The 288,358-nt window shown below is 32.6% G+C and overlaps 2 protein-coding genes and 1 non-coding gene across 3 annotated transcripts; all 3 read right to left on the bottom strand.

Moving 5' to 3' along the window:
* Positions 1-93,532: 93,532 nt before the first annotated feature.
* Positions 93,533-220,801, bottom strand: LOC125068055 (calmodulin-binding transcription activator 2). Its single transcript, XM_047677041.1, has 21 exons — positions 220,763-220,801; positions 168,425-168,492; positions 133,612-133,747; positions 117,121-117,192; positions 105,986-106,130; positions 104,905-104,951; positions 103,797-104,831; positions 103,455-103,698; positions 102,823-103,046; positions 102,428-102,697; positions 101,795-101,985; positions 101,224-101,361; positions 100,712-100,806; positions 98,756-98,823; positions 98,396-98,538; positions 97,948-98,108; positions 97,631-97,767; positions 97,454-97,548; positions 96,405-96,479; positions 94,358-94,462; positions 93,533-94,089 (listed from the first exon to the last, which is right to left on the bottom strand). The coding sequence occupies exons 3-21, from the start codon at positions 133,729-133,731 to the stop codon at positions 94,011-94,013; spliced, it is 3,444 nt and encodes a 1,147-aa protein (XP_047532997.1). The 5' UTR covers positions 133,732-133,747; positions 168,425-168,492; positions 220,763-220,801; the 3' UTR covers positions 93,533-94,010.
* A 10,846-nt stretch (positions 220,802-231,647) lies between these two features.
* On the bottom strand, positions 231,648-233,750 carry LOC125068056 (UDP-xylose and UDP-N-acetylglucosamine transporter). The gene is made up of 2 exons (XM_047677042.1): positions 233,618-233,750; positions 231,648-233,233 (listed from the first exon to the last, which is right to left on the bottom strand). Exon 2 carries the CDS (start codon positions 233,224-233,226, stop codon positions 232,216-232,218), a length of 1,011 nt encoding a protein of 336 aa, XP_047532998.1. The 5' UTR covers positions 233,227-233,233; positions 233,618-233,750; the 3' UTR covers positions 231,648-232,215.
* On the bottom strand, positions 233,288-233,359 carry Trnae-cuc. The gene has a single exon. It is a non-coding gene; the product is annotated as a tRNA-Glu (tRNA).
* Positions 233,751-288,358: the final 54,608 nt, after the last annotated feature.

The following is a 288,358-nucleotide window of genomic DNA, read 5'->3' as shown; positions in this document are numbered from 1 at the left end:
CTCGTGTCTCGATAAGTACTTAAAGCCGTTAGTTCTGTGCATAAACCTTTTCCAGCTTTTATGAGAGTGACGCGATAAAGAGTGTACAAATGTGTGTGAACACACACTTGTACACTCTTTATATATCATAAAGACATACTATAATATATCCTGTGTAGTCTCCTATAAGATTGCCCGCCGTGACCAAAATCAAACAAATCGTAACGAATTTTAGTTTCATCCTGTTTTTTATTTTATTTTTTTAACACGCTTATATTACCTTCTCTCGTAACTATGTATTTAAGAAAATCTTGAAATCTTAACTTCGATTAGGATGAAATTTTGCACACGCTCTGAGTTTTGATGACAATACATGAACAGCTAAGAAAGGTCATTACAAATCCAATATGACGGCCTCCCCAAGATGGCGGACTGGCTGTTTGAAATCCACCCCCATGATATGGATATCAAATGAAAGGGTTTGCTGTCAGAAATACGAAAAAAATAGTCACATGACTTAAATCGAACATGGAACAATGGACAGGAGCCATATTAAAATCTTGGTTGCTTAGGTATCGACTTATCATCAGATAGTCCATTCACCAGTCTACCTACAAAATAACTATAAAAATAACGTTCTGAAAGAATAAGAAATTAATTTTCTTTTAGGAAGAGTGTTCAGAGGAAAGCAGTTAGAAAATAATTTGAGTCTATGCACCATGACAGTGGATACAAATATATATTGGTAGATATAATATTGACACTACTTATAAGCAAGCATTGCAACAATTTTAAAGACAATTTGTTATCTAGCACTTAGTAAACAGAGGCTGAGATATACTATCTCGCTGTATAGTAATTAGTACCATGTCAAGTTAACATGTCAAATGTGTTGCCTCTCACTGGCCTGAAAGCTATGTTTCACAAGCCTGAAATTAATTACTCTAGAATCCTAACCCTTGACACCTTGATAATTCATTATATGGTCGCTTGATGGTGGAATATATTTGTGGTGGTACCTGTCTCTAATACATTGACTGTTATATATTATATAAACTGGTACATATTTATTAATGAGTATGTAGTAAATTATATAATTGCTATTTATTTGAAATCAATATCGTAATTCGTGAAAAAAGGAAACCAAACAGCTCCAACAGCCAACAAAATGAAAATAGAGAGTTATTTGTATATTAACCCTTTGAGAACTCTTCTGAAAAACGATAAAAAATATTTTCGTAGAAGTCTACGAAAAATATTTTTCGTAGATTAAAAAAATAAAACTAATTAAATAGACTAAATTAAATCGAAATCGATCGAAATTATAAATACGCTTTTGACTCTGTTTGAATGTGTTTCTGGTCCCTGTTTTATATTTCAGGAAACTTACAGAACTTATGGAGTTAATAGGTAGTGCCCATTTGAAACGGCCCATACAAAAATAACTGAGATAGCCCAGTGGTTAGAACGCGTGCATCTTAATCGATGATTTCGGGTTCAAGCCCAGGCAAGCACCACTGAATTTCCATGTGCTTAATTTGTGTTTATAATTCATCTCGTGCTCGGCAGTGAAGGAACACATCGTGAGCAAACCTGCATGTATCTAATTTCAACGAAATTCTGCCACATATGTATTCCACCAACCCGCATTGGAGCAGCGTAGTGGAATACGCGCCAAACCTTCTCCTCAAAGGGAGAGGAGGCTTTAGCCCAGCAGTGTGAAAATTACAGGCTTATAATTTAAAAAAAAAAAACATTATTTAGAGATCTTGGCCGAAAAAAATACAAAAAAAAACATTATTTAGAGATCTTGGCCGAAAATATGGACACGCAGGAACAACGAAAACAATTGAAATCTAAATAAGACAAAAACAAAGGTACAAAAAACGAAATGGAAAGTGACTGACCATGCTCATGAACATCTGTGAGACATGGGTGCTTTCAGGTGCGTTGCCAGCCTTTACGGAATGAGTAGACTGTTTTTAATATTACTTGGTAATATTTTCCATCTAAACCTGTCATTTTACCAAATTTTCATAAACAATAATGAACACGTTAATAATCAGATCCAGAGGTAGGCAAAGTGTCATTATTTTTAAAGAATTAATGACCAATGTCTCAGATGTTTAAAGTTCAGTAATGTTTTAATGACTTGTCTTAACTGTAAGATACGTAATTGTATGTAAGTTCAATTTTACTGCCAAACAGAGCACCTTATGTTGTTCAAAACCTTACCTTATTTAAATGGTTGCTTGTTTGTTTTGTTCTCTAGTGGAATACAAAAAAAAATATAAAGTTAACAATGAATATGTGCTTATATTATTAAGGGCTTTGTGTTAGCTCGCTATAAGCTCATATTTGGGTAAGTTACTCAGCATTCATTAGTAATTCTACTTGCCTTAGGCGTAAAACCTTATTCAAGTTCTGGGTCATGGCAAAATTTTAAATGATGTGTTCATTATTAAATATAAAAATATTATTATTATTTTTGTATGCAGAGTATCTTTTATAATAAAAAGATTTGCCGAATGGTACCAGACTTTATGGAAATCTCTGCGGAGGCTAATCTCGACGCAGAAAGGAGCGTCTGTGGGATTGTTATAACATACTTTTTATTTCCTGAACTATTTTCGATTATGCCGGATTTACCTTCTTATCGAATTTTGAGAGTTTACTTTATTATCATATAATAGACAGACAGACTTGCAAATAGGCCTCCTGATGTTAAGTAGTCTATCACCACTGCCCATAAACGTTAATACTGTAAGAAATATTAACTATTCCTCGTATCACTAATGCACCACCAACCTTTGGAACTATGATGTTACGTCCTTTATACCTGCGGATAGATGGTGGTAGAATACACGAGCGGGTGATACCTACCTAAAATAAATATATAATTTTCTACGTACGTATTTATAGTATAGTAGTAGTACGCACACAAACAGAAGTATAGCAGCTTAAGTATGAAAACAAGAAATTGATGTCTTAAAGGTTTTCGCGATACGATAATATAGTATAGTAATAATACTAGCGCGGAGCACATTCTTCGAGTTCCTTGAACTCGATACTATGACGTTAGTTCGAATACATAATGAGTGGGTGGTACCTAAGACAAGCTTTTACAAAGCCCTACCACCAAATAAGAGGGATTAACGAAATATACAGTGCACTTATCTTCGAAAAGACTAACTATACCTAAGTACTAACATATGACCTGCGCTGTTGGTTAGCCTCCCTTGAGAACGGAATTATCATTCATTAGTAACCATGTACTGAGCAACTTCAATAGTTATAATTTTTCTACTAACCATTTTTAAGACATGATGGCCGTACAAGAAGATCATTTTAATCGGTGAGTTAGCACTACTAAATTAATGTGCTTATTTGTATGTATCATTTCGTATCGAGGGTGAAGGAAAACATGATAAGGAAACCTGTACGTGGAGGACGAGAATTGCACTGGAGCATACAATTGCACACCACATGCATTGGAGCAGCTCGGTGAAGTAAGCTCAAAACTTCTCCTCAAAGGGAGAACCTTTGGCAATCAGTGGGACGTTAACATGAAGTTACTAGTTATGGAAGATTTAAATTTCTGATTAAAATGTTTTTCTTATATCAGACACTTGCCTTATTAAACCATATAATGTAACCTGTCTTTATAAATCTACAATACAAAAAAAATATACGATTTATTTACTGAAGGAATAATTCGCTGCAACTTCTCAGAGGAAAAAATAAACTTCCTATATTACCCGTGTTATATCAAAATTTGGCTCGGAACATTATTTGCGAGAATCAACGCGTAATATTCGCGTACACCCTTTAATATGTGAAAATGGAAATACGATCTTTCGCGTAGAATTTCCTTTGCACATTCTTCGTCGAGACGGCGAATGTTTATACGAAATTATTTTGTAACCACAAATGCATGCTTGCATGTACCAGGCACACTTATAAATTTATAATGCATAAAATACTACGACAGTTTTTTGTACGAAAAATAATGCTTGCTTTTTTATATTTTACGCATCGTTCTTCCAATAGGGATAATTATTTATAATTGTACCTACGTAAAGTGCATGTATTGTTATATGTTGTTAATTCATTTTTAATTACCGCCTTCATGGTTTTTTTTTTTTGACCTAAAGGTTGACTGGCAGAGAATGCCTTCAGGTATTAAGTCCGCCTTTTGTCTCATTTACTTTATGGTGGTCAATAAAGTATTTAAATAAATATATTTTTCCAGTAATGTGAACTACGTACGCGAGTACTTATGGATATTTATTTAGCAGATAATTAATAAAACATATTATTAAAATGCATGTCATTAATTAGTTATTGTTGAGGATAATAGCAATTGAAATTTTAATAACACTAAGTTCCGTAATTAAGCAATTAATTTAATGTAAGTAGTATGTATATAAAAAAGAGCCAAGATGGCCCAGAGGTTAGAACGCGTGCATCTTAACCGATGATTTCGTGTTCAAACCCAGGCTGGCACCACTGAATTTTCAAGCGCTTAATTTATGTTTATAATTCATCTCGTACTCGGCGGTGAAGGGAAACATCGTGAGGAAATCTGCCTAATTCTAATGTTTAATTTCAACGAAATTCTGCCAGATGTGAATCGATCAACCTACATTGGACTCTTGGTGGAATATGCTCCAAACCTTCTCCTCAAAGTGAGAGGAGGCCTTAACCCAGCAGTGGGAAATCTATAGGTTGTTTATGTATGTTGTTATATAGTATATATATATATAAAATACTAAGTATATATTAAGTATGTAAAAGTAGCTTTTCTAATTTAGAATTTCAAGTAAAATCGTACCAATACTTTTTCATTAACGTGGGTAAGTGTATAGAGCACTCATAAATAAAATTGATTTAATAATAATGTAGAAAGATTAAAAAATATTTGAGAAAAAAAAGGAGTTCAAAGTTAATTTTAATACAAGTAAATGAATAGTAGGGTGTACTATGAACATCTGTTTATATTATTAAGAAAAAAATAGACTCTTTGCTTAATTAGTGTCAAGATATATTTTTTTTCTTGTTATATTTCTATTTCTTTTTAATTTGGAGTAATTTATTATTATTTTTTGTTCTTTCTCATTTTTGTTTTTATTTTAAAGATATATTAAAGTAGGAGTGTAGTGTTTTGTTTTTTTTTTTTTTGTTATTTAAAATGTATAATGTAAACGCCTGTTACAGTGGTGTATCACACCGTACATGAATTTATTTCCTACTTTTTATTAAAAATTTGTGAATATGCCGATGGTGTTTCGAAAATTCTATAAATAAAATAAATAAATAAATAAATCTGTTTATCATCTAAACCGTACAGACGTTAAATTATATTATGGAATGTGAAAATAATATACGAGTAGGCCACGGGTCTGTTGGTGATTGTTAGTGAAAAGTTCCAAAGTTTATCTTGAATCTTTAGCAGATTCTAATTTGTTCTAGTCTAACAAAAACGCACTCACGTACACACATACACGGGTCGAATAGAGAACCTCCTTTGTTTAAATCTTTTACTTTTTTTACCTTTGTGTAATTCGACGGCAATTTGTGTGTTTTTTGTTATCATCTTTAACAATTCTAAACTTTATTCAAGTAATTCAACATTTCCATAGACTCCATAAACGCTAATCTCTTAACTCGATTAAACCGCACAATAGCGTTTCTAGATCCTCACGTATAGTTTACGAGTAGCACTCAATTATTTCTTCATCCTTAACGTCTAATACATAAGATCTATTTCCCTGTGAATATAAAATCTGTACTATATAAATGACGACATTAATCTCACTTTATATACCTTTGGTGTCGCTGTAATGTAAACATGCTTCAATCAAACGATCTAGGGGAGCAATTAACCGTATTTTATGACGGTGACTTCTCAATTCTTAACTAACAAGATTAATTAGAAAAGTGCTTGTTTAGTATATAACGGAGCTCGACTTATTGACGGCCAAAATTTACTAGCGATTCGACAAACAATAATGAGACTAATGAATTAAAAAAAAAAAAAACAGTGACATTTTATGGTTAATTTGTGATTGTACTTCACACTCGTGGGTATAAAATTATTGTTAATTTATCAGGAAAAATCAATATTAATAATTTGTTATTAATTTAATATTTTCTTATCCGGGAATTACTTATATTCCTGTTATCCCCTCCAGTTAATCGTTAAACTTGAGTAAATATTCGGTACAACATTAAAACAAGGGATTTAGATTAAACCTGGACATATGACATCACCAGGCAGCCCAAGTATCAAGGAGGCTCTAAATTATAAGCATTTTTACCAATATCGGAAAAAAAATATATATATAGAATATTTTAACGTGGAAACAAAGAAATCAAGCTAATGATAAAATAAAAATAAATTTGTAAATCCCGTAAAGTTTAAATATAATATAACGCAACTTAAGAATGAAACAATCACTACCAGGCCAATTTGAGTAAAAACATAATTTTATTGCTAATCAAATTAATTAAAAAAGGCATAATCCCGTCGAGTGCATTTGGCCGGTTCTTTTAAGCTTGAGGATTTTTCCAAATCGGTGATATATTTTGACAATCACAAACAAATGAAATGCCTCTATACGTAACAAAGCATTGACACTGATTTAACCTTTCCCAAGACATTTTAAATACCTGGTAAATAAAACTAGTCATATAACAGAGGTTATATCAATGACTAAGTCTTTTCTTTATATAATATAGGTGGGCTAACTAGACAATGGTAATGGTAACTAGGTCATCTGATGGCAAGTGGTCACCACTACGAATAGACATTGGCATTAAACACCCCTTACATCGCACGCACCTTGGGAGCTACTATTTAATGCCTCTTGTGGGTGAGTGGGTGACCCAGGTGGGCTAGCAAGTTCTACCATGGGGCCAAGTGTGTATGTAACTAAACACATCCTAAGCGGTTGGACTGAATTCGATGGAATTTTTGTGTGTATTTGAGTGGGTCTCTGAATTGTTTTATTAGATCCAGTAGATGCCACAAATTTTCTCTGAAATAAAATTCTGAATTTACATGTGCTTAATTTATCTTTAAAAAAGTAAATAACTAGACAAAATCATGTCGAATTAGAAACTAGTTCTAACATAACATTAAATAATAAGACGTGTTCTAATCTTGTTTGACCGTCTGCTTATTAATAGTCGCAATATCAACATTCCTGATCATGCCAAAGTAAATATTATGAATATAAATTTAAGCATATTTACAAATAAATATAACATTAATGTCTGCCAGAAAGAGCCGAGATGACCCGGTGGTTAGAGCACGTGCATCTTAACCGATGATTACGGTTTCGAATCCAGGCAAACACTACTGAATTTTCATGTGCTTAATTTGTGTTTATAATTCATCTCGTGCTCGGTGGCGAAGGAAAACATCGTGAGGAAACCTGCATGTGACTTATTTCAACGAAATTCTGCCACATTCTGAGCAGCGTGGTGAAATATGCTCCAAACCTTCTCCTCACAGGGAGCCATAACCCAGCAGTGGGAAATTTACAGGCTAATGTTTGTTATGTCTGTTTGATGTCTAAGTGGAGAAATCACGTCAATTACCAATCAAAATTGCAAATACAAATCTGATATATTATTATCTTTAAAAAAACCCCATCGTATTATTTGAATATGGCTGGTAAAATTCTGTCACGCGTATATCATATCTGAACTTGAAGTACTAGAAGACTAGCGTGGTGGAATCGACTACTAAATATTTTTCATAAAAGCAAAACGGGCGCAGAAGTTGATTGTGAATGAAATCATAGAATGGAACGTTAGTGGAAGGATGAAAGTGATGAGATGAATAAGATGAAAAAGTGTGTTGTAGAATAGAGATACTTATGAGTACGACCATGAGAGTACAACCGAGATATATATATAAAATATAATCCAAAGAATAAAAATATATTTATAATTTCCAAATGAGATAAAAAAATTGGGAATTCCCCAGCAATTAGAACGCATTTATAGATTTATATAATCACATGATGTCACGTGCTAATTGTAAACAGTTCATTTTCTGAGTACCTAGAAGCAGTTCTAAATATTTTTGACATGAAATGAGTATCAGTAATTTTACCAACAGAGACATTATTGACTGTTACTACGTTTAGATTTAGTTTTTCATCAGATGACGAAACAAGATGCATCTGCACCAGCACGGCGAAAAAATTCTCATTAAACCAAAAGCATTTTCATTAGTTAAAGTTATATAAATTCAAAACTAAGTCTTTATCGCTATAACGTCGCTCCAAGTTTAGTAAAACAGTTCCATTCGCGTATTGTTACATGGTTGATATCAGATAACTTACTTGACGTGTTCATGAAACTTTTTTTAAATGATCTCTACATAGTATAAAATAAAGTCACTTCCCACCGACTGGACGCTTAGATCTTTTAAACTACGCAACGGATATTAATATAGTCTTCATCAATACACAGAGTGATTCAAGAGGAAGGTTTACATGTATATTGTTATACATGCATATTATAGTACAGAAAAGTCGCGAACTTCAACTTTCGTAACTGGGTTTATTTTTTATTTTTTTTAATTTTTCTTGCATATATGAAACATCGAAATTGATGACTATTGGAAGAATAATTAAAGCAAATCTATTCATTAATATATAGATAAAGTAATATAAATAAATAATCGTCTACGTACGTAGTATACGCGCCATGCAGGCAAAAGGTATTACAGAAGCTCAAACACGAAACGAAACTGTCGATTTCGTAGCGTAAAAGTATCGAGTAGAGTTCGCGATAAAACAACGGTGTATAATAGTACTTAGCTCAAAGCACACTCTACGAGTTCCGAGAACTCGATACTGTACGTGATGTCATCCCAATGTATGTAAAGACATATTTGAAAAATAATGTACAAATCAGCTATTTAATGAATGATCGAAAATAGAAGACCCTACCACGTAACCTTATCGCTTAAGATATTCGTGTTATTATGATTCATCAATATTATTTAAAAAATTAGTTATGTGAGAAGTATATTATTTTTATTTGCTAATTTTCATACTATTCTAAATTTAAATTAAAAAAAAAGCAATTCTTAATTATGGCAATAGGTATTATAATAATTTCACATATACAATAGATACACAATTAAATTGATAGAGACAAAAATACGTTTTTTTATATCGAAACAAAAAAAAAATTGTTTCTTGCATTAAGCTGCGAAAATCTGTGATATGTTCACAAGAGACTAATTTTCTTTTAGGATATCGATAGGCGACGAGCAAATGGGCCACCTGATGGTAAGTGACCACCACTGCCCATAGACAATGGCGTTGTAAGAAATATTAACCATTCCTTACATCACCAATGCGCCACCAACCTTGGGAACTAAGATGTTATGTCCCTTATGCCTGTAGTTACACTGGCTCACAAACCGGAATACAACAATACTGAGTACTGCTGTTTGGCGGTAGAATATCTGATAAGTGGGTGATACCAACCCAGACGGGGTTGCACCGAGCAAGTAGAAAGTTACCAAAAATATTATCGTAATTTTTTTTTACGTAATATTTTAATATAACGAAATGACTTTATACTCTGAAAACATTAAATATTATTTATACTAACCCTGTATTTGTAATTATTTAAATACTTTAAGCATTCGTTATAATCCACGACTCTGATAATTGTAGGAAGGGTTGATGACTGAGACATGACCTATACGTTATAGTTTTTGTGTCTGCCTTTTTGATCTGGTGACTAGATGAAAGGCAACAGAATTCTAGGTCCTTCAGGTTTGTGTACCCAAAAATTCTCAGTAATGGCCCGGAGTCTTAAGGCTGGAAGTGTTTACGCTTCCCTCCCTCGTAAAGGACGAGAAGCCGTTGGGCCTGCGCCTGAACTGTTTCCTGTCGTGTCAGATTTGGCGTCACATCATCAGAGAGCGTCATCCCGGTTACCTTCAAGACAAGCGAGTCGACTTTAATATGCATCTTCGTATTCGTGTAAGATTTAAGTTTCGTTTTCATTCCTGAGTTAACGCTATTCCTCGTAAAGAAATATTTATTTATATTATGGTTATCATAATCCACAGCGGAATTTTGCTATAGTATCAAAACAAAAAAAAAAAACAACGACAAAATTAATTTTGTTAAATTGAAAAAGACGCTGCAAAAAAATATGATGTGCATTTCAGCCCACAACACACACAGTTAGAACACAATACATCGTTGCTTGTGAACGTATTATCGCACAATACATGGGTGCACTCTTTTATTATATACACTCGTACTCGTATAACAAATTATAACGTTTTTACATGCACCAGTATAACCTGCTGGTCTATAGGTTATGAGGCATCTTTCACGGTCCTGGTAAAAAATCCCCGGATCACACCATTAAAATGTATATATATATGTTACTTTTGCAACACAAAAATATATAAAAAAAATATCTTTAATAAAAAAATATTTTGGATCTCAACTGCCATGAACCACGAATTCATTCACGTAGCAAATTATGATTAGAGAACGAATTTTATAAATAATATATTCGAAAAAATGTTTGAAATCGACCTCTCTTTGATTCTAGTATAATTTTCCAAGGGATCGTTCGTCAACTGTACTCTTTTGTTGATCTAAAGCCTTTGATTATGTATTTATTTATGCTAAAACATAACGGTGTTAAAACAAAGCTTTTGATCTTATGGCATCGTACTTACTCGTATATACGTCAAAGATCCCAACGCCCCATTAATGGAATAATATCTTCTGGATTTTTACGAAAAAGGGATGTTACGAGATTCACTTTTACAATACAATACGAATATTTTTTTTTATAAATCAACAAATATATTGTGCGAAATACGGCCTTATTATTGATAGCAATTTCTTCACGACTTTTTGGTAGAAAACATGGTATAGTAAATCCTTTGGGACTAAGAGCTGAACGAAATAATAAGCAATTAAAACATTTAAAAAATCTTTCAATTATAAATCTCTCCTCTATTTTCGAGTTATGTAAATGATATTCCTCGTGCCTCATGCCAAAAGCCGAAATCGCCATACGTCTCATATCCGGTCAAGCACCACTATTTTCCTGTGCTTAATTTTTCGTTATAATTCATCTCGTGCTCAGCTATTAAGGTATACACGGTGAGTTCTGTAAAAATTAATGTTATCAAATTGACTAAAATATCGCTTTACTGTATACTAATGTATTAACCAGACGCCGTGTAAGAGAATATCTCGAGTGAATGTATGTGTAAAATATTTAAATTCAATAAATAAATTTGATATACAATACACTTTAACAATATCATATACCTTTATAGGCGTTGTGTGGAATTAAGTCTTTATATAATTATAGATCTAATCTATATTAGATCTATTTTAGGGTATTATTTATATTTTAGGGAAATATTTTATATTCATAATAAAGGAACAAATAAAATTTGACGAAAATATCAAATCAGTTCCACGAAACGAGCTCCCAAAGAAAATTTTCCTTGTACGCTCTTTGTTATTCAAACAGACCATCATGTTCCTTGTGACCATCATTAGGCAAATAAGGCGATGCGTTAATAGCGCAATAGTCTTCGGGCTGCCTAGCGATGTTAAACGTCGCAGGTTCGATCCCTTCGGCTGTTGTCGTCCCCAGTTCTAGCACAAGCTTTAAACTTAATTGTAGGGCTTAAATAAGAATATTATTAATTCCTTTAAATGAGACATTGCTTCCTTAAAAACAAATCATAAGATTATATTACTTTCCTGATTCGTCTTGCTTATCTCTGCTGCGCGCACGGACCAATGAGGTGCAAGTATTTTGTTCTCTTTGATATCGACTGATGTAATGTACTATGGTACAGTTAATGTTCCATTAAGAAACGCTATTCCACCGAGTTACTTCAGCTCTGTTTTATGACAAAGATGGCAAACGAGACGGTTGTTCACCTGATGAGAAGTGAGTACCGACACCCATGGACATTTAAAACATCGGGAGTCTTGCAGGTGAGTTTCCGGCCTTTAAGGAATATGTAGGCTCTTTTCTTGAAGGTTCCCAAGACGTATCGGTTCCGCAGAGCGGTTGTGTGAGTAGTAAATTCCTAAAAAATCGTGCTGTTGTGGATTTCCAGACACATTACTTTATCTATGAAAACCTATCATACAAAAAAAATACCTTATTTTAGGCTTAACAATTCTATAACTCAAATTTTCACTCTTAGAAGATATATCTTGCAATATTAGTAAATCCTTCTAAGTGGGCGCTGACGTCCTAATAATTCCTACGTTTAATATTTGTGATATTCGAATTTTTATAAAAAATATTATTCATCATTCGAACAAATTATGCGTACACACCGGAATTCAGTATGTACGTGTCGAAAATAATAATTCCATATAAATTTGACTACAGGGCCCCATAACCTCATGTCACGCTAATATCCCGCAGGAATCAACCCTTACCAAAAAACGTCTCTTTTAAGAAATAAATGATAGAATTACGTGAGTGCGTCAAATATTAAAATTTGTGACGGAATTTTTTATATAAAGGTATCTTTTTTAAATATGACCATTTTTATAACGTACTAGCTACCTATTACGGACTGTTTTTTATTTAGACCTTTGCACGGATAGATTAAAGTCTAAATAAAAACTTTACATTGATAAGCGGTCTCGGGCGTATAAAATCAATCGCCAAATTTTCATAATAATCGTATGAATTGGTTAGGAACGCAAGGACAAACACAAACATGTCATTTATATAGATATGAACAATTTTCTTCTCTCTTATAGAGAGTAACTATATAGAGAGTAAAATTGATTGTATGTGTTATAAATATATTTATATTAAAATGATTTTGTTATAACTGTGTTAAAGACATTTATATTATAGTTAGCGACCAGCCCCGGTCTGGTCGGTCGGTAAATATACTACAGAATGTCTTACAACGATTACAGTTTTTTCATCATTAGACAATATCAACCGCTACGTTCCTGCGTTTTAAATCTGTAATATCTTCGAAAATATACATTTAAATTACATGCTGTAAAGAGCCATATTGATCTATATTAAATGCTTAATCTATTTTAGGTACTTAATTGGAATAATGCTGTACTGCTTAAAATAATAATAATAATAATAATAACTTTTTATTTCAAGTGACTATGACTCATTTTTATTGTTAGTGATACATATTACTTATCTCCTATTTTAATATAATAAAAACTATCAATAAATTGTAATTATGGTAGTAATCGCTGAACTAATCCGCTCGAAATAGCACAGCAATTACTAACATACTTACAGTCAAACCTACTAGCAATTACCTTCATGATGCTGTTGGGACTATCCCGCAATCTGTACACCAAGGATAATAAATATTAATAATAAAATAGCTTCGAAAGTAAGCCATTATTTCTCGTAAAAAGTTAAAGATAAAAATAGATGCACATATACCATCAGGAATTTTTTTAAGGCATTTTTTAAGTTGTTCAATACTGTAGTACATTATTTTGATCTATCTCGTAGTGTAATGTAAGCGTTTGTAATGTAAGCGCGAAATGTGTTTACTTTAGACATCACTTTAGAAAGTTCTAAAATTATTATTAAAGATCTAAGAATACATAGAGACAGACAGCGGTAAGCGACTTTGTTTTATACTATGTAATGATTAGAGAGGTCATCTAATTAATTTAAATTATAAAGTCCCTTGAATAAAAACAAATCGAATCGCAAGAAAATAAAAAAAACTTCGAAGGTACAAACAATTAACGTTAAACAATTAAAAAAATCTATAAGTACATTATTTTCTAAATTTGAAAAATTGACGTGCGTTCCTAATATAGGGTCGTAAGTATCTAATTTTAGTATTTAACTTAAGACATTCTTAAAATTTAATATTAACTTCCGATAAACTCAAACAACGCTATCAATAACTCTTAAGATGACAAAATGTCTTAAGTTCACCTAACCACCTAACACTAATTATCCTATAGTAACTGACAGATAACTAACGAGGCAACGACCGTCGCAAAGTGATGGATTGGTGGAATAACGTACAAAGGTGTCAATGTATAATTATCGCCCTTATGTTTATGGCCATAAGGAATATATTCCATTAAATAATTAATTATTATATTTGGATGCTATATAGCCAGTAAGGAACAATTCATTAATGTTCTTCTCAAACGAAAAGGCCTGTTATTTTAAGGATTTTTTCGGTATTCGTTTATATTTTAAGATAATGAAATCATCTTGGAACATTCAAAATATTTAAAGTAATAATAATAATAAAACACTTAGTGGTAGGGCTGTGTGTAAGCCTGTCTGGATAGGTTAGGTTAGATAGATAATAAAAAAACGTAGAGCTAATACTTGTTGACTTCCAGGACCACCGGAACCGAAATGTAGATTCTACCAAAATCAAAATATACTTTATTCAAGTAGGCTTTTACAAGCAATTTTGAATGTTCATTGAACAAACTATTTCAAGTAAAGCTACCACCGGTTCGAAATGTATATTCTACCGAGAAGAACAGGCAAGAAACTCAGTTCCTCTTTTTCAACATCTAAAATACAGTCATTATTCATATTATTCATAGCTAGATAAGTTGATTCAATGTTTAAAACTATGGTCCATATTCCACGTCCAATAAAACAAAGGCGTGCCCAGCAGTTCGATGGAAATATAATTCACTCCACGTTGTGTAAACAACGTAACCTGCTGGATTCCAATCACTCCGTTCAGTTTGGTCGTGACGTGATTAACAATCCACGCAGTTTTGTGAAATAAATTCATAGTGAATTAGTTTGAATGATCATTGTATTCGATGATCATTCGAATATATATTTGAGTTTATATGTTTTTTTTTTTACGATATCGGTAGGCGGACGAGCAAATGGGCCAGCTGATGGTAAGTGTTCACCACCGCCCATAGCGGTGTAAGAAATATTAACCACTCCTTACATCACCAATGCGCCACCAACCTTGGGAACTAAGATGTAGCGTCCCTTGTGCTTATAGTTACACTGGCTCACTCACCCTTCAAACCGGAACACAACAATTCTGAGTACTGCTGTTTGGCGGTAGAATATCTGACGAGTGAACTTACCCAGGCCGGCTTACACCAAGCCCTACCACCAAGTAAATGTTTTAGTCACAGGAGGCCTTAGTCTAGCAGAGTGACATTTCCTGTAAATGTTAGAATAAGGCCTCGTCTCCATTTCAGGGCAAAGTTTGCGGATAATATAAAAATACGTTCAATTGCTTGTTAATTTATTACTGTCTTCGCTGCTATTCGAGTGTAAATCATTATTTTTATTAAAATGATGAACTGCCATTCTCTGGTCTAAATTCGGACACATCTTCCATAAATGGCCTTTATAATTACACAGGAGCTATTTTATTTTACCGCTGAGCGCAAGATGAATTATTAACATAAATTAAGCACATGGTAAACTATGTTGCTAAAATGGGTTTGAACCCGCAATCATCGGTTAACGTGCACGCGCTCTAACCACGACCATCTCGACTATTGTTTTGTCATATGCTTTTATGTTATGATATGTAAATGAATCTATAATATCTCTAAGTCTAACTTTATTTAAAGTATAAGATTTTTAATCTGTTGTCCTTTTGTTAATAAATTCAATGAATTCGAAAATTAAATTTGAAAGATTTTAAAATAAATAAGTACCTGCATTTTAAGTAAGTAAGTAAGTAAGTAAGTAAGTAAGTAAATCTTTATTTGGGACATAAATATTTAACAAACATTGAAGACAAGAAACAAAATATAATTAAACTATAATATAAGTAGGTACAAAAAAATAACATAAAAAAAAAACTAAAACAAAACAAAAGTATAAAAAAAGAAAAAAATGCAAATCATACTTAGAACCAAAGACTTAATTAAAAAAAAATAATAATAATAACAAAAATAAAAAGTACTGCTTATGTCCCAAAAAGGTATGCCACTCAGCATAACCTAGGAAATACCTAGAAACTGGTTTTCAGTGGCAGCCTTTTCATTCATGACGTGCAGTGTCAAAACTAATTTCTATAATTTATTACTAAAATGGCAATCAATTTATAAAATCAGACCTGAATTACAAAACAAAAAAATAAGAAAAAAGATTAACATTTTCTTCAATAATAGCAATGTCATAATAGTAAATTTAAACTTTTCATTCAGAATAGCGATATTGACTCGAAATCCTTACATTATTTATTGCGAACGTATAAAATCCATATCTGGCCAGTGGACACGAGTTCTATAAATATAAGGTAAATTCCCAGATACAAACATTTTTATAATAAGCCTTACCTCTGTCAGCTTCGCATGGAAAAATCACATTTCCCCCGTTTTATTTCACTTCTCACAGAGGTATTCATAGAAATGTTATCAAGTTCGTTTTATTATACGAGATCATTTCGTTGCATCAATTCGATTTGATTTCAAAACTGAAAACTGATTTTCAAAACGGTGAAATTCCACCACCTCAATGTCTGGCAATTTAAAGCAGCATCATTTTAAGGCATTATCTGCTTGTATGACGACCTCCGTGGTCGAGTAGTGTGTACGTCGGTTTTCATGGATACGCCATTCCGAGGTCCCGGGATCGATTCCCGGCTGAGTCGATGTAGAAAAAGTTCATTAGTTTTCTATATTGTCTTGGGTCTGGGTGCTTGTGGTACCGTCGTTACTTCTGATTTTCCGTAACACAAGTGCTTTAGTTAGCTACTTACATTGGGATCAGAGTAATGTATCTGATGTTGTCCAATATTTATAATAATAATTTAAAATATTATTTTCTTCTAGCTAGCGTTTCTCTCATATGAAGAGAAGGGAAGGGTTGGGTGTGACTCGCCGATGCTAAGGACATCTAGCGCGCCTTAGTATATCGGAATACCCACTATAGAACCATCGGTATCCTCTTCGTCTCTTCGGCGGGCGTCAAGGGATCGCTATTGTAAGCTGCCGTGACGGAGGCATTATCTGCCTTGCACAACGACTATGTGAAACTGGTTATTGTCGAAAGTTTTCCAAAAAATTTTAATATGGGACATAGTAGAACCAGCTTTCAGTGACTTGAGAACCTTTTAAATTAATTTAACCCTCGGAAGACATATGACAGCTATGATATAACTCAGAGTCAGACTCAAATGTTTTTTTTTTTATATTAATATCAAAGTAGAGTACAATAAAAACCATTTAGGAAAGAAATATTTTGAAAGGGCTACAGAAACTTAGTAAAAACAAAATCTATTCGTATTTTTGAACATATTTAAGCCGTGCTGAATTAAATACATACTTGAACTGTGATAATATTACACTTCTATTGGCACCCATTCATCATTTATGTTCTACCGCCAAACATCAATAGCGTTGAAGTGTTCCGATTTGTGAGCAATGTAACTACAGTCACAAGAGGCGTAACATCTTAGATCCCAAGTGTGGAGCCGCTTTAGCGATGTAGGGAATGTTAGCAACATCTTAGTGACCACTAACCATCAGGTGGCCCATATACTTAAAATACCGTCTAACTATTTAACAAAAAAAGTCAAAATTCGTAAATATAATTGACATTGGTGGTTATCATACTCAAATACTGCAATGTACATTCATTTTTTTTTATGTTATAGGTGGCAAACTAGCAGGAGGCTCACCTGATGGAAAGTGACTATGACAGCCCATGGACATCTGCAACACCGGGGGGCATGCAGGCGCGTTGCCGGCGTTTCAGGAAGGAGTACGCTCTTTTCTTGAAGGTTCCCAAGTCGTATCGGTTTGGAAAAACCGCCGACGAGAGCTGGTTCCACAGAGTGGTTGTGCGAAAGTAAACATTGTACACGTATATCAAAATTTTCTGCACGAATTTATGGCTCTTCCATCGTGTCGAGTTCTGTGCGTTTAACTGACTCCAGAGAATACTGCGGCGTGTTTGCAAAAGCTTAACTTTATCTCAAACAAGAGAGCTGCAAAAGAGTTTTTGTTGTCTAATATGAGATTCGACAACAGGAAGAGTTTGAATTAAAATATTATCGTACATAAATTTTAATACTAAATAATACAAAATTATTAGGAATTGTTTATACTTGATATATCTACTCTTTGAAAAGATAATATTGTTGATATTATACTGCAGGGAAAATCTGTACATTGGTTTAGGTTGTTTTATTTTCATAGTAAATATAATTAGCTGTATTATTTTGTAACAAATAACTCACAGGTAGGCGTACGGACAAATTTGCCACTACACAATGGTCACCACAGACCATAGACATTGGTGCTGTAGAAAATATTTCTCTGGTGCTTCTCTGACCTCGGGAATTAACGTGTTATGACTTGTGCCTATAGTTACACTGGCTTACTCACCGTTCAAGCTGGAACTCAACAATACCAAGTATTGCTGTTTGAGGGTAGAATATATGAAGACTAGTTAGGCAAGTAATTAGTGTAGTTAATGTCGCATATAACTCACGTATAACTCTAAAGTAAAAAATAAAATGTCTAATTCGAATTGATAGAAGGTCCACGTAAAGCCGGCACAGTTGGTCCTAAAAATTTAAATCATTTTTAAACACATCTATAACTAATCAAAAATCATCGATATTCTTCATGGTTATTCTACATAATATGTGTGAGCAATTAAAAGAAGTGCTAAATTAATCCTTCTATACAAAAAAAAAATCTTCCATTAATAGTTATTAACAAACATATCAAAGCTATCTTCTATTAATAATTAATAGCAAATTGCCGCTGACTTCACACGCTGGTGAGATTTCTATTTGTTTTTAATCAAAATGGCCGCCAAACTACCATAGACCCCCTTTTCGAATACACGCCATTATATCCACTCTAAATCAGAAATTCCATTTATTTTAAAATTTACCAACAACAAACAGCCAAGCTCTTGTATTACTTCCCTTAAATCCAGTGTGATTTGAAATTCTAGTGCACTACTTAGAGCCTGCAGACCAACGGTTATTCCACAGCAACTGAGAAATTGCGTTCTTATTTTTTTTTTTAATTCGGATCAAATTTATAGTAAAAATACATATTTATAAATATTAAATTATTATATTAAACATAAATGATATAAATTTGAAATTGGCATTAGTTCGGTTTTTTTTTTACTTGAATGAATGAATAAATACATCGTTTCAAAACTATTGATAAGTTAGTAGGTATACTAATTTTATTAGGTAAGTGTCGGTACACTTAATGGTTGGTACAATTAATATATTTTCTTAGTAATACTAAAAACTAAAGGAAGTTTTATACTTGACGCGTATATTTTTTAACATGGTATGTTTAATAGACGAATACTTTAATTCACGAATTTGGATGTTTTAAGATTCAAATATAACATTGAACTAAGTATCTCCATGTGGTTCCGTAGATATTTCTTAAATAACATTACACATTACTTATCATGAAAACAGGATGTAATATTAAAACATAGTAATAAGACAAAATAAAATAATCAGACTGATATCCTTTTTATGTACGAAATTTTACATTAAGAGTAGGATTATGTCACCAGCTTAAGAAGTCTCCACAAGCAAGCCATTGCTTTCATGTGAACGCTATTGAACTGTTGCAAAGAATAGAAGCTACGATTTTATGAAGTAAGGGGGAGCTACAAACATTGTACCGTATAAAATTGAGTTAAAATAAACAAACGCGTATAATAGTATATTTGTTTTATTCAAACTAAATGAAAATGAATACATTGAGGAACATAATGACTTTTTAACTAACTGTAAGCAATTGGAACCTTTCCTTACATCTCCAATGCGTGACCGACGTTAAGAACTAATATTATGTCCCTTGCGCCACTAGAGCTGAGATGGCCCAGTGGTTAGAACGCGTGCGTCTTAACCGATGATTTCGGGTTCAAGCCCAGGCAGGCACCACTGAATTTTCATGTGCTTAATTTGTGTTTATAATTCATCTCGTGCTCGGCGATGAAAGAAAACATCTTGAATCTTTTCTTTAGTTGAAATCTGCCTAATTCTAATGTCTGATTTCAACTAAATTTTGTAACATGTGAATCGATCAACCTACATTGTGGCTCTTGGTGGAATATGCTCCAAACCTTCTCCTCAAAGGGAGAGGAGGCCTTAGCCCAGCAGTGGGAAATTTACAGGCTGCTAATGTAATGTAATGTGCCTCTAGATATAAATACACACAAAAATGCTATATCTGATGAAGGGTAAGTACCGACCGAACGGGCTTGCACAAAGCCCTAACACCAAGTAAGATCTATTTTCCAGTTTGACTTTTGGTTTGGAATCCAGTTCAAATTAATTAAATTCAATACAAAATTATTTTATTCTGATTTATATTTAGACAAAACAGTAAATGTTAATAAAATGTATAAAATGAATTATTAATTGTTAAGTTGTACATTCCACAATTCCATGAATATTTTGGAAGGATTTAAGGAATGGTACTGTGGAATTTTAGCGTGGTGGCTCTTTTATATTAATTAGTGATGATATAGAATTAATGTCATTTTGAAATAAATCGTTTCCTTATAAAAAACGAAATCCACAGATTTCAAATATAGAATAATTTTAATTTTGAAATAAATCCTTATAAAAAACGAAATCCACATTTCACCGGATAAAGGCGGATCTCAAAACCATAAATACGACTAGTGTTTACGGGTTTACGGTTATGCGAAAATCCAGGTACCATTTTATTGTGGATTATGACTGAACCTAAATTGTTGGAAGTTGTTAAGAAATGGTCAAAATAAAGCAATAACATTATTCAGGCTTATAATAAAAGTAAAATACGTAAGATGTTTGGATAGAACGTATTTTAACTGGTTTACGTTGAACTCAAATCCGGATTTTGTAAGTGTTTTTTTTTTAACATGCCATTCCACTTTTGGTGAAAGAATACATCACACCTGCTTTTGTTTATAGTGATATGTTTTAAACAGTAATCTTTTTTAAATTTATATTGGGTAGATGGACTGGCAACACAACAGAAACAAATATTAGTATTACAGTACAGTAAGAAATATTAACAGATCTTGGGCCGATAAGAGACCACCTTACCAGCCTTTAGAACTTAGATGTTATGTAGCTTTATGGCTGGCTAACGACTGGCTAACAACCAAATCAGAATACAACAATACAAAGTATTAATGTTTAGCGGTAGAATAACTGATCAGTGGGTGGTACAAATCCAGGCGGGCTTGGGCTGTTACGCTTAGTGAGTCCTTAGGACAAACCCACCACGACTGGAAAGATTTCAGGCGCAGGACCAACAGCTTTACTTGCTTTCTGAAACATGAGAATGCACACTTCCAACTTCCAGACTACGACTTCTTTCGGCTATTATTGAGATATATATTTCAGTAGAAAAACTTGAAAACTTTTTATCGGCCCAACCTAAGGTTTGAACCAAGAAACTCGGGATTTGTGGGCTTATATCAAGCCACTGGACCAACGAGGCAGTTCATAATACTACATATATTATTACTACTTCTATTATTTTGATCAATTTTATTTTTATACGCCCACGTGTTTCCTTTAAAAATAGCATCACAATATTCGGTATTGTGCGGCAAGCGTAATAAACTTTTAAATAGACTGTTGACTAAACACATTTACTCGAAGAAAAACAAAAACAAACTCACACACCCCTAATTATCGTTTAAGAGCAATTCTCGTTTTTACCGCACTAATTAGTCACGTCAATCTCGCCAATGGGAAATTTGGTTGAACAAAGCATTTTCAGTTCAATCTTTCGGCAGTAATTATAACAGTGCCACTAACTCTAACGTAATTACGTTACTCGAACTAATTAGTTAAAACCATTAGGCACATACATCGAGTAATATTATATATTTGAAATTGTGTGTGAGAGTTTTTTCTTTAATTGTTTAAGCCTCACTTACTTTTCAATGCATTCATTGTTGTGATCCGATGTTGAGGTATTCCATGCGATTGGTTAATGATATAAGGCAGTTATGTTATGCACTACTTTATGTTTTTTTTAATATATGTTAGCATATGAGAAAATGGGCCACCTGATTGTGAATGGTCACCACCATAGACAATGTCGCTGTAAGAAATATTAAACATTCCTTACATCACCGATGAACCACCAAGATTGGGAACTTAGACGTTGTGTCCCTTGCGCCTGTAGTTGCACTGACTCACTCACCCTTCAAACCGGAACACAACAATACTCTGTACTGCGGTTTGACGATAGAATATCTGGTGAGTAAGTCGTACCTACCCTTGGCTTGCACAAGGCCCTACCCACTAAAGGATTAAAACTTATTTATTTAGACTTCAACTGAAAATCTTATATCCTATTGAATTTTACTGTAAAAGTTCCGATAACTCTTTCGGCGATATTCAAAATGCCATTTTTTCTGGAACCCACTGTTAATTTGATAGATTTTTCAAGGTCACAACCGATGATATCCCGTCGATTCAATGACAAAGCTGTTGATTTGGTCTTTCTCCTCCAGTGGTTGGCTGTAGGTATTTTAACGGAATAGTCGATATCTTTAATAAATGCTTTTCCTTTACTCTTCGTAAAAAATCACAAATCTTCGCTACATTTTGATTTCTAAGATTAATCGTTTCCAATCAGTTTGTTTCTTTACAAATAAAAACAATATTTCAACATCGTTCGTTCGTTCGTTCGTTAAACAACTTGATGTACGAACGAATCCGTCGTGTCGTCATTTGCATTTTGTTTCAATCGACGCTATTGTTCTGGAAATACCAAAACAGGAAATCCGTTCAGAATTTAAAATACAATATGGAATATTAGATTCATCTTACATTGTTTGTTTTATAAACATTTCTTGTTGGGGTTTGACCTTTTTGACCTTGTTGACCTTATTGACCTTGGCATTATTATTGTAAAATCATTAACTAACTATTCCTCATTGTTTGAAGCATTACATTATATAGATAATTAATAACCGCTTCATTGCTTTAAAACTTCAATGAATCGATCAAAAGCAACCAATAAAAGGTGTGGGTAGTTACGAGTATGCATGTGTGTATGAATATGCGCGTGCGAAGTTTTACTTCTTCGGCGTAATTAAAAATAGTTTTAAATTGTATACAAATTTTAATTACTATTATGAGAAATGTATTTTCTCCTTTTTCAACATTGTAATAAGAGGTGATGTTATCTATTTCGAGTGACTTGACACTTGATTAGCGGTTCAGCGAGCAACTTCGTCGTGTTCTTTCGCGTCAGCCTCATAATTCAATAATAATTAATTATGTATAACTTCAAGAATAATTATCATTACATTATTTTATATTCTGTTACTGTGACATAAAAATTCACAAATAAATTAAATTAGTTTTCCCTAGTTATGTTGTCCATCGAGATTAATTTAAATTGAAACGGAATTAATAAAGCCGTAATCCGCTTAACTAAATTAAAACAATTTGTATGCGATGTCGACGGAAGATCCTTTATTTATTCATGGAAAAATCTACTTTAATGTTAATAAGGCAAGTAACAGACCGGCAATGTTCAACAGCTCAGCAAATTCCTCTTCTGTGAAGAAAGAATATGGAGGATGATAATCCACCATTCCAGTTAGTTGCGGATCGAAGAATTCATCTCTTTATTTATTTATTAATAACCTTAAATAAATAAATATCACAACACTTATCGGCCATTTCTAGCATGCATTATGACTAATAATAATTGCATTATTAATAGTCATAATAATTAATTATATCGACTCGATAATAATTTGAATGATATGAAAATAAATATATTTAAATTTAGTATTTTTCAAAATGTTTTTGCCAATAAAGGTCTTTCCTACTATTATTATAAAGAGTTAAGATTTTTCTTACAAATATTATTTATTTTAGTTCTCTTTTAAACATATAAAGTCATAAGCGACTATATTAATAAAACAATTCATATAACAGATTGTAGTCGTTTATTAATATGAAATATTTTAAAGTTTCTGAATATCTCCTAAAATTGACTTAAACATTATTTCAAAGTACTGAATACATTGTTTTTATATTTAATCGTTTTTAATTATTCATAGATACGCAATTTAAGTTGAATAATATTTTAGTTTATGCTTACAAGTAAGATATACCTTTTTTTTCTCGCTGGAAAAACGCTTTACGCGCTTCCCCCACGTGATTGTAAGTGGGGGGGGGGGGTGAGACTCCCCGGAGCCCTGGACGCCTAGTGCACCCAGGTACCAACCAGTGGTACCCTCTCCGTCTTTTGGCGGGCGCCACGGGATCGAAGTAAGGTATACCTAAGTGAAATGGTATCTTAATATGTTTCATACTTTATGAGATATACTTTAACAAGCTGACGTAGCTCAAGAAAAAAATGCCTCCACGTTTAACGATGCCAATTATAAGCGCGGTGCAAGAAAACATTGCTAGGAAACCTTCACGTTGTACATAAGTCACGTGTCTCGACAGTCCATTAGATCAGCGTGGGGGAGTAAGCTCCTAACCTCAAAAAAGGAAAGGATTCCTTTGTCCAGTTAAGTGACATAATAATAAATGAAATACCTATCAGGAAATAATATTTAAAAAATAGCTTGTTTTATAATTTGATGGATAAAACCCTTTTCCTGAGCTACATCAGTTAACGAAAACACCTAGCTTGGAATTCACAAATCAAGTCCTCTTAAGTTGTGAATTGCGACCCTCGAGGGTAGTAATTTAATAATAAGCGACTGAATTCTGAAAACGTAGGTCATTTCACCGAAGTTTTAAATATACAAGAGGATCAGAAATTTGACTACGAACGGAATGAGATTCAAAAAGTTTAGCTTTGTGTTTTGTAGCGATTATTTGAGTTGTATAAATTACGCATATTTTAAATTATAAAATCAAGCGCACTTTTTGGGGATTTTTTATTATAAAAACAACAAAATTATTTGGTGTGGTACTGGGTATTGTCGTCCATCATAAATCAAACTACTTCAAAACAGCTAAACTAAGTATTATTGTGATACAGTTTGAAGGGTAAGTGAGCCATTGTAAATACAGACGCAAGGAAGATAAAATCTTAGTTTCCAAGGTTGGCGGCGCATTGGTGATGTAAGAAGTGGCTAATTTTTACAGGGCATATCTATGGGCAGTGATCACTTAGCGTCACATGGTCCATTTGTTCGTCCGGCTACCAACTTTATAAAAAAAAGTCTAGACGGCCAATGAAATTTTGTTATTGGAACCAAACCTTCTACGAATATGAGCTGAGTGGATTTTCTATTTGTAACGTGTCATTAAGAAATAACAATGCTTATCATTTTTTTAGTTAAAGGTCAGACTCAGCCAAAAATACGTATTTTATCGCTAAATATATGTTTATTCTATATATATGCAAATACTGCTAACATTCTTGTTACCTATTCACGTGTTCATAATATTTATACAGTGGGTATATCTCACCGTAAAATTGAAAATAAAAATAAGAATATAATCTATCTCGCGAGGTTATTTACATTTTTACGTTTCATATATAAGTCATGAATGAAATGTAATCATTAAGTAAATAAATAAACACAATAAGTAACACTTAATTCAATTATTTTTGTTAATTATTGTTTGTTTTAAGTCAAAATTAAAATTATTCGATCCTGTGTCTCCTTTTTAAAATTAAGATTAGTTTTAAAACACGAGACAAAAAAATCCCTTTGGCTGTTTTCATAATCTACATTCGTGTAAACAGTTCGTTTTGCTTCCGGTGAAAGAAAACATTGCCAAGAAAGGTATTTATTTCAGGAGAAATTCTGACATCTGTAATTTACTTACGTACCAGTAGAGAACCAGATCAATAACTAAATATTCATGTAGGCTCTTATTAGTATTTCTGAATTACCATTTTACAAGATTAAAAGTTTTATACGAATTAAAATACATTAATAATTTAAACGCCAATGGACCACCTGATAGTAAATGGTCACCGCTGCCTGTAAATATCAGCACTCTACAAAACATTAAATATCCTACTTTAAGAAGTTATGTTAATTGTACCAGATGTAACACTAGCCCACTCACCCTTACAACCGGTACACATAAAACTATGATGGTGCCTACCGCAATGGGTTTTCAAAAAGACTACTATCGAGTATTTCATATTGATATTAAATTAATCTGATCATAATACAATGAGGCACTGGTATCCAAAAAAGGATTGGTTAAAATATGTCATGTTACCAACTAAGTTCACAGCGAAAAATCTTATCATTGTTATTTTAACGATACAAAAGTTAGAAATAAAGTGGTGTCAGACAAAACTTCGAAGAAACTCGAAACTCACACTCAACTTTCTTCACAACAACTTTTCCAAACTGTACTGACTCGCACGTGACTTTGAGTACTTAATTTGTGTCAGTGACTCTAAGCTGGTTTAATTAGTTTTACTCTTAAAACTTGGATAAACTATTTATTTTTATTTGCACTCAACTATGCAAAAGTCTTATTCATTCAGCCGTAAATACAACAGATAATCCTACTAATATTAGAAACGTGTAATTTTGTGAAGATGGATTGATGGACTTTTGTTATTCTTTTACGCAATAACTATTAAACGGATTCGGATGACTAGGCACATTGGCTTCTAGCTTAGTCCTCTTCCCCTCCCTCACACGGGGCCTCATAGCCGGGGTAGGTTAACTTAACTTTACTTAGTATGAAATAGCCCGAGCTTCTTTGACATTAATAACATTACAAGTGATAGTTTTGTTTGGTTTTGGCTCATTAATAGCCAATAATCTGTCATTGAAAAGCAAAACATGTAAATAACTGTAAATAATATTATCAAAATCTCTTAGGAGAAAAGTGTAGTGATTCTTACGAAAACAGTTTTATAAATGTCATTAATCTAAGATATGTGGTAGATTCTATATTATTACTATATAAAGTCCACGTCTTGTTTTTTTATGGCATAGGTATGCGGTTCGGGGATAACCGTACGGTTTCACACACCGTGGCCTACTTGCTGACCGAAAGCCGCCATAAGACCTCGAGGCCGTGGTCAACTTGGCATGTGAAGAGGAGAACCGGCCCCATCCTCGTGAGGTTAGGGGATGGCGAGAGGAAGCACGCGAAAGGCTCTTCAGCGATTGGTCGGAGTGGCTACGAGTCCCGGGAGCCAGTAAGGAACTCGTAGCGGCCATCAGGTCAGTGTTTAAAGAGTGGGTTTAGCCCAAACATGGCCCACTCACATCACCACATAACGCAGCTCCTGACCGGCTACTGGTGTTTCGCCAAATAACTGTTCAAGGTGGTCGGCAGAGAGCCATCAGTGATGTGCCACCATTATGGCAATGGAGCCGTGGATACGGCCGAGCACACGCGCGCACACGGCAATGGGAGGGGATCTCTCGCTTTTGGCCCTCATCATGAGAATGGCCGTAAACGAAGAGGCCTGGAGAGCTTTATGTCGCTTAAGGGAAACGATAATGTCAGCTAAGGAACAAGCAAAACCGCAGCGGGAGGACGACATCAACACCGGTGCGTTGGTCCCTGACACCTAGCTTCCAGTAGCAGACTCGAGGGGAGTCCGTCACGGTACGGGACGGAGGCATTAAGCAGAAAGACGCTCCTTTACACCCTGGCGAGCCTCTAAGTTGGGTCACCTGTTCAGCGACCTTTGTAGTGAGCCACGAGCGATCCCGCAGCCCTACCGCCTTGCGGTGAGGCGGAAATCCGAGGAGATTTTAGTGGGTGGTGGTGGTGGAGGTGGTGGTGGGTAGGACAGGGCCTTCTGCCCCGGCAGTAGCACATATCCGCCCGGACGGAATGCGTAAATGCATTTCCTCCTCGTAAAACAAAATAAAAGGTATGCGGATGGGCAAATGGGCCATTTGATTATTTATTTTCTTTCAATACCTTGGGAACTGAGATTTTATATCCCCTGTACCTGTATTTATACTGTCTAACTCGTCCTTTAAACTGAAACACAACAATACTAAGTATTACTGCTTGGCTAAAGTATATATATGATGAGTGGGCAGTACCAACCCAGACGAGCTTACACAAAGACCTACCGAAGTAACTTTACATTTTGAATCAAAATAAATGTAAACTTTTAAATTCATAATTATAATTTAATTAGTTTTAACGCATCCCTAAAAATAGCAATCCCTCTTAGATCCGTTAACTTATAGGCATATAACCACGACCTTGTTCTACAAGGTAATGGTTTCATCATCTCGCAGGAGATGGCAGCTTATAATATTACACAATGGACACAATTACACCTAGAGGAGCACCAGCTGATTAGTAACCGCCAGTATGGTTTCCATCGGGGTCACTCAGCCAGTGATTTTCTAATTTACCTGATACATAGTTGGGCTGAAGCAGTTGAAACCGAGGTTGAGGCACCAGTTTTTTATCAGATTAGATCATCAAGATAGTTGTCGACGGTCAAGCCCGTTCTGATCAGCTTGATTCTTTGACTTTGCATTCCGCACCACCTAGATGTCCAAAAATCCCCTACAGCGCAATTTCTTCGGCATATTCTGCCTCACTTTGCCGGCGGTTTTTTCAAAGCGATACAACTTGGAAACCTTCAAGAAAGATAACGCACATGCAAGCCACCCCGGTATTACAGATGTCCATAGGTGGTGGTATTCACTTTCCATCTGGCGAGCCTCCTGCTCGTTGGCCAACTACATCATAAATAAAATACTTCGATAAAAACTCATTCAATCAAAAACTTCTACTATTATTTCGAACGTCGAAACATTTAAACCGTCCTTTTTTACCGAATACCTGTATCACAATGTTTCTTTACACCTGACATAGCGTAGTAATAAAACGTAGAGAGATTTTATTATCCAGCGAACCATTTGTTCGCCGCATTCGTCGTCGTCACATGTTTTATTCATCGCCACGTAGCTCCGATGCAATTTGAATCCATTAATTGATTGGACATAACGGAAAAAGGCTCGAATTCAACTCGAGCTCACGACGATGATAAAAAGTGAACCAGAGTGGATAATCATGAGCCAAAGTGTACGGCACTTTTGGTTGATTGGTATTGATTGCTCTTTGAAACCATTAACTACTTGTTAAAGACAAAGTGTACCAATGATAATCCACTAGAAATGTATAGGTTTAATACGGAATTATTTCAGACTAAAACTCAGCCAATAAAAATCCTTTGAATGTAAAATCAAAGGATTTTTAATTGGCTTAGTTGAGAAGAAGAAACTGTCTTTAAATTTGCCGCTATTGAGCAAAGACCTCCTATCCTTTTGAGGAGACATTTTTGGAGCTTATTCCATAATGCTGCTCCAGTCCAATTTCGTGGATACATGTGGCAGAATTTTCAGCAGTCTGAACTTTTTCCGCCAAGCGTGAAATAAATAAACCCAAATGAAACACGAAAACTCCGTGGTGCTTTTTTGGGTTCGAACATGCAATATTCGGTTAAGATTAATGTGTTGTAAATACTCACTTAAATCCAAAAAAGCTTTTTGTGTTAGAAACATTTGGATGAGAATCACTCAAATATTTGGTAATGTTAACTTTTCTCAAAGAAGTTATGCTTCCAAAAGAAGTGCCTATAATTATATAAAAAACATATGTACTAAGCTGTGAAGAAATTCATCGTGAGGAAACCTACACATGTCGAATGAACATCTTCTATATGTATCTTCGTCAACTCCAAACCTTCTCCAAAGAAGAGACCTTAGCCCAACAGTGGGACTTTTACAGGCTGCTACTTTTACTTGCAAGCGTTTTCGTCTGCAGCTCCTAAAGGATATGAGTTATAAACGTTCACAGCTACGTCATAGCGTCTAAAGTTTCATCGTAAACATTAAGTATGATAACAATGTATAAACTTTTCATCTAACACGGCTAGAAGTTTTCATTTTGAATTATACCCCATTATAACGCTTGTAATCTGTCGTGTATACGTTTATTGTCAAACCAAGAACATAGATTATTTTAAACACTTAGTTTAATGTCAAACTTTTTAGCAGCCATTATGTCAGTATAAATTTAAAATATTATAAGGTTTTTTTTTCATTTATTTACAACAGGTAGGTTGACTGGCTAATGGTCCACCCGATGGTAAGTTACCACTACCCACAGATATTTGTGCTACAAGAAATTACTAATGGGTCACCAATCTAGGAAACTAAGATTTTATGTCCATTCTGCCTTTGATTACACTGTCCTTTAAACTGGATAACAACAATCCTACTTGCTTAGCGGTGAATAAGTGATGAGATACCTAGACTGACTTACGCAAAGTCCTACTTCAAAATAAACTATTTTTTTGGCTCTTATTTGTGCCTTAGAGGGCACAGATGATTTTGCCAATGTCACAAAATATTTTTACTTTTATCACGCAAACCGAGTTGTATGCGCTATATTGTATTTCTAAAGTCCAGTTAACAGCACTAATACTTCCCTAAGCATACTGATTGATAAGCTGGACTACTCTCTCCGAAATTACTGAAATGATGTACACATTAACACTGTCATATGATCACGCATTATTTTTATTAAAACTTTTTTTGTATTAGTTATTGTCTTATCAGCAACGCCAGAATTTTTTGATATTGATTTAATTTATCTACGAACTTTAAATATTTTACTAGCCATTTACGTTAGTAGTAAATTGTCCCAAAATGAATGTTTGTTTTGATATATTAAAAACATAATTTGATGTCAGTCTTTCACTATATACCTTTTTTCATAATGATTACCAGAATATTCCTGCATATGTAACGACATTTCATTTGCCCACATCAATCTGAGTAAGCTAATTTAACAAGCTTAAAGGAATAAGGAAGTTCTTTGGACAATTGACCCAACGGAGAGGGGTCTACTTACCATCAACTCATTCGTTCATATTGGTACTTATTATCAGAACAATACAATAGGTGTGACGTTCAGATACAAACCAAAGGAAGGACTTAATTTGTATAACATAGTGAAATATTTATCTATTTATTTATTATGTTGTTTCAGAAAAGACCATCCTAGAGCACAGCCTCAAGATATCTATACATAAACGCGACATCAGAGTCGCCGAGGCTGTACTCTCTCTGATCGAGCACGGAGCATTAGGATAAAAAAAAACTACTATATACAGTATTTTTATATATTATTTATTATGGATTATAATAAATATATATTATAATATATTATTTTAAATTGAAAAAAAAAAATGTCAGTGTGGGCCACGTCTTCCAAGAATACGACAAGCTCGAAGTCCAGCGAAGAACTGCTGATGTTCAGTAAAAATATAAAATAACGCCAAAATTTATAAAAATAAAAACGTACAAAAGGCACGGGCAACTGTGAGCCCATAGATGTTATAATTAAATAAAAAATATATTTTCGGGAGGTAGATGAGTCTCTAAGGGGATATCAACTTTAGTATTAATACCTACATTTAAATAAGTATGAATACTTCTCCAATCGCCAATGCGTCTTTAAAAACGGGATAGTTCTAGAAAATGATATACATACTCTTGGTATGTTAAATTGTGACTGTAATTCAGATTGTGCAAAATGCCGCCGGTAAAAAAATGTCCTGCTAAATAAGATAAAAATATTTGAAAAAACGAAATATTGAGATGAACTTTATAGACATTGGGATTAATATTAATTAATCTTAACAAAAAAAATATTTGAAAAAGTGACATGCATTTAAAATGCTATCTGAGAATTTTTAAATGCAAAAAGGCAAGCTGATGTAAGGTGAGTGGCTCTCGGTAATAAAAAGTGCATTAGTTCGTCACTATTACGTCCAATGCTTTTAGCAATGTAACAAACTTCAGACTGAAGATTTGTTTGGATTATATTTATTTAAAATATTTTTTCAGTTATGTTTTTTGTATATAAAAATTTTAAAAGTTAAGTTTCAAGCTAGTGGACCTACCTATTACCCTTTAGTGGACATAAAATCTTAGTACATAAGGTTGATGACGCAAAAGAAGAAAGAATATCACATCACCCATGTCTATGGGCGGTGGTGACCACTTACCATTATGTAGCCCGTCTGCTATCCTAAATTATGAAAGAAATAAATTGTCAGACATGGTTGAATAAAACTATTTTTTCTGAAAGGATTTATTTTTTAGAAAGTACATGCATTGCATAGGTAGGCGTATATAGCACTCGGGAATAATGAAGTTTTATACAAACGATTTATTTTAGAATTAAATATTATAAACAGACAAATTTAAATTTTTATAATATTCGTATATGTAAAGTCTATTTCGCAGACAAAGCTTAAGCGAGAATTACTATTATAATATGCAATAATAACAATATTAATGTACCATAACTTCGTTTTTATTATTTAATTTCAGCAAATTTTAACAACTCTTGCATTTTATGTCCTTTTTTCCAAAACAATTGTCATTATGCCTATTCAACAGCTATTAATCCATAATTAAATCTCATCTTAATAAGGCAATTTGGAGTCGCTTAGTTGCTATCGTTAAAATAAATTATTTTTAATTGTTGATTCTTTTTTAATAACGTCTTATACCGCGTTCACAGCCTTTGCTTAATAAAATTAATATTAGTTTTTATTGTTACGACAATATTCGTGAATTAAGTAAAATATGTTGTTAATTACTTATTTCATTGTGTATTTTATTTAATAAAAATATTAAATAGCAAACTTCGATTCAACTGGGTATCCAACGAAACTTCTCTTTTTTATGTAATTTTATTGTTGCTTATTATTCTTAATGGTTTCATTTTTAACTTAGAAGATTTTACTGGATTTCGAATATATGTAGTATTTTAAAATTTGTAGGTATTTTTTATATTGTTCGTCTTCCGTTAGAGCCGCACAAAGAAGAGAAGACCCTAGAGCAACAGAGGAGTGGAGACCCTGATTATTATTTTACAAATTAATTTGAATATTTTAATTTAAGTCAGTCGAGTTTATCAATAAAACGTTTACTCTGTGTATCAATTACAAAACAGTACTTAATAAAATTATAAAAAAATGACTATACCAAGATACTTAAACATATATTAACGCTTCAGAATCTCTATTGTGGAGGCCCCAGGGGAGTTTCCTCGTTTTGCCCTCCTCCAACTCCGACTGTCTTTCGCATATAAATAAAAACAACGACATTAAAAAATAATGACATAATACAGCATAAAACTTAAGAACTTCCTAAATCAATGGCAGAACCTTCCAACTATATCCATTTATATTTTAATCCTATCGGATAAGTGCGTGAGCAGTCAAAGGAAACAAACGGAATCCAAGTGTTTCAATCCGTATTTATTAACGCCGAGGGAAGCATTCGAGTTTCGAAACTGTATATTTGAATCGGAATGAACTGAGCTCATTTGGTATCCGAATCAGGGATTTTGTTTGGTGAAAACGATTATTTGTTCAATTTTGATTATCCGCAACAAAGTTGGTACGAACGTCGCAATGGATGCTGAGGTAACGAAATCAATTATAAATCTAATTGATTTTTTTAATTAAAGAAGTTGGTAAGACCACTTACCACGGAACCGACAAGAAAAGAGTCTACACATTTTTACACCTTTCATGCACCAAAACGCACTTTCAGGTGCCGGTTCTGCAGATGTTCATGAATGGTGTTTATTTTCCATCAGAATTTCCTGCTGGTTTGGCAACTATATCTACTATAAAAAAAACATCAATATTGGCACTGTCAGAAATTTGAATTTTATATACAGGCGCCAAAATCCTCGGGAACTAAGATGTTGTTGTTAACCATATAAATCATGGCTCACTCATCCTTCATACCTGACAAAATTTTAGTAAATATTTCTGTTTGGCGGTAGAATATGCGATGAGAATGAAGTAAAGTTTAAATATTTCTTCCATCGCAATTCCCTAATCTGAAATAAAGACAGAATATTTTCTGACACATACAGAAATCCTCGTGAAGTTTTCCATAATCACTTACCATGAATATAATATGTAAAAATATTATGGTACTTTACTGACATACTCTGTAATTAAAATGATGGAAAAGAGTAACTACTGAGTTTCTTGCCAGTTCTTCTCGGTAGAATCTGCATTCCGAACTGGGGGTAGCTTCAAATTATTTCAACACTGTGTTAAGATGTTTCCATAATAATAAAGACATTTTGTGTTTAAATAAACACTTTTTGAATATATGAAAACTAAAATGTGATTTAATTTATTTAAATCTTCAGTTAAAATCAACATTTTCTATACATTGGCTCATAAAATATGCAAAAAGTAAAACTAAAGTCTCAACCTGTTGACATCCTATTGCTGAGCCTGAATGATCGTACATACTCTACCGCGCTGTCTAAAAATGTTTTCCTTCACCACCGAGCAAGAGACGGATTCAGACAAATTAAGCACATTGATTCAGTGGTGCTTGCCACGAATTTGAACGGGTTTGTCTTGATCATCGTTTAAGATTCATGTCATGGAGTCACTGGCCATCACGGTTAAAAAAATATTCAAAATTTAAATAACTTAACGTTTAACGAATATACAATCATTAACTATATACAATAATTGCTGTACGCTTAAAGGTCAGCAGCAAGAAGTCAACAGAGGAAAACGGATATTAAACAACGCGGTCCACTGAACACCCTGAACCGATGTCTACTGAAATGTGAAACGCCTGTCCTTAACCTATTATATGTTTTATCTCTTGTGTGATAAGTATTTAATTTTATCTTGATAATAATATTACGATTTTATAATATCGGTACACATGGATCCTCCAAAGGATCGCGGATATTAAGTATTATGGTTCACTGAACACTGTGAGCCGATGTGTACAATGTACAGTCTAGTAAATCTTGCATAATATTTTTCATTGTGTTTTCAATAGAATGTCTGAATTATAAATTAACTTAAATTATTTGTATTTATAGATAGAGTGTCACACTACAAACTAGAACAAACGGACCAACGTTATTTTCTTGGTGTGCGTGACAGCTACACATAACACCAAATGTCAGCTTCGACCTTCTATCTAGAATTGAATTTTAATTTGTTTTCCGAGAATATAAGACGAGTAAACTCGACTACTACTACTACTACTACTATGTTCTCGGATATATTGTCACGCGTTATGGTATTACGCTATAGACGGTAATGAGAACTTTTCCAGATTTACATAATGACTTACATAATAATGATTTATATGTATAACTTTAATGAACGAGACTATTTTGTTCTCTCCGATTCTCTTCGGTTTTATTATTTGGCTGCTTTTGATGCCATTAAATAGATAACATTTTAAAAACAGTTAAATAAAAAGCGAAATCGGTTTCTGTAAATTTTTCGACTGTTTTTTTCTGTCATCCAAAATAAGTGAATATGACGAAGAATTACAAGGGACAAGGGTAAAATGTGACCCAAACCGCGAAAAAAATTGTAACATTTATGGACTTAACTCAGCATCAGTAAGAGTGGCTCAAAATTGGTTCAAGCGTTTTCAGTCCGAGAATTTTGATGTCATATATACTCGAAAAAGGATAAGGAGGATATATAAAAAAGCTCGATATTTGGGTGCCACACGAGATCACTGAAAGAAACCTAATGAATCGTGTACTCATATGCGATTATCTATTGAAACATAATGAAACCGAAGCGTTTTGAAAAGATTGATCACTGGTAGATAATTTTGGATTACCTACGATAAGAATGTATGAAAAAGAGCACGGTCAAAGGGCTGTCAAGCTCCATAGACTAAAGCAAAATCCGGATTAACTCACAATAACATATTGCTGTGTGTATTATGGAACTGAAAGTACATCGTTAAGTATGATATTTAGCCTCCGAACATACCGTCGATTCGGATATCAAGTTACAAAAAGAACGTTTTTAATTATTGATTAAAAAATAAAACATACATAAAAATGGTTTAATCTAATTAAAGGCACAAGTTTAAAAGATTCAAGCGCTACACCGCAAATTTAATTTCCTGTTGGTGACAGGAGGCGAAAAAGTTTCATAATTCCGAAATTTCTTTGCCGATATTAAATCTTTGACGCTGAAAAAAATCTATCAAACTTCGCCAATGACGCCTTTCAACCTCCGAATAATTAATGAATTATGAATAAAAAAAAACCTTTCAGCTGTTTGGCAAATTAATATAACATTTTCGGTAATGTTCTATCTTATTTAATTCAAGTTAATTTAAATATTACGTAATTAGCACTAATTGATGTCTTTAGCGTTATTATTGTAAGTTTTTAGGTCGTGGTTCATACCACCCACTCATCACATAATCTATCACCAAACAGCAATACTTAGAATTGGTGTGTTCCGGCTTAATATTTCTCACAGACTAATGTCAACGAGCGGTGGGAACTTACAAACAGGTGGTCCATTACCTCGATCGCCAAAGTATACCAAAAAACAATCTATTTATCAAAACCCACACCATAATATACATAAAAAAAAAATTATACGAATTACAAAAATTCTCGTATAAAAAAAACTTGTCAACAATTAATGTATTGTCAATATAATTCAGAAAACAGAAAATTTATTTCACATCAATGTATTACCTGTCGCTACTAAGATGTGCTGTAAAAGATTTGTTAAAGTCCCAGCTGGAACAAGGGCAAAGTTTTTCAGACGCCGTCTCGGCTAAATGGGCAGTCATCAAAAGAATGGCTTGCACTCAACGCTTGACGCTATCGCGATATCGAAATACTTAAGGCTTGGTCGAATTACCAGCGGTTTTAGATTTATATAATGCGTTTTATATAAAAAGTAAAATAAGAAAGTAGTAAGTACTTGAAGCTATCTGAAGGGTGATATTTGACCAGACTGTTCATATTCAGATCATGTCTGCTATGGATCGCCATTTTTCTCAACAGGCAGGCACTTTTCTTAACGCATTTTTGTTGTCATCGATATAGAATATAAAACTTTTGTGCGACGGGATATTGTAACCAATGCATGCACGATAGCAATTGTAGCTTTCTTGTATGACTGTCTTGTAATCAAGTCCATATGCCTGATGTAAAGCTATTGATTTGACTTGGATTGTCGTACCCTTGGATCTTTTGGGATTTTTTCGCTTCGATTTCCCGATTGTATGTATGTCAAGTACAAAGTCTTAGACTGGATCTTGGGAATCGTAGCACCGCTCGCACTATACATATTACACCAACAGACGTGCTTTACGGCCTTTTTGATGTTTAAGCGAATAAACACCAACAATTTCCAGACTTCAACTGCTACTAAGAAACCTCGATTCGGAACCTGATATTTCGTACGAAATAAACATTGTTGATTTTATGTATAAAATCGCTGTCGATCAGACCGAAGTTTAACTTTAATATCTTTCACGAAATACTAACGTAACAATGTCATATTGTTGTAAACTTCAGCACTTTATATATGCGATACGATGTTTCTTTATAAATACTTTGCAATCATCAAATAATATAAGCAACAGTAATATCCTCTTTTATGGCATAGTAATTATGTCCACTTGACTTGATTTTGGCCGAGGCGGTCAATCTTAACGGGTACCACACAGCTGGCCCTCCAGCTCCCTAGCTTAAGTGCAGGATGTTGCGTCTGGTACACGCCAGATGAAAAACAGTTACATCAGTACACCAACTCGCATTAAATCAGCGTGGTTGAATAATATTCAAACCTTCTCCCTTAAATAAAATCCTCAACCCAGCAGTGGGACACTTACAGGCTACTGCTCTATTTTAAAAATATTCACTTTTCATTACTCCGTTATTACTCTTTTTTCTTGAATCCCATTATTTCTTTATATCATACAACTTTTAAGTTACTCATAGTCCAATTTAATTTGTATATCCAGAATGAACCAGTTCTAACCAGTTACTACAAGTATTTTTCAAATAAACTAACATACGAATTCTCAAATCGAAATGTCTCCTCGACTCAATATTCCGAGCAATAAGCTTGTAAATTCTAGCTTATAAAAACGTCCGAGTCAAGTATATCATCGAAATAACAAATATCCTTTCAAATTCTTATTGGACTTCCGAGATTGTCGCGTGCCGTCAGATAGGAATCCATTATGGCGTCCCCCAGGGCCCTCTACAGTATCCTTTTCCATCGAACCTTCATCTTTGATATACCGCTAGATTTATTACTCGACAAGTTATATTGTCAAGATTCTACGCTAGATTTTCTCTTAAATTTATCGAAGATATCAGAATAAAACGAGAATTATTTTTTATTCTTCTTAGACTTATGAAAATAATAATAAATTTGAATAATCTCTCTGTCCCTCTTCTTTAAATGTAAGAATATATGGGTTTGGAGGCCTCGCTCTTCATAAAACGTGTATATATGGGCCGCAAAATAAAAATAAATTCACGTCTGTATAATCCCAAAATTCTGGGTTCGATGGCTGAGTCAGATCAGTAAAAACTTATTTTTGTGACTATTTTTTAAGGAACTGAATATGATATCCAGCCCAATGAAATCAACTGTCATAATAATATTGACTTATGATTGAAGATCATTAAGTTCTATTTTGTTTGTAAGTGGAGTTGGAAATAAGCTAAGCATACTCTTGCCCAGAGTTGAGACCAAGTCTTCGTATGTGCAAGAGGAACGTCAACTAAATGTCAGTATCCGATATTGGTCACTCACAGTTTCTGTTTAAATCTTCTGTTTAGTCTCACAAGACTTTTTTTTCGTTGAGACCTCATTGATGCATTTTTTTAGTAGAACCTTTTTTAAATTGTCTTTGTTTAATATATACTACTAATCAATCACTAAATAATTACACAACCATTTTACATTCAATAAATAAATAATATTACTAAATTTACCTTTGCATATTTGTAATATAGTCTGATTTCACTTTAAAGGCATTTATACTCAGGTATAAACCTATGATCCCCTGACCCTTTGATCTGTTTCTACCATGAATATAGTATTAGCTAAGCGGTATGTACTTTGTCATTACAGTTTACCTATTTAGTATAATTGTTAATCTCTCAATTAAAAATACTTTTAATTTCCACGGCATAAGCTAGCATAAATCGAAATGTGTATGCAAACAAAACGCCAATTATTTTGACGGATAAATAAATACCTCACGATATAAAAATGCCTTTAAATTTAAATGTTGAATTAGGGCGACATGATGATTCGGGGTCGATACAATAAGCTAGATTTCCAAGATCTTCTAATAATTGTGACTTAATATTAAATAATTTAAACTAATCGGTGTATTTAATATTATTGGTATACCTATACATAATATTGAAATGTATATGTTCTAAGCTCGTATAGGTATTTGTGTTTTTTTTGTGTTTCTGTTGTTAAATTATATAAACCAGACACCCTAGTACATTTCTATACATGTCCTATTACATTAACGTACGAAAAGGGTGTTTTCATTGTGTTTTTAAGGTTTTACTTGGTGGTAGGGCTTCGTGCCAACTCTTCGACCACTGACTGATTGGATATTCGACTGTCAAACAGCAATACTTAGTATTATTTTCTTCCCGTTTGAACGGTGTATGAACCATCTAAGTTCCCAGTGTTAGTGGCGCATCGGTGATATGAGGAATGATTCATATTTCTTACAGTCTTAACGTCTATGGGCAGTGGTGACCACTTACCATCAGATGGGTCATTTGACTACTTATGACATAAAAAGGTATATTAGCAATATCTGCTAAAAATTATATAGGTAACAATACGAACAAAAAAACAAACAAAAAAGCTTTTCTTGACCGTCCCTTTTATATTCGTAGACTTTTTAAAGTATATTTTAATTCAAAATTCTGACAATCTAAACTGACTTCATGATTCTATTCTCCTTGAAAAACAAGCTATTTATTTTTTTAAAAGAAAAACCTTTTTACTAACAAAACTGAGGGAATAATTTTGGTTGACGTTGAGGGTTAGATCATGTCTTTAAACGTTGATTAGGTAAGTTAAGGTAACTATAAACAACATATTTTATTTTTAATTAGGGACTTGAAAGTAGTTCGTTGCTAAGAAGTCCGTCAATATGAATACGTAAGGCCATAAATATTTAGCTATATATTGAGTAAATGGTAGTTTCTTAGACGAGCTCGCAAAAACCCCTAAAAACAACGGTGATAGAATATAGTGTCAAAATCTTACATTATATTCTAAACAAAGGACGGATACGAAATTTCCTTAAGCAAAGTTACGATCAAATTTATTATTTATATAAATTAGAACGTAACAACAATAAGTCCATTACATTCCCAATTGAAATCTGAAGAGCTAAATATATTTACCAACTGAATGAATCATGTACGTCTAACTTCGTACGACTTTATCCGACTCTCGCGAAACTTTGTTCTGTTCATATATTGTTAACGATAAACATGTCGAGTGACATTCAGACCTACTTACAATATATAGTCTTGCGAATAATAACGACGACGACTAATTTTGGTGCATTAATATTACGATTAACATAAAAAAAGAATTTTGATCCTTTTGGGATATAACGAGTTCAAAACTGTTTATAAAATTTCGATTCAAAAGTAATTATTAGGCTCTACGTGTATAAAATTTACATTGGTCTGCTGCTTTAACATAACCACATAAATGTCTAATAATTTTCTTTCCTATGTACAGCGACTTGACCATGGAAAATACTCGTTTGAATCGTCAATTTCATCCAACGGCTCTTGGTTTGTCTCTTCTTGTCAGTCTTTGCTCGCTAATGAAAATTTATATACATACTTTTCTAGGATTAAACAAAATATAACACTAAAATAGTCTTATCATTTATATTTACCAACGAGGTCACGGATTGTACCCGTAGAAGATTTTTAAGACACAATTAACCCACAGACAAATCTCATCTGTATAAAGTTCACATTATACGGTTAAGTGTACCAACAGGATTAGTGACTTTACTTCAACTAACTACAACTCCATGTCAATCCGGATAAATGTCGTCTAATTGTCAACTTTAGGGTATTTAAGTCCCAATTAAAACGCTTCTGTCTGTCAATCGCAAGCAAGAAAAGAATGGCTAAAATGGAATTAAATAAAGGATTTTTAACGACATATGTGAGTAGTCATATCATCGAAATGAATATACATTTTATTCTAGGATAATGAGATAGTAAATTGTATGATATTACTAGATCAACCTGCGGCTTTGCCCGCGTGGAATAATTAAATTTTACTTAGACGACCTGATTCTTAACTGGATATTGTGAGATTTATAAAGCTTGATGGTAAATGAAAACATTGTGAGGAAACGGGCATGTTTTGGGTGAAAATCTGCCACGTGTGTATCTAACAATCCGTATCACATCAATGTATTAAAATAAGCTAGGACCTTTCCCTTGAAATCCACTCAAGCTATACCTTATATAACTCATTAGGTATTTGGGGATGATCCTCTTTATTGGTTTCCTCTTATAATGTAAAAGCAATATTTACTCTGCTCCCGTACTCTCATAATCCATCAGGATGACAATTCATGCAACTGGAGAGCTCAGAACGAACAGCTTCACGTACTGTTAAGGCAAGATATGATAGCACTGGGAAATTACGTAGGTACTTGTAATTTCTTAACGGAAAAACCGAAAAACGGAAAAATGACTTTTTTTGCCCAACCCAGGAAGTTCATTCTGGCCCTTTGGATTTGTAGCTTAATTTTAAATCAACAGTTCTATAATCTTCATAACCACCAAGTTTTTTACAGTAAGCCTTTACTGAATTACAAGAATTAATATAATCACAGTATGTAATCAACTTAAAATTGAAATACTACTCATTTATTGTATAATTTAATGCCTAAGATAGAAATATATGGGGCAAGTTTCAGCCAACGTAAGTAAATTGACGCAATCCTATATTTTGTTCAAAAATAACTGATATTATTTAAAAATGGAAGGAAACCCTCTAGGGCAATTCCGAGTAGTAGTCCAAAGGTATGCCATAAGTTAACGCATTGGCACTCGCATGCAATCGGTTGGAAGCGAGGGTCGATGAGTAATGGCAAAGCTGGACAAATTAATGGGCTCACCCTCACTCAGCGTGCTATGGCCAACACGTACAGCCGAATTTACATAGCGACTCTACCACGATTACTTAGCGCTGTAAAGTATCATACGTTTAAACAAAATAAAATTCCATTCAAAATAGAGCCAATAAGCGATCTTTATGTTTATGATACAATTATCGATCAAGAACTTGTATGCTACGTATAAAGATAGATATTTAATATTGTATTTATCTAAATGGTAAAAACGAAAATATCTGAAAGTCTGTTACGTTTGGAAAACATTTACAGTATACTGATTCTCGTTCATACAATTGTGATAAATTGACCACTTAAGACATAAATTCATTTTGTTGAAGTCATCTGCTCACTCATCCGCTCTTTCATGTTTCAGTTTCAAGTTATTAGAACCAATAAGTAGTTGCTTTGGTGGCCGCACTGTTTGGCGCACTCCACCCGCCTTTTGTTTTATAATCTGAATTATTAACTAATTAATCTTTGACGGCACCGGCGATATAGTAATTTCTTATAAAATACTTATATTATTTATAATATGTCGGCATGTCTAATGTTTGAGTTTAATGAATATTGACGCTGACTGATTTTGATTAAAGTCAACAAACATTGAGAAGGCTTTTATACAACCCCCTTGTAGTAACTTGCGACATCAACTTCGATACGGTTCAATCGTTTGCTATTCAAATTGGTTCACATTTCAGATAACATTTTAGCGCAAATAATATGTCACACTATGTAGTTCCCGCCCGTGGTTTTGCCCGCTTGTGAGGGTGGTTAAAGGTACGGATAAAAAGTATATGTTATTCTAGACTCTAATCTATCTCTGTGCCATTCAGGCGTACTAGCGCGATTGAGTAACAAACATCCATTTATCCAACTTTCGCATTTATAATATTGGTAAGACGCTTGGTTGGTCTAGTGGGTATAAGGCCACACATCCAGAGGTCCTCGGTTCAAACCTCAGATCGTGCCAGCGTAAAGTTTTTGGGATTGTCTATCGAAAAATTCTCAGCAACAGCTTGAAATCTGGAAGTTTAAAGTGTGTGCACTTCCGTGCCTCAGAATGCACTTCCTTTGTCAGGTCTCATTAGTAGTACGTGAAACCGTTGATTCATTCGCGAATGTGCCAAAGCTGTGTCATTCAATCAGACAAGTGGATCAATGGTTGTGTTAGTGGGGCACCGAACATTGACTCACTGAAAGAAACCTACAAAAAATAATCCAAGTCCTGTGAGAAAAAGGAATGAGATAACAGCGGATGTACAACGCATTGTGCACATTGGTCATGGCCTTATCTGGCATCCTACGTGCTCCCGGTGCTTTTCGTGGCTGACCAAGTCTATCCAAAACAATTTCCGCCAAACTTCGCTCCACCGCTCAGGAATCTGGATGGACTAACGATCCATCCCGAGAAAGCCGATCTTCTGGCAAAACTCTTTGCCTACAACTCTGTGTTCGATGTAGTGCGCTGCCATTAATAGTACCTTCGTGTGGCCACACAATGCCTTACATTAAAATCAGTTTGATGAAAATTGAAATTTGGCATTACTTAGTCTAGTCTATATATAAATAAGTATATATAATGGCTAACTTTAAACCGAAACACTGAAATCTTACATATATTTGAAGATACAGCGCTTTTCCAAAAAGGTTAGGTATATCTTAGAAAAAAATAACTAGCAGTTTGACGCGCTTTAAATTTGGACAATTGTCGTGATAAGCGGGAATCTCATGTTCTTGTCATATATAAAATTGAATGAATGAATTTGAAATGAATGAACTGATTACGAACACAACGTCGGTCGTGACGTGTAATGTACTCGACGCGAACACAATTACCAATGTTTCCAGTTCAATGGCCATTAATTAGCTAATGCAACTAATTAAGGGTTAATTAGTAAATATTCCATACAAAGGAAATGTGGTTAAATAAATAAATCTATTGTTTTACATTTCTATTTCTGATAATATTTAATACACTTTAAATTAATCATTTATTACTGCACTGTAAAGTATCATACGTTTAAACAAAATAAAATTCCATTCAAAATAGAGCCAATAAGCGATCTTTATGTTTATGATACAATTATCGATCAAGAACTTGTATGCTACGTATAAAGATAGATATTTAATATTGTATTTATCTAAATGGTAAAAACGAAAATATCTGAAAGTCTGTTACGTTTGGAAAACATTTACAGTATACTGATTCTCGTTCATACAATTGTGATAAATTGACCACTTAAGACATAAATTCATTTTGTTGAAGTCATCTGCTCACTCATCCGCTCTTTCATGTTTCAGTTTCAAGTTATTAGAACCAATAAGTAGTTGCTTTGGTGGCCGCACTGTTTGGCGCACTCCACCCGCCTTTTGTTTTATAATCTGAATTATTAACTAATTAATCTTTGACGGCACCGGCGATATAGTAATTTCTTATAAAATACTTATATTATTTATAATATGTCGGCATGTCTAATGTTTGAGTTTAATGAATATTGACGCTGACTGATTTTGATTAAAGTCAACAAACATTGAGAAGGCTTTTATACAACCCCCTTGTAGTAACTTGCGACATCAACTTCGATACGGTTCAATCGTTTGCTATTCAAATTGGTTCACATTTCAGATAACATTTTAGCGCAAATAATATGTCACACTATGTAGTTCCCGCCCGTGGTTTTGCCCGCTTGTGAGGGTGGTTAAAGGTACGGATAAAAAGTATATGTTATTCTAGACTCTAATCTATCTCTGTGCCATTCAGGCGTACTAGCGCGATTGAGTAACAAACATCCATTTATCCAACTTTCGCATTTATAATATTGGTAAGACGCTTGGTTGGTCTAGTGGGTATAAGGCCACACATCCAGAGGTCCTCGGTTCAAACCTCAGATCGTGCCAGCGTAAAGTTTTTGGGATTGTCTATCGAAAAATTCTCAGCAACAGCTTGAAATCTGGAAGTTTAAAGTGTGTGCACTTCCGTGCCTCAGAATGCACTTCCTTTGTCAGGTCTCATTAGTAGTACGTGAAACCGTTGATTCATTCGCGAATGTGCCAAAGCTGTGTCATTCAATCAGACAAGTGGATCAATGGTTGTGTTAGTGGGGCACCGAACATTGACTCACTGAAAGAAACCTACAAAAAATAATCCAAGTCCTGTGAGAAAAAGGAATGAGATAACAGCGGATGTACAACGCATTGTGCACATTGGTCATGGCCTTATCTGGCATCCTACGTGCTCCCGGTGCTTTTCGTGGCTGACCAAGTCTATCCAAAACAATTTCCGCCAAACTTCGCTCCACCGCTCAGGAATCTGGATGGACTAACGATCCATCCCGAGAAAGCCGATCTTCTGGCAAAACTCTTTGCCTACAACTCTGTGTTCGATGTAGTGCGCTGCCATTAATAGTACCTTCGTGTGGCCACACAATGCCTTACATTAAAATCAGTTTGATGAAAATTGAAATTTGGCATTACTTAGTCTAGTCTATATATAAATAAGTATATATAATGGCTAACTTTAAACCGAAACACTGAAATCTTACATATATTTGAAGATACAGCGCTTTTCCAAAAAGGTTAGGTATATCTTAGAAAAAAATAACTAGCAGTTTGACGCGCTTTAAATTTGGACAATTGTCGTGATAAGCGGGAATCTCATGTTCTTGTCATATATAAAATTGAATGAATGAATTTGAAATGAATGAACTGATTACGAACACAACGTCGGTCGTGACGTGTAATGTACTCGACGCGAACACAATTACCAATGTTTCCAGTTCAATGGCCATTAATTAGCTAATGCAACTAATTAAGGGTTAATTAGTAAATATTCCATACAAAGGAAATGTGGTTAAATAAATAAATCTATTGTTTTACATTTCTATTTCTGATAATATTTAATACACTTTAAATTAATCATTTATTACTGCACTGTAACAAAGTGTATTTGGAATATTTTCAGAGTTCATGTCTTTTTGTATGTGTGTGTGTATATGTGTGTGTGTATATAAATTTTATTGTTACATTTCATCAATATTGTAATATGATAATTCAAATGGTAATTTATGAACCTTCTTTAATAAAGAAATTATTTTGAAAAAATATATATTTGCAGTCCATATGTGGATGACGTTTTTGTGATATTTGCCAAATCACCAAATATGTGACAAATTAAAGCGATATCGCTACACAAGCACGCAAACTAATTTTCAACCATCAGACATCTCTTCTTTCTGTCTTCTGTGACACCAGGAAACAACAATAACAGCCTGTAAATTTCCCACTGTTGGGCTTAGGCGATCTCTCCCTTTGAGGAGAAGGTTTGGAGCATATTCCATCACGCTGCTCCAATGCGGTTTGGTGGATACCCATGTGGTAGAACTTCGTTAAAATTAGACACATGCAGGTTTCTTCAAATGGTTTTCCTTCACCGCCGAGATGAACATTAAACACAATTTAAGCACATGAAAATTCAGTGGTACTTACCTGAGTTTGAACCCACTACTGGGTTCTAACTACGGGGCCATCTCGAATCTCGTAAACAAATGTCGTTAAAGATGCAAAAGCTAAGTTATTCATATGACGTCCATCAGAGTTTACTGTCCTAGAAATATTTATATAAACAATTGAATTAAACTGGTATAATAAATTTGTAATCAAATATGATGACGTCACTAAGAGTGAAAGACAATAGCTTCTAATTCCTTAGATTCACAATGCACGTTAGCCAACTCATTTTCTTCTACCACTTCATTAGTGTTCCTTTTTAGTGTTGTAATGACTCGCGCCAAACTCTAGTTTATAAAACTGTTTAAGCTATAAGCCAATGTAAACTCTAATGTTAAAAGGATTGGGTTGAAATTCTAACAACGAAAATTATCTTAAACGGATTTTAATTTCCAATGGGTAATTAGTTACACTTTAGAATTGGCGAGCGAAAAGGCTTAATATGTTTCTCATTCTAAACTAACCAAAGAAGTGTTAATTGGAAGCACGTTAGACTATTCCTTGATGTCATCAAAATTTGATCCTACTTACTGTGACCTGCAACGATTTATACATGGTAATGATATTGTAGCGAGCTATGATCAGTTTTGATACTTGGTTAAAATATTAGTGCCATATAATTAAACCATTAGGCGCCAAGAAAAAAGTAAACGAACACCCACTGTCTCGCTCTGGATTAAGGCCTCCTCTCTTTATGAGCTTAAGAGCTTATTCGACTACGATGCTCAAATGCACATGATATATAAGCAGTGAACAAGATCTTCATCGGACATAAGAAAGTTCTTTCACGATCATTTCCTTCACCACAGAATTATAAACACAATTTAAGCTGATAAAATTTTAGTCGTGATTGAGCCCGCAATGCTCGGTTTTGATTCACGTGTTCTAACTGCTGGGTCATTTCGGCTTTATCCAATTTAAAGGAACCAATTCAGGCTCACTAAGAATTTATAAAACGTTCGTAACAAATCTGACTGTACCTCTTTAAGGATTAAATTTCACTCGTAATTTGATCAATCGCTTGGCAAAGAAATGTCGCTGAAAAAATATATTAGTCGAAAATGGTAAAATATATTTTGGAAACGATATAACATTATAACCTTTTCACGTTAATAATGGTGAGCTTAGTAACAAATCTGGGTTCGATTTAGTTTACCCATAATATCAATTTATCAGAAGAAATTTTACTAATATTCCTATTTTGTATGAAATGAAAACGGCTTGAAGACAATTTATCATTTTGGATATCAAAAAATCCAATACAAAAATCGTGCACACTTTCATACATACAACAAACACATCGTAAATAACCCAATTGAACTTTAGTCAAAAGATGCGTTGAAAATTTTGGATTTTCAAATAGCGATTTTTTTTTTATTTAAAACATATATTTTTATTAATACCCCCATCGTTGATCAATGATGATTAAATACAGTCCGTCCGAGTTACATGGAAGCTGACATTGTGATATATTGTACCTGTCAACACATAAAATACCTTTTTATCTTGGCAAATGAAAGAATACTCGAGGGATAATCAAAAACTCCATTCAACGTCTGAGAGAACGTGGAATAAACGTTTTATTTGTATAAATAAAAATAAAATTCGTTCTCTATGCGTTATTAGAACATTCGATTCTGATGAAACTTATTGAGTTGGTCAGAATACGACTGGAAAGGTACCCGGCCCATGAAAACTAGATTTTCTTTTATTTGTTTGGCCTTGACAACTTCATATATTTGAAGTGACGGTTAGCGTCTTAAAATATAAATGTTATATAATTGTGTTCCAAATTTAAAAAAAACTTTTAAATTTGGAACACAAAAACGATGTTCGCTTTGTTCCTGTCTATAGTAATTAAAGCTGTTTGACCTGTTTGTAGTTTTCGAAGTGACCGCAAACTACTGTTCGCATTAACCTGTATTACAGTTCGGACACTCTAATCAACTGTCTCTAAACAAGCCATTCGGATGATTAAGATCCCATTTACGCTATACGATAAATTGTATCGTAATTATAGTTTAAATTTTACACATATATGTCGGAGAAACAGGTTGCCGAACAGTTGGGTTCGGGGATTGATCCGACATTTGTAAGACTATGTGGGCGTGCAATGGAGATATTCACAAAATAAAACGTATTTAATATCGTCTAATCACTGTATTCATTGATTCAATAATCGTACACCACAATAATATCAAAGGATTACAATAATTCATCCCGATTAAGAGCAAATGGGTTTGCAAGCAACCATCGCATTCGAGAAGCTTGTCAAAACATAACGACTCGCGTTGCCATGACACTTACAACTCCATTCGGGGTGACCCGCTCTTATAAATAAATCAGGCATCAAACATTATTGCCAACTATTCGATTAATTAATTATCCAAATCAACAACTAAAGTAACCACGCTCCGATATATATATATTTACTTTTTGGGTAATACGCATGAAATGGCATCATTATAAAGTAGTAAAGATTTTTTTTGACGCGTGCATCTTATCCGATGATTTCGGTTTCAAGCCCAGGTTCACTGCCGAGCACAAGATTAATTATCGTTCAATGATGCTTGCCTGGGTTTGATTAAGATTAAGATGCACGCGTATTACGTACCACTGAGTAAACTCCATCTAAATGAAGGGGTTATCTAAAATCAAATAAAATTACAAGTCGGATTAACAGCTATGAAATTAAAGCGCTTAAACAAAATAATATAGCTTTTTACAAAACTGAAGACTTCGTTTCATTAATGAAAAATAAACAAATAAAAATGTCGTAAACTGTAAATGTCTACCAGATCTCTTTGAATGCCGGTCCAATCGAAGTTGGTCTTGAAGTTGGGAGCATAGTGTTTGGAAGTCGATGTTGATCGATAGTCACCAGCATGCACAATATAAATAGTGTTAAATGTTCTTCAAAAGTTTACTTCAATTTTGTTTCGACCACATTATCGACTTCCCACTTGACATATCACGACATAGATGGAAAATCTTCTAGTTCCGATGAATTAGTATTATACTTTAGTGTACTGTAAAAGATAAAAAAAGAGAATATTAGAACATTTCAACTGTAAAATCATAATACTAAATTTCTTTAGTCATAGTCTTTAATCGTCCAGGACTTTTGTATTTCAAAATTATTTGGCCGATTAAAATACATTACAACATACATGCATTTACATATAAATTGATGCTTGATTAAAATGCTTTATTGTTCCAGATATTTCTATACATTTCAAGATATACTTAGTGCCTCGACTAAATTTGGTACTACGTCGAAAAAACCTACCACCTAGACACATACCTCAAAAGATGAAAGGTTAAATTCAGGCAAATCAACTAATCGGTGAACATAAAAAAAACATCTCAAGCGTATTTCACCTCTTTCACCTCTCCTCCTCTTCTCTTCTTCACTACAAGTGCTTAATAAACAGCTATGTAATGATCAAACAGAATTCATGATAAATTGCATCTCGTAATACCTACACGCTTAAAACCATTGATATAGAAACGGTTCGAGGTCGCGGTATTAGATCTAATCCCGCCGGGACTACAGTAAGCGTATAAGCCGGGACGCAAACCTTTGACAATGACCAGCTTCAGCTCGTCTGGATTTGGAACAGTTTAAAATTATAATGAATGGAACATATAGGAAATAGTAGAACTTATCATTTTACTAATTTATTTGGTCACCGAAAAAGTACACACAAATACAGAATTAACGAAATAAAGAGAAAATTGCACCAAATATCAATAATAATAGCTGATAACTGCATGAACATTAAGGCAACGAAAAAATCTCTAATTACAAAGTAAGAAAAAAATTACATTAATAAGGTGCGTAATTAAGAGCTTTATAATGGTCCTTCTGAATTTCCTTAACTGCCTTATTGATTTAGTGGCTTCGCAGATTTTGAGGTTCTGAGTCCGAATCGCAGAGCCTATAAAAAGTAACTGGCTTTTTCTGTCAAAAATTTTTCAGTCAGCGGAGTTAGGAATTTGGACAGTCAGTGTCTCGGACCGCACGTAAAGCCGTTCCTGCGCCGGGATTCTTTCCAGTCGTGTCGGTACTATTCCATCGGATTATGAGAGGTTGGTAATAGAGAGTGCAAGGTCTACTCTCTATTCCTGTTGTCAAACACTATGACTTACGTCCTGTCTGGCTGATCTCCAATGATATTTGCCGCACCGACATCGATCAGGGTGATATCACCATCATCGTTAGTGTCATCATAAAATGTGTAGTGAAAGAGGTTTATTCAGTTATGGAAGTGAAACAATCCAACGGCCGTCGTGGACTTTACGACGGCCCAACCATCTGGGCGTTGCAGTAGTACGCAATTAACTACTATCTCGTCTCGTGGTTTCTAAGGGTGCAAATTCAAAGAGCTTCAAATACTCGATTGAAATAGTTTCAGTAAATTCAAAACAATGTTCAAGCTCTTATTACTATATTTTTAAAATTCGAAGTCAAAGTCGATTCAATTTAAATGGATTTACCCATTTTTTGGTAATATTTCTATACTTATACATCTATAATGTGGTGTTATTACATAAATCAGGTGTTATTATTAACAAGGACATGAAATTCACGCATGTCACGTGACCAATCGTGTTAGCTTATAGCGGAAGCGCTGTTACTTTTATTATAATACAAGCAGACCCGACCACGCGTTGCTGTGGTTACGTCATACGTTGAATTATACTGTATGATAATGTTTATCCAACCTTTTCTGACACACTCTGTGTATAATGATACATTTTATGTCAAAACATTCCATCGTTTATTGTATTATGTGCGTTCAAAAACAGCGTTTTTTTATAGATATAGAAGATTATTATATATTAAAAACCTCTCCAAGCCCTTCAGCATCTTCTTGTTAAATAGATCTTTCAATTAGAAATTACAAAAAAAAACGTATCCTCATTTATGAATATCGATTTATTTATGCCGAGCACATCCAAGAAACTAAACGTCAATATGATTAAAATTCAAATTGATTACCAAACGTTTAAAAACGGCTCCAATTTAGAGATGGACAGGATAAAAAATGGGTCGAGGGAAAAAGATTGGTATAAATTTAATTCATTTAGCAAAGTAAGAATAAACGGACGGCGTTGAATTATGCATCAGCCTTCCGACGTTCCAACAGGAAAACTATATGAAAATATATTCATTTTAGTTTAACCTTTATTTTGTACGCCATAGAAACTATTTTTTTTTTCTTTTAGCAAGTCGATAAAGGTCGTATTGAGTAGTCTGATATTGTAGTGACGTAATAATAAAAGACAATTAAAAGTTCATAACAAAAATGGTATAACAAATTTATAGTTGCAAAATATTTAAACAATAATATTTTATTTTTGATATAAAAAGTATTACTTTTTACCTGCGAATGTCATAGAACATTGCTGGAAAAAAATGACACGTCAAGTCAAGTCAAGCTGTCTTACAAATTAAATATTTTCTTAAGTAATTTTATAATTGAAACAAAGTTAAAAATAAATTATCTTTAATGGTTTAGTTTTGAAACTATTGCTACTGGACCTGGACCATTTTTTTAGTATATTTTTACCTCCACACACGTATTGCTTTTGGTGTATCTTAACTTTAATTTGTATTTTTTGTTTCATTTTAGTGTGCCTGCATTTTCTTATTACCTGGCTGCATATGGTATTACAACTTACAGACTTATTATCCTGGGAATACATAAACTTATCCAAGGAAATTCCTAATACTGTTGCCTTCACCCAGTAAACAATATTGCACAACTCATAAATATCATACCATAACATATAATGGGCTTACATTTAATTATTATATTATTCATGATACTGATGTATGTTAGCCTTTGTAATTGTAATTATATACACCATATGGTTTTGAACGTGAAGCATATTAGAATATATTGATGGTGTTAACGGTCATGTAAATTTAATGTATATAGCCTTTGTGGGATGGACTGAGGACATCCTCATACATGTCGCTGGTTTGGAAGAAATAATAAATAATCAGTCATTATATCAAATTATGAACGTTAGATTAATTAATGATACAAAAACTACCAAATATGTTCATATCAACCACTGGCACTGGTTAATCTGACGGACTAACTGTTATGTATGATATTACTGTCCATTAATATGCAGTTTATTTCGAGGCTAGGGAGTACAACAGAAAACACTCGGAACTAATGTGTTCCAGTTTGAATGGTGAGTGAGCCAGTGTAATTACAGGAAATAGCACCGTTGGTCCCAAAGTTGGCCAATTGATTCACATTAAAAATAAGTAAATTCCATTTGCGTTAAGCCAAAAGCCGCTTATGAAAAAATCTCTTATGTTTGAAAGATGAGCAATTATTTAAAATAATCGAAGTGAACTCTTAAAATGCAGAGCATTTCGTTTAATCCATTTACGAATTCCGCTAGCATTTTAAAAGCATTAAAACCGAAAGTTCCATTTCATTTTTTAAATGAATTACAAATATAATAAATATTTTAACTTTTCAAATTTTTAGGACAGCATTGAACAACGTTGGATTAAGAGGAGACGCGATAAAAATAGATATGGTTATTTGTAACGCAAGAAAAGATGACAATTCAGCGCACAAAAAAATAGAAAAGGTATTTTGTTCGTGTGATGCGTGATCGCAAAATTTTATTATAAAAAACCCACCGAATATGGCAGTGACGGCTTTTAAACTTTTCGTTTTATTCACGACCAAGTGCATTCGTGTTTCATGCTTTTATACTTTCCGTCGGTTTAAATTTTTCACGCAAATAAAATGGTTATTCGCGAAATATTTCGCGTTTTCATTGAATACATAATGTGATAAACGGTTCAAGGTCTTACATTTAAGGTCGATTAGGGCGAACATAACTTTAGTGAACTAGTTGCTATATTATGGAGTAACGTTTAGTAATTATTGAGTTTGATTTATTATTGAGTTTATACAGTTCACTAAAAACAGAAAAAGAGACTTAAATTACAAATAGACAGACAAATGGACAACGAAGTGATCTTATAAGGGTTCCATTTTCTTTGAGTTACGGAATCCTAAAAACAATTTTGTCCTCTTCAGCGATATAACCGACTTCTTCGCCATTATTAAAACACCGAAAGTATTTGAACTGGTCCGACAAATTCTTGCACACAAAGTTCGCATTCGTAATATTAGAAAAGTAAATGAAATAAATGTAAATGGAGTTAATAAGTATATCATCCGTCGCGTGTTCTTAGATTGTGTTCGTGGGGGTAGAAAATTGGCGTGCATCTTGTTCATCCAATTACTGACATTCCACGAATATCCGAAAAGTTGGTAACGTACTAGGATTATAAGAACTACTCTTTTTACTCCCTCTTTAGGACATTGAGAGATATAATATAATTATTGAGAGGTACAGTCCATAATGCAATGTATTAAGACAGTTGATTCTGTGCGTCCCAGATATGTGTGGCTGAGACATCGACCGTCGTTGCTAGCGGTGCCCAACGGGCGACCAAGTCGCTCAAGAAGCGCCACTGACGCGCACGTTACGTACCCTCAACGTCATAGCCGACAGCGTAGATTTGTTTTATTGCAGCCTGAGTGAACTCACAACAATAGCCACTTGGACTAAATCATATACAACGTAGACTTATTTTAAATATTGTTAATTAACGTGCTGGAATATCGAATTAGGACAACCATGTCCTGTAATTATATGTATACAGTTTTGTATTATAAATAAATAAACATTAACATACACAATAAGAGAGATAATGTCTTGTTTTAGTTATTTTTGTCTTTTAACCTGATCGCCGTCAATTTTAAGAAATCGTGAAATAGCATGCATTGCAATTGCTCTTTTCGTAGTTAAGGCATCTTAAGCTTGGGAGGAGACAGAATGTGAAGAGTCTCGATAAATAAAGTCCATCATGAAGGATAGAACTCCTGCGTTTTCGGTGGCAACTTTGTATAAATAATTCAACATCTTGATCTAACTATAAAAATCTATCTAGCACCACTCTAGAGGCTCCAGTGAGGTCTACATACTGGTATAACCTAAATTAGTGTGTGTGTGTGTGTGTATCTTTTGTATAGTAGTTTTTTTTTTGGTTCCGACTCGCTTTATCCGGAAGCTAGAATTCGACAAGCCGGTGCGCATAACAATATATACTAACATATAATAATAAAATATATATATTTATATCGGAGCGTGGTACTTTGGTTGTTGATTTGGATAATTAATGAATCGAATAGTTGGCAACAATATTTGATGGCTGATTTACTTTTAAGAGCGGGTCACCCCGAATGGAGTTGTAAGTGTCATAGCAACGCGAGTCGTTATGTTTTGACAGGCGATTCGAATGCGATGGTTGCTTGCAAACCCATTTGCTCTTAATCGAGATGAATTATTGTAATCCTTTGATATTATTGTGGTGTACGAATATTGAATCATTTAATACAGTGATTAGACGATATTAAATACGTTTTATTTTGTGAATATCTCCATTGCACGCCCACATAGTCTTACAAATGTCGGATCAATCCCCGAACCCAACTGTTCGGCATCCTGCTCCTCCGACATGTATATATATACACTCTCACAATGTTCGCACGAAAAAAAATATTTTTTGGATCTAGGTGTCACTACAACTTAAATCCCTGGTTTGACCTCTCACTCTTGCCATCTCAAGCGTGTAATAAACACACGTGGCAAAACAGAACAAGAAACAAAGCGATGCAATTAATTTCAGGAACGAGATTTTCAACGTCCTCTGAGAATTTTCGCGAGATATTTTTCTTAGAATATTTTTTTGTAAAGACTCTCCAAACGACTATTGTGTTTTTAATTTTATGACCATAATTCACTTGACGTGATGTGTGTGCTGTGTCTGTTATTCCATTGTTTGTCCGGACACATATATATGTATATCCGAATGAGATATTTCATTATATTTTTTTCGAATTTGCAAATATCGCAAATAATGTAAATAGCGATTACTTTGTTTGTTTACATGTTTCTTAAAAATACATTAATGGTTTTATATGAGGAAGACATTAGTGCTGTCCCTACACATTTTATTCGTTCAGTAGATCAGCTGTTACGATATTTTTAGAATTTTGGCAGACATTAGTGTACTTACAAATATTTGGTCAAACTAAATAATATAAAATAAATAATTTCAATGAGATTTTCGGACAACAAAATATTATTATTATTTAATCTTACAAATAATTTTCAACCCAAATGATGGTAAGCGGTCACCACCGTCAGTAGATATTGGCACTGTTAGAAATATCAGCAATTCCTTATATCGCCAATGTGCCACCAACCTTGGGAACTATGATGCTATGTCCCTTGTGCCTGTAATCACTGGCGTAATCACCTTTCAAACAGGAACACAACAATAATGAGTACTACTGTTTGGTGGTAGAATATATGATGTATGTATTTACCTAGGTAGGCTTGCACAAAGCCAATGAAGTAAGTGCTGCCCGTATTTATTAAAAAGTAAAGTTTCCTTTTCTCTGTTCTATGTTTTAAAAACATATTTAAATATATAATATACTAACACATCCGTTTTTATAGAAAATTACTAATATTCTTCACATAAAACATAGATGGCTAGAACGCGTGCATCTTAACCGATGATTGCGGGTTTAAACCCAGGCAAGCACCACTGAATTTTCATGTGCTTAATTTGTGTTTATAATTCATCTCCTGCTCGGCGGTGAAGAAAAACATCGTGAGGAAACCTGCATGTGTCTAATTTCAACGAATCTGCCACATGTGTATCCATCAACCCGCAATGAAGCAACGCGGTGGAATATGCTCCAAAACTTCTCCTCAAAAGGAGAGGAAGCCTTAGCCCAGCAGTGGGAAATTTACAGGCTGTTAATGTAAAAAAAATATATAATGTAGAAAAGATAGAAAAACAAAACGAAAAATAAACAAAACTTTACGGATTAACGGGTATCAAAACCTGCAATCGTTCGCGCAGCAATCCTCTGACAAAACTATGACATTTATTGCCAAAAAATATAAAAATACCAAATGATTACGTGAAGAATATAGTTTCACCTTCAGAATAAATTGTGCAATGTCTAACGTTATTTCAAAAACCCTTAACTACACTCTGTCTCTTTCGCTCGTTACTTTTTTGAGAGAGACGGATATATTGCTTATTTAGAGCAACGTGGACGTTGCCCTTACTGATTATCTCTAGACCTGGTCTAGCGAAAAATTGGTCGCATCTGGTGAACGGTAACGGAGTGTGAAATAAGTATCATGTAAAGATAGCCCACTCAGCTCAAGAACGGATTGAATTATATGAATGTATGAAATGAAATTAATGGATTTTGTTTTGTAGAGCTATTCTTAAAAAAGTAACACGAAACTCACCGTAAAACACGAACGTAGAATATCTGAATATGATATGCGTAATTGATTTATAATCGTTATATAATCTTTAAGATAATCGTATCAAAATGACACGTCATCACCGTAATTCAGCTATCAACATTACACGAGTGAGATACGATACATTCTTACAGAATCACACTCCTGGCAATAAACAATAACTCTTGGTTACAACTAAAAAAATTATTGACTGAAAACTCAATAAGTTTTCCTTATTATATATATTGTACTAGCCCGCCCCGAATTTATACCGATGCAGTTTATTAATAATAAAAATGATAAGATAAGCATTGGATATAGCTACAGACAAACAAACAAATTTGACCTCTTTATATCTGTAAATAATATTAGGTAGTATAGATTTATCGACGACCTCGAGTTTTCATTTACTGCTGCCTATCTAGCAACTAAATCAATGACGCATTTTACTTTAAATTTATTCTCACACACTAAGATCAGATAGCTTTAATTTATTTAACAATATTCCATGTTAATTCAAATTATGTAGCGTGACGGAATGAGAAGTTACCGAACCTCAGATTGAGGGATTATTCAAGCAATATTTCATGCAACTGTATGAGAACAGAGCTTGTATCGAACGATGTAGTAATCATCACTAAATATTGAAGTTACAAAAATTAAGTTTTGTATCAGTAGAATAATATACATCCTTATTTCGTTATATCAATAGTACTTAAAAATACATCAAATAAAAAAGGAAAATATTGACGAAATGTTAATTTGAAAACTTACCAATAAAAAATCGTGAATGAGTAAGTGAATTTTGAAACAAATCTGAAAGCGATCCACACACATATGTTATCTCTTTAGAATAAAAAAAAAATGATGGATTTTTTTGTTATATATTTAAATACATTGTAGTTTAAAATAATCACTAACCTTGTATAGTGTGTGCTTCTTGTATTTATAGAATGGACAAATGGAGTGTCATGATTTCTAGGAAAAACTATTTTTATCTAAATATATATATTATTTACATATATATATATTTGAATCTAACCTAGCTTCATGTCACGACTCTCATCCATTTGAAAAAAGAACTTTATTTGGTATTATTTCTCAGTTTGAAGGATGACTGATTTAGACTAAAGACACAAGGGACATAAAGTCTTCGGTCCCAAAATTGTCGAAGTATTGACGGTGTAGAAAATAGTGATAAATTATTATCGTGCTAATGACTGCGGACAGACCTGCTATTGGATGGTCCATTTGTGTGTCTGTATGCAAAATAATTATGTAAAATTATGGAAAATAATTAACTTGGTTGTAGGGCTTTGTGCAAATCTGTCTGGGTAGGTACCACCCATTTATCAGATATTCTACCGCCAAACAGTAGTTCTCAGTATTGTTGTGTTCCAGTGTGAAGGGTGAGTGAGCAAGTGTAACTACAGGCACAAGGGACATAACATCTTAGTTCCCAAGGTTGATGGCGCATTGGCGATGTAAAGAATGGTTAATGTTTCATACGATGCCATTGTTTATTGATTGATGATGACCACTTACCATCAAATAGCCCATATGCTCGTCCGAAAATAAAGTAAAAAAAAATAAGACTTTCTTGGGCTTAGACTTTCTTTTGATAAGAAATTCTAGAGCTAATTCCACACACACTGCTCCAATATCAATTATTTTGTTGCTAATTTTATTTCTATCAGACACACTCTCGAGATCGAGTACGAGATGAATTATAAACACAAATTTGGATTTTATCCCCTAAAAATTGGGTACTGGTTCGGTATTGGGATTTTAGTTAAATATCGTATAGTAAATATTATATACTATAAAATCTTTTATCACCCTTGGGTTCGCAGACACGTGGAAAAACGCTTTCCCTAACATCGTGTATCTGAAGCGCACTTCCCTTTAAAAGCCTGTCTGTCTGCATTAACGCCTGACGTTGCCTCGAGCCTCTTACGTGTTGCAAAAGCTATAAGGACGGCTTGTGGCAAGTAAATGTGGCTTTTGATAATTGCTAGTAAGAATAAGTAACTCGTCGTAGTCAATCTCTTTATATAGACTAATATACACTACGAACATTTTAAAATGACTGACTGACATACAACACACTGCCTAAACCGCTGTGCTTATCGGAAATAGATCCTATACAAAAATTTCTTTTGGAACGTAGGTTCGTAATAAAAAGATTTTTCACAAAAACATCTCATAAGGGATTGAAATGTGGTAAAAATGGAAAAAATCATATCTGATGTTAGAAATATGTGTAAAAGTCAGTCTTTAAATTCATTACCTTATAGGTTGAAAATTAGGATGAAAGTTTGTACGGAAATTGACACTTTAAAATATGAAACGAAATGCTGTTACTAACATTATATGGGCAAAGTCAGAAATAAATTTATTATTAGCTGAGCCTGCAGCTTTACCCGCGCGAAATTTACAAAACTTTACCTATATCACACAAACCCGCACTCCTATTTTACCCCCCCGAGGGATGAATTAAAAAAGTAGCCTATGTCTGTACTAAATATCATCTAAATTGGTTCAGTGGCTTAATCGTGATGAAGCAGCAGACAGAGTTACTTTCGCGTTTATAATATTAGTATAGTGTAAGCATATAAATTATTTTATATAAAATATTTATAAATAATCATTAAAGGTTGTATAGCTTCTTATAGACTTATATTCAATCACAGAATTATATAAATGTAATGAATACTTTTTGGTTTGACATTTTTATAAATAAAATTAGAAAAAGTATTTTTTTGAATTGGACATGGGAATTGTTAATCTAGGTCGAAAAACGGATGATAATGGATGATCGTAACAAAAACTGGAAAAATAAATACTGTAAACTATATTAAATATTGCTAATTATTTGACGTTCCTGTTTACTCGAAGCTTGGTCTTCAATAGATATGATCTATTTTATTCTTAATATACAGAATGAAAGATTGTTCACGTATTCACGTACGTCATTGTTGTGACGTATACGTTGGTGTATCATTCATCCGATTGAGATGAACCACACATGTGCGCCATCTACGTCACCCATTATGAAAGTGATGTTAGTCAAGCCGACCTGGTAGTCCAATGTGAGTGTAGTATAATTTATATGCAAACTACACCACATAGTAAAGGTAGTGTACATACATATATATCATAATCAAGCTACAAGTAAAGTGATATATTTATTTATTAATTAAATAATATCACATTTGCCATTATAGCGTGTGTTTTATGTAACATTGATTTCTATCTGTCATAATTGATTTGACATTTGAAAAAAAAATACATAACTTTGCTTAATTAAGCACCCCCTAAGGAAAATAGGTAAATGTTATCTTAGTGGATATTTTCTAAGTAAAAATATATAAGTCGAGGAGTCTCGTGAGACACTCGGTTCGAATAAAGTTCCTTTCGCTGTGTATTATTAGGTATAAAATATGGCTGGCAGGCTCTATGAAATAAATTAACAACATCGGTGTGTTTTACATACATACATTAGCAGCCTATTAATTTCTTTGAGGAGACCCTTTGAGGAGAAGGTTTGGAGAATATTCCACCACGCCGCTCCAATGCGGGTTGATGAAATACACATGTGATAGAATTTCCTTGAAATTAGACACATGTAGGTTTCCACACGATGTATTCCTTCACCACCGAGCACGAATTGAACTATAAACACAAATTAAGCACATGAAATTCAGTGGTGCCTGCCTGGGTTTGAACCCGAAATCATCGGTTAAGATGCACGCGTTCTAACTGGGCCATCTCGGCTCATCGCATCGGTGTGTAATTAAAGGTAAACAAATTTTAATGGTAACTACTTTAGTAATGAATATGTACTTTTATTTAATTATGAAAATAAACTTTAATTTAGCTTAGAGAAATACGAATACAAATGATGCGCTTGTTATAGACGCTGACTTGTAGAAACACACAGACACGTTTATTATACAATAGAACAGATGGTCGAGTCTTATACTTGTCGGTCCTAGCTCTCATTTAACACTTTTTTGAAGTGTAACTTGTGTAGAGGAACTTCCTTTAAATAAAACAAACAAAATAAATACGTTAACTGGGTAAGATCTTATAATATTATTAAACTAGCGACCAGACCCGGCTTCGCACGCGTGTAAAGCTGATACTAAATATACTACAAACAACTATGTCCGTGCATTTTAAATCTGTAATATCTTCGAAAATATACAATTAAATTACATGCTGTAAAGAGCCATATTGATCTATATTAAATGCTCAATATATTCAATGTACTAAATTGGATGCGTTGGAATAATCTTCGGAACTTATGATCGAAATTTATGAAGAAACATGTTTTACTATTAAAAAGCTACATTATTCCTGAGTGTTATGGGTATTCGTTATATTGATATCATATCAATTTGTAATAGATCTGGAACGAACAGGAAGGATGACTGGAATGTTGAAACGAAATTGCTTTCGCTATATACAATGTATTAAACAATATATACAATGAAATAAATCCACAAAGCTTCGGAATAAGCAAATGACAATAAATTAGTTATTAAAAATCCCGTATGAATAAAATTAATAACGAGAAAAAACATTAAATAAAACCGTTTACAAAAGAAAGAGATAGAGAGAAAGAGAGGAAAAGATCACCTGGAGTAGCTTTTTCATTACGTGACGTGACTCCACTGTGAGCCGAGTAAAAGAACTTCGTTCCAAATAATAAACGCCGCAAAACAAATAGAAATTAATTTCATACGAAATCAAGAATCCTGATACTAAATAAGACACCGAATTTAATAGAACTGAAATTTACTCCATAAAATCAAAAGCGTTGAGGGTTCTTCGGGGAGTTAACTCTAGCAGAATACTTAACAAAATCGCATTGCATCAAACAACTGAGCTATAGGTTAGGGAATACGAGTCGTCGGCTATTCGAAGCTTTAACGACGTGGTCGGAGAATTATATTCAATGAAATCCGTATTCATAAATGGAATTTGCATCCATATACAAGCATATGTAATGTAGTTTCTGCAATAAAATTTATTTAAGTAGTAAGTACACGAATATTTAATACTTTTATACTTTTGTCGTTGATAATAGTGGAGTAGAACCATAACTGTATATTTTTTTAAACCGCTTTAATTATTGTTTTATTTTAGTAAAGCAGTAAATACTATAATAGTACACATTCCTCAAAAGCCAGAAACTCACATGCAAGCCTCCTAGTATTGCATGGCGTGGCGTGACTAAAGGTATCCATGGGCTAACCAATTACTTAACCAATAATAGATTCTCAATTCTTCGCCCTCAGCACACAAATATATACTGAATTAAAAAATTAGGGCTGCTTGAACAATTAGCCATTCCATAACTGGTGCGTAATTGACTTTGGGAGATGTCATGTCCCTTGTACCTGTAGTGACCCTCGCTCACTCAGTCTTCGAAAAGGAACACCATCATACTGAGTAAAGTTTGTCGGTATATACGCGGATAAGATGTCACAAGGCAGACAGACAGAACCAAAATTTTGTTTTTCGAACTTCAAGCAAGGTCGCTTGTCGCTTTAACATTATCACCACCTAACGAAGTTACTCAGTATTGTGATATTAATATTACAAGTAGCGGAGCGAATGGGCCCTTTAGATGGTTGAGCCAGTATTACTTAATGCAGAAGGGACATAAGTTTAGAAGTCTATGGACAGTAGCACTCACCATTAAATGGTCTATTCATTTTCTAAGCTGCCTACCAATATTAAATTTAAAAAAATCAACTCAGTAACGATTAAATAAGTCGACTGTATATATGACCTTGTTATCTGCAGCTTACTAGACCATTCCATAGTCTAAACCACAACCAATCTAACACTTAATAGATAAGTCATTGTGATCCTTATAGTCTTGTCATAAATCCTAATCTAATTTTCCAACAAAAATATTAAAAAGAAGATTCACGCTAGAAATCATTTTGCAAATAATATATAGAATTATTTATAAACTTGAATGTATCGGAAAGTATCACTTATCGAGATCTCTCTATCGTATACGGTGTGTATTTTCCGTTAAAATAAGGATTTCCATTCACTCCAAGGCTTCGTTTTATGAATAATAAGAGATTAATTTTAAGAAAAGTTTTACTTCTCGTATTTATTCAATTATCGTCGGTGATATTTTCAAAATAATTTATATGATATAAGATTTTAAATTAACATTGTTATTTTTATTACTAACAGTATTTAAAACGGGATATTTACCATGTTTTGTTCACGAGTCTCGTGAACAAGACATTCGTAGATAATGTCAAAATATCGAGCTACACCAAATAAAAATAAAAAACACGGTTTAATGACCGAAAGTATTTTAACGGTTAATTAAAATACTTTCGGTCATATTTTGATAGGAACGCGGAGGAACTTGCCATCAACCTGCATTGGAGCAGCGTGGTAGAATATGCTCCAAACCTTCTCCTCACAGGGAGAGGAGGTCTTAGCCCAGCAGTGGGAAATACAGGCTGCTAATGTATAAAAATAATATGCAGGAGAACTGTATTTCGCTGTTAAAAAATATAATAATCGTACTTATGTCTACGATAACTAAATCTCGTGGCGAGTCTGTATTATATGTATGCCCATCTAAAAAATATAGTCAAAGTTGCATATGAATGTTTTATTTTATTAATTGTATTATATAGTATATTTAATTTTTTTTCAAATTCAATTTCGTTTTTTAAATAACAGTGGGTCGTGAATGGGCAACCTCGAACATGCATTTGACGTTATCGATAATTTTAATAGGAATTAATTTCTTGGCAAAGTTCGTCCGTTAACTTTGGATGTGTATTATAAACGGGTTGCGTACGTTACATAAATACAACTTTATTGTTAACTAGCGGCTTCGCACTGGTGTAATTTATTAATAAATAAAATGATATTAAGTTATAAATATATTTTATTGAAAATGACCTTATATTTCTACGAATGAAAATAACGTTAAAGTACACACACTAACAAATTAATTTGACCTCTTTATATCCTACGAAAATAAATACTCAGTTAATTTCGAATAAAACCTATACTTATGATATAAATTACAGCGTATTTAGGATAATGCAAATATTCAAATCAAATAAAATCTATTTTATTCAAGTAAACTTCACAACGAAGCGTTTTAGAATCGTCGATTTTAAAATACTACCACCGTTTCGGAAAGCAGCTTCCAGCGAGAAGAGACGGCAAGACACTCGCATAGTTGCTCTTTTAAAAAAAATAGATTTACAATTCTGTTTTTTTTTAGAATAATTAGTATCCTGTGATGGAACCCGAGCCTAAATCCAGGCGTTTTCTTCTAAACGCTATTGAAACGCTAATAGTTGTTGATTGTATGATTTTAACGTATGACGTACTTCCCTTCTCGTGTGGGCCGCGGCAATGTGTGTATCATTAGTATATTAGGCCACGCTTAAAAGTTAGTTAGAGTAACGAATTCCTTCTCATATCTTACAAATAATATCACCCATCCCTTGGCGCGTGTTCTTCAAGTGTGTGAAGACTCGTTACAGTAGCATGTGGAAGCGACCCTGTGGCGCCCGCGGAAAAGACGGAGAGGGCTGGTTTTTTAGTGGGTATTCCGGTGTACTTAGCGCAGTCCTGGGCACCGGCGAGTCCCACATACCCCCCACTTTAGTGGTGGAAACGCGTAATGCGTTTTTCCAGCGAGAAAAAAAAAGTGTGGAAGACTAAGAAAGCGATCCAACAAAGAACGTATCTTCGAGAGTAAGAACGAAACACTCCCCTTTTTTATCCATCCTAATACAGTCCACTTATCTCTTGCGCGAACATATACGTTAAAGATTTATATAGTTAATTAATTATATATGATATCGTTTATAACTTGTTAAAATTATAAATATACTTTATTCAAGATGTCTTTTAAAAGAACTGTGAATCGTCATCTTTTGAAATAAAATAAATTCAAAACTACCAACGGATCCGAATGTAAATTCTTTCTAAAAGAACCAGCTAGAAAGATTTTTATTTTCTTAAGTTTTTCGCTCTTACACAACTTACTAATAAATCATGCTTGGGTAGAAATTTATGTATTTTATTTCTTAATACATAATAAAATTTATTTATTGCGAATATTATATATTGCATACAAAGTCTATTTGATAATGTATGTGGTAAAAGTTTAAGGAGTGGGTGGTACCTACCCAGGCTTAAACAAAGCCCTACCACCAATTAAAAACTCGCATTGAAATCTATTTAAACTGGCATATAAATTTGTGTTAAGCGGGTAAATGGTCAAACAATGCTGTGTCTTTTTCTTTTGAATATCAAGACGTATTTTTTTTTTGTTTTGGCTTTTATTTGTGCCGAGAGGACACAGATTATTTCGCCAATGTCACGTGAGAAACGTCATATTATTGCCAATGACAACACACGTTACACGTCATGTCGATGTTAAAAATCAATTATGCTTATCGTGACTTCTTTTTTTTGTGATGATGACAATGTGCTGAGTCTAATCTTATATTTTTGTATGACGAACAAGCAATGACCAATGAGTAACTATATGTACAAATTAATGATTATAGTTCTTTATTTAAATATATTTCGAACTATTTCTATTTATAAATTTTATTAAAAGCAACAGATAAACAATATCGAATAAATATTTTTCAAAGCCTAAATTTATGTTATCGGTACCAAAATTTCAGCCAGTTCAGTTTCAAATTTCGAATTAAACGCTTGTTTGGCTGGACTATAAATTTCGAACGTTGAATTTATAACTGCTCTTAATATCTGGCACAAACAAAAGTAATTGAATTCAAAGTAAATAGATCACTGAATTTGAAAGGGTATTAATTTTTCAATTCCATTCTGTAAAACCGATGGTCGGCAGTGAATTTAATTATGAGTTACAACTGTGGCCAATTTAAAACGGATCTGTCAGATTAAGCCAGCGTTGGCTAGGCTTAAGCAAGAAGGCTAGGCTTAGAATTTAACTAACGTAAATTAACCGATAAATTTAGTATGCAATTCACTATATAGATGCCAATATATTATGTATGAGTTGCTTGAACTAGGTCTTCGGTGTGGTAAGCTTATTTGGTAGCAGATATAAACTCAAATCTCAGGTCATGACATCACATTAAAGGATGATTGGGTTTTCCAATCAAGAAGCCCCCAAATATGTTTGTAAAGCTGGTATTGCGTTTGAATTCATAGTCATAACTCATTCCTAAGTTTGTCTGTGAAATAGTAAGTGCACCTGTGCACACCTGTGCATTGTAATGTCTGTGTTATGAATGGTTGCCGTTATCAAAACGGTCACGAGGAAACCGTTCAATTATTATTTATATATATTTTTACAGAATAAACAAAATTCAATTAATTAATTTATACTAATATTAAAATATATTTTTTTTAAAAGGTAACATCTTATTTTTATGAAGAAGTCATGTTCGAACTAATGAACCTAAAGAGTCTATAAATGTAACCTCTGCGAGAAAATTTAGAGCTTATTCCATCAAGTTGCTCCAACGTGGAATTGTTGGTACACATGTGTAAACAAAAATTAGGTATTTGAAAACTTTATGCTTATCTGGGTTTGAATTTGTGATCTTATGTTTAGGTTCATATATCCTAACCACTGGACTACTTAGATATTAAACTATTTACACAAAGTAATATCGAATTAAGTACTGCAGTTCTCTATCTTAGTTAACTATTTGAATTAATCATATTAATTTAGATTATGAATTATAATCGTGTAGTTTAGTAGCCGAGATGGCCCATTGGTTAGAACACGTGCATCTTAACCGATGATTTCGGGTTCAAACCCAGGCAAGCAACACTGAACTTTCATGTGCTTAATTTGTGTTTATAATTCATCTTGTTCTCGGCGCTGAAGGAAAACATCGTGAGAAAACCTGCATATGTCTAATTTCAACGAAATTCTGCCTCATGTGTTTCCACCCGCATTGGAGCATCGTGGTGGTTCAATCCTTTTCCTCAAAGGGAGAGGAGGCCTTAGGCCAGCAGTGGGATATTTACAGTCTGCTAATGAGTAAGCATCTTAGTCAATATAATTTTTGTTATGGACAACTATAGTATTTTTAATCAAGATGCTTATATAAAACTATATTTAGGAGAGTTTTGTGTTACGCAGAATATAAACATATTATCGAAGCATAATGTTAAAGATACCGTTGTTATTATGTTCGTATATAAATAAAATATTATTATATGTGATACTTATTTAGTTATCGCCAATATCTGTTACTGTTTGTGTCTCTTACCTGAAAAAATTATCTTTTTTGAACGAATTCCTACTAAGTAAATCACAGTAGAGTGTTCTGACAGAAATTGACACGTAAGACTAAGCGCTCTGGACCTAAGAGCGACCTTTACTTCTCTGCCACTTTCTTTAAACTTATTTTTTGTTATTGTCTTTATTCACACAGGATATTAAAAAATTAAAGCGTGAATAGCGCAAAGGTTTACTGGCCGTCTAGCGGTGTAAAAAGTCACGGGATCGATCCTGACCCATTGGGCTATCGTCATCCTAACCTAACACAAGCGAGGAGGGGTAAATATTCATTAGTAATTCCTTAATTAATTTGGGAAATGCTGTTAGCATTCCTGCCACCATTCCACGCGGTCAAGATTTATACAATAAATTCATATTTGTATAGTAAGGACTTAATTTTAATAATTCTTATGTGAATATATTTTATTTTTATTTGAGGCATCGCTAAAATTATTAAAAAAATATATATATTTAATTGTATCTCTTTTTGAATACATAATATATAGAGCGAAAGCAACTTCGTACCGAGCAGGTGTAATACAACATATCTCGCCTTTTCATTATAATTTTAATTCACAATTTTGTCATATTGTTATTCTCAAACGTTATTTATTTCATTGTTGATTATTTAATACATAATATATGGGAAAGCAACTTCGTTCCAAAAGGGTGTCCGATGACACCCCTTTGTTTTATGTATTTTAGTTTATTTCCCATAAGTGATTTTACTACATAAATTTGATATAATAAGAAAAATATAATATGTGTCTATACATCGTTTTATTTTAAAATGCTGCATTCAAATTTAATTTTAAAATGCACATAACTTCAATAACTAACGACATTTAAATTTTAAACGACTAAAGACTCCCATTGTATAAATTCATATTCCAAAAAAAATCTAACAAAAATTTGAAGTATCATTGCGCAATTTAGACAAGGTGTAAAAAATTCAATTTACAATAAAAATCCTGTTAATTAGTCTCGAAGGATCTTCGGCGGCGTCCTTTTTAATAAGATGCCTCGAACCGTGACTTTTTATGGACATCGCGCGCGATGATAGAATTACGCTTCAGTTATTTTTTCAAATTATTAATATTTATATTATAGAGAGGTAAAATTTGTTTGTCTGTATGTAGGGAGTAATCTTCGGAAATAACATTAGTCCTGAGTACTGTAAATTATATTGATATCAGTTAATTTTCTGTATTAATAAATTGAACCACGTGAAGCTGGAGTAGATCACGAGTTTTTCAAATAAAGAATAGTTTTCTTTAATGTATTTCGACGGACTATTCTTATGGATTCGCCAAATGTGCAGGATATACAACTATTGCAAGAGTGTACCACATTAACCCTCGACATGGAAATCCGACTCGTTCGGGAAGGAGTTCTTTCCGAGGCATGGGAATATACTATTATCAGCTTCCTAATGTCGAGTCGTAATGTGATTTTGATGACTGAAAAATGGCATTTCACTTGCCCAGTTCCGTGTTTAACCGGTAATCTGTATATTTTTAAGCTAGCCACTGAATTAAATTGAAGAGACCAAGTTTTTTTTATGTTTTTTAATAATAAACAGCAAAACTTAGGCTCTAGTTTCAAGTGTGAGTGAGGCAATGTAATAACAGGAAGACGAAACGTTGCTTCTGAGTTCGTAATGGTAGCACATTGTGCCTATCATTACACTAGCCCACTCACCCTTCAAACCGGAACAATCCTAAGGATAAAATATATTATGAGTGGTACCTACCTAGAAAGTCTCGCACACCAAGCCCTACCACCTAAAACTTATATCCCGACTTATCAGTGACCGACCTTTCACACAGATAAAAATGTGAGTAGAAGCCAGTAAACATAAAAATGCCGCTTTACTAAATAATATTATATACGTCTGTAAAACATTGAACTAAATATACATTAAACTGGAATTGTCTGACGTATTTACTTCGTTCCATTTGTAAATTATTAATTAATATAACAGTTTTATCAACTAATTAATTATTTTTACTTGAATAAAACGTGATATTGTTTATAACTCTATCGAGAGCTAAAACTTCAGCACGAGAAGGCTTCGCTGGCACTAATTAAAACACTTTCATCAAGATTCAAAGCATTTCTTTAACATTACATTTAATATATCTCTTATATTTTATATCCCATATTAAAAGTTGTAACATATATTAATACTTGATTTCTTAATTATATAATTCGAACGTAATAATATATTCTTAAGTATTGTATACTTATTTTTCTGCTAATTACCTTTATATCGATATCAGATTATTACTCGGACACACTTACATCGGGATGTAAATGTGTGCATAAAGCCTTACAGCGCCCCACGCGAACATAAACCCAGAGAAACCAGCCCAAAATAACTATCATCATTCCATTATTTACTTTAAAAAAAAAAACAACATAAACAGTTTATTCAAATTGATTACAATTGAAAAAATGCTTTTAAAGTGTTTAAAAGTTGACCTAAATTTTAAAAATACTATGCAAGTGAAAACGCTTTCATTTTAATTTAACTTAAAGCTCTATTTAAAAAAATCTCTTTATGTAAACTATTTGCATTTTGCTTACATTAAGACTAAGCGAATTTGTGACTATGGAGATATAAGGCGACTTTCAACGGGTATTTAAAGTAGAACACTACCCAACCGTGCATTTAAAATATGACTGTTGATGCCGCAGATCCTGAGGTTCTTGATTCAAAACTTTTTCGTTCTTAGATTTTTCTTTCGAGATATTTCCAGTTGCAGCTCGCGGTCTGGGAGTGTGTAATGTGCACCATCTCGCGACACGTAAAGTCATTGGTCTATTCCTGTCGTCTAGCCATCCTGTAGTATACAAAGCGTGTATTCCTGTAGATGTACACCCATGGTCAATTTATATAATAAGTTCGATGTTGACCGTTTTTTTGGGGATATTTCGCCGAAATTGGTCAGAAGCTGCTCCTGAATTCACTAACAATAAGTGTGCAATTATAATAATAAAAATATCAAACAAACTATTAAAATTCATGTAGATTTCCTCGCGATGTTTTCTTTCCCCACAGGGAATGAACAAATTTAGTAATGCTTGCTCGGGTTTGAACCCAAAATCATCAATTCAAGTTTTATCACTGGACTTTCACGGCTAAGCTGCACTACGGTTTATGTCATTTTCAAAAATCTTTTACCTTACGTCAGCCATATTTATTACACATATGTCAGGTCCCAATAATCAATCATTACAATCCCGCTCCAAGCTTTCCCCGTCCGTGTTATGTAACTATAACAGCGCTAATTCATCGCAATACGCTATTTTTCTTATCCGTTCTTGTAAGAGATCGATTCTATTGTAAGACTTTCAATTAAATTAAATTATAAAGTTATTATTTAAAAAATATTTAGCACTAACCCGAACTAAACAAAAGTACTAATTACTTGGTAGGGCTTTTTACAAACCCGTCTGGGTAGATACCACCAAATCACATATTCTAACAAAAAACAGCTGTTCTTAGTATTAATATGTTCCGATTTGTATAGTAAGTGAGCCAGTGGAACTACAGGCACAAGGGACATAACATCTTAGTTCCCAAGGTTGGTAGAGCATTGGCGTTGTAAGTAATGTTTAAAATTTTTAACGGCGCCTTTGAATATGATGTTGACTACTTACTATCAGGTAAGTAAACTTTAATACTGCTCCTAATTCAATTCTTTTATTTATTAATACATTTTATACACATCGTAACCAGAAGTTAGCCGAGATGGCCCAGTGGTTATAACGCGTGCATCTTAACATTTAAAAATTAACATTTTGCAATTATAATAATAAAAATATCAAAAATAACAAATTTCGGGTTCAAACCCAGGCTGGCACCACTGAATTTTCATGTGCTTAATTTGTGTTTATAATTCATCTCGTGCTCGGCGGTGAAGGAAATCTGCATGTGTCTAATTTCTACGAAATTCTGCCACATGTGTATTCCACCAACCCGCATTGGAGCAGCGTGGTGAAATATGCTCTAAACCTTCTCCTCAAAGGGAGAGGAGGCCTTTAGCCCAGCAGTGGAAAATTTACAGACTGCTAATGCTAAACCAGTTAAGGCGTAATAATCAATGGTTCGTGTTATTAATGTTAGTACACTACTAATGTTTAAACGATGTTAACTGTGTTGAGCTACTTAGATACATTACGCGCAGTCAGCATCAAAGGATTACGAAATGAACAATCATGCATCATATTGAGACTTAAATAAGTCTTATCTATACTAATATCACAAATGCGAAAGTAACTCTGTCTGAAAGAAAGACTGTCTATTCACGCTTGACTACTGAGCCAATTTCTATGAAATTTGGTATAGATATAGTTTGAGTCCTGGTAAAGGACATAGGCTACATTTATTTAATTCACCTTGAGGGTGTAAAATATGGGTTGAAGCCGTAGGTGCAGCTTGTACTTTCATAAAACACATCTGCTACCAGACGCATAAAACAAGAAAAACATATGATAGTCTTTATTGCACACAAAGTACATAACAGGTAAATTAAATACACATGAAATTATTAAATATTGGGTGTACAAAGGCTGTTTTTCCTATAAGCAATCTCTTACATACAACCTTTAACAAATGGAAACATCAGTAAGGAAGTAAGATAGTGCTTTTTTTTATTATTTATTCTTTCCCATAGTACACATAGCATATTTAAGGTTGGGTCTCTCTTGTGCGCACAATACATATTCGTATCAGAGGGACGCACTCTTCCATAACATCATTGTTATATAAGCAACTAAAGAATAAACTTCTAATTAATATAAATAAAGTTAAAGAGAAAAAATAAATAAAATAAAGATAACTGAAATTAATTGCACTTAATACATACTCGTTAATATAATTATATCACATACGACAATTCCATACTAGACAACAAACACGATATAAGTACCTAAGAAGGAAATAATGAAGAGAAAAAAGGAGTTTTTAAAATACATAAACAACCAAACAATTTTTCAATATCTTATGAATATTTACTTAAAGCTTAAAACTACCGAGAAGTGACTTGTTGTCGGCGAAAAATAAAATTTGAAAAAGCTACCAGTAAAGATTAAATGGAAAAACTTAAGTAAATTATTCAAATGCAAAGCGAAGGTATAAAACATTTGCACGAAAAAATTGTAACTCGATCTTTGTTTACGTGCAAGCTTGATTGAACATCAAATGTATCACGAAGACTATGTATACCAGTTGGAATATAAATAATATCCTTGTATGTTATCATTACGGATACTTCGACGTAAGCATAGTACAGGAGCTGAATCTAAAAATGTCGATTGATTTATAATTATCAGTGACCCTGAATTTTATTAATGGTTAAGAATTGTATATAATTAGTTTTATATCTTCTCGTAATAATTGATTACTCAAAAATAATTTCTAATACTAGTAGTACTCAAGTTGAAAGGAGAAGAAGCTAATATAAAAGTTTTGTCGTAGTTGCTGGTTAAATAATAATATTATACTTAAACGTATTGTTAAATAAGCAGCTACTTTTAAATATATAACTTATAACTCTATTTATTATTTATAATTAATGTCATTACTAATTAGTATAATTTGCGTTCGTGTTGTCCTAAGTTATTGAGTCCTAATATATATAGATGGAATATGACGCATCCCCGTCGTACTCCTTTTTGTGGTTGGTGCCAACAAAACACATAATTATCGGAACATTCCCGGCTCTTCTCTGTCTAATGTTAACAATTTGCTCCCGAGTCCCGCGGCCCTTGACGAATCCAGCTTTTTCATTAGGTATTTGCCTCATTAATTTTCCGGAGCATGATCTTATTACCATGTGATATGAGGGTCACGGTAGTTTTATTTCTTTCGGCAGTTTTCGTAGCTGCTATAACGTTGTCGAGCCTTTTTTTTCGAGTGGTAATGAAAGAGACTGTCCAGTCTGTGGACCATTGCGAGAACTCAAGATCTGATAACACAGATATTTCAGGATCTTGACACCTGAGTGTATTACGCTAGTAATTGAATTTAATTAAATTACCATCACCTTCAAGAACAAACAATTAGTAAACCAATATATTTTTTAGTTCCGTTAAATAAAATTAAATCAAAATCGTTTTTCTGTACCTTGGATCCTGGCCTATAACATTATGGACGATATACATTTCAAATTGAGCGTAAACGACATATATAAGGAATGATAATGAATAGAGGATAACGGAGAGTTAGATTAGAAAGTTGGTCGAACTCAGACATATATTGCCTTAGTATACAAATAACTTTTGATAATAAAAATGTTCTGGTACGATATTTATTTTTCTATCAAATAAATAATATAAGCTGTTACGACAATTTACTTATAAAATACTTTAAATGTCGATGTAGGTCAAAGAACCGAAAGACGAACAAAATACAAAGCTATTCACAGATTAAAACAAATACCCTAATCTGTTGCTTCTTCACAGCCAAACACTGATCGGAATTTAATGAAATTTACCAAATTCAGCAAGCTGGACCTCTAGAAGACTAGCCCCTAAAATGAGCTAGAGCGACTAGCAATAACTAGCTTAATATATGTTAAACAACGTCACAGTAACTGTTAAACTCGTCCAACGCGTTCACGGGTAGCATGTACTTAAATAGAAAAAAATAGATAATTTATAAAATTACTTTTTAGTGCTCAATCAATTATACACATTTATATTACAAAAATATTCCACAGAATAATCAATATGGTCAAGATTGACCCTGATCTTTCAGAATTTAAGAAATAATGTGAAATAATGTTTACTTGGTAGGGCTTTGTGCAAGCCCATCTGGGTAGGTACCACCCACTCATCAGATATTCTACCGCCAAATAACAGTACACTGTATTGTTGTGTTCCGTTAGAAGGGTGAGTGAGCCAGTGTAATCACAGGCACAAGGGACATAACATCTTAGTTCCCAAGGTTGGTGGCGCATAGGTGATGTAAGGAATGGTTAATATTTCTTACAGCGCCTTTGTCTATGGACGGTGGTGACCACGTACCATCAGGTGGCCCATATGCTCGTCCGCCAACCAATGACATAAAAAAAAAAAAAAAAAACAATTTAATTTGCCAAACAGGATATAGATAAGTCTGGAAGTCCGTTATTTTTGAAGTTAGAAGCATGAAATTTTATTTTTTGGCTACCGATTAAAAATGTGTTGATTCGCATTTAAGCACTTTTGGATATTTTATGCTTAAGGAGAGAAATTAGTTAGACATTTCGTATATAGGATAGTCTGGAAGTCCGTCATATTTGAAGTTAGAAGCATAAGATTTTATTTTTGTGCCACTGATTAAAAATAAGTTGATACGTATTTCAACATTTCTGGATATTTTACGCCTAAGGAGGGAAATTGGGTTAACATCCCTTATACAGGTTAGTCTGGAAGTCCGTCATTTTTGAAGTTAAAAGTAGGAAACTTTATTTTTGGGCTACCGATTAAAAATGAGTTGATTCGCATTTAAGCGTTTTTGTATATTCTACTCTAAGGGCTGAAATACACACCAATGTGGTATACAAAGAGGTATTAAATTAAGGTAACATTTTAAGTTAATTTGTAAATATACTCATATTCTACGCGGGCAAAGCCGCGGGTAACAGCTAGTAATTGAATAGCGTGACTGATTAACAAACATCCATCTATCCTAATATTCGCATTTTTAATATTAGTAATATATGATATAAAGATCGTAGGGATATTTTTATTTTTCTATGATTGTACGTATCTACTTATGATAAATTAATAAATTATCTTCTAAAAATTAACGCACGATAGCTTACAAGAAAGGTTAAAATATGCTGAAATTAAAAAAGATCTAGAAAAACATGCTCTCCAGAAAGAGAAAGAAAAAGCTAGATATTTAAATATAAAAGAGTAAAATTAACACTAACCATTCTGTGGTATAATATTCTGCTATCGTGCAAAGTCTTGTTTAATTTTAACTATACGGAACCATAGTAAGAATATACATAAGTTTTATCCTAAAGCATCTAAGCTACAGATTCCTTATTCAAAATCTGTGTTCTATATAGACTTAACACGTCAATACAAATTTGAAATGCTATGTTTTTGTGGTATTTTCAACCTTATTCGAATGTAATAAGGTCGATAACTAATGAAGATACGGGTACGAGGTTTCAGTTGAATCCGCTTAGGATATTCTCTATTTCCAAATTTAAAATTTTTTTGACGGGAATGGATCTTTCCTCTTGGTTTAGACGAGCAAAACGTATAATACTATCAGTTGATTTAAATTGTATTTAAATTTTTTCACAATATAGTATCTTAAGCAATAAATACTTTTTAATGATAATATAAAATATAAAAATAAAATGGTTATAATATTTAAGTAAATTAATATAGAAACATATTATTTGTAAATATAAAAGGAAGAAAATTAAATCAGATAATTTATGACATTTAATAAAATCACAATGATTTAATTCTAGCAACACATTTGTTTTTTTTTTTCTTATATTTGGTATCTATTGTTTGTTTTTTATTGTCGAAGTTAGAAACGCACAGCGGTGAAGGTATGAAGTGACTCATTTAGTTTAATAACAGCCTGTAAATAATCAGCTGGTGGACTAAAACCTCCTCCACACATGGAGTTTATTCCAGCATATTGGTCCAAACTCCAAGCATTGCTGAAGCCTTCTCGGTACGTACCACCCATCAGATTAGCCCGTCTGGGTGAATACCACCCACTCAGCAGGTTAGCCTGACTGGATAGATGCCACCCACTCATCAGATATTCTACCGCCAAACAAAAGGGTGAGTGAGCCAGTGTACAGGCACAACAGACATAATATCTTAGTTCCTAAGGTTGGTGGGGCATTGGCGATGTAAGGAACGGTTAATATTTCTTAAAGCGACAATTTCTATGAGCCAATTAGTGGTGTCCACTTACTATCTGGTGACCCATTACAAAATCATCCAACTATTATAAAAGAAAAAAGTGTTTTGTTCAATAAATACTAAAACATTTAATGATTAACTTAAAATTTGTTTACACTCATATTTTTATATTGTTTTTGCATTGAGACAATGTCAATAGAATAAATTAATGAACTAATTACCTATAATTAATAAGTACAATTACCTAATATGTACACATTTTAGAGTTAACGTGTATTTTGATTATATCGTAATCATTAATTGTTAGATAAGATAACAAAAAAAAATAACATAATATTATTTATTAAGTATATGCAAATTAACTTAAATTTAAATAAACGCTAGTAAAGGATACTAAAATTGTTATAAAAGAGAAGGTTTTGTAACATTTACTGGTTGCCACAACATTATTATATAACTAAATACATAAAAAGTAACAAAACTAGTTGTCGATCGCGGCTTTGCTCGGCTTAGAGGTTTCTCGTCAGTATTGGGTAAACAAAGTAGCCTATGGCCTTCTTTAGGGTTCAAGCTTCATATCAAATATCACCAAATTCGGTTCAGTACTTTGGCTGTGAAAACGTAACAGACAGATAGACATACAGAGTTACTTCAATCGTGATCATCAAAAAATATTGTTAAATTTGTGTATAATAAAATAACGATGTTTTATAATACCCTATCACTGCGTGTTTCTTTAAGAATTCACTTCGTTTCTCATTCGTAAAATGTTGACAACCAACTAACGGCGATACGTCATTTTGGTACGTGTGATCCTATAATTATTCAACGTTGACATTTATCGCTCGTATTGTTCAGGGAGTTTCAAATTTCTTCTTCCAGAATACCTCTAGAAATATTAGATCTCCTTTTTTGAATTCGAAATTCATAATAAAAATCTTTATTCAATATACAGTTTTGTACTAATTGGCAAAAATCAACCAACGTTTCGCAAAGAAATAAGAAAAAAAATGCGAAAGAAACTCTGATAAAAAATTAAGTTAATGATATTATATTTTTATTTCGCATGACTTGAACGCGACCGGTTGATTCTCGAAGAGTGTCCTCATTTAAAAATTCATTGGTTTGGTAATATCCTTTAGTACACAAACGTTCCTTAACGATTCTTTCAAAGTTTATAATTGAATATTATTAAACGGTTTCTGAAATCATTTTCTACAATCGTGAACATTATTTTTTATCACTTCAGTTCATGTTTGTTTTTTGTGTTAAGTATTTCTGAAAAAAGGTTTTAGACTACATACGTAATATTAGTATATTATTCTTCTGTATGTGTGTGTGTCACTGAACTCGGTGTCCTTCGTTGGCTTAGATTAGACCCGCTAGATAGTTCTGTAATTGGGATCCAGGTAAATATAAAAAAACACGTGTAAAAAGTCTGAAAGACAGCTATCTAGTCAAGTATATAAGGTTGAGAGGGGACAGTCGATATTTTAATGTTATTAAATTTATTTTTAATAATATTTTATATCGAAGACGTTCCTTCATTTCCATTCACTCTTCTTCAACCAATACCTTGGAGTAATAGTGCAAAATCCTTCATTAAAAGTATCATAGAGACGAAGGGCTACTTTTTTGCGCAGACGATCAGAATTGCTACTCAAAGGGGAATTGCTGCTAGCATTCTTGCCGCGCGGTCATGATTTACGCTGTAACTATTTTGAATTTTTTTTTGTATTATTATTACTTGAGTATATTAGGCCTGATTGTAAGGTAAAGTTTAAATATTATGAAATGAATTATATTATCTTTATTTATTATAATAAACAGATAGAAGATGTGTGGAAAAATCGCTCTTGACTTGTACTAAGACTGAATCAAGACGTGCAGTTACCATGACAACCCGCGACCAGAGCAATATGACTGTAACGCTTTCAAACGAAGCCGTGAATCTGAAATACTTGTAAGCGAAGAAAATGAAAGGTCGGTTTAAAATTATGGTTGAAGTTTTCGATTCTGAAACGGAATGATAGCCGCAGTACCGTTTTCTAATAAAACATTTTAAGTATGAACTCCAAAATTTTAGGAAATTTTATACGAGTGAGCCAGTGTAACTAGAAATAAAAAGGTTGATAGGATATCTATACATATAATAAAATTGGATATCTATACATATAATAAATTTTGTTATGTTAAAATAACCACTTTCTACTAAATTGCATATGTATGTATACACGGTACATATACAAAATAACTTTTTTTTTAATTTTTGTCTATCTGTCTGTTTGTTATCCGACTAATCTCTGGAACGGCTGGACCGATTTTGACGGAACTTTCACTGGCTTTCATAGCTTATGTAATAAGGAGTAACTTAGCTTTTTTATTAAATTTAAACGCGCACGAAGTCGCGGGCACTGCTATTGACATTATAGGGGATAGTAAGCATTATAGCAGTACCAATGTCTATGGATAATGGCGACCATTGACCAATACGCTCATTTGTAGTTTAACTATAAATAACCAACCCTAACACCGCCAATGCGCCACAAACCTTGGGAGCTGTCTCACTCAACCACAACACAATAATATTAATTACTGTTGCTTAACTGTACGAAAAATTAACAAAACTTTCCTCTTTTAAAATATCCAAGTACATAAATTATATATTTTTAATGGTTAAAAAACCCGAGTTTCCCGCAAAAATTCCAAACGATTCTAAATTACATCGCACGTCATAAAGAGAGCGAGTTTCATTAAAAATTCTCCCAAATCATTGATAAAGTTTTCATGGGACATCCCTTGTAGACACTTAAGTGACCGGTCATAATGAGTGCGTTATAAATGTACGCGAAATTTTCCTAGGTCATTTAATTCATTGTCGGTTGACGGTTACTTTTATACGATATAAAAGTTTAACCCACAAATTATGCAATGGATGTTGAAATTAACGCAATTGACGTTTTGAGTTTTATTATACTCTGTGGTTTTCGTGTAATCAACGATGTAGCGTCCACATTGTTTATTACCCTGTACAAAGTTTCGATGGTAAAAATCTGAAATTATGAAAATGATATGATCTTTAATAAAGCAATATGCCAAAGCTCGTGTCAAAAATTTCAATGTTACATTTTTTAATTAATCAAATTTTTGGACCAAAGAGAATTAAAGTAATAACCTTTAAATGAGGTGAAGGTTTTTGGAGCTGATTCCGACACACTTCAATGCGGTGGATACGCGTGTGGCAGAATTGTATTGAAATTAGACACATGCAGGCTTTCGATAATTATTATAATGATGTTTTCGATGTTACAAATCTATATTAAATATATTCAAAAAAGTAAGAAAAGTACTAAGTGGTAAAGTGTTCCACAAAATCAAAATATATTTTATTAAAGTAGGCTTTTACGAGCATTTTTTAATCGTCATTTGACAAACTATTAAGTGAAGCTAACACCGGTTAAGAATGTAGATTGTAGAATGTAATCACAACAATTATAAATAACTAATCGTCGCCCGCGGCATCGCTGCTGTTTTAGGAATTGGCCGTCAGGCGTTAGGTGTAAAAAGCCTCAGGGTTTCAAGCCTGCTTCATACCAAATTTCAAAAACTCACGACAGTGGTTTGAAAGTAGCACCGGTAACCGAGAAGCTATCTGGAAACCGGCTGTCATAGAATGGGCATGTAATGCGGAGGAATGAGGACCATGTGTGAGAAAGGTTTTGAGAATGGATGTGGATGGATATAGAGGTAGGGGACCAAAGAAACGATGGATGGATTGTGTGAAAGACGATATGGTTAGAAAGAATGTTACTTGTGAGATGACGTCCGACAGAGAAATATGGAAGAGGAAGACATACTACGCCAACCCCAAGTAAAATTGACATAAGGGCAGGAGGATGATGATGACGTCAGTGGTTTGACCGTGAAAGCATAACAACCAACAGCAATAAAATTCGCATTTATAATATTAGTATAGATTATCTAAGTGACTTCAAGTCCACTGATTAAACGTTTTAACAAAACTAATTTTTAGGGAACTCATTAGTATTCCTAATGAACATCAATTAACTAATTATTTCAATAGAATTATAAAAAATTGTCAACACCCTTACAATAATGAATTTTCTGTATTTAAGTGTGTTAATTAGAAAAAAGCATCTCATATACAACTTTGTAGTGAAGGAGGAAGGTCGAAAACGTTACGAGAAATTTAAAATTTATTTCATATAATAAGTTTAGTGTTAAAATGTCTTCAACCCAATGTGGTACGCCATGCCGTTGTCAATATGTGAGTATTTATTTTTTAAAGTAAATTCCCTTATCTAACATTCTTATCTATAAAATATATAGTTTTACGGGCACCTGATGGTAAGTGGTCACCTCATACATAGACAATGGCGTTGTAATAAATATTAACGATTCCTTACATTGCCAATGCGCCAACATAACCAAACTTGGGAACTAAGATTTTATAAAATAATACTGAGTACTGCTCTTTGGCGGTTAAAGGTCTGATGAGTGGGTGGTACCTAGCCAGACGGGCTTGCACAAAGCCTTATCACCAAGATAATTTAATATTTAGTATCAGATTTAGAATGTATTTTTGTGTCAAACTCTGCGACGTAGGTCTCTCCTAAATACGTCTCTCATCATCTCTTTCCAGTGTCTTTTGCACTCAATGAGATCCTCGCCTGAAAATGTCTCTGCATATTTTTTATTCGATCTTTCTTTGTCTCTTTTTATCTCTCGTGATAACTACTCTGTCACACTTTTTTTTTCATTTATTATTACAGATCCAAAGTAGTAAAAATTTACTTAGAAATTTTATTTATTGTTTTTAAGAATTTTATTTTCTTTACAGGTTCAAAGATGGCTGGATATTCACGAAAAGTATTTTCCTAGTATAAAAGACGAACAGCGCAGCTCCTCAGCATCAACCAATGTCAACAGTACATTAAAGTCCAACGAAGTAAATTATTACAGTAAACCTGGACCGTTTACGAGCAAAGTTCTAAAAGTACCATTCCTATTAAAAGCACCGCATATAATTTCACCAATGAAACCTACTTATAAGCAAAAGTAAAACCAGTACATTAATATATATTTGTAAAATAAGTTGGACGAGCAAAAACGCCACCGGATTGCAAGTGGTCACTATCGCTCATAGAATGTCTATTAGCGATATTGACACACTGCTCACTCACCCTTCAAATTTTTATTTATATTGGCTTAAACAAAACCAAAATAATATATAAATGAATTATATTTCGTAATGTGCCTTAATAAATTGTTTGAACTTTACACCTAGATCTTATTCATGCAACCCATTTTTATATATTAAGATAAAAATTACTTTTTTTTAACATTACATTAACAGCCTGTAAATTTCTTACTGCTGGGCTAAGGCCTCCTTTCTCTTTGAGGAGAAAGTTTGCATATTCTACCACGCTGCTCCAATGTGGGTTGGTGGATACACATGTGGCAGAATTTCGTTGAAATTAGACACATGCAGGTTTCCTCACGATGTTTTCCTGGGTTTAAAACCCGCAATCATCGGTTAAGACGCACGCGTTCTAACCACTAGGCAATCTCGACTCTTATTAATTACGGAAAATAAATTAATTAAATTAATTATTAACTATATTATTAAATAGTAACGATAACTTCGAGGGACTGGCTAACCTGGTAACTGCGACAAATAGTTTAGTTAGTTCAAGAGCGATTGCTTATTCAATACCATATTCCTTTGATTGTTATGGTTTATCCTTAGCTGAATCAATAGGTAGTTAGGTCAGTAAGTGAGCAATTCTGTTGATACAAATTAAAACGCAAAATAACCAACATGAATCAGAATAGCGTATCGACATAAATCATTTCACGAGTGAGGTGCATAATGAGTTTCTACAAAATAGCACTGCTGTGGTTTGATTTTATTTTTTACTTATATACCATATTTTCAGTAAGTTCACTAGTTTAATGTTATATATTCCTTCGTTTTTTTGTCCTTCGTTCAGTTCACAGACATTATTTACTTGATTTTTTTCATCTGTTTTCTTATCTCATGTCCTCGTGCACCACGTTTCGTCACGTTCACCTGGATACAAAAATAATTTTAACGACACAATCTTGTCAAAATAACGATAATAGTATCACTCGTGAAAGAAAACTTTTCTGAAATTTCACCAAATTTTTGTGCATGTAAAAACAATTAAAAAAAAAAAAAACAATCTTTTAAATTATATAGATTTTAAATTGATCTATTCATACAAGAATTAAAATACCAAATTAAAATTTCAAAGCTATTATAAATAATCTCTTAAAATATAATAAGAAAATAATAAGACTCAAACCTCAATGACCTTGAGGTATTTAATCATACCTCAAGGTCATTGAGTTGAATTTATTCAAATCAAGAACAAAGGAAACTAATAGAACCTTCCTTATACCAATATTAATACAACGATTATTATAGTAATATATTAATGATTTATACAGGGATTATTGGAAACTATTGCATATAAATGGACCGATTTACCTGAACTAATCTACACGAATCTATCTTTGAATATCTATAATTAACCAATGACAAACGACTCGATACTGAGCTGAATTATAATTAACAAACCATGGATACGTATTCATTTATTTTAAGATAACATCACGTGGCTATGGAATGGGTTCTATTTTTGAATTTTGCTTTCATTAATTTGTTTCATTATTATCGAAATAATACACATACAATGCGTTGCGCTGGTTGCTTGTGTCTTGTGACACAAGACCGGTCGTTGTGGCGATCATTGGGGGAGGCCTATTTCCAGCAGTGGACGTCCTTCGGCTCACATGAATGAATGAATGCATACAATGAAATTGTATTACTAACGTAAAGGAAAAAAAGTAAAGAAAGAGCTTGTTTAAGTCCAAACGGTCAAAAGCCTGCGCGCTGCTCCAAACCGGGTTAGTGGATGCAAGTATCCTTGCGATATTTTTCTTCACACAAATTAATTCAATGGTGACTAATTAACGTCTTGTAACACTGGGCTACCACGGCTGAACTCACGGCTCAATCGCGCTACCGGGAATATTATTAGGCTTTTGATCTTCCACATTCCACGCGCTATATCCGCCTTTTGTTCTTTTTTTATCTGAGTGTAAACTATTGCCTTTAGAATCTATTAGCCACTGTAGCTATGTATTTAAAAAAAAATTTACAAATTTTATACAGCGCAGAATAAACACGTTCTTAAATTGTCTCCTATAAGACAAGGACAACACTAGTTAAAACATTTTATAAATGATAATTCTAAGGTATTCAGTTCTAAGTTGTATAAAGGGAAACACACAAACCAATTATAACGTCAGATTACTAATGGAAATTTAATTATAAATGTTTGTTTTAATAATTTAATACGTGCCAAAATATTAAATTTATGCCAGCCTTTGTGAGTTACCTTTAGCATATTAATGGCGTGAAATAATCCACAGCTGATCTGAACGCTACAATATCTTTGAACAATCACGTATTATTGACAAATGGCTCAATACTAAAGTGTATGCAAATTACCTTAAATGAGATATGAATTATTAAACTTGGAAGGGTAATGAGATTCGCTTCTGAAATTGTTAATATACTTTGTCATATATAAATTGAAGGAAATAACGAAATAGGGCTTATTGTCGAAATAGTTTCTTAAATTGTTTTAATGATTTTGTAAAATATTAGTTCAGAATTATACAATAAACAAAATTTAAGCTTCAAATTCAAGATGACGTATGATGCAACAACGTGCTAATTCCCAAAAACCAAAATGCGGATTAGCAGTGACTCGAAACGATTATCGGAAGATAATTGCTACTCTTATTTTATCAATGTCAAATCCCTTTTTGTATTTTTTTTTTTTCACTCAGTAGACTGGACTCCTGGGAGAGCGAACCGAATTTCGTATGATTCCTATGGAGGGAGGCTGCGGGATCGTACCGATATAACGCATCCGCGGCTTCTACCGTGCAGTTCTCCACTAATAGCTCAGCAGAGCTCTCCTCAGGAGGTGAAGGTACACTCGCCTCACCCCGTACTCCTCGCTAGCTAGATTTAAGATTAAATATACCCCGGGCTATTCAATGTCGAATCCTAATTCATTAGCATAGCATTAGCAGCCCGTAAATGTCCCACTGCTGGGATAAAGGCCTCCTCTCCCTTTGAGGAGAAAGTTTGGAGCATATTCCAGCACGCTGCTCCAATGCGGGTTGGCGGAATACACATGTGGCAGAATTTCGTTGAAATCAGACACATGCAGGTTTTCTAATGATGTTTTCCTTCACCGCCGAGCACGAGATGAATTATAAACACAAATTAAGCACATGAAATTTCAGTGGTGCCTGCCTGGGTTTGAACCCGAAATCATCGGTTAAGATGCACGCGTCCTAGCCACTGGGCCATCTCGGCTTCCTAATTCAACTGAACTAATATCCTTATACTATAACTAGACCATTTTCTTTGTTTTAAGGTTGCTTGGATGAGATTGATCTTTAGCGAAAAAGTGTTTTGTAATATCTGTTATTCCGTTTTACCATAACTGTTTTATTTTGGTGAGGAAGAAACTGTATAAATATGAATATTGATAACTAGTTAATACCCGCTACTTCGACCTCGGCTTTTTAGGTACGACAACGTGAATGCGAATTCTACATAATAATCGAATTAACTAATTCAGACGTAAAAGCATAACAAACGAGCGAATAAATAAACGAAAAACTTGAACTTACGTTCTCCTTTATCATATAAAGTTTGAATAATTCACTGATGCGTAAAATTATCTTATCTACAGGATATTATTATAGGATCGAATATCCTGACCCGAGAGTGTCGTACTGACTTTGTGAAATCAGAAAATATCGGTCGATCTAACTTTAATCCTGTATTTTTAATTATTTCTCTAGTGTCATTTGATACTTCGTTAAAATCTTAGTATAAAAATAGTCAAACAATATTTCCTTTTAAGTTGTTTTTCTTACAACTCTCATCCAAATCTAAGGAGCTTTTAAAAATTCAATCCAAACCCTTTAATACGATTAGATAGCGTTCCTTGAATCGACGAGTTTTTCTCTCCCAAGTAAATAGCCCAAGGGTTATCTCAAATGATTGAAAATAGTGTAAGAGTAAGGGAAATTCTGTGATAGAACGAAATAGATTCTGAGTTTAAAAACATGTACATATTTTCATATCTATGGCCTGTATCACGTAAGTAATTATGTCTTCTTGTTCAATTTTGGTCAAGGGAACCCAATCTTATGAAACCAGCTAACAACGCAGGACCTATTACAGTGCACACGTGTATGAACAAAAACCGGTGCACTCTTTATTCCCTCACTCTCATAATCAAATGGGACGACACATCCTCACACAACCACTCCGCGGAATCAGCTTTCGCTGGCAGTTTTTCCGAATCGATACGAATTGGGAACCTTCTAAAATAGAGGCTACACCTTTTTTAAAGGCCGGCATCACATCTGCAAGCCTACCGGTGTTGCAGATGTTCGTGGTAGTCACATTCCACCAGATGAGCCTCCTGCCCGCTTGCCACGTATAGCATAAAAAACAACACCCACACTCCGGGGTGTTAATGAAAATTTTTGGACAGAATTATTAATAATTTTCCTATCATTCCGATCGGGGGCTTGAACCCAGAGTCTCGGGATCTGTGACTTTATATCTAGCCACTAGAGCAATAAGGCAGCCAATGTACATCGTTTTGATATTAATGTAGTATTAGAGCGGTGTAGATCTTAAACTGTGTAAGAACTACTTATTTGGAGTGAGTACAAATTAAACATAACGTATGGAGTTAAGAAGTCATTCTTCTTTACATTATGCACTAAATTAAGTTATCCATTCTCAAGGCCTTAAAGTCAATAAATCTTTTATAAATAAGTAATATGGTCTTGGGAAAAATCTTATTATATTTCATTCGTTCATTCGTATGAGATATATATCTTCAAATATTTTTGACTTAGTACTAGCTTTTAACGCAGTAACTGGTTTAGATTAATATTTTATACGTATTTATGTAATATATATATATATATATATATATTAATTTATAATTATCAATTTTTTTTTGTTTGTTTCTCCAGAAATCCGTCATTTATAAACCCATTTTACTTTGAATAGTTACTGACATCTAAGCAGGTCATATTTTCCGTATAGCCCCATTTTAAATTTGAAGAAGGAACTAGGACTACACCAAAAGGGTGAAAAACTGAAAAACGAATTTTATTTTTTTTTATTTTTTTCAGAGTAATACTTGACGTGTGTTTCTTTTTAATTCTAGATTATACTCGTACCATACAAAAAGTTTCGAGAAAATCAATATTTTTATCCGTGCGAATAGGCTTAAATAGGATTTTTCAAATAATATATTTCTTTGTCTAGGCATATTATATTATATTATTTTACACATAGCAAAATTAACAGCCGTGTCATAATAGACATAGGGCAAAATCAAACTGAAATTCGCTTTAGTTTTTTTGTTAATTCGTAGCAGTGTAACAGATGAGCAAATTGGGTACATATTGGTCATCAAGGTCCAACATTGGCATTGACAATGGCAACATTGACAATAAAAACGTATTAACTATTTCCTACATTATTACGAGTAACATAGCGCTAATCATTAAATAGAGATGATGTCTGGCACCCTTTTCAATTCGAACAGTAATATTTTAAATAAGAATAACAAGTGAACAATACCTCAACGAGTACGCTCAAAACTAACCAATCAGATCGCTTATAACATAAGGTAGAGGTTTTATTAATAAAACACAATAATTAATCAGCAGATATATTTTAAATTGCTTTGAATCACAATTTTGTAGTGTTTATTGAATATAATAATTACAAAGGAAGATTATTTTCGTCTTCAAAGTACACAGTAACTACTCTCGTACTTGTCCAACCGTCATGTAAATCACAATTCGATAATTAAAATAAAATACTGCTCATTGTGTGATGAAGTGGTCAGGTAATTCTGTATTTTAGATATCGTTTAAGACGAAGTGTTGAATATTTTTATTTAATTTAACTTGAAATAGTATAATTGAATTTTTAATTAAACATTGATTTATCTCTTTCAGTCATCATTAATTTGACATTTGATAGAAAGAGACACAGCGTTGTTGACATACAACCCCTTAAACAACATTTATTTTATAATTACACTCCACGTTAAATTATCAGCGTGCATTAGTATGAGTGACGTTCGTGCTTACAAGATGTCTTAGTGTGCATTAGCAGCCTGTAAATTTTCCCACTGCTGGGCTAAAGGCCTCCTCTCCCTTTGAGGAGAAGGTTTGGAGCATATTCCACCACGCTGCTCCAATGCGGGTTGGCGGAATACACATGTGGCAGAATTTCGTTGAAATTAGACACATGCAGGTTTCCCCACGATGTTTTCCTTCACCGCCGAGCACAAGATGAATTATAAACACAAATTAAGCACATGAAAATTCAGTGGTGCCTGCCTGGGTTTGAACCCGAAACCATCGGTTAAGATGCACGTGTTCTAACCACTGGGCAATCTCGGCTCATCTTCTTAGTGTGCGTGAGATGACTAATGTAAGAATAAGTACTGCAAAAACAAGACAACTTAGATTATATCTGTTAATGCACGTCGATAATTAAACGTAGAGAAACCTTCATGAGTGAACAGATTTTATGGCAAAGATCTATTAAATTTACTTTAAGTCATTTTATTGATTATAACAGTTATTTTTACATGATTAAAATTGTAAATAAATCTTTTATTCAAACATTATTTTGCAATGGTTTGCGCGTCTGTGTGAACTATTTTTATAAGAACATAAATAGTTACGGTATAATTTCCAGAAATATTTTTTAATTCTCGGTATGAGTCTTAAAGTGCTAAACTTAATATGATTTAACAATGTGCTTAGGTTGTGTAATGATTTTTTTTTTTTTTGAAGATTTATTTATCCTGGCAATTTCCATTCCGATACTCCAAAATACCGAAACAAACTATAAAAGTGCGTCTAATTATTGTCTTAAATATTATTGCTGACGATATTGTTCTATTATTCATTTATTCGATTATTCCATAAAAAAGTCACTCATTTAATTTTAGAATTCATTTCCAATAATAATTTACCTGTCCACTCCATTACATGAAAAAACTTTTTTTTTTACAATTTCATTTGTTAAGTAATCGTTTTGTTATTAACATACTATTTATTTAAATTATATGAAGCGTCATTCCTTTATTAACGAAAATAACTATTTATTACAAATAAATATCTAATACAAACAAAAGTTATCTATAAACAAATTTGATTACATTTATGACATCACATAAAAAGAAATTATCAGGATTAATCATATATATTATGTTTCTGAACAACTCTATGGATTTTTTTAAACAATATTAATAATTAGCAAATATATTTAAAATTAGTTATTACTTTTATATCGGTTATTTAATTATTCCTCAATATAAGCAAGAGAAATAATTTTCAATACAAAACAACCAATCAGATGACTAAAAAACCGAGGCCATTCGATCCGCCATTCCGATTGGTCGATACAAATGACGCGTAGAATTTATATTTAAATTTAAATTTCGATAAAACTTTTTATCGCTCAATCGATATTTTCAAAAATAAAAAAATAAATAAAACTAGCAAAGTAAAATCGATGTATCGGAAAAAATCGATTAAGCGATAACTCGTATAAATATTAAATAGGAAAGTAAAGTCGTCCCAGGACAATATACATACCTTACAAACAATTGATCTCGCATTATTTGGTGTTAGAACCTCAAAACTGGCAGTACATAACAACAGTTTACACTCTCTATCGTAAAGATAAACTAATTACATAACGATTACAATTGCATACAAATTAATTTCATCGTATCATTTTAAATATTAAAAAAATAACCTCATAAAAATTTGCTATCAAATACGTATACTACAATATAAAAATTGTTTCAAGCAACATTTCTAGTTCCACTATAAAAATAGGGTCATAACATTAAGAAATAATAACAAATAATTGAAATCTCAACAATTATTAAAATTAACGAGAAATTTAATGAAAATAAATTATTGAAATTCATCATTTCTTAAATAGCAGAAATATATCTAACATAAAAAAAACTATTTAATATAAGCAAATAAAATCGTCGCCTTAACTATTATTTATAATACAATAAAAATATATCCTTATTTATAAAACGTAATACAAAAAAATCCTAATAACGAAACTAATACAAAAATATAAAATGTTGACAACCCTATTAAAACAATCGCTAGGAAAACAAACAAATAACTACAAATCTAGCGTTTTACGAAGAAAATCAAGAACATTTTGAAAAACTTTATCAATACATAATATCTAATTGATATGCAATATTATAAATAGGCAGGCTTTAATTAAAAATAACGTTAAAAACCTAGGTTGATATTTCACTGAATTAACAAATATAACATTACAAAAACACGTTTCAACACGAACTAATTACCGTTAAAAAATAACGCCTCCCTGAAACGTCCCGTGTTTGACACCCACAAGTTACTAGTGTAAACAACGATTCTACGACAAATATTACACACAAATATATACAAAAAAAAAATTATTATAGTTTCTTTGCTATTTATTGTAACTCACTATACTTATATTGCTTATGTGTTATCTGTGTGATTTTTCATGGTGACATTTAATAGGACGAGGCGTTAATGTCAGTTCGAACGAAAAAATTGGCTCGTCGATAAATTCTGTGGCTTGGTGCTAAAAGGGCCTACGTCAAAAACCTTTACTTTTGGCAATCACGATAGAAACATATGCCTTTTTGTGATTAATAATATTAAGCTTTAGTTGATTTAGTACAAATAAATTTATTATTTTAAATTATTACTCAAAAATGTACTTAGCAACCAGGCCACATATTTATAAATAATAATAATCGGTATTATTGCCATAACGATATAACACGACATGTTTTTTTAGGAAATATCAACCTATCACATAAGCAAGCGATCGCAAAATAATATTGTAACGCCTATAAAATAATTGCATAAATTATTATCATCTAAAAATATAATTATTAAACGCTTCAAATCAACTTTCTTGCAACTTTTATCACAATGTTAAAGTAACTCGCCTTTGGCGTAGCTTTGTAAACAATTATAATATCATAATATTAAAGGCTTATTTATCAATGCTTACATAAAATATATAGAAGCAAAAACGATATCAGTAGGCAGAATAACAACCTCAACGATAAAATAACGGTCCTTATAACGATAAAAAAAAAAAGTAAATAGCATACTAACAAATCGTAAGCTATTTTTTTCTATAAAATCAACCACAAACTCTAATCGTTCAGCTTTTACTGTAATATTTGATAGAGTTAAATTATTTTTTATTGATAATTTAATAATGATGCTTCAATTTGTAATTGGAACAATCAAAAAAGAATTAAAAAAAACGGAAATAATTTCGTTCGAAATTAGAATCAGTTCCTAAAAGCATCCAGAATCGTTATTCACAGATTAAATTAAATCGAATCTGGTTTCAATTTTTGAAAAAAGAATCTGAAGAACGAAATTCAGTTGATTACATCCTACATATTTTATGTAAGCAGACTTAAGCTGTAAAAAGCCCCCTCGAGAACAAAAATTCCATCATCACTCACTATCATGTCGAACCATTTCGTTTTATTTCGTCTCAATTCTTTACTTAACAGTACTTCCTAAATACGATTTTTATAATGTGTGAACAAGCTTCTTATTAATATAATAATAAAAAGTATTAGTTAAACTTTTAAATTTTAATTCTATGTATAGATTTCAAGATTTCTTTTTTTTTTATTTCATTTACATAAGTAGTAATTTATCTAACTATTTCTACGTCTAGTGCACTATAATTTAGCTGTGGTCAATAACTAACGCGTGCCATAAATATGTGCTCCGATAGATTTTTCAAATTATCATTGTTTTTTTTTTATTATAAAATGCTAAATTTTCTATTAACCTGATCTAGATTTTTTTTTTCATTTAAAATAAACACCTGTAAATCGTTCTAAAATTAGTATTTATTGCACTAAGAAAATAAATTCTATCTATGTATATTCGGCTATATGTATCGTTTCTTCTAAACCAAATTCGCCCTAAATATCTCCCGGAGTAAGCGAGTTTAACTAAGCATATGACGCAACTAATAAGTCACTCATGGCTGTATTGTTTTTATGATTTTCAATTTTTTATTAAAATCGGAGCACATTTTACGGTAGCTCTAAAAAGCTTCCTATATTTCAACTGTTGTGACGATTGCGTGGATAATAAAATACTCTTTTTCTATAAATCGGAGTAATTTTTTTACCACAAAAATATTATTGCTTTCAGAGGTTCTGCGTTACCATTAAAAATACTCTTTACCGTTATACACTTTACGTCCGCCCCCTTATATTTATATCGTCGGCGTTCCGAAAGCAATCGTGCACTTTATCCAAAAATATATACATACATGACCACTAGCTAAACGAACTATTCATTCGATAAACGAAAAACGAGAGAATTTTATTGGAAAATTAATACATCAAAACTTTTGGCGCAATACATTTCGAAATACTGGTTTCGTACCCGCCATCACTACATATACATATATAAATATAACATCTTAAAGTTAGCAATCCAAAAATATAAAATGTACATGTTGCATTCGTGCGCCCTCGGGTGCCCCGTGCCTTGCAAGCGAATCGCGTCACTATAGTCAAAGTCGTTATGTTGTATTTCGCTTGTAATGCGACTTTTGCCTTTTCGCCACCAGAGGGTGCAAAAGCCGCCACAACTGGACGGTTATTCTCGAACTGCGTCGCGTTACATTCATTATATTCATCTGACATTTTTTCATATATTATTAACAATACGATACCGTTCATAAAACTATTAACAATAAATTGTTACAATTGTAACATAATTGATGTTAAAATTCCTACATCACGATCGCTGTGTGTAAAAATCATTGAATACTGTTAGTAATATACAAACATCCATTTCCATATGACAACTCCGGGCCTTTCTAGTCTCATTGAAAGTAAATTACTGATAAGGGATGCAAGACTTAAAGATGAAGAAACGAACGTTGTAAATAATATAAATCTTCAGATTGAAAATAAAGTTAAACATAAGCCTGTAGTTGAAATTGAAATCGATAAAGATGTGGAAACAATAAACGTGGTGTGTAAAGTAAGTAAGGAATCTGTTCCACGGCCCTGCACAAGCAAAGCAATCATAGTCATTCGTAACTTTTGCTTTATAAAAATACGAATCGAAAATATCTCGACGGCAGCACGTCGTCTTATTGTTAAGCTATGGTTACTTCTAATATCTTATACTATCATCTATATTTCTACGTTAAAATATCAGAGAATTCAGAAAAAGGGAATATTTAGGTAGTTATTTCTATATTAAGTGGTGCACAACCTTATTTTTTTCATGAACGCTAGATTATTATGGCATTTAGCATTATCGAGGATCTAAAACAAAAGTTATCTATCTAATGAACTAATTAGTAAATTGTTGTATCGATAATTCATTAATTATAATAGTTATTGAAATAGGAACTAGGGGTGGGGAAATCGAAAATGTTTAATAAACTATATCGTAATATTTAAAAGAAGTCAACAATTAAATAATTATAAAGAGTAATAGTCCGAAAATTTTCATAAGAATCTGATGTAAGTCTACAGGAATGTTGAAATACATTTTATGTTTGTCTGTTTCATTGCATATACTGAAAGAGAATTAACCTATTTAGGCTGGAATGAAACCTATATGGTAAATTTTAGACCAATAGTAAAACTAAGTATTTTTTCTTAAATACGATAAAATCTCAAAATACTCACAGCTCGTCGGGTTTATTGTATTATACGCTAGGTGCATCTACTTTATAAGAACAGTGGCTTTTTAATAATTTGAATTTGTACTTAACCTACTTACTTTTAACTCCACCGTGAAAATCATGAATAGAGCTAATAAATCCAAGATTTGACTTTCTCAAAACCTTGCACTGAAAGCGGGTGAACAGAAGAAACAACTGATTTGTCCAATTTTATCGTAAATGCACAAAATTTTGATTAAATTAGTGTCGTCAATGAATTCCAGTTTTAGTTAAATGCTGCCAATATTACAGATGATCTAAGAAAATTACATTACATTCAATTTAGAGTTTTCAAAAATATGATTCCAATAAACGCCCTAAACAAATTTCTCAAAAATACGTTATGAAAATATAATACAAATACGATAAAATTTATACTAAATATAACCCTGTCTATGACCTGAAGAGTTAAACGCAAATATGAAATCAAGGCCAAATATATGAACAAGATTTTGTTAAAACCGAATGAAAATAAGACATTAAAATCAATCATGCAAGGACAGAATACATGTTACTTAAAAATAAAATTAGTATAATGGTTAAAAGACCCTACGGAGAATACGATGAAGATACTGACAAAAATATTGGAATTTTTAAATTCAAGGCCTGAGTTACGTCACAACTTCTTTAAAACCTGTTTGAGGAAAATAAGTAGTTTATATTAGATGGTGATGATTTAAAATGACTAAATGAAGGCAGTAGTGTGTCTTTTAAAGATTTATCATAAAACCGATGGTTCTTCATTCTTATAACAGAAGTAGGTGTAGGATTTGAATTGCAAAATTGACGTAAAGCCCGTAAAATGAAATTCGCTCCTGACTCCGGCAGTTGTTGTACTTATAAATAATCTATTTAAAATTTTTATATTTGAAAAATTTTGATGCATGCTATCTTTTAATTTTTCAAACATTCGAGAAATAATTTTACCCAAAACAAGGTATTTGAAAGCATTTTAGTAAGAATAAACTGCAGCTCTGGGTCAGGTCACATTTTAAACAGAAGCTCGATCAGAAGGTCATCATCTGCGTCCATCGGTGATTCAGGTGCTAAGTAGTCAATGATCCTGTAACGAACATTATTATTTAATTCGTTTTTAAGCTCGATACGAAAACTTACTAACTTATCTGATACATTTTTTTACGATTATGGAAAAAATTAAGAGTTAAAATTTATCGATAAAAGTAACCAATTATAATTTGAATAATTTAGTCTTTTAATTACTGTTACTATCGTACGTCCTACGACTTACATATCTATCAATCTCTATAGTATTCCCGTGAGGAGATATAGCAAAACAGCTAATCAGATTAAATCACAGTTTCGACTTTTACCTATTAGGCGTGGGTGCTGTACTGGTGGTGGGCTGCGACAAGTTTTGGTGGACATCCTGGGATAGCCGGGCCACCTTCGCGTTTGCGGCTCGCTCGCTCTGCAACCTGTCAATCAAAATTAATTGTTGTTATTGCAATCATTCTTTTTGATATAACATACCATTAATATTCAGTAGTATAATATTAACAGAATTGATAAATAGTCAAATATTAATTTAACTTTTGATTCCTCAAAAATATTAGTTAACAATACCAGAAAATCAGATACTTATGATGTCAAATAGGAAACAACATATAAGAATCATAACTTTAGTAATACGTTGTAAGTAGCGCGTGGCAGAAAATACTTCCAAAGGGTTTAACATATTATCCCCTATTAGATGTGTACGTGCAGAACCACATATCAAACGTAAAACGTGACTTTTCTCTCGCGAAAGTTTGTTATGGGGAAAGAATTCTTATCATTAGCACGTCCCAGCTACATAATACAAAAAAATATCGAACAAATAATGTAATTGTTGTAAATGTTACCCGAACCTAATATAAAACGTGTTTTGTTCCTGATACGAAGACAACTACAAATAAATTTTAAAAACTTACGTTCGTCGTAAATTCCTCCCAAGTACTAGTTGCATGAAAAAATCGGGAAAGTTATGACCAATGTTATTTATAGTAATTTAATTCGCGCTTCAACGCTTCAACTGTTTAAAATATTTGATTGACAAAATACTGAGATACATACAATCAAACATTGCATTTTTATTTAATAAAAACGTTCTTATGCATACCGGTTACAATTCTGAAGATCTTAAAATTATTGCTATATTATTCGGTATTGAAGAAAACGTCCCAAGATATGGTAAATGTCTTAGACTAAATACTGATATATATTGTTGACTAAATTTTATGTCTTAAAATGAGAAAAATCGTTTGCTAAGCTGTAAAGGAAAGGATTTTCCAATGTAAAATATTTTAAGTTGAAAAAAATTTTTGATAGAATATGAACTTTACATTCGCTGTCAAAGTACATAAAACATAAGGAAGCAGATATAAATATTTCAAAGAATTCAAAATAAACGCTTAAAAAGTAATACGAGTTAAGAAACTACTAAGAAAATTATATTACAAAATTATGTTAACAATTTTACAATAAAGTCGATTTGTTTATGAAGGCATATAAAAATACAAATTTAAGGAACATAGTAGAAACCATAAAGGCATTAAAAATGAATATTTATTTATTTATTTATTTATTTATTTATTGATTTAATTAATTCCTATTGAAAATATTTTTATGATTCTTATCGGTTACGAAGTTACGATATTAGTATTAATTTAAATCATTCAAACTAATTCGACATAGTTAATATTACTTTAAATTATAATTAATACACTAGGACTGGATATGAAATAATGATAGATATTAACAGATAAAAAATTCTGAAATAGTGGAATCAAATTATTCGACTGGGAAATTTTATTTAGTTTTGTTATAAAAATTGCAAATAATTTTCGACAAAATAAAGATTAATAAACAAAACAATTAATCAAATACTTCAATTAATAAAACAAAAACTATACGATAGTTATAAAAAAATTATAATCAGAATATTCCCAAATTATTTGTTGCTTACTTACCTACTGATTTCTTAATTTAACAAGCACAAGAAATGAAGTTTCGTATATAAATTTTACTGAAAGTTACATTTCCATACATTAAGTCGTTTTACCACAAAAATAATCTGTATATTCATAACTAGTTTCACTTGATGTTAAGTTAGCCATTACAACACGTGAGCGCCACTTTAATATACTTCATTGTAATGATAAACTATTGCGCCAAAAATTTTAAAATAGAAACCAATTAAATAGAACGTATTACAAGAACGCTCCTTTTAAATTCCAACCCATTTGCTAATAATTGACTATCGTCAAAATTTATAACCCACTTCATGCTGACACACTTTCTTACTATCTAAATATTCAGGTACCTCAGTAAACATTATTATAAATTAAATGTTTATAGAAAAATTATCGTAATACGTACTTGATCTTGGACTGCCTCATGAATTGTTGAATTTTTCTCGCTGCCTGATTTTGTCGTCTTTGGGAATATGTTCGCCTGTGAATTATATATTTGTTCGTTTAGCTTATTCATCAAAACCTTATTTAACTTTTAAATTTCCTTATTTGCAAAATATTTAGTAAACATATCAAAGCTATTTACCATCTACTTAATCTTTGGCTCATGTCAAATCAAATCAAAATATACTTTATTCAAGTAGGCTTTTAGGAGCACATTTAACAAAATATTGAAAGTAAAGCTACCATCGGCTCGGAATGTAGATTCTACCGAGAAGAACCGGCACGGAACTCAGTAGTTACTATTTTTCAACTTTCTCATGAAAAGACTAAACTCTTTTCTTAATATTCATTGGTTTTTATGGCGTAAATAGGCGGACGGCCAAATGCAGCAAATGCAATATATTAGCAAATATAACTTAACTAGCATTAAGCACATTGACCATTTAATTTTGGTCATCACTGCCCAAAGACATGGCATGTTATATCCCTTGTGCCTGTAGTTACACTGGCAAAGTCTACACGGAGATGCATAACGCTCTAAAATCAGTAAAAATATGTAAATATTGCCTTATTTATTTATAATAGGTTAGGCCTGACAAATGGGCCACCAGATTGTAAGTTGTTGACCCTTGACATTACCGCAGTAGGAAATATTAACCATCACTTACATCGCCAATGCATCACCAATCTTGGAAATTACGAAATTATATTCCCTATGACTGTACTTACACTGGGACACGCAGTCTTTAAACCGGAACACGAGCATTCTTAGTAGTGCTCTGTAGCGGTAAATAAATTATGAATGCGTGGTGCCTATCCAGAAGGAAAGGTACGTCTTACCAGCAATGAATAATGAAAATTTGTACTTCGTAACCATGTTGAATTGTGTGAGATTTACGAATCGTTTTTTTCGAAGAAGAACGTTTCTTTATCCAGCAACGATATTTTAATTAATAATTAAATATTTTGCCTTAAGATAAATTTAAAAAAATGATCAATCTCAATGCTCACTTGACGGGATTGGCAACGAGGCGTCGCTCCCGGTGTGAGCGGTATCCGCGCTGAATAACTGTCGCCGCCGCGTGCATTTGCTTCAAATACGCGAACTGGAAGAGACCCAATATAATAGTTACGTCACCTAATACTGTTAAGTGTCTTCAAAATAAGAAGATAAACTTAGATATAGACCTGCTTGTACCGCCGATAGCAATTCTGGATTGTGATGGCCGCAGCGGCGGCGCGTCGCTGCAGCTGTCGTCCGCGATATTGACGGTAAGCTTTCTGGATAGTTATAGCAGCAGAATATAACTCTCGCTGCTCACGATCTGTAAGTAATTTTAATTTTTAGAATTATGGCAGACAGACAGACGTACTTTCTTTTATATGCATATTAAAAAGTAAAAATCAAAAACTTGTTTGCAATAAAGTTAAATATGTATTAAAGAAAATAATAGAACAGTAGATATTTTTTGTATAAAATACGACAAATAAACGAAACAACTAACCATTAAGAGTAAGGCTTGAAAAATGTGTAGTAGTGTTCAAAAATTCCTGTAGAGTTGCCGATGTCGTGGGTAGTGAATTGCGCGGTGATGCAGGTGGAGGCGACAGCGCTGATCCTGGCGATACTGACCCAGACGAACATGGGGTTGAACCACCGCAGTATCTGGACGAAATTTGAAAAACGTTTAAGTTCCGAGTAGAAAGTTGTGGAAGTTTAAATCACTAAGAATATTATAGGCCTTCATGTAAAGTATAAGTGATTCAGTGTAACTACGGGAACAAGGGACATGATTTTCTAGTTCCCGAGGTTGGCGACGCTTTGACGTTGTATCGGATGGTTAATATTTCTTACAATATCTTTGGGCAGTGATAACCACTTACCATCAGGTGGCCCGTTTGAGTGTGCCTACCGACAGAAGCAATGACGATTTTATATCAGTTTATATATACCTATAAGTATTGTCACAGAACTCAAAGCTGAACTCGGTACTAAACGTGGTGGTATCATCAAGGAGAGGCACCATCAGTGTGTCTTCACTGCCCCCTGCCCCGCTGTCTAGATCGCAGCCGTTTAACAGGGAAGAAGACTCGTTCTATATTTAAAAAAGAAAATAATGCCATAATTTAATTTTCGACCTTCCTGGCGGGAACTGCTTGTAATTCAAAATTGAATTGCCTATTTTACTTTTCATCACACTGTACTTTGATAGTTTAATTGTGAATATCTTTATAATTATTATTTTGTGTATATCTCGAAGTAATCACTTAATATTTTGCTGCATTTAATTTATCAATTGATATTATGTTTACCTTTATTCGCTCCGGCATAGCGGCAATGATCTGTTCTGCCAATGTGAACACTCTGTCATCCTGCTCCCCTGAAATAATTTGGTATAGTGGAATCTCGGAAATGTAAATTTACGAATTCCAAAAAAATTTTTAATTCATTAAAAAGTTGATTTCCGACAGTTTATTAAAGTTTTAATTAAAAATTTCAAATATTATAATATAATAGAAGATTTTAATTATCGTCACAGTTACATTTAATATTTAAGCCATTAAATTAAACATCAATAGATGAACATACAGATACATACATTTTACGATAAAATTTGGTGCCATATTACAAAACCTTCGTGTAAGCATACTTACCTTCGATTTGAATTGCAAATGTTTTTAACTACACATAAAAAGCGTTTACATAAATTTATCGATCCATGCAAGCAGTTGAGCCATCATGCAGTGTTTTATTGTTTTTCGTGAATATAGTAAAAAAAAATATATATTTTGTCGTCTTCTTAAATCTTTTTTCATTGAGTGTGTAGATGTTATTGAAGATAAGAAACCACTTTATACTGTTGTGTCTGAAAGTACAGTGATAGTGGATAGACCAATACGAACCATTGAAAGCGACACCGAAGGACAACATCGAGTGAAGGCAAACCGAAAACGTTGATGATTTAATCTGTTAATAGGACTTTATCCTGTACATTGCTATATGACAAATCGCAGACATAACATCAAACAGCAACATTATTCGGTTCAACTTCAATAGGTAACTACTAACAACACCGGGGCATCTCCGCTCGATAGGATATAGATACAGAAGAATCTACAAGTGGTCTACCGATAGCGATGACGTAGAACTACACTGGCGACAGAGAAAAGACAGACGACGTTTCAGAAGAGGAGGCCGGAACGGCCATGCAACTACAACATTTACAACATCGATAAACAAGTCGAGCGGAGGTTTGGCTGCGACTTGAAATGGTATAGAACAGTATCACTGATTGAGTTATTGTTATATCAGCCAATTTTTCTTTTATAGATGATTACTTATAACGTTACGCATCGTTTTCGTTTATGCCAGTAAATTATTTCATATCGGGCCAATTACAGTATCACATTTTCTTAATGTACCTGGCATTTTGCAACACAAAAACTTTTTCGATTCTCTTATCATCTCAATTAAGTGCCATCTCATCTCCAATGAATGTTGTCTTATAAACACTCTTTGATACATTTTTGATAGCATCCGTGTAGATAATATAATCGTCAACATCATGATTTCAGTTGAATCGTTTTCGATCTTTTGTTGTTTAAATTTGGAGATTCTGGATGTGTCAATTTAGTCCGTTCGTTTTGAACACGAGCTCGAGTGTCTATACCGTTTCGCGCGTGCAGCGAACTGACCTGCGGGCGTGTGCGGCGCGGGCGAGGCCGGCGACAGCGCCTCCACGTCTATGAGCGGGCTCGCGCGCCGCGCCGCCGTCTCGCCTGGACGGACGGACAAGTCAGCGCTGCCCTCAAGGTATCGCGATAACGCCAGCGTTTTTGCGAATACGCATTTTAAATACATCACACCCCACACATAATATTATATTTTTTGTTTTTATAGGCTTTGCAAATTAATATTGAATAAGATAATTTTTAGTTCTATTATATTCTATCTACGTACTTGTTAAATAAAATAAAAGTGGCGATTTTTGACTGTTAACTTATTATAATTTTGATAATCGTTGCCACTTAGTTGGAAACATCACAAGTAAGCCAATATTTTGAACGACATGTTTTATGAAACAAGTTTTTCGAATTGATAACCGCTGACAACGTCGTAGCCTCAAAATATGAACGCGAAACTAAAATTGGGATAAAGAATTTCGACTTTTCCAAAAATTAGGCGCCGTGCCGATGAAAATAAATAATCGTTTGCAAATGAAAACTGAACTTTCTAAAATGTGAATAAAAAGAAGGATTTAAACTTACAGAGGGCGAGATCCATCCGTCGTCCAATTTTAGAATCACCTAGACTATCTTCAGAATTATCAGAGTCTAAAGGTAATGACATGCTTCTTTCCCATCTAAGAAAAAAATACCTTATTTACAATAATTAAAGCAACTAACAGCTCGGTAATTTTCGACGACTAGGCTCAGAAAATTCTTTGTGAAGGATTTGTTTTGATTTGATACACTTATTCCAATACGCTACTCTAATTGGAGTTGGCGAAGGCACATATTTTTACGCAGATTTGCACCTGATGCACTGGACCCTCAAAATGATTTCCATCACCCGAGCATGAGATAAGTTTTATTAGGCACAAATTAAGCAGAAGAAATTTCAGTTGTGTTAGCTTATGTTCAAGACTGCAATCTCCTGTTAAGATAAACTTTCCCGCTGGGCCCTTTCCCTATATAACTTACTTAAAACAACAAAATATATTTGAAGAACCTAAAAAAATGCTTAATCGAAAAATATAGATTTACCAAAATATTCATACCTAGCAGAAGAACTGCTGTCATTCCTGTCTATAGCAGAACTGGCTCTGAATGCATCGGCCATATTGATGCCACTGTCGATTGATGGCCGCTTAACCAAATTACTCTCCAAGCTTCCAGCCCGACTTTTTTGGGATAAGCTGGAAAATTGAGAATAAAAGTGATTTAGAATTCTTGTAATTTTCATTTATATTTATCGTGGGATCAAATATGCATAATAAAACTTTATTGACAATCATACTAATTTTAAAGTAATTTTAACAATAATGCATACTTAAAATAAGAAGAAGGTATCAAACACAACAGAGTTTGAATGTCAAGCAATAAAGCGGTTTTTTTTAATATGGGGTGCCACAATCTGTTTAATCATTTGATAATGACATTAATGACGTTTTACCAAATAAAAACACACTAAAATAAGCCTCAATTTTCAAAAAATCTATTAAAAGAGAGCTGTAGTCAACCATGAGCTTGTTTTATTTTAGTATTGTCTTACACTAATCATACTTTTTTTACACCGCATGTTTTAACCGGCAAATGTTTAATATAAAGTGAATTTCATAAAAGTGTTACCTATGAGGTCTCCGGAACACTGCGTCTCCGGTAGGAGGATGTATGCGGTCTAATATCGCAGCCAGACGCGTGTGCCCAGCGCGGCGCGCCGCGGCAGACGCAGCACGCGCGCCCGCCTCGCGACGTATGCCGGCGCTCCAGCGAGCCAGCACCACAGCCGTCTCCACGTGGCCCGCGGCACTTGCTACCATCTAAGAAACAGTCTCATTGATTGGCAGTGTTTTGGGAAATATTTTATCCGTAATTGATAGTACTTTAGGTTTATTATTATGTTTTCTTATATATTTGGTAGGTTTTTGTCGTCATTTCGTCGCCTACTACTAGTCATCAATTTGTCCAGTTGTAATAATTATAATTATTTTTTTACGAAGGGAATAGCTTTTTTTAAGAAATTACATTGTTTTTTACGAAATTTTCGCTGTACCGCGGAGCATGACGTTAATTAATTATCAAATAAAACTCTACAACATGAATCAGTAGTACTTGCCCGAATTGAACATGAGATCTTCATTAAAGACCTATTATTCTATTTTTATTGGGTGATCTCGGCTCTTTTATACTCTATATATTACTTTTATAGTATGATAGGAAAGTAAGTGTTGTAATAATAAAGCTATATAAAAATAAACTCACCAATGGAGTACAATTATCACAATCCCTTGCGCCCAAATTTACTTCCTTTTCTAAAGCTAAGCTATTATCATCTTGTCTCCATCGCAAAAGTGCCGTTGTAAGTTTTGTATAGCCTAATGCCGCAGATAAATGCAGAATAGTTGAGCTGTCTTCACCGGGATCTGTAGTAAATCCCTCCGAATTGCCAAAAGACCGACTGCTCAGCACCTGGCAAAATGTTACTAAGCGGTCTTCAAATTTTGGGTTGGAGTACAGTTGAACGTCTTCTATCTGAAATTTAAGCATTAAATTTAAGCATTAAATATAACTGCAGATAATATAGTAAAACTTTTTTTTAATAATTAAATACACTAAAAGAGTACAATAAACATATTATAGTCTTGTATTTTTTATACCTGATTATTATCATCCATTGGTTCCGTTTTCAACTGCAAACGACCATGTAGTCGTTGTAAGCGCTGCAGCAGCGAGAATCGTCTAAAATCCAATGACGGCAAAGGCGCTGAAGCTGGTGACGATGGTGCTAGAACTGGACCAGCTTTATACTCGAACACAACAGTGTCAGAAACGACGCGACCTCCACGAGCTACTTGTAGCGCAGCTAAACCAGCTTCGTGGGCTGAAATTTGAATGACGTTTTGTTATATTTTATTTTGGTTTTACAGAATAGAATAATATGCTCTGGTGCAAACTAAAACCGTTACTTATTTGGTAACTGGGTTTGTTTGTACATTATCTTCATTTTATTAAAACGAAACTTTGTACAATCTAAGTACCATCACCCTAAAATTAATTCATGCATACAAAATACCTTTTGTATGAAATTGCGCGTGGTACAACGCAGTATAACAAATAGTGCACGTAATATAAAAACAAACAAATTTATTTTAAGATGACACGAAAACAAAAGCTTGTTGTACCTTCTGAATACATTAAAATAATGCAATTACCACTTTTAAACACGAAACTATAAACACATGTAAATACATACTCTTATCTATATTAAAATATTAGTAACTATAATTACCAGGACAGTAGCATCTAAGAAGACCATTTTGCACTAAAATCGAGGGAACCGGAAAATTGTCAAAGAGTATGGTATATTGATCTGAAGTGTCGGTCCAAGGTCCTGCTACTAGTACTTTAACGCCTCCCTCTGGATACGCCCACTCTGGAGAATAATCTGTGATGCTTAGAGCTCCTTCACCTGGACTGTCGGTCTGCATCTTATCATTATTCTCTTCAGCTGGCGGTGAGTTCCCACATAAAGTCTGAAACGAAAGATAATTCTGCCAAGATTTGGAATTTTATTTGTTGTCCTATGTAAATAAAAATAAAAACCAAAAATGCAAACTTAACATTGACTCACCACAGGGTTCGTTGATATAGCACTCGGATCTAGTACTTCTAATTCTGGAAAATCACCAAGCATATCAAAAGCGTCCAGATTCACGAACACATTATCATCTACCACGTGAGTAGGTGATGCTACAGCTTCACAGCTCTCTATAAAGTCCATTGTATCTATTCCAGATACCATTACATTAGCTGTCTCAGACGATCTAACAACACTTCGATCCAACTCACAAGTTGGCATGTTTGCTGATAAAGTTTTCTGTATATCTTCATGAGATAACTCCAGAGTCTCATCAAAAAATCCACTAGAAGTTTCTAGATGCCCATCGGTACCTAACAAAATTAATGTATCATCACAGTTTTCAACTTGCACTTTACTTTCTAAGCGTTCAACTAAATCGGGATACCGAGACGGCGTCGTCGGTGCGCTAGCTACTATGTGATTTCGACTTCTTGGCTCCATTTTTATTTTCCTATCAAAATTATCGACCTCCACTTTTTCTTCAATTCGAGTTTCTATTTCAAATGTTGACTCAGTTGCACTCAACGTCGTAGTTTGCTGACTATCTGGAATTTCTCTTTTCAAAACAAACGTTGGTTTGTATTGCTGTCGGTACCTGTCCCTTGGTTCTTCACATACAAATGATGTCACGGAGAGTGGCGATACTAATGATGAATGTTGTTGAGAACTATTACTCGTTCCGTTCAATATGAGTAACCCGCCTCCGCCTTGTATTTGACCCAAAGAAAGTAACAACGGAGACGACTGTGTTGAGGGTCTATGATCTCGTGTGTACTGTCTGGGCGGCTGTGCCATCGGTCTTGGTGATGGACCCGTAGTAGACGATACGTGATGATCAGAAGGAGGAGGTTTTGCTGTTTGCATTCTTCGTAATGGATGAGCGCACGTCCTTGAGTCTTGACAGGTGGAATCTGGGCAACCACACTCTAGCTGACGAGCTAAAGCCGCTGCCCTCGCCGCTCGTTGTTTCTCCATCAGTTGACCAACAATGGCTTCAACTGTTTCCGCCGTCTGAAACATTTTTCCCTAAACTTGAATTGTTGGTAAATTCTTTACTAATATTTAATATATACAATGGTGTAAATTTTGTAATACATACCGATATTTCCAAATCGCTATTAAGATCAGATTCATCTTCGCTGAAGACTGTAAAGAAAAAATAAAACTTATCATACAACAATCCTAAAATACTTAAAACAAAATATTAGAAGCTTAATTTGAATACTAAAACAACAATAAAATAATTACCATCGAGCTCGAACAAATTCATAGCCGTAATGATCTACATCAATTAGGATCAGTATTAATAGAGTAATTATTTTATCACCCTCGCTCTTCATAAATATTCAATGAAAGGGCGAACTTTGCTTGTTGCGTTTTAATTTTCAGTACTTAACATTTATGAACGGCACCAGACAACTATTTGATTAAACTTGCGCTCCGACAAGAATAGTTAAATTCATTGGGGAAAATTTTCTATGAAAATCCATTTAAACTTCAACTGGTAATTAAAGCGCAATAACAGCTCATGTTTCTGTATTACTTTAATGCTTATAATCCTATACTAAAAAATGTTTGTTCGTTATTTTTTTAGCCTTTCCGATTCGATTATTTCTTCCGATTGGACTAAAACTTTATATCGTAGATATTGACACGTTCATGAAGTTTATAATATTCTAGGTATCATTAAAAAGTGACATGAATCGTATCGGTTAATTGCTTACAAAACAACAGAGATCTTACAATTCACAATTCTAATATAAAAATTAAAAAAAGGTTCCATTTTCAAAAAAATATTTTTTATATTATTATTATTATATCGTATACTCCAAGCACAAGAGGATTACAGAAAAATAAACAACATTCGACATTGACTTGATTCATCATATGATTTAAAGTGATATCATTTGCCGAAAGTTTGAAAATATACGCTTTAATTGCGTGATTGGCGCTGCATTAGGCGTTAATATTCCGCCTCGTGGGTAATTTATACTTTTACATAATATAACCTTACCAGCCCCCTAAATATTGGTATAGAGTAAATCAGGTATCATCACGATATCTTCGTTTACCATCGAGCACGATGAAAAAACAAACACACATCAGTGGTACTTGTTCCATTTGAACCCATAATCTTAAAAGTAAGATTCAAATGCTCCAACGTATATTAAATTACTCACACATTGGTTTTAGCTGGCTGACAAGTTCGTCCTTAGTCCATTCCTTCTTGTCAGCCCATAGCGCGAGGCTGGGAGCCACGGTTGCGAGCTTGTTATCATCTGGGTATGGCACGTTCAGGTAGTGCACCAGGACTATGTCAGGGTTCTGAAATCGAAATATTTAGAAGAGTTCATCAAACTGTCAAGTCAATCTCGAAGGAAACTGTAAAATAGCTTAACATGAATGGAAGTCATTTTCAATAAATGATGTGGCTTCGCCCTGTTTCGCTTATACTTTTTTCTGTTATAGATTTTAAGTATAAAGAGTAACGTATGATTCTTGTGCTTAATACCAAATATCATCAAATTCGATTCAGTGGTTTAGCTGTAAAAGCGTAACAGACAGACAGGACAGATAGATATAATTCCTTTCGCATTAATATTAGAACAAATGTATTATTTCTTCAGACGATTTGATTAATAACATTAAATAAAAACAAATTCAATTTTATCAAAACCAAAATCTGTTCAATGTGGAAAATTGACTAAAATTAACTTGTCGTTGGTAACAATGTTCTCTATGCCATTGTTATGGAACAATGCTTTTGCATATTATCCTATAGCATGAAAATATATCAAGGATAATTTTCATCTCAAAAAAAGGACTCCTACAAAATAGAAAAATAAGTATCTTGGGTACAACCCCTTGTAATAAAATAGATAAGTGAACTTAGTTGAAGGCAATACTTTTAAGCTTTGTAAAAGGAAGTGTATTGGTTAGCGGCTTACCAGTCTAGACTTTTGCGTATAAAAAACAGCTTTATCTTATTACTTTAACACAATGTTTCAAAATAAATATTAAATGCGTTAGTTACTTTATTAATATCGATGGGCCCAATCCAAGGAGGCATCAAAGATTTTTCTTGTTCGTAGCTTGTACTCGTAAGAAATAATCTTTTATGTAAATAATATTGTACCTATCTATGCTGACGAACGTTGAAATGCCTTTGACTGAAATCAATCAAATAATGCTTACCATAGCTTATTTAGGCCTTTGGGCAAGACTGTCTCTATAGGTACCACCCAATCATAACATTTTCTACAGCCACATATTTTGAGTAGCATTACTTCGTACCGTTGTGTGTGTATAAAAATAACATGTTTAAATTATGACTCCTTAGGATTAGGGAAAGTGATTCTAAATCAGCATGCTAGATTTGACCTAAAAAAACTAACAAATATTGGAAGATAAATAAAATCTTATAAAAATCATAAACTTTCGTGATTATTTCTACCTTAGTACTAATAATTAAAAAAAATGCTATAACTATGGACCTATGACTGGCATAATAGTTATAACATAAATCGAAGCGTCCAGGGGAAAATTTTAAATCTGTGATTTTTCTTTTTATCTGATTATAAAATAATAAAAATTTTTTGATTGACGTTTATTAAATTATTCTTAAAGTGTTTATTGAAATTATGTTAGGAAAACTACAATAACTATATAATTGTCTCCTGTTAGTGGTCCTCCATCCATTACGTCGGATTTAATATCCAATGTGTGCAATAATTCGAAACATATTCAGTCAAAAAAAAAACAAAGATGACGATACAATGTATTCATAAATAAAATCCCGCACGCAATATCTTTTAAGAAACGAAAAACAACAAACAAAATAAACGATATACGCGTATAAAAAAATATTAAAGCGTTCCCGCTCCGATGTTTAGTGATGTGAAGAGATTTAATGCAAGCACCATTCATAACGAAACGGAACGCATATAACGAGCAAAGTACGGGCTCATAAACTCCGAGGTTAAAAACGGGGAGAGAAAAAAACTAGGAATTCTGAGAATAAACCCGCCCCGACACCCCATAACAACCCCTAAATCGACTCTCACGCAGTTAAACAACGCAAAATAAGTAATACACAATATTTTAATTTTTAGCGCGAAAGACCGAATGTAAAACGGAGTGCGCCGTAATAACTATCCATTTGTCTTCAAAATGGCGGCAATAAACATGGCGGAATTATTTATGTAATGGCCGCTGGACAGGGTTGCCACTCGGCACGTGTGCTTTATTGTAGATATTGTGGTTTTTCATTAACTCGCCGCTAAAATGATAATTTGTTGTAAATAGTACGAAAATGACACTGTTTTGCAAGGTGACCGCTATACGTTGACCTAGTTGATGGTATAAATTTTGTTGTTTAATTTTTTATAACATTGTATTCATAGTTTAATTTAAAATATTTTAATGGAGTCTAACTAAAATAAGATATATTATAAGAAAACCATAACTACAACTAAAAAATTATGACTATAATAAAATTAATAACAAAATCGTGACGACACTGGCATGTGTATTTCTTTGTTTAAATTTAAATTAAATGTTAATTAATTAAGAGACTAAATTTGTTTATTATTTTTGGGTAAGCTTTTTGTAATAATATTGTGACCAATCTGATATTAAGTGATGTAAGTTTGAAACTATTCAAAGTTCAAACTGATCAAGTATCGGTAGCTCAAATTGGTAGGCATTTGTTCAAGATCGTCTGTGCACCTACCCACCGACTCAGTACATATTCTAAGGCAAAGAGCATTACTTAACATTGTTGTGATCCAGTTTGAAGTTAAAGCCAGTGTTACTAAAGACACAAGAGACATAACATCTTAGTTTCCAACATCGATGGAGCATCAACGATGTCTGAGGGTTGTTTACTATTTTTTACAGTGCCAAAGTGTATGAGGGGTATAGACCCATTTCTCAAACTGTCTAGAAGAATATATTCAGAAACCTAAAATTCATTTTAGTAATCATTATTAGAGCTATTACAAAAAATAAATTTAACATAATTAATTTAGCATTTTATGAATCTTTAGAATTAAGATTTGCGCTATCGTCAGTTACTATTAACATCAGTATAAAAACTTAAAATATTCATTACAGAAGATTTATTTCTAAAATTAATTAAAACCATATAGGACAATACATCTATATAATTTTAAATTTTCATCAACGATATATTACGCGGTAGGACGTAAAACAAAAACCTTCAACTCAAACATAAAATATATCTCATAATATACACCATTATAACTTTCATTCTAAATCAATTTCCATTATTTGTAAATAAAAAAAACTACCGTACGAACTGACCCGGTTTCGAAAAGATTTCCCTACGGACTATATATATTCAGATAGTCTATTTGAATGTCATAAATATTTAACAATATTTATTGTTATTGTTAAATAAATACGCAACAGATATAAATTAGTATAAAAATCCTCGTTGTGTTTATTTGAAAATCTACGAACTATATAGTTTATGGAGGTAGTTGTTTAGTATACGTACGTGGGTATTAGGTACATGTTAATAACATATATGAACTCATTGTGATGAGTTTTAAATATATAATTAATTACCTTCAGATTTGAAATGTTATGATATCGGTAGGCGTACGAGCAAATGGGCCACCTGATGGTTAGTGGTCACCACCGCCCATATACAATGGCGTTGTAAGAAATATTGACCATTCCTGACATCACCAATGCGCCACCAACCTTGGGAACTAAGATGTTATGTCCTTTGTGCCTGTAGTTACACAGGCTCACTGACCATTTAAACCGGAACACAACAATACTGAGTACTGCTGTTTGGCGGTAGAATATACGACGAGTGGGTGGTACCTATCCAAACGAACTTGCACAAAGCCCTACCACCAAGTAATATTTTCCTTTTATTTTATTTGAAAAATATTTTGTTGTTGTTGAAATATTTTCGCAGCCACCCCTCAATCTTTATAGATTTCATTGTTTAACGTTCATCCAGTTGTCAAGTTAGAGTTGCAATTTATTTAGATTTATGATTAAAAGTGATACTATAAGGCTAAGTTCTAAAACATGCATTTCGTTGTTATCAGACTTAAAAATACTTTTTAATAATCAATTTATTAATAACAAAAACAATCATTACATTATAAAATAGAGAGCAATATGATACAACAACATAATTTATTGTAATATTATTGTATCATCAACCGTTGACCGAAACAATCAAGCGAGCAACTATTTAAAATTGAATAATGTTCTAGAACGTTCTGTCAAATTATCTGATCAAAAATAATTACTACGATATAGTTACATAATCTTAATAACAACAATACGATCAATTCAAAGTAATATTTGTTCTTCGATCTCGAACGATAACTTGGACAGAGTCTAATAAAACTAAGCATAAATACATTAAAATTTCGTGGAATGGAATATAGTTGTCTCATTTTTTGCAAACGCATATAATTTTTACTAAATATTCTTCATTCGGATCTGTGAAAAATGGTACGTTTTACAACAGTTAAAAAGTTTTACTCATTAAGTCTACATATACCAATAGCCGAGCTATCAACCTTTGAGTAAATTATTTTTAAATCAATTCAGTAAAAATAATTCGCAATAGTAAAAAATATATATATTTGGCTTTAGATCTTAATCGATATTGCCTTATATATTTTCCAGACTTCGATAGATATTATATTAACTGTGCAAAGGACACTGGTATATACAAAGTATCTTAATCACAAAACAACCATTGGGTTACTATAATTAAATTGGTCGTTAATGAAATTTTCATTGAGTCGTCACCGTGCGATGTCAAGTGCACAGAACAAGATAGTTCAAATTATGATTATATTGACGACAAAAAATTAAAAAAAGATTTTGTTCTATTTATAAAATAAAAATCGAATGTTTTACAAATACTGCCTAATAGACTTTTCTTTGAAATAATTAAATATACAAATTTTAATTCATTTAATTGTAAATTCAGGCAAATGCTTGTAGGTAGCTTTTGTCATATTTGTCCATTAATAATAAAAACACATTTAATAACTCCTATAATAAACGAAAGTATTAAAATCATAACATATAACATTAGTTATTAGTATCAGATATAAAATTGCTGATGATATAATTCTCTTCTCAAAATCAGCTAAGAAATTAGAAGAAATGATAACAGATCTATGTGAAATAAGTAACAGTATAGGATTACAACTAAACATATCCAAAACTAAAGTAATGACCAACTCAATCCAAACACCTATATTAGCCAATATTTCACAGAGTCTAGAATATGTAAACAGCTATATGTATTTGGGGAAAAACATTTCATTCAGTAATTCCAGACACAAGGACGAAATTGGTAGAAGAATAAACAAGACACGGACTAAGTTCTGGAGTTTAAAAGAAATAATGAAATCAAAACTACCCTTGAAACTGAAAAAGAAAATTATGGATGGCTGTCTGCTTCCCTGCATGACATACGGATCACAAACTTGGATATACAATAACTATGCAAGGGAAAGAATACAGAAGACCCAGCGTGCGATGGAAAGGAGTATTCTAAATGTAAGATTGAAGGATAAACAGAAATCAGAAGAGATACGCAAAAAAACAAAAGTGATAGATGCTCTCCAGCATATGAAACGGCTAAAATGGAAATGGGCTGGTCACCTAGTAAGGTCGACTGACGGAAGGTTGACAAAATTGGTCACAAGCTCGTCCGGTCCTAGTGGCATGAGAGCCAGAGGGCGCCCTAAAGAAAGATGGGTAGATGAAATTAAAAAAATTGCTGAAATAGACTGGATGAAGAAAGCACAGGCAAGGAAATCCTGGAAACTGTTGGAGGAGGCCTATACCCACTAGGGGCCTTAACAGAAGTAATGTAATGTATGTTTTCTTATGTATTTTTCTTACTTTTCTATGTATGTTAAGGAATAAAAAGGGCTTTATTATTATTATTATCAGATATAAAAACAATAGAAAAAAATATCATAAAGAAATTAGTATAAAAGATACGCTTAATGAAACTTTTTCCAGAACATCCAAGACAGAAAAAAAAATTATTAAGCACGTGCATTCATAAAAATCTAATTTTGAAATATATTTGTAATAAAAAAAAAAACAAGGAAATTCTCCACTTCCGAAGCGCTGATTTAACTCTCAAAGTTTGATAGATTGATTGTCATCAATATTTCAGCGGTAGAAGTGAGAATATATCACAGATGTTCGGAAAATTTGGAATCGAATCGATAAAGCTATCAATTTAACAAGCTTACCAAAGTTACCTCCTAGATGCCCGTATGATGTTATCCATTTATATATATTTCAGAGTGAATACGTTCAGTTTAGTAACGAGTATTTTAGGCTGCGTAGTAATACTCGAATTTCTGTATAATTTTTTTTTTTGATAATTTGCCTGATGTCATCACAACCCATAAACATTGGTGTCCTAAGAAATTTTAACGATTCCTTAATCGTCAAAACGCTACCAATATTGGGCACTAAAATGATATATCCTCTGTGGCTTTAAATCGGATCAAAACTGTACTGCGTCTTGCTATTTAATGATAACACATGTGACATTACTCAAATAGGCTTCCATAATACCCAAACACCAAGTATGAAGCATTTTTAATATAGGAATAATGACGTATTGAGTAAAATGCCTCATTTACAAATATTCTTCCGTGTAAGATTTAAATAAATCCATTGATTTGACAGAGTCAGTCAGAACTCCATAATGTTATTACAATTGTCACCATTATTTTATCGTCTCTTTAGAAGATTTCTACTTGTATCAAATATCAAAGTGTACCCTTTACCATTATAGAATTAAATTGTGTTGTCAGTTAAAAAAATGTGATACTGTTTAATATTAATTCATAATAATTATGGAAAACCAAGCAGGTTAGATTACTTTTTATAGATGATTAGATCAATTTGCTTATTGATTTTAATAAAAGCGTTTGACCATTGCTTCAACGTTACACAGATACAATTTCCAGATTTTTAATTCGTTCCCTGAACTTGTTGTGGTGTTTGTGTCAACAACACAACAAGTTCATATTACAATATAAGATTATTTACAATTTACATTAATAGTAAAGACGCGCTGACCGCCATTATAAAATGGCATTTGGAAATACCATTAAACCCGCGGTAGGTTTAGGTTTCACGCCAAAATGTCGACGGGTAATTGAATTTCTGATTGCATCGTTGCACCCGAGTGTTCAGTGTAACAGGTGTCAATACTTGTGACATGTGTTATAACACTTACATCTGCGAGTGTACTTTTCCACCTCAGATCAGATTTTTTTTTGGAAGGGACATAATATGGCATATGATTTTCACCTTTGCATATTATTACAAAACAAAAAAACACAATATATCTTTAAGGTCAATACATATTAACAAAGTGTTTATGAGACGTGTATATACACATACACGTGAAGTTGAATTCCAAGCAAACACTATTAATTTTCATGTGCTTAATTTGTGTTTGTAATATTTTTTCAGTGTTATTTATATATTGATTATTATGTTTATACGACTCGCTTCACACGGGTCCGATTTATTATTCAAAAATAAAACTAGAAGTGCTCTTAGCGAGAAAATATTTAGTGTGTATGTTTATCTTTATAAAGTTTATATAAGCATGTTATTAATGAGTAATATAAATATTAATTTTATTGTTAAACTTAAATCAAAACATTATGTCCGGTTAACGTTTTACTGTAACAGCCGACCTATAAAGTTTTTTTTTCGTTGCTCATTGCTTGGACACGTTGATATTTTCTAAAGTATTCTTCGATTTTGAAAGCCATTTTTAATTAAAATTAAATAATCAAGGTATATTACATAGTAATCTGAATGAGGAAATATAAGAATTAATTGGAGAAAAAGGCTCCTCGATTAATTATTGCTAACTTCTAATAGTAATAGATCCAAAAAAAATTTTTATTGTGCGTGTACCTTAAAAGATAGACACATGATATTACAAACTTTTTTGTAGGTATTTTTAAGACCTACTATTAATCTATTTAATTTGATGTGTCTCTTAACAAACAAAGCACCGTCATATTTCAGACATTTTGTCCAAAATATTTACAATATATCTATAAAATTCATGTCATCAGTTATTGCTCTTTGTATTTGTGAAAGCTTTAACAAAATCACTTGGACGATTTTGAAGAATAAAACGGAGAAACACGGACTTCATATTTATACATCAATGTTCATACTTGTAGAACTAATTTAAGCAGTTAAATGAATACTCATTCAAGATTTTATTCAAGAATACGTTAAATTATACCCTACAATTCAATTATTAGTATGTTTCTTAAACAAATACATGTCAGAGATTCGATCAAACAAAAAGTTTTCTAACATTTTTTCGTTTCAACTTGATACCACTTTTAATCTTATTTAGTTCTAGACGGCACAGTCGCATTTAAAATGTATGAATCTAGCCCCGTGACTATCATATCCGATAATATTCCTCATATTTGATAAATCATACCAGTATACGGTATTAGCGGTCACTTCCGATGTTACCGAAAGGCTTATTCAGTATTACCGGATTCCAGTTACAACCGGTATTGAAACTGGATTATTCCAGTAAACTACGTTATGTGTGACATTATTACTAAATCCTATTAGAGATCGACCTTTAGAACAGACACATCTTAACTATATGCTGTATATGTATCACGTGGAACAGAGTTACATGATTAAATTTATAGTCACATAATATTACTTACGGTATATTATTATATTTAAAAAAAGAATGTCTTATCTTCTCTTTGATTTACGTAAACTTTTTAATATTTTTTTTTTTTTTTTCATGAAACTCATTTTATCTTAGAACATATATGATGATTCTATCCTAGGTAAAATGAGATTATTTCGAATATCTTTTATAGCAAGCACGACCGTTTTGAAATTTATTTTTTCTATTAATATTATTTTTGATGTGTAACATCTTTCCTCGCCAGTCTTCTGTAACGTTTGGCAATCATTTAGTGAAAAGGGACGGAAATATGTAACAGGAAGCCAATAAGACCAATGAACGCGCGCGGTGCTAGAATTGGCCAGAAGGTATCAACTCGTTTTCAGTGGGAAATGTTAATGACGCTTATTAACATTAGGTGAGATGTAAAATGTTACATATCATATTATGCTACTGCTATAAGGCTCGTTTTTATACTTTCTGGTTTAATTTAATAGTTAGTTTCATTTACTTATTTTTCTTCTGATTTGCTCACTTGCCTTTACATAATAACTAGAGCATCTGTTTTACTATGTACTAAAATATGAAATTCGCTCAACCATTTAAAACCATTTCAACGGTTAGAACGCGTGCATCTTAACCGATGATTTCGGGTTCAAACCCAGGCAGGCACCACTGAATTTTCATGTGCTTAATTTGTGTTTATAATTCATCTCGTGCTCGGCGGTGAAGGAAAACATCGTGAGGAAACCTGCATGTGTCTAATTTCAACGAAATTCTGCCACATGTGTATTCCGCCAACCCGCATTGGAGCAGCGTGGTGGAATATGCTCCAAACCATCTTCTCAAAGGGAGAGGAGGCGGAGGAGGAGGAGGAGGACATCTACGGGCTGCTAATGCTCAACCATCGTCTATATTTAAATTTACTAAAACCTTCTTCAAAACGCGCTGGTTCTTTTGGTACATGTTTATATAATGATATATATGTGTAAACTATATATATATATATATATATATGTCATTTTCTATTTTTGCAAAAACGCCACGACGCCAATGTATAAACGCTTAAAAATCTCAAATTCAGAGCTAGGATCGAAAGCATCGAAATCAAATTAAGCCTTCGACGTTCCTTTACAAGTCGGAGTTATTCCGCCAATTTGGACACAACTCGCCATGTCACTGAGATTTTTCTTTGATGTTTAAAACGAAAAAAGAGTATTTTATGTGTTTGAAAAATCTTTTGGACGAATGCCATTTTCACAGATATTTTAAAATCTAGAATAAATTAGCAATGGATTGTTAATACGTTGCATATTCATAAGTTGTCATAACAGGCGTTAGTTCTTGTAATTCTTGTATGGCGGTCACTGAATATCAGCGTTGAAACCCGAGAACGCAATGTATAGGATATAGGGTTGTAAACATAATCTGAGTTTGAGGCAGTCTTTTTGTGACGTAACCTTTAATAATTAAAATGTATCGTTGCTTGTTGAATCCTATTTCGTATCGCTCGTTTGGTTTTCAACATTTTGGTAATTTTTTTATATTGTTGGTAAATATTTACAGTAATTTTAACTTTCAGAGCTGCTTACCTGGGTTCGAACCCGCAAACTTCGGTTAAAATGCATGAGTTCTGACCATTAGGACGCCTCAGCTCGATATATATTATTCATTAATAAATTCCTAACATTTATGAGCACTTTAAAATAATTTAAACGCACCTATTCCTTTCGTGTCAAATCTCCAACCTTGATTTTGTCTGAACGAATCGCTATTAAACCATATAACTGACTTATTGTAGGAGCGTGTTTATTATGACAAATGCTTCTATGCGTCTTATATGTGTGTGCAATAAAATATATTATATCTAACGATGTCAATAAACATAAAACTTTTACTCTATATAGACGTCAGTTTGGTAACAACGTAAGCTACAAGTTGAGGTATAATTATCTATACAGGACATTCGGAATGCCGAGAGTGGAGGCGTAACATGCATTAGCAATGAGCTGTCAACCATGAGGCTTAAGTTGTCACTCGTGCCATTACATCGACTACCTTACACCATAAGGAGAATGAATGAGTGAGTGAACGCCGTGGATATTATTTATCTATATATAATGAGGCAGAGACAAAACAGTTAAGTACCTTTGCCTCTGATATATTTTTTTTTTTTTGTACCCGTTTACGTGGTTTCCTTTTGACGGAAAAACATTTGGCAATAAAGGGCGTAATAATGTGCAAATTCATAGAACATATTTTTCAGATTTCCAACTACAATTGTATTATGACTGTATTGATCGTTTTCGATTACTGCGCTAAAACATTTTCTCTAACCTAACCTAACCTAACCTACCATAACAACAATAATCACGCACAAAAACCTCATCGTTATTAAAAATAGAACGTGTACAAAAATATCGATTTATGAAAAAAGAGAAATCTTTCAATGAACTTTGCTGTACTGATTTTGATTGACCATTTTTTACATGACCTTGAATATGATAATATTTTATAATACATATTATTTGACTTCAAATGTATTCAAATATATTTAATATAAAATTTTAATAAACAGCTTACCTGTAAGAGCCAGTAACATCTTCGATGGAATGTCGGCAGGATGGCTGAATGGACGTAACACCCGTAGATGCACTGTAAATAAAATAAAAAAAGTTTCAGACACACATAAATAAGTATAGAGAATACACACATATAGAGGTTTGTTGATTACAATACGAAGACTTAAATTTTTGGGCACGTATTTTTTTTGTTTCATTATTTATCTACATAAAGAGATCTACTGTTTTTGGGCACACTTTACACTTGGTCTTGTTAAATTAAAACACCAAGTATAAAAAATATAATATTGTATAGGATATGTCAGGAAAGGACACAAGCAACGCAAAAATAAATACGACCCTCTGTTTTTCATATCTACAAGATATATAATCTTACTAATATAACTTTCAATGCTAACTATGGGATCTTAGACGTTGTTCCTTATACCTGTAACAATACTGGTTAGTTATCCTTTAAGCCGTAACAAGGCAATACAAAGCAATGTAGTACGGTAGAAAGAATTAGTCTGGTATCCAGATTTTTCACAAAGCTTTACCACTAGTATACTAGTAAGATCATTGTTGTGTGATGTCCCAGGGGATTCTTTCTTCATACCCTAACAACGACAAATAGATAAACTATTTTCTAACAAATACTAATAATTGTAAAAAATCCTACCTTGAACCATACAAAGCTCTCAACGGCCACAACTGAATATATTATTCAACGTACGCGATCCGACCACGTATTAGTTTGGCTATGCAAGAGGGAACTTTGACCACAAATATTATACTTTCAAATTTTTATTCTGAACATCGCTCAGGACGGACTAGCCACGCAAAGTGATTGTGAGAATAAAAAAAAATCACGATGTTCAAAATTCGAACGATGCTTCGAATGATTGAAATATTTTTAAAAATTTTAAAAGGAATTTAAGCATTCAAATTTCTTCGGAGAACTTTTTTAAATTCGTATACAAATTGTGAGCCTACCTACACTATCATTTTTGACCATTAGGCAATGTTCCTTTTTATATACAATTTAATTTATTTACTTAAATAAATTATGTAGAAGCCAATTATATCATTAAAGCATCTTCCAGTCAATATGCAAAGGCTAATCTTATTTGATGCTTGTATTTAACTCTTTATTTACATGATTCATGTGATTGGTTGTTAATAGTGAAAAAGAAAAACATTGATTACTTATCAAACAAAAGTATATGAACATCTACAACATTTAAAACCTGTATTTAATACTTTAAACGTCATAACGATCACTATTTAACAAACCAGTAACAAGTAAAACAATAATTTCAACAATGAAGCCCTCAGCTGAAGTGCACGTTGTAATAGCCCTCGACAAACTGTAAATTACGCTCTTTGCACTCTGTTATTGGTATATAATGCGTTAATAAATAACTCGAAAACTAATTTTGCTAAATTAATTACCATTTAAACTTGAGGGTGAACAAAATTGAGCACTACCACTGATTATAGCCAATTTATCCTACAAAAGCTTTTAATTATTGGATTTCGATGACGAAATAATATCGGTATTGGATCGTAAGAAAAAATATTGCATTTTATAGGAGGTTTAATGGTTCTATTTCTACTGTTTTTATTAAATTACGTTTTTCATTAGCATCAACTTTAGAAGTACATATTTATTATATAATTACATATTCAGCGACATTCTTCTGAATTTTACAGCATTATACAATATATATATATATATATTTGAAGAAAAATAAAAAAATATTCTCATTTATCGAATGACAAACATCTACCAAAACCCTCGAACAGTTTAAAATAATCTTCGACGTTACACTCGAATAAAAATAATCCCTTCAAAGAAAATGACGTAAAAATTCAGCTAGTTTTAGCAAAAACCGAATCATCAATCTAATGAAACGATTCACCCACAATCCGCTCATTTGGGGTCCAGTCCAATCGAATAGATAACCTATAAACCTGGCAAATGGACGGGCCTAAATCGTTTCAACTGCCGAATCGTATTTTGTGGCACCATTCCACCCAATAACCGGTTCTGAAGTGGATTTTTCGGTTAGGATTTCCGTATGATATTTGCTATAAGGTTTAAGTGTTGAGAGAGTTACGGATGACGTGTTTTCATGTTTGTTTAGAATACCCTGGGTGCGAATGGTTCGATATAGTTTAGAAATTCCTTTAAACACGAGTGAATCTTGGGAATGGTTGTGTTTAATTGATTCGTGTTGGGGTTTTATCGTTATTTTTCATAAAAATGTGGATACGCCAGGATGATTAATTTATTTGTTCGTGGATATTTTTACAATGTGCACATAATTGAGATATACATACGACTGGACTACAGTTAGATCATATATCATAGTTACTTGAAAATAATAATAGAGGTCCAGTTTAAAAAGGAATTGTTTTCCTTAGAGGCTTAAATTGAACCTGCCAAGATTCAACCATACGCAATGCTAATGTCCAGATAAAAAGGTTTATTTAATCATTTTTTTGACATATAGGGAGGCAGACTGGTAAACTGACTTTGTGGTAAATGGTCACTCGTTTTTAATTAAAGAAGAATTAATCATTCCTCATATTACCAAAGCTCTATCAACCGAAGATAGCTACCTTAGCTCGGGTAGAAGATAGCTACCTTAGCTCGGGTACGTTGAATAATATATATAGGTTCAAGGGATATAACATTTTAGATCCCTTGAGCTTAGTGTAGTTACACTAGACTTAGTTTATAAACAAGAACGTTACAATAATTAGTACTGCTGTTTGATGGTAGAACTCTATCTGCAATATATATATAGTCTTAAGTGGCATTATAAAACCTACCTGATATGAGGTAGTATTCAATTATTGATATATAAAGATTAATAAATACTTAGAAAACTTTCTTTCTTATTTTACAATTATCTCCTCCCAATTTTTCTTTCTATCGCGTTTTAATCAAATACCTTTAGAGCTGAAATAATATTTGTAGAATATAATCAATCTTTAATTGTATATGTATCTTAAATAATTCCTCATAAATGATTTAATTTAATTATCGAAAACCAAATAGAAGGTTCTTTTTTTAAAATATGTTTTTTTTTATTTGATTTTTCCGCGATCATTGGCAACTATAGTTATAAAGCCAGTCACAGTTAAAACACTATTGCAATAAGAACTTCTTGTACATATCATAAGCGTTCTTATGAATTATTTTTATTAAGAATAAATGTCTTAAGTTCTATTCTTGTGCCATGGAATAATACAACGCCTGTTCGTGAGTGAATTAGACTTTTACGACTCAAACCAATCCAATATATGTAACGCTAATCTACAAACAAACATTATATGAGAAAAATCTTTGATTCAGTTGGTGTGATATATTTTATGAGGAAACATGAAAATATTTGACATGGTGTAGTTTAAAATCATAAAGAAAAGACTTAAAAAATCAATATATAAAAAAAAAACTTAATAACATATATACTGTAAAATCATTTATAATCTTTGTTTGATTCGATGCAGGGATTCAAGACATAAATATATACATATATGTACATTATAATTGTTATAATATATAATTTTCTTCCCCTAAGATCTTACAAAAGGAAACATTATTTAATGCCATTAAAAAAAAACATGTTAAAAAAGAACTAAAAAAAATATTTTTCACATTATTCAAATATCAAAACTATTTATTCGAAATATAGCTAGCAACACAATGTGGTAACAAAACATCTCTCTAAAGTCTAGAAACTTCATAATAAATTCAATGACAGACGAAAACGGATTTTGGTATCAGAGCTGCATTTAATTAGGCTCCACCACTAAGCCAGCAGATATTTATTGGAATTTAAATTAATACGGAATTTCAAATTACTTCCGACCATGTTTTATTACAGCATTCGATTTTTTGATAATTTCTGAAAAGATGAACAAAGTATGATATGAAATAAATAATATGTATGAGGAATGAGCAAAGAATGTTTTTATATGTATGATATTGATAAACGAAAAAAGGCACCTTTTTATGCTATAGTTGGCGATAACCACCGTCTGTTGACATTGGTACTTAAAGTACACTAATGACTTTTTAGTTGACTGCACACCTTGGGAATGAAATGATCGCCTCCAGGCTGTTTCAAACAACTAAAATATACTTATCATTGTACCTACATGGAAAATGGTTAAAAAAAATAAAAAAAATATATCCCGCTGAGTTTCTTTCGCCGGTTCTTCTCAGGTCCGAGGTGTTAAATTCCGAACCAGTGGTAGATGTTTGACTATTATTGATCGTCAAATGTAAACACTTCTATATTGAATAAAGATTTTTGACTTTGACTTTGAGTAACTACTGAGTTTCGTATAGAGTTTATTCAATATGTTATATAGAATTCATTTTAAAGATACTTACAAAATATTAACTGTTAAATAATCCGATTTATTGCATTGAATGGTTCACATACAAACATAAACGATTCTTTAAACACTTGGCTCATAAGAGTGATTTAGAACCGACTTAAAGCGGCTCTCCGTATCCCCACCAGCACCCTTAAGTCACGTACAGCCGGTAGACAAAGCTAGTTTTCAATATAATTTATCACCCTGGCCACTTGATCAGATTGTGTCTGTTTTGATATTATTTTTAATTGAAGATTTTATTTATTTATGATACATATAACTATAGAATAAAACAGAACTGAAATATAACAAATAAATCAAAATTAAGTTTTTTATTTTGATTTTATTGTTGTATTATTATATATAATACGTTGTTTTGACAACATGTGCGTGTGGACTGAAAACCCCCTACAAACTTAGTCCACGACCTTTATACCGGATAATTTTTAACTTTTATACTCATATTTTTACGTTCCCTTTTATTTATATCACTGTTTAATGCTTTGATGATAAACTTTTTGTATTTATTATCTTAATCATTTTAAATATAATATGTTCGTAACAATTAAAAGTATTTAAATAAAGATCTACTTATTTAAACTTGTTCATAATATTTAATGCTTGCTGCTTGAAATGTTTGCTTTTTTCTTTAAAACAAAAGAATGTCAAATGTATTTTGATCAAAGTAATATTAAATTGAAATTAAACCATATTAATTTTTCGAACATTCGACGTGAAAATATTTAAAAATCTTCTGAAAAATATCAACGATATTTTCAATAATAAGAAGAATAATTCTCTGCGATCTTAAATCATGAGAACGTTCGTCGTCGTCGCTCCACCCTTAAGTCACGTACGGCTTGCAGTTTAGAGGCAGTCAAAGCTCGTAGTTGGTATAATTTATCACACGCTCTCTTATCTCGATCAATCACCAATGCTTCAATTTGTACGAGAATCATGTCTAGAGAACGTCTCTCTGATTATGTGAGCTATAACTGAATTTTTTAGGATGTTTTGTATGGTAAAGATATTATATGCTTTAAATAAAACTTCCTATTCATTTAACGACAATATGCAATACTGTCTACTTTTGATTGCCTCGTTGGTCTAGATATAGCCAATTGCAGACTGCGATGCTTCAGATCTTAAATTGAAGCCCCAGGTCGGACCGATGAAAAGTTTTCCGTTTGAAAATTCTCAGTAATCGCCCGGACCTGGAAGATGTAAGGGATTCCCTCGTTCGGAAAACACATTAATTCGTCGGTCCTGCACCTGATCGTCCTATCGGATTATAACATTGCACCATAGGCAGCCGTGCTCGAAATCGGACAAGTTTTTCAGAGACTTCCCGATCACTAACAGAACGTATCACCAATTATATAATATTATATAAAGGAATTTGTTGTAAATAATTATTAATAAATACATTCTAATGAGTAAATAATGAGAAAAATAGTAACGACTGTGTTTATTGGCGGATGGAATCCAATGCGAACTAATGGTTGGCGGTAATGAATCGATATTTCCTTGTACAAAAATATTTGTACAAAGTATTTCAAGCCGAGATGGCCCAGTGGTTAGAACGCGTGTTATAAAATTATCAATATAATTAATTATTGTGACTTAATATTATTAAAATAATATAATTTTATACAACTATCTATCACGTGCATCTTAACCGATGATTTCGGGTTCAAACCCAGGCAGGCACCACTGAAATTTCATGTGCTTAATTTGTGTTTATAATTCATCTCGTGCTCGGCGGTGAAGGAAAACATAGTGAGGAAACCTGCATGTGTCTAATTTCAACGAAATTCAGCCACATGTGTATTCCGCCAACCCGCATTGGAGCAGCGTGGTGGAATATGCTCCAAACCTTCTCCTCAAAGGGAGAGGAGGCCTTTATCCCAGCAGTGGGACATTTACGGGCTGTTAATGCTAAAAAAAAAAAAATTCAATCAAACGAGAAATTAATAATTCAAATTTAACTTTAAGGTCTTCTCATAGTTTCAATTAATAAACACTTTAAATTTATACATTAATAAATAATTCTAAGAGTTTAAAATAAATTACACTCAAACTTGAAGTCTTGAGTCGAGCCACCATAGAATGTAAATATTAACTGAAGGTCGAAGATTCGATTTCGATCAGGCAATATTAAACAATAATTTTGCGCTGAATTTTTCCTTAAATCATTTTATGAAGTAAAAGAAAGAGGGGAAAAACCTACACTTGTCAGTTGAAATTCGGTCACATTCAACAACGTGTCAATATCAATTCCAGCAAAGTAGTAAAGTAAGCTACTCTAGGGAATAGAAGGATATAGCCTGGCAATGGAACACATACAGACTGTTACTTAACCTTTATTTTTTTATAAAATAAAATGCAAATCGAAGCTAAAAGTCATTTAATTAAATCTCCAAAAGCTATTTATCAAAGTCAATGCATCTTCGTATTCTGAAAATAATTCACTTTTAACTCCGCAGCCTTTTAAAAAGGCATCTGCATCCTCAGAGCCAGTTAAAATATCTACGGCCGTACCTAAAACGCGTACACCTGTTCAGGTAGTCTCTGTAAAATGTTATTTGAGTGTGATTCCGTGTGACATTTCTTACTTCAAGTGTACTGAGTTGGATCTGAGCCAAATATCTGTTTTTCCACCAACCAGCTTAGACGTAAAGGTGTCACAGATCTACGATAAATGAGATCGGAATGTTTGAAGATTGCAGTTACTGAATTGGTGTTTTCCGAAAATTTTATGAATAAATTTTGGGTTTTATATTCTCCAGGAATGGTGTACATATCTTTATTCAATTCATAAAACGTCATGGCTTGACTAACGCTCTGCAGATTTGTGCACAATTGAAGTCATATTGTCTTATCATTGCTAAATCATTTAACTTTAAAAAGATAAAATGAGAAATAAGAGACTGGGAAGCAACTCAAGGAAACACACTATGGATAAATAATTGAAAATAGAAAATAAACTCGTTATTTTCTTATATGCGATTACGGCAAAAATAAATAATACTAACTTGTACAAATTCAAATCGTGTAGATTAATTATATTCCTTGCATGTCAAACACTTTTCTGTGATCGTTATAACGATAACATTATTACATATGCAAAGTTTTAACCTTTGCGAATTTTCGCCAGTAACCAACCCACCAATCGTTTGACTTCAAGGTTAAAAAATGACTTTACAAGATCGATATTATTGATTTCTTCCTTAATCTACGTACATGGACCGCATAATCCATTTATATTCTGGTAAAACCAAAAAATATTGTCGTTGATGTAGTCGATAAAATTTGATGCCCGCATAGTAAGGCCAACCATCAGGCCTGTCTTCGAAGAGACCAAGTGGGTACCGCTGATATTAAGTGTATTTTCTAGTCTCACATACCTCCCAATTTATTGGAAGAAACGTTTAAAAACATTTTTTCGGCAAATAAAAACGCTATACGCTCTGAAAAATAACTGACATAATTATATCATTAAATAAAAAATGTTCTATAAAATAAATTCACGTAGATACTTGTTACTTAACGTAACAATGATTGAACTTGATTTAGATAACTATATTATTCTGTCTGAACACGATATTATCATTACTCCTTTGTACCGTTCACTTAAAATATCTAGCTTCATTTTAATTATACTTTACGTAAATTGATTGTAAGCATTTCTAGATACTTCAGCTGCGACATCAAAAGGTTCTTATTCCCTATTAACGGAAATATATTTAGTCCGACGCCTGCCCTCTACAACGCTCAACTTTTAATGAAGGCACTTCAAACGCCACGTAGGTTTGGTACCTATGTATAAATTGTAGGGTTTAAGCTTACCAAATGTTGCTTTAAATCGCTTTACTGAGTAATACTGAAGATGATCAAATGTTTTCAATCGTGTTTATCTAAATTTAACGAGCGGTAATAATTCAAAATATTCCGAAATAGCGAGGAGATTAAAAAGTTATCGAGTCGCCGTTAAGAATTGCCACGTAGATTTGGTAACTATAAATGATGTTTAGTATTATAGTTTTTCCAAATGTTGCTTTTGATAAAAAGTGATCAAATGCTTTCAATCTTGCTTTTCAACAATATAGTTTAATAAGTAATTAACTTTTATCGGTATCGATTAGTCTAATCGTCTTGTACTAATCAACTGGAAGGGTATTTTTTTTTTTAATTCTTTTGTATAATTATTGTGTCTGTATGTTTCAACATCAATATAGTAACAATCAAGTTATTTATCAACCGACTTCAAAAAAGAGGAGATTCTCAATTGGGATGATTATATTTTTGATGTTTTTTTTGCAAAAGTATTTATTTTTTGAAAAGAGGTTTATGTCGACATGTTCCCATTTAAATTTCGTAAAGATGTTGAGTTTATTTGCCGATCGGAACACTCCAATAAATGCCAGCAAATCAACAGCGATTACTGCTATGTTATTGCTATGCCATTGAAGTCTGTTTTTATTTTTAAAAAAACTTTTATTACGTGTAAATATCTTATTATTTTTTATCTGTTATTCCAATACCTTTTTTAAATAACCGATTGTATATAAAGGAATAAATGAAAGAATTTTATTTTAAATATAAGGATGGAAATCTATATTGTCAAATATTGTCACTTGTTACCGGCGGAATTTGTTTTGACCGGCGGACTAAGTTGACCTTCCTACGTTCTTATTTATTTAGTTATTTGAAACAGCATCAGAATATTCACTAAAACAATGCAATCAAAAGTATATGGACTGATGATATAATAAAATTTATTACCAACTCATTATTGGAAAATTATATAAATATTTATTCGGATTGACAATAGAAATAGGAACTTTTTTTAAATTACATTTTAACAAGTATTAATTTCATGTACAATAGCAGTAAACATATTTTCGTTATTTGAAAATATTTGATTCAAAGTCTCTTTCTTTTTTTGAAGTCGGTTACAAATATTGCCAGCATTATAATTGTAACTTAAAAAATAATGACATAGCAATATTAGGAACCCAATTCAAGGCCCTGCCACAAGTAGTACAATATTTTTGAACATCAGACATATAATATTCGTCTTACGTACAAAATACCAGTCCTTAACCCAAAAAGGCGTCTAATTTGGCAAGGTATTCTTGTGTGCGCTATTTATTAGACAAATATTTTGTAATAAGTATTTTATTAATTTAATACACCAGTACACCAGTTAACATATCCTTTCTGTTGTTTAGAGCTAAACTTTATGCTTTTAATAAAATTTATGTGTTTCAGTTGAATCAAGTGGCATTACATCCAATATTAACAGATCAGACGTTTTGTAGGAAACATGAATTAATTAATATAAACACAAATAAAGGTGATATAAACTCAGCGTTGTATTGAACTGATCGTCTGTAAGAATTCACGTACAATTTACGAGACCAGCTGATTAATAGTAGATTAAACAACTATTCCCTTTATGAGATGTTATGCAAAATATAAAACACTTAATCTCTTTATTTCCCCTCAAAGCCAGCATAAAAATAAGGCAGTGATTACATAGGTTTACATTAGGTATGATTACATTGATCATTTACGTGGTAAAATCCCTAAATCGGAAAGTTATGTAATAATATTCACACGATATTATTTATGAATTTGATATGCTATAAAGGACGGCACACGTCTGACTGTTATCTTTATTTAAAAAACTTTATATATATAATTTTAAGTAGTTGCTAAATTCTATGTTGCCAGGAAATCAAAAATAAAAACCGTTCTCACTTCAGTGCCATAATAGGCATATTATTACGGTATAGTCAAATATGAAAAAATGAAATAGATTTATTACAAATAAAAAAGCACAAAAACTCTCATAGACCTACATACATGCATAATATTTCCAATACCTTAATATTCCTCGGTTCGTTGAATGTTTAAAGGGTTCTAGTGAATTTTACAAGCACCACACGCATAGGTGTCTTTGAATGGAACTAGTTCAGAACCTAGCTGGCACGGCCGTTCGTAGCCACTGACGGATGTGATCGAATTACATGGAAAACCTTCAACATTTATTTTATATTTTAATTCATATAAAAATAGAATTTCTTACGATATTTCCTAATTATTATAAACGCGAAAGTTAGTTTTTTTGTTACGGTCTAACATCTTACTTCTTAGCCGATTTTCAAGAAATTTTGTATATACATTTTCAGAGGAACAGGAAAAGACATAGAGTGATGTCGTCCTGACCAATTCCGGTCACGGTGGATAATCTCAAGGGAGATCAGAAAGAAGATATTACAGTGCAGAATTGTGCGCAAACCCAGGTGCACTCTCTATTCCCTCATTTTTAAAATCCATTTGAATGGCAAATCCTACACGACTGAAAAGAGTTCAGGTTTAGCTGACCATACGCGCCTCCTCTCCCCATTAGTGGCAATAAAACGATAATAATAAAATTCTTAGGTATAATATATTAAGAATTAATTGCGCGGAACATAAAACATCCCTCACAATCGGATTACCTTATTAGTTTTTGACCTAACAGCAAAAAGTTTATTGTTTATATAACCTTAATACCACTTAATTGTAGAATTTATTACAAGGATAATGTATTCCGTTCTGAAAAATTGTTTGAAAGTAAAAAAAAACAACTTTTAAATAGTTCTGGACATATTAAGAGCAGAAGAGGCCTCTTGAAGACACGGTGGAGCTTATTACTTCAGGCTGATAGGTTCCCTGGCTCTCAGAATATGACATGAACCGATTAAAAAATATTTACATTCTTGCGAGGGTACTTGTACATCTAGATTAGTCTCATTTAAATTTAAAGAAGAAAAACATTTGGAGTCGGTTATTTTTTTGTTAAATTTTGATACTGCTACAGAAAACTCGCTTTATATACTGAAATGACAATGACAATCAGTTGGTAATGTGAAACCGAGCGTGATATTTAGCTGTGCCCGTCGCGATCGTCTGATTTACCAAGCGGCGATATGGTGCGAGCTGCTTACGTAAACGAGGTGAGCTGGCATCAAGCCAGGGTTAACAGCTATTGGACTGAAAACAAATGCTCGGATCTACTTGACCGATTCTGACAATTGTTTCGAAAGACATAGTATTAATTTGAGAGCTTCTGTCATCTATACTGATGGGAATCGAAAATGAACGGCTATCAAAGGTCTAGTTGATACAAATTGTACGATTAATGTAGAATTTCGTAACAATAAAACAAATAGATCAAATAAAGGTACGAGATATCATGAATAAGGTTATGTTAAGACGATTTATATATTAACTAGAAAATGCTATTAAGAAATAAAAATGAACAATAAAAAAACAAATTCAAATAACAAAATAGTTAATAAATAAATTAAGTGAATAAAATTATAAATCATGTGAATTCATTAATTCCATCTCGTCTCGACGAAATTAGTAATAGCAACGAAGTAGGTATTTGAGCATTAAAATTTAAATCATAAATAAAAATCGATTTTTCATCGCTCGTGTACATAAAGCGCAATTTATGAGGCACATATCCCACTATAGAAAGTACAGGGATCGTAGGTAACGAGGCATTCAAAAGCCGAGTCCGAACCAGACGACCGTTTCTACCTCATAATTATGGCCGCCACAAATTGATGCGAATATATACGATAGGTAAATTTTTAATCCAATAAAATTATTGTGCAGCTAAAAATTTATCCATACAATACGTCTGAACTTTATATTTTACGAGGGATCATACTTTATTCTGCATCGAATTTATATTGACAAAGATTATGTTTTGGGTCGATGTGAAAAGTGATTTCATTAAGCGATATAAATTTAAGTGTTCTTAATCAAAATAAAAAAATATTTCATTTTGATATACGAAACTAAATTTTCAGTAACATTAGGAAAAATAATTTCAAATGTACAGCTATTTTGGAATCGCATGTGAAATCACTGTGCTTAATTTTACAGTTGTGCTAATACATCACTTCTAACGCTTTGGATAATAGTTTCCTTGGAAAGAACTAAAGTGTTTAAAGAAGCATTACGAAAAACCATAACGAGCCAAATGGTAAACATAAAAAAACTCTTACTCGTCATACAGACCATAAAATTAAAACGATATATTACGATAAAATACAATATTTTTTGTAGAAATCAGTTATGTCAAAAATATATAACTAGTATCCACTCAATAACAGCGAAGTCTCGTTGTTAAACATATCGAGATTCATTTAAATCGACTTTTTATTCGATACAATTTACCAAGCGTACCGTCTTTAATGAATGTTAAAATTCATTCATATAATTTTCATTGGCAAATAAAGTGTCTTTATTAATGAATTCGATATTGTAAATATGAATAACAGTACTAAAGAAATACGAAAAGTCTGAAAAGTTTATTACAATAGCAAATATTTATTTATTTATACAAAGATGAGGAATGATAAAATAAATTATATAAAAGAAGATATTAAAACGAAACAAGAAGCCTCAAAAGAAGCCGTAATCCAGAAATGGTCAACTCAGCTATCTTGCACAAATAGTTGAGACGTACAATATAAAGTTTACAGTTCACTCTCTCCGATGCTATCGCCAAAGATAGTGTTCTGGCGACGCAGCACTTTACCGTCACCTGGAGCCTCTCGCCCATAAACAAGTGACAGAGTTGCGTGCCCAAGAAATTCTACCCAAGATATAAGAGGCAGCGACAAAAAATTCATAATTCAGGAAATTTATTTTAACACTCACAAATGTCTATATTTCAAAAAAATATTGAATTTAAATACGTCAAGTTAAGGGACTTATTGTTCTAACATAGTGTGACGGAAGTGTTCGTCTAAGATGGTTGTCTGCAGATGCAAAACTTCACCATTAACTTCGGTCTCTTGTATGTTATCAAGTGACAGTTTTGCGTGTATGAAAAGTTCCGTCCAAGATCCGGGAACTAGCAAATCTTAACCAACCTGTCTGAATCAACCTTTATATCACAGTTTCAACTTTTGTTATATGATGAAGTAGTTTAAAATATTAATTTTTGATGATCTTCTAAATTGTATTAAGCCATTATTTCCAAATAAATAGAGTAATTTTAATATTTATTTGTTTTCGTCCTTCCAAACATGTAATATTTCTAAAGTAAGCGTATCGTGTTTGCCTCTATCGATATTTTATCTCGAATCCCTCGCAAAGTCGCAGACAGCACGAGTGATAAATTCACCTGAACAAGGTCGCGGTTCGCTAACTACTTCCACCTTTCCTTAATTGGCATCATTCCAAGCTAAGAACAAAACAATGGCGTGCTCTGATACCAGACCGAGAAAACCTGCCACGTGAATTAGAGTGTTCAACTGTTTATATTGGATTTTAAAACGCCCACGCTACACGGCTTAAGCGTTATGAATTGTGTACAAAAGAGGTTTTCACGCGTATTTTTATTATTCTTAATTGTTGTGCCCTATTCAACTTCTCGTTTTCAAAGCGAAAACACTGGTTTCCCGTTATGGGACAATTTACATTTGCACTTATATTTTGCTTACAATATTTTCATATTTTTAACTAGAATTTAATGGGACATTTCCTACGGTACGGCTTACTTTTTACCAGCTAAATATATATTTTCCATGAATTAGTGGGTCATGTTGCCGGTACTAATGTTACAAAAATATTTCCCTGTATAAAGCAAGAATATAAAATTTGCTTGCTTTGCTTGTATTATTTTCTTCCTATTCAGTCAAGATTTTCGATTTTATTAGTAGTCTTATAGTATTGAAACCTTAAAAAATCCTCATCAATTGAATGATTACTTATTTGACATAAGATTTCAAGGAGATAATATCCCAAAGTTCATTTGATTCATTAATTTTCTTGTAGAATAGATAAAATGAATTTTATAATTTAACATTTTTATAATTTAATAAATTAATTAATAGCTATTTCTTATTGGTTGTTCTCTGTATAGTCAACAAAATGGCCGATGCCTACCATCGGCCATTAACATTTAATTTAATCATCTAAAATGATGATTCAAAAGTATTTGTAAGATGAATCAAAAATATATTTAAAGCCAATACTTAAATCATATTTTTTTGGCAATTTACTATATCCCAAAAATGATGAACCCTAAATTAATTAAAACATAATCATAATTATATGTAATTGCTATAGTTAAAAAGTTTATATAAAACTATGACTAAAACTATATACAATATTTCATATTATATTTAAAGGCGTGCCAATATGATCACATAAGTACAAGGTGTAAAGTAATATATCTGATCACAGGATTCGCCAATTGACGTCGCAAGGAGTGATTGATATTTAATATTTTTCCAAGTAACCCATTTCCTTCTTTATAGCTTAATAGCTATTCTCATAAGTACTTTTAACTGTATTCAAAACAAAAACAAAAAAAAAAGAAAAACAATTGCGAATCAAATTGATTTATAAACGATACGTATCATCATCTGTTCTGGAACCATGAGGCATCCTTCTCAAAAACTCACATTGCCTAAAATTTAATCATTATCAAATATTGTATCGATATATTACAATTTGAGACTAAAGTATAAATGTTGGCCCCGCGTCCCCGAAATCATTAACAATATAAGTGACACCCATCCAAAATAATGAATTCAATAACCGAGCGCATACGAAAAGAATAAAATATAACACATAGACCGCTTTATCGGGTCCAATTAGTGGTTCCCATCCCGTAGTTAATTGGTAGAGATTCATTTGCTTATTCATCAAACCGTTTCGAAGGGGTACTGGTCAACATCAATTTGTTTATGTGAAGGGTGCTTAAATGGGATTTTTGTTGTCTCATTCACCTACCTATTTCCATTGTTTATTGATTTTTTGGCGACTTATTTCAGGCAATCGTCTAATATTCTTTAAGGAATCATAGAAATGTTTATCAACTACGTGTTCAAATATTTGATTTACCAAATTTTTGATGTAGTATGACCGACATACCAAAAACGATTTTAGTTATTGTTTAAGCTGATAGCGTGCAAAAATAACAACCAGGAAACACTACTCAATCAACATTGTGTGGCACCGAAACATAGCTGGCTTAAATTTCCTCATAATCGAGTATTCGAGGCTGCGCTGTTTGCTGACGTCACCCTGCGACCCCAGCTGTCAGCGCCAAATGAGATTCACTGAACTGTTCTGAAAATCTAGCATTGTCTTCAATAACTCCTGAATATTTTCGAGTTCACTCGTCACATGAGTTGGAAATTTTGTTGATTTCGACGAAATTTATTATGGAAGACCATGTTTTTTTTCGTAATACGCTAATAATATCTACACTGCCATTTTACTAGATCATACGCAATGATTTATTTAGTATTGACAAATAAGCGTTACCTTTTTAATTCTTTCAACAGACGACCCTTAATTAATTTGATAAAGGGAAAATATAAACAATGTAAAACCCTGAACAAGACATGGTGTATTTGTAAAAGCAAAACGAAATCCTGTATCAGCCTCGCATTAAAACGCACATTAAAATATGATAAAAGATAAAAAGGTACCGCAAACAGGCTGACACTCCGCAAACAGGTGTGTTTGTCTGAGATATGGCCGGTGAAAGTTGTTTTCCCTTCTGTGATTTCCATTTCGCAAATAATGTTTCATAGCATATTTTTCTTTTATATCACAATGTTGCTTACAGAAATTTATAACTCACTTTTTTTAAGGTAAGCTAATATATAATTATTTTTTTATAGTATAGGTTAGTGGGCTAATGGTAGACATAGTCGCTGTAAGAAATATTAACTATTCTTTACATCGCCGATGCGCCACCAACATTAGATAGCCAAGATCCAGTGAATCTCACTCATCCTTCAAAAATTACGATTTCGCGGTAGAACATCTGATGAGTAGGCGGTCCCTACCCCGATGGGCTTGCACATAGCCCTACTACAATTAAGACAGTGCAAAAACTTTTCTACCAGTTACAGTTAAGTGAAATAATTACATACTATGAATGCAGTATAAATATACTGCAACAGTACTGTAAAAAAATATGAAAATTATTTCTCTCTATGTGACTGATATCGCTTAGGACGGAATTATCCCAAAAACTATATTATCATAATGTGTAAGCGTTTAAAAAATAATACATGCTTACCTCTGTCCCCTGCACCTTGAGCTTCATATGGTCTTCTCTGGTGGTCTTTCCGTCTTTCCGCTTCTTCCAACAGTACCCATCGCGCCGGTAGCGTACCTTCTTTCGGCTGTATAGAAGCATCGAACCACTTTTGGGCCTGTAACAAGTAATAATAAAAATAAATATACTTTCTCTCTTTCTTATTCTGAATCTCTCTCTCTCTCTCACTAGTATCAAATGGATAGACACGTAATACGAAATAGATACATTATCTTTATACATATATCCAAAGAGTATTATTGGTTAAATTTCACCAAAAGTAAACAAAATGTAATCCCAATTTAGATCAGCTAATAATTTTGAGTGCTTTTCACTCACGGTAATTTATTTGATAGAAGTATCGACTTTCATCGTATACTCCACTAAATTTTTTTCAATAAAACACCTGATTGAATGAGCACATTGCTCATCTTTGTGGATCGAAAGATCGCAGATGGATGGATGGTATTACATTGAAATGGATTTGGCAGTAGATTTGGCAAAAGGGAAGCGAATCGCACGTTCAATTCAAACGTTTAATCAAATCATCTGAAACAGCGCCAATGTTAAAATATCTTGTTATCTTTCAACTGAGATTAGCTATTGAATAGGCACTTAGATCTAGTTCATCCTTATTTAATAAGATAACAAATCTCAGGTACATTTTGCTTACCACTTTAAAGTAGTTAAAAAATGGTCTAAAATTCTCACTTAAAATGCACATTTTTAAATTCGAAATGTATTTTGAAATACCATAGATTCAGATAAAAATAAACATAAAAAAACGCAAAGCGTACATTATTTTTAAAACTATAATATTCATCTACCGACAAAATAATATTGGAACTTCGTGAGAGAATTTGAAGACATAGTCGATATGAATACTTAAGAAGACTCACAAAAAAAAGGAGTTTTGGAAACTCTAATCGTCTAATGTTACTAGTGATAAATACCGATATTTAAAATAAAGCCATTAATAAAAATATAAAATCAACATTTTAAAAGATTAATGCAACATTAATTAGTTTTAATTTATTATCGAAAACACATTCGTGTAGAAATTCAATAATTAAATGTTTGTCCATTTGCGGTGTATCAATTTGAAAATTATTTACACGTAACGAAAGCTTATCCAAGAGTCATCTATAACAATTTCCCGTTGTGATTTATCGATCGACTGTTATTACGGTGCGATAAGATATACAAATCATCAATGGATGTGCAATTTCGCGAATTGTTCGGAATTTTATATGTTTTCATTGCTTTTCAATTTATATTGATTGCGTTTTCCAATTCAATTAATTCATTCTCGACTTTCAGACGACACACGAGTCTTCTGCGACTCTTTCAGATATTGTATCCTTGTTTTTAAACAGATTATTTGAGAATTTTCAGAAAATGTAAAGTTTTGGACAAGAATATACGTTATAATATTACAATACCCAAAACCACATCGATAAATTTCGAATGCTATAGAGTTATTTTTACGAGATTACTTTATTGTGTTATTAGAAGAGTTATTGTGTTCCATACATTATGATCGTCGACCCCGGGATATATAATCGATGTAAAAATGTATTATGGGCCGAATCATGCCGGAAATTGGGGTGTTCGTATCAGACAGCAGCTGATATATGGCGTCAAGGTTTTTGATCATACATTAACTATAGTATCAAGTTTTGGGAACCTTGAATATATCTTTTATTTTTAGCCAAATATATAAACATATAAAAGAACGAAAATTGATGGCAATTGGTACAGCTTTAAGTTATCTGTAAAATCGAAATCTGGAAATCGAAACTCGAATCTCACGGCATAACACGAGTGCAAAATGTCAGATCATATGTAACATTGAGTATATATTAATAATTATAAAGCTTATAGAATACACGTATCAAATTTCCTTTCACTCAAAGTCAAGTGTAAACAATTTACGAGTGAGATATTAAGTGAGTTCTTATGAGAATAGCACAGTTAAAGAGAATACGAACTTATATCAGTTAGAATATTGAATTGTTTGTTCTAATTAAGATGAGTGATTCGATGAGCGCATTGTCATTGTAACACTATCTTAACTTCTCAGATTTTTTTGTACAATTATTTTTATCAGCTCTCCAGGTTTTGGGAATTTAAATTTAAATATTTTTATTTAATTTGGAATGTTTTTATATGAAACGTAGAAGATCACACGCGGAGTAGGATTAAATGAAACACCGCGACCATCGGTTTCGGTCTGTTTCTCCAAAATCATGATGTCGTTTAGAGTTAATTAAGCGTGATGACTCAGGAGAACTGTAGGGTTTTAAATAGATCATCTGGGAAACCAAGCATCCTTCGGGGAATAGCCTACCAGCAACAGTTCGCCAATTTGATCCACATCAAAATTCACACAGACAATAACAAAAAATACTTTAAATGCATAGAAAGTTTTTATATAATATTATCAAGAGTAACATTGCTTAACTATCTAAAGTATATAATATCGTATCCCGTAATTAAATTTATGAAACTTTCAGCGGTTCTCTAGTTTATTAACTAGGTCAGAAGCTTTTCAAAATATTTACTGCTAACGCGCTTAACGTAACTGTTTCGTGTAGGAGAAATAAATAATGCGTAAACTTATACACAGAAAACTCGACTACAAGTAATGAAAAATTATAATGGATTTTTTTTTATTTTAAACTTCAAAATAAATGAACGTAAATAGATTTCGATAACTTGAGGTTCGTTTTGAAATAAATTTAAAGTTAGAAGACAAAATATTTCAATTGTATCCAAAAACTAACTTTGAACTTATCACTTCGTCCTAAGGGTAATCAAACGTTTGTTTTATAAACATAAGTTGACGCAAAACAATTCGTTCTAAAATACGCCTCAATAAATATAGTTTACATATATATTTTTTAATTTAAGCATATTTGAATTTCATTTATTTGTTTCGATATTTGAAAAATGTAATGTACTAACAACATTTTTTATGTCATATTGTGATCACGACATGTGCAAATCTGTCGAAAATTCGAGAAAAATAATAAAATATCTATGATCGCAGTTAAAATCCGAATATAAAAATAAAACGGATATGGATCAAATATGAAAAAAAATCGAGATATCCAAAATTATCTAAAGGATACCATACATTGAAAGATAAAAACTATAAATATACATATATAAAACATCTATTGGCGTGCCTTGTGGTTAAGAGAGACTGGTATCCCGTGACTGAAAACGACATGACACTCTTACATGCCTTGATGACCCCTTAATATAAATACATATGGAGACATTTTTGAGTTCCGTAACTGAAAAAAACAATAAAGAAATATACATAACTCTTATACCAGAAGTAGAATCGCGTCCCGACCACGGTTTCAGTATATATACGCGAGAGACAAAATTTGTCGGCGATTTTGCTTGTATAATTTTAAATAAAAAAGAAAATGATAATTAGGAAACTTAATGTTTCTTTAATTATATATAACTAGCTGATCCTGCGGTTTTACCCGCGCGAAATTCATACAACTTATCTACAGTACGCAAACTATCATACCAATTTAATATTATATTGAATTAAAAAACCTACCATACAAAATTTCATCTAAATTGGTTCAGCGGCTTAAGTGTGAAGAGGTAACAGAATGATTTGCTTTCGCATTTATTAATTTACCATAGATTTCATTGACCCTTTAATATTGATGTGTTAAGTATGCCTTGCATCATATTGTGACCTTTATAATTATTCGAGAGCCGAGATGCTCCAGTGGTTAGAACGCGTGCATCTTAACCGATGATTTCGGGTTCAAACCCAGGCAGACACCTCTGAATTTCTTGTGCTTAATTTGTGTTTATAATTCATCTCGTGCTCGGCGGTGAAGGAAAACATCGTGAGGAAACCTGCATGTGTCTAATTTCAACGAAATTCTGAAACATTTGTATTCCACCAACCCGCATTAGAGCAGCGTGATGGAATATGGTCCAAACCTTCTCCTCAAAGGGTCAGGAGGCCTTAGCCCAGCAATGGGAAATTTACAGGCTGCTAATGTAATGTAAATAATGTAATAATTATTCGTAAAAAAATATACTTCTAATTTTTTAAGAACCATCGTTTCTATTCTAAATATTCTCAACTCTATAAAAAAAAGACTTGAGCGATCTGACTTTAAAAATCTATTTTCACTTACCTTGAGGTAAGTTCAAACCTCTACAAACTCTTAAGAGCGTCTTAGTTCATTTGGATCTTGATTTCTCTCTATTTATTTGCCAGAGACCGAGTTTTGAAAGGTTTCTAAGGTTTTAGTGCTAACTAGCGGAATAAAAATGCTTTTAAACTGAATTAGGACGTTTTTTTTTATTTTATTTCACTTTTTTATGAGAAAATATTTCGTATTAATATTTTTGAATACGGTCAGTTTAATAAAAATAAAAATAAATTGGAAATCGTGATTTTTTTCTAAATTATATTATTTTCTAACACTAAATTAATGTGGTACTCGATAAAATAAACAAAAATACCAAAATACCTACTTATCATCATTATTTGTATACAACTTTAAAGTATTATGGAAGTCAAGATTATATAAAATAATTCATACCAGCTAGAGGAGCCATATAAATACCACAGATATAATATCAAGAGAATATTATTCACTGGTACTTTTCTTATAATAAGGCTTAGTGGGTATATTTTTATTGTTACTTATTATTGTACTTAATTGTTGATTTTTATCTAAATCCTTATTTCATGCGGTGTTTACCTATACCTTACCTTAACTTATCATTTTCTTTATAGTAGTTTATAAGCTTAAAACTGTAATAGGTATACACAAGTTATGTTGTTGGTGTTCCAAATAATATAAAAAAAAATAGAGAAAAAGAGACTTTTCCTCATACCATTTTCTGAGTATCTAAAAATGTAATTGTAATTTACTTACAAAGTATTTCATTAAATAGTGGAAAATAGTTACTACTGAGTTACGAGTAGGTTCTTAAAAAAAATAAATTATTTACATGATCTTTCTTGTTAATTACATTACATTATTACATTACATTAACAGCCTGTAAATTTCCCACTGCTAGGCTAAGGCATCCTCTGCCTCTGAGGAGAGGGTTAGGAGCATATTCCACCACGCTTCTATAATGTGGGTTGGAGGATTCTTGTTAAAAGATTTTAACATTGTCAAAAAAATTCCATTGGAATGCCTGTTTTGAGGGTACCAACTACCGGTTACAATTTCGCACGTTTAAACAATAGCTCAAACGATATACAATCATATAAATAATTAAAACACTTTGGTAGTAGTACTAGTGGTATCTACTTTCCGAACCAGTTGTAGATGTACGTTTAATTCAACATAATATGACGATTCAAAATTACTTTTATGAGCCTACTTGAATAAATAATATTTTGATTTTGTAAACACTTACCCTCATACCCTAACTCTCACCCTAACCAATTTACATTCCAGTGAAATTCCAATCGAAAGAAAAAAAAAACTAACTTAAAATGTGCACGTAAATGTATGTTTTAAATTCAGCGTCCGATTACTTGGAACGAAGTAGGAGCGTGAGGCTGTTGCTAATAATTTTAATTCGTTTTTATATAGCAATGACCGAAATCGACAATTTAATGCGGAACCGGCTAACTGAATTATCGTTGCACGGGCTGCCAAAAGTATCATCTGTCATTAGATTTTTAACCTTAGTATGTATCAAATTAAGTTTATATTTAATCCAATGTAAGGCTAATAGTATTAGTAATACTGTCGACTAAGTTTTCTCCTTTGAGACACGTGCAGTGCAATATTCTCTTGCAGGCAGTTTAACGCTGACTACGATACAGGTACTACTATGTATTACTATTGTTTTATTTAGTACATAGGAAGGCATACGAGCAAATATATCCTCGTGACAAGTCCATCAATACTCCTTTTTACAACATCAATACGCCGGAAGTATTGAGATCTAAGATGTTGATCCTTTGTTCCGGTATTTACCCTAGCTCACTATTTGAATCAGCGACGCATAACATAAATCAAATAGAATAACTCAATTGATGCTATTCACGTGCCTGAACATTAACAGATATAAATCCACTAAATAAGATAGTGCTGGAATAAGCTGCAAACCTTCTCCTTGAGATCAGAGGAGAGAGTATCCAGCAGGGAGACATCTACTACTACTTTAAAAATAGTTACAAAACAATATGTAAACAAAAGACGATTAGGCGATCACACATCACATATACTTGGTGGTAGGGCTTTGTGCAAGCCCGTCTGGGTAGGTACCCACACATCAGATATTCTACCGCCAAACAGCAGTACTCAGTATTGTTGTGTTCCGGTTTCAAGGGTGAGTGAGCCAGTGTAACTACAGGCACAAGGAACGTAACATCTTAGTTCCTCAGGTTGGTGGCACATTGGTGATGTAAGGAATGGTTAATATTTCTTACAACGCCATTGTCTATGGGCGGTGGTGACCACCCACCATCAGATGGCTTATTTGCTCGTCCACCTACGGATATCATTAAAAAAAGGTACCACCTCTCCCATAATATTAACCGGCTGAAAATCATAGATCTGGATATGCCTAATATAATTTGATGGTAGGACTTTTTGCAAGTCCGTTTGGCAAAGTAATACCTGAAACTAATCCTATATTCTTGCGCCAAAGAGCAATACTTAATATTATTGTTCTAGTTTGAAGAGTAAGTAAGCAAGTGTAACTATAGGCTCAAAGGACTTCCTTCCGATAATTATTGGCGTATTGGTAATATAAAGGATAGTTAACATCACTTATGGTACCAATGGTCTATTGGCATTTGTGACTTACCATCTGGAGGCCTATTTGCCAGTCCACCTAACTAAACACCATAAGAAAATATAAATAATAATAATAATATAAAAAAAGAACCAATAAAGAAAATATATATATTTGTTCTTGCAATATATGCGTTAAAAAACATTCTGTTTATTTGAATACCATAAGGTTTTCAAGCATTAACATACTAGTCAAAACAGTTCGACCGGAGTCACTCATTAAACTGGTCGGCTTTTATGCGTTTTTATTTACGGATCATAAAACACGAACGCAATATTTCCGTACGTCGCGATCACGCGTTATGTCAGAACAAAAACGACCATCAGATTCATGGATTTTCCGCGACTAATAAATCGCGTATTGGAAGCATAAATCAGGGCGATGTTAGTTGCGATTTTTTTCGCGAGACAACGACGATGCGTCAATTCGAACAATTGTGACGATGGCTTTACAAATTGTACGTTTGCTTTGACTGGCATTCGCTTTTGCGGCTAAACTTGAAGATGAGATACGAGCTTTTATATTATTTTGCACGAAACTCAAGAAAATAAAAATTATAGACAAACAAAAAAAGGATATTTCAATTACGTCATTTGTCTTATACGCATATTAACAATGAGGTATTATTTATATACTGTCGACTAAGTTTTATATATAAGATTTTATAATAATATAAGATTTTATACTAATATTAGTTTTTTTAACAAAAACTAATATTAGTATAAAATCTTATATTGAATTTAATGAACTAGCACCAATTAATTAATTTGGTGATAGAGTTTGTGAAAGCCCGCCTGGGTAGGTACCACCACTCATCAGGCATACTGCCGCCAAACAGCAATACTTAGTATTTTTGTGTTCCTGTCTGAAGTGTGTTTGAACCAGCTGAACTACAGCCACATTGGACATAACGTCTTAGTTCCCAAGGTTGGTGGCGATGGCGATGTAAGGAATGGTTAATATTTCTTACAGCGCCAATGTTGGTGACTTAACATCAGGTGGTCCATTTGCCCGTCCACCTTAAGACTTATTTATTAATATATATAAAACAAAAACAGTTCAATGAATCATTAGCTCGACAATGTAAACACATTTACCCTCTAATATATATTTATAATCTACAGACATAAAAGTCAAATGAATATACTTGATATAATTTATATCTTACAAAAACAAAACAATTCGAAGCGTCAAAGCAAAAACTACGCTCATAAAGAATTAGCGTGGTATTATTCGGGAAAAATCAGAGCGCTCGTTTACTTGACAAATTACTCGGGGATCCCCTCTTTATGGCGGCCGTTCCCGCGGAGATTAAAAAGGTTCTAGTTGTCCACAAAACTGAGAGAGAATTGATAAACTACATTTGAATGTAGAATCGAAATGTTTTTTATATTTTATAAAATCCAAAAATCGAACTAAACTTAGCGTAAATGTTATTTGGAATTGTTCTTAAAAAAGCAACTTCAAATTTGTTAGACCAGTATGAAAATAATGACTAACAAGAAACTAAAGATTCGAATCGAGATCAAAAGATAGTTCAATAAATTATATTTAACGTTAAAGTTAATTGCGACGTGGCTTTCAGTCAACCCCCGACCAGAGCTGTCTACCGACGGTAATATTAATTAAAACGAACCAATATTTTTCTACGTGATTTATTAAATAAAGTTGATGAGCTTTAACCCAGTAGCTGCAGCATTTTTAGGATGAAACGAGCATGTTGTAGTTAAAACATAAAATTTTAATATTAAGTATAGGATTTTTTTATTACTTTCATAATATGGTACAAAACAAATTCGAATAGATCTATTTACTAACAAAGGCGCACCCCTCGACATTAAAATATCGGCATTCGTATTCAGTGACGCTCGTTTTTACAAGATTTCTTATTGTGCGCGAGATGATTAACGTAAGAAGAGAGACAGAAAAATAAATACATGCTGGGCTTTTAAGAAAAAGGCCTGGAGGGTCTTTCATCAAACTGCTTCAATACAATACAAGTTAATATATGTACCAGAATTCATTTATTTCTAGCTATCCAACAACACCTTACTTATTATATGTGCCTTCCCTTCATATTCTAGAACTCATGAAGTTTTTACTAAAAAGGTATCTCAATAAAAATTTTAAAATTGGCTCGTGAAATTAATTAAAAAACAATGTGTGAATTCTGCACGGCGAGAATCACGAGCATAACCTAGTCTTAGACTGGATTGATTAATAATAAATTAACTTCACTTCACAAGATTACAAAAATGGTTTATATCGTGGCTTAAAATAAAAGCAAACAATATTTTAATACTATTTTCGGCAATAAACTATGAATGGACAACGCTCCACGTAACCCACATGTCACTGTAAACAAGCTACCCAGCGAAGTTTATTTTTTAAATATCCAAAATATAGTATGAAATTCACTCTAACATTGACCTGATTTTATATATCAAAATGTTACGTGAGCTACATAAATACACTAGACACAGTCAAGCATCGGAATAACCAATTATAATAGCTTAAATAGAAGGGGCTATTTTATATACAAGATTTTGTTTATTTAATCGAACGCGCTAATCACATTAACTACAGACGATGATTTGACAATTTTTTTTCCATGAGATGGCGCAACTAGTCATTACATAGTATAAAACTAAGTCGCTTACTGCTGTCTGTCCCTATGTATGCTTAGATCTTTAAAATTACACAACGGATTTTGATGCGACTTTTTTTTAATAGATAGATTTATTCAACAGGAAGGTTTATAAGTATAATAAATGCACAATATAGTAGAGAAACACTTATAATTTTAGAGGTTTCTAAAGTTATGTCGTAAATAAACACATTTTTGTGCTTACATTGCAAACGCTAGCTGAACCCTACGACGTAGATCAAAAAATATACTACAGTATTGTACACCTTAAAAAGGTCTCTCAAAAAAGTTTACATAGGTATATTTCTATCTCTTAGGGATAGCCCACAACAACCATTTTTATCCTTTATTTTTTACGAGAAATAATGACTTATTTTCGAAGCTATTTTAAGCAATACATTAATGTATATCCAATTAAGTACCTTAAATAGATCGTGCTTTTAATATAGATCAATATAGCCTTTTACAGCATGTAATTTAAATGAATATTTTCGAAGATATTACAGATTTAAAACGCAGGGACATAGCGGTTTGTATTGTCTAATGTCTTAAAAACTGTGACCGTTGTAAGACATTCTGTAGTATATTAGTATCACCATTTTACCCGTGCGAAGCCGGGGCGGGTCGCTAGTTAATAATAAAAGAATGTAGACGAACAAATGTGCCACCTGATTTTGTGGTCATCTATGCCGACAAATTGACGCTGTCAATTTACAATCTACTGGTGTCATCATTTTGGCAATTCTGCCAATGATGCGGCATTAATAAGGCGGACTATTGCTTACACCGTCATGGGCGACTGTCAACTATGACATTTATGACGTTTTGTCCCTGGTGCTTATAATTATACTGGCACTCAACCTTCGCACTAAAATTTTGTAACAGCAAGGATTTAATAACGAAAGATTGATTCAATTATGATAGTATGCCTTTATTGTCACAAAGCAGAACAAATCGCCCTTTCACTAACTTCATATTATTAAATGTCATTTTATTAACAAACGCAATTACAGCAGCAAATACATCATTTGCCTCAAAATGAATCAAGAACTGTACTAATGATATGTATCACAAAGTATATTTAGCGGTTACGATATTGTATTTGTAAAAATCCTTGAACTGGACAACGATTATATAAATCAAGTTGTCATAAATGAGAAAAATCAAGTGATAAGAAAGCAAAGCAACGAAAAGCGAGTACAATTATAAAACGAAGTCCATTAAAGAAAACCCGAATGCAAATCCAACACGATCTAATGAGGGCATCCTGAACATTAACAAAAACTTCGCCAAGTGGCATGCGAACCGTTCCATGATCGCATGATCCGAGACCAATAAATCCTCGATTCCTAACAATTTCGCATTTCGGGTCACTATTTATCGGTTAAAAACGGCGAAATTACTGCTCGGGCGTTCGATAAAACTGCCTACGGAACTTGTGAAATAGTAAATAAATATCTCAATCGGGTTGAGTAAATTATGCGAGCGGCACACGAAACGGATTATTGCTGTAATACAGTGTGGTATAAGTTTGAAATGTGGCTTGACTTTTGCGAATATTAAAAAGTAAAAAGTATTTTACGGCGCTATTAATATAATTATTGTCAGTTTTTTGGTCCGTGTAAACGTTAGAGAATTCTTAGTGAAGTTTCTTTTGCAATTTCTTTAACACGAGTCTGATTTATATAAGCACTAAATGAAAATCTGCTTCGATATTCGTGATCGTAAAAACGAATATGTTGGTATCATAAGGTCTCTTAAAAGGAAAGGGATTAAGTAATATCATTAATATCTCATTCTATTTCAATATAAATAGTAATCAAAAGCAAAGTTAATAGTTAAATTGACACAGCCCGCGTATAATCCAGTATAAATGTTTCTATTACCGCGGAGCAAATTTATTTAACTAACAGCCATTGTATTTGATTCGTATTTCAATAATACGGTATTAACATGCGACTGCTACATTCACAATATAAAAAAGATAATTTCACTTATATTATCCTTGGATCGTTTTAAAAACATCGGATGATTAAAAGTGAGAACCCAAAAATATATTTCAGATTTATTTTATTTTATTAGGAAGACTGACTAGTCAATCTGTAACCTGACAGTCAGTAAGTCATTTTCACTTAGACAACGGCTCTGTAATAGTGACAAGTCATTTCTTACATCAGTAATGCGTTGTTAGCATTTAATGTATTCATCCATTTCATCACTTCTGTCTGTAATTAGCATTGGCTCTGGTTAAAAAATGGCAACCCGTCTACACATACTCGTGCTTCGGTTAAACTCAGAATAATTACAGTTCATTTATGGGCTATAAGCTTTTCATCCACAAATTCTCAGATGATAGAGAAGTTTTAACTCCCATGTCGACGAAATCACACATAGCTCATCTAAATAAATCATTCAGATTAATTCCTTGCATGTTGATCTTAATTACTAAGCTAGAAGTGAAAATAATTAAACATAAAATTCGAACTCTTGTTCTTAACGTGATTGAATTGAAATTTTATAAGATGTTTTAGCATTTTGTGAAAATTTGTGTCATTGTTGACCGTGCTTTTAGTTTCTTCAAACATTGTTGGCTGACTTATTTTACCAACATAACATAATATTACATACTATTTATTGAGAGATAAATGGAGGATAAATTATGTAATATATAAATGTTATAAAATGTCTGTGTCTGGCATATTATTCACACAGATATATTAAAATTTTAGGATTTTTATTTAACTTTTCATCAATATTTTATCATAATTATATTACCTTGTTTCATTCTTCTGAAGGCATTTTTCCGTCTTTATAAAAAAATTGCAAAAAGGTTCAGGCAAATAAAGACGCTAACCTTGGATCTAAATTAAATTCTTGAAAAAAAAAAACAAAAACAAAAAACAAATTGAATAACATCATTGTATTACTCTAGGCCAACAATTTTTGTGGCACACGAAAGCCCGAATTAAAACCTGCAAAGGGCTGACATAGCAAGTTATCAAGAACATTAATTGCATTCAGCAATCATGCGATGTGGCAAAGCTTCGAGTACAATAAAAAAAAAATTATAATTACCCAAAAATTGCTATTATGAAAACTTAGATCGAGTTTAGTTTGAATTTTTGGTCTTATTACAATGGAACGAGTTGAACATTGGATTTTTTCCGCCTGTCAGATTTTGGTAGACTAATTGGGTGTTCCTTTCTATCGTGTTATGTAATCCTGATAATAAAAATGAACCTTAACATAATGTTGTGGAAAATAATTATATGCTTATTTTCCTTTGTATTACATGAGAGAGGAGATTTGGTTTAATTTCTCTTTGATGTTTCAAGTTTTAGTGTAATTATAACGTGATTTCTTCGTATCGTTTTAGAAATCTTTCTTTTGTATATTTGTATATATTACATATTTCTTTCGTTTCAAGTAATTTGAATTTTCTTTGTTAAATCATGTTCAATTTTAGAACAAACAATACAATTATTGTCAGAGGAATATATTTCTAAACAATATAACGAATGCTAAGTAAGAATTTTATAAAAAATTAAAGATACTATAATTTTATCAATTTCCATAATAATAATAATTAATCGTCATTTATAATAAGAGATTCAATAGGACTAACGTACGTTATTTAAGCCATAACATATATCTTTACCATCAATGAAAATAATATAATAATAACGAAAGTCTTACTTTAATCATAAATATAACTTACCTAAACATAAGTAATGCCACAATACAAATTTGTTCTACACGAGCAAAAAAATTAAAAGACGAACTTAAAAGTGAAAGAAAACCTGCTATAGAACGCGTTCTACTAAAATAGTAATCTTCCAGACAACCTTTAGATAGAGCACATATGATAAAAATTTTTGATACTATGAGATTTATGGAGATAAGTTATTAAAACAACAGGTAAGTAATACAATAGTAAAGATAAGTAGTGGGAAGCATTTATTGATTTTTAAAAACTAAGAGATTGAGTCACACCTTATATCTGGTGGCAAAGAATTCATTTTATGAAATGCATACTTAGAAAGAGACAGATTTAATAGAAAAGAAAGAAGTGTGAGAAAAATTTCATAAGGCATTGTGCGAGACTCAAAAACATCAATTCTTTTGTGTCGCAATGTCAGTTTATCTTTTCCTTTGCCTTAATTTTCGTCATTTTTTATTTCCAAAGTTTAATTGTTCTCTTATCTTGTAACAATTTTTTGGCTGTTCTTTTTCATATTAACGACTTCTTTGATTCGAAATGTTATATTTTAGATTTTTAGATACTCTACATTGTTTTTGACCAAGTTTATCCGTGGTCTGGTTATATCGTGATCTGTTTTACGGCTATATTATCGATCAACATTGAGTTAAAAGTCTCCTTACGTCGACTACCCATCTAAATCGAATACACAATATAGTCTGAAATTCACAAAATGCTGAATTTACCTGAATATAACTAATGACAATTTGTCTCATTAGGCTCTCCGGTTAAGTATAATTATTATTCCAGAGTAAACAAGCTATTACACACTACAGTTACCGCTTAACCTACGCAATCCATTAACGGAATCCCCAACACATTAAGAACGATTAACGGATCGACCGAGACCTCAACAAACAAACTTATCAACTGACGCCTTGCGATATTCTCAAGTTTTAAACTTATGTTTTCTTATATGAACATGTGCTAAAAGTTCTTAAGAAACTTAAGAGCTCCTTATAAGAAACAAATTATGTATCAAAATTTAAAAAATATTAAAGAATGGTTAATTTTTATGAAAACGCCGATTAATAAAATGAATTCGTATCTTGATTTCACATAAATAGTCATCTTTCTGGGGTTTTGAGATAAATAATGAATCTTAATTACTTTTTGTTTGTCATTTTTATTGTAACCATCTATAGAAATTGTTAGAACAATTATCTGTTGCAAATACTTTTGGTCAAAAAGATGGACTAAGCAGCTCTCAATCGAGGATCACGAATTGAAACCCCAGCAATAATAAACGTTTGCTTATAATTCATCTCAAAGCGGTAAAATAAAATCATCGTTTTTAAATCTATGTGTATCTGATTAATATACATAAGAAGTTCTAAAAAAATACTCAAAATGAGAAGACGTCTTAGGTCACCAATGAGACATTTACAACAAACTATTGCAAAATATTTTTCCAAGAAAATTACCTAGCCATAAACATTGTTCTCATTTGTAAAAATAAAACCTTGTTCCATAAAAAATAGATCGTCAGAGTATTAATTAAAATCATATAAGTTATCACGCTGTTAGATTTTAACGTACCAATTAAATTAATAATAGACCTCTGACAAGCTCCGTGGCAGCGTAATGAGGTATTAGCATGTTCTTACTAATCATGACGAAGTAATACGAGAACAAATTGTTAATAAAATGTACTTCATAAATACATATTGCGAGATTTGCCTGATAAATCTTATGTATCAACTTTTGATTTTAGAATATATTTTATCTTATCTATTAAATATGCCAATCATTAAAGAGTGTAAAACAACCTACATTTTTAGAGGCCTATTAAAAAAATTGTCAATAAAGAAAAAAAATAAGAAAGGCATATCACTCAATACATGATTATATTAAGAAGAAGCATGGATAGTATTTGTTGATTTCTAACCAGGATATAAATTGCATTGTACTTAACTAACATAGAGTAATTAAAATGGTGGAAGAGTAACTAACGAGTTTCTTGCTGATTTTTCTCGGTAGAATCTAGTTTCCTAAACGGTAACAGTTTCACATTAACTCAATACTGTAACATGAAGATTCAAAAGTGAGGCTACTTGAATAAATAATATTTTGATTTTTGAGTGTTTTGATTTTGTTCAAGCTCTTTTCGAGCAATAATCAATAATTATTTAATATCGTTCAGAAATAATTTGTCTGTGTTCAGCAATAATTTGCAAAGAAAGAATTAAAAGTACCAGATTCATAACATCTCAGTCCCTATGTTCCGCGTTAAATAAATATTTCATTTGTAAGAAAACTCTAAAAAGGAAAATTCTCAGGATCGATGTTATACAAGAAAAAACTTCATCAAATAAAACGGGCAACTTTAGAAATAACGTAAAAATAAGGTCATTAGTCAAAGAAAAGTCATTTGTCACGGCAATCGCATTTCATTCAGAATACAGGTAGGTAAGCTAACTTCGTGCTTACCATAATAGTCCTTATACCTGTACTAATAAAAGCGAATTTAGTAATTAATCCGATAGGGTATAATTTGTACTAGAGGAATGTGTTTCAACGTTGAAGTTTATATTAAAATTCACCTTTATAAAAGAATAAGAGATCACTTAATAATTTCATTTTATGACGTTGTAATTACAGGAATGGATTTTTAAAAATTTTCTTGTAATAACTTTTTAAATATAAAACTGAGTCATGCGATCGTCTGAAGTATCGAGAATTTCTCTTTTATATTAAGGAATTGAATAATTATAATATTTCAAATTTGAACTTGGCATAATTTATAAAAAGCCCGTTTGAAAATTAATGTAATAAAATCTACATACATTTGATGGATTTTTACAAGAATATTTTTAGAGAAATAATATTACTTTTTTAATTTGGCTTATTATTTTTATCTAATATCTTAACTACCAGACTATATGCCTTATTTATTAAGGCATATAGTCTTCATGGATTCCACAGCTCTTCTGTATTTTCAGATTAAAAATATTTTAATTAACTCTTGATCGTTTGATATCAATATATTTATTAAAAAGTCAATATTACGATGAACTTTCACATTTGTCAAATCAGTTGATAATCTTCCAAAATTCCAATCGAAGCCATATTGATGAATATTTAAAACGTCATCTTTGTGTTTATCTCTAAGGATTACTAACTTACATTTATTATTCTAAAATTAATATTCTGTACATTTTGTAAATATGCAACGTTGAACGTTTCTCGAAAAGTCGAAAAGTGTCTCCTTCACTTAGTTGACCAAAAACTCAGATAACAAATTGCTATCGTGCGATATCTGCATACTTTCGGTCTCTAATTGATGTTGCTGTTAAATATTCGACGTTTCGTTTAATATCTGATATAAAAAAAGTGTTGCCACTCGAAACTGTTTTCCGAGTGACCTTAATTTTTATTCATTGTTATATTTTATGCATAATTCTTGTGGAAGTTGTCGGAATTATTATTTCTTGATTGATATAATATGCTTAGGAAAATAATCAATAGATCCCAATGCTGGGCAAAAAAGCTCAACAATTATTTACTAGCAGCCTTCGGTTTTATTCTCGACTTAGATTCGCGTAATGTAACCAATGGATCATTGCAAATTATGTATAATTAAGTATAATTTGCAAAATTTACCAAAAAACGTAAATTGATACGCGCAGTGATCGAGTGTAGTATTAAAGTCTTTAGGTTTAGTCGTTTCAAGTTTATTTTTATTAATTCAATTCTGAGTTTTCAAAGGATAATAAAGTATACACTGCTTTTAATTAGTTATATGACAAGATACAAAAAATAATGATCACTTTAGTATTTCTTTACCTGCTTATTATCCTTTTACATTTAATTCATACTTACGTACATCGTTTAATAATATTATTTGATAAAATTCGTTTAACGTACCCAACTTTTTGACATCACAGATAAAAAGGGCAGTGACCTTCGTCAAATTTTCAATTTAACATTTGTAAATTTGTGTCTAATAAAAAAAATGTCCATTTTTTTATTTCAAAGCATTGGCTGGCATTTTTATTAAATTACTGATGACAAATTATTTTATTCACGATTGAACTGAAATGTATCTAGATTATCTGAAATAAATTATAATAAAATAAATATTTTGGCCCATAATATTTAATCATCTATCCCAATAAAATTACAGAATTAAATGTAACATACATTTAGGTCAATAAAAATATTCCAATTATAAACGACAAACAATTACCAACCCTGTTTTTATCACTAGGGCATAAAGTTTGCCCAAAATTTTAAACAATTCACATCCGAAATATCTTTCGTTAACGATCGCACATTAAAATGCATGGCTCCAACAGTTTGAAAGTGCAATCGAATCAGCGCGCTAATTGATTGGCGAAAAGATTAAAAGTTAGTATTGTAAGTTGTAACTACACTGGATTTTAACATAGTTCGTTTTAATTTCATTAGTTATTTAAATTCACCTCATTAAAGAACGGGACAATGATACGTTTCTTTCTCTTTTTCTTTTCGTTAGTACCGTTTTGTCCGTATCGACCAATTCGTTTTATAGTCATGAATTATTGAGTTAATATTTTTTACAGCGTCAATGTCTATGAGGTGTCCCCTTACCATCAGGTGGCACTTACCACTTGTCCGTCTAAATTCTACCATCTGAAAAAATGACACTTGATTTACAATTGTCGAATTAAAACTAATGAAAGGTGTATATTCAGTACTAGGTACTCAGGTATACTTTAGTTTCGAGGTGATTGAACCAATGTCTTCAATACAAAGCAATGGCAAAGCATTAGCGATCTAAACAATGGCTTATACTTCTCAAGATGCCAAATATTGACCAATTATTACCAATGTCTATAAGGTTAAGCATGAATATCATTAAAAATAATGTGTATTTAATTATCTTAGAGAATATTCACCGACTAACCTCCAATAACTTACTATTAACAGGCTTACCTTAATTAATAATTTTTGGACAACAATTTAGTTACAAAATGAAAACATATCCGTAATATGAAACTAAGTCAACACGTTACAAAACTTCCCTTTCTACCTGATCAAACAGAGACGACATACATAAAATATGTCCGGAAATTGGTGTAAATCCCTCGCAAACGTAACAAAGAGCCTTGACCTGTTAGCGGAGCTCATTAGCCGAGCGTCATGTCCCTACAGATTTCCTCTTTCTTAAGCTACGACTAACACATACCAGTGATTCGTGCAAAAGTGGCATATTGTTTAATATTTATGAGAAAAAAAGCAAACTGACTTACTGACATATAAAGCAGACTCACGCCCTGAGATACAGAATAATGTAAATCTAGACGTTTCATAGTTGGCAAAAGACTTACAGACACTCTCTATTTTTGGCCATGCCTGTATTTTTGATCAATAAGTTAATTAAGGTAATAATTAGTGTGTTAATCTAAAAATCAAAATCAAAATATACTTTATTCAACTAGTCTTTTACAAGCACTTTTGAATCGTCATTTAACAAACTATTTAAAGTAAAGCTACCACCGGTTCGGAATGTATATTCTACCGAGAAGAACCGGCAAGAAACTCAGTAGTGACTCTTTTTCAACATCTATAAATAAAGTCATGTTAGTTAAATACAATTACAAATGTATGTTTTGTCTCCTGCCTGGAAGTCAACAAGCATTAACTCCGCGCTTTTTTATTCCGATTCCGCTATAAATATTTGATAGATTATTCATGGACATTTGAAAAATCTGCGAACATTCGTGTTATTTGTCATAGTCATAATCTTACACATGTTTTAATTATTAAAATATGACCCAAATAATTTTTATTTTTTTTTACTATTACTTTTGTAATTATTTTTTTCATGTACAGAATGTTTGTCTTTACAGCCATCAAAGCTACGAGATTAAACTCATATTAAAATGTAAGTAGGTGTATATTTGGGAGTAGATACTTCAGAAGAATTTGAAGATTAAATACGAAAAACCAATTAAAGCTATCCAAGTATTCTATCCACATAATACTCATAATACTCGTACAACACATGCTTAAGTTCACACACACATACATACATATATATTATTAGAACCTTTATATCAAAGGTTTTGTATCTGTTCCCTGTTAGTACAATTCTAGACGATAGAAGAGGAATTTAGTAAATGTTAGATTCGAATAAGGGGATGACCTCGAAAATGGTTCTCATTTGTCAGGACGCGTCCCTACAGATTTCTCTGTTCGACAAGTTTCCAGTATGGATTAGATTGGAAATACGGTTACAGATTGACATTAAGAGATCATGCATATATAATGTTCTACTTCCAATTAAATCTATGTGAACATTCAATCAAATCAAAATATACTTTATTGAAGTAGACTTAGGAATCGATTTTGAATTACGTCTATAATTATAATTTCATTTCTGCTTTATAGGCTAAGTACTATGAGCGTGTTTTATTTATTTCATACAAAGTACAGACAGCATAATACATTATTATGCACATTACATTCATATATAGTTTTAAACATGATATTAAAAAAAAAACAATTCTTTATGATATATCAACATCGTCGTGACATTTTAGATATGAGAATGTCAGATCATTCTTTCATACTAAAAAATAACATAATTGTATACCTTTTTTGGATTAAGACAAACTAGTGCTGAGAACGCAATAATAAATTTAATATTTTGTACGTATTTACAATAGTTATGGAATATATTTTGCCTACCATATATATTCTCTCGGGGTCTCTTCATTCACCATGATATTTATTTAGAGTTCTATAATATGCCATAGTAGCCATTCTGGGCGGTGAATAGCAAACGCGTAAATAATATAGTGTGTGTGTACATGTGTGTACGACACACAGATACATTCGTTTACCCTCTCTCATAATCGGATATGACGACATATGGAGACAATTGAAAAAAGTGATGCACAAAAATACCTTAGAAGGCTTAACGTGCTTTACGAGAAATAGGAGCATAAGCGTTGACAACGTCCAAACTCCGAACTGCTACTGAGAATATTTTCCTAGAAAGGTGCAAGTTTTACTGGATCGACGTATCATTTGAAATCAGGTCTTTGGGATTTAACGCTTTATCTAGTCGCCGTACGATCATCTGAGGCAATACAAAGTACGTCTCGAACGACCAATTTTGCACAAAAAATTGTATTTTATCGATCGGTATCCGGCTTGTACTAACGGGCTTTAAAACTATAATCAAAAAGCCATCTATCAGCGCTATCAATCAATGTTAATCAACATTTTGTTTTAATCGGATTGAAGTAATGTTTTAGGTTAAGTAATTTAATCTTACTATTTTCTTAGTTAAACATTTTTGTATGAAAAAGTAAACGCAATAAAACAAGTTTAATTTTTGCGTGGATATGGATGTATTTGATTTAGATAGATTTATGTATCTATGTTACAGTCATAGTGATTAAATAGTTATTATATATAATGACTGGTCATTATATATAATAGCAAAATTGACGAGACAGTGTGATAAATTAATCACTTTATCCGGATATTATTCATAACAGCGGGTCAAAGTTATGGTCAAATACGGTCTAATTTACTTTATTAATTACGTTAAATAACTTTATAACAATGGTAATTAACGTATAATTATTATCTATGACGTTATTTTAATTCTTAAAATAAACATTATAATTATTACTGTTTTCAAATCAAATGAAAATATACTTTATGCAAGTAGACTATTTAACTATTTAAAGTAAACCTACCACCGGTTCGGAATGCAGATTCTACCGAGAAGAACCGCCAAGAAACTCAGTAGTTACTCTTTTTCAACATCTAAAAATACAGTCATGTTAGTTAAATACAATTATATATGTATGTTATGTCTTCTGCCTGGAAGTCAACAAGCATTAACTCCACGCTTTGTTATCTCTGTATATAATCTTGTATCGAATAATATGCCTTCTTGACCAATGTTTTTTTTTACGAATGACTTAAATCTATGAATTTCAATTTCAAATAACAGTATAATATTGCTACACATATAGTTGGGTACGCTTAAGGTAAATTAAAATATAATTTATTAATCTTTACCTTTACTCGTTTTATTACATTATCCAAGTCTTCGAATATAAAATTTTTGGTTAATGTGATTAGTTCTGTGTCAATTATCACTTTATCTAAAACGAATAGACATTTTATGACGTTGGTACGCCACTCCGAGGTCCCGGGTTCGATTCCCAGATGATGTAGAAAAAGTTCATTAGTTTTCTGTGTTGTCTTGGGTCTGGGTGTATGTGGTACCGTCGTTACATCTGATTTTCCATAACACAAGTGCTTTAGCTACTTACATTGGGATCAGAGTAATGTATGTGATGTTGTCCAATATTTATTTATTTATTTAAATATTGGCTAGGTAATATATATAATATCCGGATTTTTTACTTTGACTGTAACATATATATAGAGTGTCGCACTATAAAATATCTAAAACAAACGTGCCAACTTTATTATCCTGGTTTACGTGACAGCTGCGCTCGAAACTCCCCAAACGTCATACTAATTTACTAGTCTGCGTGTACTTAGTGACCAATGGTTGGCCACTGTGATTTTCGACGCGTTCTCAGCTTTGACGGTCTAACTAGACATATAAATAATTAAAATTATTAGAGTTTATTTATTCTACCATCTTTAAATTCCTGAACCGATTTAGTTGTATGGGGTTCGTATCGTTGGAATCCTTTCATCATACGAAGCGACGTTGTCTACAAATTAATACAATAAAACATTCAGGACAGGGATTTTTAATATTATTTGACTAGAAATTATTAACTTACAATAGTTTGACGATTCAAGAAATATCATTTTCTCAATTTGAAATATATTGTTTAAATAATCTATGTTCAAATAAACGCCATAGAAAAATATACAAACTTGGTTTCTACGTGATATTGTCGAAATAATCTATCACCATATAGTAAAATAGAATTGAATTAATATTTAAATCTGTCAAATAGTATACACTTTTACTAATAGTATTAGTAATATTTTTAAATTACGTTTTGATCGTTCTCCTTAACGAACTAATAAACAGCAAATATGTCTTTGAATAATCGCCCGCAAATGACTCGATCAGTTGCGTCACTTCGCTTTTATATTCATAGATTTAAGAATATGTAAATATTTTTGTTTACCACGTTTTATATGCTGGTTCAACAAATAAAATACACATTTATTATTGTATAAAATTTGTTCTATTTTCAAATACAGCAAAATCAAAACGATCTCTATCTCGATACTCGATATCGATACTCGAACATGCTGAGTTAAGTAAAATTATAAGGCAATTAAATTTCAATCAAGTCCAACTTACTTTAAATCCAAACGTTACAAGTTTATAACTAAATTATAACAAGCTTCTCATTTGACTCGTCATCTTAAAAGATAAATCTATTCGAGAATTACTGAAAAAGGAAACTCATTAATTACTCATTTATACGAATCGATAACACATATTAATAGAACACTATTTCATAACCTTTTTAAATTTTAACTTAAAGCATATTACAGGTATAACAACAGTATATAAACAAATTATGGTTTTGCAAATTAAGAAATAAGCAATACCGAAGATTATCAAGAAGTTTTCGCTTCAATACAAGCCCACAGGAGCACTCAAGTAATTACTCAACTACGATAAAAGTTCAATTAAACCCCGACTCGACCCTCAGCCAACACTATCAGTAATAGGGGCCAATCTACCGTCCCGCGACAAACCTAACCTTTATAAATCAAGCTACACAAATAATCCCGCGACCGTGACTCGGCAAATAATGCCCCGACGCCATAGAATAGCAAGTTGGAAGTGGCGTGGACGGGGTCAAGGTATTCAGGCAAAAACATATTTCACTAAGTTTGACGTTGGTTCCGTACTAATCCGCCACTCCCACGAGCAAATTTCCATTCTAGTCGAACTAGGGCTCTCCTTTGATGTAATATTTCAAATTTTTATTTTCCTTTATGAATAAATTATAATTAATTATCTTTTGTCAAGAACAATATAACGCGTCAGATTTAGGGCTGACGCACCTCCGCTAAAACGCAGGTCACGATATGGTTTGCAAACGCGGTAGAGAAGAGATTATGTATGATCTAGCTCAAATGGTCAAATTCACTCGCAGCGCTTGGAAAAGTATGCGTAGTATGATTATGTATTTTAAAATAAGTTTATTTGTTATAGTGATATCAGTATTTCGTTTGTCAATTAATTTTAAAACATTATAATTATCTGTTGAACTAACTTCCACATTAATTCTTTTTTTATCAAGTTTTTTTTTTTTTTTTATTTATGGTACCAAAGGACATAACATCTCAACTACCAATGTTGATGATGATGTAAGGAATGACTTATATTTCTTACAGCACCAATGTCTATGGACGGCCTTTCCTATTTGACGGTCCGAAAATTACCAATATTATATAAAAGACCCGCATTGGAGCAGCGTGGTGGAATATGCTTCAAGCCTTCTTCTCAAAGGAAGAGGAGGCCTTAGTCTAGCAGTAGGAAATTTACAGGCTGCTAATGTAATGTAAAAAATATAAAATAATGGTATTTATAATTGGTCTAAATAATAATTACGAAAAAAAACAATGCAAAAATATTAAAAGTCATGGAAATACAAAATATTCAAACAAATATTTAGTAGACAGACGTGATACCATTTCCCGTGCTATTTAATCTGTGTCTCGTTCAAACCGCTGCACAAATTATAGGCGCCGGCAGAGCGGGAACGTGTTTCCCGGATCCCGGGATCCCGGGATCGTGATCATTGCTCGTATTATTCAACGGATATTGTGTGCTGTTACGTCGATAGAACATAGCTTCCAAATTTAAATGAAAATAATTCAAGACGTCTAGACATTTTCAAATTGAATTTGAAAAAAGATTATTTTTTCCATGCCTTTATTTTATAAATTCTTTTAATTTATTTTTACTTAAAAAAGTGACTATAAAATCAAAGTATAATTTATAAAAACACTTTAGAAATTTAGAATCGTCGCCCTTTTCTAGAAATAAAATTACGTATAAAAATTAGTGAAACCTCTTTTGTATTTCACTCATAAAAATGTCCAATAAGTCAAAGATCACTCGTAAACTTTAAAAAAAAAAGTTGTCCGTTTATACATAAATCTATACAAGTGAATATTTTACATCAAAATATACGAGTATGTACCTAAAAACATTGCTAATCGAAATACTATGCGTGTAAAATTAATTATACGTAAAAAAACAAAGTTTCACGACCCCCGTGGTCGAGTAATGTGTAACCACCGGTACACCGGTTATCATGGGTACGCCACTCCGAGGTCCCGGGTTCCCGGCCTAGTCGATGTAGAAAAAGGTCATTAGTTTTCTCTGTTGTATTGGATCTGGGTGTATGTGGTACCGTCGTTACTTCTGATTTTCCATAACACAAATGCTTTAGCTACTTATATTGAGATCAGAGTAATGTATGTGATGATGTCGAATATAAAATAATATATTTGAAAGTGATATATCTTTAACCAACTAACGAACTATTATGGTTTGACTGAACTGTGATACAGAAAACGAGAAGGAGATTTAATAATATTTATCATTGAAACATTTGTATTTTGATCCCAAAAAATACCCAATTATTTTAAGGACTAAATTTATCGACTCAAATATAATAACATTTACCGCCACTATAAGGACGATACGTAAGCAAACTAATACCAATCTCTCTATAGGAAAAGCTAATATAATCGTATTAAAAACAAGAGTTTTAAAGGTTTATTTACATCGAAAAGTTAAGTTACATCGATATAATATTACTTCACTAATAGTTTGTTGAAATCCTATTAGTCTGCTACATTGTAAAATTAAAAAGTTAATTCAGCATATTTCTCGAAAACCTCTGTCTATTACAGATTCTTCAACGAGATATCGGTGGATCGTAAGAATGCCAGTGAAGTCGGTCAGCAAAAAACAAAGAAACGTCAATTATAATTATCGATCTTGCAATCTCACCTCACTAGTTCCTCGAACGAACGCAATTGCTAATTTTTGAAAATAGCGTGTTTCTGTTTTTTTTCTTCTTTATAATAAAAAAAAAACTTTTTCAAAAAAATATGGAATTAACATATACTACGACTTTTATATGACAAAATATTATTTTCAAACATATATACTACTCGGTAAATAAGAAACAAAGCACTTGGAGCGCGCGGTACATTATACTAAAGCCACAAAAGCGAATACAAACTTGAACAAAAATGTTAAAACATAAAAAGAACTGTCACTTTAATTATTATTTTGGCGAAATATTTATTAAATTGACATAAATAAAAGACCATAAAAATATCATTCAATTATTATTATTATATTCAAGCCACCCAACTGCCTTTTCCATACTGATATTATAAGTAACCGAATCGAAACACAAAGAATGCTAAGTATTACTGTTGTGCGGATAAATGAGCGGTACCATCCAAGATCTTACACAAAGGCATATAGTACGAAACAAGTTAGATGTAGCATCGGCAAAATTCGTAAAACCGATCACATCCGAATTAAGTGCGTCTTCAAAATCATAAATCTTTATCTATTTGTTATGCGAAAATGATCTTTATGCAAACGTAATAATTTGTAATATCATATAACCACATACATTTACCAAATTGTAGATTAATTGTTTTTTTTTATAATTTCCATGCTACATTTAAATTGTGTCGTACTATGCCACCAGGTACAGTTGCTAATTGATTTATTAATTTCATATAATACGAAACGTAATATAGAAAAGTGATTTCGCTTCTCACTTTTCTATTTAATTGTACGTCTATTTCGATAAATCGATTTGTGACACAGACAGTAAACAATTTGATTCATGCATGTACCGAAATGGGTGTAAATTTTTAAATTAGCAAATGGCGAGCTCACCCTTCGTACATTTAAACTGCGTAGATATTTTTAACAGAGACCGAAATAAACGGGACCGAATGTTAATGTTGAGCACTTTTCTAAATATATATACAACGGCTGAAATATACATTCGTACTTTAATCATAATTTCTGTGATATTTTATTTGCATTAAGTTTTAAGGTACGAAAATCGACAATGAACTTAATAGTTACTTTTTCCTTGAACTAAATACATAGATTCGTAATGATACAATGCGTGCCCTGGATAAGTATCAACGATTACTGACTCCAGGCTTTTTCACCGCACATATATATATTTTAAATAATTATTTTTAATTGATTATTTTAACATTTTTTTTTTTGATAAACGGTGAAACCTGATGGAAAGTGACCATCGCTCATGGACATCTGCTACACGGGGCTGGTCGGCCATTAAGGGAGGAGTACGCTCTTTTCTTGAAGGTTCCCAAGTCGTATCGGTTATATATAAAGCACGTGCACCTCAAAAACATTTTTCTATTGTAATATAGTCAAAGTAATAACTGCCAACGCTTCGGAAAATACCCTGAACAAACAATAACCTTACGGCAGAAATCCAGAAGACTATTTTGTGTAATCCTTTAATTGTTTACATTAACAAATTACGAGTGACCAAAAGCCAAGACACAAAAAAATTTACTGTTAACAATTTCAATATTGCCGTAACATTAAAACGCAAATATTTTCCCAAAAAAAAAAAAACGGTTTTATTTTGAAATTACGAGATATATCAATACGTAATTTAAATATGGAATACGAATATTACACTTAAATAAAGAAATGAAAGCGTGTAGTTTTTAGAATTCCTCCTTTTGTTTCACGCTTGCAAATTCCTCAACAAATTGAAGCGTTCTTTCGTCATAGTTGTACCATCTCCATCACAGTGATCGCTATAATAAACAAACGGCTCGTGAGCGACCCATGAACCGAGTGATTTAATCCATACTACCCCATTGATAGCATCTGTTAGCGCTGTCAAATGTCGTTAGGTATAAATGCTAACGTCAAAGCATTATGCAGGCACGTCTGGAAAAGTACCCAGAATCATACGTTAACTCCGTAGTTGGCAATCAAGAACTGTATTGCAGACTTGGAATGAGACAATCTATTTGATAAAGGGTTTTAGTTAGACAACACATGGACGATTAGACTTTAACAGGCTTATGTAATGTTATGTATTATGTCCGGCTCTTTGTACGGGTATATAGCTGCAATTCATTTATTTTGTAATGATACATTATCTAGTCATAATAAAACACCTTATATTTTGTTGTTTTTTATCAACTTTTTTCTGTATTCATTAAATTGAAAAAAAATCGGTAGTTTATTTGAAAAAAAAAAAAACAAAAATGATCATCACTTTTTATGCAATTAAGTTATGACCATGCTGTAAAAAAAATTTTTTGTTGGAAATCACCTCCTCTATCACCCTGATTCGTTTGATCCACGATATTTTGGCCATCCTGTATACATTGTATAAAACAAATTCGCTTCCCACTGTCTGGTCGCTTAGATCTTTTAAACTACAGATCTATCACAGACACACAAATCTTTTTTAGTTATATATAAATATAATATTCATTTGTATTGTTACTACAAAATTAAATAAAAAAAAAAAAAAAACATACGATTTCGTCACTTCACACCACGACGTCACAAAATCTCATTCGAACAAACAATAATACGAATCCACTGTTTATATAAATAGTAAGATATGCAATTAAAATTTTATCATGTAATTTACGCAACATACCTTTAAAAAATATGAGACCTCATTTACAGCTTCCGCGAGTATGGAGACACGATTTTGTTTCAAAACTTTACATCAGTAAAAAGTCGTTACTTATACGCAGGGAAGTAATTAAAATTCAACATCTTACAAATACGGTGCCGAGATGGCCCAGTGGTTAGAACGCGTGCATCTTAAGCGATGATTGCGAATTTAAACCCAGGTTGCATCAGTGAATTTCCCTAATTTATATTTAAAATTCGTCCCATGTTTGCCGGTTAAGGAATCGTAAGTAAACCTGTATGTGTCTAATTTCAATGAAGTTTTGCTACATGTGTATTCACAACCCAACAAGTCGAAGCCCAGAAGTGGAACATTTACTGACTGTTATTTAGTACCTACTAGTATCTTATATATAAACTATATTTTGATTTTGATTTTAAATAAAAAAATTTTACCGCCTGTAAATATCCTACTACTAGCTTACTTTTCCTTTAAGAAGAAGAAAAAGGTCCCTACGATATTTTCCTTCTCCACCGAGCACTAGATGAAATATTTGAATAAGCCCTTAAGTACTTGAAAATTCATTGACATTAGCCTAATTTCGCCCAAAACTAACATGAATCATTTACAACATAATATATAATTGAGCGGAATGCTCAGAGGCTAGGAAATGTTGCACCTAATGTATTATTATAAAAATACACCGTCGCCCGATGTTGCCGGCGCACTATACCTTGAAAACCTCAGGAGGATGATCATTCAACCAGCACGTGCGTAGAAAGAATGATCTTGACGCACGAAAACTGGCGGGATGCCAAGCATTGACAAGGATGGATGAAATTCACTCAAACAGCGATTGGTGTGATGGCGGAAATGTGTTGGTGGCACCGGGTCAAATAATTCCGAGGAATCCCCTTTATGCAGATACACGGAGAGTCAACGTGTCTCCGGAGGCAATGATCTAACTCGACTAAATCGTATCAATCTTAACCGATGATAGTAGGCTCAAACCAGATTAAATCGCAGAACTCGAATATGCCCAATTTGTGTTTATAATTTATCTTCTGCTCATAAAAACACAGCATTGGGCTCCATATATTAAGCCCACGTGAGAACTGCGTGATGGAATGAGCTTCAGATCTTTTCCTCAAGAGGCAGAGCAAGCCTACCAACAGCAACGGGTCATACAGACTGTTACTCGGCCTGATCCTTGGTTTGAACATAGGAACTCTATAGTTACATGGCTATGTAACTGATCAGGAAACTATGTGCTACAGTTACTCTTTTCATATTACGTCATAAACTATAAAAAGGTAATCAACGAATACTAACTTCTTTATGACCTCTATAATCTTGTACTGTCTAATACGATATGAATGTAATGTACAATCACTTAATTTGGCGTATGTTACTTCAGCTTATAACGCCAAGTTTCCGACTCCGCAAAGTCAATAAATCCTTCTTGGGGCAAGGCATCCGTTTCTATACTAAAATTCCGCAGATATTTTTAAGCTTGCCGATTCATGAACTCAAATAATTTGTATAAAAAAAAATCCATTAATAAAAAAAAAAAAAAATATTACTCAATACAGGATTATAGAAATGATAGAAAGACATGGAGCTAATACTTGTTGACTTCCAGGCAGGACATAATATATTATATGCATATATAATTGTATTTGGCTAACATAACTTTGTATTTTAAATGTTCAAAAAGCGTAACTACTGAGTTTCTTATCAGTTCTTATGGGTAGAATCTACATTCCAAAAGAATGACGATTCAAAAGTACTTGTGAAAGCCTACTTGAATAATGTATGATAATATAAATATTATTTATACTAGTCAGTAAATACATAACCCATAGATCAAGTAACTTGCTATCAAATAACTTTATTTTAGAATTGGATCATTAAACTACCACTGCATTACAAACGAACAAATTCTACATGTTTATAATGTTAATAGATTTATTTGTATCCGCTTTGACGTTTAGGCGTGATAGTGTACTGACATACAAACTTTAAAATTTATAATATTTGTTAATTATTATTTTGCAATAAGCTATTTATCCTTCGTATTATGTTAAACAAACAGAGCGTTAGTGTTGCTTATTTGCATAACGTGTCAAGTACTGATTAAGCCGTTAGTTAGGCCTTCGAACGCAAGGCTATATACATAAATACGTTTCCAAATACAATCTATACTAATATTATAAATGTTAAAGTAAATCGGTCCATATATTGCGCTTCAATAGGTAAATCAATAAATCGATTTTGATAAGATTTGGTATGTATTGTTTCAAACGAAGGAACATAGGCTTTTTTCGGGTAAATAGATTTATAGGAATTCAAAGCCGTTGAAGGTGCTGTTTCAGCTAGTACTATTATAAATGGATTAGAGACGGTCAATAATTTCTGAAGTATTTGTATGTTTTGATTGTGATTTGAATTTTATTACGTAATAAGATTCTTGGAGCGCAACGTTTTTGATAAGTAACTTTTTAGACGAAAAATGTTTCATTTTCAATCATTGTTAAAGCATCCAAATTTGAAGCCAAATGATCGATATCATAAGTCAATGTTTATTTGCAAATAAAAATCGATTTATGATTGAAAAATTATTGATTACCAAATGAATTACACCATTTTCATTACGACACTAAATCTCGATTTGAATCTTCTTAATAAACTTTTTTCACATTGATCGTAAAAATCGTTGATTGAATATAAATTAAATTAACTGAAGCCGAGCTATACTTAGAATCGTACCAGTAAAATCCAATTTTCTTTTCTTTCAAGTCAAGATAAAACTTATTTGTTGATTTTTATCTTTTACTACTAAATAATTTTAATATAAAAACCACACACGATTAGGCTTCAAATAAATAACAAAGACTGCTTGCTCGTTTTATTAATGCGGAATACGCCTAATTAATTCTAGAACAGCAATTCCTCCCTGTTTTCTCAAAACCATTCGTGACTGTATTCTAAAAGTACAATTTCTGTAACTAAAAGTGGAAAACAATTTATTTGAAAGATGGCAACATTATGACACGTAAAGAATTAATTTCCAAATAAAAACTCGTAACTGCCGTGACATTAGCTGTTATTGCTCGCGTCTATTCAGTGAGTTTATTGCTAACAAAATATTTCAATTTATTGCGATACTTTCAAAGGAGAGCGATTTCATATAAACCGATATGCTCCGTGCAGGTTTATTATTGAACAGACCAACGACCACAATTGTATTTTTTTTAATGACTAAAGTTTTAGGCAATTGTCTTAAAATATTAAGCCTTTACTATTAGCGTGGTTTTGTATCGATCTAATCTACGCGTTTAAACAAGTCAATAATTTCTGGCATATTTAAATACATGCTTTTTTTTATTGATCATTTCAGAAAGGAAAGCAATTACGTAGGTTAATATTGTTATTTTTCTAACTTATTTTGGTGTGAAAAAAGTAAGAGAGTGTTCTGTAATTTGGAAGAATATATAACGACATAAATAATAAGATAAGAAATATATAAACATCCAACATAACACTGTGTCTGTACACAGCTTATAGTACGTCAAGTATTTTCTCGTAGATATATAAAAGCATGGATTAATCAATCAGCTGATGAGACTCAACGCGGCTCACGCTCAACTCAGTACTGCTCAACGCGGAGATACAGATGTATTACCCAACTACCAAAAGTAGCTGATAAGGAACACAGCAAAAAGAAACCTTTGACGTTCACATCTTTTACAAACTTATTACACCCGAGAGCCAACTATGCCACTGGCGTGAGTATTTTATTGATATCTCTTTCAGCACCATAAACTCAAAACCAATGAATTTACGACCCTACCTTTTCCCTTAGGAAACTGTTCAAGAGCTCGATAATTTATGGAAGCTGCTACGTAATCAAAATTCTCAAAAATTTAAAGGATGAATTAGAGCTACTAACAACTGAAATACTTAAAACCGAAGACATTATATCCGAATCGGTTCGTTCGAATCGTACCGGAGAATATAAAACAGCCCGCGTGCGTGGCTCGTAAATATTATTTAGTTTATAAAAGACTATTTTGTGAAAATTGTCTGAGTTTTTTTATTACGAACTTTCGTCAAGTTTCAAGGTTTGAAAGAAAATTCATTAGATGAGTTTCAAAATTGTACCACATTAGTTTTGTATAACTATACATTTTACGAGTATGTTTAATATTTATTAACAAAATACATATTCCATAAATCTAGTAGATGTTTCTTGTTAAGAATACTAGCGACAGTTTCTTGACTGAAAGATAGTACCAATTATTGTTACCTCCCTTTCAACTAAGCTTTAAGCTTGTGCTAGGAGTGCTTACAAAAGCCCAAGGGAACAGGGTTGAATCTACGTCACTTCCGACGTTAGCTCTCTTCATTTTCTTTATTTTACTTTTATTAAATTTATTGCATTAATTTCACATACCATGTTTTTATCAAGTCGCTTCCTCTCAGTTTATTTGTTTGTATGTTTGATAAAAACTCTGCAACCTTTTTTAAGTCCCTCTAATAAGCTTGAATACTTAAATGAAAATCTTATGTACAAAATCATAACTAAAGGTAGTTAACGCAATATATCCGTTTCTCTTGGTTGTTTACTTTTAAATCATACTTACCACTTCATACGGAATATAAAAAAATAATTAATCCCACTTTTATTATTAAAATCATTTAAATGTTCCATCGTTGTACGTGACCTCATTATTCTTAATCATTGAGAACAAACAAATCAACCTCGCCCCAAAACTCTTGCAAAATATTGAAATTTTCTCAGAAATTGTTGCATTACCGAAATTGGAACCATATCTTGCATTTACATCTACGTGTTCATTTACACTGAGCCATCACGAATATCATTGCAGTCTCTATCACAGATCATAATTTCTATTATTATTGTAACCTGTCAAATTTCATTTATAGCTCATCACTAATGATTCATATATCCACTAATCCACGTATAATGCTTACGATCATATGGATTAACTTGATAGCTCTATGCGACATTACCTCGTTTACTAAACATATTGATTTATAGTTTAATTAATATCTACATTTGATTTGGTTTGAATTCATGTTGCACGGAAAACAAATTTGTAAATGAGCTGATTTGCTATTCGTGTTTTCTTTTTAAGGACTTTAAATATGGTGATACAATGTTATCTAATCTATATATACATAGTTATGTCTATAAACAACCCAAAAAAAATCTTAAAAATATATATTAATAATAAATACCGTTTTAGTTTCCAATTTAACTATCAAAACTTTTTATTTTCTGCCAGAATATTAAGATTTTATAAAATATATATTTGATAAGTTCGGCTAAATCCCAAGACTAATTTTCTATCATGTGTTCAATCCAATATCAGTTTACGCAGAAATAGCTATTTATGACAGAAACGAACACCGAGACTGTTTACACCGTTGATCTGCCAGACAAAATTTACCCACAAATCTCATTCCACGACCGATCTAATTCATAAAGACAACCGAACTATCTCCAACTTCGAACGGAGATCCGTATTAAATTTTAAACTAACGACTCGAATCTGCGGGCACATCGAAATTCCGAAAGTACACTACGTACTCATAAAGAGTTAATATTTCAACAGAACAGACTAAGAGAGCAGTAGTCACCGTGGAAGTTTTAATTTGCTTAAAGTTGTTACAACTTGGAACGGGTCCCTCGTTGGGCGCCAAATTAGGTATAGTCACAGAGTAACGGCATAAAAGTAGGAAGACGTAAGTCCACTGATAGTTTTAATTCATGCTCCTGCGGCAACTTTTATACATTTTTTTCTCTCTGATTTCGCATGTACCGCCGTTACTTTTCTCTTTTCAACGGGATAAGGTGGAACGCTAGCGAGGGTACATTAAAATTCATGATCGGTTGTCTCTTACGGTTCTCTGGTCGAAATTTAAGAGTCTGTTTCAAAGAGCCAGGATGATTTTCGAGTCTTTTTAGAATTTAGTCTTTGTCTACCACTGTACAGATACGTTAGCGTTAGACATTGTTAGGTTTAAAATTGACTCACATACTAATTACCGTACGTTAAATTATTCTTGAATTTTTTTACTTCCATTCTAGTATGTATTTACTTTATTCTTACACTAGCAATAAGCAATAGTTGATATTGATAATATTTCAATAGTTCGAATTCAATAAATACTAATTTTAACACAAACTGAACTGAACTGAAATATCAAGAAAGTTTGAAAGTCAATAAAAACAATTATTATCGGATCCATTGGATTATATTCTTGTAATAAGTCTGTCTTGTACCAAAGACTATTTAACTTGTCAAAGGGCAAGTAAAACTGAACCTCACTGGTATATTTATGGCAAAAGGAAATATTTGTCACGTGCGGGAATTGAACTTGTGGTTCTTGACATGTGGCGGATATGCCGTCAAGCGAGTCCGACATCACCCTGACGTATGCCGTGAGTTACTATAGAAATAATATTTATGTCTATATTTTTACAAAGGGCAACATTATCTGTTCTGTTACTAATATAGATTATCACTTTATGGCTGTATATGTATGTGTACAAAAAAATGTCTCAGATGTAACTTTAAAGCTATTTTTGTTACAAAGCAACGTCAATGTCGCAAGTTCTTCTGTCATTGAGCTTGGGCTATTGCCGTCCCGACTTCTAGCACAATATTCACCATACGCTTAATTGTTGGGATAATTAATAATGTAAGAAATTTATTAAAATAGTCATATCTATTACTCTTTTTACTAAAAAGAATTTAGTATACTAGTTTGTATTGTCACCAGAAGCTATTGCAGTTGAATGGCTTAAAACTTGTACAAAAACAGTTGCAAAATTTTAAGACCCACACACACTTTCAATTGTTAACTAATGTACTTAAAATGTACGTGACTTACCGTATTTTGACTTCTTTGGACTGCCAATCACTATGTTTATCGAAGCTGATAAGGATGGCCGCGATTTCCTGAAACAAATGAAGTATAATTGTGATTATTTTTAATATAATTAATAACTAACCAACACAAGTCACTGTCGCTTTCGATATATTTAACGATGGTCTTCAGGCTAAGTTACTAATAAACATATGACCTTATTTATAAAAGTTGTTGGCGGGTGTTTAGATAAATACCGATTTCTCTTTCTATCAATATTGATTTGACATTCGAAAGAAGAAAACACTTCATTATTTCACTATACCCTCTAAAGAACATTTAAAGGTAAATGTGATATTTATAAAATTGTCTTGAGAACAGAAGGCCTACTAGAAAACTAGTAGTCATCTAAGACTTACAGTATCTTGACGTCATCGTCCAATTTCGATTTACTGTACGAATTGCGTATTGTCCCTTCATTGACAACCTTTCTTTTAGTAACAATAGGAATATAAGTAATATCGTATTGTTTTATTAGTACGTTAAATATAATACTCCAACGCAAATATGATTTCTGTATACGTTAATAAAACATCGCGTCACACGCAATAATTCACTTCCAGACACAGGACGTGACCGGGATATTTTAAATAATACATGTTTATCGTTGCTGTGAAAACGACTATTTTATAATGGTTCTGTATATCTTTTACAATTCATCTAAACGATCAATGGAAATTGTGAAATGATGAATACATTCGATTTTCAAAAATCATTGTTTTTTTTTTGTCTATGATAAATAAAATAATTTAAAATTGCGTAAAAACATATCAAAGGTGATAAATTATACAGCTTTAACTTGTGAAATAGAGTAAAATCTTTATCTGAATAAAGAGAAGCACTTCAAACGATTTTGTGAAGTTTTCATTTAAGCAGCTACACATAGGTGCCGCTTCATATTGTTATTATATCTTATATCTTCTACCAAAAGATATAAGATATAATAACAATTACCACCAACTCGCACAATTCATCCGGCTTCACTCGCGTAAAATAAGGGTATACATATTAACTTTATTGTTTTACCAACCCAGTTCCCACTCAGCATGATTATTTCCGATATGTTCAACAATCAATGTTATATTTCAGCAAATTTAAACAAAACATTTAATTAATTGTTACATACCTAAACCTTTCTCATGAATCAATTTTTCTATTGGAGAAAACCGTATGCAAATACTTTCGAATGATTTTGAGTTTGTCGCTTTCAGAAAAACAATAGACGCGGCAGACCATGTTTAATGAGAGTAAGTGAAAAAAAAACTGAATAGTATGAGAGAATATCCAGGCTAAAGAACTGGTATATCCATAATAGTGCTCGCGAAGAAAAAACATCTATCAATTGTTTAAAACTCGTATTAAAGTTTAAGGAACTCTAAGATATAGTGTACAAATTTCCTTTGTAAATTTATAAACGCTTGGGACTCACTGCCTTTATTTATTGCTCACGCTGTAATCTGGAACGCATCGCTAAGTAGGTTTCGTTACGAACGGGAAACGTCAGGGTCTTTTGTTTCGGGAATTGGGCTATTTTGGGGATCCCCTGTATTGTCTTGAATTGAGTTCGCGTAATGATATTTACTAATTGCTTGGTTTCTCTGCCCCTAAGGGTTCTAGCGTGTCGTCATGCAGCCTATAACCTCCTCTATAAATGGACTATATGTTGCAAAAAGATGTTTGCAAATGGAATTGATAGATTTTGAGGTTAACTTACACATATACATTAGCCAAAGGCCTCTTCTCCCTTTGAGGAGAAGGTTTAGAGCATATTCCACCACGCTGCTCCAATGCGGGTTGGTGGAAAACACATGTGGCAGAATTTCGTTGAATTTATACACATGCAGGTTTCCTCACGATGTTTTCCTTCACCGCCGAGCACGAGATGAATTATATTACATATTTAAAATTCAGTTGTGCTTGCCTGGGTTTGAACCCGAAATCATCAGCTAAGATGCACGCGTTCTAGCCATTGGGCCATCTCGGCTCTTGAGGTTAACACTTTCAAAAAAAAAAAAACAAACCGTTCAGCTTTATAAATTACCAACTCCTTGCTGCTACTGACAAGATCTTGACAGAAAAACTCAATGACATAATAATAGCTTCTACCCCAAACCAGAATTCGAACTAGAGATTTGTAGCGTAATGAGTTAGCCACTCCATTTAGGACGTTGTCCCTAGATAACAAGGTCCTAAATGGAGTTGATCATCTGTTACCAGATACCTATGATAATAATTACTTCTATCCATACGTGTTGGTATTGTGAGATACAAGTAAATCCTTCACATGGCGAATCCATTGCCAGAAACAAGATCTAAGTCGTTTTGTTTTTTGCCGATTCACTGACCCATATCTTGAGTTTGTTTTGTGAATCGGTACATTTTCTTTTTCCTTATTTCCAACTATTGATTACCCGGTGCGCTTAGGGTAAATTAAATGTAATCATTATGCTTGAAATTTATTATGTTAACAACATTAAGAAAAAGGTGCTATCCAGTAATCAAACACCAATTCTTTATTTTGCTGCGATCCGGTTCGAACAAAGCGACGTTTACCATAATAACCCATTTTCTGGTTTACCTTCTTTATTTAAACTAAAAATAAGTTTACATTCTATACCAGGATATCTCTACCAACAAAGTTTTATTCATATTGGGTCCGAAGTTTTGGTATGGTTGAGTGAATATTTTTACATTAGTATTATATATAACAACAGTCTTGTACAACAAGCGCTTTATAATTATTTTATAGAATTATTACATTAAACTAGTTTTTGTCCGCTGCTTCGTCCTTTGTTAGTGGGACAAAAAAGCCGCCTTTATAGCAAATTTGGCTCAGTGGTTTTACCATGAAAGGTTAACCGACAGACATACATAGAGACAGAATAACCTTAACATTTATAGCATTAGTATAAATAACCAAGAAGAATTAGCAAATATTTCAGTAGTTACTCTTTTCCGAGACATGTCAATAAAACATACAATAAAATTTACGTATTTTAACCTGCCTGAAAGTTACTAACTCCATATTTTTTTATCAACAAGATAATCTAGTGTTGAGTTATATGCATTATGTATGAACGTTTTGTTTAAACATCCGTTATGATTATTATTTATTTCATGACCGCACAGTGCACACGCCAATCATCCGAGCAGACGCGACGTAGCTTTAATATACTTCGAATGTCCCAATGATGTGTTCCATCAGCTATGTGTATATTTTTTCTGTAATTTCCTACAAGCGCTGTTCGTATTTATAGATGCCTATTGTCATTTGTTTCCGCTGCAGATGTTTCAAATAATTTTATGAGTAGCATCCATTTCTCCAAAACGAGTGTTGTTGTATAATAATAGTAAATTACGTCGCGGCTTCGTACCCGAAACTTGCAATGTGTGTTAGTTACTTTGGGTCAAATCTTGCAAGCTGAATTAGATTTTCACATACCCTATGGATATTTTACATGTTGGTTTCAAGAACAATGTATTTTTATGATAACTATGAACTGGTTCCGAATCCTGGATTGGATCCAGACTCCTAAATATGCATAAGCTACAGGTACAGTATAAGCTTAATAAAAAATAATTGTATATTTAAAAAAAAAATTACGATTAATTTATTTGAGTTAAACCTTCGTCTGCAAATACTATGTCTTCGTAGTAGTAAAAAATATAATAAAAAAATAATTCAAAATTGGAATTTATCCAAAACTATTCTTTACAAAAATAAATAAATTTTAAGCGTTTTCTGTAAAATAAAAAATTGCTTTATATATTTTGCAGTTAAGACCAGTAGAGTTACTATCATCATACTATCATATTATTTTGATTCAGTAATTATATTACTTAATATTAAAACAAATAGCCTCATACTCAATGAGGCTTGCTAGAGGTTCGGCACCCGTACGTAGTTCACGTACTTAAAACACGTGCGAAACGATTTGCTTCGTCCTTTCTGATACGCAATGCTAAGGCCTGAAATACCCTACCGACCCCCGTATTCCCTACAACCTACAATATGGGCACCTTCGTGTATAGTGAATAAGCATCTTCTAGGCGAGTACGCTCCACTTTAGGCTGTGTCATCACTTTCTATCAAGTGTGTTAACAGTCAAGCGCTAGCTTATAAAAAATAAATAAATAATAGATATAGGACAACATCACATACATTACTCTGAACTTAATGTAAGTAGCTAAAGCACTTGTGTTATGAAAAATCAGAAGTAATGACGGTACCACAAACATCCAGACCCAAGACATGAACTTTTTCTACATCGACTCGGTCGGGAATCGAACCCGGGACCTCAGAGTGGTGTACCCATGTAAATCGAGTAGTGTGTACGCCACACACTACTCGACCACGGAGGTCGTCGAGCTTATATATACAAACATACTAGTATACGGTGGCTTCGTATACTTAATTACATAACAATTATTAACATAAGGCCTTAATTATATACAAATGACAATTTAAAATAGTTACTATACGAATCAGAAGCGTGGAATGGTTAGAATGCTAGCATTATTTCGTTGTTGAATCGCAATTCCGATCCTCTGGGCAAAAAATGAAACAGCCCCGTTGTCACCAGTGGAGGCAATAATTACAATAAGTTATCACAATTCGTGCAAACTATAAATTATCTGTATTAATAAGTCATTTATTTATTGTATAAAAATATATGTTTCTAATGATCTACAACTTTAATTAATAATGGATGAAGTACCATAAAACTTTTTCGTTCGCGCAAAATAGACAATTCGTGTTAAAATTCATACAAGTATTTACATATAATTTAAACCTTTCTGCTTACTCTTTTGTCTAATTTCTTCCAAAATACACACAAAATGTACTAACATATAATTGCAACATTAATCTGTCAGCCTCCACAATCTTAATCTGTGTATAATGTGCAAAATACCATTGACTCATCGAGATATCTCCAAAACTATAGGACCGATTGACATTAACTGTAACTAGGAAAGGATTTTTAGAAATCTCAACTCCAAGGGTCTACATGGAATATAAAAGTTTTGTACGAATTTTATTTGTACGAACTCATTATGGGCCGCTAGTATAATAATCTTGATAAATTGTTAAGAAATCAGCAAAACCAACAAATAACTGTGTTTAAAGTCAACGAAGTAACGGGTAATGTTCATTAAACAAGGGACGTATTAAAAAGCACATTTCAGGAGAATGCCATACGAAATAAGGGAAGAATCATTAAAATTTTCGCCTCTAGGGACGAACATGTCCCAAACAATAATTGATTAGAAAGTGTTTACGTTACCAGCAAGTAGCGATTTAATACACGTGATCATTCCATAATTAAAAAATATTAGTATACTATCGACTGACACCGGCTACGCACGAGTGCATTTTATTTAAAAAAAAAGAGGATTGCTCTCGGAAAAAAAAAACGAATAAGGTCATATATAAGAAATATGAATAACGATTTAATTGTGAAACATAGATCCAGACGTGTCCACGGCTTATAGATTCAAATTTTGAGAAATTTCACTGATGACATAAATTTTATTGTTAGCCGACCACACGTTTCGTAGCGAACGTTTTTTTTCGTTTCACATAATTTGGAAACGATAATATCTTATAAGGTATTCATTCTAGTGTTATCGCATATAAGACGATTTTAATCAACGTTAAATGCCCTAAACTTAAACTAACATATTTATCTAAATAATAATTAATAATGACTTTAAAAAAATAATACTTCACAAAAAAATCTACGGTTTGTTACTATGTATAGATAAAGGAATATCATTTGTAATAGGTAGATAATAATAGTTATGTATACAAATCTGGTTTATCACTCTTTTCAATAGTGAAAACCGTATCAAAATCCATTGGACGGTGTAGAAGACAAAACCAGACTCAGACCGAAACAGAAATCAACTTTGTTTTATACTTTATTGATAGATATAGATAGATCACAGAGGATTCAGTCGCAATCACCACTGAATTTTGATTTGCTTAATAATTTCCATTTATATTTCATACCGAGTGCAGGGCTGGTCTTAACCATGTAGGCGCCCCGGACTGGACATACATTCGTCCTGAGCACCGGTGAGTACCACATACTTATACCCACTTCATGTGGGATAAACACGTAACGTGTTTTGTTTTTCCATCGAGAAAAAAAAGATACGGTTCTTAGTCCTAAGTCTAAGCTATAATGTCTCAAATCCATAATCAAATATTTAGAATAATTGATGATGTCTCCGTGTAGCTCCAGCTTCGCTTCTCACATTGATCGTAGTCTTCCCAACGCGCTGGTCGATTCCCTGTTTTATTGCGAGCTCTTAACACCCTCTCAGTCAGTCATAACGCTAATGACCCCATAAACAGTGACGTCACTGCTCAACGATAACAGTTAATTTGGTAAATATTTATCAACCGACCAAACACTCCACCGCTTCGACTGGGGACTGTTTAGAAAATTGTTTCGATAATGGCTATTATTTTGCGCAATTATGTTAAAAATTCTCTTATAGATAAGAAAAAAATATATCAATATATCTTTTTGATGAAGCTTTATCTATAATAGTCTATACTAATATTATAAATAAAAAATTACCCTGTCTGTTTGTCAGGTAATCTTTCACGGCCAAACCACTAAATTGAATTTGATGACATTTGGTGTGAAACAAGCTTGAAGGCCAAGGACGGGGATAGACAACTTTTTTATGCCTATTCTTAAACGCAAGTGAAGCCGCGGACGAGAACTAGTTGATTACCATGTATGCTGAATAAAACAGTACATCTTCAACAATAATTTATATCTCAACTGCTTAAAAGCCACCGACCCAATAACTTTTTATCGGCTCGACCTTCGGTTTGGGTCATAGGACCTCAGGATTATAACTAACCAACGAGGCAATCAAGACCAATATATTGGGAGATAAGTAATTTTTAAAGCTATATTTGAACCCAAAGTGCTGGTGAAGTAAATATGAAGATCCTATTATATAAGTGTGCAAATAAAACAAAGTCTTAAAGTAATTAGTACTAGAGGAGTACTAGTTTAATTGTTGGAAACTAAATGTTAGTACTCTTCGTTTACACTGTCATAATACGTTTCTATTTTAACGTAAGCAGGGAACCGTCTCACGAATGTACGTTTCTCTGTTTAAAGACTCGTTAGTAACCATAAGGTTTGAATCTCGAGGTTCTACAAAGTTCACGCCAGTTACAATTTTTTAGGGTTTGGGATATGCGCCTGATCTTTGACTATGAGAATTTCGAAATGCCTTGATTTAAAAGGTAAATGATTAATTATTCGATTATTGTATTGGTATTTAATAAAGTTGAATGTATGTGATATTATATTTTTAAATCCTATTTAAATAATATTTTTAGTTATCTGAGTAGAAGTTAAGTTAACAATAGTTTACTTTTTACTAATATTATTGAAGCAAAAGTTTTGGATAGATGGTTGTTTTTACTCGGCTCAATGGCAAATTTTTTAGGCAATTTTTAACGCAAACTAATGCACCTAAAACTATTTTTTATAGTAGAGCCTACTTTTACTACATACACATTGGTACTGTAAAAAATATCAACCATTCTTTAAATAGCCAATGTTCCATCGACCTTGGGAGCTAAAATGTTGTGTTCCTTGTGTTTGTAATTTCACTGGCTCACTTATCCTTAAAGCCGGAACACAGTTCTACCACTAAGAACACCTACATCCCCAACTCCGTCCAGTATTCATATAGAACTAGTTTCTCCTGGCGGATTCGGATCTCGCATATGAGGACGGTTTTGCAAATGAAATTTCACTATGATCACTTGAGTAGTTTAATCGTAAAAGGGTTACAAACAAACAAATGAACACACTTACTTTACATTTATTGAATTGTTTAGGATTAGAGGACTTTTGAGCATCGAAATTATAAAAGTACTATAATATAAAAATATTCGTTTATAGTTCAATTAAACTTAACGCTGTTAAAAGCAATATAGTTGGAAAACATGTCTACGAATAAAATTGGAAACATCGAACATCGGTCGACAGAATTTAATCATGTTTCACAAAAAAAAAAACTTTAATACGAATCTAAATTAAATATACACCAGTTTGTATAATGGAAACTTGTTCTTAGAACGTATTTAATTCGTCGGTTTAAACTTTGTTCGCTGCTAATTGCTTACGAATGAACTCCAGTTTTAGAACGAGGGAAAAGATACCGTCTCATTGAAAATACCGGCTTTAACAACGTGTAACAAACTGAGATTTTAGAAATAAGTCGTAATACTACATTAATCTTGTTATTCAATGATAAAACCGAATAATAGTGTCAGTATAATGATTATTGTTTTAATAATTTTATTATAAAATCGTTCTTTGTTGCGAAGTGCTAAGTTCAGATACAGACACTATTAAAGTCTATTAAAGTTATTGGGGTTTGTCAAGAAATTTTCAGTAGCTTGGAAATTGCAATTTACATTTTTGACGCTCCCGTGCACCAAACAGTACGTAAAATTATTTGTCTTACGCCTAACCTTCTTTAGTCGTATTGAATTTTGGTTCCACCCTTCTATAAGAGTGCATCTGTGTTAACACGCACACATGCATCAGTGTATTGGTATATACGTGGGATCATCAGTGTATATAAGTTTTTTCCCTTTGTCACAAATAAACGTTTCTTGCTTTCTTTCATTAGTAACGATAAATTACCTAAATTCCTTTCTCGTTACCATTAAATAGCCTTTACAATCGTCTCTATTTAAATCAAATCAAACTTATTTCAAGTAAATTCTTATATAAACTTTTAAATCGTTATGTATTTTACATTCACACCATATGTCAATTTTGTTCTTTACAATTTTCTTATCCAAATGTTAATACAATAAACAAAAACAAACTAAAATAAACGTAAACAAAAAATATAATTCATTACGCAATTAACTACTTTTCAGAAAAGCATCGCATAAAAATCCTCGTTATAATTAAAATATAATTGATACACAAATTGCATGTAATTATATTTTATAACAAAATTACTTTAATTATACTCAATTAGATTAACAGTGGCTTTAATAATAAAGGTTATTATTTTTATTGTCATTTGAAAATCGGAGAATCGATAAAGCAGTTTTGATCCTTGCAGCTAGGGTATATTCATATATATAATGATTATTATATATATATATAAATATACCCAAAAATATGAAAATGTATTAAAGTAAAGATTAGTGTCATCTAACAGAAAATTCCCAACAGTGGAAAGGTATTTCTTACCATGTATTTGCTTCTGGTCAAAAAAATATCAGAGTAACCTGTCCTGTCTGTCAATGTCTCACTGTAAGGCTGAAGCATTACATTTGGATATTACATCAATAAGCTTCTTTAATAGGTATTAACGGAAATAAGTTTTTCATCTGACACATATTTTCCTCGTCATATTGTTTAGCACCAATCATGAGATGAATTAACAAACAATAATATATATAACTAACGATTTATAAAATATATTCGCATAAAGCATGAATAAACAGTCAATATGCGCCGTGATCTCAAAACGTACACTTATTGGTGGAAACGGCAAATTTTCAATATATATCAAGCATTTCCCGTATCGAAGTAACTATTTTTGTAATGGTAAACATAAGTGGTCAGGCAATTGGGCCACCTGATGGTAAGAGGTCACCGCCGCCCATAAACATCGGCAATGTAAGAAATATTAAAAATTCCTTACATCGCCAATGGGTCCCCGGCCTTAGGAATTAAGATGTCATGTTCCTTGTGCCTATAGTTACAATTATTCATTTAACTCCTTCAAACCGGAACCAAAAATCATAAGTATTGCTGTTTATCGATAGAATATCTGATGAGTGTCTCATATCGATAAACAGGCTCGCACAAAGCCCACCAGTAGAATATTAAGAAATAGTAACAATATCAAGAAAACATACAGTTAACTTATTAATAAAATAAATCTATTTGTTTCGTAGACAAATACCATATACATTGTGTAAAAAGGTTTACCACGATAAGACAGACAAACGCCAGGTTTCCGTCGCAGCAAAAAGGTTAGCCTTTGCTGATAACGCTCGATGGAGCCCATTTCTACTGCCTTGCCGAGCTAAATTGTGGCGTATATAAGTCGTAAAACTTTACTAAGTAAGTGGCAAAGTTTTTTATTTTAAACCCGGCCTTTAATGTTGATTGGTAGGATTTTTATTGAGTTAGTAAAATGAAATAGTTTATAAATATTCCACAGCCGTGCGGCCTCGTCTTCTGTTACGGAGAAGTTTTGGAGCTAATTCTAACACGCCGCTCAAATGCAAGTCGGCAGATACGCATATGGCAGAATTTCATAAGACAGAAATACAGTAGTAGTATCCTTGTGATGTTTTCCAATACTGCATGAAAATTATCGGATACTAACTATACTTATTTTTATAATTTAAATTAAGATGATTTATTTATTGCCTTTTAATAATTTTATAATAAATAGTTTAAAATATTCATTTGAATTGAAAATTAATGGGGAGTTTGATTATAGAACTAAAAGTCTAAAGAGGACTTATTCCAATCCAGTCATCATATAAGCAAAGCATAATATTTTTTTTGAATTTAATTCATTCACCAATTAGAAATTAATGCGGTTTTATGTTATAACAATATTTTTAAATATGTGCCCAGCAGATGAGAAATTTCAAAATTGGTGAAATTAAGAGAATTTTAACTACATATAATCAATTAATGAATTTGAATTAAAAAAGATAGATTAATAGAATAATTATTGTACCATATAGCAAAGAAGTGTATCGTATACGACGCACGCAAACGAAAGGAAGTAAACAGCGGCGTCGAAGAGGACCATGAAGGCAAATGAGAGAGTGATGCCGATAGCCGTCACGCATACGAGTCAGTCAAGTCCTAAAAAACTCCAAAGGTGTGTCATCCCGGAACCAAAAGTTCCCCAGAATTACCCCAGAAACATTTCACAACGACAATATCAAAGACACTTTAATGTATCAAAGACATTTTATTGATAGATCGCAGTAACGTAGACACAATATTATTTTAATTAAACATTGTAGTATGTTACATGATTGTCTTCGAAGCGCACAGTGTATCGATATATCTCAAACTATACCTGTCTAAACAACTGCCGTAATACGTTCAACAATGTGAATTGCGAACAGTTCACATCGATCGTCGGTAATCGAGTGTATTCCCGCCTAGGCACCATCTATGCCCCCTACATCAACGTCCGATTGATTTACGACTCTCACCTCTTTCAAGCAGATAACAAGGTCCAATATCGCTGACTCATTTCCCTGTTCTAACGAGACTATTCCGCACATGCTGAGAAAAGATTGATATACCTGGTACTGGAATTTTATTTAAATTCACCGAAAAGACAAAGCTTTCATTTGTTTTATTTTTACAAGGTTACGGTGCAGCCTTTATTAATTCGAGTAGTTTTGGCGTTGCATTACTAATATTTTAAAAAACTCGTTCGCAATATGGATTTTATTGAAATGAGCCGCCAAGAAATTTCGTAATTACTTTCTTAGAGTCCAAAAGATCAGCTCGTTTATATAAATACAGTTCATCCATTATATCGTGCTCATAATCAAAATATTCTTTATTCAATTAAGTAGGCAGCGTTGAATTAAATGTAAAAGCTACCACCACCACTTACCACCACTTCGGAAAGTATATTCTACCGAAAATGACCGGCAAGAAAAAGGCTTAAAATCTGATTTTGACCTACGTCTTTCAATGATTAGATACAGTTCCTTAAAATCGAATGGCGAAACATATTCCAAGTTCCATATAGTAATACTGACAGAGGGAATTTTTGTTACATAACGCAAAAAGGTTTTTCCTATATTCGACTCATATTTTAGCAGATAATAGATTCGCCCGTTTAGTTAACGAGATGGACGGTTAACGAAATGGCTAATTAATCGAAATTGCTGTAACAACGTGCTAATATCATAAGGGAAATTTTTGATGTTTGATAGTAAATTACATTTTATGTTACAGTTCATGTACAATTCCAGTTCCAAGTTCCAAGAAATAGGTACATAGGATTTTATTCTGTAAATAATCTCTAAGCGTAAACCCCATATTTCACAAGACCGGTCGTTGGGGGAGCTCTCTGTCCAGCAGTGGACGACCTTCGGCTGACATGAATTTTCATTCAAATTTCCATATGATTAATATGGGGGAAACCCCATATTAAGTATATAGAAAGGAAATTTGAAAGAATATATCTTTAACGAGAAGGACAGGTGGCACTTCCGATACTAGTTCACTGATACGTAGCCATCACATTTTAACTACTCCGAACTTCTTTCTCTAGCGAATTTTCCTGTTTTAGGACTTGAAGTATTGGATATTACTGGTGCCTGGAGCATTTTACTGCGGAACACCTATGTACATTCATTCTAGAAGATCGACAGTAAATTTTTGTAGTCACAATTTTTATTTTTATTATACAAGTATTTAAAAACTTTCTCGAATTTTATACAACCAATCAGACTCGAGAAGTGTCTCTCGGAACACAAAAGACATAAACTGGTGAAATAAAATAGCAGTTCTGCCCGTTTATTTATCCTTCAAATACTTTATTACACGAACGTAAATTCGACAAATGGTGGTTATCGAGCACTGATAAGTAAGAAGACCAAACGAAAGAACGGAATAAACGAAATAATCTCCGACACACACTAATTCCTCAACTACTCCATCATCAGGAAACTATTTGAAACTGCAATTAAAACGGGTAGCGTTCGAAAACAATGATTTGTATAAATATACATTAATGCCTCAATCCTCAAAGTGTGGGGTAACAATGCTAGATTTCCCCCAGGGCTATGAATACAGTTGTAATTGTGGTCCGCCCTCTGGGTCCCGACCATTCAAGTTTGGGAAGCTATTATGCGTACCCAAAACCATTATAAGAAACTTAAAACAATATACCGCCAAGACATTGAATTATTAAAAGGCGAGGATCTCTAGATATTCGGTGACAGAAAAAGGTAAATCTTTTTTCCTTGAAACATATGTTCTAAATTAGTTATTAAGACATTCTTCGATCGGGTAATCGAGTTTTCTTAGCAATTTCTTCAATTTTTCATTTGATTCTTTGAACGTTCAACAATATCTGCGTGTTAGCATATTATTATGAAATAGTCGATTACTTTAAAAAAAGTCACTTTTCGTTCCATTGAACCAGTAATGTTCTATGATATTTAGAAAATATGTTTAACGCCTAGTAGGCCCTGCCAGTCAACCTTTAGAGTTTTTTTATCAGTCTGCCTTTAAACGAAATATTTCATGGGATACTTTAAATATTGCATTTAATTCTGTCCAGACAGTAACAGCGGCTGAGAGACTTGTATTTCGAATTCAAACGCTTCTGTTTTGAAAGCTAATGGCCCTTAAAAGCAGTCTTATTAAATATTCAACTTTGAATATATTTCTTTCTATATTTTAACAAAATTAATAATTTACAAAACTTGAATTCACAGACTCGCTAAATCTGTTTAATTAGTGGCATGAATATTTATATAAATATCAAATAAAATTAATTAAACATCTTCTCAAATTATCTAACGTCTTATATAAACAAAAAGTATAAAAAAATAACTCGACCTCAAAAATAAGCGAAAAATAACCTAATTGGAGTTTTTATTAAAAGGGTTTAACAAGTTGTATAAAACTGTTTGAAGTGAGTACTAAGCCATTAAACAATTTAAAAAAATAGATATTAAAAAAAATACACGTCGAACATGTCCAAGAATTACTGAATATTTTAAAAATGGAATGTTTATGTTTTGTAAATGTTGGAATTGCATGGCATACCTTACACGGGTGATATTTTTTGATATTAGTTGACTTGGTTGTTATTTACCGGTTTAGTTGTATTCTTTAAAAACATAATGAGAATAATTATGGAATCAATTGTTTAATTACTTAAATTACTTTATGGCCTTAATTATATACTAGTGGGCCGCCAGCTAAACTTCGCGTTTATTCAAAAAAAAATTTAGGTATTTCAACCTATAACAGGTTTTATTTTGATTTCATTTTATTGTAAATTGATGAAACCTTTTTTAAATTTTAAATTTAAATGTCATTTTCAATGTCAAATACATTAGTTCTCTCTAACCGGCCAGTATTTTTTTTCCGTTCTTTAAAATTAATTCTTTATTAAATTGTTACAATCAAGAATCCTCTTTATTTTTCCTCACATCTCTTCAAAAACATAAAACATTGATTATGGTCTCGACCATAATCAATGTTTTATGTGCAGCTATCGTCCCATAATCACTGGGAAAAAAATCGGCTTACGCTGTTAATATATATGATACAAATAATAATTTAAAATAATGATCGCGTGGAATGGTGGCAAGAATGCGAAAAATGAACCAGGTCTCATGTCACCAGTAGACATGACCATTTAATTTTTCTCGTTGAATAGTTTTGGAGACTCAACTGACCAATCGATGATTCAAGTGAAAAGTATCTTCAGAATTCGATAGTAATATTTCAAATGCAATTACGATCGCTATTAAAATCACTTTACTTTATGAGTGACCAATTGAAAAATGATGCGGACTATGACTGAGCGAAATGATCCATTTTATTTGCTAACCGTAATCAGTTGTCAATTGAAACACTTTGACGAACCATTTCGATATTCGATTATCGATATCGATAACGTTAATAGTCATGAACATTTATTTCATTGACCGATTTTTTCCTGTTCCTGGACTACAGCATCAACTTTTTTTTAAGTACATCGTGTTAATCAAACTGTTAAACAAATGGTTCGAAATTTGAATTGTAATTTGAAAAGCCGGTATGAATCTTGTCAGTTTCTTATTAGACTTGTGGTCTAAACAAAAATATTTATTATTATAAAATTACAATGTTTCTAGCGAACCCGTGAAAGATATACGTTCATTCAAAATATTAAAAATTGTAGACAAGACTATCTAACTACATCGTGACCCTAAGGTATTATTTAGGAAGGAAATCGAAACTCACCGCAGAAAACGAGCGTAACAAAATCAAAATGTAATAAGCGACATTGACTAAAACTAATAAGATGTACAGAAATGGCGTATCCCCGTTAATCGGTTGTCAAGATTTCACGAGTGAGCTACGAAGTGATATATGTACATATATAAGTTCCACGAATGATAAATTGTTTATAATTAATTACTAATAATACATTTTTATATCATCAAATATATAGAAAAAATCACGAAGGAAATCAAATGAAGACATTAAGTCTGCGTAAAACCCGTGACATATAAGGAACAAAACTGCTGCGTAATTTACCCAGCGGTTACACGAAGGGGAGCTGTCTCCCCAACTCTTATTGTGTGTCTGAACAATAAATGGAAACAACATTAAATATGTTTCCTATATAACTATATCGCTCTATAATGACGTGTAACTAAAATCGACGGGGGAACAAATATTGATGATGTTTCTTAATCTGTACAGGTCAATGAACTTTCATGAATCCATGATAAACAGCTGCCGACTGACTAGCTGGTATATTTAATAAAGATCAATCGAAACGTACAAATTCGTGTGACTAAATGTATAACATCAAACCTCCTGATTATAAATGGTCGCCACCCATAGCGAAGTACCCACAGTGATGGGGGCTCGGGTATATAAGGCCCCGACAGGCCCCACTCGCTCTCTTCTCCTACATTTTCAACATATAAAATTGTAAATAGTAATACGTGATCTTGCTTGTAAATTAAAACATATTAACCAGTCTATGGACTTTTATCACGTCCCAACAAGTGGTCCTTCGAGCCGGATATGAACCAGCGACCTATGGACAACCTTGGGAACTAAGATTTTATATCCCTTGTGCCTGTAGTTACACTGGCCTACTCACCCTACAAACTGGAACACAACAATAACAAAGTTTTGTTGCTTGGTGGTAGAACATCTACATCTGATGAGTGGGTGGCACCAGACGAGCTTGCACCAAGAACTCAACCAATATCAAACCCGCAATTATTGTTAAATATACATGTTTAAACCACGTCGAATTATCATATACTGTACTGTACAAGGCTTAAAATATATTTTCTTTTTAATATCATTATATTTAAACAAAATAAGATTACTTAAATATTCATATATTTTTTCGCAGATTCACACTGCACTTAATAAATTTAAAATCAGTAATCAACTCTATGCTCAATGACATAAAGTTTTAAATCATTCATCTCGACTTTCAAGCAATTCATTTTTCACTGCCTATAATGTCTCACGTTTAAACCCAGAACCGTAAAATCTGAACAAGAATCAAATACACACATCAAAACAATGTTATCCCGCAACTCTGTCCCGAATTTTGCCGCTTAGCGACGCTTTAGCGCTCCGAACTTTCAAACTGTAGGCCTTAAGGATGATTAATGTGTTTTTAATGGCATATTGTTTAAAGCAATTCAGGGCGTCTTTTATTAATGTACAGAGGTATGAGATAGCGAACCAAATATAAGCACTTTGAATATTGCAGCTGAATATTCTGCTCGTAATTAAAATATTTTTTGATGTCAATATGTTGAGGAATTTCGCGTTAGTTTATAATTTTTAATGGTGGTTTTGTAAGTCGCCTGGAATAACCGCTCTTTAGATATACTACCAAAATGTTATGTGTCTGAAGTGTTAGTGAACTTAGGTCACAAGCGACAAAACTTCCATGGAGTCTATTTAAATATATAAAACTGTTTATGTAATATTATCCGTTTCTAGAAAACACTAAAATACTTCAGACACTATGTGTGTTTTCTCTAGATGTGGTAATCTATATGCACCTATTCGTATCTCCGTCCTTCTCAAACATTTGGTCACTTATCGTCAGTTCTACGTATATCGCAATTTTAAATTAAGTCAAGTGAAAACCAATCATAAAATGTTCACAAATTTGGAATTCATCGTACACAAAGATTGTATGGGATACAAAATCATTGATATCAGCGGTACATCACAACCTTTTCCATTCGAGGACGATATAGTTATCAAAAAACTTTGCTGAAATACTGCATGAGATCACATAGTTTTCCCGGATTAATTTCGAAATGTCCATAGACGAGATCAAAGTCATGATTGACAAATTACATGTAAGGACAAAGCTGATCAAAGAATTAATTTAATTAAATAATCAGGATGGCATTAGTCAAAATATTACATAGTATTAAAAAAACAAAAGACTATAATGCGTCTGTCGTGTCATGATAATTCGTAAAGTAGACTTAACGTACTTGGTTGTAAGGCTAATTCACAACAATTAAAATTTAGCAATACGTATGTATATACACAGAAAATACGTAGTCATATTTTTCTTCGGTTTGGAAACGAGTTTGAATCTGCCATCATAATAACAATATAAAAACTTAAACGGAGTCGCTCTTACTGATTTAGTATTTTCTTAATACATTAAACCAAACAAAATACCACATCCTTCATTGAGGTGTGCGCTAAGTGATCTCGGTTCAATAACAAGACTATCTGCATTATTCTTATAGTGTATTTGAAAATGAATACGAAAGGTAACACTGTCATGGGAGTTAAAAGGAAATTAAATGACTTGTAAATGGAAATAAGAAATACTAAAAGCTAAATATTTAAGTAGGAAATTGTATACTTGATTAGAGAAAAAGTTACTATATACATTAAAGTAATGATTAAGTAATACGTTCAGAGCTACAGCGTCTTTTTGCTTTAATATTCGTATTTTACTTCATTGATTTAAATATGTTAGGAAATGTTGCTAATTTATCATTAATAATATTAATAATTCTATCTCCACAGAACTGCATCCATTGTACTTTACGAGTTCGTGTTTCTGCATTGTTTCGTTCTGTTAATTACGGATTTAAATGCAATACATTACAATATATCTCTACATCGACATATAAAATTACATCTAATATATTAATGATAATAATTATTTGCTTTTGTTTCCAATTTACTTTTCGTCTATGGTTGGCGGACGGGCAAATGGGCCACCACTATCCGTAGACATCGTCGCCGTGAGAAACTGTAATATTTGCTTTCATCGCCAATGTGCCACATACCATGCAATTACATTGACTGAATCACTTTTAAAACTGGAACACAACTATACTAATCATTGCTGCTTGGCGGTAGAATATATAGTTAGTGATACCTACTGAGATGGGCTTGCAAGCCCAAGTAAATACTTATTGTCTTGTGGTATAAGATTAAGCAATAATAATCTAAAAATCTCTTGTGACATTAAAAAGAATTGTTAAATTTATTATTTATGTTTTATGAATCAAAATGGTAATTATTTACTTATTCAAGTAGACTTTAATAAGCCTTTTTGAATCGTCATTTATAATATTGTATTGAAGGTATTTTATGTACCGTTGTATTATGTACACCACAATTAATTGATTATTATTATTTAAGTTGAGATGATTGACGTATACCAACAAAACAATGTAAAATCAATCTCCAATAAATTGATAAAATTTTCTCACAGCAAACAAGTTTCACATAAACGATGAAAAATAAAAAAAAATATATTAAACAAATTGAATACGAAAAATAACATAAAATTCAACATTGAAATATGTCATAATTATTAAAAACATTTGCCTCTCAAATATCACATATGACGGCTTTCGCGCTGTACACGTAAAACGCTCGAATCGTTTAGTGAAAAGAATAAAACGACGATTCAGAACGTATTATACGAGTGGAAATGACAAATAAACTTTCATTTAGTTTTCAACGTCGCATTTTAAATTAAATCTCTTCAAAATATAAAACCTTAAGCGTTCTAATTAAGATTAAAAACATGTTTAGATGATTTCTGCTGAATGATGAGTAAATTGTCTTAAAGTTTAAAAATAATATTATACTTTGTATCTAATTACTGGCTCAAACCAGATTACAAAAATAATAAGTGCTGTTGCTTAGTATAGCCAAAAGATATAACAGTAATGACTGCTCACCTTGGAAATGAGATGATCGCCTCCAGGCTGTTTCAAATAACGAAAATGTGTTTACTATTATTGTAAATGTACTATACTTTATTTGTGAAAATGAAATTTAAAATATAATTTTGCCTCTATTTGTTTAATAATTTAATTTATAATTTTGTATCTTACATAACTGATTTAATGTTTATAATTATTCTTGATAATTGCTTATTGTTTTCATAATTTATCTAATAGACAAGCTCAGATTATTTTAATTTTGTTAATTATATAAATTATCCTTTAAATTAAAATAAAATTGTAATTATGTAATATCCTCCTTTTTTTCTTGTTGCTCTAATAATGTATATTATTTATGAGTGGAAACTTGATTGGCTTGTGATTTAATTTGTATTTGTTAATATTAAGACTTTTTGTACTGTTTGTTTCCCAAATAAAATAAAATAAAAAATAAAAATAAAAATATATATCACTGAGTTTCTTTCGCCGGTACTTCTCAGGTCCGAGGTGTTAACTTCCGAAACGGCGGCAGATCTTTGACTATCAATAAGCAAGAGTAATCACTTCTACATTGAATAAAGATTTTTGACTTTGACTTTGAGTGGTAGCATTGGTGATGAATGAACACAACTAAAACGGGATTAGCGCACAGCCCTAACACCAAGTATATGACATAATATTCCTACAACATCATATCGGTCCGACGCGAGATTTGACCTAAAACCACGATTAAACATTTTACTAAAATCAAAAGTAATCATCACTACTAAAAAAATTATAAGACAAATCAAACGTAACCCCAATCAATTACAACCGACACTCCGGTCAGAGAACAAAACATTTTTTACTCAGTCACGCAAACCAGAATAAAATGAAATTATTTTCATGAATTCATGAATCCGAATGCGCGGGAAGCCGCTACGTGATGTATGCGATATAACAAGCGTCGTGTCTTGTATAGAATTGTAATGTATAAACGGAGCAACTACCATTGTTCGTTAATATACGTTATAATAATATATACCGGTAGTCGTTTGAAACGTATTTTGTATAATATTATTCATCTCAAACAAAAATTCCAGTATTTGTTTAAAACTGTAATAAACGAACAGAAGTAATGTAGATATAGGATTATGTCAAAAGCGAAATTAATAAAAAAACTTTTATATTATTTTAATTTACTTGCAAAAACTTCCCGACAAATATATATACACTTAATTATTAGGAAGTCGACTCTCACAACCAGTCGAGAACATTTAAATCTTAACCGGAAATTGCGTTTCTTAACCGGTACAAGCATTTGACTAAGAACATCGTGAAAGAATATTTACGTATCGGTTGAAATTATGCCACAAACTAGCATAAGATCTGCTCGGTGAAAGAAGGCTAAAAAACATTACCTGCGCAGAAAAGGCAAGTCTCGCCCAGCAGTGACAATTACAGGCTGTATTTACTTTTACTTTACGGTATGTTTAACATTTATTTACTTTTATTTTGTATATGAAAATCAATGATTACTTTTGTAAATAATTTGAATTATATTTGTGTTATTTTTTATCAATCCACGTACATAGTCCATGTTCGCACACTAATTCATACATAATACATACATACATTAACAGCCTGTAAATTTCCCACAGCTGGGCGCTCTCTTAGAGGATAAGGTATGGAGCATATTCCACCACGCTGCTCCAATGCGGGTTGGTGGAATACACATGTGGCAGAATTTCGTTGAAATTAGACACATGCAGGTTTCCTCACGATGTTTTGCTTCACCGCCTAGCACGAGATGAATTATAAACACAAATTAAGCACATGAAAATTCAGTGGTGCTTGCCTGGGTTTGAATCCGAAATCATCGGTTAAGATGCACGCGTTCTAATCACTTGGCCATCTCGGCATACATAATATTATTACGAAATGAAAGTAAAGTGTAAAAAAAAATATGTATAATAAAATTCAGCAAATATTTTTAACTTTGCTGTTTCATAAATTCAAATGATTTGTTAAAAAATACAATGGTAAAGAAAGCATATTATTCGATACAAGATTATATAGATGATAAAAAAGCGTGGAATAATTCTTGTGACTTCCAGGCAGGATATATAACATACATATATAATTATATTTAAATAACATGACTGTATTTTTAGATGTTGAAAAAGAGTAACTACTGAGTTTCTTGGCGCTTCTCAGTATAATTCGGAACCGGTTGTAACGTCACCTGATATAGTTTGTTAAATGATGGTTCAAAAGTGCTTGTGAATAATGTATATTTTGATTTTATTTGATTAGAGGCAAAAAAATCCGTTACTGTATAGCTTAGACTTCCTACACACCATTAACGTGTACATTGACTGCCTCTTTGGTCTACCTATAAAAATGCTGCATATCCCGAGCTCCTGGGTTCAGATTAGAACATTAAAAACTATTGGATGTATCGATTAAAAATCTATATTGATATAATGTATTTGAAGTCCGCAAGATATTCCTCCTGCACGTAAAGCGTTTGATCTTTGCTTGATGTGTAGGCTGTCATGCCGAATTATCGCCCTGTCGAGTTATGAGAGAGAAAGGATAGAGGATGCTCTATGTTGTGTTACTCTATGTTAAACCGTGCGCACTCTTACAGTACAACCATTTTTGAGCAATGGTTACTAGTTTGAGGTAGTAGTCCTCTATCTTATATTATGGTGGGTAATGTAACTACTAACAACTAGACGAAAATACTTCCATTGTCGTACTACATGAACCATAAATATAAGAAAATCCTATGCCTTATATCTGTCCATTGATAATTGCACAAAATATATTTAAAGAATTTTATAAAAACTAACATTTGTAAATAGCTTGATTACCAAACAAAATTTTTGGTCTTTATTTCACGTGTATTGTGTAAAGTAAGCCAGTTTGTGACAACAAAAAGCGTTGCAATTGTTAACTTCACGATAACGTATCTAAGCGTCGTGTGACACGAACGACAAGACAAGTCATTTCAACTTAAATGTGACATAAATAACGATGGTATTCGTCCTTATAGTTAATGTTTCTTTAAAATCAAGCTGTGCTACGTAGTTTAGTATTTTAAATTTATTATCATATCAATAAAAACTGTTTGTGTCTTACTTGTAAGATTTTCTCAGAAGAATTTACATTCTTCTATAAAAGTAGTTGACATTATTTTTCAGATCATAGGAGTACATCAAGAGTTAAACCTTCACGTTTGAGTATGGGACATGAAACCATGGGACCAAAAATGTAGTTAAAAACGTTTATTTACACTATCAAATGAAAATATACTTTTATCAAATTTTATGAGAAAACCAAGCGTTAATGTACTTTAAAAAAAAGCCAAAAAAAACAAATTCATTAATTACACTATTGATCCAATAAATAATGGCACTAAAAGCGAACTAAATGGAGACGCAAGGAACCTCCCACACCATCAAAACTTTGGCAATTATAAGAGACATCCCTTACATCCACAACATACTTTCAACAGTCAGAACAAAGCATTTGTGTCAATATTTAAAACAGCTCTAATGGCACAGCAACACACGTATACCAGACCATTAACAGGTACCATTCATCGGAAAAATAGGAAAATAACTAATGATGATATTAGTTATACCTGCTGAGCTAAAAAATACATTGGCAGTATTCTTATTGTATTTGCTATGCACTTACTTGGTGGTAGGGCTTTGTGCAAGCCCGCCTGGGTAAGTACCACCCACTCATTAGATATTCTACCGCCAAATAATAGTACTATGTATTGTCGGTTAAAAGGGTGAATGAGCCAGTGTAATCACAGGCACAAGGGGTATAAGATCTTAGTTTCCAAGTTTGGTGGCGCATAGGTGATGTAAGGAATGGTTAATATTTCTTACAGTGCCTTTGTGATGGGCGGTGGTGACCACTTACCATCAGGTGGCTCATATGCTCGTCCGCCAACCAATGCCATAAAAAAAAAACATTTTTTTTAGTAGTGTATCACAAGTTATGCACAAATTACGGGCGCCTAGGACGTTCTTTCAACGGCTGGACTATAGACTATATTATAGACTGGAGGTTTGAAATAGCCAAACAATGCCATAAAAAAATAGAATATACATAAAATCTTTCACTCCGTCACTGGGTATTAAAAAAAACTTATCTAAAGCCTAACACGATCCGAATGAACCGCGTTAACTCGTTAAAAGTTAAAAGTTGGCATTATCGCGTATTATTATTACTTGAGTTAGTTTTATATTGGATATATTATAATACAAGAAAAGAGGAGTCGCCGTTGTACCCGTGTTACCTTTTTATATTTACCATAAAGTTCTTATAGAAAAAATCGAAAAGTAAACAATATTATCGAAACCAAAACGTCGATTTAAAGTAAGGGTTACAGGAAGGGTTTTAGTATTGTTATGTTTTAGTTTGAAAGATGAGTAAGCCAGAGTAACTGCGAGCACAATGGACATATCTTATCTCCCAAGGTTGGTGGCGCATTGGTGATGTAAGGAATGGTTAATATTTCTTACAGCGTCAATATCTTAGTGACCGCTTAGTACAGTAGTACATAGTACCCACTAAAAATAGGAAAACCAAACAATATTAACAAAAGTAAAACGGTACTTTTAAACTTATTCCAGAAAAATACGTAATCATTTTTAATGTTGTTTTAGTGATTACAATCACCTATATATATTTCATCTATTAAAAATATTTGAATAACTAAAACCCGACTATGAATATAGTTTAAAATACGAAACAAGAAAATATTCTTGTGTGACATTGGTATTTACATACTATTCAATATTTATTACCTAGAAAGTAGATAACTTACGTATTACACTTAAAAGTAAGGCGAGACACTGGGAACGCTGATGCTACGGGCACAAATTTGCAGGCCCACGGAGCCGTACCTAAGACGTCCATCGCAGTCTTTTTATTGGGTAGGAATCCCACATAACCTGGTTTACCCCCAAGAGCTCGGGTACCTTTCTGATGGTTACAAGATGTCTATCAGGCTTACACATACACAAAATATAGTGTATGATATCGAAATTGTTCATAATCTATATAAGATTTAACCCAAGCAGGGTTAAATCTTGTAACTGAATTTTAAATTAGTCTTACTAAAACTATTGAGTTAATTTTACAATTTTGTACAACAAGTAGGTGGCTATAGAATTAAGTATACTAAAATCAACTTTCCTTGCACTAGTGCATTGATTAAATAAAAGCTTGTTTCTAAAAAGCGTTTTGTAAATTGCATCGCTCGAAAAACGTAACAACAGCAGTTCTGAAGTAGTGTCAGGCTCAAACTAATGGACACAAAAGTTATTATAAAAACAAAAAATCTGCAAACACGAACAAAAAATCTCAAACTAAATGTTTCCAGCATTACAATACACTACAAAGTGATTTACGGACTATCGCAACTTTTTCTGCAGCACGCTGCTCCTACATCTGTGACTACCTTCATTCCTATTTTCTAGTCAATTTGTTTTTTTTTATTTTTATATAATTTTCTTTTTCTAATAGTTCTATTATACATATATAATAGAATTATTTAAAAAAGAATTGTGTTGTGGGATACCCGAATGATTGAGTAGGTTTTCGCATACGAACAGGAAGCTCACCTGATGGAAAGTGACTACCACCGCCCACGGACATCTGCAACACCGGGGGGCTTTCAAATGCGTTGCCCACCTTTAAGGAAGGAGTACGCTCTTTTCTTGAAGGTTCCCAAGTGGTATCGGTTCGAAAAAACCTCCGGCGAAAGCTGGCAGAAAATGTCTTAAAAATCTAAATTCAGCAGCCGGGATTAATCCAACCAATTCCTCGGAACATTCTCCGTGAAAAATTCGATCGGTTTAAGGTAAACAAAAATAAACTGTTCAATGTATTTTGCTTGATAACAAATTAGACGTATATACTAATATTATAAATCGCTGAACCGATTTGGATGAAATTTGATATGGAGATAGAACGAGTCCCGGGGAAGGAAACAGGTAACTTTTTTTAAATTCACCCCTCGTAAAACGGGATTGACAGGTAAACTTTTATAAATTCGCGCAGGTAAAGCCGCAGGTTCAGCAAGTATTTTATAAGCTAGCAAACGACAAATAAAAGAGGCCAAGAACTTTTATAGACATTATATCTGACAAGTAAATATAAAAAACATTACCGACCATAGTGACTATTTAAACAATGAAATAATATGTTTTTAACCTGTGGTAATTCAAGCGTTTCTAAAGTGCGAGTGACAGAGACATTAGTTCAATTAGGGTAAGGATGTGACTTAGAAACTATTGAATACAACGATAAATTATTTTTAAATAAACAATCTAATTTAAAATAAAGCCTTTGTAAATTTAAAAAAACAGTTGATGATAATTAATTTATAAAACTATTTAATAATCAATACAAATTAAAAAAAAAACCGAATTTTTAATTCAAACTACATTTTGTGCTAGTCAAAATACCTATATTTAAATTAAAATATGATATATCAAAATCATAACGTCAAGCTATTTTGAAATAAAAAAACAAACGATAAATATCGTTAAAATTAATTGAAATCACTATTAACTTAGATGCTGATCGGCGGAGCACGGTAAAATAAAACAACCCAGCTCGGGGACTCTGGATTGTAAAGTGCCAGTGACAGCGGCATTAGGGGAATTACGATAGTGAGGTGAAGTTATCGATACTTTAACCGTAAAGATATTGGAATAAATGTTTTAATTTATTTTTTATACTTTCTGTTTAAATAAATTTCTTGTTATTGTTACTTTTATTAATGCTGTGCTGTCAGCTGATAAGTTTATTTCATAGTTTGATCTTAACGTTATAGTTGTCTTAGTATGGATAATAATATTGTCTACGAAACTATTCCAATATGTAATTTAAAACCATCATATTGCTTACATTGCTTATATTTTCATACAGAAAATGCTTTGTTTTTTCTTCAGTTTAATTTGAGAGATGCGACTTTGAGTTTATTTAATATTATATGTTCTTTGAAACAAAATTAACAAACAGATTCAGTATTAGACTTCTAACATTCATGTTATGTACCATATGTTAAAGATTTATTTTATTCGCAATGAAACGTTACTATATTGATAGTAATCACACCGAAATTATCACTAGTACCGACAGCGATGTGCAACCAACAAAACTTGGTACTTACTAACAAAAAAAATGAACTTTGTCACAATACAGCCGATGCCACAGGCATTTATAGGTTACTCAATAAAGTTATCTAAAACCTAACACGATTCAAAGTTACCGTGTTATCTCGCTAAGTTGGCATTATCGCGTATTGCTACTTGAAGTTTCAAACTTGAGCGCTTCGAGTTTGAAACGTTATGAAACTTTCCGTTTTCCGATCAAAACTTATTTATGTAATATCTTTGTCAGTATGTTATACGCAAATAACGTATTTAAATTGCTAATATGTCTATACTAAATTCTATAAAAATAAACGAACTATTTTATATGAAGTACATACAAAAAAAATGACTAACGTTCAATTAATTAAACCCATGAAATATTCAGAATTCAGTCCTGTATCATCTTGTGGTCAACGGTGAAAGAAAATATCCTGAAGGAACTTCCATGTGTTAGAATGGTAGATTAATATTGGATTCTGATGTGGAATATTGATACGATGGCCCAAATGACAAAGACAGAATACTAATAATATTATGAAGAGGTTGAAGTTAAAGAGTTCAGAATTAATATAACTTCATGGTTATTAATAAAGATAAACAAACCTTAGTTTTATATATTCCAATTAGATAATAGCTCTGCTGTATTATGCCATACAAACAGTTCTTGATTAATATATTTCTTGAACTCGACCAATGATAGCGAAACAATTCACTGTCAAAGTTGTTTATTTGCCTTTACTCCTGTTGAATAGGCTAGCCACGGTAACATGCGAAAGCGGTCCCGTGACGCCCGAAGAGATGGAGAGAGAACTGCTGGTTTTCAGTGGGCACTCCGATGTACCAGGGGCGTACATCGGAGCATAGCGACTTCAACACCGGCGAGTCCCACATTATATACACAATTCATGTGGGTAAAACGCATAACTCGTTTTCCCAACGATAAAAGGAAAAAAAATAATAGTCTAGTCCTTCTAGGGTTATAAACATTTTCTTGATTTCTAAATATGTATTTTGATGTTTGAATGCTGTAAGACACGAGAAATGTATACGTTACGAGAAAGATCACAAAACACTGGCCTCTCGACAAATTATATTTATTTTTATACAATAATGCGTTTTACAAATATAATTAACAAAGAACGTGATCAAGATGCACTTGGCAACACGAGCGATCCCAAACAAAGAACCTCTCTATAAAGATTTGTCAGATTCGCAATCTTTTCATTTTGACGACAAGTTCACGTGGACATAAGATATGAAGTTTTCCCATCCCTGGGATGCGTTTTATTCCCAGAAATAAAATTTACCATGAACGTTAAGACTTTAGCTCACTTAAAACTCTAACACTAGATGTTAGAGTAAAATCGCCAATCATCAGTTATTCTTTTCCCAAATATTTTAATTACATGGATTAGTGTGCCATTGCAGAGTACGAGTACGTGCTCTTTTGTAGCGTACGTTAAATTAAACTGGCACAATTATCTATTTTTGTTTGCTATTGAAAATCTGGCAAATTCCAAACTTTAAACTTAAAGATGATATTATTTGAGTATTGCATCGTCGTATTTTGATGTTCAAATGTGTGCGCAAACATAGGTAGAATCTTTACTGTAACTCTCATAATCTTACGAAAAAAAAAAATACATAAAAACCCAGTGACCGAGTTGAGACAAATAATAATTACTTAGCCCATTCGTTAGATAAGTAAAGTTCTTATCGGAATATATACTACATGCTTACTCGAGGCTATAGCCTTCTAAGCTATACTAGATCAACAAGTCCGTTAATCTGCAATTAACGCTCCAATAGACAAAGAAGCTGAACATAATATACCTTCAACTTGTTCCTCCAAGTCAATATATCCACATAGATTTCTCCTGCTTTGCCCGAGAGATTTGAATCGACTCAATGGTATATCGCTATAAGTTTTTCTTCAATATCTCTCTTCATAGATGGACCATCTATTGTTACAGTTTCCAATGGTCTCCTGATTCCGGTTCTATTCCCTCTGACGTATTGTGTAAGTCAACTGAATTACAAATGATCTTTTGTTCCACTATCTGGGGTTGACGGTAATGCAACAGACTTTTATCGATTTCTATTTGGATGTCAGCAAAGAAAAATAAACGATTTTTTGGGATGTGGTATATTCTATCAGCTTCGCAATATTATTTTTAATGTTTAGAATTAAATTCGCTTATCATTTGAATATTAATTATTAATCAATTAATTTCAACGACAATATTATTAAAAGTTTATGTACAAAAACCAAAAACCCTGATAACTTGCAAAAATCTAAATTTTTGAAAAAATAAAGAAAAATATATTTAAATGATTGACAATGTTGTATTGTCTCATAGAAATTTCTCCACGGCGCCAAAAGCGCAAGATAAGGGTAATCTGTCGGCAGTCCTTTGATCGAACGTGTTGAAGAGCCCTTAGCATACTAAAGCACCCTACATACGATGAGCTTACATAGGCTATAATGATGACCATTGTGTAACGCCTACTTAAATTGTCAACGTCCCATTGTGTTTTGGTCATTGAGGTTAGTGGGCTTGGTGGAAAAAAATTGTGCGTTATACAAGTAAAATAAGAATTGCATTAAAAAAAAGGTTTACTTTTTTTTTAGTACATATACAGAAATACAGACAAGCGTCGTAAATAGCCACGCGCAAACATGATTGTGTTATTATGAGAATGAAACCGCTGTCTGAAAAATCCAATATAGGTACGATTTAAACAAATATTTTATTTTATAATAAAACGTATATATTCCAAGAAACTATTTTTTATTACACAAAATGCCTCTTCACACTCACACGTAATAAAATAGTTTAAAAATAATTCTTTTGCATGTCCAAAATAAAACGGGTAACTCGAATAGCGGCAATTTTAAATCATTTAATACCGCTGTCATTATCATAACTAGCCCCGTACAGTCTGAAATCGCGTTTCGTTTGTTGGTACGCCTCATTCGCTATTAATATACGAACATTTGCATATAATGAGCGGTTAGTTTGCCGAAATGTGCGCGGTTTTTGCGTTTGACGACTTAGACCGTTTTACTTCGGGCCATATTTAGTAATTGTTCTGTGTTACTCGTTTAATGAGTGTTTCGGTGGATATTTATGTGTTTATTTTATTGTAATTGCATATTCTAAGCCATTTAAAGATAAATAAGGATGTGAATTCCTAAGTATCGTAAATAAACAAAATGTTTTAGTGCTGTTAAATGTAAATTTTATCAAGGAAATTTATGATTTTATTTAGAAAATTTAGTACATTTTAGATTCCATTTATTATCGGTGTTAGGAATAAATAAACGGGGCTTTGCCGATCTTGTATAGATACCTTTGTTTCAAATCCGGCTCGAAGGATCAACGCTTGCGCTTTAAATAGAGTTAAATGTACAATTTCAAGAATGATAGGTAATCGTTGTTTTTAGAATACAAACTATTCCTTATAAACTATAATACCCCAAGTCAAGCTTTGCATAATTAAGTTTAAATTGTCATTAATGTTATCTGTTTATTATAACTGGGTTATAACAAACACACTTAACAATTGACAAACTTAGGATCCGGTGCTCACTCGTTTGTGATGATACATTTTTGAAGTGCAAAACTGCCGTATCTGTTCACAACGCAATAGTAACGATAAAACAATGGTCTAAAACATTTTAACGTTGATTTAATTTTACAGTTGATTGTATATTAGTGGGATCTTATAAAAAATTGTTTGAATTGGTTGAAATTTTCTGTTGTGATATAATCTATATGCTAGCTCAACTATTAGCGATATTGTCGTGTTCTGGTATAAAGGTTAATGATAATAATCAAAGGTAATTACATCAGGTGACATAAATAATCAATGTCAATGAATAAGATTGAAATGACCATTGTATATTAGTATTTTTACCAGAAGCTTTGGGAAAACTCTATCAGTAATCACGTGACCCACTCTACGACTGTAAAATTATATCGTCGTCGAGTCGTCTAAATAAACATAAATAAAAAAAGTCTAGAAGTTAAATAAACATCTGAAAACTAATAACAATAAAGATTTGTCACGATACCAGAGTTCTAGATTTTTTTAAGTGGCAACCGAACAAAAATGTCACTATATAATCCATAAAGAAACGTAAAGGAATTTTACAAGCACACTTAGAAAGACCATAACATACCCGTTACCCAAACTCGGATTATTTATTTATGAAACGCAATTCCGAACATCTGTCGTCAATGAAAAAGGGTCCAGGTTAGGGCTACCTCAACACCAAGTGACCAGGGCAGTATTGAGATAGGATTTTTCAATATCACCTGTATGCTTAGCGACTTTTAAACGTGAAACTAATTCAGCTTTAAAAAAATGTATTTAACGTTCACTTTATTTATGCTATAGATGGCAAATGAGTAGGAGGCTCACCTGATGGAAAGTGACTACCACATGGACATCTGGAACACCGATGGACTTGGAGGTATGTACGTGAAGTCTTTTACGTTTTAATAATTTTCATAAAAAAAGACAATTTTTTCACGAATTTACTATGTAAATGTAATGGAAAGTTTTAGAACATAAAACCTTTTGTAACTGAAATTATTGAATGGGAACCTTTAATAACGAAACATATTATAAATTCCGTAAATTAGCAGTACTTACTACAGCTTAATTTTTATTGATATACCTATTTGGGTTATACCTGGTCTAAAATATTTGGTGATGACAACCCTAGATCTGGTTCAAAGTTTAGATGCCTTCCCGTCAATGTAAACGTATTAGACCCTGAATAGATTAAATTATTCTTCAATAGCCGGCCCCAACGTTCTCGTTTTTATGTCGACCCGGGAATCAGAGAGCGGGATTTTATGTCTTCATCTATTATATATTTCTATATGTTGAGATACAGTTGTGGAATGAAATATATTATCAATCTAGCACATTATATAAAAACCGATTAAAATTTTAATCTATCACAATCTACGAATATATTTTTTAATTCGAAAAAGTACATTTCATAAGAACAGTACAATTATACTTGAAGCCCGTTAAAGGAGGAGCAGAATTGACCAATCAGTCCCAGGGAAGTCATCGTACCTACAACCTCAGATTTACGAATGAAGCGCAAATTTTCACGTCGATTGTTTTCAATATAACTTTCTCGTTGGTCTATTTGAAAGTTTATACAAGTCCATACGATGAAAATTGAATTTTACAGTCAAAAATTCAAGTGCTATTGTAAGCAAACTAGAGTTAGGAAATCAATATCGGACATCCCTATGCCAGAGAACACATATAACCGTGGGCCTTCGATGTCTCGGCTTGACATCCTATTTTACTATGAGACTAGAGAAATAAAAAGTTATCTTATGTTTTCGCATACAGACTGGCTCACTATAATGTCTTCTAGTTGGAGATTAGCTATCGTAATCGAAAATCGGTCAGTAGAACATTATTTGGACAAAACATTAACAAACACTTACATAGACAATTGCGATATAATGAACAGATTCAATAGTGTTCGTCTGTGCGTATACGTGTGTGTATAAAACAGCATCACTGTAAATAATCTAAATATAAATCTTTGTACTTCAAATGTAAATATTTATCAAATTTAATTGCCCATAAAGCGAACTTATTGCACTGGAACCAAATAGAATTTTAAAAAGAATATTCAAAAGTAATCGCAATAACGGAAAGCATAACAAAACCCGCCGTTAGTTTTATCGCAACGAATCAAAGTTAGCGTCTATCCGATTTCAAAGCCAAGGTGTTCTATGTCGAATTTTATTCAAAGCCGGCTTTTTCTCTACGGCTTTCATATTTGCATAACTTGGGGGCACACTGGGTTATATTAATAAATACTTTATTATAACATCGTTTGAATCAAAATATTTTGTTTGAATTTGGAATGATTTCTTGACTTTTTTCGTACTGCAGATGTTTCATCATTTACTTCTCTTGCTAAATTATTAATGAAAATTCCGATTTTTAGCACCGACGTATAAGCTTCGACTATTCACATCACGCCTAAAATCCTCATTCAGCTGGTACGCATCCTGACTGATTTAATTTCGAAGGAATGATATAAAATTTTATAACATCGACATAAATATTATATTCACGACATTTTCAACAAAATCCGCGCCATGAAGGGCAAATATTACGAGCCCCTAGATCGAACCTTGAGGGACCCCTAGTAGCGGAGCAACGCTCAAAAATTTGCTCTTGAGCCAATTTTATCTAAAGGTTCCTCAATTTGCCTTCGTTTTTCAATGTAACTAGGCAATAGAAAAGCAAATTTTAAGTTTAATTAATCTTAAAACTGATACTATGCGTGCAAACAAAGCAACTTCACCAAGTAACGGAGAAATTGGATGCTAAGCAGAATATAGCCTAAATTGAGCTGATATGTAATAATGTTACAAGGTATAATTAACAGCGAAAATACATCCAAAAATTACCAGTAATATTTGTTATAATGTAATCCAATTTTAAGTTATTTAATTTTACTAAACGGTCTATTTAATACTTGAGCAAATATAAAATCCAACGCGATCATTAAATCACTATACTACCCGCCCTTTCGCCTGAACACGAGACATTAACGAAGGCATATATTTCGGAGTTCCACTCTTTAATCTGATGACCCAGATTCACTGGATAATTGGTTATTTCATACAAAAAATATCTTTAGACAAATACTTTAAAACGATCACGTTTTATAACAAATACAAGCTTAGAATAGACAGCAGTAGATAAATATAAATACTTTATTGTATATCTACTTGATAACATTTTAAAATCACTGATGGATAAATATCGCACAGCCTAACCACTAAGTCTGACAGCATGAAACTCTGTACAGAAAATTATTCTGGAACCTAAGTGAGCACTAAGAAAGAACTTTTAAAAATTCATCTCCTAAGAGGTTTTGTATAGAAGTTCGCCTTTTTTTTAATATTTCAATGTTTGAAATATAAAAATCGGTGTTTGACTTCTGCTATGATCAAATAATATTCAGTAATGTTTTATTGAAAGTTTCACCCCTTAAGAGGTTATTTTGGATGTTACAAATATTATAAAGGTATTAGTAGTAAAATGAAGGAACTTTTATATTACAAAAATTTGATGTCTCTGGTGGAATATCATATTAAGTACACCACGGCTGGTATTTAGATGCAATACAAATCGCAAAAGCTAACCATCTGCCCAGGAGTTTTATGGTGGACAAGGGATTGCGCAAGCGCGGCCGTACTCTCTATTGCCCTTTTATAGTTCGTTGGATCAGCAATACGGTGGTAAGGCGAATACAAAAACGTATTTAAGAACAAGTACAACGGATATTATATTAATTATATTATTATTTACCACTAAAGCTTGAAATAGAAATGCTCGTTAACCCCGTCGGGACTGCGCTCGTGAAAATCAACAAAATGAATTGGAATTACGACGTTAATGATTTTCGTTTATGTATTCGAGTTACGTAAAAATGTATACGTCCATATTTATATATTTTTCAATGTTGTTTTGAATTGCATTGATTACGATTACGACGATGCAATGATTACCATAAAAATGTTTCTGAACTGTATTGTGTTTTGTGAAAATTACGCTTCAACGTTACAAAATAAAAGTCTTCTTCGAATTCCAAGTTTATCTATATTTAAATCGTCTTTGTTATACGTTGATGGACCGATTATTCGTTAGGACAATTTTAGTATACATATATAGAGATTTTAACTGTAAAAGCCAATCTTCATATTAACCAACTTTCAACGAACATGTCTTGTTACATAATTAAGAACAGAGTTAGTTGTTCTGACTGGAACGAGTTTTAACTTTGCACTTTCAAATTTCTTATTGTACTCTATATATAAAATGAATTGTAACCGGTAAGTCTGTACAGAAGTCTTAGATCTTATGAATACATTATAAAAGGTTCTATTAATCTAGAAGCGATAATGTCTTACAATTTAGATAAAATTATGGAACAAAAAAATCACGTGGTATTTTAATCATCATTTTATAAACTATTCAATTTAAAAAAACTACCACTGAATTGGACTGCAGATTCAATAGAGAACAATCAATAGGGAGCTCAGTAGCTACTTTTTTAAATTAACATCTAAACTCTTGATGACTTTTGTTTTAATCTATCAACAATATGGCCTGAAGTATTTCTTTCCGTTGCTAGATTTTTGACAGTCAGTAAGCGACTTGATCTTTTATGAATACAGATCTTATTTGAAGACTATGATTTTGTTTTATTTAGTTGAACCAACGGTGTATAGTTATAACGTTTTCTAAAATTTAATACGGTTTCGTATTTGTATATAATTGTAGTGTTTACCATGATCATATCCTTGATGCCTAACGTTTCGAGGGTTTATTCGCTTAGTATGAAACGAATTCAAACAAAAATTTAAACTCACTGTAAAGTAAATGCATGGATTTGATCCACTAAAGTGTTTGAAGTATATCGAATAATAAACATTTAATTTTCTAAAGACTATAAAAATGCTTCCCTCTAAAAACGTGAATGTGGACGAAGTCGCGAGCGGAGCTTGTCTCTACTATCTTTTTAGTTATGACTTTTATCTTCAGAACAAAGTCATTACGAAAGTTAGCGTGTTTCGTGTTAAGTATGGCAAAAAACTAATGAAGTCGCAAAGTTAGGGCTTTAGAAACATGAAAGTCCTAAAAATCACATTTTAAAACTTACTTTATTATGCAATTTGGGGGAATAATGGCCATTAGAGGCTTATGTTGATTTTTTTACAAACGAAATTGTAAATGTATAAAATGCGTTTTGAATAATTTGAATTTAAATACTTTGGAAATGACCTTTGATGAGAAATTCATTGTTTATGTCGTGTATCGGTGATTTTTATTTGTTTTATAGATTACATTGTTTTTTTTTCTGACATTTTAATCATTTGGTACATGTAATTCTGCTCATAATTATCACTGCATATACTGCCTCGCTGGTTTTGGTGACTAGCTACAAGGTCGCAGATTCCAAGGTCCTTAGTTCAAACCTCCGCCTCGGAGAGTTGAACAAAGCAATGAAAAATTCATTGGGTTTTCCAATTGGCAGTGATTATAATCTCGTGCCTCGGAAAGCACGTAAAGCCGTTAGTCCTACATCAGATCTATTTTTGGTCTTGTCGGATTTTCCGTTCCGTCAGATTATGAGAAAGCACCTGTATTTATGCACACACTTTGCACTTTTCTAATACGGTCAAAACACCCCAAAATGTTTACAAAAAGATAATAACCTTAAAATTTACTTGGTGGTAGGGCTTTGTGCGAGCCCGTCTGGGTAGGTACCACCCACTCATCAGATATTCTACCGCCAAATAACAGTACTCTGTATTGTTGTGTTCCGGTTGGAAGGGTGAGTGAGCCAGTGTAATCACAGGCACAAGGGACATTACATCTTAGGTCCCAAGGTTGGTGGCGCATAGGTGATGTAAGGAATGGTTAATATTTCTTACGGCGCCTTTGTCTATGGGCGGTGGTGACCACTTACCATCAGGTGGCCCATATGCTTGTCCGCCAACCAATGCCATAAAAAAAAAAAACCATTGAATCAGATATTGTATAATTTAAATCGACTTTAGAAATTAGCTGATTCTCAATTCGTCTGTATATAATACAAAAATTAGATAGCAGATGTGTTAGATAAGATCTTCACTGTAACCACAAACCAAGAAACGCAATCACATGTCTGACCAAATCTCGATTAAACATGCACATGTAACATGCGATGAAATTCCGTTGTAGCCAACATGATAACCTCGAATAAACACCAAGTAAAAAGACAAATCAATGAAGAAATTTTGTTAAAAAGGAGGAAAAAAGAAAATTAAAAAGGTGTTTAAATTACTATCTACTACTAACTATCATGACTATATTGTGAAAATTTAATTATATATTTTTCTGAGCTTAGATACAAGTACAACTGATTTGCCATATGCTTAATGTGTTTATAATTCATCTCGTGTTCGGCGGTCTAATTTAAATGAAACTCTGTCACATGTGTATCCCCCAACCCGCTTGGAAACAGTGTAGTGGAATTTGCTCCAGGCCTCTCCTTAAATGCAGAATAGACCTAATAACAGCAGGGGGACAATTACAGTTGTCACTATACAAGTTAATACCTATAACTTATATTTAAGCAGAATTATTTTTTAAGTTGAATGAATGAGTTTAAAAAAAAAATTCTACTGAATTATTAAACGATCCTTTGAAACAGTTAACTTGAGATGTTTCAGACTCACAATTATTAAAACATCGAATCTATTATCGGTTAACTTGAGATGTTTCAGGCTCACAATTATTAAAACATTATTTATCATCTCGTCAGTTCCATTATTCGAAGTGAAACTTCTTTAGGCGAGTTGAAAGTAAATTACTAAGGTTGAATTTGAGTTCAATATTTCCATATAACGTTTCAGAATTAAACTTTTCAGATTCAATTGCATCGTGAAATAGCTTAATAGATTATTCGCAAAATATAACATTTTCGGGCTCTTTAGCGCAGGGCGTCACCGGTCTATATCAAATAAATCCAACATGGCGGATGATGGCAAAAAAATATTTTATAACAACAATTTAACACTTAGAATTAGTTCTTTAACTCCAGTATATCAGGGAGAAAACACGAATGCTCCAAAAGTAAAATAACATATTACGTTAAAAAATTGTTAAAATATTAATACAATTGTACAGATTACCGTCTTCCAGTGTAAAGGTTAAGCTGATCTTATTAAAGGAGCGTGTGACGTCATACATTAAGTCTCCAACATTAGTTCTAGTTCATTGTCACTGTCAAGGACAGACATTTTCTGATCTGTCAGTGTAAAATGATATAGGACTTACCTACTTACTGAATTACTAAATTACCATCAAGTTGATAGGTAACGAAGTAAATAATGTAACCATTCAATATTGCTAAAATTTAATTTTGGAATTACTTCTTACTGAACTTTTAATTTTAAATTTCGAACACGTATAGGTATATGAATTCATTCATATTAATCTTAAGATTTTAATCATACAATAGAATCGTATAACATGGAATCTTATTGTACTCTTATTGGCTTAATGAAAGCCGTAGCTTCATTCATAAGAAATGCTTCGGCGCTTCGTTTAGTACAGTACTTGAGAGTCATTGTGTATGCAATCATTGGCTATTATTTTGAAATTATATTTACTTGAAATCCTCGAAGCATCAACAAGAATAACTTCTTGAAGTCCTAGAAGTATAATTAAATCAATTAACACCTATTTCGATACGCATCAACAAACACAAAATGTGTTTATAATTTACGTTCAGTCGACATTCAATTTACAGCCAGATACTTGGCCGAGCAAAATGTCCAACAAAGAAACACTGACCTAAACAAAAATGTGCCCCAATTCCCGGGTCTGAGGTTGTTCGGGGTAATCGAATAAGGATTCTAGCAATTCAATATTAAGGTCCAATTTCCCGTATCTAGATGTGTCTTTTGACAAAAAAGTTTCGGAGCTAGCGCGTCTAATGAGCCGTATACAATAAAAAACAGTATGTTTTTTTGGAGCGTCGCTTTCAGGGAGGTCGTGTTTTGTGGATTAGGTTGCTCGCAAACTCTTAATCGATCTTAGTTTATGCTGTCATAGCGAAAAAATATTTGACGTTGAAAAACTTCCTTACCTGACACCGTTTCCGACTACTTCTTTTATTCTTGCACTACTAATTATTTTACCTCTACCACTACTCTTACCTTTCATTGAAATAAATATTATTGCTTGTAATGTATTGTGGTGAATGTGAATTAATTAAACAACAATAATCTTTAATTCCGTATTTCTGTCGTATAAAAGATGAAAGATATTTGATGAATTCGTTTAATACTCGTTTTTAACACAGTATTTTGCCTTTGAGGATTCAACAAAATTGTATGTGATGAGGTTCAGAGCTGACCGTCAGCAATAAAAAATTATGATCACGATGAAAACTCCAGTAATATAAAAATATGTAAACATTGAGAGTGTATAATATAAACATACACAAAACGTAAACAATTCACATTTTGACGTCTAAGATACAATGCAAACTTCAAACAGCCAACATACCATTTCTACTGTCTGTTCTGCGCTTGCAATAGAAAGAGAATATTTTTCTTTTCGTCTTTTAGGGGCTGTGAATAAAAAGCAACAGAATGCATCTCGCGTGTCTTTATCTCGTGACAAACATTAGCTACAGTGAAGCTGCGTGTTTTGACATGTCAAGGTCGTGTGTATGCAAACATGCTCAATTTTAGCTTCAGTGTCAGTCGTGCTTTTCATCATACTATGTATACACTAATCGATATCTGATAAACTATTTTGTAACAACAAATTCGAAACTCAACTCACCGCAGAATACTATCGTGAAATGTCAGAAAGTGATATGGGATGTGGCTTTAATATTAATTATAACGTCTAAAGGATACGCCCATTAAAATAGTATATAACCGTTAGACAGTTTTCAATATTTGAGAGAGATACTAAGTAACTTTGTACAAAATAGTACCTCTGTTGTCTTAGCTGTACAAACTTTTGTGTGTGTTGCCAGTGTCAATATAAAATCTGTACACACCTACTGCTAGTCATGAGCTACGTTATGGCCATACACTCTTCACATCCGCAATTTTCCAGCTGTTCTAACGACATCGTCTGACTGATAGATTGATAACCCTGAACCCGAGTCTTTTCTGCCATTATTTTGTTAGAATACTTAGACTACTTATTTAATTAACTAATTTTAACTATCGTCTGTGGTAAGCCCTTTTCTAAATAGTTTTCTTGTCTCGTAGACATTACTAATAACGTTTTTCCTCTCTCTCTCAAAGCTTGGAGAGGGTACGTCAATACTGTAAGTATTATTTTTCATTGTTTCCTTCCTGTCGGTTGTTTTCGATCTTACTTGAGGCAAACTTCTAAAATTACTATTCCAAAGGTGATCCAAGGACCAGCCTATTTGAATAAAATATAAAATTCATTGAAAGGATTGATACTGTCTACCTAAAGGTACATAACTAAATAACTAAAATAGAGTTAAGCAACTGATACTTAAAAACTGGTGAAGCATAGTTTGAATACCACTTCGTTTTTAATATTTTATTTTATGGAATAGGTAAGCAAATGCGCTTCGATTGACATTGGCGTCGTCAGACATTTTAACCATTCCTTATATCGCCAATGCGCAAATACACTGGCTCACTCGCCCTTCAAACCGGAACACAACAATACAAAGTACTGCTATAATATTTGATGAGTGGTTAGCGCCTCACTCGAACTTGCACAAAGCCCTACCGCCAAGTAAAAACTCTTCGAAAGAGATTCGACACATGAACAGATTACCAAAATGATTCAATGGACAAAATAGACATTACAGGAAAATAAGTAATATTTTTATAAAAGATATTATTTTAAACTTAAAACAAAACAATTTTTCAAAGCGAGCACTTTAAAATTTTAATTTATCAAACTTTTCTAAAATTCGACATCGAAGGTAAAGTGCTGGAATCACTTCCCATAATAACCTCCGCTCTCAAATTGCAAATTTCGAAACACAAATTAAAGTGATCCATCGTTTGATTTTTCACAAGAATTGGCAGCAACCCAACAATATCTATACAAATAGTTCTGTTTGAACAGAAGCTCGAAGGTACAGAATCCATTTGTTTCAATCCGACGCTGACCGGTTTTCCTATTATTGAAACCGGATAGAGTCAAATCGAATCAAATAGCGCTAGTCCCAACGGTCTCTGACCATCCCAGCGCAATACCACAACGACAAACCGGTACAGAACAGAGATTTCATAAAAAAAAAAAACAATAAGCGAAGAAAGTGTCAGTCTTTCTTATGCCACATTAATTGTTTTCGAGATCCTTTCCAGAAAATATCCATTGAAAGTCCTGAGTTTTTATTTTTCCACTTTTCTCGGAAATTTATCATCATTTTTGGCTCATTTACTTTACTTTGATTCTAATTACTTTTGATGTAATTGGATAATTAATTTTGTAAATGTATTGTTGTATATTATTTAAATCACACATATATGCTATTTTAATCATATTGTTCTTATTTTGTACTGCTGACAGTACTCGCCTGGACAGTGTAACCGGTTGGGGAGCGAGTACTCAAACAGCCGAGTCCAGTGAGTACGCGCTAGGATCGACGAGACGTCGCAAGACAAGGAAAATTTAACGTTAACATCCTTTTAAAGTCATTCGTAAAACCAACGGTAACGCGATTCAGTTTTCCTTCTTTAGTCTGTATCAGAAAAACACTGTAGGATAAAAGAAATCGTAACCTTAACCAGTCCGGTTGTAGCCGGTGACATCGCACATCCATCCGGCTGTAACCGGTTAGCGTGACAGCGACCATTAATATACGGAAACATGGCGGATTTGTTTCGGCGCACTCTGAAATACGATTAATTGATTCGCAGCACGCAATGTATCAAGGGTCCCTAATTTAACATCTAAACAGTTAAAACAAAGTTGGTCACTGACATATGGAAGTAAATCGTCACAATTAATAACATTTAGAAATGTTCTGTCCGGTACGATTTATTTTAAACCGGAATGGACATTAAGGGAATACGAATGAGCCATTTAAAAAGTCACATGATTGTCCTGGACATACTGGCGTTAAAAAAGGTAAGTTTCCTTTTTTGAAATCATTCGTGCATGAGATGTTCATCGGACGCTGTCATAAATATATATTTATACCAAAAATTTGCATAAAGAATTTCTAAATCTCTAAATGTTTTAAATTTAGAAAAGAAGATGTAAAAACCAGTTCTTATACTATCAATCGCTACCTATCTTTAACAATCGGATGTATGTAAAATGTGATGCTCTTTGCTTCTGTAATTACACTGACTCACTCACCCTTAAAACCCAAAACACAGAAGTACATACTAACGTCTAGTTGTAGGTAAGTTGAACATGAACCTATGAAATGGAATTAACGGTATCTTGAATACTGTTTTTTGTTAATATTATATATTAATTTACGATATATATCTTAGGCAAATTTATCACAAAAAAATTGGGTTCCAAATTACAAAATATATTGCATTATAGATTTATCTTAGAGATTATTTACATTTTATAATAATTATTGTACAAGATAACAATACAACGATCGAAGAGTATTAAATATGAGTGGGTAGAGATTTAATAGATGGCTTGGTGGTTATTTAATGTACAAACTCTCCAATATGACATCTCAAAAATAAAACCCTAATTATACTCCTGAGATATCGCAGCACACAGCCATAGTTAATTATACATCGAATCATGTTTGAACAGTCCCAAGTACAATGATAAAATATTCAAATGTCGCTTTATACGATCCCGCGAAGTTCCCATAACTTTAGCTTCTAAGAAGTTCGCTTGTAGTCAATAATGTCAACCTTTTTTTCACTATTGCCTTCTGAATTTAAACGGGATCACATTTAAGTAAGTATAGATCTTGTTACAAAACTTTTTTATCTCGATAATACTATTGAAGACAAAGTTTTCAGACTGTTTGAAATAATTTATCAGGGACTAATGAATATAAACTAGTAGACTTTTAATGAATTCAATGTTGTGCTGTTTTTTTTAAATACGTAATCTGGCTAATCCATCTGATGTAAAATACGTACAATTTAAGTTACCTCGTTAATACCCCACCAATTTTGGAAAATTTTGCTTGTAATTTCAAGTACTGTGTCACCCGCGAATCTTCGCGTTTCTTCAACAGGTTTTTTAGGAATTTCGAAACTTATGACTGGTTTGGCTTTGAATTCATTTCATTGTAAACTCACTCATTGTACAAGTCACTGATCTACCGTTGGCGCCAAAATGTGAAACCCTTTTTTGAATAATTTTTAGTTAGGAGTTGGTCGATAGCAACTTACTTGAATTTTATTTAAGTTTTTAATTTTTTTCTTATACAGCCGTAGTACCGCTCTCTAACCGGCCAGTACCATTTTCCACTCTCTAAAATTAATTCTTTGTTAAATTGTAACAATTTAGTTAATTGCAATCAAGAATTCTCTTTATTTTTCTGCACATATATGACTGGAGCTCTTCAAAATGAGATCATAACCCATTTTTTATGAGCATCTATCGGCTTATAAACACTGGGACAAATATCGGCTTACACTATTAATATATAAGATGAGATAAGAGAGATTAAAACACTTTCAAATGCATTAAGAATTTTGGATCCGCAGAATGAACATGGTACTCACCGTGTTCGTTCTGTAAGACCTTCATCGCTGGCCAGCAGCGATGAAGGTCAAAAGCTTATATTGGTTTAACCAGAAGTTTAAACCTGATCATCTGCAGGCGTTTTAGCTTACTGCTAGACCAATTTTGCTGTTAATATATACCTACGTTCTACACATACAACTAAATTATACAGTTAAAGTGCTATACTTGTTCCTCTATTTTTTAACTTGTAGAATATGTCAAACTTTTTTTTAAATTGAAAAGGCATTTCGATGATATTATGTCTTCCAAGTGCTTCAGAGATCACATTGAATTAGCACTTTGTCGTACTCAATGTCGCCATTGGACATGTAGATACAGACATGATCTGTTACCGACGCATATCCCCAGAGTTATGTTACGCCATGTTGTACATAGGATGATCATTTCCAACTCTTATAAAACCAGCTGACAGAAAGGTCTAACGATTCTCAAGCAAACCGTAATATGTAATTAAATACACAAATAATTGGATTTTGTTACAGGCCTTTTTTAAAATCATTAAATTGTTCTACCATCAAACCGCATTACTTAGTATAGTTATTTTCCGCGTTGAAGGGGAATATTTGGGGAGAGCCAAATAAATACAACAACAACAACAACAAGGACAAGGCACATAGCGTCTAAATTCGCAAGGTTGTTCGCACATTGACCGTGCAAGAGATTGTAAATATTTCTTACAGTATTCATGTCTATGGGCGATGGTGAGCTCACATCATCAGCTGACCCGTTCGTCAGTCTGCCTACCCAATTTGAATTAAAAATAAATACAAAAAACTAACTAAGATCAAATGGACCATCGAAGTTCCAAATATTGCACAATAAACCAACAAATAAATTCTCTCGAATCGCTCTTCGCGAGTTTTTCATTCATATTTCACTCTGAATCGTTTGCATACGTAACCGAAACGTCCCAGTGCGAACGGAAGGTGTAAAACGGGTGGAAATGGGAGGGGGATAGGAGAAAAATCTCACCCAGTAAATAACGAGGTGAATTTTCTAAGTAAAATGCAATTGCAAGTTTTGAATCTGAGGTTATTAAAATAAATATCATTTAAATCTCTGCTTTAGTGTAGTAACTGGATTTATAAAGCATCGCTCGGAACTAGTTGACTCGGTTTTGATTTAAACATTCTACTTGGAGATCGTAGGTTAAGTATAAATTATATTAGGGTGGTTTAATTCTGTATTGCTTCGGAGATTTTGATACAATCATTATTATTTAATTAGGACTATTTGTTCGTTGATCCAAGGTTCAGTTGGGATATTTTATTTAAATATGCTTTTATAGAAATTCACACAAAGGTTGGATTTTACGGAACTGTTTTGTGCGCCGGCATCAGGATTTAAAATGAAAGTAAAATTAAAAATTATAATACCACATATAACATAAATATCCATTTATTTATATAAAATAATATAACCTTGTATTCATTACAACAAAATATATCATATCGATTTAGAAAGCTTACACTCTCGAATTTATAATTTCCCACACTATGACAACATTTATAATATTTAAAAATAATAATAGCTGTTCGTTATTATAGGTACATATTAAATTTAAGGATGAAAGTATGACGATGATATATGATGTCAATACCATGAATATTGTTCACGAGATATACAAAATGACAGAAAACTCACACAAATACAGAGACACACACACACAATCACACATATACATACTTGTACATCTTTTTAAAAATAGAGATGGAGAAAAAGTAGCTCAGTTTATCTTTATGTATCAAAATAGGGCTTAGACATATTTGTACACGGTTCGTAGCTCACATGACCACGAGTCTACATTAGTATAATAGCGGACATCTTCAGCAGCTTAATAAGGCTAATGTGTTTGCCGTGTCGTACCAGCTAACCGCATTACGTGAAAAATGTTTTTCATTTAGGGTTCCGTAGTCAAATACGGAACACTTATGATTTTCATATCTGTCAACCGAGTCTACTTGGATATTTTAAGTTTTACTTAATTTTCACTTTTTGGCGCCAAAACAAGAACTCATATTGCTTTGTTCCGGTTGGAATCGTTAGTGAACTAAAATACACTAAATGAAAAAGAACTTGAAAGTCACAGTTGGCAAAGTTTTGACTCTGATCTTATACCTAAAAAAATAGTGTCAGTGAAATCAAAATTACAATATTTAGTGATTATAATTATTTGTCATCTGTGTGTTTGCGCAACGTTCAGCGTATACTAGATGGCACACGTAATAGCGAGGCTCTACACGTCACACGTGACCATCACAATCGACTAGTCGCTAGTCCGTTACGTCTATGATGATTCAATCAAGAAAAAAGCGACTATCCGATAAATAACATAAAACCTTTTTTTATGAAATTAAAAAAAAACTGTATTATATATATTTTATTTTACTAATCTGAAACGTACTTAAATCTCATTGGTCGCCTCATGCGTCGTGGACTGCCATCGACCAATCAGCATTACCTAAACTCAGATAAGTTAAGCTGACTGGTCATCCTTTCAGTTCAGATTTATTTTACATTGCACCTAACTTTGCATTCAAACTAACTTCTTACCAAATGAACCAATTATAAATAGACACAAATTTTCATAAATATATTTCTTTCGGTACGTACAATGTGAAGTGTTCATGAGTTTTTCGACGTACTCGTCAAAATAATAACAAGTAATAGACAAAGATTTATTGTCTATTAATTTTAAAAATGGAAGTAAATCCGAATAAATCTCATTTGTTTCACGGTAGGATTACATTTATTAGCCACGAACGTTGAAACCCTGCCAAGGAAAAGTTTAGAACTATAACTAGTTACTATCGAATCGTAAGTTTGTTATATAGGGATTTCAAGTAATAACTATTAAATTATCAAAATCGGTATCACGTTTTATTTCTATTTAATAGATAAAATAGATAATTAACATAAGAGAACTATTTACAAAAGGCATGCTAGTCCCATGAAGCAAAATCAGAATACTTTAATAAATAGATACCATTATAATTATACCTATATTTCTATCAATTTGCTGTCAAATGTGATAATAAATCTGTAAAATAAGTATAACATTAAAAGTATAACACCTCGCCTTATAGCCAGGAGGGCTGGTTCGTTTTTTGCCCAGAGGATCGGAATTGAGATTTAACGGGGAAATGCTGCTAGCGTTCTTGCCGCCATTCCACGCGGTCAAGATATATATTTATTTAAGGACTTAATGTTAATAATTCTTATGTAAATAAATTTGATATCTATGAGTTTTCTTGTGCTTGAAAATGCTTGTATTTAGACATTTACTTGGTGGTAAGGTTTTGTGCAAACCCGTCTCCTTATGTACCACCCACTCCAACCATCATAATATATTTTACCGCAAAGTAGCAATACTAAGTATTGTTGTATTCCAGTTGGAATGAGCCAGTGCAACAAGAGACACAAGGGACATAACATCATGGCTTCCATGGTTGATGGAATATTGGTAAAGAACAGTTAATATTTCTTATGTCCAATATCTATATGTGGTAGTGTCCGCTTACCATCAGGTGGTCCATTTCTAGTGTAACTGCAAACACAGGGGACTTATCATCTCAGATCTCAAGTTTGGTGACGCGTTGGTGATGTACGGAATGGTTAAAATTTCTTACGACACCAGTGTCTATGGACAGGGGTGACTGCTTATCATCAGTTGTGCAAGTCCTCACACCAAAGCTAGAAAAAGTACTAGTCCACATACTATATAACTATGACCAACACAACAATACAACTATTGTTGTTTTAATCACTAACGTTTACTACGTTTTCAACAATTAAATCGCTATAATACAATGTGTGTGCTTTATATCTTTCGCTCATTAAATTGACGTCGAGCTTAAAATTATTTTTATATGAAATAATCGTGTCTGTATAAAAGACCATCGGTCGTCATGAAAATATTTATGGAAGTATTAAACGCAGGGGATGTTTTTTATCGGAAGACTCACTTTATAATATAAATTTAATATATTGCTGCAATACCCGATATAGAACTGAGATATATCGTACAACTATAGACTTAACTTATATAAAAAAGTACACACACATTTAATGATACATACACACACATAGAGAGACAATAGATAATACTTAATAGGTGTTTTTGAAGCTTGACCAATCCCCTTGTAATCTCTCATCAATTCCCGATAACAGCTAGCGTACCTAGTAATTCTAAACAATGCAAATTATTTAGTAAATATTTTTAAGTTTTAATAGTTAACATTTTTAATCTTTATTAATGTTATGCGAAAGTGTCCGACTCTCTATCCGTCTATCTGTTACTTTGACTATTATTCATTATTGTTTCTCTGCCTTTTGTTTTATAATCAAAAGTCACACTGATTATTATTACCGCTTTCTAGACACGCGGTAGCGTGTCAGCCAAGTTCTAGTAACAGAACTGGTGTACAGCACCGTGTGTAATATTACACGAACCATTTGGAGCCACTTTTGACCTCCTCATAACTCAAAAACTATTTGACATAAATGTGTCAAATTTGGCTCATATATTGAGACTCGCGAGATACATATGTGTTCCAAATTTCATAAACGCATCTCAAATGGTTATTTAGATATTAACGTCTAAAAATCGACATTTTTATCACTGACTGACCTATAGATCAAAACTATAACCTACTTCCAGGTGACCTAGAAAGTTGAAATTTGGTGTTCATATCCAGACAAGTACCATTGAATATTTGCGTGCTTAATTTGTGTTTATAATTCATTTGTAACAGGCTTAGAACTTACGAAGGCTATAATATAATTTGTATATGAGAACTAGCCAAGTCAGACCTTAGGCAACAATATATTACCCCAAGTTATAAGAAGAAATGATATTTTATGTAGTTATAAATAAATTTCAGAAAGGACTATTTAACTTGGCACAAATTTAAATCTCACTTCTTTTGTCGTTGAAGACAACCAACAACCAAGGTATATATCATAATATTTAACTTGGCTCTCATTTTTACATTTATGTTTTTGATGTGATTACATATAACATCTCTAAAGTAAAAATATGCAGCTGCCGTGACTTTAAAAGGCTACTTGGGGTTATAAGCTTATCCTTACTTCTCGAGTTCATACAATGATTACCACTGATTCTATCAACAAGATCAATGTTATTTTGAATATACATAATTTATTCATCATTACATAGTACAAAACAAAGTCGCTTACCGCTGTCTGTCCCTATATATGCTTATATGTAGTAAATAAACACATTGTTTGCGCTTGCCAACGCTGGCTGAACCCTTATTTTCGACGCTCTTTTTAAGCAATACGGCATTAATCCTTATCCAATTTAGTACCTTAAATACATTGTGGATTTAATATAGATCAATATGACCCTTTACAGTATGTAATTTAAATCAATATTTTCGATGACATTACCGATTTAAAACGCAGAGACATAGCGGTTTGTATTGTCTAATGACAAAAAAGCTGTCGACGTTGTAAGTCATTCTGTAGTATAGGTATTTATTATCAGCATTGCACCCGTGCGGGGCAAGCCGGGGCGGGTCGCTAGTATTAATATAAATAGTTGTTTATTTTAATGCAAAGAATTCGTATTCAAAAATTTGTATAAAACAATATCGCTATGTACATACAATTTATACCAACCTTGCTTAAGTTATATATCATCCAAATAAATGTATCTCATTTACTTAGCTCCGCAACAGCAACAGATAATGTAAATATATCATAAGCCAAGCACCGTCCTGGGGTAACCAAAATAAACATTAACATACAAAAATAAATCCAGGAGAAAATTTTGTCTCGCTGCAACCGATGCCAAAAATCTCCGAACGATATTATTAAATATTTACATATGTATTCCACATGATAATAAAGTACGTATTAATTTTTATTTATACATTTGCTATGAATATTAAGTTATGAAATATTGGCGGGGGTTTGGTAAATATAATGGTGGGCATTACGTTTATTTCTGGTTTTTTTGTAATACATTTTATCTTAAGAGTTCAGGAAATCTTTTCTGTGTGAGTACTACCACTTACTCTAACCGCTAAACAACAATGTTTATACTCTATTTCAAACACAAGAGGAGAAAAGTCAAATAAACAACATTTGACAGCAAATTTACGTGACATAATTGGTCGAGAACTTGATTAAACTATGGATTTGTTGCGAAAAATTGCGTTTTGATCGTCGACGAAACTGTTATCGGAATTTTAGAAGTAAGATTAAGTGGTAGTATTATAAATAAAGACATATTAATCATCAACTTTTAGTAGTGCACAATATAGCTGAGTTATTAGCAAATCGCATGAAAAACGTAAATCTTAGATTTGTTTATCTTTTTTCCTACTTCCATTGGAATAGGCTATAGAATTATTGTGCTCCAGTTTAAATTAAAAGTAAGCCAGTGTAACTACAGCCACAACGGATAAAACTACTTAGTTCCCAATGTTGTTGATAAGATTGGTTAATATATCTTACAGCGCCATTGTCTATGGCCAAACACTTAGTTTATCAGGTGCCAATTTGCTTTTCTCAAATTGCTCTTTTTATGCCCTCGCTCTTCGATTTGGCACGACCGCAAAGAGTAGAGGTGCAGGACCTTAACGTGGTTTCCAGGTCAAGGGAGCAAAGCTAGTTTTCAGACTCCGGGCTACTACTGAAAAGTTCTCGAAAGAAATAACCAACAATTTATCAATGGCCCAACCCGAGGCTTGAACCCATGATCGCAAAATCTGCATCGTTAAGCTAAATACAACACCAAGACAATCGAAGTATTCACCATAATCAATCAAGCCTGACATGCTAAAAAGAACCTAACCGTCGATAAAATAGCAACATCTGTGATTCTATTTTAAATTTTAATTATTTTTTATTACGTAATTGTAATAATAATAATAATTGATACATATAATAAAACGGAGCCGTTCAAAACTGGGTGTATTCCGTGAGCCATTAAGATAATAGCTACGCATAAGGCCTAATCTACAGCCGACGGCCGTCAGCCGACGCATTTCATTAGCCTACCTCGTTTAACCGACAATGACTTTCAAAATAAGGGTGAAAAATTATGATGGAAACCAAAATTTCTACAATAACATAATTTATGAACATTTTTTTTACTTTTTTGATCATCTTTTCAGATAATGTTGTCTTAGATTTTCGCGATTATTACACATTGAAATAAAACTAGTTTTTAACGGATTTAATCGCGTATATTAATTATTTTAACATCCCGACGTTTCGAGCACTTTGCAGTGTTCGTGGTCTGCCCGTGACCTTTTAGTGAGTTTTATTTCAATCTTTTCAGATTTCTAATTATTTATTTCAAAGCAGAATTAATATATTATCATCTTGACATATTGTATAAGAAAGATCGTTATAATATTTATATTGCGTAGGACGTCATAAAAATAAGGGTGATAATAGGGACCGCTATATTGTAAAATATTCAACCTTTTTATAGACATATGTTCATTGTGATGTCGTGTATGATTACTGGTCTTCAAACAAAACTGTTAAAACAAAACTTGCTAGAAAATCACAAAACAATAAAACATTTGACCTCAGTCTCAGAATTACATAATCATGATAAATAATAGAATAATGACAGAGATTCTTCCAAATTAAAACATTTCTTAGGATTAGAGAGTAAAATAGAAGCCATAACTATAAAAAATCTTCTTAACAATGAACTTCGCTCAGAATCCGAACGCAAGGAAGCTGGCAATATTGCAAAATGTTTGTTTTCCACATCAAAGCAACGTCAACTAGAATCCAAGTGAATAAAGAATGTTACTGGCAAATACGACCGTAAATTCTGGCCTGACAGTATTCCAAGTGCATTGAATAAAGTAATCGAATCGAATGAATATAATGCAATTTTACTATTTGTGTGGAGTCTTGAAGAAATTGGTACAATCATTACTGAGTCTTTCGCTAGTTTGGCTGAGGGCTGAGTGTTCTACTCACTTTTTGACTACACTTAAAATTTAACAATAACAGGCACATGGGCTTTTTTCAAAAATGGACCACCTGATGGTAAACAGTCACTGTCTATAGACATTGGTCGTAAGAAATATTAACCCTTGACTACATCGCCAATGCACCAACAACCTCGGGAACTAAAATGTTATGTCCCTTATAGCAGTAGTGTACTGATGATAATTGGTCAACACCGCCCTCAGAAATTTGCTCTATAAAAATGTTAACGCTATACCAGACTTGGGAACTAAGACTCAAGAACTTCGTGTTCATATATTCAATAAATATTGTGACTTTGAAAATTCAAAAATAATATTTTGTCTTCGTAAGCAAGTTCGTTGCATTTTAGTCGAATTAATTAATTTAAAGAGAAAATTAAATTCTACTTACAATAGTCAGTGAATATTAATTAGTAACGAAGTTAAAAAATTATATATAAAAAAAAATTGATTACAACAAGGATAATTTTCACGAGTGTTTGGAGAAACGTCGCGCAGAGATAACAATAATCCTTACATTTTAAGTGTAACTTAAATTTCATGGAAAATGTACAATTGTACATGATTACCAAAACGACAGCTAATTCGGGATACATCTCGATCCTAATTAACATATCTCATCGCGACTGCTATTATATCAGCAAGCTGAATAAACTAACATATTAATCTAGGTCTCTAGGGTTAAGGTCTTAGGTACCAAGGAACCGCTGCTTAATGAGCGCTGCTTTGGCTATTTCAGACTAAGCCTCAAATCCTTATAGATTGCTTGCAGCATAATGGTACAAGATAATGCAGCTGTGATGTTTAGTACTTACTAATCCACGCGAATTAGTGTGAATCATAAGCTTATTGATATAAAATAGTACCTACTTCATGTTGATCCACAGTTTTAATTACGGCTTTGGACATTACGAACTTTGTTCTAAAAACCGACCGACGTCGTTGAAAATGTGTTGAAAAAACTGATAAGTTCTTGTTAAAACATAATATTCCCTAACCTTTGTAAATCTGACCTGCTACCATAACGATAGAACCACAGACTAAAGAGTTTCTAACGAAGTCCTTTACTTTGTAAAATGAAAAAAAAAACATGTTAGTGAAGAGTACAAGAATTCTTGATTTTGAACAAAGAACCAACGTAAGACTCTGAGTTTAATTATTTTTAATTAATACTTCAAGCTTTTGTTTAAAACTTAAAACAACTTCAAGTATAAAATCAATGTCTAAGACGTCCTTCATCTAAAATCACGAAATTACAATTAAACATTTCATACAACACAATAATAACATCGTCAGACGATTTCGAACGATAAACTGATTCCGCAGAATTTTAAACTAAATATTTTTTATAACATCAAGCTTTTAAACAGAGATTCGAGCAATTTCTCTATAATATATAAATTATATTCGGTAATAGTCGCTGGGTTCGGACCAGTGAAGTAGGGTAAAACATTGCCTCCCCGAGATATGGGACGACACTCATGAGGTTCTGCATAATGCATGAATTAGACCGCGATTTATACCGCCACCGCACCGGTGAATTGTGACGTTAGCAAAATTAATGATAATGAAACGTGTGTCCATATTTACATAAACTAACACGTCATATTCGTTTTCAACACTGAGGAATGTCACAGAAATAGTATGGACTATATATCGTGGACGATAACATATATAAGTCACATTGAAGTTTCTGAATAGAAATTATAAAAGTGACTTTTCATTAAATGTAAAATCGATGTGTTATTCACAAAAAAGAACTATTAACCATTATCAACCTTCCGTGATTTTCTAAAATGTTTCCTTATCAAAAACAATAGAATACATTTTAGTTAAGTTTTAATCTATCACTGACCTCATTGGTGTTCCATCGATGCCTTTGCGCAGCGAAGTGCTCTGCCCGTGGCAGGCTTTCCAAATTTTCGGGGAGTTTGATAGGCTCGCCATCTGTGAAAATAATTAAATTAAAATAGAAAAATATTTAATCTCCTACTAAATCATTACAAGTAAAATATTTGTATTAAGTGGTAATAACAATAACCCTCCTCTCATTTAGAGAAAAAGGTTGAGCTTATTCTAATACGCTGTTTAGACGTTCGATACAAAAATGATATAAGTTTAGCCGACCTATGCAGGCGTCCTTTTGATATATTATAAAAACAATTTGAGCACAATATTTTGCTAGCTTGTCTGGCTTTGAACACGCAAGATTAAGATTAACGTGTTCTAACGAATGCGCAATCTCACTTCTTAGAATTAAAGAATGTGTATAATAATAGAATAAATATCTTCAGGCGGTTACGTCAATTAATTATATACCTGAAAAATTATCAAAGGATTCGTACAGTTTAAATCGTAGTATAGGTCTTTGTTATTGCAAAAACCTCCTTAATAAATTTGGAACAAAATATTTTTTATACCATTTTTTTAAACGTGCTACAAGTATTCGTTGCTATTTCCTTATTTTAAATGAAAAACATACATTGTTTAAACATTTTCTAATACACTTTGTAAGTGGACAAAAAAATATCTCCATTATTTCATTAAAAAAAAAACGCAAACATTTTAAGTAAATCTTTTGTCGTAATGTACTCCTAGAAACATTCTTGCAAAAAACATATTCAATTCCATTTAGGTACGGTAGTGGATACATGGTCAACAGTCCATAAATTATGCAGAAACAGCGAGAAAGCAAAACCACATCGTAAATATACAGCCCGTACTCTCCAGAAAAAAATATACGGAAGCAGGATTACCCGAGGCTAAGCAAAAAGTAAAAATGTGTCTTACATGTTATCCACTAACCACGATTGGACAAAATTAGTGGGCGCTCAAGCAAAAGCTTAACTTGCGAAATTTCTTCCCTCCTACGAACCTTACAAAATTCTATTTACTGTCCTCTTTAAACGAAAATAGAGGAGAATCGTCTCAAACCCCGCGACGTAAGAGCCAACATCAGTTTGAATAAACGAAACGAAATTGGCAACTCCGTATACCGGACGGCGACGGAATTTCAACAAGTTGGACCATTGCTCTGGATTGCACTTATAAAATATGCAGTTATTTTGTCTTTATTGCGGAGAACATAAGGTTTATTTTTGTACGATGGGAGGATGTTTAATTTTGCGTGTTTAAGCCACTACGCCGGTTGCAGTGCAGACATTCTTGACGAATGTTGCCAAAAACCGGGCAGTTTTCACCTCGTTCCTGCTCGCTTTATTGTTTTCACGGTACCTTGACAAATCCTGCGTTAATATGAAAGCGAGTGTCGTTTTTGCCTGGCAAACATCAAATACATTTAGAATATTTCATTAAATCAATTAAATATTTAATTAATTCTAGTTTTCGTAGCAGACGACAAAATGGTAATGCATGAAAATATATTCGATTTAAATTAAAATTAGCTCGCAGTTCGAGCTCTCCAGATTTTAGTTAAAACAAATTTTCAATAGTTCTCACTCGCTGACCTCATTTTTAAATAATTTTTGAGTAAATAAGGTAAATATACTTTCAAATCGATTAAAAACCATTCAAATAAAACACATATTTTGTCTTTGCTTTCTAGCCTTTAAATGAAACATAAAACAGCCGCAATGAAATTATGATTTAGTGTGAGGGTGAGTGAGCTTGTGCAACTAAAGGCACAAGAAATCTACAACTAAGTTGGTTGGTTACCTTATAATCAAAATTACCTAACAGAATAAAGCAATATAATCAAATGAACACGCGTCACACACAGTACACGTGACTGCAATAATATATTTGTCTTCGCTTCAAATTAAAACTTGACAACGTTCAATACCAATTTTTTTTAACTCAGCCACATAAGATATATACGTTCAGTATATCGCAACGCAAACAAACCATCAAATTATGTTCGAAAACAAAAGAGTTATACCCGAAATAAATAATTATGCAGAATTGAGAACTTCCTTCATTAAAATTAGTTAATAAAAACTATTGCATTATATATGGCATACTATAATATTACTATCAATATACGTCAAAAATATTATATTATATTTAATAAATGAAATCAATTCTAAGCAGTAAGTACAGAATCTTAGTAGAACCCAAATAATGATCTAGTACTTTCTTGCTGTAATATCTGCGTACTGTCCATTTTGTATAAAATATAATGGTATCGAGGTGCCGTTTAGGTTATTACCTAAACTAACATTGATTATATACAAGTAAATTAATTGCTGTCTTAGTCTTATTGTTAGCCTACAAGGCAAAGATAACACAAGACATCCAGTAGATCCACACTAGACATATCCTTTCCTGCGGAAACCGAATACCAAATACCAATATTGGTCACTTTCTGTAGAGTAGAAATAGTTAGTGCTTACATATCCTCGTGCCTCAGAACAAAGTACGTTGATCCTGGACCTAAACTATCGTCATTCGTGTCAGGATTGCCACCTGATTGGACTGTGCAAGAACAAATGTATTAATAACACAATTAAAGTTTTGTTCGTTCGTGAATTCGGAAAAATGTTCCGTTCACAACCTCCCATGCATTACTTTATCAATCGATAAAATCTCAAAAAACTTATACATTTTTTCTCAAAAGTGTACATAAATAACTTGTCAACATAACCAAGAATACCTTAACGCTTAGAAAATTAATAGGTCCTATTAAGATCAGCACAGAAGCAAATACGAGTATATCGCAAATACAGCTTTACAAATATGTAGTTGATGATCATTACAACGTAAGAAAAAAGGGGACGGAAGTCTGAAACAAATAGCTCTCATCGGGCTTCAATCCACTTCATTACAAATAGATATTTCGGCTACATTACCTCCACGATTTCGCCTGACCTAACCCTACACGAAACGAAAAAAAATCAGTACATGACTAATGACCCACTACGCCGCTAACGAACGGGGCCTGTGTGACCCCGCATTGTTCTCGGGAGAGCCGATTTGAAGAGGAAATCTTCTTTGTTTTACATAACTCGACGGTGGAAGGGTTTTTTATTTTTTTAATGGACACGCTGAGTCCGCTTGATTCTTTACACCCTATGCGCTTAGTAACAGACAACTGGACGAGCTCTTTCGTAACGATATTAGACTTTATGTGTTCATTTTTAGGCTGAAACTATTGGATTAGATGCCATTCTATTGAGTATGAAATGTCATAACTGATATTTATGTCTATTTGAATTGCTTGCACTTGTGACAGATTGGTTTTCGCTCAAATTTAGATATTTAGCATTCTTATTAGTATTCTACGGAGTCATGTTTAAAGTTATCTTTAAATCGAATAAAATTATTTTGTTTTATAATATAAATAGTTCCTGCACATTTTTCAGGTAAAATTCTCAATTAAAAAAAAAAAGTGAATTAATCTATGCATTGCAAATTTTATTGATTAATGTAGATTTTATTCAGTTACTAGTAACGTGCTTCGGTTGGCTTGGATAATATTTATTATATTCGCCGCGAGGTAGGCTCTACAATCGCTCGCCAGTATTTTTTTAGCTCGCTGTCGATAAATTGGTTCTATTTAAAGTATTTATTTAAACGACATTGTGTTAGAAATAAAGGTCGATATTAAACGCTTAGGTTAAACAACATAATCATTTACTTTTATAAGCTTTGATGTTTAAGAGATTGTTAATTAATAAAGCATAAATGATAAAATAAATTAGATTTAGTATTAATCTCTCTCTTCCCTTCTATCTTGTATGAACATCAATACAAGATAAATAAATAGGGGGCGTCTTGGTTCTGCAATGGATCTCTTTACGATTATTATTTGTATATTTTTTGAACGATAATAAACTGTAAGAACGAAAATTCTTGTCGATGTTTCTCAATATAATATAAATTCCGAACCGGTGGTAACTTTAAATTAAAATTACCCTTAAAAATAGGAGATACAGTGCTTGTAACAATCCCTGTGGTGCAAATATTAGCACAGCAGTAAATGGAGAATTAAAAGTCTGTATCAATTCAGAACAAGATACAATTTCTAATCAAGTCTGTTAGTTGACTTCTAAATGCTTAACATTGCCAATAAATACAATTGGGGTGACCACTTAACATGCGAACTCCAATTTTCCAACCAACCTACACTGCATTTAAAACAGACATTCAACGTTGGAAAAAGTCCGATAGAGCTAAAAATTTGTAGGAACAGTCGCAATTGACCGTGTGCTAAAAAAATTATCAAGGTCGTAAGTCAAAAAGAAAAAACTTTATCTAGATAAAAAATATGATCTCTATAGTTTTATTAAACGTTGTTTCTATGCTATCTAAACGAGTATCTTATTGATTGGCTCGGATAGGTTAAAAATATACAGACAACTATTTTTTAAGAGCAATTTATTCCTGTTTTACATAAAGAATATTATTATTATTGTAAAATATATAGCGATATTTTTTGTTAAATTTGTGACTGAATACGTATTACGGATATTTCAATATATGCCAACCCAGTGTGAACTGATTTTGCGAATCTACCAATCGGCTTCGTGCAGTTTGGGTATCACAGACTCACCATCTACCTTAACGCTTTTCGCTTTGAACAAATCACTGTTATCAGATACAAGAGATACAATGGTTGAAGAATGTTTATTTTTCTATGAATGTAATTCACATTATTTTACTCAGAATTTAAAAAAGGAACGAATTTGAGAGTAGTATCAAAACAAATTAAGAGATTACATCTTAGAATGGGAAACGCAATAAAACTATAGCCATTTTTAACATAAAGGCCGTGTCCATTTCGCTTAGAAGACAATACCAACAGTTGAACTGCTTACAATCGACCCGTTTTGTGTTAAGGTAAAATAAAGTTGATAAAAAGAGTAAATAAACAATTTGTGAATAAAAAAGAAAGATCATATAAAAGCAAAAATAATGAACGATGTTATGTTATATATTGTTACCAATCATCTCGATGTTTAGTGTTTTGACTCAACCCTCATTTTCAAGCGCTTCTATCTCAGAATGTGAAATGTCAGGTAATTTACTATTGTTATTTTTAATAGACAATATTAGAGTCCAAAATTAACAAGATTATTTCAAGATTTAACACTAAAATAACATGTAATAACCTGAAATATTTCCATATCCAAAGTTTTTTCAATAATAATAAAAATATTTATTATATATTTAATAAAATAAATAATTATATAACCTACAGTCGGACAAATAATCGAAAATAAATATCATTTTTCTTATTTTTTTTTAGTGTTAAATTTATTATTAAATAAGCAATTATAATTTAAAAAAAGAGATGTGTCGTGGTATTAAGTATGAAATATATTAAATAACAAACGCAATGATCTAAATTAACATCGGTTTAATGACAATAACTTATTAAATGACAAATTAAACAAAACAAAGATATGAATTAAACAAAATATAAAAATAAGCTTAATTTTTTTTATAAAAATACCGCATATAATAGAAAGATACAGAGAAGAAGAGAAAGAGAGGAAAAAGTCGCCTGGAATCATAAACCTCTTTCCTTACGTGACGATTTTTGGCAGTACACTCTACTGTAAGCCGCTAAAAGAACTTCGTTCCAAAAATAACGTCATTATATTCTCCACTATAAAGTACCTACACAATTGTCAAAAACGACCTTTCGCACTAACACTAGCGATAATTTTATCTAGGTAATTATGTTATTTAGGTGCAGAATAAATCGTCAGACTCGGAGATAAAACGACAGATAAAAATGTTTATAAGTGGCTACATTTTGTTTGTAGAATTTATGGTTTGGAAATTATAAAAGTGAATAAGTATTAAATGTTTTTTTTTATTTATTATTTATAATTGAAACTACAATACAAAACTAGTGTCCACATAAATTGTTTATTTTAAACGATAAACATTAAAATAAAGATATATACGTTTTTTTTTGCCCAGAAAAATCGCGGGCGTACACAGGTCAAATAGTAATTTGACCCATTACAATCAGATGGATTACGTAAGAGCAACATACAAAGATACAATCATTTTTATTTATGATTTAGATTAAAGAAATACAATACTTTATTAGTAAATTTATAAAATATACGTATATCAAAGATACAACAACTTTGTATATCGAAATAAACCTTACCAAGTCAGACTAGTCAAGTCATTTAAATATCTAAATAATAATGTGCTTGGCCGCGTTGGATCCAATGTTTGTACAAACGTAATTTGAGTGTTTTGCCAAGATGACTAGCAGTTTCCGATACAACCTTCAAATAAACGCAAACGATGAATCAACATAATTATCTTATACGATATAATTATGAATGTCTGTAAAATTCTATTCTATAGGTAAGCTATTTTTACTCCCATTAAATACATTTACCTACTTACATTTGAGCAAATATTGTAATGATGTTTTTTTTTATGTCAAATTTAGTATTAAAATGTAAATATTAAATCAATAACTTTTATTGAACTTACAATTACAACATATTATTACTATGATGTTATAGGTGGCAAACGAGCAGGAGGCTCGCCTGATGGAAAGTGATTACCACCAGGGGGACAGTACAACACCGGGGGGCTTGCTGGTGCGTTGCCGGCCTTAAAGGAATGAGCCCGCTCTTTTTTTGAAGGTTCCCAAGTCGTATCGGTTCGGAAAAACCGCCAGCGAAAGCTGGTTCCACAGAGTGGTTGTGTGAGGCAGTAAATGTCTTAAAAATCGCGCTGTTGTGGATTTTTGGACATCGAGGTGGTGCAGGTGATACTTGGAATTTTGACGAGATGTCCGAAGGTGAAATTCCGCAGCCGGAATTAATCCAAACAATTCCTCGTGCAAAATTAAATAATCATTATGATGTTGATTCTTAAGAACCTATGTGATTACAGACACATCTTAGTTTCTAAGGGTGGTGGCGCATTAGCGATGTAAGGAATGTAATATTCCTACTGCATGGTCTACAGGCGTTGGTGACCACTTATCATGGCGTAATCCTAACCTACGTATACAATAAAAAATACATTATACATAATTCTTTGCACATTTTTTCTTGTAACTTTCCCGTAATCATAAATTCGCGCGCTAAATATCCTTAGAGTATTCTTGTCAAAAATTTCTTTCATCTTAGTAGGAGTGTGTAGGTTTAGAACTTTTTCCACCACGCTGCTCCAATGTGTGCTGGTTCATAATATAAATTTACTTGGTGGTAGGCTGTGTGCCGTCTAGGTAAAAATTACCAACTCATCATATTGTATTCGACCGTCAAACAGGAATACTTAGTCAGGTTGATATTTTGTTTTAAATAAATTACATTTTTTAATTCCTATATTATATCTTGTCTGTGTTTTTAGTACAGCCTGTTATCAGTTATTCTAACTGAGATTTGGGCGCGTGTGAGATAATATAGTACACCTAATTGACACATAAATATGTATGTTATCAAATGTTATCAATGTAATTACTAACAATACTTGAATTTTATAAAAACTGAATATTCTAGTTGACTTAGCTACTTTTTAATAATTAAATCACAGAGAAAATCCCAGCAGGTAAGTGCAATACACAAAACATAAATGAAATATCTTTATTTTATATAAAAACATTACATTTGCTAATTGATAGTCAAATAAAAAAGTTACCAATAGTTGAAATAAATACTTCAGTGACGAAAACGAAACAAACCCAACGAAACTTTCCTTTTTCTATAGAAAGTATATTTACAATGCAATTATTAATATTTCTATTTGAAACGGCTTGGAGGCGATCGTTTCATACTCAATGTATGTTTTTATTCAATAAGTAATTAGTTTTATAATTGCCTTGACGAATAATTGCATCGGTTGCCTTATTCGAATTTTACAATAGATTAATTTTGAACGTTTTCCGGGATACTGATGTGTGTAGATAAATTGCCTAAATAAAGAATTATTAACTTTTACAAGCACTTTGAATCGTAATTTTACACTCTATTTAAAATAAAGCTACCACCGGTTCGGAATGTAGATTCTACCGAGAAGAATCGGTAAGAAACTCAGTAGTTACTCTTTTTCAACATCTAAAAATACAGTCATGTTAGTTAAATACAATATATGTATGTTATGTCATAACGCCATAGGAGATTTTGCTTGGAAGTAACTAAAATAAACAGAGCTAATTTTCATAAACGCGAATGCCGCAGAGCTAATTCTACCCGCCAATTAATATGGACCCCATTGTAGATTATAATCTATAGTGATACCGAGAAAATTGGTGCTGTCAATAAGATCGAACACTTTCCTACTTTGCTGTACTTACATCAGTTTTTACATATTTAGCATTTGGAGTGTTTAGTTTGCATTAACATTTTACTATTTATTTTTCTGAGAGTACCGTTGTCAAAACAAAATTATTGTTGTTTACTCAAACGTTACTTGCTAAAATGTTTCACAAATTTTAACTCAAAAATTAAACTCCTATTGAGCAGAAACAGGTTTCGTTTCGAAAATAATAATATTAATCAAAGATATTTAAACACTTTTAGTCTTGTTATAATTTAAGAAAACTTCTCTTATTGAAAGCGTTTTATTTCTAGTTTAAAAGTGTTTTAAAGGTATTCGCATAAATTAATAAAATGTATACAACGAATTCATTTATTTATTCATAAGTAATATCCCTAATAGTAATTAGGGAAATTGAAACTGATAACATTCTAATGGAAAAACTGTAATTTCGTATAAAACTTAAATAAGCAAATAACAGCCTGTAATAGTCCCACTGCTGGGCTAAGGCCACTCGGTTTGAGGAGATTAGGAGCTCATTCCACCACGCTCTATATAGCGTTCTAATGCGGATACGCATGGTCTAGGATCTCATTGAAATGATGCAGGTTCTCACGACGTTTTACTTATGTATGTAAAATCAGTCAGTATGTATAATGAAAAGAAATAAGTGCATTTTTATACCACTTTATTGAAATCGTCATAAACATAAAACAGTTACGTAACTGATCAATATTCATACAATAAGATACATAAGGAACATTATTTCATCGATAACTGTTTGCACTAAAAGCAAGTCATCTCTTGCTTATCTTCAAGATTAATCTATTCTATATATAAGTATAAGAATAAATTTGCCTACAATATACATATATAGTAACCGCTTATTACCGGTTTTGTCTGGATAAGCTCTTCACCTTACCGACGATTCGACAATTATTAACCAATCGTTTTGATATTTATATGAGAACATCGAATCATTATAAAAGTACTATACCATGAAGTTAATTCCACGAAAGGCGCTCCCGAAGGAAATTGCCCCCGTGCAGCCATTGGTAAATGCGTATGATCTTCATTAGACAAATCATTTCTTAAGATTGTGTGTGATCGGCGCACATCAATCAATGAGGTGCGAATATTTTTTTCCCTTCGAATTCGTCTCGTGGAATGGAACATAAATATTCACAAAAATGAATGAAACGAATATGAACACAAGTAATGCCAGTTAATATCGATTTACAAAATCGTAAAATTTAGGACTTGTGATCGTTAATCGATTTTGATTCGTATATTCCAGAATGTCATGACAATTCTCACCTTGCGATTGACAAACAGTAGACGATAGCTTATGTTAGTTTCATCGGAAAAATCTTTCCATTTCAATACCGAATTGTAAATCAACTTAATTTTTTAAAATTTTACGTGTCATGGAGGCAACACATTGAGTTACGTATAAAATTAAACGCATACCTACACCGTAGAATTATAAAACAAGACAGATGAAGCGAAACCAAAAGCGAATACAAAATTAATAGCGAATATATATAATACAACATAACGAATCCTAAACATCCTAATCGGATTATTATTTTTTGAGACAATCACAAACATACGAACATATAATATACAAGGGTCGAAAGGAGAACCTCCTTTTTTAAGTCGGTTAAAAACAGTTAATCGTCCATACACTACCTTCAATAAATAATTGTGATTGTTCGTTAATAAATACTTACTAAGAAATTTGAAATAGGTTCATTGTTTAATGTTCGATAATTATGAAATATTCAAGATTCAAGACCATTGACTGGAAGTAAACTGTATTTGTTCATAAATAAACCTTGAATCATTGTAATAAGGTTGTTAATAGCTTAACATTGGCAATATCACGTTTTCCTATTGAAATATAATAATAGAAGTGGTACTTAATAGAATATGTAGATATATTTTTATCTTCCATATTATATAATACAAGACATACTTGTGTTTGCAAAAGGAACGTACTGAAAGGGGGATTTAAATATGAGATATATTAACTAGCTTTCCCGCTCTTCACCCACATATAAGAAAGGGGAGTAGGGCTGTTTTAGAAGGTGTTAGGTAACCTATATGTTAAGGGGATAAGCTTTCTCGATTGCAAATTTCATCCAAAACCAATCGTCCTTGCGTGATTAAGTATCAAACATCCAAACATGCAACATACAATATTAGTACGATGACGCATTATATAATAAGTGATATAGCAAGTAATTTCAAAATAATATAACTACTGGGCTATAACATTCTTAAAAAAAAAAAACATACATATTGAAAAAAAAAAGTACATTCTCCTACTGTACACAAATAAGTATTACTTTAACACATAATTAATATATAGTATTAATATCTAGAATTAAGTAAATATTACCGACTAATAAAAGTATTAAAAGTCAGTAAAAGTCTTTTATTTCACAACACTAATAACTCATTAACATTTATTTTTATATATTTGCTTAACACTAAAAATGCAAAAAACATCCACATAGTAAAATTGTTAATAAAATAATAATAATAATAACAACGATAATTATACCCAATGGATTTTAAATAATTGTACTTTACAATCATAATACCAGCACTAACATTATTAAATGGCAACACAATATAAAAAGTCATAACTGAAAAAAAAAAGATACAATATTACATTTTATTATATCTACGCTATTTTGAGACCTATATTTCTACCAAATCAAATCAAATGTTGATTAAATCATTGTAAGTAACTTAAGTATTATACAACATCATAATTTTTTTTAATTGTAATAAAATTGAATAAATATTTATATATAATTAAATTATATACATAAAAGTTAGGTCATTTGTCATTTTGTCAATCATTTATAATGCTTAGATGCCTGATAAAATAATTACATATGAAATATTAAAAAATTATAATATACATCACAAACAATTTGAACGGTAGCTACAGTATATAGTACATTTAAGCAACCTTATTTGCTAAGGAATTAAAAAACATGGGCATCATTAACTTTATTGTTCGCTATAAAATGGAATTTGATAAATAGTTTATCGGGTATCCATAGAAACACTCAGCGTCACACTATCATAATCTTACTGCACCTTCTTCTTATCCTTTGGCAGGAACATGAGAATGCATTTCTGTAGTAGTTCGGTAAATATCATTGTACCAATAAAGACTAGGCATGTACCCATCCAGTGACCGAAAGTGAATGGATTCCTGAAGTATAAAATTGAAAACAATAACGAAACAAATTTCCTAAGAGTGACGGTTAATGTGACAATCAGTGAAGCGCATTCTGTGGTCAGAACATAAACGGCACTAATGCACAAACCCTGAGTCAGAACATAAAGGATCATCCATAGAATCTGCCTAGGTAAAATAAACCCTAAGAAATCTACTTCAGGTGTATTCATTGCTATTTGGACGTGGTTGATCAGATTCGGAGCTGTCGGTATCCAAATTACTAATGGCATTAAATGTGTGTAATACAATGCTTCCCAGGGATGTTTTCCGTGTTTTGAATACAGTGATTCCTGGAATATTCCCATTCTAGCTGAGACAAATAGGGCGAAGGTTAGGATGGCTATGCCCAGACACCACCAGAGCCAGTCAATAAACTTCAATTTCTCTTCTTCAGCAGCATCTGCATGTGTTTCTCTTTGTGCCTTAACATCTCCACTTGACTGTATAGTACATATAGAAATACCAGCTGAAATCATGAAAATGGCAAGATATTTAAGAGGTGAGTATTTTTTCTTCAATATCCAAACTCCCATAGCCATGTTCGCCATTAAGGACCCAGCTCTGAATATCATGTGTAACGGCATAGATATGTTGAATTCAAATGCATAATTGTTTGTGACGCTGCTTGTCCAAAAGAAACCCACGAGGAGAAGATATTGTTTGAATGGAATGTTTCGTTTAGCAAAGCCGAACTTCCCGACTGTGCAGAATCCAACGGTAGCAATGAATAGGAACTGTAGAAAAGTGGCTAAGTTGCCGGCTCCTGGATCTTCCTTAACAAGCAATTCCAAAAATACTACATTGGAACAGCATCCAACAAATACCATGACAATCGCTAAAGCTGCTTTTATATTCATCTTGGATCTGAAAATAAAAAAATAGTTAGAAATAATAAATTATAAAATTAATAAAAAAATATTCCGATACCGGGAATCGAACCCGAGCCTCCTGGGTGAGAGCCAGGTATCCTAGCCACTAGACCATATCGGATTTTAATTGTAAGTCAAAAATGTCTTTCATATACTACTTAAAATATTATCTATAATTAGAAAATAACTATTTTTCTATTTTAAAACATATTTGAATAGATATGACATTGATTAAAATATAACGACACTCCACATAGACCAATACACCCACACAAGTGAAATATTATTCAACTTCATAAAGCATTGCCATTTTGTGACAAAAAAATATTGAGATAATGTTTTGATTACATTAGGGGTTAAATAATAAAACAATACTTACATTTTCAACGCTTTTTCACATTAAACACAAATAAACACTGTAATTATGATATGGAACACATTCTGACAAGCGGCACACGTTTGACAGCGATGGCAGATCGCATTTGTGTGCGTTGGGCTTATTGCCTGGGAACATTGTGTACGTCGTTTTGACCGTGGCCTCGAGCAGATCGCATGCGCTGTAGGTTATGTTGATAAAACAGGTCTATTTTTAGTTCTATTCCGTCGTCGATAGATGGCGTTGTTTACAATCATTAACGACCTATATTTTTAACCTGTTATAAACAGCTTTGAACCAATATCTAAATTTTTCTAAAAAATATAGTTTAACTCATTTTAGTAAGTAGTGTAGTTTTAAAGTAATTTATTTTCTGTGTTATGTAGCTCACCTTATGCAAATTGAAATAAGAAAAAATATATTTTTTAAAACATTTTTATTCATATACCAATTTTTTTTTTTAAATAATGTTTAATTTTTTATTGCTGATATTATTTGAAAAAAGAACATGAACCAAAAATTCTAAGCAATAATTATAGTTATCAAATCGCCAAATAAAAATATACTACAAAAATGGCTTCAATGATAGATAATAGGAATGTTCCTTAGAACCTGTATTTGATATTAAAAGGGTATAAAAGCGATTGTAACAGATTTATCGAGGTTTTTATTATCATAACAATAAGTGGGACGGGCTATAGAAATGGGTCCATGTTATTTTAGGCCTTTAGAGAACCTTTTCCTATATCGTCCCCAATCCCTAACATCAGATATTATGTTTCTCTTTATATAAAAATATATCGAGTGTACGCTGTCTCTTTGAATAATACATTTATTTTTATAAATTTAAAAATATATACAGGTTTGTTTTTAACTGTTAATGTAATATTCCCTCGGAAAAATCCCTACATTTATCTAAATGATTATAGGAAGATTGTATTAAAATTCACTAATTCTGTTATTTCTAATCAATCTATAGAAATAACAGAATTAGAGCATTTTAGACATCCGTACAATCCATACAAGACATCCAGTCTTACGATGGTTCCGTATATTTTATGCGTTTTAATTTTCACCAAAACTGTACCATAAGTATTATATTAATATTATAGTAAAAATTTTACTCTATGTTATGAATGTTGTTGACATTGTGGTAGACAACCTACCACTTGGGGAATTCTCATTCATTCTCATTCTCTTATACCCTCAAACGCGGACAAAGAAAGGACAAAAGTTATTACTTAAAAAAATTTGGATAACAATCTGCGATTGGTTAATTTAACATCTTTAAAAGTACTCCTCTTGAGTATCTTTCGCCGATTCTCGTAATGCCGGGTTTTTCCAATTTCGAACGGGTGATAGTTTTCTTTTCGACTATCAATAAGTTAGTGTAAAGCTTCGAGAACGAATGAAGAAAACGTTTGAAAAATGCCTAATCGATCAACAAAACACACGACAAGTGGGATATAACGAAATTACATAGGTTGATTGCCCTCGAAAAATATTAGGGCCTTACTGATAAAATTGTTATCTTGTATAATCGAACATTTCTTTATGAAAATTTGGCTTTGATTAATAAAATTTACCATTATTGTCGATGCCTGTGACGATGATGATTTGCCATTTAATAGAACTTCATGGATATTTTCTATAAGGGTAAACTTATACGCAAGTTTCCAACTCCGCTAAGTCAACCTTTCGGAAGTACCTGAAGGTTATTCGTTTCTAAAATAAAATTTTTGGTAAAGCAAGTATTGTGATAGAATTTCATTAAAAAATAAATTACAAGTATAATTAACTGTTATTGCACACAAATATGTTAATCATCTTAACTCTATCACACACACATACATGTAAATTGAAATTACCGTTACGTTTTAATCTTTCGTCACATCGCCAATGCGCCACCGACATTGGCAACTGAGATGTTATGTCCCTTGTGCCTGTAGTTACACTGACTCACTCACCCTTCAAACCGGAACACAACAATACTGCCTACTGCTGTTTGGCGGTAAAATATCTGATGAGTGGGTGGTTCCTACTCAGACGGGCCCGCACAAAACCCTGTCACCAAGTAAACTAGGAACTAAAAACTAGTGTTTTTTTCAGTTTGATTTTAGGTACCTGGTCTTCAAAGCCTGCTGTCTGAAATACCTTTACTAATTATTTTAATTACTACATTATCAATAATAATAATTAAGCTGTAACTAGTAGTGGGCCTTGTGCTAGTAGGCTTGACAATTGCCCAAGAATTCAGGGTCGAAGCCGCGGCTTTTATAAGCGGTCCGCATACCCTTTAGCTATTGAAGCTACGAATTAAAAATGTCATTCATTTGAAGTTACGTCTCTACATGATGTGACTTTTTAAAATTAAACGTTTTCAACGCAAATGTTCTATCACGTATGTAGAGTTGCAGCCGCTTTAATTTTTGAAGACAACTGCTTTAAACGCGATGACAGTTAAATTTCCAAGTAGAATATACAACGTTTCCTCACGTAACGTTTCAAAATGAAACGTTTGCGATGCAAAAGAGAATTCCACTTTGATAATGTTTAATTAGTTGTAACCGCATTAGTTTTTAAAGAGTAACATATTATACCTCGATGAGATAGAGAGATAATTTCAAGGTAAAATATAATGTATAACGTTATACATTTCTAAGTTTAACGTTTGAGACCAAAAGATAATTTAATATCGTACACATTTAGTCACGACTACCTTTTATTTCAGAAGAAAATTACAGTGAAAACCATATGCACAAGGCTTCAATATGTTACGTTTCCAAATTATTATGTGTCGTAAACGTATTTAAGTGTCACGTAGACAGAACGGTAGCGTTTATTTTTTTTTTTTATTTAATCAACGCTATTTATAAAGCGTGACCTGGAAACGAAGGGTTATATTCTAGGTACCTTCCAATGCAATGTCTAACATCTCACAAATTGCTTGCTGTATAGACAACTGCACGTCTGTGTAACTTTCGCCCAAGGCGAGGTTTGATCGGAATCGCTAAGTTTTCAGACAATAAAATTGTAAAGGTTTTTTTTTGTGATGTATTTTTTTCTCTTCTATGTAATATTCTTTGATTTTATTTATTTCAGATTGGCTGTCGAAGGTAAAAAGGTGACGAAATAAGGCGTGCTTGTTCATAGTGCCCAACCGTTGACCACTAAGTACACGCACACTATTAAACTAGTATGACGTTTGGCGAATGTCAAACGTAGCTGTCATGCACACCAAGATAAAAATGTTGGCTTGTTTGTTTAACTTTTTTTTGTATTGCAACACTCCGCCTAGATGTCTCAATAATTTAAGGTAGTTATTTAACTAGAACTATGGACGTATGCGATGCATTTTATTGAGAAATAGATACACTTTATTGAAATAAAGATTACGCTAATTTTCTAAGAAATAAATTACATTCATGTAAAACATATATCACATATACAAGATATATATTAGAGGTATATTATTAAAGAAAAGTAGGTCTGACGTAAGTTGGTTTTTTTTCATTAGCAGCCTGTAAATTTCCCCACTACTTGGCTAAGGCCTCCTCACCCTTTGAGGAGAAAGTTTTGGAGCATATTCCACCACACGGCTCCAATGCGGGTTGGTGGAATACACATGTGGCAGAATTTCGTTGTAATTAGACACATTCAGGTTTCCTCACGATGTTTTCCTTCACCGCCGAGCACGAAATGAATTAAAAACACAAATTGAGCACTTGAAAATTCAGTGGTGCCTGCCTGGGTTTGAACCCAAAATCATCGGTTAAGATGCACGCGTTCTAACCACTGGGCCATCTCGGCTGATCTAAGTTGGATAATTGGGGGTAATTGAGTAACTTGGCTAAGTTAAGGAAATTGCTTGGCGGTATAGAATTATAGAATTTCTGTGTATCTATCAATATATAAGTTCGTAATACGAGTTTCGTTATGAGTGTACCATTGTCATATCCGTTACAGTTTTAATGCAGAAAAGCATCCGAGTGACGATTTCCTCTCCAACTACGTTCACAATCGACCATATTGTATGTAACCACATCAAAAAATAAACTACATATATATATGTAAAGAAAAAAATTATTTTTCTTTAATTTGAATTCCGTGCGTCAACCGTCATCGAACGCGCAGTAACATGACAACTAAATTTTATTAGCCATGAAAAATATTAACCTAGAATTAATCTCGTGATTGTGAAAAGTATAGTGTAAAGTATAACAGACATGTGTCATTAACTGTGTCGTCCTAATAAAAAGAATAACAGAAAAAATCTTATATATATATTTTTTATCATAATCTAATCTCTACTATCAGTGTCTCTGGTGTAACGTTAATTTTTTGTTTTGTCTTTATGTTTCAATTTCCAGACAACTGTAAATCTAAATTTTATGTTGGCTGTATGTTTACAAATTTTAAATAGACTTGTAATATTTTATTGCCAAGCCAAGGTGTCAGAGATAGTGGACAAGTCCATCTAGATAGGTACCATCCGTTAAATTTTCTACCTCCAAACAGCAATACTCAGTATTGCCTATCATTGCCCATTTACCCGTCCACCTACGTATCGTCGCGACAAAAGTGTAAAGTCATCTTTAGCGCGATCCATCATAGATAGCATTGTATTTAGTATAATCCTTGTAATCTCTTGAAGTCTTTCAACACCATTTTCTCTTTACAATCATAATATTATAAAATATATAAATTGGTGATTTTTTTCCTATTGAAACAAACTTCGAATAAATTACGTCGTATTTATTTACTTTAGCCCAATCACCTCTGGGGTACATAAGAGTCGTATTAGCGTGCACATCGTCGTTGCATAACTATCACGTCCATGCTATAACCGTTGCTGTAATTCAATTATTCCGCCTCGGTGCACGCGACTAACGACCTTTTGGACTGACTAGCTCGCGTGAAATTCCTGTAACTATTTGAGGTGAGAGCTAATAATGTTAGCCTATTCACTTTTACTTTCGTTCTTTTGATGTTTTTAGGCTTTGAAAGAAAACTTGACGTTATTTTGCTGTTGGAGAATTAGTCAAGATGGAAAATAATTTCAAAAATATAGTACATATACACTACTTTTAGATCGCCATTTTTAGACTGTTTCCATAATCTTCTTAATAGTCATTAGTCCCTGTTTGTCTCTTCTGCAGTTTCGACGCACTGTCCACAGTCGTCGTGGCAATATACGAAGAATCAATTATCCATTGAAATAAGATAACTCCAGTAATAAAATCATAAAATTAGTCGTATACTACTGGGGTTTTCGACGAAAATTTGACAATTATATGTTTAGCTTTTGTATTCACATATGTATAATTTTGGATTTCCATTCCTTTTATTCTAAATTTCACACGAACGTCATCATAGATGATCTTACGTCTAAAGGGTAATTTCTCAAAATCTTTTCCAATAATTAAAGACTTGAAAAATTGTCGATAAAACTTTTCTTAGAATAGATGGGTTAGTCTGACCTGAAAACAACAAAATCTTTCAGGTCCAGGAAAAGCCATTGACCCACTATCAATTTTCAGATGAACCATCCTTGAGATGAGATAGATGTATAGGAAACAGAGAACTTTAAGCTTAAACGACTTGGCGTTAAAGTTATTTTTCCTTTCAATGGGTAAAAGTAAGTACGCAACACAAAAGAAAAGAAAACTAAGCTGTATACGAATAGAGTCCTTTTTTCTTTGATGATGGTAATGTTGAGAAACTAGAATACGTGCCCGGCGTCTTCAAACAGCCGAAAGTAATATTTGCAAATTTTGACAAGCGGTTAATAGAATTTCGAAGAACTGTTTATCTAATTTAAACTTTGTGACTTCTTTTTAAAGTTCATTTTTGATAAATAAGGGATATAAATTGTGAACTCAATCCCATTTATGAATACCTTATGGTAGTAGGTATTCCTAACATTATATACATATATTTGAAGGCCTACCACACTTTTAGAAGACAGGGCTGCTAAAATTGTGCTAGACGTTTAATCTCAAATCTATTACCTGTAAAGTATTTCTTAAAATAAAACATATCAGTCTAAGACCGTCATAAATATATGCATTTTTTTCTACCCTTAATAGGCTTGCGTTTGACCGTAGTCTTGCCTGGTGTTAAGTATTGACACGATCTACGCGTCGCACGCTTGCCTAGAAGATTTGAAGACACCAAGATTGTACTTATCAGAAAATACAGACTCCGGCAATGATGTTTCAATTTAGATTCTGGTATAATGCGTAGTGAGTTCTGTAAGAAGTTAATAGTAAAAGTAATAAAAAGTAGCGTTAATTAAAAACAAGAAGCTGGCTGTTAAAGTAGCATAGATTCGGTGACGACTACGAATCATTGGAATAAGCAAGTAATGAATGATTGTCGCATAGAATCAAATAAGATTACTTTTTTATCTTTGCCAAAATGTATTCCTCCTAAACATGATTGATCGTGACTTTAGATACCAATATGAATTGTTGAATTACATCCTGTCAAAGGTGTTGGCGCGAGGCGATCATTTGAGTTTTGTTACAATTCACGCGATATCTTAGCATTTTCAGCTTTTCGAATCGAATCGAATGTGTATCCTCGGTTTCTGCTTAAAAGATGCTAAAATAATAACTTGAATAATTTGCGTTGGTCATGCAAAAGTCTGAAGAAAGCTAAATATAAAGATCTCTTTTAATTTTAACTATAATAATTTAAACCTAACCTTAAAGCACCACTTTTTTATTTATTTATAGAGCTATAAATAGAAAAATAAAAAATCAGAATTCCACCTGACCAAAGACAAGTACAAAGAAAACTATGAAAAACACGTATATTACTTTTCATTTAATTTATGTTCTCTGAAGTGGTTTCGGCGTGAAAGCCGAACACACAATCTGAAAGAGCGATATTTTAAGGCACATAAATTGCCTAATATAAAAGACCTTGATAACGGTATTAGGCTGAATAGTAATCGGGTTTGGTCATCAATCACAAAGTGAAAAAAGTGTAAGACTTGTATGGAAGCCTTTTTTGATCCACTATTTGTAGCTCGAAGTTTATATATCAAGGATTTTTTTTTATTAATAAGAAATAAGATAATTATGCGTTAGTCGATCACTTAAGCTTATCATTATGTCATATCAATTCATGACAACTGAATTAATTGTGATGAGCATTACATGACGACATGGTATTAATGGCTCTCTCTGGCATGATGGCTGAGATGATCAGTGAAATATTCGGCTTTAGTTATACGTAATCTTAAGGCTTTGTATAAGCCAGTTTAAGTAGGTACCTCATCAGATATTCTAACTGATGAGGTACCGCCAAAGACTTCGTTAGTATTGTTGTACATAATTGTTTTGTAACTACAGACACAGGTAACGACTGAATGGGAGAGAAGACTTCAGTCTTAGTTCCCAAGGTTGGGTTGGGGGTCACTACCCATAAGGTGACCCACGTGCCCCATTACATTTTAAAAAGATGTAAATACTATCAACATTCATATTTATATTATAAATAAATAAGATTTTATTGACAGAGAAGCCCAAATCGTGATTCAAAACCCTCTGAGATTTGCAGCCTTCTAAACTAGCTACTTGAACGACGAGATAATTAGATTAATTAACAAACCATTTAAAGTGCTAACGTGGAGAAATCTCGACTATATTTCAATATTTATCATAATGGTATTATGAACAAGCAAAAGCAATTGTATGTTCCCTATTAACTTAAAAACAAATAAATTTCTTATGGATCTTATTTTAGTTTAGGAATTGATTTATATTTGATAGCTTATTAGGTCAATGTATCCGTGTGAAAATCGCCGATATGGATTAAAATTCTAATATATATAGCAAAACTAGACGTTTTCAATTTTTATACGTAACAATTCTAATTTTAAAAAACAAAGCGCAATAAATGAGTCTAAATCTTAATCAAACTATAATGACAGTTTTATTTTAAGTATTCGTTTTGTTAATAGCAGTTATATTACCCTCCTAAATGACGGTAAGTGGTCAACCCCCATGAGATTCGTATGTAATACCTTACACCGTTAATGCATCGCCAACCATTAGAACAAAGATGTTACGTCCCTTGTGTCACTACACTGGCTCGAAGCATTAGAAAGTATCGATGTTTGTAAAGTCCATTCCAACGGCAAGAGGTGTTACGATAAATGAACCAATTTGACCTTGAATTGACATGACGTAATTGATTGAGATCTAAAACAATCTTTAATGTTAATTTTGATATTATTCGTAACAAAAATGAGTTTTAAATGTTGATTAAGTTATTTCAGTACTTTGGAAGTAAAATTAAAGATTTTTTTTTAAGTGGAATAGTGACGTATCATTAATAGAGATGATGAGATGATGTCAATCAAGAAGTGTTTGTACTACATAACACAGCAGTGTTATTAGCAAATCGCATGGAATATGTAAATCTAAGATTTGTTTATCTATAAGCATATAGTATCCTGATGAAGTTACGGTACGGTACAGAATACGAGATTTCTTATTTTGGAGTCGGTTATGTACTTCCAGCAACGAGATCCTTAGTATGTTGGCAGAGAATCCAGCATGCTATTTTTTTTAAATATTGGCTCTCAGGTAACCACAGGTGCACCCGAAGGTAAATAATAAATTGACCCGATATTTTGTAGCTAATAATAAGAGTGACATACGAAATTACCATCAATTATTATTTTTTCACATTGAATTTTTTTTTTCTAAAAGGTTTAAAGGGTGAAATATATTCACAGTTTCACACTATATCAGTTATTTTCGTTCATATATTTTTAATATTATAATACGATGCTCAAATAATTTATTATTATTATTATTTAATAAAAAGATTATTATTCTTTACTCCTTCAGCCATTTGAATGTAGTATAGTTACGTTTCACTTCCCGGAAATAATAAATTGCAAATTCGATATTAAATCCATGTATATAATTTTTGTTTAACCTCTTTAATGATTTCTGCAAGCAATTGAATACATATATTAATGGTAATATGCCAAAAACTTGCCAACAATAAGTGCGAACTACAATACCAACAATAACTGTAAAGTTTTAAATCTTCGAATCAACGATGCCTGAAGTTATTACGTTACAAAAATTGTTCATAAACGATTCACCTCCTTACATATAAACCTTGTACAGTGGATATTCCTTAAGCTCTATTCTGTCTCTTTCTCTCATAGTTAATTTGACGTTTGGAAGAAAAAGACAGCAGCAGTTTAACTGATCACCTCCTAAACAGCGTTTTTATGTAGAGTCGTCAATGTTTGTTAATGCACGACTTGTGGGGCTTCCTAGTTTAAAGGTCAGGATTCCAACGAATTATGTTATGCTAAGTTTTACAAATAAATATTACTTTCGAAGAATTTATATAGCAATATTTATTAGTTTCCCTTCAGTTGGAAACTAATAAATTAGACTAGACGACCTCCGTGGTCGAGTAGTGTGTACACCGGTCCGAGGACCCGGGTTCGAGTCGATGTAGAAAAAGTTCATTAGTTTTCTATGATGTCTTGGATCTGGGTGTTTGTGGTACAGTCGATACGTCTGATTTTTCATAACATAAGTGCTTTCGCTACTTACATTGGGATCAGAGTAATGTATGTGATGTTGTCCAATATTTATTTAATTAATATTGCGATTTAAATAAAACCGAAAATAATGAGGCACACTCATTCAATCTCCGTTCTATCGTTCGTTATACCAATACTGTAAATGCCAAAGAAATTCTGTCTGTCTGTCTGTTGCTCTTACACGGCCAACACTGAATCACATATCATGGACTTAATTATGAAGCAAGCTAGAACTCCACGGGAGGACATTGTATGGAGGGCTACTATTGTATGCCGAACACCTGACAACCAAGTACTTACAAGAGCGATGTAGAAGTAGATACTAGTACAAATATAAATAAAAGAATAAGAAAAATCTAATAGTGATTGTCAAATTGATCTTAAATTAGTTTAATACTTGACAGTAGCAGAACAATCAACATGAAAATCAGCTAAATTTATTTCGTCGGAATTTCCTAGGTCTTGGTTCCAAATTCGTGACAGTTCCAAATTTTAACTTTGAATAAGTAAGAGTAATGCTTTGGAATGGAATAGAAAAAGATAATTTAATGTGAAGAGTTTTTAAGAGTCTTAAAATTGAAGAGTTTCCCTCAAACCAAAACACAACAATATCGTGTATTGCTCCTTCGCGGTAAACTATAAGATATAGGTGGTACCATCCAGACGTGCACAAAGTCTTACCACCACCACCAGTACAGATTACATGTAATATTAAACATAACTAATATTATACTTTAATTCTTAAAGTTTGCTTCAATTTTGTTAGTACAATTTATGTATAAAATATTTCGTCCAAATGTATTATGATACAATAACATATAAAAAAAAAAAAAAAACTTTATACGGAATCAAGTTTTTATTAAAACTAAGCGAACCCTAAAAAGATGATTAAATTAAACCGAAATTTAATAAACTCAAACGTACCCTGACCTTGTTCGCGTATTAATTAGGTTACATTTTTAAAGCCACCATGACACACTCATAATATATTCCGCTGTCCGACCGATGTAACAGGGGCTTGTTTAATAACTTGATATTTGCACAGGTGTAGCTTCGAAGTTTATGCTAATTTATGCAAACGGGGCGAACTAATTTTCTTTAATGAAAACTTGGGCTTCAAAGAAGTGTAACAACAAATTGCGAGAACATCTCTCTCCGTTGTGTTGAATTTTCTCTGTTATTACTCGGTTATAAAACTTTATTAAGATAATATGTGAATGTTATTATAATATACTTGATAGTGGCAAACGCGTACTCCCTGGTGGGAGGGGGTGATATCTTATTTTCAGTTACTGTACTAGTTTCACACAAAAGTATTAATTTTATCAGTGTCAGACACTCGTTTCGTTCGGATATACGTAAAGTCTTATTGTACATTTAATATCACGCGTATTTACATTTTAAAGGATTATTAATTAAATGTATTTCGTTAATTATTGTGATTTAAATGAAATAATTTACTTAAAAAAAATCCTTTGTAATTTCCAAAAGAGATTATTTAAAAGTTTATAACAGTTTGCAAAACTAAATAAATTAAAATAAATTTACATGAGTTGAGATGAAAAGTGGATAGAACACGCCAATCTTAGCGAAATATTGTTTTCTGACGGTGTTTTCGCGGGTTTTAATTTGTGTTTATTCGTGTTTGGCGGTGAAATAAAACATCGTTAGGAAACCTGCACGGGTTGGAGGAAATTTGCCACGCGTGTTTCTTTCGCATTCGAACAGCGTGGTGGAATAAGCACTAAGACATTCCTTTATTTACTGGAAGTGAATATTTCCGAAATATTTAGGACATATATCTATCTGAAACTACATTTAAAAGCTGTTACTTTACTTGTAATCTTTGAATGCAAGGACATTTATGAATTATATTATATTAAAATGAACTATATATAAAAAATATATCAAAGTAAAAATTCAAAGTACCTAACAAAATCAATCAATCTCATGGTTCAAGGTATCGTACTTTACGATTCAGGTGAATATTGTTACGATACGATAAAAAAATTAAAGCATTATTTGCGCCATAAAAGTTAGTTTCGAATGTTTATACAAATAAACAAATCTCGAAAATATTTCTCTTTTCACGTCCAAAAAAATTTTGTTTCAGAAATACTATATACTTAGTACTTACTACCAACAAAATCATGTAACTTGTCCCGCTGTTAAAAGCTTGAATATATGCTTTAAGTCTTGAGATCTAGACGAACAGTGGGAACCCAAAAAAGGGGTTTATCATAAATGACAAAATTAAACAATCTGCTACCAGATATTAACAAGTTTTATCAGTATTGTGCCATCATATGCTATTATATGTACGAAATGTAGTTTATGACATATTTTATTTTAATAGGTACCGCTCTTTTTTTAACACTATGGCATAGGCCTTAGTAAACATGCTAATGAATAAATAATATAAGGCCCATACTTGTTGTTCAATACCAATTTTCTTATGCATAAAACTATCTATTCAATTTTTATAGCGGATTTTATTTTCGCGAAGTGTCTTCGTCCTGTCTGATTCCCATGGTTAAATCTGGATTATCAAACTGTTCATGAGGTATGCATAAGTGTGTGCAAAGATGACTTAACTTGGTGGTAGGGCTTGGTGAGGAATGGTTAAAATTTCTTACAGCCCCATTGTCTATGGGCGGTGGTGACCACTTAACATCGTGTGGCCCATTTGCTAGTCCGCCTACCGATATCATTAAAAAAACTGATACACTCTATTCCCGCACTCTTACAGTCCGAAGGGACAACATTCTAACACGAAATACAACGTATTTCCGAATTTTCCGAGACTTGGAAGTGAACAATGCCAATTTCCTATCTCCAGCCTGTTTTTATTTATTAGAAAAAAATACCAATAACAGGTTTTCAACTAACCTTTTTATTTGTATTATTCTGATCCGTACATTCAAAATTGTTTATTTCATTTTGAACCATTACGCTTACTTATAAATAGTCAAAGTAAAAAAATTGATCACTGATTCGGAAAATATGTATTTACTAGCTGACTTTACTCACGTGAAATAAAATATAAAGATTTGAGAAGAACCTTCGTCAATAATTCGGTTTTTTTTTAAAGTAAATTTTGTTATATCACGTCAAATAATTTGAATTTGTAGCAAATATTTATAACTCTATGATAAAATTCCTAGAGATTTTTAATATTATTCTTTGATGTTTCATATTTGCGAATAAAACGATCATCTCCAAGCTTTTTCAGAATTTATAGATCGCTATAGTTTTGTTAATGTTTTAAACATGACAAGTCTTGATACTAGAATTGAAGAGAAATGTATTCAAAATAGACTTGTTTTATGCATAAACAAGTGTCAGTATTTCGCTTCTCAGATAATATACGAGACAGTATAACATTGTAAACAGTCGGGTAATATTTCCAAACGTCTTGGAATGCGTGTTACGTCAAGTTCCAATCGAGTTTTACTAAAATTTAAATCTGAGAAAGTGCAGGATAGATTTATTAGATACAAAATCTTAGGAATGACCTATTTAATTTTCCAACCTTGTCAACTCAAGAGATGCTTAATATTTTTTACTATGACCATTTCTTTAAAGGACAATCAATAGGTAAATATAAAAGCATTATACTTACCTATTGATTGTCAAATTGAACACTACCATCGGTTCGGAAAAGAAAATACCCTGATCTGAGAAGAACCGGCAAAATAAATTCAGCGGGTCCTTTTTTTTTTTGTCAATTTTATCATTTACAAATATTCAATATTTACCTGGATGCCTACATATTTGAAACAATATTTTATTCATGTCCTAAATATTGTAATTATATTCTCTTTTAATGTTACGTAAAAACTTAACCTCTTCTAATGGAGGAGTTTTGGAACTTATTCTACAACAATTCGGGTTAATGGTTATACAGGTGTCAGATTATCAAACGAAACCTGCAGGTTTCCTTGATGATGTTTTCCTTTAACGCTGAGCACGAATGATGAATCATGCTAAGATTTACATCAACAACCTAACGTTCAAATTGACCTATCTAAAGACTGTTTAACTGTTTAAATTTATAACGTGGGAATTGAGAAGAAGAATGCAGTTTTGTTTATATAACTATTTAATTTAAATAACTAATTGTAATGGTTGCTTTATACCTATTGTTATTACAATTTTACGTCTTAAATTAGTTATACAGTTACGAAATTTAGTTACAGTTGTTCAGTTATTCTATAAGTAAAAATTATGCCAGCTCGACTCAGCGTGAGTCACTTGGGATAAAAGAACGTTTGAAACTTCAATGTATTATAATTTAGGATAATTTATCTTTGTTTAAAATTAATATATAGGCGCCACTGACGTTTTAAAGATTTTTTATTTAATCATTTAGAATACCGTTCGCCAGGCCGGTGTAAGCTAAGTTGGTATAAAAATAAAAGTGGGTACATCACCAAATATTCTAACAAAAATATATGTAAATGTCTTGAACAATTAATAATTGAACAAGTGGATTGAACAAACATATTTTCATGTAATTTTTTTAATCCACCAAGAAAATTAAAGTAAATGACAAAAATATTTATAAAGGAACGTATCAAATTAAATTTCACCTGTTTATTATTAAAAATATCTGTAACGTTGGCCTGGAATTTGAAGATTTTAATTTAAGTTTTTTCTTTTAAGTATTCGAAACCGGTAATTTAGAAACACGTGAATTATTTCAATTCTCTTAAAACATACAATTAATAATAAAAATGTCGTAACACACAAACAAAGTATAAATATGTTTCATTGGCACAGATATTTGCGACAAACTGAAGTTGTCCCCATGTTTATTTATTGAAAGGCTTCCATAACTCAGAACTTAATATTTATTTAATTCAACATGTTATGAAGAAATATTAATAAAATCTTTCATATCTATAGTATTAACTTCCGTTAGTGACGTGTAGGGAGTGGGGAGTCCATGACCTACCTACATCCTTATCTGTACTGACACCTTGTATGCAAATGTTGACGACCGTAGTTAAAACGTAAATTGTAATAAACTAACTCATTTAAAAATGATAATATTAGTGATGACAAGACAATACGAAAAATGAAACATTAAAATTATATAGGAATTCAAAGAACGAGGAAGGAATAACTTTGCCGATCCTATTAGGGCAACCAAGTCATTATTGTCGCTAGCCTCCGTTGTGTTTGAAGTTGCCAATGGGCTATCCCACTGTCTAGACTAAGCTACAATATAATTGACTTTTTATCTCTCCTCTAGTCTAGATTTCGTTGTGTTTATAAATTCTTTTTAATAGTCTAATGGAATTTTATATAGTTTATTCAACTTTTTATATTTCTTTGCTGTTATTCAAAATGAATTGTTGAATAGAACCTTTATGATATACTAGTGGGTCGCACGCGACATTTCGCGTTTGTTCAACAGATTTTTATATATTTCGAAACCTATGACAGTATTTGTTTTGATTTAATGTCATCGTAAACTGACGACGTGTATTCGCATTCTTTTTTTTTTTTGATTCAGCGATAGCGCCACTCTCTACCCGGCCAGTAACATTTTTCCCGCTCTCTAAAATTAATTCTTTGTTAAATCGTAACAATTTAGTAAATTGCAATAACAAATCTTTCTTAATTTTCTGCACATCTAAGGCTGAAGCTCTTCAAAATAAGACCATAACCGGATTTTTTATGTGCAGCTATCGTTCAATAATCACTGGGACAAAAATCAGCTTGCGCTATTAATATATAAGATATGTCACTAACAATATTTAAAACTGAAGGCCATTCTATTACAGTTTGAAATTGTATTTAGAAACTACATGTACGGTTATGAATGTTTAGAATACTAGCACTTAGCACTTAACATTGAAACCGGTAGAAGCTCTATGTTTAGTACCACTTTGGAGGAAGTGGTAATGAATTATTTAAATAAATAATATTATAGCACTATAATTAATATAAATGAAAGCCTATAAATATTTCACTGAGCACTACACTATCCCCTTAAATTGACAAAAGTTAGCTAAAAGCTTTTCGCTCAACCATTCTGTGGAACCAGCTCTCACCGGCGGTTTTTTTGAACCGATACTTAGGAATCTTCAAGAAAAGAGTCAATGCACCTGCAAGCCCCAGAGTATTGCAGATGTCCATGGGCGGTGGTAGCCACTTTCCATCTAATAAAGGGGCCTCCTGCTGGTTTTACAACATAACATTTTAATCACAATATAAACTCACTCTAATACTCCGAAGAGAAGACAATTTGAGACGACTAACCAACGGTATAACGTGCTTTCCGAGGCACGAGAGTTTAGCTCAACGTTTAAACTTAACCTAATAGGCACAAGAGACATAGCAACTTATCCCCTAGATTGGTGGTGGAGCAGGTGGTCCATGGAACCGTTCACATTTCACAAAAAATATCCAATTTCTGTGCTGTTGTTTCTATGTACGATTTATTCTTGTCGTTTGTATGGCGACCGTTATTTTTTTAAATAAAAGTGTTTAATTTACGAAGTGGCAAATGCAATAACGACTTGGAGTAAAGCATTAGTCGACCATAAATCGTACGAATAAACAGACGCTCATACTATCTGTTGAAACACTAAACCCTTTAACGTTGGACACAAATGCAATAACGCATTCCAACTTCACACTATACATTTAATGTTCGCCGAGACGCACCGTTTAAAGGAACGTTATGTTACAATGTGTATAACTATTAAATGAAAATAGCGTAAATACTCTAACGTACTTTATCATTCACACACATGCTCACTCAAATACAATCAAAACATACCCACACATAAGACTTATCAATAAAATTAACATTTATAATTTTATTTCTTACTGCCTTCTGCCAGCGGCGTCGAGTCGGGTGCGTGTTCACGCAATCTGATGTTATATAGTTTATTGTTTTTTACGGAATCGGCTGAGGGTCGAGCATATGGGCCGCCTGATAGTAAGTGGTCACCAACGCCCATAGAAGTAACGACGGTACCACAAGCACCATACCAAGACTACATAGAAAACTAATGAACTTTTTCTACATCGACTCGGCGAGAATCGAACCCGGGTTCTCGGAGCCATGAAAACCGGTGTACACACTACTCTTAAATATAACGTAGTCGGTTATAATTTCCAGTTTAAACCAGTTTTAGAGTTATTCCTTAAGAAAGGCATGAAACACGACGTCGGTCGTGCGCTGAACTGTTCACGCCGGTAAAGAGGTCGCTTGGCTTAAAATACGATTTTTTTAATGCATTTATTTACATGGAGATACTACATAATTATATTCAAATAAAAATTAAATTAGCACATTTCACAACCGTGTGGAATGGTGGCAATAATTCTAACAGCACCTTCCCGTTGAATCGTAATTCTAATCCTCTGAGCAAAAAATGAGCCGACTCTCCTGTCGTATAACGATTTATTTGTATATCGTTTGTTGTAAATTCCTAACTTTAGTGAAAATATTAATTTCTACACATAAGATTCGAGTAACAAAATCAAGAAATTGTATATTCTCTTTATAAACCTCATGTAAAGCTATATATGTAATAAAGATTCTACCAAGAATTACCAACGAGAAATTCGCTATTTATTTACACTCAGTTTAATTCGTTTCCTCTAATAATAAAAATTAAAAAATAAAAATATTTTTTCTTTATGATGGTATAGTATAGGCCTCCTAATGGTAAGTAGTCCATAGTGATTGGTAAAGTACAATGTCAGAGCTCCACCAACCTTGGGAACTATAACGGGCTCACTCACCCTTCGAGCCGAAACAAAACAAGTATTGCTGTTTGGAGGTAGAATTACTTATGAGTGACAAGCTTGCTCGTAATAATCACGAGAACTCACAATTTACTTGAGTACGGAAGATTATCTCAAACTATCTCTATCCTCATAATACAATTTCTCGTAACACAAGATATTACATTTGACACGATCTCGTGTTCTAAAACAACATATTTTAAACCGTTGGAATAACCAAAGTCGTCCAGAGTCCATTCGGAACGAGTGAGGATAAACTCATAAGCAACACGAGTTATTTAGCTCCCTCACTCTAGTGACAATTGACACTCGGAATGGTTCTATCTCTTAACATTGTAACATTCGAAACGGCCGCAATATCGCATTCCGAGTCTACACCAAAACTAAATGCACATTCTATTAAGGTCGCCACACACTTTACGGTGTAACCGATGTATTTTGATATCTCACATTTTTACTCTTGAAAACAAACAATTTCAAAACGAAAATTGTAAAAACCAGAAAATATATAAAAACAAATTTAAAAACTCTGAGACACAGGCTCTGCCTATTTCAGGCGCTATACAAATTGTAATATTACTCATAAGTTATGATACATATATATATCACCAAAACCATATATATATATACCTATATGGTTTGGTTTCTAATAAGTAAATAATAATTAATTTATGCAATCAAATTTGATTATTCAGTTTTGTAATTCGACTCTTGATTAATTCGATAATGTCCACACCCTTCTCAAAATATTACGTTTGATAACGGTTTCTGTATTTAATTCAGAGATGACGTAAGAAATTAAACACTTTTAGTAATAACTCAAAAGATTATTTAAGGTAAAATAAATAGAGCGTTGACTAAATAACATCCCAAGTGAGGTTATAAATTTATTGGAATTCACAAGTCTCTACCAATTGTCAGGTGTCGATAGAGATGAAATTGGTGAAGCAATCCGTCCTAAGATAACGTTAGTAAAAGTAAACAAACAGCCCGTAAATGTCTCACTACCAGTCAAAGTAATCTTTCCGTCTTTAGAAGAAGATCAAATACTCACGCGAGACACTTTAAAAAAACCCTTAAAACATAAAATGTATGAATTCCTAAATATGTAAACATTATTATTATTCAGGTTTACACCCGATTGCGTATGTGTTCGTATGTGTGTATGTGTGTGTACCAGAACACAAACGTATTATATACTAAATCAAATTCAATAGTTATACAGATACACAAAACACAACAGACATCCAATCTAACTATCATCTTGTTTACCAACAAATAGGTCACGGTGCACTTTTATTGTTGAAGTTTACGGCGAAAAGTTGCTCTTTGAGGGACGTCCAAATCTAAGTTTTGTTGACGTGTTTGGAAATAGTGTTTACTTTAAATTTTAGATCATCAATTCAAACATATGTAATGCAACAATGTCATTCGCTGAATCGTTGAATAAAATATTTCTACGTTCGTACGTTTTTACATGGCTACGTCGGTTTGATATTCAAAATCAAAATATGCTTTAGTTAAGGCCTTAAGTCTATACAAAAAGTTAATATCCCGCTGCTGGCCAAAGGCCTCCTCTTTCGTTTTAGGGGTAGGTTTGGTTTGGTGAATATATGAGGCAAATTCTCGTTCACCAGGTTCCAGTTTCCTTACAAGGTAAATTACAAATAAAAATTAAGCACATGAATTCATCGCTGCTTGCTTGAACTCAGAATCATTATATCATCAATAAAAAAATAAAAAAGCAACAACCACGTGGAATGGTAACGCTAACAGAAATCGCCCGCTAAATTTATTTTTTATTTACAATTTTTTACTATCAGCTCATAAAATCACATTCAAAATGCGTGCCATTTTATGATATTGAATTAAATGTGAAGCTACTACCAATTTCGATGGATCAGCAAATTGAACACGACCAACGGCTTTATATGTTTACCGAGGCACTGATGTACATACTTCCAAATGTCAGACTCCAGACTGTCACTGAGAATTTTTAGACAGAAAACCCCAATGATTTTTTATCGGTCGGACCCGGGTTCTGAACTAAGTACCTCGAGATCTGCGGCCTTATTTCTAGCCACTAGATAAACGGGGCAGTATTTTTATATTTAAAACGATAGCTGATAGTAAAATCAAGTATGAAACGTTTCAGATTTTTGCTGCTGTTTCATAAAGTGTGTAAGAGAAGATAGAAAATTATTATAATTTCTTCTAAATAATGTGAATGTCGAACACACGTAATACTAGTGAATAAAAATTCAATATAAAAATACTCTAATTCCGCGTTTCTTATAAACTTTCTATACAATAAAATTTACTAAAGTAATAAAACTATAAATATTTAAATCAACAACTTACTTGCGTTGAGTGGTACAGCGGGCGTGCGCGCATGGTATGCGCCGGCGCCGCCCGCGTACACGTGACGGGTGTATCCCGCCAGCGTGCCTGTCCCGGCTGCCCCGGCGGTTCCGGCTTTTCGACCTATTTTTAATCCGGTTTAATCCGCCTGCGTCATACTGACTCGACAGCGGATAACTGACGTATAATATTAGAATAGGATTTCACTTTTCGTGTACTCTTATGATCTGAAACAAGAAGAAAATTAAATTTTAGAATATGATAAAAATTATGTCGTGGTAAAGGGCAACGTAACACTAATAGATTTTTTTAAATTGGTTTATAATGAAAATAGCGTGTTCTAACAAACTAAGTTTTATGTTACTATATTAAAAATAAACAAATAAATAAAAGATTATTCATATAAATCCCCGAAAGAAATATTTATAAGTAAGTTACGTACACACACATCAAGAGGACTGATGATGCAGCGATTCCTTCATCGTGAGAACCAAACTAAGTGTAACATTGCAAATGTGATTTTATAATTTAATTATTATTTTATTTCATTCCAATTACTTACATCGAGTAGGTTAGACATGCTAATTAGGAAATAAGTTTTATTGTAATTTCTTTTAATTAAATAAGTTTAAATTAGTTTTTGGTTTTTTTTCGACCTTTCGACTGTAGCTAACGTAACTGGCGCAGTCGGTAGGATACTAGATAGGGACAGTTAGGTCATCACTAGTATCCAGAATCTACGGACCAGCTGCAGAACCGGAAGGCGAATCCAGACTTCGATTCACGAGGAGAAACCAGAAATGAAGTATATGTGAGTACATTTGAACTTTTCTCGTGTTGCTCTTATCCTAGTTGTATTTCCAATCCAAAATTTATCACCCTAGAGTTCATAGATATCGGGAATCTGCATCGCAGCAGGCCCGACGTCGTAGTTTAGATTGTAACAGAAATTTAAATTTAAAATTTAATTCTAAGTTAATAGGTTTAGATAATACGAATCCTAATATGTCTCAAGATCCGGACACCATTTATAAAATTCTTAGGATTGTGCCCGACTTTGACGGAAACCCTAATGTACTTACGAGATTTATTAATATTTGTGACCAAATTGTAACGCAATATTTAAACACCGCGCCTGGTTGCGAATTATCTAACTTGTGTCTATTAAACGGGATACTAAATAAAATTACGGGTACTGCCGCCGCTACTATTAATTCTAATGGCATACCAGATAGTTGGCTTGGTATCAGAACTTCACTAATTAATAATTTTTCTGACCAACGGGACGAAACAGCTTTATACAACGACCTCTCGTTAGCCGTACAAGGAAATAAGACTCCTCAGGAATTTTATAGCCATTGCCAAACGCTATTCAGTACGATAATGACATACGTTACACTTCACGAGACTTTACCGACTACGATCGACGCCAAACGTGATCTTTACAGAAAAGTTACTATGCAGGCATTTGTTCGCGGCTTAAAAGAACCTTTGGGTTCACGAATTCGGTGTATGCGACCCGAGACCATAGAAAAAGCTCTTGAATATGTTCAGGAGGAATTAAATGTTACATATTTACAACAACGTACAGACGGACTAAAACAGCAGTCGACCCCTAAAATGCAACCCATTCCATTCTCACAATCTCGTCCTCAAAACTTTCAACCACCGATATTTAATTGGCCAGCCCCTGTAGGACAACGTCCTATACAACAACCACAGCCTTTTAAATTTAATTTTAATCGAAATCAACCTCCGTATAATATGCATACAAAAACGCAACAGATGTTTAGTGCACCACCGCCTAATTATAATTCACGCAGTAATGTTTTTCGTTTGTCACCTAGGAATAATTCCCCTCAAAATTCAATGCCAAAGCCTATGAGTGGAATCCAGAGTTTTAATACCAGACCCTTACCTCATACCCTAATGACTGGACATGACTGGCGTAAATCGGGTAACCCACCACCTACAAATTACCTAAAATCTCGCGAAATGAATATGAACGAATGTTTGCCGTATGATAATATATATTACAATTACCCGGATTACTACTATGAACAGGAATATAATTACTACAATGAACCTGAAGACTTCTACAATACTAATTACAGACCCGACTATTACGATAATGCTATTGCTTATTACGATACGAATAATGACCGTTTATTAAATGAAGCCGAACCACAGTCAGAAGCTATCTGTACCGATCAGGATTTTCATTCAGATCAGAAATCACCCAAACCAAAATAGAATTAAACTTACAGACGCAAAGACAATTACCGTATATTCAAATTAAAAACCCTCCGCTTAAACTTTTAATAGATACCGGTGCAAACCAATCTTTCATTAGCCCTCACGCTGTAGAAAAGTATTTTCCAAATTTTCCATTAAACTACGATCCATTTGAAGTGACTAATGTGTATACGACAAGTAGGAATGAGTATTCTATTACATTACCGTGCTTTGACGAATTTAGGGATCCTCAAGACATTAAATTATTCATTTATAAATTCCATGACTATTTCGACGGACTGATAGGACTAGACTTGTTAACGAAATGGGAGGCTAAAATTGACTTAAAAGATGGATACTTAATTACTCGCTCTTCTTCAAATCCAATTAGTATGTATAACTCTCGCAATGTTAATCTATACGAGGACATTATCCCAGCCGGAACTTCAAAATTAATTCGCATTCCTATTAACTCCCCGGATGGAGAAGTTTTTGTTAAAGAGCAATTAATTTGCAATTGTATTATCCATGAATGTCTTACCACAGTAAATAATAGCCGTGGTTATTTAGAGGTAGAGAACCCAACACCTAACGACATTATATTATCTTTAGACCGGCCGGCGAGTGCTGAGTTGTTTAATATTGAGTACACATGCACCCGACATACGACACGCCGACAAGAAGTACTATCACGCTTGAGAACGGATCATTTAAATTACGAAGAAAAAAGTAATCTAATAGCTCTTTGTTCTAAATATGCAGACGTTTTTTACATCGAAGGCGAACCGTTAACATTTACTAACAAAATTAAACACAGAATTAGAACCATTGACGAAATACCCGTGCATTCGAAAAACTACCGCTATCCATTTATACATAGGCAGGAAGTTAGGGACCAAATAACTAAAATGTTAGATCAAGGAATAATTAGACCATCTGACTCTGCTTGGAGCTCACCAATCTGGGTGGTACCGAAAAAGAATGACTGTTCTGGTAAACAAAAATGGCGACTCGTAATAGATTATCGTAAATTAAATGAAAAAACTATAGAAGACAAATACCCTATTCCAAATATCAATGACGTCCTTGACAAATTAGGTAAATGTAATTATTTCACTACTCTTGACTTAGCAAGTGGGTTTTATCAGGTAGAGATGGACCCTCAGGACATTTCGAAAACAGCTTTTAATGTAGAGCATGGACATTTTGAGTTTCTTCGTATGCCCATGGGACTGAAGAACGCCCCCTCTACTTTCCAACGCGTTATGGATAACGTTTTACGAGGTTTACAAAACGAAATATGTCTCGTATACTTAGATGATATCATAATCTTTAGCACGTCATTACAGGAACATATGAATAATTTGGAAAAAGTATTTCAAAGACTCAGGGAATCGAATTTTAAAATTCAAATGAATAAATCAGAGTTCCTCAAACTCGAAACAGCTTACCTTGGACATATCATAAGTAAGGATGGTATAAAGCCTAATCCCGATAAAATCGCAGCTATTAAGAAATATCCCATTCCAAAAACAGCTAAAGAAATAAAACAGTTTTTAGGACTCTTAGGTTACTACCGGAAATTTATCCCCGACTTTGCCCGAATTACTAAACCCCTGACACAATGTTTGAAAAAAGGTAAAAAGATTTCTTTTGACCCTGAATATATTAATAGCTTTGAAAAATGTAAAACTTTGTTAACAAACGACCCTATTTTACAATACCCCGATTTTACCAAAGAGTTTAATTTGACGACTGACGCTTCTAACTTAGCCATTGGAGCCATACTATCCCAAGGACCAGTAGGAGCTGACAGACCTGTATGCTATGCATCCCGAACATTGAATGACAGTGAAATTAATTATAGCACCATCGAGAAGGAACTTCTCGCTATAGTTTGGGCGACCAAATACTTCAGACCATATTTATTCGGACGAAAATTCAAAATACTGACAGACCACAAACCTCTACAGTGGATGATGAATTTGAAAGAACCAAATTCTCGTCTCACACGATGGCGACTAAAACTAAGTGAATATGACTTTACAGTGATATATAAAAAAGGAAAAATGAATAGTAACGCTGACGCACTCTCACGAATTGAAATACATACTGGAGAAACCAAGACTTTAATAGACGAAATTGATGAACTGAATTCCTTACTAGGTAACCCCTCCGATTTTATATCCTCTGATGTGAGAGATCCCCCTGACAATGTACCTCCAGAACAAAATCCATCTGAAAATGCATCTCTAATAGTAAATCCTTCTGAAATAATACAAAATTTCCCTGAACATGCACCACCACCTTCAAACTCCTCGACCGATACTGTACATTCTGATAAAGAAAATCCTATATTAAATATACCCATTACAGACGACCCTCTTAACAGATTTAGTAGGCAAATATGTTTTACAATAGTTAATGACGTTAAACGAAAACCAACAGTGACGAAACCATTCGATAACCACACGCGAACCTCCATACAATTATTAGAATCCAACTTAGAAGAAGAAGTAGTTAACGCCATAAAAGAATTCGTTAATCCTAAAATTAAAACCGGTATACTTATAAATCCACCTCTCGGAATGTATTCTATAATTCCTATAATTCAAGAAAAGTTTAAAAGTTCATCGATGAACCTCGTTTTGACGAAATTTGAAATTGAAAATATAAAAGAATATTTACGACAACAGGAGATAATTTCTCATTATCATAATGGAAAGACAAACCATCGTGGAGTAAATGAATGCTACCTTGCCTTATCTCGAAAATACTATTGGCCGAATATGAAGCAACATATTTCAAAATTCATAAATGAATGCACAATATGCGGACAAGCTAAATATGATAGGAATCCAATCAGACCTCAATTCAACGTAGTACCCCCAGCTAGTAAACCTTTTGAAATTATGCACATAGACTTATTCACTGTACATAATGAAAAATATATAACCTTCGTAGACGTTTTTACCAAATATGGTCAAGCGTACCATTTACGTGATGGAACAGCCATAAGCATTTTACAAGCTTTATTAAAGTTTTGTACCCATCATGGAGTACCTATAAATATAGTTACCGATAACGGAACAGAATTTACTAATCAATTATTTTCAGAATTTACACGATTACACAAAATCAACCATCATAAAATTTTAGCTCACTCTCCTAACGATAATGGTAACATTGAACGGTTTCACTCGACAATATTAGAACACCTTCGTATCCTGAAGCTAAAACATAAAGATGAGCCCATAATCAACCTCATGCCATATGCCATTATTGCTTATAATAGTTCCATACATAGCTTTACTAGATGTAGACCCTTTGACTTACTAAACGGACATTTTGACCCGAGAGACTGCGTTGACATAGACTTCACTCAACACTTATTGCAACAATACTCATTAAATCATAAAGAAAGAATGAAAGAAGTATATAACATTATAAACAGTACTTCTCTTGAGAACCGTAGAGCCTTAATTGAAAATAGAAATAGGACTCGAGAGCCAGAAGTTGAGTATGCACCCCAACAACAAGTCTTCATTAGGAATCCTCTTGCTAGCCGTCAGAAAACAGCATCACGATTTACACAAGATACAGTTCTAACTGACTTGCCTATCCACATCTATACCTCTAAAAAACGTGGTCCTGTAGCAAAATCTAGATTAAAACGAGTCCCTAAAGGAGCTAACTTGTTACAGGATAGTGCTACTCCTGCTGACCATTCACATGACAGACTCTCGCGAGATAAAACTTGAAAACTTGGACGATGGACCTGGATTATTACCGTATAAACTTGGACCGATAAGACTTACTACCCACCACCATACATTTCTACAGTATATTAAGTTAGACAATATAGAAAATAAAATAGAACTTTTAACGACTCAATTAAATAATCTTCAAAACCTTCTTAATAATGATACGTACTTACTCTACGAACTCCAAATAAATTATCTTACTGAAAAGCTTCAAAAAGTCTCTGATCAATTAAGGTCTTTGGAACCAAATCGCGTTAAAAGAGGTCTTGTAGACAGCTTAGGTTCCGTAATTAAAAGTATTACAGGCAACCTGGATTATCAAGACGCATTAAATTATAATAATGCTATTAAATTATTAGAAAGTAATCAAGATAGAATAGTATCCGAGTTTAATAATCATGTTAGTTTAAGTAAGGAATGGATGCTGAAACATAATGATGTACTTAACGAACTAGTTGAAAACCAAATTAAAATTAACGATACTTTACAGCTTATTTTAAATTCTAATGTCTATAAAGAAAATAGTTTACTTAAGTATGCGAAACTTGCTCAACTTTTGGTAATAATAGGAGAAAATGTAGAAGACCTGATGACTGAATTAATTAGAATAGAAAATATGTTAGCTTTTATTCGTGTTTCTAGCACTCACCATTCCATGTTAGATATACATGTTTTAAAATTAATGATAGATAAGTTAACAAAGTTATATAATAAGAATCAAATTATAGACTTAGAATTAAGGGAATACTATAATATTATAGAACCGGGATATTATTATACGGAGAAGCAAATAGTAATAATTTTTAAATTTCCAATAGTTTCCTCGGATATCTATGATCTCTATAAACTTTCCATTGTACCTAATAAAGTCCAAACTGCCCTTATACCTCCATATCCCTTCATAGCAATTAACGAGAAATCGTTCATGTACATAGAGACAGAATGTCCGAAGGTCAAAAACTGGTATCTTTGTGAAAAGGAAGTAAATCAACGCATCCGTACAGAACCAGACTGCGTGCAACAACTCATTGTTCATCAGGTCCTAAAGGAATACTGTCGTTACACAACCGTAACTCTAGCAAGAGAAGCAATGGAAAAGCTGGATGATCAACATTATGTACTTTCTTTTCCTCATCTTACGAAAGTACAGTTAGTCTGCAATAGAGAAGAATTCACTTCGCTCCAGGGCAGCTACCTAATTACCATCCCTGTGAATTGCCACATGAAAACAGAAGAATTCACCATCATGAACGACAACGATGAAATAAAAGGCCAGCCGCTGAAGTTATTGCAAATAACATCCAGTGCAGCCACTCAAGATGTTCAGACTCGTCTCAACCTCAACTCAATAAATCTACAGGAGCTTCACAGTGCTCAAGAAAAAGTCATTCAAGAGGGAACATTACAACTCGATAAACCACAACTGGATCCTCTCTATCATACTACAATTCCCTTATACATCTTCATGTCAAGTACAGGAGCATTTATCATAGCAATGATTTGCTATCGCTACAAGTTTGCAAAGAAGAAGAACCTTAGTGAAATAAAAATCTCCACTTCGAAAGATAACGTTAGTGAGCAATTAGATGAAGCTGGAACGTCGGAATCAATCAAGAAGATGCCAGCAACATTTTATCTCAATGTTCTAAAATAGTTGCTGATCTGAGGGTGGAGGAGTTACGTACACACACATCAAGAGGACTGATGATGCAGCGATTCCTTCATCGTGAGAACCAAACTAAGTGTAACATTGCAAATGTGATTTTATAATTTAATTATTATTTTATTTCATTCCAATTACTTACATCGAGTAGGTTAGACATGCTAATTAGGAAATAAGTTTTATTGTAATTTCTTTTAATTAAATAAGTTTAAATTAGTTTTTGGTTTTTTTTCGACCTTTCGACTGTAGCTAACGTAACTAGTAATTAATATTATCTATATGAAAAACAAGTCGTATTGTTAGTGATTCTTTCTAAGCCAAAAGTGAGACAAATTTTAAATAATATATATTTAAAATTCCTTTAAGATAGGACAGACATTTTGAATCTGACTTACCCAGCCGTGATTACGTGTAGTGTCAGAAAAACAATTATTTGAATTAAATAAGCTAACAAAAAATAATCCATAATATATACATAATACTTTTAAATTATTAGCATGTCTATTTCTATTGCAAACGATACACCACCTTACGAACATGAGCATTTACTTAGTACCTAGTAACTGCTCGCTTAGCAATAATTTCGGTCAAAACCTTTCATTAATACAATGCAATAAATCGCAATAAAATAATTAAGCTGTTTTGCTAACGCTACTGACAGGCGTGAGTTGACGTCATACGCCGCGCATTATAATAAAATGATAAGCAACACGCGACTGGTAATAAAGATCCCCGACTACTATCCACTGAGCCATCCGTCAGAATTTAGAATTAAGATTTTGTAAATAGATTTTTTTACACAAATGATTATGGCAATACTAAACATTAATTAAAAGAAATGTTTTCGAAAACAAAAGAAACACAATCTTAGGTTCCAATCTTTCGCTTTCATTTCGTTTCATAACCACGTGTTGGGGTGAAGTTTCAAAAGGACTTAAGTGAGGATAATTGTCAAAATTGACCTTTACGCTTTAAGAAATAAGAACTACACAAAACAAGCCATTGTATTTAATATTAGCTTAGAATTCTAAGCCTTATTCTCCACTGTGTAAGACCTTTTCAATTATTAAGCATACTGTATAAAAATTTAACAGTAAATCATTGCACTATCGCTCTTATGCTCTAAAACTTATGAACTAGCCGTGTTAACGTCTTAATTTTGACAAAGACTTTAGAACGAAACAGTTCAAACAAAGATATTATGAACTTTATCGTGTACAAAATAAGAATCACAAAAATATATTTCTGAATGTTCGTTTATTTTGTTTGATTCTTCGTTTAGTTATTTAAATAAAGGCTTTATTCTCTATGTAATAAGATTGCATGTAAATTGTAAAAGTTCGTGAACAAATAAGCTGACACGTGTCTGCTACGACACTCATCAAAGTTGCACGGCTACGCGCTACGCCTCTACACCGTAGTGACAACAAAAAAATATATCATTCATTTAATAAATTTCACTTTCAATTTTCAAAATATTATATGAACATTTGTGACTTAAATATTTACATGCAGATTTTAATTTATGTTTTCATAGTATTCGGATATTCTATAATGTATAATACAATGTACAATATACTATTTCAGCTAATCCTGTAATATTTATATAATACTATATAAAATGAATACACGACGTACATATATAAAAATAATAATATTATGTAATCTACCCTTTCGAGACTATATTTTTATAAATGTTACAACATTTTTTGTTGTAAAATAATAATATTGCAAACGGTACCCAGCAGCGTCACAACAATAAAATACATATTAGATAAGTATGTTTGTTGTCGCGACGTGATTGGTCGCCGCACGTGCTTTCAAGCCCTGTGTCAGCCGATTGTAACCGATTGTAACCGAGTGCTCGTATTGCTAACTTTACTATCGGACTTGTTAGCAAGACCATTTGCTTAATTGGATCAAACATTCTCATTATCAAGTAGTTGGTTACGCATATTGGTGCCAATTCTATTGATCACAATATCTTAACTAATTTAATTTAACTTCTATGACTAAAATAAACTTAAGCTAATTTGACTGGTCTAAAAATATATCCATATCTTTCTTTCTGTGTAGGATTAAAAAGGATAGCTATAAATGTAATAGAAAAAATATAATAATTAAAAAAAAATCCGCGGTAGAAATTACTCACAGATACTAGGAGGTCAGATACTAGGTAAGTTATTATATGTGTGTTAATTTTCAAGTTCATCAGTCGTCTTGAAGATGGTAAAAATCGCGTTGAGAGATTCCATTACAAATACACTCAAATCAAACTAATAAAAGCGTGTTAATAACACAATTTAATTATTTTATTTACTTCTAGTAAAAACGTTCAACTTCAAGAATATCATTAACAATTGTCCTAAAGAGCTTAAGTAATCGCCTAGTTATTAAGATAACGTCAAAAATTATAACCTTAGTAAAAAACAATGTTATTTGCATGACATATTTAACTCAAATAATTGCCAATGTTAAGAATACCCAACAAAATAAAAAAGGTAACGTACTGATAATGGCAATGAAACAGAAACACAAATATGAAATTAAAATTTGTATCTAATACAAACCAGCAGCGCCTACCGAACAGTAAGATGCATATTAGATAAGCGTGTTTGTTGCCGCGACGTGATTGGTCGCGGCACGTGCTCCCGTGCCCGTGCTCAATTTACGCCGCGTGCTCTTATTGCTAACTTCAATGAGTTACTGCTGGGATCTGACTGAACTTATTGACACAATAACCGGCCGAATATGAAATGTTTTCTTTTATTTTTATAAAGATATTTGCTTTTGTTTATATGAAAAATATACAATAGCAAAAAAATAATAATATTTAAATATACCTCGTAGCAATTTTGGATCGTGATTTTATACGATCGAATGAAACGCTACCAGTTCTGAAGTGAGTGGAAGAGCGAAAATAACCGATAACATCGTACATTCAAAACCAAAATCAAAATATACTTTATTCAAGTAGGCTTTTACAAACACTTTTGAATCGTCATTTAACAAACTATATTAAATGAAGCTATCACCGGTTTGGAATGTAGATTCTACCAAGAACCTAAAATCAGAATGTAAAAATACTAACTGTATGTTTAGATTCTGATTTAGATTCTAATTTAGTTAAATACAATGTATGTAATATATCCTGCCTGGAAGTCAACAAGCATTAACTCCATGCTTTTTTATCATCTATATAATCTTGTATCGAATAATATGCCTTCTTTACCAATGTATTCCGCTATAATGCCGAATATCCTTTAGAATATATTTCGCCAAAAAAAATATTTCAGACTTATTTGAGGAGTTACAATAATCTGATCGCAACGTCTTTACAAAACCCGTACTACAAACGTAACAATTGCATTATTATCAATTTGTGATAACACAACATTCATAGATAAATATAATAAATACAGTCAAATTAAAATAAAGCGAGTAATAAAGTCTTACTGAATAAATGCTTCTTCAACAGAATTTATATCCGATAAAGACTAAATTCATCTACATTATTTTGCCTCAAAAGTGCCATATTGGGGACCGATAGTCTCCCCATTATAATGTTCATATAGAACGATAAATCGTAAAGGGCCTATAGATATCACTGATATGTTATCGTCTATACGGCTTCAGATTTAGTTATGTAGTTACGAAGTATTGAGAATTAAATCAATTGAGTACAAGTAATAGCATGTAGTAATAGTAAAGTATCCCAGTGTTGAACCAAGGTCTCCCATAAAAATACAGTTTGGTGAGGATAGAAGGTTCTCGACGTCTCCCTACAGCACCGTACAATAAATGAATGTTCCCACACATCGCTCGGGTTTTAATCAACAATCTCTGACTATCACCTCAAAATTAAACCAATGTCTTATGTTAAATCTCCATGATAAATAACAATTATATATAAAAATACGTTTTATACGCCCGAAACATAATAAATATCAAATATTGAGATGTCTATTTCTTAACAAAATAAACTATTTAAATTGTTCGAATTACTTAAAATCGCGTCTAAAAATAATTTCACAGATTATAAATAAATACCAATTTTTTATATTTTTTTTATTCATATTCCTAATTATGAAGAGATTGGTTGTATCATAACATTTTTTCTTATTGCAACACCGTTTTTTAGTTTTTGTCCTCTTACAAATGGGGCTGGTCAGCGTGTTTTAATTAAGTACCACCGCAGACGTTCCCGCTGATTTTCCAACGACCGCGTTATAATTGTTTTTGTTAATGAATTATTCGCGTGTTGGAAGCGTTTACAAATCAAAAATTTTCACTTCACCAATGGTATTCAGAGTTATATTCGATGGTATACAATTTTTTTTTATATCAATCAATATTGTTTTATAGTAAATATCTTATAAGAAACATTTATGAATATGTAATATTTTTAAAGAATGTGTGTTGTATTAAACTTTTTATTGTGTTGTTATTGTATAAGATACAAAATTGCTACAAATATTTAAAGTTTAAAGACTTTAAAGTAAAATTAAGCGAGTTTTTAATACTTCTAAACGGTTACCTTCCCCTAGAGACATTGACAATGCAAGAAGTAAACTAATTCTTACATCATCAATGACTTCAAACGATAAGATGGCCAACTTGGCCTGCCATTTGGAACCCTTCAATACAGAGTATTTGTGTATGCCGGTAGAATATAATCGGGGAGTTGGCGGTACCCACCCAGACGAGCCAGCACAAGGCCCTACCGAGTATAATAATATAATTAATCAATGTTAATTAGGACACAATAATAACGAATCGAAAACGTACGCAATTGTTATCATACAATCGATTACCATTTCATTATCACAGATAACAATACGAGTAATCAATTTTATTAAATGGCAACATCGTTCTTGCTTTTGTTGCGTTTGACGTCACCGCGAAGGCCATATGAAGGGAATGAATGGCGAATGAAAAAGCGGAGATTATTTTGTACCAACACTTTTTTTTTTTGGACTGGTAACATTTCGTTATATTTGACTGGTTTGCGTAATTACGTTTATCAGTTTCGTTTCGCAATGAATGGTTTGTTTACTGTTTATAATATTTGATATATGTCATAAGTTGATATTATATTATAATTTTTACGGAAATTAAATATGTTAAAATACAAGTTATTAATGCAAAGTTTCAGTATATATAGTATGTTTGTTTGTTTCTTTGGAAATTTCTATGGTGAATAAATAACACAGACTAAAACCTTATTATAGAAATCCTAGACGCACCTTAATGTCGATCACAAATTTCACATAATTTCACTAAAGTTCAACGAAAATTATAACTAAACATGTTTTCGGCGACGAAATGGCGTCTTTGCGTTTCGGAACTGTGTTTCTGATACTGGGTCATAGCTGGCTGTTATCACGTGTGATAACGTGTAATTAAACAACACACACAGGTAACAAGCGAATAAACATATGATAACATTTTAACTGATTTTTTGATAAACATTTCATGTAATCGTCTTAATATCTCGTGAATGAGATGATAAGTGGGAAGTTATATTTTTTTTATTCCACTAGACGCAGATACGTACATGAGATGACGAGGACGATAATATTTTGGCAAACCATTTTGACTTTTGGCTATAATATAAACCATGAATAATAATACTAAAAAGCAAGGTTTTATAACAGATATATTATAAATACGGATTCAAAACAATTTTGATTAAACGAAACGTATAAAAATAATTCCCTCCTTGAAATATAAAGGAATCATTCAAAATCTCATATACAAATGAAATAGGAAATGAAGTGTAAAATAGGGCGATTCCCCCATAACAATTACTTCCTTTGTGACAAACGATATAAAAGCAATAAAACGTTAGCAATCTCGAATCCGCGTATCTCGAATTCCGCGCTCAGAACGCTTCGGATTCCCGAAACTTCTCGAAACTTCCCGACTTTTCCGCTGTCCCGAATTCCTTCAACGTGTGGTTACTTCGTCGTATGCTTTATGAAAACAAACAATTTATTTATTGGAAATAAATGTCATGGTATTGTCACGTATTGAAGAAAATTCTTAAGCATTCAATGATTCGGCTGAATCCGAGATATTATAATGATAAAGTGTGGCTACGAAATCGGCGAACCGATTCCTTGCTGTCATAATCGATAGCATGACGATTTCTTTTGACCAAAGAAATATCAAGTGCAGAACCAACAGGGTTTCTTTCTTTTTGAGGTGTAGGAACGAATGAAAAAACCAAGAACTTCAACATCTCTTGCATTAAAAACCTCGTGGTCGACTGCTTTGTAAGTTAGACCAATGAGTTTTATATATCGAAAAATAATATAAGGGAATAAATTAATTATTCTATATCCAAGAAAAATTTAAAGTAAAATCTCGAATAGAAGAATAAAATGCTATTTTAGTCACTCTTATTTCAAGCTTGTCAAATCAAAAACAAAGTATACAAAACAAAATGTAAGTAAATTTTGTTGCTGTTGCACCTTTTTGAAGTAAAAATGGTTTTAAAAACCATGTATTCACAAAAGCGTTACGCTATAAATTTCTGCATAAGCCAACATAGAGCCCGACAAATTCATATTCAAATCTCAGTAAGCCGTCAGTTCAAATGATTGTATTCAAAGACTTAATATATTTTATTGCAACCAGGAACGCCGCGCCGCCGTGAGCGCACGTGATATGTCTTCCTGCGTTTTCAATCTGGGGTTATAAGCGCTACGGTTCACGGAACATAGGGCGAGTAGTAAATACGACGCCGAATATAAAGTAGCCTGTACCTCAGTATTTATTTGCACCTGCGTGTATTTCCCACGAGGTTAGCCTTTGCGGAATGCACAGATTGATTTTGAAGTTGAAAACATGACTAATGTTCGAAGTGAAACTGAGCCTGTATTTGAGTTCAGGATTCAGGTGACAAGGATTTATTTATTTTGATTTGTTCTTTAGCTTACACATGTTTGGTCAGTGGTTCTCAAAGTTGACTGGACTGCGATCATTACAAGAACTTCAAACAAAGTAATAGGAGCAACTGTGAGAATTATGAGGACGCATTTGTTTCCTATTTTTAGTTGTTAAAGCTACACCATCAATTTTGATTTTAATTGGTTTCATACACAGATATAGAATTTTATTAATAAATAATTAATTTGAAAGTATATTTATGTTCAAGAATGGCTGACGTGACGTCATCGTAGGTGTAAAAAAGATGACATGCTCGGTTTTCATAGTATCTAATGGACATGCGGTATCAGCATTGTTACTTTGTATAGAACCCAATAGTTTTTATAAAATTAGTTTTACTCTAGCTTTGAAAGTTATTCTATTATAAGTTAAAAAGATTCTATTTTGAATTTTTTCTATATTTAAATTTTAATCGCCTACCAGTGCTAACGTAAATAATTCTGTCTGTAATTTTAGTTGACCTCTAGCGTTTTACTTTGTCATAGCCGTTGGTGGTAATATATAACGGACTTAAATACTTTTTTATACAGGTAAACCTTTATTTTATAAGGTCTTACACGGGTGACGGGAAGGTAGTGATAAGAACCCTTACGCAGTTCTGTAATCCATGGTAATGTTTTCAGCAGGATTTATGTTAGACAGATGAAAGGCAGTTTTGGTATATCTTATTACTTAAAACGAAGATGTATTTATAAGTAAATAATAATGTGTCTGTTACAATTTATAAAATAGTAATGTTTTGTTGATGTTTTTTTTTCTGGATTCTATTTACATTATCATACACACACGTACAAACGCCTGACTCATATCGTCATCTTCTGAACTCCGACAAATGGATTCCGTATATTCGAATAATACACTATAGCCTTGACATTTCAAAAAAAATTAAATATCACCACAAATATCAGCTCGTTGCTACGGCTGAGGGGACTCTGTCAAAACCTTATGAATACAACACTAATGTTGTATGTTGTGTTAGCACAGAATGAAAACCAAAATTAAAATATATTAATAACAAACGAAAACGAGTAAATTGTTGAAAAATAAAAAAAAAATATTCAAAATAATTATCACCATATAATGTCGAACAAAATCGCGCCGCATATCGCGTCTGTCTGTCTGTCATCGCGAAAAACTCAAAGACTACATTAACGGGTTTTCATACAATTTTCACCTTCGGTGATTAAATGGTGGGTGATTAATGAGCAAAGTTTTTGTATAAAAAGGTTATGTATATATTGGCTAAATGACAATGTTAGTTGAAGTTGAAGATTTTAGAATAAATTATGCTGACTATACACAGTCGGCATTATTTTAAGCTAAGCCAGAACGGGCAGATATACTGATTATTAAATAACTATCCTTACCTTTATTTAAATAATAAAAAGTATAAGCCACTAGTAGATAAATAATTGAAGTAATAAAATTCTTCAAGTGAAAATATCGGAAGTAGTAAGTATTGATTTCACATCGAATACCAAGTAAATTGGCCGTAAAAGAGATCGTATTAGCGAAATATTTAAGCCGTGGATAACCTTGCATTTTGCAATTTTAACTTTCGAAGTAACTGAAGACATATGAGTAAATTAAAACTATTTTTATAAAATATTCTTTATGTATGTTCAGATATGACATTTAATTATTCTTTTTGCGTTGGATTCAGTACGGTTCCAAAATTGTCTTAAATCAATTATAGTTTTTCTGCTAAGTCTACATTTGAAAGCCAAGTGACAGAAGTCGAGATTGATTTAAAAAAAAGTAATATATATAATAGTATCATCTATTCTATTTTCAAAAAAATACGGGAAATACCTTGAAGAATACCACGTCTATTTAAAAAGGAACGAATGAAAGAACGATGCAAAGACTAAATATTCGAATCGCAAACGTTCCGACGCTGAGGAATATTGATAGATATTTTATTTATAACGGAAGAAATCCCGACAGTGCTCAGATTAAATCAACATTAAACTTGCAAGCTAGAAAATAAATATAGTTGCAGTTTCACTAAACTAACACGAAATGACAAGCACCATGTATCAAGTCTGTGTTCAGCAGAAAAACGGAACGTGCGCGCCATTTTGAGTCTATGGCTTATCAAGATGGCAACTCGCCCCATTTCGCGTTTTCGGCAAAACGGACGTGCATTCTGTTAGCTGACTTTGAAATACAGCTCTTGTTTAAAATTCTTATTCGATATCGATGCAAGTGTGATTATGCAACTATAAAATTGAGTTTGAAGTGCCTCTTAGGAATTAGTGGCTCAATATATTGTACTTTTTAAATATTCGTGCATTACTTTGATGATACATTAGTATATCATCGAAGATGATATATTTTTATATATGTATATATTTTTTAATTTGAAATAGGAAGACTGGCAAATGAACCACTTGATGGTAAGTGGCCACCAATACTCATGGACATTGCAAATGTGGCACCAACCTTTGGAACCAAGATGACTCTGCTCGCTCACGAACCGATATATATTACTGTGTGGCGGTTGACTATTTGATGTGTGTAATGTAAGGAATGGTAATTTTTTTTAACAGCGCCCAATTTCTTGACGTTACCATCAGGTGGCTTATTTGCCAGATCGCCTATCTATACTAAAAAAAAAAAAACACTTCAATGCCGGTTGTTAGAAACACGTGAAGCTATCAAACACATGTGGCAAATCAACTCAATTTATATAATCACAAATCAAATACAGATTTGTACCCACAATCGCTTAAGACTTATATCACGTAATCCACTAAACTTTTCGGCATAATTTGTATAATATGTATAGACTGTTCGTAATTAAAATTTCTATATCAAAGGATGTATGTATCATCGCATTGCCCGATATCTTCAGGGACCCCCAAATTTTGTGAGACTCCATTTAAATCGTATATCCGCTTTCAGTAACACTATACGGTGTAATAAGCAATAAATTCCGTACCTTTGTTATAATTTACAACATTTTGGTGTATAGATGCTATCCCACGGGACGGACGTGTTCTATGATAGGGCGGTCCGATACGATCATGTGATACCGGTATGAGCAATAGCTTTATATTTATATAGGTTGTAATTTGTCGCTATCAAGGATAGCACAATGGCGCTGAAAATACAGGAAGATTATAGTACTATGGGAAAAAATTTAAAGCTTAAAATTCTGTAAAGATAAACGACATTTGCTTAAATCTGCCATATTTTATGAGTCGAAGTTAAGCTTTGTTTTCTAGTTTTAAATTTCAAGATCAAATTTTATTGCAACGTTTGAGTGAGACCTATCTGACTTTCTTTTTGACTTTACTACCAGTACCGGATTCGAACGGATACGGAGGATACGGGTCAGACCATAAAGCGTTTATAGTGTAATACACATATCTATTCGTCGGTATATCTTTCCCGACATCTTCAACGATCATCATCAGATCATCATCTTAATCATCACTCCGTACATTTATGAAGACCGTATAAAAGTCCCTTCGGTACTTCTTAGGCATTTTAAAAAAAAAATAGTTACAAAGCGACAAATTAATTAAGCAATTACTACTATTCCTATTTACCCCTCCTTTTAGCTTATCACTTGTGTTAGGAATGGGGATAACAATAGCCCAGGGGATCAGGATCGACAGTAAACCATTGCGTTATTAAAGCTTGAATTTGATTTTTTTTGTGCTTTCTGTAAGATTCTGTCGTTAATTAAACATTGATATTAATGTCATATCATTCTTATTTCGTCTATTCTGAAAGAACCACTTCCAGAATAGACAGTCAAGTTTTCCATTCTAGTTCAAACAAGCTTACTTGTCAATATATAAGCAATGATAGAGCAGAACTGTGGAACCATAATCCGGACTCGGACCCTTCAAGAAAAGAGCCTATGTTACGTTACGTTCCTCAAAAGTGGTAATGCACCTTGTGTTGCAAGCCCAGGTGTTGCAAGGGCCTAGGTTGTCACTGTCCAACAGATGAACCTCCTGTCTGTTGGCTAACTGTTTAATAAAAAAAGGTTTCACGTAATTTATCACTAAGTGTCATTCAATGGAATAACCACAGAATTAACGCCAAAAGTAAACATAATAATACTTAAACCTAAAACATAAATATTCATCAAACCTACTGTTGAAATTAGCGGTAACAAACAATCGATTTTATATCATAGTATAGGTTTTATTGCATGTCCTACGAACACCTGTAACACGCTCCCATAATATATAGGACTGACATTTCACCGTTCGTCGTATAGACAAGTTATCGCCATATTTATTTGAAACAATCATCAGAATCCAGCCACGGTTTACGATCCTTCAGTTTTATTAGTGTGGAGCCACTAGATGTTTTTACAATCTAATTTATTGCCATACAAAATTATAAGAAGGTTTTTTTTTCTGCTTTTGCGCAATCAACCTTGAAACTATGGGCATAATTTCAAGGTTGAGCATTGGTGTAAAAAGTTTTAAAAGGTTTACTACAACACACTAAGGTCGTGATTGAATCTCGTGTCTTCTATTTGAAACGACTCAGAGGTAGAGTCGGTTTATCTAATGGCCCCCCTGTGACCCATAAGACCCCTAAGACCCTGGGATTGACCAGCCGGGGTGAAAGTAAAAAATTGGGAAATAAGGTATTAAAATTCATCATTAATAAAATTGTTGAAGACCAATATTTATCAAATTTGAATAGGGTGATGGCACCGTATCGTATCGGTATGGTATCTTAATTATAAATAATATTGCGTTGTGGTAGAAAACATATATTTTCTAAAAATTGCAGGTGATGTGGATGACTAGAGGCCCCGATATGGTTAATTCGGTCCTTCCGCCGGGAGGAAGTTAGCAGATAAGGTTTCTCCTGAAACCTAGCGAGCGTCGAGAGGGGCACGACACGAAGAGGCCAGCCGGATTTGACAAAACTTCAAATAAAAAATACTACCAGCAAAGTTGGAAAGTTGACATTGTCAACGTTCCTATGCCTAGAGAAGCAATTGAAGAAGTTTTTGCAAGACAAACAAATTCTTTCCGGCCGCGTACTAATGCCGTTTCATCATTATTAGAACGATGACATAGAGAGTTCCCTTATAACGTATAATTTAATATATAATACACCATTTAAAGTAAATATTAAACGTTACTAAATTACGTCGTCTCATAATCATTGAGAACATAATTACTAATATTATGCGCGTACTTCCTTAATACCAGCGGGTACTTACCAAATGGCTTCCCAAAGCACAAACAATGTACCTCTTGGTAATTATTTCCGAGAATTCCCATCTCACTGAAGTGGGTTACTCAATTTTGTTTATGGATATATCATGTCACGAATCATCCTTGTTCTAAATTGAAGATTGATGTGATTCAAATATTTATTTATACCTTATAACGTGATTAGATAATGTATTTAAAAAATATATTATAAATATGATTTTACGGGTTCAAGAAGACGTGAACCTTCATGTTAAATTATCGATGTGAATTAAGAAATTTAAGATAACGTATTTTTTTTTTGTATCGTTAGTGACATTAGTAATCACCCACACACTAAAACATATTGTAAAACATGAGCATCGCTCACACCAATGTAAGTCGGTAATTTATCGTGGAAGGGCGCGCTTTCCACGATTGATAAGTTAAACAATTATTTGTCCCCTTCTTGCTAACGTCAAATCAATTGTGACAGAAAGAGTGAAATCGATTTTTGATTAAACAGCTTTGATTGTTAACAAAATTATATATAAGACATATATTACAACACTAAATTGGTAATATAAGTTACAACACAATTAGAGAAAAATGATAACGATATTATAAATTACATACAAAGACATCCCTTGACCGAAATATCAAAAAAAAATAAACGAACTCCGTCGCTTTCATGTAATTTGTATATATTTCATTACAAATATGAATGCCATTTAGATTTTCAACTCGATAAAAAAACGTATAAGCATAAAAAAGCACGAATGAATGAAATTTTGATTGGCTTAACTATATTGTTCTAAGCACATAATGGCACCAATACAAAATAATTGTGCACAAAGACTTATTCCTTAAAACAAACTCGCACTGACTCTCGAAAAATTGATAAGTGAACATTTTATACAGTTATGTCTGACGTGTGTGTGTGTGTGTTAGGTGTGTGTATGCACTCTTAACTTAATAGGAAGTGATTGTGATAGTTTTCATATACTGCAACCAAATTTTGACCAATTTCCACATTTCAAGTTCGAAATACAACGAATCTTTGTTTTAAAACATAAGTGTATCTTAAAGTAGTTGGTTATTTTATGCAAAAAGATGAATTTAATTTTACATTAAATTTGTGATCCCTGAATGTATCTGAAATGATCTAAATTACTTCAGACTATATGATGATGATCCGTATAGAAGAGGTGGGGGGGGGGCGTATAAACCAAATCTACATCAACATGACACATCAACAATCTACAAAACAAGAGGGAGATATAATTTCGGAGCAAATGGGCCAACCTATAGTAACTCGATTAATTTACTCCAGGCAGTATACCTGGCACTATACCTCACTGGAGCCAAATATAGTATTACTGTTTTCAAATAGAAAAACTGGTGATATTGATTTAACAAAAGATGTGCATAAATCCTATCCGCTCTTTCATAAAATTAGTAATGCTAACCTTTTAGCAGTCCCGCTGTCCGCGTGGCCGTACCGATTACGAACAATGCGTGCCCTTCCATCCACTCCAGACGGGCTTTACGACGTCACGTACCGTACTTCAGGTATCAATCATAAATTCGATAACTATTTTCGATGTAACATTAAATAATAAATTATATATACCTAACAATAGCGTCCGCCATTTTTATACGGGAATTTCCTTTAGTCGTCATATAAATTGTTAAGGCTTTGTATGTACATAGCCGTCTGGCTGGACATACTTTTTTGTCTTTTATGAATTACTAGCTGAGCCTACGGCTTTACCCGCGCGAAATTAAATAAATACAAAACTTTACCAATACCACGCAAATCGTTACCCCTCCATTTTACCCTCTCGAGGGGTGAATTAAACAGTAACCTATGTCCTTTCCTGGGACTCAAACTATCGCTATACCATAAATTGTATCTAAATCGGACCAGCGGTTTAAGCCTGAAGAGGTAACAGGCAGATTTCTTCACAGACTGCTGTCCTGTCCGTGCCTTGTCCGTTGTGATGTCAAAATATTTACAATTGTCATATTATTTTAAATCACCGAAATTTTATTAAAATACATAATAATAATAATATTGTGTAACTATGCTGACCATTGACTGGATGGCGAAAGGAAAAGATAGATAGATAGACATGAATAAGGGTGATTACATACAAAATTCCGAGATTCCAACATCCATGTTGGAACCATTTTTTGATGTACATCACTCGTAACGGCAAACAGCATGACGCTCTCATACAGTCTCCCCACTACCCCCTACTCTCTTCTATATTGAGGATGAGGAGCGAGTAGAAAACAAATATCGTCCCGCTGTTTCTTTTGCCTGTTAGAATAGACACCGGTGGTATAATTTTGACAATTCATAAAAAAGTATGTAAGTAAGTATATTCATATAGTACAGACTTAGTTAAAAAACTATATTAACGAAACTCATTTATTTAACCAAATAATTATTCATTGTTTTTTTTTTTTTAATTATAAATGATTTTAATAATAAAATTACTTTTTTAAGCATTGATGCTTCACATAAGCCGGGCAACGCGTGATGGTCACATTTTAATAATACTTAAACAGTAACAAAGAGTACAATTACCATAAATGTTCTACTTAAATTAAGTTTTGAGTTACAGTACGCTGCTATACTGCATATGTATATAGTAAGTTCCTACTAAAAGCGTACAAAAGCGAAATAAACAACATTTGACATCAAATTGACGCAATATCATTGGTCAAGAACTTAAATAGTATAATGATTTTCGAAAACGTTTTAAACATCAACTTAACTTTTATCGAAACTTTGAGAGTAAAATTAAAGCGGATATAAGTAGTGAAGAGTAATACTATAGACAAAATATATCATTTATATCGCAATTAAAATCTGGTATGGGATACTTAAATAGCATTTTAGCTGAACCCAATACAGAAAAATCTTCTTAATTAATAAAATTAATTAAGATCGACCTTAATAATAGAAATGTTATATAAAATATATAGAAATTAATGTTGTCTTAGATTTTCGCGATTATTACACATTGAAATAAAACTAGTTTTTAACGGATTTAATCGCGTATATTAATTATTTTTAACATCCCGACGTTTCGAGCACTTTGCAGTGTTCGTGGTCACGGGCAGACTAAGGTGACATTTGTCTGTTCGAATTAAAAAGAAATATTATTTACAACTACCGCCAACGATTTCTTAATTGGTATTGGTATCTTGATTGGTATGTTGGATTTGGGATTTTAAAATCCCGACTGCAAGACCTAAAGATACAGTTAGTGCCTTCTGCGTGCAACCGGAACGCCACTCAAGATACCAATTAAGAAATCGTTGGCGGTAGTTGTAAATAATATTTCTTTTTAATTCGAACAGACAAATGTCACCTTAGTCTGCCCGTGACCACGAACACTGCAAAGTGCTCGAATCGTCGGGATGTTAAAAATAATTAATATACGCGATTAAATCCGTTAAAAACTAGTTTTATTTCAATATATAGAAATTGTTAATTCTACAGAGTGGTATATTCGTTTTAACGAAAAAACTCTTTAAATAAAGAAAAAAAAAAGAGTAATAGTGTTGTATGTAAAAATAAAGATATATCACACGAGAAGTGTTAGTAGTGTACAGTATAGCAGAACTATTAGTTAATCGCATCATATATAAATCTGAGATTTGTTTATCTTTACTTCTTCTACTGGGATAGACTGTAGATAGTTACAGGTTTTCTCATGGGGATTCCCACCGAACATGGGATGAATAATATACACAAATTAACCTCATGATAACTTAGTTATGCTTCCACGAATATGAATATAAGTTAAGGTCTACTGGGTCACGTCACCTTGTAAATAATCTCATTTATATTCAAGGGTATAAGCAATTAAGAATCAGTTTCATTGAAATTCCAAATAGTATCATAACGCAAGTTTTTCCACGGCATGAAACAATTATATCAAAAACCTCATCATATGTTCCAAATTAAAATAAAAAATATACTTCATTCAAGTAAGCTTCCATAAGCAATAGTGTATCGTCATTTATCATATCAATAGATACCACCGGTTCGGAATGTAGATTATACCGAGAAGAACCAACAAAAAAACTCAATAGTTAACCTTTTAATCAATCATATAATAATCACTTTTAAATAAATATATATATATATATATATATAATACTAACACCGAATTTTTTTCATCATCAGAAATAATCGTGTATAGAATAAAATACCTTATTTGTTAATATGACTTTTATTTTTATTTTAATTGGAATCGGATCGAAATAATCGAATTAATAGAAATAATATTTTGACGATATTATTCGAAGTCAAAATCTTGGTACAGATACTATAAATGACAATTATAATAGATAATATAAATAAGAAAGTATATTAATTATTATGATGTATTAGTATAAGTGAACGATGAGAATCCGCGTGATATTTCCATTGAAGCAATTTATTAGTTTACGTATCACCCAAAAAATAATTCACAAGAACTATTCATTCATAAAACGATTGATTCTATAAATGATCCATATTTTATTTGTTTCGTTTCATTTTTACCCAACCAACATATTTCTAACAGCACCGATTAAAAACAGCTTAACAAAAGTCGGATATAATAAAAAAATATTTAACTTTTGCGCGAATTAATTCATACGGTGTTCGTTGAAAAAAAAAATCTGGCACGAAAACAATTAAAACGACAAACATCGAATCGTTCTAATAAATCACGGGGGAAAATAAAATAAAATATTCAAAAAATGTTATCAAATTAATATTCGCAACAAGTGGGTCTTGGCAGCGACAATTTCATGGTATCATTCGACCAAAATCGGGACAATATAAAAACTTTTTCGACGTTTCAAATGTTTATCTATAGTTGTAACATTGTAAAATTTTACCCATATATTTCTGTATTTTTAACATATTTGTATAGACGCTGGAACGCGGAGTTTGATATTGAAAATTGGATTTGATAGTATCATGGAATTTTTCGTAATATTTTTAATGTCAAAGTTTACAATACTGTTGGTAAAGGACATTGAGTACTTTTTAAATGTTTTAAATTAAAAGAAAATTATTTTATTTATCGAATTAATATTTTTAAATTGAAAATTTGGGTTTCATTATCTAACGTATCTATAGAAAATAATATGAAGCAACCGGACCTAAATTCCTCTTAAAGGTCATGACGGTCTCCGTAACAAATATTTCATTATTACCGTCAACGGAAATAATAGTAAGGGATTAACCTTAAACGTAAAAATATATCAAAGTACGTTGCCGTACCATTCTTTTTAGAAGATTAGCGATCTTACAAGAGCAGCATATAACTTGTATGAGTTTGTCAGTCTTTGTATTAATAATCACGGAAGTATAATTATATAAAGTAAATGGGCCCTCTGATTGTCAATGACCACCGTTGCTAGACAAGAGCAGTGTAAGGAAAACATTAGCCATTGCCATTCCTTACATCGGCAATGAGCCATCAACCTAGGAAACTAAGATATTATGACTTTTGTACTGGTTATACTGGTTCACTCACCCATACAACCAGAATACTACACTAAGTATTACTGTTTGGCGGTTGAATTTGCCATGACATATCAGTACATGTAGTGACAAATCAAACTTGACAGAGAAGAAAATCCACGAACCACATTCTTTTATCATTGATATTTGATCGATTTATATATAAGTTTAGTTTAGTAAAATAGTTCAAAGGGTGTATTTACTAGTAATCTGTGACCTTATCCTAATTTTTATGGTATATATTTGGACATAGCCCCATATTTATTCGGTTTAAAAAAAAAATGAGAATACTGGAATATATTGTTCGTTGTATATTTTGAATGATTACAGCTGTTGTTATGTATGTTATGTATGCGACCACACTATGGAGGTACATTAGAACATCGCGTTCGCCGAGACCGCCGACGACGGCCCGGTACCAGCAACCCTTGCGCTACATCACGCCGCCCAACAACGGACCACACCGATCTTTCTTTATAATTTCTGTGTCTCTTAGAATTAAGAAAAGTATTAATATAAATAATATAATAATTGGCTCTGAGGGCATTCTGTGTTACAACCTCAACACATGAAGTAGTCTAATTAAATTAGTATTAATATTTGTAAAATAAGTTTGTGAATTAAAATAAATTCACTTTTAAAGTACTTTCGGTTTTTTTTAAGTCCTTCGGCTGCGAACGACGTAATTTGTACTATATTATGCGTTATACGTAAATATTACATAATTTTCATTAATCGCACCAAACAGATCCGCTGAATCTGTAAAGATACAAACCCCTAAACAAAAGTTATACGTGAATCAGAGCCAAGATTCACTTGTTGATAAATGTTTGCACTTAATTCTGACATATTTATATCGTGTCTAAATTTAAGCACTTACTCGGCGTTTCTTGAGTTCCATAAAAAAAAAAACATATTTTTTATTAATACGCAATCATAATTTTGAAATAATGGTCGTTGAGGTTTCGTTTTTTATGGTATTCTTTAAAAAGATGAAATATTGTTTTATTACTGCATGCTCATAATTAGGAATATGTTCACCTTAAACCTAAAACTTGGTGGTACGGCTTCGGGCAAGCCTTTGGTAGATACCACCAAATCAATACAAATTCTACCGCCAAACAGCAATACTTGCTGTTGTTGTAGTGTGGGTTTGAAGGGTGAGTGATATAGTGTAACTACAGGCATAAGGGAAATTTCAGTTGCAAAGGTTGGCAGCACATTGGAGATGTAAGATATTATGGTTGATATTTCTTACAATGCGAATGTGTGTAGACGGTTAAGACCTGTCTTGAGGGAATTCTTTCTTACACTGACCATCAGTTGGCCCAGTTGGCCCATTTGGCCAAATTTGTATACAAAAAATCTACAACGAATTTAAAATAAGCACCAATTTTTTTTCCATAAAGGAAGAGGACGCCTTAACTTACGTCTTCTAATATTAGAACCTTTCTCCTATGGCTGGAAGTCGTTACGTCCCGATTGAACGTTGAAATGCGATCAAAAGGTTAACATTTTGAAATTAGAACGCTGGATTAAGAGTAAATTACTCGCACCATAGACAAAATGTAAGACCATTTCATGATTGTAATCTCTCCAGTCGTATCAGATTGCCGTCCCAACGGACCGTAGGCCGAGAGTGCACCTGTCTGTAGACACATTTGGTCACTTTAATATTTCCTGAGTCACGCTAGTCTCTGTTAAACAAAGCCGCTGTTGGTTAAATCGTCCGGAAGTATAAATTATGTTCCAGTTCCAGATTATTGATAAATAATTTGATTCAATGTAAATGAGCTCCAATAATCATGAACCTTGTTTCCCAATCCGCATATTCGTTCATCATTCATTCATTTTAATATTAAGACATTTATATTTCTATAGGCTGTATATATAATTGTCAATTATGACAAGCATGTTTTATTTAAAAAAAAAAAAAAAAACATTAGAAGAAAAATCTAATTACACAATAAAATATATACATACTAAAATAAGCACATATAAATTTAATTTTATATAGTTCATATTATGAGGAAAGTTCTACTAGTACTGATTTATTGCCGAGTCTTCTCGGTAGTAAAAGTCAAAGTCAAAAATCTTTGTTCAATATAAACATAATTGCGTTACATTTGCTACCGGTGTCAAAAATCTACCTATACTATCTTTAATTCTGTGATATGACGATTTACTTATAATAACGTACTTGAATACAGAATATATCACGTACGCAGTGCGGAGGACACGTGCCACAAAACCATATACTGCGTTGATTAAGATAAAAAAAAAAAAACAAATATTATCTTTAAAAAATGAAAAATAAATTCAGTCGACGATTTTATTATTAGTACCAATAACCGTTTTGGAAATTCCAATAATATTGACACAAAACGTAAACAACCGCAAAACAATAAAAACGGTCACGATGCTTTAAAATTTACATTTTCATCCGTAATTCTGTTAAAATTTATATTATTCTACATGACTGTTTTTAAATAATTTTTATATAAGTACCTATATCTTTTTTTATTCTTAATGAATACATCTTACAACAATTTATTAGGATTTTTTGTTCTCTAACAAAGGATGTTGTCGCCATTTAAAATTATAATATAAAATGTATTCGGTACGAAGTTGGCTAGCCTTTTTTGACAAGTGGCGACATCTGCACCGAGCTTACTTCGCGTGATCGACAGATGCTGAGTTCACTTTATTAGGCGCCCTAGCGAAGGAAACATTACAGGAGAGGCGTTTTGGATTAAAGTAAAACTGGTCCTTGGTATCATTTTTCCTTATACAACCATATTTTTAAGATTGCGATTATGTGGATAATTTGCGATTAAAGTATAATAAATCAGATATATAATAAGTCTAAACGTTTTGTGTAATATATATGTCGTAATTTAAAGTCAAACTTATTAGTATTGCAAATTAAATAGATGAGTGTTTTACATTGTTGTTTTTAAGAATTAGTGAAACGAAACCAGTTAGATATAAGTGCAACGTTTCCGATGCAAAAAGGGTTTTAGTATCAATTGCTATCTTATGATGTTTTTCAAACAGCTGAAACGATTTTGATTACCTTTGTGTGTGTAGTAAATAGATTCTTTAGATAAGAGCTGGTAGGTGAACAAATAATTGCGTAATAAATAATCTAAAAGGATGTTAGTAATTTTGTTTGTTGTATATATTTATGTTAGTGTGTGTAAAGAAAACAGGAAGGACACTGTATCACAAACGAGGTACAATTAAAAAGGTTTACACTTAATCTTTATAAACGTAGCCATTTTAACATTCCGGGCAGCGCTTCTCAAATCCCGGTTTAATGAGAAAGTTTTAATCGTGTCTATGTTTTAGAATACCAGAGACAAATATATAGTTAATTTTTTTAAGCTAAATAGATAACTTTTGGCGTCAAACAAATCCTAGGAAGTGATCAAATGTTTGAATGAATTTTATCTACATACTTAATAACACTATTTTTTTAAATCAAAATACATTCCGAGTTCGACGATTTGCATGCAATAATCCGTGACTATAAAAAAAAGGTTAGACTTTTTGTAAAACAAATGAAATAACTCGTTTCGTTCGACTAATCCCTAAAAAATGACAATTATGTTTAAAATGGTAAAAGAATACAAAACATTAATTTTAGGTTATCCCATTAATAAAACGATTTGTTCAGATTCACATATTTGATTTGACTCTCGAAAGAAGAGATTTAACAGCATGGTTTAGCTAATCATCATCTAATCAACTTATATAAGTTTTTTTGGTGGTTTTTTACAATCCCACGTGGGTAGATCCACTCATCGGCTATTCTTACGCTAAACAGCAATACTTCGTACTTTCAAAACGGAACACGTTTTGAAATGTGAGTTAGCCAGTGTAATTGTAGGCGCAGGTTGGATTTTTGACGTTTTTGTTTTATCTAGACAAGCTAGCCATAGAACTTTTCATCTATACATATAATAAAATTGGAGTGTCTGTTTGTAATATGAAAATAACCGCTTTTTACTATAATATGTATGTATACACGGTATATATACCAAAACAGTATTTTTTTTTTAAATTTTCGTATGTCTGTCTGTATTGTTCCGGCTAATCTATTGAACGGCTGGACCGATTTTGACGGGACTTTCACTGGCAGATAGCTGATGTAAGAAGGAGTAACTTAGGCTACAACAATAACTTTTTTGTTAAATTTAAACGCGCACGAAGTCGCGGGCACATTTAGTTTTAAATATTCTTCAACTACCGACTACCTATACTATAAAAATATATATATTATGGTATAGGTAGTCGGTACTTTGATACTGTAAGAAATATTAATGGTCGCTCAAAACATCAGCACGCCACTACCTTTTAGAATTAAGACGTTACGTCCCTTGTAGAGTGACACACACAACAATACTAAGCATTTCTGTTTGACTGTAGAATATTATATAACGACCTAACCAGACGAGCATCCACAATGCCCTACCACAAAGTAAATATTCACATGAACTCCCGAAAAGAACTTATGTGCAGACAATTAAAATCAGTCCACACCAATGATTACAGAACCCGTAACAACCCCCGCATTGAATGTCAAATATATAATACGCGTTATTTGCTCCATAATACAGTTAGGCGACACAATACAATCAAATATACAACAACGAATGAATTTAATAGTATAAAACAAATTCCACAAGCGTATCGTGTTTGTCGCTAAATAAGCGATTTGATTGAAAATTATGTTTGTCAAACACGAGGTCTGTTTAATAAAATTTCAGTACGTTTTAAAATTGATCGTTATTAGTCAATTTGTTTCAGTAATGTATAATGTAACGGTTGTGTGAGATAAGCGTGTGTTAACTTTGAAATTAATTGAGTTATTTATCGTTGAACATACGTTAATAAATATTAAATGAATGTTTTGTATAGAACCGATGGTTCAGTGGTCGCATGTGAATATTAATCGATGATTAAGGATTCAAAGCAGATGAGCATTATTGAAATTTTCATTTCTCAAGATTGTAAGAAAGACTGTGTATTCCGGATAAGAAGAATTAACATTGAATCAGCATGATGGAAAATCCTCTAATAATTCCTCTCAAAGGGAGAGAAAATTTCAGCCCTGATTTATTCTAAAATGATAATAAAAGTCATAATTAAAAATACATCCCTTCCGCCATTTTGGATTTCTTGTGACGTCACAGATCTACCCATACAATATGTATACAAAACCAAAACTATGGTTTCGCATGGCTGGAATTATTAGGATCTATATAACATTTTTATATCCTGTAACTCAATTAGTATACGCGGCGCACCCCAGAATAACTCATAGTCTGTATGATTTTTGCCGACATTTTCAGCAATGATTGTCACATTGCAGATATTTTTTTCACAGAGCCTTTAGTAATTATCCATCTAAAACTTCCTCATGAATAATATTGAAATAAATCATAATAATAATAAATTCGACAGTTTTTGAGTCTATCTCCTTTAGACAGACAAACAGTCACGGACTTTGTTTTATAATATGTTTATCGTACATATGTGTACAGATCATTCAAAGAGCTACTTACAAGAAATAATGAAAATACATTACTAGTTTTATTCGAGACGCAAGTGGTTAAATATATTAAATAATGAAAATAAGCAAGAAATATGAGCAAGATGAAAATTCAGTGTGAAATAAGAGAAAATAATGCGTAAAAGCAAAGTCGAATAACTCTTATCCGTCGGGACCCAGACCGGGTGAGGCGGAGTTGAGATACGCTGATTTAGATGAGCTATACTAACAAACCCGCTTACCGTATGTACGGACCAAATACATTACAAGGCTCTACCAACAGTAATTATTACGAAAAGATAACGTACGTCACGTATTGTTCTCCATTTGAATATTAAAATTAAAACAATATAGCAATAATCGTAATCATTCGATTAAACATATATCTGGTTCCGATTGATTTATATTCGACTAATTATTTTACATTTTGAAACTGCGTACTGCAACTATAGTAATCAAAGGTTGGCGGACTGACGTACCAATGGTACCAAGACGTTGGTACCATAACAAATATTATCACCAACCTTGGATATTAAGATGTTATGTCCGTCAAACCGGAACACAACAGTACTAAGTATGGCTATCTGGTAGAATACCTATATTACGACGACGACCTCCGTGGTCGAGTAGTATGTACACCGGTTTTGATGGATACGCTACTCCGAGGTCCCGGGTTCGATTTCCGGCCGAGTCGATATAGAAAAAGTTCATTAGTTTTCTATGTTGTTTTGGGTCTGGGTGTTTGTGGTTACTTCTGATTTTCATATAACAAGTGCTTTAGCTACTTACATTGGAATCATAGTAAAGCAACGCTTTTCGGAGAAGGTTTTATTGTATAATCAAATTCAAAATATTCTTAATTCTTAATGCCTCTTGAATCGTCCCAGGGCTTATGAATTGTCATTACAGTGTTGAGCTAAATGTTAAGCTACCATCGGTTTCGTAAATTCTACCGAGAAGAACCGACAAGAAACTCAGTAGTTATTTTTTACTTCGTGGTAGGGCTTTGTGCAACCCTGTCTGGGTAGGTACCACCCACTCATCAGATATTCTACCGCCAAACAGCAGTACTCAGTATTGTTGTGCTCCGGTTTGAAGGGTGAGTGAGCCAGTTTAACTACAGGCACAAGGGACGTAACATCTTAGTTCCCAAGGTCGGTGGCTCATTGGTGATGTAAGGAATGGTTAATATTTCTTACAACGCCATTGCCTATGGGCTGTGGTGACCACTTACAATCAGGTGACCCATTTGGTCGTCCGCCTACCGATATCATAAAAAAAAATACTCCAATATCATAAATACGAAAGAAAGAGTCTATCTCTTACGCTTTCACAGCTAAACAGCAGAACAATTTTGGATTATATTTGATATGGAAGCCAAGAGAAAGTGCATAGTCGACTTTTTTATTAACTCGTTAAGGGGTAAAGTTTGGAATGAAGGTTTCTGTGCTATGAAGTTTAATAAATTTCGTGCAAGTAAAACCGTTTTCAACTAGTCTCATAATATAAATAGCTGCGCTTCACCCTATCTTTATCAATTGAATTACTTAAAATTTGAAATATTGTCGTCAAAATCGTGATTTCCATGTTTTTGTTATTATATTAGTATCAGTAAAAACTTTGATAACTTATAACAAAAGTTGGGCTAAAAGAATTCTTTCCACGTAACCCTGAACACAACAAATCTGCGCCCTTATTACCTAGCGACCCGTCAGTTTACTTTTATAAACGACCGAGTCTAGCCTACAGTGGCCCATTTCCTAACTTTCAGATTTCCACCAACTTATTAAAGAGCAACCTTATGTCAGAGAGAAATTAATTACTGGCCATAATGAAAGCGTGCGTTCGACCTTTGTGGCCGAAATGCCTTTCCGCCTATATTTTGTGTAATCTGTACTATGCTCTTGGCATCTATTTATTACGCAATACAAAGAATAAAGACGATCCTCGTGGAAAATAATTTACATCATTTTTTTTACATAGAAATATGTTTTATCTATTTTATTGTTCGCACAGTCTTCGAAATATGACTATAATCATTTGGGAAAATTTTGATAATGGCATATTTACTTATTGGTAAAACTTTGTGCAAGCCACTGAGTACACTGTGTTCAGATACTTACGTTTTGAAGGTGAGTTCGTCAAACTGATTTAAACCAAAACACAGAAACGCCAAGCCATGCTGTTTGACGAAAGAGATGAGAATAAATATTAAATTGGTACACACGTAGACATTGAGATAATAGTAATAAAAGTTTATTTTGCATTTGCATTTTGTAGACTAGATATTAATTAACACGACATATTGTGACCAAGTGTGTTAAATGTACAAACACCACACTCTCTGTTTACTCACTCATAGGCTGATTGTCCATCCGACATCTCCGGAAAGAAGAATTAGACCAGCTATATCACCAATAGCAAGATCAACAAGGCCTCCTGAGAAGAGTTCTGCCAAGCCACGAATACAGTAAAGCACGAGAGGGGCAACGGGTAAGTTATGTCGACAAGACATCGCAGTGATTTCAAAGGGTAAGAAGCCCACATAACTCAAGAAGCCCGATGTAAAAATCAAGATCAATTTACGTGCTTTCTAAGGTACGAGATAAGTAAATTCAGATGAATTCAACAAATTTTATTGGCCCGATCCGAATTTTTAAGCCAGGGCTATAGGATCTGTCAGCTAACCGCTAGACGAACGCAGTTACATACATCACTGTCCTACTTAACTCTCAACTAGGTTGTTGCCAAGGCATTCTTGTTCTTAAAAAACATTTCACACTATACAATCTCAACCTCAATTTTACCGTTCCAGTGTAAAAAGAGGAGAACAGTATCTTCAAAGAAATCTGGGCGTCAGTCGACATGTTTCTCTTATCCATGTTTATTATATATCCTAGTTGTTACAACTTATCTCTGGTGATTCAAAAAAAAGGTGAAGGAAAACATTAATAGACTATAATTATCTACATATGCTTTTGCGGCGATAGGTCACAGTCTCTTGCCGAGAGTTAGTCATATATATTTAGGGAACTCATTTCTAATGGTACACTTGGCAGGATATTACTTGGTGGCAGGGCTTTGTGCAAGCCCGACTGGGTAGGTACCACCCACTCATCAGATATTCTACCACCAAACAGCAGTACTCAGTATTGTTGTGTTCCGGTTTTAAAGATATGTGATTGGCGATGTATGGATTTATTACCTTGGGGATCTTGTTGTCTCAATACAGAACGGTAGCTATCGACGCGATCGGTGAGTGGTTGCAATTTTAACTTTAGTTGGTAACAGTGCTATAAATTTGTAAGAACGTTCAATGTTTGTTTGTATAAGTGATTGGTGTTTTATTTTTATATTAAGGTTACGTAATTAAATGAGAACATGAGTATGTATTTTTGTTATTATATTATTAGATAAAGTACAAGATAATTGTTTTTTTTTCACCTTGGAATCCTAAATACATAGAGAAGCATTATCCTTATTGACTATCAACGCAAAACTTAAACCTACAAGGCATTTTAAAATTTTAAAAAGGGTCACCTTCGTGTGCATTCCTTAGTGTAAACAATATTACGCATTTCTAAATTTTAAACTTCAACGAATTGACCGATACAAAGTGTCATTATTTTTAGCACACCAAAACAAATGAATATCGTCATATGTTCTTGGGCACAGATAGATGTTTCACGCAGCATAGTAAAATATTGTTTTTAAATTACCATTGGCGTAACTGTGTCAGAGTGTGTTACCTTAATATATAAAACTACTAACTTTAAAAACTTGTAGCTATTTAAGGCTATTTTCAGCACGCTGCTTCATTACGATACACAAAATTGACAAATGCATGTTTCGTCAGAAATGAAGCACATAAAAATTGAGTGGTGCTTGCCTGGGTTTAAAACCTCAACCATCGCTTAAGATGCACACGTTCTAGCCACTGGAGCATCTCGGCTCATAAATAAAACAATATGCCCTAAAAATGTATTTATAGCATTTTAGAATCACAGGAGAAGTAATGACAAATAAAAAACTTTGATATAAAATTGACGTGATATCATTGGTCGAGATCTTGAATAACCTATTTATTGATTCGTGAAAAAATGGCGATTCGAATGTCGGCGCAGTTGTTATTAGAACT

The sequence above is a fragment of the Vanessa atalanta genome, chromosome 13 (assembly GCF_905147765.1).
Source record: "Vanessa atalanta chromosome 13, ilVanAtal1.2, whole genome shotgun sequence".
Classification (NCBI taxonomy): domain Eukaryota; kingdom Metazoa; phylum Arthropoda; class Insecta; order Lepidoptera; family Nymphalidae; genus Vanessa; species Vanessa atalanta.
This window is presented reverse-complemented; position numbering and strand designations above follow the sequence as displayed.

Excerpts from the sequence above, each read along its gene's own strand:
- LOC125068055 (XM_047677041.1), bottom strand. The coding sequence starts at position 133,731 with ATGCTTCTATACAGCCGAAAGAAGGTACGCTACCGGCGCGATGGGTAC. Across the intron at positions 106,131-117,120 it reads GATGTTACTGGCTCTTACAG|AACCCTGACATAGTCCTGGT; the intron begins GTAAGCTGTTTA and ends TTTCGATTTCAG. Across the intron at positions 104,832-104,904 it reads ATAGCGATTTGGAAATATCG|GGAAAAATGTTTCAGACGGC; the intron begins GTATGTATTACA and ends ATTCAAGTTTAG.
- LOC125068056 (XM_047677042.1), bottom strand. The coding sequence starts at position 233,226 with ATGAATATAAAAGCAGCTTTAGCGATTGTCATGGTATTTGTTGGATGC.